At 42.3% G+C, this 288,358-nt stretch overlaps 5 protein-coding genes across 10 annotated transcripts; 2 read left to right on the top strand and 3 right to left on the bottom strand.

The window, feature by feature from the left end:
* The first annotated feature begins 3,547 nt into the window (after positions 1–3,547).
* On the top strand, positions 3,548–43,848 carry WIF1 (WNT inhibitory factor 1). The gene is made up of 10 exons (XM_065658263.1): positions 3,548–3,680; positions 3,808–3,947; positions 26,178–26,286; positions 29,275–29,415; positions 33,337–33,432; positions 34,930–35,025; positions 36,355–36,450; positions 40,493–40,588; positions 41,196–41,291; positions 43,535–43,848. Exons 1-10 carry the CDS (start codon positions 3,548–3,550, stop codon positions 43,654–43,656), a joined length of 1,125 nt encoding a protein of 374 aa, XP_065514335.1. The 3' UTR covers positions 43,657–43,848.
* A 50,234-nt stretch (positions 43,849–94,082) lies between these two features.
* On the bottom strand, positions 94,083–148,568 carry TBC1D30 (TBC1 domain family member 30). 5 transcript variants are annotated; one of them, XM_065641634.1, is made up of 14 exons: positions 148,322–148,568; positions 145,350–145,514; positions 118,160–118,221; positions 117,703–117,768; positions 114,063–114,188; positions 112,374–112,559; positions 109,440–109,608; positions 107,796–107,964; positions 104,758–104,863; positions 99,132–99,244; positions 98,827–98,966; positions 96,987–97,193; positions 96,722–96,778; positions 94,083–95,411 (listed from the first exon to the last, which is right to left on the bottom strand). In XM_065641634.1, exons 1-14 carry the CDS (start codon positions 148,566–148,568, stop codon positions 94,633–94,635), a joined length of 2,592 nt encoding a protein of 863 aa, XP_065497706.1. In that variant the 3' UTR covers positions 94,083–94,632. The 5 variants fall into 5 exon arrangements, with proteins under 5 accessions (XP_065497706.1, XP_065497734.1, XP_065497741.1 ...); XM_065641662.1 differs by lacking the exon at positions 96,722–96,778 and having other exon boundaries at positions 148,322–148,500; XM_065641669.1 differs by lacking the exons at positions 145,350–145,514; positions 148,322–148,568 and adding an exon at positions 144,576–144,593.
* Positions 148,569–150,214: 1,646 nt separating this feature from the next.
* Positions 150,215–172,689, top strand: GNS (glucosamine (N-acetyl)-6-sulfatase). The gene is made up of 14 exons (XM_065643110.1): positions 150,215–150,510; positions 151,167–151,226; positions 151,912–152,118; positions 153,651–153,716; positions 154,143–154,241; positions 156,629–156,796; positions 160,562–160,644; positions 161,990–162,108; positions 162,671–162,774; positions 163,171–163,272; positions 164,470–164,577; positions 165,276–165,386; positions 167,262–167,422; positions 168,255–172,689. Exons 1-14 carry the CDS (start codon positions 150,370–150,372, stop codon positions 168,328–168,330), a joined length of 1,605 nt encoding a protein of 534 aa, XP_065499182.1. The 5' UTR covers positions 150,215–150,369; the 3' UTR covers positions 168,331–172,689.
* LOC135985162 (adipocyte plasma membrane-associated protein-like) lies at positions 171,530–186,342 on the bottom strand. Its single transcript, XM_065628230.1, is given in 11 exon segments — positions 171,530–172,709; positions 172,712–172,819; positions 173,637–173,832; positions 174,596–174,756; positions 176,077–176,189; positions 176,617–176,766; positions 178,199–178,297; positions 181,630–181,751; positions 182,632–182,800; positions 183,251–183,317; positions 186,328–186,342. Coding segments are annotated over 11 exon segments (1,293 nt in total). The 3' UTR covers positions 171,530–172,616.
* On the bottom strand, positions 183,956–277,595 carry RASSF3 (Ras association domain family member 3). Of its 2 annotated transcripts, XM_065639388.1 has the most exons (6): positions 277,475–277,595; positions 257,941–258,065; positions 190,138–190,245; positions 188,547–188,814; positions 187,285–187,400; positions 183,956–186,833 (listed from the first exon to the last, which is right to left on the bottom strand). In XM_065639388.1, the coding sequence occupies exons 1-6, from the start codon at positions 277,593–277,595 to the stop codon at positions 186,684–186,686; spliced, it is 888 nt and encodes a 295-aa protein (XP_065495460.1). In that variant the 3' UTR covers positions 183,956–186,683. The 2 variants fall into 2 exon arrangements, with proteins under 2 accessions (XP_065495460.1, XP_065495468.1); XM_065639396.1 differs by lacking the exons at positions 257,941–258,065; positions 277,475–277,595 and adding an exon at positions 236,163–236,432.
* Between the last annotated feature and the right edge of the window lie 10,763 nt (positions 277,596–288,358).

Here is a 288,358-nt window from a genome sequence, read left to right as displayed (position 1 = left end):
AATTAGGAAGAAGGGACATTTAAATAAGGGCTCAAGAAGAAATATAACAAGCTTTTACCTAGATCTTCACGTGGAATGCAAGCAGGCAGTATGAACATGAATTCTACAAACCATATCCTCAATGAATCTGATCGTGGTACAATAGTGCAATAGAGCAAAACTCGGGAGAACAGACACTGCGGTGCAACAAACCATCTCAGCGCTAACATGAGGCTCACCTGTGCCTTGGTACATGTCGCTGGAGAAGGGACACACGGAGTGCAAACACAGACAGAGGTGTATATGGGCTGGTATTGTCTGTAGATACAAATACATATACACTGAACAGCATTTCAGTCACTACTTACTACTTATTTCTGCAGAAAGTGAGCTGATCACTACTGCATTTTTTACTCGGGAGTTTTTACCATCACAATTTCAGAAATGATGTTCCCTTCCTTTGCTAGATCTTGAGAAAGCCCCTTTGAGGGACAGATAACAATATAAATAATTATATTAGAATATACAAAATTTGTATCTATAATTTAACTCGTTTTAACCTCTTTCTAAAAGTTCTATATAGTTCAGATATTATTTTTCCCCACTACATTTCTCTTTGGTCGCAAACTTAAAATTGCTTGTATATTTTGAAGCTAAGAAAAAATAATCATATTTAATTCTTAAAATGTAATTTTTGTGTGCTTTCTGAAATCAAATCCATTAGTGATAAATTAAAAAAAAAAGAGCGCCATTCTTGTATACATATCTCAAATCTCCACATCATACAACTTTATTTGGCGTGGGGTTTTTTGAACATCTGCGGAAAGTGATTCCCTCTCTCCCTGTTTATCAGATTATTCACGAGGGTCCCTGACAGTCCAGCCCGTGGGGATAAGAGCCCAATCACCCTGCGGGAGCCAGGGGTGCGGCGGGACCCGCGGAGAGCCGCCCTGGGCCGGGGGAAGGAAGGAAGGAAGGAAAAAAGAAAGGAGAGGGGAGCTCTTGTAGCCTTCGCTGCAGCGAGCAGCTCCCGCCGCGCCGGGGCTTGCAGGGGGCGGCTGCGGCCGGCAGATCGCGCCCTCGCACCGGCAGGGCCCCGGGTCCCGCCGCCGCGGAGCCGCCGTCCCGCAGCCGCCGTCCAGGGGCCGCCGTCCCGCAGCCGCCGTCCCGCAGCCGCCGTCCAGGGGCCACCGTCCCGCAGCCGCCGTCCCGCAGCCGCCGTCCAGGGGCCGCTGTCCCGCAGCCGCCGTCCCGCAGCCGCCGTCCAGGGGCCACCGTCCCGCAGCCGCCGTCCCGCAGCCGCCGTCCAGGGGCCGCTGTCCCGCAGCCGCCGTCCCGCAGCCGCCGTCCAGGGGCCGCCGTCCCGCAGCCGCCGTCCCGCAGCCGCCGTCCAGGGGCCACCGTCCCGCAGCCGCCGTCCCGCAGCCGGCAGGACAAGGTGAACGCACCGGCTGAGTTATTTCAGCAGACGGGAAGTCACCCACAGGTAGCCTTCTAACCATACATAGTCAGCTAGGGGTAAGCACAGGGGAGTGTGTAAGAGAAAACACATTTTTACACAAAATAAATAATAGTAAATAATTACCCATATCTAATAAGGGTCTAGAGGTGGGGCGTGTCTGTTACAGTACATATGCTGACTCCAGCTTTTGGAGCCTAAAGTTTTCCGGCTGGGCAGGTTACTGGGGAACCACTTGAGGATTTAGGGCAACTGTGTTCCAGCCTACATTTGCCCACAAATGTGTTGCCCAGTTAGACTTGTGTAAGTCACTGCCTCTCTGTGCCCCAGCTCCTCACCCGTAAAATGCCGTGAAGCTGTGAGGAAAAATGTTTGAAAGCATTGGGAAGTGCACCAGTGCCTGACCTGTACTTGTATACAGAAAATTTAGAGATGTCATTTTAATGTTCTGCTTCAAAATTACAGGTTATTTATGAACATATACATATATATACACATATACACGACATGTAAGTGTGCATGTTTCTCTCTGGTAGTCATGTGTGCTGTTCTGGGAAATTGGGCAAGACAATCCTGAGCACACAGAACAACAGAAATGAGGGAGAGGCACTTACTCCAGGAGAGAAACAGCAACACGGGATTAGTGAAGTGATCCACTGATGGTGGCAGAAGGTTTCTCAGAAGGAGATGCAGGAAAACTTACAGTACAGCATGTCAGTGGGAGGGCGAGGTTATTTCATGTGTTGAACCATAAACTTTTTGCTTAAAAAAATCAGTTTGGCTATGCTCTCCGGATATGAAAATGAAAAATGAAGACACAGCTCAGATTTTTTTCTGGGTATGTAAGCTGACATGGCAATCACCACTCAGATAGACCTGTCTGGAAAAGCAAGACCAACTTCATCCTGTTTCCCATGAGCTGAACAATTCAGTTTCAGACAGTTAAACCAGAGGTAACTTTTCCAGTCACATTAACAGTGTGGGATGGAGCACAGCAGCACCCAAGGAAACATTCAGAGGCAGAAAATACCCTCCAGCTCCTTCCAGAACATTACAGACAGAAACTTGGGGGTTTTACTCAAACTTTATCTACTCTGGTTAGTTTTAGCTTTTAGGCTTGTTTTTTTCTTATCTAAGAAACCAGCAAATCGAGAAACTATTTTTTTCCTTTAAAAGGCATGATTCTGTTTAAAAAACTTTTTGAATAGAAAATTTTTTCAGCTTTACTAAGTTTCTACATTCAGTCAGTACTAGTTTCTGTGTAAAAGCCAACATTTCAGTGGTTTTCAGAGTCTCCACTCTTCTTGAGACCTTCAGACAAATGCAAGGCAAAAGTGTTTTCTCTCTTTAGAGTACTGTCACATTCACTGTGCAGTTCCCTAGGGCTGGGAAGAGCTGGCCCTGCTGGACTGTGGGGCTGACGGCTTGCTCTGGGGCCTGGCCTGCCAGCGTGGGCGGCCGCCTTGCCCAGCTTTACTGGATCCAACTGGGAGCCCCTACCCAACTGTACCCACATGCCATTTTGGTGATGCTTCCCCAACCCCTAACTCAAACACCACGTGTGCCAGGTGGCTGCAGCGTACAAAGCTAGTCTCTTCGAGCAGACGTGAGTGCCTCCGACGATGCTTTTGTAGCTGTGGTGGTGCCAGGGTGCCGACGGTGGCCCCGCGGGGTGCACACCGGGAGATGGCCAGGACACACAGCACCTCATGCGCAGCATGTGCCGGGCACGGCGACCCTGTGGCACGCCTCCCGTCACAGAGGGGGTGTCAGCCACGCACCGCGTCCCGGCACTCGGCTCTGGCTGCGCAGGAGCGGGCGGCCCTCTGCAGCTGCGGGGGGGCGGAGGGCTGACCGCCCGGCTGCACCGTCGCTGCCCGTTGCAGCGCCGTGCAGCCGCCCTCCGCAGCGGGGGAAGGCGCACGCCGCAGGCAGCCCGCAGCACCGCGCTCCCCGCCGTGCGCGGCTGCTGGGGCGCCCGCCGCCCTCCTCCTGCCCGCCCCGCCCCGCGCCCCCCTCCCGCCGCCGGGGCCGCCCCACAGCGGCAGAGGGCAGGCGCGGCCGGAGCGGCGGCGGGTCCCGGGCGCGGCGGGCGGGCGGTGCGGGAGCATGGCCCCGGCGGGGCGGCTGTGCGCCGCGCTGCTCTGCGGCGCCCTCAGCCTCTGCAGCCTGCGGGCCGCGCCGTGGCAGCCCGACACGCTCTACATGTGGATCGACGCCCAGCAAGCCCGGGTCCTCATCGGTAAGCGGGGCCGCTCCCCCAAGCCGGCTGCCGCGGCGGGGGCGGACGAGCGCCCTGCGCGGTGCGGAGCCCGGCCCGGAGGGGCTCGGCGGAGCTGCCGCCCATCGTGCCCCTTTGCCTTTCGCAGGCTTCGAGGAGGATATTCTGATCGTGTCCGAGGGAAAAATGGCCCCGTTCACCCACGACTTCAGGAAAGCCCAGCAGAGGATGCCCGCCATCCCCGTCAGTATCCACGCCATGAACTTCACCTGGCAGGCAACGGGACGGGTAGGTGCAGAGATGGGGCCGCGGCGGCGGGCGGGGGCGGCTCTTTAGACCCAGGCAGGTGGTTTGGTTTCGGAATAGTTGAGGAAACCCTCCCCGAGGCGTGCCAGGGCGGCCCCGGGCGCGGCTCCGCCGCCGTCGTGTCTGTCGCCGGACCCGGGTGGGCAGCGCCGTCAGCACCGGCGCCCCGCGGGGGCCCGGCCGCGGGCAGGGCCGGGGAGGGGACGCGGGGAGCAGCGAGAAGCGCGGCCAGATGGCTGGGAAATGCGTTTGAAGGTGGGCTTGTGAAGTGCGTGGGAGAGCCGGGTGTCTCGGGCAGTGGAGAACCCGGCAGGCTGGTGCGGTGTGAGGGGACAGTCAGAGCTCACCAGGGAGACACCAAGTTGCCTTTACTTTTAATAAAATTTTACTTAATGGTAGTTATGTGGATGCAATTTTCTTTCAACTTTAGCTTATGGACAAATGCTACAGGTACTTCATTGATCTCTATTTACGAAATGTACGTGCTTAATGTGTAGTCCTTGCAAGTAATAAGTCTCTTCTGTAGACTTATTTTTACCAAGTTTAACTGCAAAACCACGTAAATCTGCAGTGTATTGAGTACCTTTGGATTATTTTGTTGGGAAGGTAAGAATGCATGACATTTTCATGAAGACACATATGCACGATTTGACACACTGACAACATATGTTGAATTTGCATAAAGCTGAACTATGTCAGCGTATGTTATCATGGATACAGAAAAAATAATTGTAACATAAAACCAATTTACAATGCTGAACACTGACTTCATACAATAAAGAGCTTGGCAAAGATGAAACAATATTTACATTCAAATATTCAATGAAAATTGTTTGTATAATTCAGCTAATTGCAGCTTCACAAATTTGTTTGTGGTTTTGATTGTTTTAAAATACTGTTCATAACTACAGGACTTGTTTGACTTTGATGTACTGTCTGTGACCCTTGTAATTTTTGCTAACCTTACAAAGCCTTTGAGTTTAGGAAACACTTTGCCTCCTCTTTTAGAGAGAAGGGGAATGCGGAGACAAAACTTACTCACAAAGGCTGAGTGAGTTGCTCAAGGTGTTTGACGTTCCAGGCCAGCTTTACAGAGAAAACAACTTTGTACACCAAGGCTTGGCATTTAAATAACTAGAAATAATTAGCGTGTTTTGGGACTATATTTCCTGTTCCATTTCTCTGTCAACTTCAGTTACTGGCCATGGTAAAACTGTTTTTGGAAAGGAAGATTGAGATGTCAGTCTGAACCCTGTCCCTCCTCTCTTGGCCTTCTTTCTTGTGCTCTCTCCTCCTTCCTTTGCTGCCCACAGGTAGCTCATTAGGAAAATATGATTGTAGCACTGATTTCAGTGAGAAGAGTCACAGACTTAAAGACAGCATAGGCAAGTGTTCCCCTTGATGCCAACTTGCAGGACAAAATCCCTTCTGAGCAGTGGCAAAGCTGTCTAACCTATTATTCCTCCTCCTCTTTGCTGAATTACTGAATTTCTGTTAGACAAAACATAATTAGTAAGTGAAATACCTAAATGGTTCAAGTAGCATCATTGCACTGCTGTGTTCTGAGAACAATGTGTTAACTTTCAGGTATTTATGGGTCAAACAAGTGTTAAAACCAAGAGACTCTGCATTTGGAGATTTTGCAGCCACCTTACAGGGTACACCTTACAAGTTCATCTGTGTACAGTCAATACAAACATTGGCACTCCAGTCTTGTGGTTGTGGATATTTAAATACTTATGCAGGTCTGCAGATGAAGAGCAGGATTTCAAACAGCAGTCTGAGCTAAGAAAGGAGTTTCAACCCTCTGGTGTTTCAGGAGTGGGGGAAGCATACTTAGCATCCTAGAGAAAATGTCTAATTTTTGGTGGCACAAACAGTCCTGTTGATTTTTGCATCCCTTAGAGGTGTTTGAATACAGCTGCCTGTTACTTATAGTTCTTGTCAGCCTCTGTGGAAACGAGGGCACATAGTGTCCCTATGCCAGCCAGACCTTTTCCTGAGGAGAAGGGATGGGAAAAAAGAAGAGTATTTCTTCTGTAGCCTGTAGGGAAACAACAGCATTGGCATAGCTTTTTATTATGTTGTAATTGAACAATGCCCACAGTAGTGTTGCAAATAGAGTCAGATAAAAGTTACTTGTGGCAAAAGAACAGAGTTGTTTGGCTGGGTTTTTTCACAGAATTTCCAATATTTTATCAGGGGAAGAAATTAGAAAAATCTAACTTTTTTTTCCCCCCCCCCCAGTGTTCTGTTTTGGTTTTGAGCATACAGGTTCTTAGAAGTTTCCACTGACAGGTCCAGGAAAGTACTAGATGCTTGCTACTTTTATTCTGGCAGAATACTTTTGTCTGAGAATTTCCTGAGTCAGGGAAGGAGAAGTGGGAAAGGGAATGAGGAGAGGAGAAGGAGGGAAGAAGGGGAGGAGGAGAGGAAAGAGGAGACAGGAGGAAAGGAGAGAAAAGAGACAAGAAAGGAAGAAGGAAAAGGTAAAAAATACTAGTACTCTTTGAAAGAAGAAACACATACAAGATATTGAAGTACTAGACTGCTTTCTGTAAAACAACTGTTAACTAGCATACAGTTGTCTCCTGTTTGGTAAAACTGAAATAATTTCTTCTGTGAGTCTCGTATCTTGTGCCTTATAGACCTCTTACCCTTGTATCCCACCTGAGATCTGAAGATATTTCTCTAGGGTTCCAACGTTTTGGGTGCTTTCAGTAGCATATGCCACAGCCTCTTAGCAGTAGCTACAACTCTTTCGGGTCTGTACATATCAGACGTCTCCAGGAGATCCTGTCTGTGTCATTACGTGGTTCCTAGCCCTGATATCAATAAGACAGGGGAATGAGAGAGCGGTTGGGTGGGTGCCTGGGATCTCCAACAGGGTAGGGTTGAGTCTCTCCTGAAATGCACCTTGCATCCCGGTTTACACCTGTGGAAAGTGGATATAAATATCCTGCGGGTAGATTCCATCTACCTGGTCCTGGGATAAATAGTGATCCAAGTTGTGGGTGAGTAAATAATTCAACCTAGGAAGTGGCCATACTTCTCAGTCCTGAACTGCTGCATTTGTCCATATTCTAGTTTAAAAATGTCTGTTGAAAGGAAGATTTTAAGGACTAGATTATACTCGTATTTTATGTAAACTGAAGTGGTAAAACCCTGTTACGTTTAGATGTTACGTTTCTGAAACAGTGGCCTTTGTGCCCTGTAACCATTTTATATGGAAAAGATTTTGTACGGTAAACAATTGAAGCCATTTTTGCTAGAAAACATTAACTAAAGAAAAGCAGTTTCTTAGTCCATTAGTTCTAATTAATATTAGGAAAAATTAGAGGAAACCCCAAATTTCAGGGTCTGAAGGTGCTGAATACCTACTTTTTCTGGTGAAGTCAGGGTGAGCCAGGGGTTGCGAGAAGGTTAGAGCACTGTGGAACAGAATTGTTATGCTTTTATGCACCTTATGTTTTCACCTGTGAATTTAAAAATAAGATTAGAGATGTTATGGTCTCTTTAGAAAAAATGTAATAAGGGTAGTTACAAAGATTGCTCCTTGATTTGAAAGGTTTAAAAAAACCAAAAATCAGTGGTAATATATAGCATCCAGCATCTGTGTAACCACTAGAGCTCACTGATGTGCTTCTTGCTCTTATTCTGTATGTTTTTTGCAAAAGAAAGAATAATGACTTGTGAGGGTCTTGTCCTCTGGGGAAGACTGCACTTCAAGGCTTCCCAATGAGAAAGGAATAGACCCTGTTATGCTGATGCTGCAGCATGTTTCACTATGTCCATCAGTGGAAGGTGCCGAAAGTTGCCGTGACAACATCATCTCTACGGCGTTTAGGAACCTTATGAAAGGTATTTAAGCTCCAAATCTACAAATACCAATATGTATGCTTAACTTTCAGTGAGACTTCTGACAGTGATAAAATTAAGCTCATATGTGAGTATTGGTGGGAGAGAACTGTATTAAAAAAAAAAAAAGTTGATCAGTGCAGAGGAAGCAAGTGCTCAGTGACAGAGCAGCAGTCGGGTTGTTTTAATAGATGGGAGATGAAAAAAGAAACCAAAAAGCAAGTTGGAATTTTTGTTCTGTAGCAGTCCCTGGTTTGATCCACAAAAACAATCAGTCTCAGCCACAGCCTGCCCAGGCTGCTTTCTTCCTTTCAAATACGGAAGTATTTGGGGTCAGATAAATTAATGTAGCTGCTTGCTTCCTACTCCTCACTATGATACACACCCCAGGGCTCCTCTCCTGTTGCATGGTTGAATGCGTGTTCATGAGGTGACATCTGAATACTCAGTCCTGTGCTGGCGAGTGAATGGGATTTGGCCCATGTGACTGGAGGATGCACGTATACACAGAATCACAGAATGTTAGGGATTGGAAGGGACCTCGAAAGATCATCTAGTCCAATCCCCCACCGGAGCAGGAACACCCAGACGAGGTTACACAGGAGGCGTCCAGGCGGGTTTTGAATGTCTCCAGAGAAGGAGAATCCACAACCTCCCTGGGCAGCCTGTTCCAGTGTTCCGTCACCCTCACTGAGAAGAAGTTTCTTCTCATATTTAAGTGGAACCTCTTGTGTTCCAGTTTGCACCCATTGCCCCTTGTCCTACCATTGGTTGTCACTGAGAAGAGCCTGCCTCCATCCTCGTGACACTCACCCTTTACATATTTATAAACATTAATGAGGACACCCCTCAGTCTCCTCCAAACTAAAGAAACCCAGCTCCCTCAGCCTTTTCTCATAAGGGAGATGCTCCACTCCCATAATCATCTTCGTTGCCCTGTGCTGGACTCTCTCCAGCAGTTCCCTGTCCTTCTTGAACTGAGGGGCCCAGAACTGGACACAATATTCCAGATGTGGTCTCACCAGGGCAGAATAGAGGGGAAGGAGAACCTCTCTCCACCTACTAACCACCCCCCTTCTAATACACTCCAGGATGCCATTGGCCTTCTTGGCCACAAGGGCCCAGTGCTGGCTCATGGTCATCCTGCTGTCCACCAGGACCCCCAGGTCCCTTTCCCCTACACTGCTCTCCAACAGGTCATTCCCCAACTTATACTGGAACCGGGGTGCATGGATATCGCATGTATATTGCGTGCTAAAGATACATCCAGCCTCGTGCTGCTGTCTGCTTGCCTTTTTGTGATATGGTAGTGGTGGTCCTGCCCTGCGACAGAAGAGACGCATGTGCACACAAGGAGATGAAGTGCCGGAGAAAGAAAGGCCTTTGTTCTAGGAGAGCTTTTGGTCACAGGAGCACAAGTGTCAGGAGGGAACGGGGCATCCCAGCGTGTAGTTCTTTGGCAGCTGAACCTGTCCTTATTGGAAAGGCTGGGTTACTTCTGATCAAAGAGCTATTGATAACCATGAGTAAAGCAAAAAGATGCCCGCCTCTTAGGAAGAGGGGATATATGTCATCAGTACATTTTCTAGCATCATTTCTAAATTGTGAAGTGCAGCTTAGGAATGTTATGTAATTACAGCTCCTGGAGGCTAGTTCTGATCTCAGCAATGTGACCATCAACCCTGAACAGCTCAATTGCTTTCTCTGGAATTACCTTCTCTTGCTTAGATGTAGCCTGACCATGAAGATAAAATGGGATATCCACCTATGCTGGGAGAAATTTTGTTTCCTTATCCAGAGGAAAACTAACAGACTTCTGATTTTAAGCCTTATTGTACCAATAGGGTGCTCCACTCAAACTTTACTATTTCCTTGATAAACTGAAAGAAAACAAAACCCGGTGAATTTCAAAACACATAATTCTTCAAAGGAAACTTTTCTTCAAAGAGGCTGCTAAACTTTTTGTAACTATTTTATTCATACTCAGTGATTACAGTGATACTTTTCAGCTTTAAAATGTCTCATATGCACAATTCAGGGTTTTTTCCAATAAAAGTATCGCTGTTCTGGAAGTCTGGTCAAGGCAATCGCATAAACTCACACTCCTGGGATTTACAGTAGCACCTTCACTGCAGTTTCATGTCACCCAACAGAGGAAATACTTTGTTTTCTGACCTCTGTACCAAAATTTCCATGTGGAATGTGAAGATGTTTATGTCCTGTGAGCATGATTTTTAGACAGAGGGTTCTCATATCGAGAGCAGAGCTCCAAACCTTTAATATTTAGATTCTGCTCAGCTGTGGTATTTTGCATCTCAGTGTTGTAGACATGCCACCAGGGATCAAAGTAATGCTGTAGAGATCCCACTTTCTTAGTAAAGCAGGCATGTGCCAGCCATCTGTTGTATCTGTTGATAGAAAACAGCAGTAAAGTTTCTCAAAGTTTTGCCAAGAAGAAAAGGGGGGGATTTATTGCTCAACAGAGATGAGTTACAAGGCACCTTGTAGTGTAAGCTACATCTGGTTTCCATAGTAATTTGCAGGGTATATGTGTAAACTACACAATTATTCTTTTTACATGGCAGTGTAAAGCTGTATTAAATAAGCCATTCTTCAAGATTTTCATTGTTTATCCTTTCTATAAATATTTTAATACATTTTTAACAAAAAATCATAAATAGGAAAATATTATCACTACTTTTACAGTAGTATCTGCATTGTACAACATAACTGTTGAAAAGCACTGGAACTAACAGGACACCTCAAACTTCAAGACTATATTTTGTGAAAATGTACAGATTTCTCTCCTGATGTTACTAGAAGTTTTTCTGAAGTATAAAATCCGGGCTGTGTTGCTTTCCTCTTCTTTGTGTAACTTAAAATGTTTTCTCTTCACATCACCTCTTTTTTGCAGACAGTTTCCTTAGTATGTTCTTAGTGTTCTAAAGTTAATGCCATTACAAGTAATGCCATGGAGTAAAAAATAAGAACTAACCATAACAAGAACTAGCAGGAAGAATTTCTTAATGTGTTTAACTTCTTCTGTTGGCATCATGCTTTCCAAATAGTTTTTTAGGTAGTTATGAGTATGAATGACTTGCTTCTAGCTGAGTGAATTATGTACTTATAAAACAAATACAATAAACCACATTCTTCCTGGGCCATGCGCATACGTAAGGAATATGGTATGACCCTGAGCTTCAAAACAGTGGTATGTAGTAGATAACTTGCATCATGTTCAATAGAATTTTAAATATTGTATACCCTAGCTCAGAGAATGGAGTTTCCGATTAGTATTTTTAAAGCTTTCAAGAAAATGCATCTCAAAGCCTTTTTCATTTCACTTTACTGAGGCTTTACACTTGGCTTGCCAGAGTCTGTGCTTTTATTCTCCTTTTTTTTTTTTTTACATACAAATTCCAACTTCTGAAAGATGCTACTTTACTTCTGTTAGTCACTTTTATTCTGCTGTTAGACCATGTTGGATTTTTTGTTTTGCCAGCATTTTTTTGTTTTCTTGTTTCATTTTTAACTATTCATTTTTGGCCAAACTCTTCCCTACATCAGACTGTAAGCCAGGCATGGTGGAAAGTGCAGTCACCCGACATGCATAGTAAAGAAGAGATAGTTGCATTGCAAACCTTAGTCTTCCCATAACAAAACACATCATGTTCTTTGCAGTAAATTATATTTATGAAGTGTAGTAGATGTCTGCTGCAGGTGTACGTTTCAGTAAAAGCAAAAGATAGCTTTATTGGTATTTTCTGTTACATAAAGGGCTTTTTGGAAAATTTTAAATGGAAGAAACACATAATCAATCACGTTTTGGATATGTTGTTGAATGCACAGTTAACTTGCATTTTTTCCACTCCGTTTTGTTTGTGGAGACTGCCATTCTGAAATCTTAGTTGTAATAAACTGCGATTGTAATAAAATATATGTAATAATGTGTGTAATAATATAATGAAAGTCTGGCTTTTCTTATACAAAATAAAGTTGAGATCCATGTACGAAAAGCATCTGGGCTATCTGTGACACTTTGAGCTGAGCCAATTGTGTAAAGTACCAGAAGTCCTGCTCAATGAGTGCATTGAGATCAGCTGTGTTTTCCCCTTGGGTGGCCGGTGATATGTGTGAGCTGACAGACGTGCAGGGCCTCTGCTGGCCTCCCTGGTCCTCACAATCCCTAATTAGACCTATCAGCCTGCAGAAAAACCTGCAGTATCATCCCTAATTAGACCTATCAGCCTGCAGAAGAACCTGCGGCATCATCTGCAGACTTGATGAGGGTGGTCATCATCCTCACAACATCGAGCTCATTAATGAAGGTGTTAAAACAGTATGAGACCTGGTATCAGCCCCTGAGGTACACCACTAGTGACTGGCTCCCAGCCGGACTCCGTGCTGATGGTGATAACGCACTGAGCCTGGCAGTGCAGCAGTCCACCTCACTTATGTAAATTCCACTTCCCTACTTCTGTGAGGATGTTGTGGGAGACAGTGCTGAAAGTCTTACTAAAGTAAGGCTGAGGGAGCTGGGTCTCTTTAGTTTGGAGAAGAGGAGACTGAGGGGTGACCTCATTAATGTTTATAAATATATAAAGGGTGGGTGTCACGAGGATGGAGCCAGGCTCTTCTCGGTGACAACCAACAGTAAGACAAGGGGTAATGGGTTCAAGCTGGAACACAAGAGGTTGCACTTAAATATGAGAAGAAACTTCTTCTCAGTGAGGGTGACAGAGCCTGGAACAGGCTGCCCAGGGAGGTTGTGGGGTCTCCTCTGGAGACATTCAAAACCCGTCTGGACGCCTTCTGTGTAACCTCATCTAGGTGTTCCTGCTCTGGCAGGGGGATTGGACTGGATGATCTTTTGAGGTCCCTTCCAATCCCTAACATGCTGTGATTCTGTGATTCTGTAAAGTCAAGATAAACAAAACCCACTGTTCTCCTCTAATCCTCCAACCCAGCTATTAACACAAAATGGGCCAGACAGCAACACAAAACTGAGACAGACTTGTATAATCACAGCGAACCAGCAGACCGAAATGTGCCTCAGAAGAACTAATATAAATAAAGCCAAGGCTGTGATACTGTTGTAGAGACGCACTGAGAAGACTTTATCTGGCTATGATACCTGAAATCCACCATAGTATGTGGATTCATAGTCCATTCATAGAAGACCACCTAGCTGCACAAAAATGCTGACGAGGAGTTACCCAACAAATCTGACTTGGAGAAGAGGCACATGTGGGATAAAAATGCCTTAGTAAAGGCTTACAAAGATTTGGGGTGGTTTTGTTTCAACCAAGCAACAAGAAAACCCCCGCATTTTTTGCATTTATTTATGAAAGTTTGCTTTGTTTTACAAGCAACTGGTGGAATCCAACCTGTTTGGCCGTACAAGGAAAAGTGGGCAATAACCTTCTAGTTGCTTCAGTACTTGCTGCCATAACTGCCAAATACTCTAATAAATAACTTAAGAGACCAAAAAGCACTTTCAGAGCTGGTCCCACAAATCCTCTGAAGTTACCCCTTAGCCTGGATAAACAGCTAGCTCAACCCAGCTGATCCTAATGGAAATAAATATGCCTGACATCAAACCTGGCAGTCTCCTAGCCTCAGCTTTTGGCCCATCACCAGGGAAAACAAACTTCCCAAACAGCGGCCCACTGATGAGAAGACCTGTCACCAGCTCTGGGCCCTGAAGCACAGAAACCAGTAGCAAGAGCAGCAGAGCCAGCCTTCACAGCCATGGCTGGCCAGAGGAGGGCAGGGAAGCCTCTTGGACCGTCCTGACCATCAGAACAGAGAACAAGTTCGGAGCTTGCAGTACTGTGATTACGAACCTATTTTTCTCTGAGAACATGAGGAAGACATGGAAAGATCACGACTTGTTGATGAGCTGGAGAAGACGGGCTCTACCTGCAATGTTTTCTAGCTGCTCTCAACTTGCAAATGTGAATATTGATGTAGTGAATGGGAATCTGAGACTAAAAACCACATAGGCAAATAATCAAGTCCACTGAACACCTTCAGTAAGGAGTACAAGTACCACCTTCAGCCAGTTCCTTTTAAACTGTAGTAAACACTGCTTTCATTTTTCCAAGTTTGAACTTTAGCCAGTTTCCTTTCTTGCAGAGGTTCTGGGAAATAAATTGAACTGTTGAAACAGTCCACTTGAGCGACCAGGTTGCAAGAAATTTATTTTTTTCCTTGTGAATCCACAGATACATCAAGTAGCTGCAAGCAGCTACGTGCCTGCAGTATTCCACAGAGGGACCTTTGGGGAGAGCAGGCGGGTTGCACAGCAGAGCACGCTGGCATCTCCCAGAGAGAAGAGAGGCAAAATACAGTTACCTGGGTTTGTAATCACAGACAACAGATGAAATGCATAGGCATATTAAGAATTGGGAAATCATTTGCTAGCAGGGTGTGTTGACCATTACCTTAGTTGATTTTGTATTTTTTTTAATTTGTGCTGTGGTTTTTTTCTCCTCCTTCCAGTTTTGCACAGGAACTTCTATTCAGATTGCATATGCATGATCAGATTTCTGTATTGGCAAAGGAGCGTCGCTGAAAGCTTATGGCCCAACATGTTGCTCCACTCTAGTCAGAGCTGTGACGTATCACTATTAGGTACAGGGTGGAGAAGCTGACACTGTCCTTCCCAGACAGAAATTAGAGGCCTTCATCACATCAAGAACCACTTGGGTTTCACATTTTTACTTGACAGAACGTTAGCTTCCCTTTGATGGGACAAAGTCCTGCCCACTAATGGAGTTCACATTTGAATTGTATCAGTGTGAATATCCTGTTCACTTAGTAGGCCCTTTTTAATTATCCTGCCAAACATTTGCAGTCAAGTAAACTCCATAATTTATGCAGTTGGTGCCACGATGCCACTGTTACTATGATTTGTTTATACAACAATTAATTGAAACCTAATGGTAGATTTGCAAGATTTAAAACATTTCTGAGTATTTAACATTTATGTAAGACCTTTATTCATCCAAAAGTAAGGTTTTCTCATGCTGTAAAATACAACTAAGCAGTATAAGTTTATTCAATTAAATTAATGGGGAGACATTGAAAGGATGCAGAATCTGAAAGTTTGCTGGCAGAACGAATGGCTGCCTGGAGGTATAGAGCTTTCAGCCTCTGCAAGTCCTCATGAAATCTCTGTTCCTCTACCTCTCCACAACCCAAGCAACTCCCACAGAAACTTCTGTCTTGTCCCTGTCTGCACACGTTGAGGTAACTGCAGTAAGGTCTTTTGCCCCTTCTTGGCTTAGAGCAAGTGATGGAGCGTACCCAGGTTCTTCGGGATTTCTTCCCATCCCCAGACCAGAGGTCTGATGAAGAATGGGAAGCAGAAAGCCAGTTTTGTGAGATGGAAAGAAAAGGGATGGCCATTGCCCTTCTGTGAAAATGGTATTGTGAGGTTCTTCCCTGTCTGATTCCTTTATAACCACTCTCCATCCAAACAGAAGAGGACACAAAAACTAACCCTGTCTGGTTTGAGGAGAGAGTTGTGCCAGTCTGTGTCTGGTGGAGGAAGCAGCCAGTCTGGAGGGGCTTCCCTTAGCATGGCAAGACATAGAAAGGAGAGCAGGAGCTTTTCTTACAGCCTGAGCAGAATTTCTTGAACTGATATTCAATTGTGAGAATTCGCAGCTCTGTTTAACACATTATTATTATGCCTTGACAACAAATCTGGTTTTGCTACCCCAACCACATTCATGGGACAGTTTACTTTAAATGCACAAGTGTCTACTCTGATGATAATCAAGCAGCAAAGAGATGTTTGGGTGAAGCTTGCTTTTTATCTCTGATTATAGACTTCCAGATAAGCCATATTTAGTAATGGTATGCTTAAATTAGTTTCTGTGGTAAAGCCTAAGTTATTTCTGGCAAGCATAAGATGAGCTACTGACCACTCTCAATGCATAGAAAATATTTGAAGACATTTATGTGAAAAAAGAAGCAGCCTTGGATTAAAATTTGTACAACCTGCATGTTGAAAATTCAACTATTAGCTAAACATACCCTTCAGTATATCATTGAAAATGGACCTTGGAACTGAGGTGTGTTGTTCACCTGTTATCCTTCAGGAGTCTGTTAATATCCTACAGATAAATCATAATTTTTCAGAAAACAGATTTCTACTTCTTTAAAAATCTGCATTTGGAAACATTTGTGGATATTTGCATATGACCAACATGGTTTGGGCTTAGGAGTTTTTTCCGTACACATTTCCCCAGAAAACATTTCCAATGAATCTTGTGGTCAGCAAGTTGTGGCATTCCAGTCTCCGCCACCCCTAACTCATATGCATGTCAGTTTGTTAAATACAAATGAAAAGTTACAGAAACAAACTGTTAAATCAAGGTTGTTGGCCTTTATGTACAAACATGTTTTCCCTAGACCTCTGCATGTCTTCTAAAACACATCTTGCAACTGTGTGGTTTACTCTGTATCTGCATATTAATGTTTCCACTGACTTAATGGAGCAGATTTTCAAAGGCTTCTCAGCATTTGTAATAGCCATTCACTCTCAGGAAACCCACAGGACTTCAGTGCTGGGTCTTTTGCCTTTTGCCTGTGTAAGATTCACAGTTATAGAAGAAGCTGCATGGTGTTATGCCTTATAGATGAGAATTAGTATGGGATCATGTACTTAATGAGGTTTTAATGTCCTGTAAAAACAAGGAGACAGAGCTATGTGTGAACATACAGCATTATTCACTGGTATTTCCTGACTTCTGGCTGCTTAAGTGGATACCATAAGACCTCTTGAAACTTTTTTCTTGTTAACACAAGAGGGTTTTTTTATAGCATTTCCTTTGTTTCCTTAAAAAAAAAAAAAAAGGAAAGGTAGAAAGGATTAGAAAAACCCTCCACTTTGTTCCTCAGAGATTTAAAAGTTTGAAACTAGTTTGCATGTTGCATAAACATAATCCTATTGTCTAGACAGCAGTGTGTCCCTTTGCTCTGAGCAGAGCAGAGAAGGGATCTCCTTCCCCTCACACTGGGGAGGGTGTGGGAGGGTCCCTGTTCCGAGCAGAACTGAAGAGAGAGGTTGTGTGGAAGACATTCCTCAGCTGCAGTGCTCCTGAGCTGTGCTTGCATGGTCCTTCTCTGGCACATCTTAGGAGACCCACAGGAGGGAGCCCATATGCTGCGTGCACCACTGTAGCGGCAAAGGCTGCTGGAGAAGCATCAGCCTGTCCTGATTCGAGAGTGCACGTGTTCCACCCTGGTTTGCCTGAGAACCTCCTGTGCAAAAGCAGCAGAGCATCGGTCTCACCTTTGCACCAGAACAGCATTGTCTTTAGCTGAGACAGGTCAAACCCTGACCAGTGGATTTCCTCAGTGACAAGCACCTAATATACATACAGTTGGCATGGTCACAAAAGCTTCCTGGTGCAGCATCCTTGTCCGCTCTCTTCTGTAACACTCTGTACAACATTTTCCTAAGATATGGCAAGACAACCACTTGAAAACAGATGTGCAGCCTATCCTCAATTCAGTCGCACAGCATGCCTAAGTGGCATGCCACAGTTGGAAAGGTGGCACTTGGCATGTGTCTCACTTTCCTGAGAGGTGTGTCATAATTCCATTTAAAGAGTACAGCTCCCTGGTCACATTTCAGAAGTGTGTTTTTAATCCAGTGTTGCTCCAAAGAAACCTGTTAACACAAACTGCCTCAAGCTTAAAAACATGACAAACATGAGTCAACTTGAATTATTCCCAGTGTATAATCTTAATAAACAATTGCAAGATCATATGACTGAGGGTGGAATCGTGTTTGGATCGTTCATGTTTCTCGGAGCTAAAAAGCCTTGTGTCTATATGACCACCTCTGGCAGTGCCATCAGAAATGTGCGTGCCCTATTTGGGTGCAGGTTCTGTTGGTTTCAGTAGTGCGTTGGAGGAACAATCATCTCACTGATGATTCTCAGCTTAGTTTCTTCCTCACTCCAGGATAATGAAATTTGCGAGCGCGGTGAGAAAAGTTGATGTCTGCCAATGGCACAGGAGCAATTTGCCTCGCTTCCAGTGCCATTCTACAACAGCTTCAGCCAGGCTAGCAGCTGACACGGTCCTGTCTTCTTTCCCATCCCTGGTCACACATTTCCGTTCTCTTTCTTGTGGCAGTGCTGTGTGGCTGCTCAGAGAGTTGCTCCGGCTGAAAACTAGCCCTACAGAAAGAAGTGATTAATTTTTAATTTGGTCTGCTGTCTCAGTCAGCTCATCACATGGCCACGTCTGAAGAGGGTAGGACTGCAATAGCCCGATCTTGCGCTGCCTTGAGCTGCCCTGGTGCAGTCCTGCTATGATGAGCTACAGAAAATGTGGCAAATCACATCAGAACAAAAGACACAACTCCCAGACCTCAAGCATCTTCTAACAGGCAGAAATTCAAGCAGAACCAACAAAATTGACTCAGCTGACTGGTATCACAGCGAGTCCCACTGCGGATGACAGGGAGGGTTTGACCCATGGGCTGCTGTGCCAAGCACGGCATTTCTGTAGTGATGCCGAGAGCAGATCCAACAGCTCATCAAGGTTTGCAGTGCAGGGTGTCGTTCTGCTCCTGTGTTTCTTTCTTCCTGAAAGTACCATGGACTGCACTCAGCCCAGAGCTACTCACCTCATTTAGTCAGTAAAGGCCAGTTTGGCGGATTTGGAGAACCTCCAACAGCTTCTGACTCCAGCAGAGTTTAGAGACTGTCAGCACATCTCGATGTACTGAGTGGCAAAAAGGACAATTTGGCCTTGGTCTGCAAGACCAGACCAGATTTACCACAGCTGTGCATCAAGGAATAAATTACATCTCTGATCTTGGCAAAACCCTTTAATCCCATGTGGGGCAGTTATCTCAAAGCAGAGTATAGACTTCTGCTGTCATCATCCTGCTGGTTTTTCATCAGAGGTAAATTTGGGCTTGAGGAGGTCCACACATTCATGTCTGAAGCTGAACTGTCCCACTGGAATTTTCTCTAATAAAAATCAGGTTAGGGTGTCTGCAAAACATTCTTCTGGGGAACTTTCAGCTGCTGGCATTCCCTGGCAGGGTTTATATTGACAGATGATAGATCACATTATCCAGAGTAAAAACAAACAAACAAAACAGAAGGATGGCTTTCCCAAAATAAACTTCATACCTTTCTGAGTAGGACTCATTCTGCAAGTGTGTGCAGAGGGTTCATCTGGAAGCTCAACTTGACCCTGACTGTAATAACTCTTCCTAATTTCTTTCATCTTCCTCGAATGGAGGATTGACCTGGTCATGTCAAGCACTGCCTGTATCAGAACACTACTTTTGTCTTTCACCAAGTTCATATGTACAAAGCTTTTTACCTAGAAAGTGCCAGGACCGTTTCTTAATCCTGTTGAAGAAAGGGACTGTAGCAGGAGACAAAATGAAAACCAGCATGGCTCTTTGCCCTGTTCACCATCTGAATCCCCTCCAAAGAAAGATTGTGACAAGAAGAAGGACAAGGCAAAAAGGACAGGCCTTGAAGAGTAGCAGGGGATTAGTAAGCTAGCAATGGCTGGGGACAGAAAGAAGACATTTTTAAAGAGAGGATTTCTCCACATAACTCTTACTAAAACTCAATAAAATGATACCAAGCGCAGAGAGCTCTCTGTGCTCTGCAGTGCAGCCCATGCGCCACAGTGAAATTCAGGACTTGCCACGTCTCCAGGCTGTGACTTTGGTAGAAAACTAACACAGAGAAAGTCAGCAGAGTGAGGGCTGGTGAAGATGCCTGCACTTCAAATAGACTCCATCTTCATCCAGGGAGAGAGATAAATACAGTTCAAGACAGCAGGTAAATCAGACTTCTGGCTGGACTGAATTTTCTTCTGCAAGTGCTGGTCTCTCTCCTCTGAGTGTAGAAGAAGTCAGGGAGGAGCTGGCTTTAAAGAAGATACTTCATTTAAATGCTGGCAAACATATTTGACCGTTCTGGACCTTAACTAAGACGACTGGACCCTGTGAGACTGGTGCTGTAACCAAGGGATGAAGCTGTGCAGAGGCTGCCTATGGAAACAGCCTTAGAAACAGGAAAGTTGTTTGTAGAAACTGTTCAGTTCTGAACCCCAGTTCAGAAACTGGGGTTAAGGTAATACTTCCCTGCTTTACTATGAAGATAAGTCCATCTTGGTTTGAAAAGTTCAGAGTATAGTTACAGAGGACATATCTATATGGAGGCCTGTGTGGTATATGGAAATATTACAGTAATATATGTCCACATACTGGGGTCTTGCCTCAGTACACAAAGCAGTGTGATTTCAAGTACAACAGCAAACACACCAGTTCCTTTTCAGATACACTGATCAAACATGCTATCTAAATAACGAATGTAGTTCTTCTTTCATGGTAGTATCTAGAATTTGCTTTGGTTAATGGCAGCCTGTAAAACAAGAACAAAATCACTCTGGGTATTCCAAAAAGCATTTGAAAAATCCATGCAGCAGATGTTAAAAGAGGGCAGTGTTAAGGAAGTCTTTCTAACAACTAGTCAGGAAAGAGCAGAATTTTTTAAAAACATTTTCACCATAACTTTTAAACACTTGTTTGCTTGGAATACAAGGCTAAAGACCATTATCTACTGAGCAGTAAATGAAGAAGCTCCCGCTCAGAGATGCTGCAAAACTTCTGTCACTTGAGCGTACTGAAGTGGAAGCATCTCCCTTTGAGATCCTAGAAGGACTCCAGTCTGAAACAAGCTGCTGTGAGATTTCATGACTTTTGAGAAAGTTCATTGCTTACATTTTGGGGAGAGATATTTATTATACAGGAGTGCCAGTTACAGCCAAGAGTGAAACACATGGACTCAATAAAGGCCCAATTACGTGACCTTTGCTGTTTGCCACGCTTTTAACTTGTGTGAATTATTGATTACACTTTCATGAGATCATAATCAGAAGGTTGTTCTTTGGTAATGGTGTGCTAGAGGAGCTTTATCCTCAACTTCAAAGCTGTCCTGTGAGGCTTAAGAACAAAGGGTTGGAAGTTTGAAGCATGGCCAAAATGAATCTGTGTGCATTATCCATGTTTACCACCATGCAAGAGGCGGATTAGCTTAATCTTCAACTATGAACTTTCTCTCATCACATCAGATGAGCCACTATCTCTAAGGTTTACATTTGTGCTTTTAGAAATACTCTGTTTAATTAAATGTAGTGTCCGCTCAGATCTCTGTCATCTAAATACTTAATAATTAGCTTGTTAGTGCAATCGTTTCTCTAATTGTAAAGGTTTTATTGAAATTTTATTTGACTTTCTCTGAAAAGAATTTTCAGGCTAATCTATTAATTTTAAATAAATCTATCCAGAGCCTGAAACTGCAGACAGTCTGTAATCTATGTAAAGATGCACTCCCAGGATTAGCCAACCCAGGTTTCCACTTATTTTTCAAGCTGTGAGGGGAAGAAAATAACCTCACAGTTTATTTTCAATGTAGATAGAGCAACTGTGTTGCAGGTGCCGGTAGCAGACCTGTACAGCATTTTTTTGTTGGAACTAACCTGATGAGGCAGTATTTTTTTTTTTTTTCCCAGGAACAGGGATAATGTTCCCCTTTTTTATTAGCCTTAGGAAACTGGCATTTTGGACATCTTTGATTGTGAAATCTCCACTGGAGAGAGCACTGATCTTTTGCTGAATCACAAAAGAACAAATTAGCCCTTCTTGTGCAAGAACAAGACATTACTTTTCAGCAGAAGAGCTTTTACCAGTTCTTGGGATACCAGACAATATGTTTCATTAAATATTTGAAGATAATGAAGGCTTATGTATATTTTCTTTTTTTTTTTTTTTGTAATCTGAACTCTTAATGCTGTTTCTCTTTTTGGTGTACTGCTTCCTTCTATGCCCTTCACTTTCTAATTTTAATCTGTAAGACATAGGAGAAAACAATTTAAAGGAAATTCATCTCATTTTGCTTCGTGCTTCATCCTGGAACATAGATGAACCAGCTTCTCTGACCTAATGCAGTTAATATCTTGGAGAAACAATGGTCCATGCTGTAAACACCTGACAAATATATACATTGCCTCACTTTGTGATTTTATTTATGGCATATGCAGCTGTGAGCATCTGCTATGGATAATGCATGCTAGAATCTTCCAGTGTGTGCATAGTCAGAAATATCCATGGATCTGGGATAAAAAGGAACTTTTAAAATGAGTTTATTTCTTTAAATGTAGAAAATTTGCATTAGGGTATATTTGTCATTTAATTGGGAACAAAATAGACCATTCAGCACTGATCTCTTTAACATGATGAGAAGGAAACATAGTTAATTTCTTACATCTACTTGCAAAGCTAACACACATTCTCCTTTCTTTGTTAGAAAGTCTGCAGATTTCATTAGGTTATTGAGCTGTGACATGTAACAGTTTAAGCTACTCTGCTTCGCTTTCAGATACTGCCATTACTTCTAATCCTATGTCTTTCATATAAAATGAAGAAAACATAAAGCACATTCCTGTGAGTGCTTTGATTAAATATGAAACAAAACAAAGGTAGGCACAACATGGCATCTGAGTGATAAGAAAACTCTAATGCAGTAGATCTTATACTGAGGAGTGGAGTTCTGTAGGAATTTTAAGTGTATATCATTTAAAACCAAACTGCCGACAGATGTTTGCTACAATACTTGTTAGAGGGCTTCGTTATTTTTATAACCTTTTAAATTCCTCTGATTTATAGAAAACAGCCATTTAAAGTCCATAAAAGTTAATCCCGAGCATGGAATTATTTGCCTAAAACGAAATTTCCTCCCTTTGCTGAGGGCTTTGCCCACATGGGGAACTGTTGGGGGGCAGCTGCGCGGGGCTGCCTGCTGACCCAAGGCACCCAGTCCCCACACTGTTCACACAAGGTCTGCAGTGGCCCTTGCCTCCGTTCCTGAGGGTCTCAAACAAAGTCTTTACACAAAAGTAAAGCATATTCTTCTTTGGGTGCTTCCTGGAGTCAAGCCAAACCCAGAAAGTCTTCCATGCAAGCAGAGCGTGCAATTGTCAAAGATCAGCAATTTATCTCGAACCTTGTTTCCTCCATCACCTCTGATAACACCATTGCTCTAAGATTTAGCTTCAGTACCAAATTTTGCCCCTCATGTACCAGACAGTTCATAGGCTGGCTTAAAAGAAAAAAAAGAGTTATGAGAATGTTTTTATAATGGAAAAGAGATTATAGATTGTGAGTTTTTCCCATTTATCTCTCAACAATATCCAGTGAAATTTTGTTCTCACTACTAGGTCGTTCGCTTTGAATACTTATGGCACAAATTATGGTAGTCACTAGACAATATTTTAATTGCACAGACCTGTCTCTTCAGTTAAGCATCATGACTAAATTTCATGCTAGACTGGAGCATGATAAATATTTGCTGAGAGTATGTTGTTTGCTCATGATGATTAATACAAGTTAATTGGCAATCAACTCAAATTACAGCAGGACAATACTGGAGAGTGGATGTAGGGATTGTGTCAAGACAGATTTTTTCCGAATAGACAGGATTTACAGAAGCCAAATCTTGTTTCAAATTGACAGGTTTGAGGAGTTAAACTACTCTGCTCCGCTGTGCAGTCTCTCTAGACTGTGATTTTTGTGTATAATTTTTGTATCAAAACTTAGCCAACTCAGTCCAGCACATGTGATTTGCAAACGTACTGTGCAGCACATGGCTTCATAACTTTGAAGTCATGCTAGCTGGATCCACCTGAGGTGTTTCAGGTCTTCGTAGATACTATCATTTCAAGAAGTTCAGATTTTGTCAACTCAGCAGATGTACAAACCTTTGTACAGAAATGGTGAGAGCAGGTATCTCTCCGCAGTGCAATGCGTGGCTTTCCTCCTGAGCAGCCAGTTGCTTGTACAGTGTCTCTTCCCATCTTTTTAATGTGTGAGCAGAACGTACTCCTGCCTCAGGCGCTAATCACTGCTACGCCTCTACTCTGGTTGGAAGGATTCCTTTGTGGAAAGGCAGTGAGTATTGTGGCTCAGGCAGCAACTGATCCCCTTTCCCACAGCGAACTTCCATTTTGACTCTAGAAAATGGGATTCCAGTTCCCTTCCTACAAATCGGGGCTCTGGCCCACAAGCTGACCTGCGACCACAGCGTGGCTGGAGTGGAAATATGGGAGTGGAGCTGTTTGGTCTAGTTACCAGTTGTTTACTAGAATAATAAGAACATAATGTTTTAATATTCCAACCCATTATGACCTGGTTTAGATATAACCAAACATCAAAGCTAACCAATGAGAAACAGACAGTACAGCATTGACTCACTCGCTGTACTATTCTATAGATGTATGGAGACATATAATTAGTTTTCTGAACCAAAGTTTTATTTGAAAACAAAAATGTTCACAGTCTGACTTTACGGCTTGTTTTCATATTTTGGCATGGTATATTGTATTGGAAAAAATGTCTTTAATTAAAAGCAGCCTTTTGAACAGTACACCAGGCTTCAGTTTTCATCTCCTGTTTTACTGCTTTTCTCCATGCCCCCCCTCCCTCCCACATATATTCCATGTATTTAACCCACCCTTAAAACTTTTAATCGCTTCCTCCCCTGTTGTTCTGCAAGTCCTCCTCTGAGGTCTCCGTGCCTACATAACAGCCTCTGAAGACTGTCCATGCAGAGTGTAGCCCCTGCATGCCATTTGGGGGCTCCTTGCTGTCCCCACAAAGCAAGTGGATAGGATGTGCTGCCAGGCCTGATCAGGAATTTCATAACGACCTTTCTGCCCAGCTCATGAGTGCTTTGCCAGTGTCACCAGGAACTAAAGGGAGATGGTCTCCCACATGCTTCCGGGCTGCTGTTCAAGTTAGCAGAGCACAGCATCACGGAAGGGCCAAAGCTGATCTTAGACCAGACAGTCTGATCTTGAGATCATCTAGTCCATCTTTCTGCTCTCCCTCTCCCTGTATGTCAGACACTTTGGTCCCTTGATCATCTTTGTGGCCCCTCACTGGTCTCACTCCGGTAAGTCCATGTCTTCCTTGTACTGGGGAGACAGGATATTGCAGGAGAAAAGAGACAGTCTTCTGGCTAAGGACATTGACTGCCATCTTGTATACAGAAATTAAGTACTATTTGTCAGCCCAACATGCTCATAAAATTTTGGCTTTAACCTCTCTTTGTTTCACTATATTAGCTAAAAAGCAGACATAACAATACTCTCTACTGTCAATGTGTTGCCGGATTAAGGCACATTTTTGCCAGTGCCCATGCTAAGATCTTAAGTGCTTTTCTGAGAGCAGCAGGTACGATTACCTGCTTCAGGGTGAATGAGAAGCCAGACTTTAGGGAGAAGGTTCATTTCCACTTGCTTTGCACATCGGCAGCTGTGCCATTGACAGTAGTGAAAGTCTCCAGTGACTTGCTAAGATGCAGACATCTCAGGGATACATGGTGTGTACAGCTACGCTGCAGACGCATGACATTACTTTGCATCGAATATGAAAAAGTATTGAACAGATGACTCAACAGAGAGGCCAGGGTCCCATGGAAGAAAGTACCACAGCCTACAATCCATGCCACAATGCAGGTACATATCAGGAGGGGGATGAAGGTAGTGGAAAGTAGTTCTTAAATAATGCCAACACCTTTTGGGGATTGCCGAAACAAATAATTTATGTTCTGGTTAATAATGACAGACAAGAAGCCAACTCTGTAGGAGAGCTCTCAGCTCCACCTTTGGAACAATTTAATAAACTGAGGTTGAACAAGGCAGTGTTGGAGCTGTAAGCAAGGTATGTGTCTTAGCATGGTGCTCCAGCAGCGTGGCTATTCGCCGCCTAGCTCTGCTTCCCCAGGGCAATGTGCTGTGCCGTGCAGACCAACCGAGAGCAAACTCGGATATTCTCATGCCGCAGTTGCATGATGCATGTGGGTATGTCATTTAAACTGCACCTGTGGTGCAGGCAGGTCATCTGGGCTCACCAGTCAGTTCCAGGAAGATTCTGCCCAAAAAACAGCTGTAAGAATTAGCCTGGTGTTCATACATTTTTGTGGTCTGCCAGATAAAAGGTGTGGGTTGTAAAAAATGTCTTCTCTGTATAACATATGTTCACTGTATGCATGTCATTTTCCTTGCTGTTATGCTGTGTCCTGATTACTGTGTGGTCACTAGCAACCTCTGAAATAAGAGGAAATTACCTGAAAATTATGCTTAGGTGAAGAACTACTCAGGGAAATAATAGAAACAAATTCAGTGAATGGCATAATGAAAAGTGTACTATTTTTCTGCTGTAGTTTATATGTTAAATGGTTTGCTTCTGTGAATAAAATTAAAATACATATAAACTTTTCATTTATTTTGTTATAGGCTGAGTACTTCTACGAGTTCCTGTCTTTGCGCTCTTTGGACAAAGGCATAATGGCTGATCCAACTATAAATATTCCTCTGCTTGGAACAGTTCCTCATAAAGCATCAGGTTTGTGCTGTTGATATTATAAATTGTGTTCCTGTAAAAAGTATTCCACAGCCAGTAGAGCCTAAATATTTTATCATGAATTGCAGTTCTGAAGTTTATTGCTAAAGAAATGCTTGCCACAGTGCTTGACACTGAACAGCGTGTGTGTCTTGCCTGACTACAGCAGCATATTTTGTCTGAGCCAAGTCACACAAAGCTTTTACGTGCAGATAAATCAGCAGAAACTTCTGCAAAATTGTTGTATAAAATTCATGTACATTAATATTATTACTTATGTTGTGCAACTTTTGGAAAAAGAAAACTTTGATCGCTGTAAGGAACAGTTATCAAATTATTCTGTCTCTCAGCCACACAGCCCCCCAGCCCACTGGTCTGGCTCAGGGCACCTCCTCTCCCTGCCCACTGTTGGTGTTGATGCATTAAAAAGTACATGCTGAGCAACCAGCGGTGCTGAAGCTCTCTCCAGGCTCAGTGGGAGAAACTGCTGCCTTCTCCGGGTGCAGCAGCATCTCTGCTCACCCTGCCATGCTGGTAGAGAGGGACAGTGGGCTGCAGGGCTGTGCATGGACTCCCACTCTTCTCCAGACCCTGCATGTCCGCTGGCATCTCACTGGGACTGGTAATTCAGAGATGTCCCGTAAGCAATCCCACCCCTGAGACCGTAAGTGGCTTTTGGTGGTGGCTTTTACATGTTAGTCGAGTGTGTAAAGCAATTGCCTGCAAACTTGAAGATCTGTGCTACCAACACAGGAGTTACTCTCAACCAGCCTCCAGTGGAGACAATTTAGGGAGCCTTGTTTTCCTGAGCAGAAGGAAAAGGCATTAGCTCCTAGACAAAAGGGATTAGACCTACATCCTCCACATCTCAGGAGAGCATTCTAATTACCAGCTAAAATTAAATTAGATATAAATCATTAAGCTTCCTGGGGTTCCTTTTCACACTAGTTGAATTTTCCTCACTCCTGCTAGAGCCATTTGCCCTGCAGCGCTGGGTTCAAGTGCTTCAGAGGATGCAGAGTGTAAACGTGCAAGAGAGGCAATTCTGTGGCCTGGTGGTGGGATGATGGCTGGCAGAGAGAAGTCCTGAGCTGTGATTCCCTCTCCTTGTTTTCAGCCAGCGATGGGCAAATGTAAACTGCATCCTGAATTTGGGAAGCAAGGAGCAGACCTCGGGTTTGCCCTGTCACAGCCCTGCTCAGCGCTTCAGTAGCCCATAGGAGCTCATGGCTGTGGTTCTCAATGCAAGGGGCTTTTGCTCTGTGCCTTTGTTTTGATTGTAGTGCTGTTGCTGCATGTTTAGCGTTATTCAAACTGGCATAAAAAGGCAGGGATTCAGGCAGCGTTTAGAGAGTTTATTTCAGCTCTTAACCACCACAGAGCTCCACCAGGATCCAGGTGCTTATTGCTCACAGGAGGGTCCTTTACTGCATGTCTGTGTGCCTAGGGGTTTGGATGTCTGGGAAAACCAAAAATGCAGATGGTTCCAGGGTGAAGAGGGCTGGAATAAGGGATTTCTGACCTGTCCCCTCAGACTTTAGCCCTAATAGATGCATGTCTGGTCTTTGCATTAAACCCACAGCCAAATCTTGGGGAAGATCAGGGGTTTACTACCAATTCAATGAAGTCTAGATATGACTGTAGTTCAATCGTTAAAGTTCTGCCGTATCTTCCTCCCCATAGCAGTTTGCTCAGTCACACATATCCGGATACAAGCACTGATTTCCTGCACTTGCACTCTAAGAAGGTTACTACAGTTTAAGAAGTTCGCCGCATTTAAACTATGTTTAATCCACTGTGAGAATTTCCTTCTTACTACGTGGTTGCATGCTTTTTGTACCAGCCTTTTAAAAGACCAGTGTAAAAGTACTTCAACAGTGAAATTGCTTTATAATGAAAACTGCAACAGACCTTTCAGTCTGTAGGACTTACCAGAAGCAGAATGTGTTTCAGCAATAAACTATTCTATATTATACCAAGGCAACAAATAAAAAAAATGCCCCAATTATGGCTTGCAAATTTTTTTATAACAAGCAATTTAAACCAAACCAAATGTAGGGCTGTTAGCTCAGTATTTGGTTCTGAAATCTCAGGCTATCTTCAAAAGAAAGAAATAAACAATTTCTGTTAGCTGGATCTAACTTATAAAGCGGCTAGGAAGAGCCAATTTTGAAGAAAAGAGATAAAATTGTTTCATCTGAAGATTGTCTAAGATCACTTGTGACAATCACGGAAGAGCATTCCATAGCTCTGAGGTAGCAGGCTTGCTTCCTCATTAAAATACTCCAGATTTACTGGCCTTAATTATTTACTAAAACTCTTTGTAGTTCAAAACTGTTCGAATACTTTTCCTGGGAAGGCAATCTCCAAATATCGCTACACTTATCAAGTTCTGTCAGAGTGATATGTCTCTGTCGTCTTTTCAAATAATTGCACCCATGATCTTATTTTTCAAGTCTACCATCTTGCCAGCACTTTATGCAATATATTTTGATTAAATCAGTATTTTGTTTATTATGAATTGCAGTATCCAAAACAGCAAACACATCCAAAGTAATGTGTAAGGTGTTCTTGCAGAAGTTGTGTGAGAACTTGGAAAATTTAGACTCAGAAGTGATCAACTCAGCTCAGAAAATTAAATAAAGCTTCCAGCTTGTTTTGATGTATCCTTAGATACCTCCACGTGAGTAGTTGCCTCATCTGCAAACAAAAGTATCTTTTTGTCAAGATGACTGTCTGTGCTGCAGACTGTTGGGGTTATGTCAGTAAATAAGCACAGGCTCATCTCCTGTGCGGCTGTACTTCTAGTCCTGGGCTGCCTATGAATAAGGTTATCTGTGTACCTCTGCATTACAGATTTCCATCAATGCCATTACTCTAAAGCTTGAACATAAATATCATCTCTATTTTTTAGTATTTCTGTGTATGCTTTTATATTTATGTAGATATATGCACATGTAAATATAAATATTGTTATTATTCTCCGTTAAGTCGTTCAGGTTGGATTTCCTTGCCTTGGAAAACAAGATGGAGTCGCTGCATTTGAAGTGAATGTGATCATAATGAATTCAGAAGGCAATATTATTCTCCAGACCCCTCAGAACGCCATCTTCTTTAAAACCTGTCAGCAAGGTAACGCTAAAGAGGACATGCCAAAATACCATTAGATCTGGTCACTTGACTTGCTTTATGTTTCATTTAGGAGAATGGCTAGAGAAGATGGAAATAACGTGCTCACACAATGTGCAGCAACGGTGGTGAATGCCAGGCTGTTCTGGCTCTGTCTGTGTGTTTGCTGTTCATTTACCACATGTTTACTAACTCTTTCCTTACTGTCAGCTGTGTCTCCCTTAGTAGACTGGGTTGGAGGCGTTTCTCCTGCTGTTCACAGCTCATCACATCAAGGATGTTGATAGCAATGTATCATGTGAGAAGCGCCTGTCAGCAAGTGATTTTTGGTGCTTGAGGAGAGCTAGTCCTGTGAAAACAAGCTGAGGCTAACATTTCCAGAAGGGGTGCATGATTTAGAGAACTGAACTTCTAAGATCTGTAGTAAGGATACTGACTTCAACAAATACTGTTTGATGCCTTACTTCAACAGTTCCTTAAATCTCAACTTGCACGTACAAACAGAATGCAAAAATCCTAAATGAGAACATTTTTGTAAAATCTGGCTTTACCTTCTCTGGAGCTCAGATGGAAACTTCTTGGTTTTGGATACAGGTAAGGTAGTGGAAGCTGTTCCTCAATACTTGTAGTCATCAAGCAGTAAACACAACACAGGATGCACTGGTAGGAGAAGGGCACTAGGAAGTTGTAGCAGTGTTTACTTGGAAAGGAGGGAACCTATTTAATCTATGAACCATAAACATTATGTAATAAGACTTTCTGGATTAATTTGATACACTACAAACAGCTATAATTATCACTTTAAACTGAGGCTGTGGAAATCGAAAAACCAGTATCTAAGGCAGTTATCCCATGTCATGTGCAGTTGCATTAAATTATCCCATGACAGGGCTGGCATACAAAGAGTGAGATTTTTATTCCATTAAATCTTTGTTCCCAGTCCCACACGTTCTTTTCTGCACTCTTTTCTCTGAGCTAATTGGCTGTAGTGTGGCTTCAAAGAGCAAGCAGCAGGAGCAGGAGTTGTTTATTCTTTGAAAACTCGCTACACCTAAATAGCAAAGCTGCTTGTCTCCTTTGAAGCCTTGCTGCTGCCAGGGAAAGCAGGGGAGGGGGAGAAGTGGGCAGAGAAACAGGAAGGAAAATGAGGGCTTGATGGAAGTAAAATCAATCAGTTCTCATGTACAGATTTGGGTGTCTGATGTAAATGCAACACAAAATATTTGCTATCTTTTTGTTTTCAGTTTAGCTCAAAGATACTGAACTTAATAACCTTTGGAAATCGTGTTGGGGTAATCTAATTGGGAAAGCAGAGTTACAGGTCTGTCTTGTGGAAAAACGTGGCTTAAACAGAGAGAGCTCCAAACCCAGTTTAGTAGTAGCATTCATCCAGGTTATCGTTTCTGTGCTATTAGTTGTTGTTATTGTTACTATTTTGATGTGAGATGTAATATTTAACAATTTATCAGTATTGCATTATACGGTCTCTCAGGAAAGCTGGGAGTGATTATTGTCCCGATCCTTTTTTCCCAGAGCCAGCTGAGAGATGCAAGGACCATTTCCCAAACTCAGAGGAGGGCAGAGGAGGAATTTTTCTAACCTCGTCTCTTCCAGACATACTGGGGTAACTCCCACTCCTGCCCTCTCTCTCCTGTGAGGTGGACACCGCAGTGTTTCAGGACAGATACTAAGAAGGATGAGAATGTCCTTACTGGTTGGTGTTAGAGTAGGGGTGAGTTTCCTTCCTCTGAAAGATGTTGTTCATGGCGAGGAGCTCTGATTCCTTCTGCCGGGACCCCGGTCACTGTCTCCAGTCATTCTTGGCCATCCAGAAGGGCCCCCACCAGCGCAAGTGAGGAGACCAAGGGAGCAGTTTTGTGGGAGAGGAGAGGCTTTGTTGTGGTGAAGAGATGGCCACAAAAAAAAAATGTTTTCCTATTTTTCGGTTTGAAATGGTATGTATTTAAGCGTGCATTTTCTGTAGTGAATAGCAGCTCTGCATTCGGTACAAAGAGAGAAGCATTTCCAGAAAGAGTCCTAGAGTACGTTGTTGGAACACAATAAGACAGAAAGGCCTTTACCACCATTACTACTGCTGCGAACAGCTTTACTTCTAAAGCAACACTTTTTGTTTTGTGTTTCTATGGCCTTGGATGGAAGAATAATTTTTAAATGACACTTTTCCTCCTCTCTCTTTCCTGTTTGTTTGGCAGTGTACGCAGCATCCAGCCACCTGACTGGTGGCTTTTTTTCTTTCTTTCTTTTTGCTTAGTCTCAGAGTTACCCTTTGCCTCCCACTAAATAGAGAGCTATAATACGAATGCAGCAGAATAGCACTTGTAGTTGTAGCAGCCAGCATTTCCTGTTCCTCTAATCAACTATTAGATAAATTTTGAAAACCAGAAGTTTATTTGTGTATGAGTCTAACTAACAGATGTGTCACTTGACTCAAATATTAGAAGAAGGAAGGATCATTCCAATTTGTTTAAGTCCAGGATTATGTATTCCTCGGTATTAATAGGAGTTGCAGTTTAAAGTATCTCTGTGGGCTGCAAAAATGTCTCCGGCAACATGATCCTCTTGAATTTATAGACATCTTACTGCTCCTTACCACATGAAACAAGTGCACTTTAAAGGCTATAACTGCTCGAATTTGAACTCGGGTATTTTTCAGCTGGGAATCGGTGTGAATCAGTGGCACATCTCCACAGCCTGTGGTCGGTAGGTGCTGGCACTTTCTGAGCAAATCAGGTGACAAGGCAATGGAGGAGAAGTGAGGATGCTGTTGGAAGGTGTTCTTAGTCTCGATGTGTACAGGACTGTTACACTAAAGGAAAAAAAAAAAGACCTGATGCCAACATTAAAGCCAATTGCTGTCTAATAGATTACTTTCAAGTTTGGGTTGAGACGGTTGCATTAAGATTGCTCTCTGAGTTTCGGCGTGCCTCAGAGTTTTTTGAACCTTCTCACTTGGAGTGTCACCCAGCATGACATCAAGATGAGAACGTCACGCCTACTCTGCTAAACTTGCCTTGTGGCCCTGGTACCACTGATCACAAGCGATGTTCACGTTTTCTAATGGGAGTAGGCAGCCTCTCCTGCCCGCAGCCTTCTCTGTGACACATCTAGGAAGGTATTTTTGAGCAATTGCGTTTCTACCCAGCAGTCATGTTTTCATGGGGTTCCATGGGGTTCAATTTGTTTTGCCTCTTGTTCAATGGACTCTGGTGTTTTGAGGATGGTGATGGTACCCAGAGGTATTTCTCATCCTTGCATAATGCAGCCAGCATTGCCAAATGCTTTAACCAGCATTTGATGGATAGCTGAGATGTGAATGAGTTGGATGATGACATAGGACCACTGTGCAGGAATGCTTTTGTCTTCCTTTCTGGCCTTCTTTCCTCTAGCCTTGAAGCTGAACTCTTTCATTTGAATACAGATTTCATCATTTTGTCACCTTGGTAGTAACAGATACAGCAATTAATGCAATGCAAGTTGCAGCGCAGTCTACTTAAGGCTGCAGAAATTGAAACTGGTCCTGCATACTGAGCGCAGGTCTAACCAGCGATGCAAGCCCTGCACAGCCTGCTTGTTCCCTCGTGGAGGAGAAAGTTCTGGATTGAGCAGAGCAGCCACATTACTCGTCCACTTACAGAACAGCAGAGCAATGGAAATGCACAGACTGTCAACAGCACATTGTGCACTCGTTTGAACATATGATGAAACCTCTATTTGTAGACTAACAAAAAGGAAACTAATTTCTCTTGAGGAGGTCTTAGCTGAACTTCTATTTCTGCCAGCATTTGCCTGTCTGTCAGCAAATATTTTTACTGTTGTGTCAAAGGAATTTATTGATCCTACCAAAAGTTGGCTGACATTGCAGTATATAATATCCAATTAAGATTATCATTATATTTTATAAAGCGGAGTGTCCAGGAGGATGCAGAAATGGAGGATTTTGCAACGAAAGACATGTCTGCGAATGTCCAGATGGATTTTACGGGCCTCACTGTGAAAAAGGTAATTAAAAAAATATATTCTCAGCTGTCTTCTTTACCATAATCTCAACCTAACTATAGGTACTGCACTGTAGCCTCTTCTAAAAGAATGGCCTGTTCTGAAGATTTCATATATTTTGAGTCCACATATGAAAGAGAATCCATCTGGTAAACAGATTAAATAAAATTCTTCTGCTAATGAGGACTAGCTGAGAAACAAAGCACAGGACTTTTGTTGTTCAGCATTTGTTTATTTGGAGATAAAATCTAATTTAGAGGTAGGCTGACAATGAAGATGGGAAGATGAAGGAAAGAGTCTCCCTTTCCGTTAGTGACTAATAGCCCCAAATGACAAATCCAGGAGTGAGGGACCAAGAAACTGAGTGCCTTCATGAGGAAACTAGCTCTTCTTCCTACCTTTTCCTTCACTTCCCCCAGTGTCAGACCCTCCCTGGGGTGACCTGAGATGGAGCAAACCGTCCCTGTGGGCAACCTGTTCCAATGGCATCCTTCACTGACCTTCCAGACACTCTGGCTACATCCAAAATATTAAGTACAAAAGATGAGTCCTCTGGCCTGGAGGCCAACTGGGATGGTGCAGTATGCATTTGTATGTTTAATAAACTCTTACCCTCCAAAAACCCACCCTCCAAACTCCCTGCTGGGAGGAGCCCGTGGCTACTTCTCACTCCAGGGCCATGCCCACAAGGGTTTGCTGGGTGACTGGGGACAAAGCTGTGCCAGGAATGACGCCAACAATTTCACAAGGTGGGTGATCCTGTGCCCCCACTTGACCCTATGCCTGGATACTGTTCAACTCACTGCTATGGACCCAGCCTCGCTCAATGGGCCAGTTGTGGGCAACCACAAAATGAAGCATTACCACCTGATGTGCCTCCCTGGAAGAGCCTTGTGGAGTGGCCGCTACTGCAGAGAAGGCTTGGGAGAGCACAGAGGCTCTGGAGCAGGTTCATGGGGAACATGCAGGACAGTTTGACTACCAAACCAGGCCACGCAACAAGCTCCCCTGGCCTACATTAAGTATCCATGCTTTGCTCAGGTATGCAGAGGAAGAAGGAAGGGTTCATGATAAAGCCTGCCTGAGAACCCCACTGCATTGCTGACACCTCTGAGTGCACCCCTAAGGAGACAGTCCTGTCTGCAGAGCTGAGGCTCCAGCTGCAGCACCAGTTATAGAGACTTCAAATATCCAGAGAGTGTAGATGGGCCCCTTGCTCTTCCCAGTTTGGAATTAAACTGTACAAAAGGCAATTTCTGCTTACATATGAAACCAGATTGGAACATAATTTAGTCTTCATTTTTTTAGTACCGCTGGATACAGATTGCCAGATACAAACCAGAGATGTAATTGATTTAACCCACTTACAAAGACGCTTTACAAAGGTGACTTGTACATTCAGCAGAAGGAAAAGTAGCTAAAGGAGGCAATGTGCTGTGTGTTCAAATAGACAGTTGCTATCACACCAGTGATGTTTTTTCCGTTCTTCCTGCTCCTCAGCGCTGTGTGCTCCTCGCTGCATGAACGGTGGGCTCTGCATTACCCCCGGCCTCTGCATCTGTCCCCCAGGGTTCTACGGCATCAACTGCGACAAAGGTAACTACTGGTTAAACCTCCCTAGGCTCCGTATTTGGCAGCCTCTCTATTCCCCTGTGTTAGTTTCCCTCCAGGAGTGGGTTTTGGAAAGTCAGGCAAGTGATGAATTAAATAAGTTTTTAAAGTTTTGTATCTCTTCATATAGATGCTTTAGCACAACCTGGGAGCTGTTGGAAGTGCTTTCGCAGGTGAATGTGCAGGCATCCGTATACACCAGCTCTGTGAAGGGTAATTCAGATAATCGCTTTAGTTGATGCACTGATAGCTGTGGGACTTACCACAGAATTCATTTATATTTCTGGCCTAGGAAAAAAAAATCTCACTATTTGAACTCTAGTTTCCTGGAATAAAGGTAGTTTTACTAATGATTTAGTACCTTGACTTGCTGCATCTGAACACATGAAAAAATAAGCAGGCTATTCATTTTTTGCTTGCTGCATTGTGGCTTAGGAAGGATAGCAAGGATCAATCACTTGTTCAGAACAGTAATTTGTAACAGTTCAAGCTACCACATTGAAAAAAACCAAGTAGTTTCCTCTAGAGATATAACTGACCCAGAGCAGGTTACAGAGCATCACATTGCATTTATTGTTGCAGAACTGTATGATGTGAAGACTAAACGCAAAAGGTCCTAGTGGACTTTCCAGCAAAATAATGGGAACCTTCCCAGGCCTTTAGTTATGCTTACACAAACTGTTGTCAATGTCCTTCTGACTCATATCTAGTCCTTGATGAGACTTTTACCACATTTTAAAAATGTTTCAAAAGTGCATTGTAATGAAAGGCTCCCAATGGCTTGAAGGATTAATATGAATCCCAGCTTTTTGGCGAAAAGTCACATCTAACACAATGTAGGTAATTTGGCAGGTGAGAGACACAGCATTTACATCTATGTAACCACACAGCAAGAACTTAAAAAGGTTTCTTTCTGGTCAAGGCATTAATTAAGAACTATAGTGAATTATCCTCTTGCAGAAGTAACTTTCAGTCCTAGGTTGTGCTCCTTTTATCAGACACTGGCAGTTCCAACAGCAATAGTGACTTGATCCTTTAACGAGCTTTACATGTGAGGATTGATAAAGACGTAACACAGTCTGTCCTCAGGGATCTCATTGCTGTATTGTTCACTTGTCTATTTCTATACTGACCTGTGTGTGTGCCCATGTAAAGCATTATGTAGGAAAAAATACATTTCAGTCTTCCTTTGTAAACCAGCTGAAAAGATGTTTTAAACCTACTCAATGTTTATTTATGATGAGCACCAGAAAAGGCCAAGTCAGACTGAGTTCATATTAGTGACTTAGCTCACTCCTGTTTTGTTTGTTTCAGCAAACTGTACAACAACCTGTTTGAATGGAGGAACGTGCTTCTACCTGGGAAAATGCATTTGTCCTTCAGGCTATGAAGGAGACCAATGTGAAATTAGTGAGTAGCATCTCCGTGTGCTTGCTTTCACTTACATCAACTTATTCTGGTGTCAGTGTCTGAATGATGAAGCGCTGCCTGCCTCCGCAGGGCTCACAGCGAGGGTCTCACACAGCTGGTTGGGCCCTTGGGGAATCCGATGCCGCATGCCTTCAAACAAGTCTCCTGCTGATGTTTGACTCATTGCTATATCACCTCATCCCCTACCTTGCTTTGTTTTTACTAGTAACTGGGCTGGGTAAGAACCCTCAAGCTGTAAGTATGCAAGCAATCCTCTGTGGCAGAGGGATGTGTTGCTGCACCAAGCCTGTGTGGAGCAGCCGTTTTCAAACATTACTGCAATTCGTAGCTATGCACCTCTGAAAAGGCCACTATAAGCTGGGAATGGAAAGGCTTGGGGTAGAGGGAGGACTGAACCGTAAGAGCAGAGAGCTTTCGCTTAACGTATTAAGTTGCATTCACATGGCAGCCTGAAAATCCATGTCAGAAACATCAAAAGACTTGTTATTTTCAGAAGTTTAGCATCAAAGCAATTCAAAATATCTTAGCTCATGGTTGATCTAAGTGCGCTCTGTAAAGCTGGGGGTCAAGATACAGCCAGGATGGAACAGATCTGGGAGGTCAGCTGTCAAGTATTTGATCTCACTAAAAGAAGAGTTTTCTCATAGCTCAGTTAAATTGGATTTCTTCTGTAGTTCCCCACACTTGAATAGAGTATGAGCATTTCAATTTTGAGAACATACACCCGGGTTGTTCTTTCTAGGCTTAAAGCTTCTAGTAGGATGCTCTTCAAGGAGTTTCTCCTGCTGTAAATAATCTCACTGACATTCCCTAGTGCCTTCACAGGAGCACAGAGAGCAGCATTTGGCCTGGGAGGGCCCAGAACAACTGATTTCTTAATACGCATCAGTAGAGACAAGCTTTTCTCACAGTTATGAAATTTGTATCATCAAAGCATTTGGAAACGCATGGAAATAAACTCTAATATGGGACAATAAATGAATTACTTTGCAAAGAAAGAACACATATACCTAAGACCTACATTTTGCAGAGTATTTACATGTAGATAAAGAGTAGATGTAAGTAAATGTTTCACCATATCTCTATCCATTACAAGGAATTTTGTAACTCCTTTTTACCTAATCAAAACTGAAGCCAAATGAAAGCAGTAAAGCTTCATTGTTATTAAATTAATAAAGATTGCCCTTTGATATAAATTCAGATCAGATAGTGAGAACAGCAGTGTGGGTTTCCACTGAATTTACCTTTGCTTATATCAAGTTCAAATTTGACACTCTGACAGAACCTCATTTCTTTCTTCAGTCTCCAAGAAGTCAATGCTGATCTTTCGCAGATGATGAATGAGTTTTGGTTCAAAGTTTGAGAAGCACATATTTTATGTCAGTAGTGGGTTTTTTGAGGAAAACTCTTAGAACTGATATCACACCACGTATAATTAAGCATTCTCCACTTAATTGGTCTGTCCCAGGGCTCTTAAGCTTATAGTAGTCTACTGCTGCTTTGGACAGGTACGATGGACTTTGGCTTCTGGCAAAGGCTTACCTGTGCGACTCAAATTAAATTATTGAAATACAGGCCGTAAAGTAGTTTCTGTACAAAAGAAAAAAAAATCAGGATCAGAGTACGCTAAGAGCCTAGCTGCGATCATGTCGATGAGAGCAAGGAAAGCTATGCCCTTGCTTTGGCTTTTGTAAAGCTGGGACAGCAATTGTTAGACTGTGATTGATGGCTGCTACCACCTCTGGGCACTGTACCAGTGCCAGCACAACAGTGGAAGACTGCAAGAAATGCTAGATGAGACTTAGAAACACCAGAGGAGAAACACAGCTCAGACTCTTTTCTTAAATCCAGGGCCAGCTACATTCAGTCATGAGAGTCTTGAAATAACAAGGGGAGAAAACCTTTCAACAGGCAGAAAGCTATCTTCTGAAAACTGCGATTTTTTTTTTAAATATTGCTTGAAGATTTTGACTGCTTGTCTAACAGTTGAATCAGCCTCTAAGACTCCTGGGAAATGTACTGAACCCAGTCTACAATACTAACAAGCATTCAGTCTTCCAGATTTTTTCTAACTATGGTTATGCATTGTCTCTAATTAGTGTTTCAGTTTGAGTGCAGAGAGTCTTATTTTGTTTTGGATTCCTCCCCATTTGTTACCAACTGTTTTGTTGCTTTTTCCATGTCTGAGTCAATAACAGAGAGAGTTATTACTCTGTCCTTCAATTTGTGAAAAAATCTTAGTCCAAAGTTAATTGAGCTGTGCTGAGCCAAGTGTTTGCCTAATGCAGCTCTGTGAAAGTTGGTATCATACCCCTTGACTCATATCCTTCAGATTTACTTCAAGAAGTAGGAGAATCCCCAGATTTCCTCAGCATTGCTCCTTTCAGTCATTAATTACTTCAGATCCAAATGCTTGCAAATTAGAGAACCTACATGTTCCCTCTCCAAAGGCTTCTGCAGTGAAATGATGCTTTTGCAGAAACTCTCCTTAGCATGGTTTGTTCAGTCGACTGGTTATGAAGCTTGTTTCAGGGCTGTTAAGATACTTATATACATTAGGAACAAATGTCTCTTTTATATTGACAATACATACATGCATCGCAGAAGTCTGATGGGGTTGAGAGCTGAGCAAGCGCTACTGGGGTATTGAGCTCCTAAGGGGAGAGCCTGTGACCATGATATGAGTGCATTCACTGCGTTTTTCAGCACAGCAAACCAGCAGTGGAAAGGATGAGTGTTGATGCTTAAATTATCATGTGTAGGTCTCAGTTAATTTCCTTTTTTTAAAAAAAAGGAAAGGAAGCAGTTTGCTGCCCCAAGTTCCAGTTTTTATTTGCTTGTAGATTCAGGTAAATATTAGTGCTAAATCTAGGAAGGGGTTGGGGTTTCTTTTTGCTGTTCCAAAGAATTCAGAAAATATTGTGGGATTAGAAAGGATGCAACAAGGTTTTGTACAACAGTGAGAAAAGCCGCACTGGTACGTATGGCCACCAAGGAGGTGAGAGGTTGAGGGTGTAGCTCCTGGTGGCCCAAGAGTGGCCAGGGAGGTGGCAGTGAGCCTCCCTCAGCTTGGAGGGACTGTGCTCACCCTTCCTAGAGACAAGTAAAGATTTAACTAGTCCAATAATGCAGATAAATTCTAACAAGGGTTTGACAGTCTGCTGATGGGAGACCTGATATTAAGTCTGAGGAAGGCCCTTGGTGTGAGTCAGGCCCAGCAAGAACTTGAGTATGGATCTCCTCCGCCAGCATGGACCTCATCCCTTCCAGACGAGTCGGGACTGAGGAGCACTGTCAGACCCAGTATTTTCCTCTGGCAAAGCATGAATGTGAGGGAAAGTATTTTCCAGACCAAAAGCCTCAAAAAATGTCTGCCAGTTTTAATTACTGTTGCCAAAGATGCTCTGCTCTTTACAAACAGGAAAGAAGGGTGTACTTTTAAATGCACCTTTAGTTTCTGAGCTGTGGTGTGGAACAGTCCTCACTGCACCATCCATAGCATCGTGGTGTTCCACAGCCACAAGACAACACACCCACCCAATCTATCTACTGTCTGCAAGTAGCACCATACCTGTCAGTAACTGAGCTTCCTAATGCTTAAAATCTCTCATGGATGCCACTAGATTTTCTTCTGCTTGTGCCCTCTGGGTATGGATCCCACTCTTTGCAAACACCACATCCAAAAACTGCTGCCTCCCCCACAAAGGGTGAGGAGAGCGGGAGGCAATACTGGCTGGTGTCATGGGGGACTCTGCGTACTCCCAAGTGGCACAAGTCTGGGCAAAAGCTGCGTGGACACACAGGCTTTGGCTGTGCCAAATCATTATCATATTTTCAAAGCAGAAGAATGCATATAAGTTGGAAGCACAGACTTGCAGCAGAGGCTTCCTGATGGACCCACAATGCACACTCCTACGCCAGCATCCAATGAGTTTTTCGGGTACAAGGCAGGCTTCTCAGACACTTGTCTCCAGTAGGTGCAGGGGACTAAGACCATTGGTTTTATGCTTTCAATTTCTAGGTAAATGCCATCAGCCCTGTCGAAATGGAGGCAAATGTACTGGTAAGAATAAATGCAAGTGCTCCAAAGGCTACCAGGGAGACCTGTGTTCAAAGCGTAAGTACCAAAATCACTGTATCAGTCCTTGTTGTAGGAATATCAAGCTGGCTGTACAGTATCTTTTTACACAATGTCAGAACTAATTGTTTGTTAAGGTTAATTTACTTTCTGGACATACAACGTACACCAGACTTAAGGGAATTATAAAAACAGAAAGGTTTTTTACAAATGCCTCCCCACAGTTTCTTCTGTACCCTGAGTTTCTATAAACCAGCGATGCGTCAGCTTACTAATAGCAGTTTAGTAATAAAGAAATGCTTAATAAAACATCAATACATTGCAATGTTAAAATCCAATGGGAGCACTTTGTCGGGGGGTGATGGGAGCTGCCCTTCTCTCCCACTGGTTCTGGTGCACGCTCAGCTCTACTGTTCCATCTGCTTCTCCTGCCAGAGACTGAGCCAGACCTTGCCAGGGAATAGGGGAGGCGAAATGTTTCGGGGCTCTGCACCCATTCAGTGCAAAGTCACAGATTTACTGTGAGAGCCCCAGCCTGTGACAGGACCAGCCCGTCATGAGGAACAAAAGCAGGGAAAGCACATATGCAACCCTGTCTCTGGATGGAACATCAGAAGGTCAGGTGTGTGTGCTCACTATCTTACAGCTGTCTGCGAACCCGGCTGTGGCCCGTACGGCACCTGTACTGAGCCCAACAAGTGCCAGTGCAAAGAAGGCTGGCATGGGAGACACTGCAACAAAAGTAAGTGAGAAACGAACCCGGAGAGTCCCTGCTGGGGCTCTTACACATCCGATGCCACACAGAAATGACTGCTCCAAGAGCCTTTCCAGCCTCATTAGTGATGCTACGCTCCATTTTTTTCTAGTCTTTATTCCAAACAAGAAAACAAAGATTTTCAATACTTCATAATTTTAACTACTGAAAAAAAAAAAAACTTCAGAGGAATTTAAAAGTGTTTTAGCAAGATTGCCCCTGTATTAGAAATTCCATAATCTGGCATGAACCAGGTTTCTAGGTGACCTTATGTGTCTTCCACCCATGCTATGGAAGGGATCTAAAGTCCTTCAGTACTCCTCAGTAATGTCAGCTGGCCTTAAAATGTCAGGTAGGCATTTTTATAAATAAAACTCTGTCAGGTTTAAAGCTGATTAAAACTTAGAAAAGATGTAACGTCCTTTATAAACTTCAGGGAAAACTTGAAGAGTTACGTAAGATCTGTGCTTACCGACTTTCAAGTTCTCTTCCCCACCCATGCTTCACACACCACAAAAGATATTGTCCCAAAGCAAAGTTAAAGTCCTTAAAATTAATTTCTGTTGCGCTTATTGACCCATTCGACACCTGCCGAGGCAACTGATCATTTCGCTGGATTTCAAATGGCACTATAAAATTATTTGAAATACCATTGTATATATCCAGTAACAACTTCAGATTCAATTTTATATTTCATGTGCAACAGTGTTGTGACAGCGGATCTTCAGGAGATGTTCTGTACATTCTCCTATGAGGTATTAATGTTTGGCTGAAACACTGTTAGCTAATGATTGACATTTAATGTTTTAAGTGGCGATGATAAAAAAGTTGAAAAAATTTGCAGCTATAAAACCTACCAATTAGTCACAAGAAATGTGAACCTCACATTGCTGCATCAACTGAATATTATTTTTTTTTAAATTCTGTTTATGCCTATGATTTGTATCGCATTAAAATATATTAGAATAAATATAGTTTTTTCATTAAAAATTAGTATTATCTAACTAAAATGGTTTATGCTGTTAAAATTAAGTTTGGGAAGTCCACTTTTCTGCTGTTAACTAGTGGATCTGTGTTTAAGTATTTATGTCATTCCCTGAAGGAGAAATACCATTGATATGGTTAGAAAAAATGGAAATCAATATGAACTTCCTAGGTTCAATATGAACGTTTTCTTCTTGTAATACTCTTCTTATAAAGAACTCAAGACAGCAGGTGAAAAAAAAGGTACTGTGGATGACCATCCTCAAAGAAGTAATTACCTGTACAACAAAACCAGAACTCATAACTATATTACAAGGAGTCAATAATCACACCGTTTTCCATCCTTAATTACTTGTACTTTGGGTACAGTCCTGCTGTGTTTAGCACTGCAAAACTCTCTTTGTATTCAGCAAAGAAATTGAGATCGGGTAAAATTCATCCCCATTTTAAGGACCCATGTAGGGCTGAAATTGCACATAGAAGTCTGCATGCACTGCAGTTCACTTTCTTAAAATAAAACCAAACTTCTCCTGATCTTGAGAGGAGATGTATAGCTAATTCGAGAGCCTTGGTTCATACTCCATCAAATCAATGGCTCCTTGGTAAAGCTGTTTTCTTAAAAAGAAGTGGTTAAAAACAATTGAACCTGGGACTCAGTTTTTCAACATCATTTCCATGAGCTTTTAGTAATGAGATGGGTAAATGAAACTATAACTACAACATAATACTTTGAATTCTGTTTTTATTGTTCGTTTTCATTTTCCACAACAAAGCAGCTCTGCTAAGCCTGTTTCAGACTGGGTTTTTTTTCCCCCGTAGGTGTTTATTGTCACTGCTGTTCTTTCTCTTTGCATTCAGCCATAAACCAAAGCCAAGCTCAGGTAGCTGGCGCAGGTTCTCCCTGGGGGGTGATGCTTACGCCCCTCTTCAGAGCCCAGGGCTGGCGGATCGGTGTGGCTCTCCCTCCACCCCGGCGTGGGCTGTGCACCTGTGAACCCAGGGCTAAGTGACAGCCTGGGCGCGCCGATGGTCCCCTGGGCTCCCTGGCGAGGCGAGAGCATCTTTGCTTTTGGCAGCACCTCATCCAGCCCAGGGCGGGTGCACGGAGAGGGGCGAGCCCTTGAGTAAGGCGTAGCAAAATCTGTTGTTCAAAAGCGGCGGGAGGACTATTTCCACTTGAAATATTAGCAGCGGGTCGTGACCCTGCTTCTGTGGTTTCTTTTCTCCTGAATTGGATAATTTTCCAGGGTACGGAGCCAGCGGTCTGAGCGCCCTGAGGCCAGCAGGCAGCAAGCACAGGCAGCACACGCCTTCGCCCAAAAAGGCCGAGGAGAGGCATGTTCCACCCGAATCCAATTATATCTGGTGAACTCCAATATCTGAAACGGTTCGCGTTACACAAAGTTCATAGCCTTCATTAACCTCTCATGGATTGAATGTTAAAATGCTGTTCATTACAGTTGAGATTACCGGCTGGAATTTTATTAGCTTCGTTATAAACCACTGAGCTGATATTTACTATCCCTTTTAAGTTTTATAAATACTTCTATAGCATGATCATGTAGGCTTCTTCTTTCAGTGCTTTGGATGGTGTTTTGTACTATACTTCAGTTATGTTTAAACTTTCTTTTTGATTATATAACTGCAAATATTTTCTCAAAATTAAGTAACAATATTCAAGCAGAAAACCGCATAGATACTAACCCGAATCATTTCAGTGACTACGGATTTAATTTGCCTAAGACAAAGGAAAGGTGCCTATTACATTTTGTGTATTTAGACTTTTCCCTAAGAAAAATAAATAAGTTGCCTAATTAAAAAATTGAATAACTCATTTCAATGTTATTTTTGGCCTTGCAGTTTTGCAAAGTACCATGTATTAAAAATACACTGCAGTGGTGCCATTTAACCAACATAATATATTGTAAACGAAGTACAACTATAATGTATGAACTTTCTGCATCAGCTTGAAGCAATATAATATATTGTAAACAAAACAGCTCTTATGTAATAAACTTTTTATACTGACAGTTATGTATAAAATAAAGATGCTGCTTTAGTTTTTCGAGTACTTCTCTGCGTGGCCTGCTGCGGTCTCATCAGCACTGGGTTGGGATGTTGGCTTTTCTAGAGCACCCTCATAAAACAGGGGTACAGTGGGGTTGGTTCCCCTGTCTCTGCTTTTAGCTCCAGTGATGTTAAAAATATTCCAGAAGAGCAACGTCTTCTTGTGCATTTGCAAAGGACGGGGTAGCACCAAAGTCCAAGTGTTTCTCCCGCTGTATTTGCCCTCCACCACCTCCTCCTTTCCCCAGCCAGCCACACCAAGTTGTTGTGCCCTGTTCATGGCACCTCTGGTACCCAGGATCTTCTCCTCAGAGCCCCTGTCCAAGCAGGTAATACTCCAGCCCTGGCAATGTTTCCTGGTCAAGGGCGATGCTCCCATCTTGTGTTGTGTTCAGACTATAAGGTTTGGGCAGTCAAGGGCCACACAGTTTGTCATGTGCTGCAGCTGGGAAGCAATTAAGAGCAATACCCACTTGAACAAATGATCACTGGCCCTTGCTGTACTGCAGTTCTGGGAACCTTATTGTGTGGGAGATAAATTTACAAAAATAAATAATTAACACATAATTTGGGGCATAAAATTAATGAGTGGGATGTTTTGAGTTACAAAGAAGTAACCCAGGTTTAGTAACCTGACCTTGCAGGTCTTACTTAGCCAGTGGACCCGCAGGCCAAGTAAAAAGACTTGCTTAGGCCAGAGGACAACTCTCTAAGGATTCGGTTTTACATTGTCCTTCATGCAGGGGGACTGTGGGTGCTTCCCAGCAAGCCTGATCCAACAAGAAACCAACCCCGGTTCGCCACACATGGCTGCAGTCCTGCGGGTCCGATGCAGGGAGAAATGTGGCTGGGGAAGGAGGAGCAGGGCCAGACTGATCCCCCATTACACCCCGGGCGATAACAAGAAACAGCCCAAACAAGGTGGTTTGGCCGCTTGCCTGATATCCTTCCCTGGGGATGGCAGTGAAACAGCTCAGGTTTGCTGAAGGAGCTTTCTTAGCATGGCTGTGTGTAACGGCTGTGGCTGGTGTGCTCCAAAGTGGTGGTCCCCCAGCCCTCGGGTCTCACACCTCCAATGGGACCCCCAGCACCTCCCTGATCTCCAGGGGAACCAGGGAGAGGCTGGGGCGCGGGCCCCTTGGTTGGCAATGCAGGGCAGGATGCGACCTGCGGCCAGCTTGCCTCTGTGTGCTGCACGGCTGTGCTGCGGGGATTTTGAAGAGCAAACCTCAGTCCCCTCAGCAGCCCCCATACTCCTTCCTGTGTCCTGGTAACCCGTGGATCTCTCCCTCACACCAACGCTGTGATTGATTGTGATGAAATCAGCTTTCCCTTAAAAAGGATAATCTGCTGTGTTTACAGGCAAGAAGGCAAAATACCAGCTGCTGGTGTGAGCTGGGCTTTTCCCTTCACCCGGGCCAGGAAGGGGGCGATGGGGCAGGACAAGAGCTCAGCTGTGCCCTGTCACTGAGCTCCCAAAAGCACCCTCTTCAAGTCAAAAGAGGATAGAAAAGAGGGAGCCTGAGGTCCAGGAGAAGACGCTTGGGTGACGAAAACCCAGGGGAGGTGTTGAGGATGGAAACATTTTTTGAGGTTTTCCTTAAAAGTGATGAAGGAAGGAAATTAATATTAAGCTGAGGTTAAATGGATACGTGCTCTGTATCTCCAGGGATGCCCCAGCAGCTGTTTGTAAACATGGATGTCACATTTACTAGCTTTTTGCTCTTTCTGTAGCAAAGATTGGCTTAAGTGATTGGTCACACGCTGCAGTAAAAAGCACAGAAATTTCTTACTTAAAATTCCTCAGATATTTTGGCTGAACTTTTTCTGCTCCTGTCAATTTCTTAGAAAGTGCTTCTTTAAAAATAGCAAGTGTATTCTTTTATGTGGAGTAATTTAGTTTGCTACTTGTTCTGAACACACTAAATGCTGCTGCTTTGTTTTACCACTGATTTTTGGAAATATCATTAATCATGAGAAGAATAGAGTCAGAAAGGTTATGAAAGGAAAAAATGTTATTCAAAGTGCACACTGTAACATAACTCTTTTCATAAATAACATCAACTTTCTACACACAAATTTTCCACCACTTTGCTTTTAATGACAGCATGAGCACAAAGTTTCCTGTGTAGACACAGTCCCCCGAGCCAGGGAAGTTTTAAGTCAAAGTCCGTGGTACCTGATAATGCTAAAAGAAGACATTAATTCATCAGAAAAAGTCAAGTAGAAAGTTGGAAGTGGTTTTGCCATTAGAAAATAAACTACAGAATTTATCATACCCTCTCACTGGTCATGATATAAGTATGGGAAAAAAATATGTATGTGCCATAGATGACAATCAGTTAAAGAAAAATAACACAAAAAGTCAAAATACCAATCTACTACAATAGGTAAGACAGAAACTGCCTTTTCAACAATGTTTGGAAAGTTTGTATCTACCCAGAGCAAGATGCCAAATATTGCACTTGTGAGTAGCAGACGAGATGATCAAAACTGGTAAAGAACATGAAATGTTAAATCACTATAGCTCTGTCCCAGAAATCGCAATTTAAGCAACTGACAAAGTTACAACTTAATAAAGTACTTCTAATAGTGCTTGATAATTTGGATATCTAATATTAGTATCCTGCTAAGTTCAGGTGTGCACAGCAGTTCAAAGAACGAATACATAAGGCACAGAAAGAAAGCAGACACTGAAGCCCCTAAGGGCAAACTGCCTTTTTTGTACCCCTGCCATTAGGGAACCAATGCTTTTTGGGGGAGTAATCTACAGTCTGGATTATCATCGCCTTAACTCCAGCTATGCCGCTTGATTTAAATATATCGCTTTTCATGCCTCCTCACTTGACTTTTTGAGAGCTGGAGAGCATTTGGGCCTTTTCTTGTTTGTGCTATGCTTGAATTAGCTCCTGCAAAAAGCTGTGCCACGGGGCGAGCAGGGAGCCGGCACTGCTCTGTACATGGGGTGATGCTCACGGGTGTCCCTGAGTGGGCAGCAGTGCTGGCTGCCAGGACCCAGCACACGTTCCCCATGTGCTGTGAATGTATTGTCCAGGTGTTTTTCTTCCAGCTTCAGCTGCATTTCAAGGAATATCAAGGAAAAAAAAATTATAGAGAAAAAAAATCCAAAGCTGTTCCAGATGGCTCGCTGCCTGTAAGATTCAAACTCCAAAAGCCAGGCTCAAAGACTTGGCCAGACCTAGCGCTATTAGTTAAAACACTGCAGCTTTGTTCTGCCGGACAGATTTGTTACCTTCCCCTCCCGTTCACATCTCTATATCACCTGTCCTGCTGAGTCTGCCCACTGTGGAAGAAAATCCTGCTGGCAGACACTAAAGGGAGATCTGGCAGCAGCAGAACGGGAGCTGCCTGAAATGGCCTGAAGCGACACCCGGGTTTCTCTGGTGCCTGCGCTGCCCATGGCACTGCATCCAGGGGTGTCAGGGCACCGCTCAGAACCACAGCTCCGCAGCAGCTCCGGGTCTCGCAGTCATTTCAGCTCAAGTCTAGAGAAACTGCATCACCCACAAGTGCTCTTATTGATAAGAGGGATTAAATCCTATTAAATCCTACAGGTCTTGCAGTGTGAATAGGACTTCACGTTCAGTGAGATGACAAGGTGCTGTGATTAGCCAGGCCATACCCAGACCTTAGATCATTATTAGATCAGTGACACCCTCTCCAGCCTTAAACTGTGACAGCTCACACGGTGCTTTAAATGAAAAAGCACCTAGTTAAAAAATATTCTCACGTGAAATGAGTCCCAGTTGTTGTTTGTATTTTCTTGCTGCACTCTGATGGGATGGCTGCTGAGCTGCAGGCCAGTAATTCATGCATGGCTCCCAGCACCCAGCTGCTGCTAATGGCGCACTCCTTGGTGCCTGGCTGGAGGCAGCTGCCCAGCCTGGCCGTGCAAATTCGCCAACGCTCAAAAATGATGCAAAGCTGAACTGGACACAGAACAAGCGAGTTAGGAGAACAGCAGGGTTTGAAAAACGCATGCATGTAGATCTAAGCAGGTTTATTGCTTACTTGTGTGACTTTCTAAAGTTTGCAATATTCAGATGATATTAATTTAAATGAACCACCACAATCTAAAATTTTTTTTAAACCCCATTCTATATTTCTGTCTTAGAACAACATATGCTATTTTTTACACTAGTTACAGAATTGCCCTTTAATCCCTTTCCACATGACCCATCAGAGGACAGGAACAGCCTTGTCGCACAAATCTTTCCACGGCAATGTGAATTTTTCAGACAGTTTAGCACACATACCCTGTCTGGCTAAGCTATAGCTCATACACAGTTCAGATACTTATGAAGGACATCCTCACAAGTCCTTTCTAACCCTTTCTTTCCTGGGGGATGCTTGGAGGATCTTATGGATAGGGAAGGAGGAGAGGCCAGCCTGTGTTTTAAGCACGTACTTTGCAGAAGAGAGCTCTCTCTCCTCCCACCAGGTCTAGAGGCATAGGCTAAAGTGCCAGGCACACCTGGTGACTAGCTGCTTCTGGGCACATGTGCCCCAAAATGACGAAGAAGTTGTGAAATGTAGTATTAGCTTCAGCATCTGCCTTGTTGGTGCTACCTGTGGACAGCCTGGGCAGAGGAGAAGGTGATGCTGCCCACAGCCAGCAGCCCTGCCAGTAATGGCCATGACGGGGGAGGAACACACTGACGACTTGTACTGAAGAGCTAAATGGCTACAAAATCAAACTGCAGGTCAATGTTTCTTGTACAACTGGGTTTTGCAAAGGACACGTTTGATTTGGTCACATCCCCGTCTTTTCTTCCTCCTGCTCTGCCCAATGGGGCATCCTATCAGCCTGCGCTTCCAGAAACAAACCTGGCAGCACCTGCAGTGCAGTCTTCAAGTGCGTGTTTCCTAATAGCCCCCACCCACTGCATCTGCAGGATTAAGGACACAGACAGAGTCACTGTACCCAGGCTCCACTCTTCCCCCGGCTCCTACTAGTCATACCCACTCTATGCATGCAGACACTCCCCTTTTTGGGTGACAGCTTTGGCTTGCAAGAAAGGTCCTACCCATCATGCTGCCCATCCCATGCCCTGGGTTACAATCTTAGGGTGTAAAACCTTTCACTGAAAGAACATAATTTGCATTGTAAGGTCAAATACTCAGAGCAGCCGGAGCCAGCTGGCTCTGCAAGCCCTGTGCAGCTTCCCCCAGCAGGTAGGTATCTGACCTAGGGGTGTCCATACTGCATGAGAACCCCTGTGTCCCTGAAGGCTGACAGCTTCTGCCCATGTACACAGTGATAGTGCAGCTCCTCAGGACTCTCCATGGTCTTCTGCATGCTGTCTCCACTCCCCTCTCTGAGGTGTTCACCACCACTATAGGACAAACGGAAACATATTCTTTATCTCCTTCTGTATTCCCCATCAGTTTCATGAGAATAATCTCATGAAACTAATAAGGGTCTAGAAAAACATTAAGGGCATTGCTGAATGCCCAGCTGTTCATTATTGCCAACTCATCCACAATAGCACACCCAGTTTCTTCCATTCACTTCATATTTCTTATTTTCCATTTCATTACAGTTCTTCCTACCAGCAGTTCCAATAAAAGTCCAAAATTTGGTCATCACATATGAAGTGCTTGGAGGACTGTTCCTAAGCCAGTCATGTGCCAATACACATCCCTTAATCATTGTGTTCCTGTCATGCTGCTCCCTGCCTGCCCAACAACCCCAGTGATCCTCACACATAGGCAGGGACCAGCAGGACTCCATTAATTCTCCAGCAGCCAGTATTTAGAGAGGTCACCCCACAGTGTTTATACCTAGTGCACCACATTTCAGCATCTTCTGTTATCCATCATGCTCAAGTGGAGCCCACCATGACCCTGACCTGGCATTTTCCCAGTCCTCACACTACAGATTACCAGACTCTGTTGGATGAACTTGGCTACTGTGTGAACTCCTTGCATGCCGGACTCTGGCTTGCTTCAAATTAGGCTAATCTAAGCTGAAAGTCAAAGGACTCAAAGTCCTGGCTGATTTTGGCATGCACAATTCTACCCTTCAACAAGAGGGTGGTGACTGTGGGCACGACCGCTCCCCTGGTCCATCTGGAGAATGACTGCCCCACCTGTGCATCTCCCAGATGGTGCCACTATTAAAAAAGTGAATGCTCAGAACAGTTCAAGTAAATTTTTGAAATCACTTTATTATATAAAGGAATAAAGCTTGCTTTCCTTTTACAGATACAGCCACAATAAAGAAGGTATTTTCTGAACCAGGAACTTGCTATTGTCTATACTGCTTCACTTTATTTATCATGTATAAGACAGTGATTCAGTAGCGATAATTCTACCTCCAAGGCCTATTCTTAAAAAGAATCAACTGTGTTAGAAATGCAGCTGAAATGCTGACCTAGTTTGACGCTTTCTCCCACCCCAAAAATTACCAGCACTCCTGAGTGTTTCAGATGCCACAAGTTACACTGATCCACTTAACAACAAGGTGTGAAGGTTTTCCAGGGAGAGGTGGGTTTGGGGCTTCTATTCATTTCTGTGTACCTTTGAGATCAGTGTGAGCAGGAACTTCCCCAAGCCCAGAGTAGTCTCACCAGTTGGTGTCAGGGTAAGGACAGCAACCCCAGGTGAGGTGGGTGCACTGACCTTTGGGAATTAAATGCATCTTTGTTGCCACCAAGTAGCTGATACTGGGATCATCAAAAGACCCCTGGGTCTCTGCAGATAGTCCTGAAACCCTTTACAATGTGTGATTTCTTAATATAGAATCACAGAATCACGGAATGGTTTGGGCTGGAAGAGTTGAAAGGGACCTTTAAGGACCATCTAGTCCACCTCCCCTGCAATGGGAAGGGACATCTTCCACTGGACCAGGTTGCTCAAAGCCCTTTCCAACTTGGCCTTGAACACTCCCAGGGATGGGACCTCCACAAGTTCTCTGGGCAATCTGCTCGAGTATCTTACCACCCTCACCATAAAACCCCTATTTTTTATGTCCAAGTCAAACCTAATGTATTTGAGTTTAAAACTATTGCCCTTTGTCCTGTCATTACAGGCCCTGGTAAAAAGGGGTCTTTCTTATAAGACCCCTTTATATAATATATTGAAAGTGCACAGTAAGGTCTCCCTGGAGTGTTTTCGTCTCCAGGCTGAACAAACCAAACAGTCCCTGCCTCTCATCAAACATCAAATACTTGATTTATGTTTTCCCCCTCTACTACCACTCCCTTTTTTTTGGTCAAGTTAAAACTCAGCAGCTTCAAATAAACAAACAAACAAACAAAGACAAAGATACCCCAAATAACTGAAAATCCACAAGAACAGCATCTGTTCAGAATTCCCCAACTCTGGCTTATTTGGAGGAGCCAGTCAATCCTGCAGGAACACCGTGCTTAACTCTGCACTTATCCTTGGCTGTGCAATAACACTACAACATTTTGAACACCTTGTGGACCACCCACAAGCGAAAGGAGCAGCAACCATGTGGCCAGCAGAATGCCTTGGATGTGACGTTTCCTTGGGGATTTAGAGCACAATAAGAAATGTTTGTGGGCTAGTATTTTGACCGAAATAGGTTTTGATCACTCAGACGAGTCTGTTCTGCTTGAGAGAGAGCAGCCTTCTCTGAAGCAAATGAGTAACACAAACACCTAAGTAAAATGGGTGAGCTGTTAAGTACAGAAAGTACCTGAAAAGAGCCATAAGTGTAGTTAAATATTTAGATTCCTGTTCACTTTTTAAGTGGATTTGACATATCCTCATGCAACAGCTCTGACTACGCTGCAGTACTCTTATATCCATCACAGAGTTTGTTCTGGAAGAGTTTAAGATAAAAGATCTGCCGAATACAACATCTTGATGGAAAGAGGAATGCAAAATCCCACATTTATTTTTAACTCTGCTTCCTCTCCTAGCAAAAACCATTCCTTTTGTATGTGTTCCCTTCAGCATCCCAGAAAATAGAGAGGGAATAATTACAAGGAAAAAAGTGGCTAATTGGGAGGTATTCTTTGTACCCGGGACAACAAGTAAGGTCTCTAAAAGACAAACCAATGAATGTCCCTGTGAAATGAAGGGAAGGCAGGGGGGAGAACCTTTTAAAAACCTTGCAAGCAATTTATAGTAATTATAATCTCACCCCTTATTAATGCCACCTTCCTATCCATCATGCAACACTCCACTCAGGCTTCCTCCTCTTATAAACAGACAGTGACATAACAGTGTTATTGCATATCTCTGAAGTTGTTATTAGAGGTAAATAATTTTGCTGTGAAACTGGAGTGCAGCTATAAAGCTGCTGCCTCCCTGCTTTGGATCTGAAAATACAGCTGCATGGCACAAACTTCATTTGGCTCTTGATGGGACATAATTGGAGCCTAGAAGTAACTTCTGCTGAATACATTTAAGGCTTGTTTGACTTTCAGGCCATTCTGGGTCAGCTGTGTTAGCCAGGCCCTGGAGATTGTCCCAGCCTCAGGGACGTCTCGAGCTGTTTGATCCTGCCTGCTTTTCCCAGTTTAGCAGAGCTCTCCCAGCTGAGTTACCCATCAAAGTACAGAGGGGAGCAGCAACAAGGAGCTGACAGTGGCTCTCTTCCCTTTCAGACAGTATGGAATCATCTCTCACATGAAAGGACAAGAGATGACTTTGCAGTGATGTTGATGTAATTTTCTATGAAGACAGAATTAAAGATCTTAGCCAGATGCTGATATTAAAGAGCTGTAGCACTAGCTCCAGGAAAAGAAAAGAAAAGAAAAAAAAAAGCCAAAAAAAAAAGCCTGCTTCCAATATCCATATTTCAAAAGAAATCTTGGAATATTTACAAGAGTTGAGAAGAATCATGGAAAAGTCTATTGAAGAATAGTAGACTTTGAACAGGATTCAAGAGGACTGGCTTAGCTGCCCAAATTACTCCCTATGGCTAGAAGAGAGGTCTTTCCTTCACCCCATGCACCATCCTCACCAGAAAAATGCTGTTTTCTGCTGGTTAAGTGAGCTCAACCAGCTCTACATCAGATTAGCAGAAGAGAGGAAGAAAATCTTTAAAAAGTATCTCATCCACGGTCTTCAGCTACTTGCAGGACCAATTCCCTTTTACAAAAATACCAGCTGGGCCTAAAATAAATCAAATAAATTTCAGACTGGATCCAGGGTACACATTTTTAAAAGTGGATTAAGCAACCATTAGGTTTCACCTGGGACTGTGGCAGATTGTTCATCACCTGAGTCTTAAAAGCAGGACCTTCTAAAAAATGCTCTTAACTAAAGATGAAGCGACAGGCTTGATGTAAAAATGATAAGATGAGGTTCTGGTACTTTCCACACTGAATACCTCTCTATAGTTTCACTCCAGATATGGATGAAGCTTATTAGTGACTGAAGTTGCAGCTAGGTGCTCTTCATACACTGATATTTGGTCCATAACATGCACATTAAAACTTCGGCTAGCAACAAAGCAAAGAACTCATGGCTATGTCAAACCCTAAAATACATGATTTCTGAAGAGCTGTAGCTTTTTTATTTCCTTCCTTGTTCCTGAGGTATATTTTTTCTGTCCAATAGCAACTGTTTTCTCTTCACCCTGTTGCTATGTGAGAACTGGGATTCCTAAAAGCTATTTTGAAGGAGTTTTGAGGAAAACTTCAAAAATTCACACCATTTAAAGATTAGGAACGGGGAAATTCCAAAAGAAAGACAAAGAATATCAGCAAGCCTGTGATATGAGCCTTCATAGAAGCAGCTACTCACAAAAGCCCCACAGGAGAATGAATGTCTTGGTTTATTTTAAATGAAGTGGTTTTGTAGAGATGGTCACAGCTGTGTGGCCTTCATTTTCCAGGGTACCAAGCGTGGGTCACAATGGGTTCCATGATTGCTCCTGCCTATCTTGGCACATTGGGTTTGCCAGTCCTGACCAAACTTCACCCTGGACAAGCGTTGCCTTCATTTGCTGGCAGATCATTCAAGGGATCTTTTTGTGCAAGTGACAGCTGAAAGGCATTAAATTGTACAGTAAATCATTTAACTGGAGCCTAGAGTGTGTGAACACCAAACCACAAACTCTGACAGAAGAAAATCAGAATTTATTTCATGTTTTGAACAGTTTTAACATTAATGGCCCAGTTTAACCACATATAACAAGCATAATCTGTTCAGTTTTCAGCAAGGTCTTCAACTGGATATTGTATACCTCTGTGGTGGCTGCTTCTAAATTATTTGAGGTTTCTTGCTTGTGATTTTTGTTGTTAAAATGAGTTTTATTCTCTTGAAAGGTGGCAGAATGCTAGCTGGGGAAGACAAAGTCTGTCCACACCACAGTTCAGCAGAGACAGTAGCAAACCTTGCACACTTCCCCTGCTCCCATGGTGCAGGAACAAAGGATGAAGAAAGACAATCTGGGACGAACAGCAAATAACTAATGGCACTCTTAACATTCAGTCTTGAATTCTCCACGTCTTGGGAAGGGTCTGCTTTTTTTCTTCTTGGTTTCAAGAAATGCTTTGTTTTGAGAGTTTTATTTAAATAAAAATACATTCTTGTGGGAAAAAAAAACTTTGATTTTGACAAATTGGCATTTTCTACGTGAGGCATTTCATCAAAAAACTCCTAAGTCACTCTGTTCAGAAAGTATCCTCATCCAGCACCCAGCCAGTTTGGATTCGTATAACCTCAAAAATGTAAGCCATATTCTGAAGTCAAAGGGGACCAAGCCAAGGAGAAAGCCAAAGGCTCAAGGAAAGCGAGCTTTGGGCAGGTAGAAGAAGACAGCTGTGAAAGAGAGAGAGACCTGCTGGGGCCATCCTGGAAGCTGTGAGCAGATACTGCTCCTGGCAGGAGGGACAACAGGCACTTACCGATATACCCTGGCACTGAACGGCCAATTATTGGTTATAGTCACTAACAGCTTTCCACCCAAGTTCAACCCAGCTTTTCACTTGCACAGCTGCCCAAGACAAAGCCTTGGCTTGTGGGATGTTGGTGTGCTGTAGCCAGCCAAGGGCTTGGAAAGAGGCGATGGCGTTGACGCCGGAGCATCCAGCCACCTGCTCACCTGGCAAGCTGGACTCCCCAGGACCTCCTGCCGCAGGAGGAGATACGGCACTTGCAAATGGCCAGCACTGTGTGGATGTACTGCCTCCTGTCCAGGAAAGGTGCGCATGGCCATTGGGCTGCCTATGCCCTCCCCTGGCCTTGCCTTCTCCAGCCACCCATCCATTTCTTGGCCACAGCTTCCAAGTAGACAGAGCCCGTTCACAGCCACTGGGGTACCAGACCTCTGGGTTTAGTGACATTAGGAACCAACTTCCAAACTACAACAAAACCCACAAAACCAAAAAAAACCCAAGACACCACTAGATGTGCGAGTCTCATGAGCAGAACAGTGCCAACATGGCCCTGCTCCAGGTGCTCCCAGTCCCTGCCATCAGCTTCATCTTCACCACCCGCTTCTCGCAGCTGGATCCATTAGTGCAGCTAAGTGGTAATCAGAGGCTTTGATTCCAACATTAACACTCATTTCCCCAGAGCGAGGGGACACATACCGCTGTCATTCCTTCCAGCAGCTGCCCTCCCATGGACAGAGGGTCGGTCCCTCTGCAGCACTGTCTGCAGCCCCCTGCCACCACCCTGCTGGGCTCTCCAGCAATCCTGACCTCTGGAAAAGACACGCCAAGTGCCACCATGTTGCAGAGCCGAAGGGCAGAAATACTCAGTGTGTGTGCATCTTTGGTCCTGTGAGGAGGCACCGCCAGGCCGCCCCATTGCTATTTGAGGCTCCCATGATGGGGAGTTTCAGCCTTTTTGACTTCCAGCAGTTTGGATGCCTCCTGTGTTTGAAGCTGCTGGAATCACATCAAACGGCTGCAAGAAAAGAATGCTGCCAAAGGATTTATTCAGCCTGTATATGAGTGTTGCTGATGGGAGAGAAGGGAACAACAAAGATTTCTCAGCCACCATTGTGATCAACCCATTTAAAAATATTTTTTAAAAAATAAGAAAGGTTCTTTTTACTATCAAAACCATTTGGCTGAGCTTTCTGCTGCAGACCTTGAGCAAGTTCCAAATTGCCTGGCTTACATAAATATCTCTACCACCAGTGGGCCTTTGCAGAAGGAAAATGTTTATAACTGAGTGGTAAAGCTTACTAAGTGACAATCATGGGATACAATACATTTTTTAAAAGCCAAGCGTCAGATTTTTCAATCGAAAACCTACAACTGGAAATATAAATTCCATAACAATAAGTAGATTAAAACATGACTGTAAATAAATTAGTTTCACACTAGTACAGTAATGCATCTGTGTACAAAAGATAATAAATTGTAACTTTTTGTACTTAGGGAAGCTGATTTTTATAACAATTATTTTTCTTAGTTCTTTGTCTTTTTTCCATACTTTGTTTCAGACTCAGGGAAGAACATCGGTCCAATATATTTCCATCTTTATGTTATGTTTAGTGCATTCAAGAGAGAGCAAAAGCCCAGTTCATAAGCACATTTGCACTAACTAAACTAACTATAAACTACCTATTTTTTAAACTAGTTTGCACATTAAACCAGTGTGAATTCCCCTTCCCTCTCCCTATGTAAGTTCAATTACATCTCTTTAAACTGGCCATTTTCCCCGCCTTCTCATGCTGACCTTTTACAAGAAGGGGAGCCATCCAGGGTGATCTGGAGTGATCTGTAGGGCTTTTTGGAGTTATTTGTATTGCCCTTGCTTTAGCACTGTGTCCCATTACCAGGTTTAAGCAACACACATTTTCCCTTCCTTGCTTTTGTTCTTCCTTCTTTGCTGTCATTACAAAGGGTGCACCTAAAGGGAAGGTGTAGAAAAGATGGAGACTGGAGTCTTTCCAGAGGTGCACAGTGACACAAAAGGAAGCAGCAGATATAAGCTGCAACAAAGGATATTACAATTCAGTAAAAGGGGGAAAATAAAAAGGACTTACCACGGTGATGGTCAAACACTGGAGCAGATGTTCAGGGAAGTCTCCATCCTTGGGAGCATTCACGCTTGCCCAGACACATTCCTCTGCAGCCTGATGCAGCTACCAGCTGGACCTGCTCTGAACAGACCCTCCTAGAAGCCATGCTAAGGCACATGGAGGACAGGGAGGTGATTCAAGACAGCCAGCATGGTTTCACCGAGGGCAAGTCCTGCCAGACCAGCCTAGTAGCCTTCTATGATGGAGTAACTATATCAGTGGACAAAGGGCAGACTATGGATGTCGTCTAGCTGGATGTCCATAAGGCCTTTGACACAGTCGCCCACAATATCCTTCTCTTTAAATCGGAGAGAGATGGACTTGATGGTGGACTGTTCGGTGGATGAGGAACTGGTTGGATGGTCACATCCAGAAGGTAGTGGTCAATAGTTCAATATCTGGATGGACACCAGTGAGAAGTGGTGTCCCTCAGGGGTCCGAACTGTTTAATATCTTCATCAATGACATAGACAGTGGGATCAAGGGCACCCTCAGCAAGTTTGTAGATGACACCAAGCTGAGTCGTGTGGCTGACATGCCTGAGGGATGGGACACCATCCAGACAAACCTGGACAAGCTCAACAAGTGGGCCCATGCAAATCTCATGAGGTTCAACAAGGCCAAGCGCAAGGTCCTGCACCTGGGTTGGGGCTACCTCCCATATCAACACAGGCTAGGGGATGAAGGGATTGAGAGCAGACCTGCAGAGAAGGACTTGAGGGTACTGGTGGATCAAGAATTGGACATGAGCTGGCAATGTGCACTTGCAGCCCAGAAGGCCAATCTTATCTTGGGCTACATCAAAGAACTGTGGCCAGCAGGTCAAGGGAGGTGATTCTGCCTCTCTGCTCTGCTCTGGTGAGACCTCACATGGAGTACTATGTCTAGATGTGGAACACTCAGCAGGGGAAAAACGTGGACCTTGTTGGAGAGGGCCACCAAGATGATCAGAGGAATGGAACACCTGTCCTATGAGTACAGGCTGAGAGAGTTGTTTTTCAGCCTGGAGAAGACTGGGGAGACCTTATTGTAGCCTTTCAGTACTTAAAAGGGGCCTGTAAGAAAGATGGGGACAGACTTTTCAGCAGGGCTTGTTACGATAGGACAAGGGGCAATGGTTTTAAACTAAAAGAGGGCAGATTCAGGCCAGACATGAGGATGAAATTTCTTACAATGAGTTGGTGAAACACTGGCACAGGCTGCCCAGACTGGTGGTAGATGCCCCATCTCTGGAAACATTCAAGGCCAGGCTGGATGGGGCTCTGAGCAACCTGATCTAGTTGCAGATGTCCCTGCTCATTGCAGGGGGGTTGGACTAGATGACCTTAGAAAGTCTCTTCCAACACAGACTATTCTATGATCTCCTGAGGTGCCTCCCAACCTGAATTACCCTGCAGTCCTGTAATGGCCCGTAATGAAGGGACGCAGGCAGGTAAGTCTGGGATCTGTAATGAGATCACAGACAGGTATGCACTGTACCTACTGTCTATGTGCTAGTTCCACACATCATGTGAAGATAGGTTTGAGACAACAGATAAAGCTATCCATATCAGACAGGTCTGACAGGAGCAATACCCTCAGAGCAGTTTTGTTTTTTAAAGTTCTTGCAATGCACAAGCATGTCCTATAGTGCCCAAACCAGAACTTTTTCTCCATATCCATCCCTGAAGACATCTAGAATTTAAAATAAGTGTGTGTATGTTCAAAAGACAGCCTTTGTTGAACACCTTTGCACTTATAAACAGCACCATAAGTTTAAGGCACAATTTGACCATGATTTATCATGCTCTGCAATAGCCATAATCTCACCTGTCATTAATGACCTGCTTCACACACAGCCATACTTTGCAATGGCCATAATCCTTGGAACTTCAGAGTTTGTTGCAGTCTTCCCGGCTGGATGCTGGGTCAGAGCAGGAAAAGGAGGAAAGTGGTTGGAGACAAGACCAAGATGAAATAGTAGGGCAAAAAGAAATGCCTACCAAAATGTCTAACATTTAAATTTTGTTTAAAAAAGGGAGAGGTGAAATCAAGGGTTGCTGGCTTGTCATTCTTTTTGTCTCAGGACCAAAAGAAATGTCCAAGCAGGACTGCCCTTGGAAAGTGAAGAGCAGAAAGAAATTAATGAGAAGACAAACGGGAACCTGAAATACCACCTCAAACCTTCCTGCCTTTCCCTCTGGCTGGTGGCCACTTACCTCTCATTTCCTCCCACAACACACAAAGCAAATAACCTCTCCTTGCAGTGCTTTCTTTCTGCCTGGTGAGAGCCACAGTTCTGAAATACCTAAGTTTCAGTTAGTATTTCATGCTAGTTTGGAACTATGTCACGGGGGGGTTTGTGTGTGTAATATAAATACCTCCCACTGCAATTAGTCTCCGCTACTGGGAGAGGAACGGGCTGCATCAATATTGCTTTTTGCTAAAGTGCTGCTGTAGTTTCAGTTCATCCTACAAATGTGGCATTGTCTCCTAAAATTACATTACTAATTACAGCTAATACACTCAAGCCCAGATGAATGCAACTTTGATCTGAGTAGCACCCCTACGCAATCCCTCTGGCATGCAAATGGCAATTACACAACAGGGCTCAAATACAGCTTGAAAGCAAAGATGTAAGGCCAATTTATTTAGTGCCCCTAGACTAAACAAGGTGCTTATTCCAGTGCCAGATTATGATCGATCGAGATTTACTCACAAAAGTTTTCCCACTGAGAATGTGCGGCAAACTGCAATTATTACCAGTCCAGTAGGGTTTAAAAAAATAAATAATAATAAAAAAATTAAAAGTCCATCTTTAGCTGCAATTTTGGCTGGGCTGCCTGACAGAAATCAACTGCCAACTACAGCAGCAGAGCAGGCTGTAAGGAGTAGGTGTGGGGGTACGAAAACCAGACCAAGACAGGTTTGGGGCATGTCAAGGAACAACAGGATGAAAAGAGGGAGAGGACGGAAAGGGAGACAGAATATAGTTGAAAGGGACAAAGAAAAAGGATAAAATAAGAGAGGTTAAAGGAATATAAGGACACAGAAAGCCAGTACAGAAAAGAGAAAAACAGACGTGAGAAAATGAAGGAAATTGAGAAAGAAAACAGAGTAGATGGGTAAAAAAAACCCCACAAAACAACAAACAAACAAAACAAAAAACAAGCAAACAAACAAAACCCACAACAAACAAACAAACAAACCCCCCAAACAAACAGAAAGACTAGCCAAAGATAGTTCTCTTGAACACTTGCCACAGACTAGCTCTAAGAGCAAGAGCTTGGGCACATGCTTTCAGCTTTTGGAAGGAGCAAGTTTACGCTGCTTCTGCTGCAATCAAGCATGTGAAATCCCCGTTTCTCATATTAAACAGCTACAGGTGTGAGTTCAAGAGCAGAGCTCTCCTCAGTGCAGCTAGAAGAGAAAGCAATTGCCACGTGGCACCTGGTCCCAGACACTTTGTGTGTGAGCTCTGCCACAAAACCTGACTGGAAAAAGACTTTAGCAAAAAAGAAATGCAGGGTCAGTAATTTCGCAGTACACTGTGACAGCACAGGAGAACTGCAAAACAGCCATACACATTTGATTAACAGGTATGTAGCTGTTATACTCTGGAGAAAAAAAAAATACCAAAGGAACAGAATTTTTTCACTGCACATAACCAGAGATTCACTTTTCTGAACATATCAGAGTTTCAAGATGGGGGTCACAAGCCAAAACAAAAGGTTCCTTTATATTGTCGGCGAGGAAAGTAAGTCATCCCAGACCTTTGGTTGATGTGTCAGAATAGAGCTAAGATGGAAAAGAAAAACGGACATTTAACTCAAAAAGCCTGAAGTAATCTGAAACCATTTACAAATTCTTATTCATTTGAAGAGACACCAAAAAATGGATTTAAAAGATACAAATCTGGTCTTGCATCTTTTTCAGAAAAAAAAAAAAAGTGAACAAAATAGATATTTTCTGTTTACCTTAACATGGAAGGTGATGCAAAGCCAGGATCTTGGGTTTTAACTCTGAATGGCTCTTTCTTTTAATTCTTATTTCTATGATTTAACACTCACATTTAAACACACCAAGATAAAGTCTGTGGCTCTCAAACAAAATACAGCCTTAATCCATGCAAATAGAAGAGTTATTCAAACATTGATTGAAAGGCACATAAAATTGTCATTTGCAGTAATAAAAATAATGGAGGTAGCACAAAAATCTTGATGAAATTCAAGCTGAGCAGAAGCCATTTCAGTAGCAACCAAATGGCATTTTTAAGCAGGAGTGAGGGACTAAGCTTTGCAGGAATATCAAATCCTTCTGATGACTCACCCTAAGCTTATGTACTGAAATTCTGCATAAATATTCGAGGTAATTACTACATAATCACTAAGTTATGCTGGTATGTGGACCTAATTTGTTTTAAGAGAGACAAAAATGTGAATTGTATAGTCAAGCAAGAGATCAGGGCAGGAAACCCTAGGGGAAGGAGTTTGGGTGCTTATTTGTGTGCATTATTGTTTTCAAGTTAAATCAGTATAGCCAAATTCACAGAGTTGGTCTGACTACACAATAATCTGCTCTCTTTCAGTTCTTTGGAGCAGTAAGTAGGATTTCTCTCTATTTCCATCCCCATTCAGAACATCCTTTTCTTATAATTATTTTTAAAAACCCCAACAAACCCAAACAAACAAAAAACCCCAACAAACCAAAAAAGCAAACCCCAAAAAACCAACAACGAAAAAACCCAAACCACCACTAAAACAACAAACAAGAAATAATTAGAATACCTTAGTAACAGAATTCTTAAAGTCAAAGGTTTCCTTCCATAACCTTACGTAGAACTTACAAGATCAAAGAAAACATATACCTTTAAGACCCTTTACAGTCATGGGTCCAGGCTTAACAGGGCTGTGCTTTTATAAACTAGTTTTAAGGCATTTACCACAGAGGGAAGGTAAGTGTGTAAATCAGACTTTGCCAGATGGGTCTCATCTGTATGATTTTAAAACAAAAAAATCCACTACTCTTCCCTTGCTGTTCTATAAAATTATTGTTATAGAAAAGCAGCAAAGGCTTCTAGGTTGCTTTTTCCCTAATTGAAGGAAGAGCCTCTGTAGGAGTTAATGTACTAAACTGAGTCCATTATAGCAAAATCAAGCAATGTTATGCTGCATATGTTGCCTTTGCCACGCACTGACATTTTAGTAAGAGCTGAATTACTGTGGTGATGGCACCGAAATGAAGAGCTCTGGGTTTGGCTCTCTGCTCTTATGCGAACTTGGATAGTGAGCCTGGGCAAGGAACTTAGTAAATACCTGCCTGTCAAATGAGGATAATAATTGGCTGCCACACACTTAGATTTGTCCATTCAAGCCTAGAACGAGCAAATCCTCAAAGCCTGTGACCTACTATATGTGGGCAGTCTTGAAGACACCAGGTAGCTGGAAGCTCAGAGTTTGACTGAGAACTGTTTTGAGAAGCATCTCCCTTCTGAAGTAAGGCACCCAGGGCAACAGGACTACAACATCAATAACAAACACTGCATTCTGTGGTCTTTTCCTGAGCCAAAAGCAAATGTCCCTGCAAAATATGCAATTAACAAGATGCTAAAATTGTTCTGTGGCTATGAAAGTGCTCAGAAACATTCATTTTCAGCTCTCAGATTATTTGGGTAGACTTTTCAAGGGACTGGATAAACACAGTGGTCCTGTAAGAACCGTTGTCAGGTTCAAGTTGGTGTGCCACCTTATTCTATGGCTGTAAATCTCCTGAAACATTTAGATACCCTTCTCATTAACAGCGGTAAAACAGCCAGGATATTGTCATCAGATACAGTTTCACAGGGCTCCCAGATCCAGCCAAAGCCCAGGAAGTCTAAAAGGGGAGCAGTGGTGGGTGCTCAGGCTGTGCAGGGGTGCCACAGCATGTGGAATGGGCACTGGTGGCTGCTCAATGCCATACAAACAGCCATGGGACCAGACATTACAGGACGAGATGCTTCATTTCAGCTGCTGAGGAAGGAGTTAACTGAGCACCCAGCTTTGGGGTTAAAGGCTAGATGCTAACAGATTTAGGATGGGATCTGTGAAGTGAATAAAACGCTTCGCACCCAAGAGTCAAGCAGCTTCCCGAGTAGGATCCATGGAGCTCTACATATCCCTCCTGAGCCTAAAACTCAGAGTAGCTCAGGACATCAGAAAGATGAGGGGAGATGTTTTACTGACCCCCAGGTAAACCCTAAATACATGAAAAAGCACTTGGATTGTTTTCATGGATTTCACCTTCAAGTCTCCAGTTCTGAGGCTTCCAGCCACCCAAACCACAGAGTTCAGCAGGCTGCGCTAGGCGTTCATGCCTTCTGAGAGGGAGCTGGTCTCCAGCTCTGTGGCTAACACAGACACCTGCAGATGCCTTTTCCAGTGCCGGTTCTAAGGACTCCTGCCCAATTCATGTTTTGCATAAATTATAGGAGCAGGGTTAGGAAAGGTAAGCAAAGCCTGGGACTGTTTCCTCCCAGTGAAGGCCCTGGCCACCAGCCAACACACACTTTCCCGCGTCATTGTTTCTTGAATTCTTTGTAGTATCATGATCTGGCTTTGCATATCCAGCTCTAACCTCTCAGGTGAGCACTCTAAACACCACGTTTTATAACAAAAAGGAAGGATAGCAGCAAGCATTTTTTTGAAACCCTGTTTAAGCAGCTCTGGCACCTCAACCGAAAGTAATGGCTTTTTACCCTATATGAATGAAACTGCCTCTCAAAACCCCAAGTTGATGTTTGCTGCATTTAGGTTCCTGGCCAACATGCTAGCTACTGTAGGTCTTTTTCTGAGGGTCCTGGAAATCTTCTCAGATGTTTAGATCAAAGCTTAGCTTTGTTCATGGGTGTAGTCATATGGCGAGAACTGCCTGGTACCAGGCTGGAAATCCCAGCAGGTTCTCAGGGAATGGTCCAATGCAAAGTCCTGCTGAGCCATACATAAACTCCTTTTAAAATGCAGCTATTGTTCCAGCACATAATTCATCTTTTGCCACCCCCTTTTGTGTCTATCTGGGGACTCCTCAGAATAATGCTTCTAGGAAAGAAAGAGCAGAAGTTCCAAATTTTGTCGAGTTCCTGGGAATTTCTCCTGTAATTTAGTTCTTCCTCTAGGGTTAGAAGTCCCTCTCTACTCATATGTGCATACGATAAACATATGGATGGCTAGGGAAAAGAGCATAGCTTTCTTTCCTCTTAAATCACTTCTTCAGTGATCTTTTCGCAGAACATAAATAAGTTTATTTTTATCTCCTCTTTAAAACTCAAATCCAGTGGGACATCATGCAAGATGCAGCTTTGCTAAAACAGTAGTGAAAAGAGTTTATCTCTGGAGCAGAAAGCTTTGCACATAGTGGTTTTCTTCCATCTTTCTCCCACCCCTTCCAACCTATATCGATTATTCAGCCTCAGAAAATAACGACTTTTACCTGGTTGTTCTCAGCTCTACCTTGGTCCGGGTCCTGTCAGCTATTTCCTGACAACTGCCTTGCAAAGGGCCACCTGTCCCAGCTGTGGCCATTCTGACAACCATAGCCAACCAAAAGATATATAGCAGCTTGATGAGAATCAGTCATGACTGTTGTGCTCTACAGCAGACCCAGCAGCACCCAGGGTTTATTGTAGCCCCCTCTCCTAAAACAAGAATGTCTTAGACTAAGACCATTCAAAAATAAATGAGTAATCCCTTAGGCACAAAAGCTGTAGAGCAGATTCTGCCCTCCACTGTATGCATGGGTTTTGGACAAGAGACTTAACGTTGGCTCCCTGCGACCATTTTGAGTCAGTGGCATCAGCTGTGGTGGGATATGTCTCTGAACTGGGAAAAGGTGGAAGAAATCAGAGGTGTCCCGGTGGCCATGCCAGGAAGGAAGGAAGGAAGGAAGGAAGGAAGGGAGGAAGGGGGCATTTCTGAAGTACCAAGACAGCAGGTTACATACAGAAGGCAAGATATTTTTTTCCTCTAGTAACTAGCTATGTCCAAACTACTTCCATTCTCAGTGGAGAATACAGCAATAGATACTAGAGTTTTAAATTATTTTTTTTTTCTTTGTGAGAGGAAAAAATTCTATAAAAATATTTCAAACTTCAAAGCCAATACAACAACAACTACTTTGACTTTGTGATTAAGACACCGGAGAAAGAGGGTCACAGCCAAGAAGGAGAGTGTTTGCAAGGGTAGCAATGTGGCACAATGCTGATGGCCACACAGTGAGAATTAGGGAAATGGCTGCTTCTGAAAGGTTTGAACCTGCTTTCAGGACTAGGCAGGAAACATTTTGAGAAACCAGCAATTACAGATCCTTGGTTCATGTTCAAATCATCCCTGACTTTTTAAATGAATTTTGTAATCAGGCTTTTTCCCCTCATAAAAAGAGAAGAAAGGAAGACCTTGTTAAGCTGTGGCAATGGGTCTTGCTGTTGGAGCAGAGAGAAGATGTGTTCCTCGTCTGGGGCTGTAATGAGCTTGGAACATCTAATAGTGGCAGCAATGCTTCTTTTCTAAGTAATGATCAAATTTTGAAGGTGTGGCAGCTCTACCTTTTTGTCAGTGATTTGGGGCAGGGGCAGGGGGGGTCCACCTTTGCAAACATAACATTGCTTTTTGTAGCCGCAGCTGCTGACTCGAGACAGTAGCTAAGCATTAGTGTCTGGCGTGAAGGCGCTGGGAACGAGGAGATGCACCCATTTGGTCTGTTTATTTTGAAAGCTTCCTCATTATAGTTGTTTTTGTGGGCTCAAGTACTGCAGGCCTGTCAGGAGATAAAGAGGCCTTTCCTGGCTGCTGAAGCCAGTCTCCAACATCTGCCCTGTCCAGAGGGAGGAAAGCTATGTAAAAAGAAGATTAAAAAGCCACCACAATTGTTAGCTATTGGCTAGTGTGTTTAGTCAGTGAGATCAGAGCGGTCAAACTGAAGAAAAGTTTGCTCAGTTCTGATTAAGAGAACCAAGTATCTTCTGGCACATAGGTTTTTCATCTTACAGTAAATCAAAGGAGTCTCTCATGAACAAAGCCCTTTTCATATTTCACAAACTATAAAACACTCCAGTGGGTGTTTACTTGTAAATGACAAAAGGAACGACAAGCAGATTTTGCAGTACATTGGAAAACACTGGTCAGAAGTTAGTTTACATTTTAAAGCAGTTATTGTAAACTCAATCGTATAACATGCTGATCTCTAACAGCAAACATCTGTTTATTCTTCTCAGACATTTATTTTCCCACTTTTCTTCTAACAAAATGTTTTGAATACTGGGTAACAAAAACATCTCCGTGCCCTGTTCAGTCTTCACGCACTTGAAGTCAATGTGTGAGCTTTTTCCAGGGTCATCACATGAAAGTTCACGTGGTTTTACTACCAGCAATGTACCCCAGAGCTGAGATATATGTCTGCCACAGAGTACAGGTAAACAGAGCTTCATTTTCATGTCTCTGCTTCAAAAGGCTCTACTTTAAACCGTGCCAAGCTGTCTCTAACCTTTGGAATATTGTCTATGATGGAAAAATTATGAGAAACATTTGCTTTCAGACCTAGTTCTCTAAGGCTGAAAATCTACAGCACACATTGATTGCAGACAAAAGTTGCCATCCAGCACATGTACAGGAAGGACATTGTCACTGGGTTGCATATGTGAAGACCAAAGTTTAAATGTCCATATTAGCAAATGCTCTCGTCACTTTCTGTGGTGGTGATGGTAGGTTCAAAACTCTAATCTGAAAAGCACCACCAAAACCTGGAAAAGAGAGCGAAGCCCAAGCAGGGCTTTTTCTTCCCCTAATCGGGTCAAGAGAACCCGGAGCTATCTATCTGGCAGGTGTAATTGTGGTGCCAGCACAGCTTTAAATTAAAAACGAACGAGCAAAACACAAACAAACTGCAGGGAAATCAGCTTCTGGGAGTTTTACTCAACCCCTTTACCAACCATTCCTGATTTCAGTGGGATTTATTCAGGCTGCATTAGGATGAAGACACTGCATCATTCAGAAGATAAACTGGCAGCAGCTCTTCAGCATCTGTGGGAGCTAGGAACGTGGGAATAGCAACATGTTTAGTCCTCGGGGGAGGACGAGGAGGAGGAGGAGAAGGTGCCTCATGTTACTCAACTGCAATGTGAATGGATGAGTAGATGCCATGGCCAAAGGAGGCCCCTCCAGCTGCCAACCACAGGAATAGCTGCAGGCGGGGCTCTCTGCAGCTTGGTGCCTCATGCCAGGTTGGTTTGGCACCACACTGAAAATAAGAAAAAAGTGGCATCCCTACTGACTTATCCCTAGCGGGGAGGATAAGGAACAAGTGTGACTGCCATCAATAGATGGTAGGTCTCATCTTGCCTGATGTTAGGCAACGAGTTAAATTTATGCTGGCCGCCACATGTTCCCTCTCTCATCAGTGGAGCCCATTGCTGGAATGACTGCTGTGTTTGTTTGTTTGTTTGTTTAGGATGGAGAGAATCATGCTGCGGAAGTGCCTGTTCCTCTCCTTTAATTAGAGATGGCATCTAGAAGACTCTTTCAGCTACAAACATCTACACTGGGCATATGAGATCCTTCTGAAGCTAAAGGTCAGGAAGGGCAAGCTCAGAGCGTTTGGGTGACTTGGCCAGGAACCTAACCATATATTTCCAGCAGGTATGAATCATGTGGCTGGGGAGGGCTCAAGTATTTCTGGGAAACAACATGGTTTGGGTTTTACTCAAAAACAAGTAGCCAAAGAGTCATTATGCAATGCTTATTCTCTGGTCTGCTTCATCAGTGGTGTGTACCATGTCATTAACCCCGGCAATCCTATTTTCTAAATGGAGACACTGAATGGTACTAGTAGTGGAGGAGGTGCAAAGTTAATGCAAAGGTCTGATGCAAGGACAGGCCTGGGAGATGCTGGTGTGTGTGCTAGCTGAGGAGGCAGACTACGTTTGGATGGGGCCCTGAAGCAGGGGAGGCTTCCACTTGCTCCCAGCAACCACCTAAACTGCATTTCTCTACAGTACATTTCACTTGAAAACAGCTAAGTGAGACGGATGGTGGAGATAAAGCATCCTGCTTGATGGTATTTTCCTGGAGCACTGCACTGTAGAGAGGAGGAAAGAGGAGCTACAGGACAATGGGACTAAGATCAAATGAGGAGAGAGAGGACTTGCCTCTTCTCCTACCAGCCCTATAGCTGGGAGGGTTTCTCCTCTCATTTTTGAGACAAGGAACAGAGAATGAGTGCATCCTGCAGATGCTCTGTTATGCTTTAACCTGCTCAGAAAACAAAAGCTCTGGCCTTTCAAAGATGTGAATTCCTCAGGATGCAGGAAGGCATATTTTACAGATCTACCTAGGCATTTATTTTCCACTGCCTGCCTGCATACTTAGCTTCATAGCATCTTTAAAAAACCTGACCCCAGGGGAATTCAATCTTTTTTTTTAGGGCTCAGTATCTTGCCAGTCTGCTAGATGGAATCATCTGATACTAACTCACGTGCCCAGAGCTGTGACAATATTGAAGTCAAGAAGTTAAAGGCTGAGTTAAGGAGATTATTTTTTTTTCAAAGGAGTTGTGGCACTGAGATCTGTCTTCCAAAGCTGGAACTCAGGAAAAGTCCAGAAGGGCAGAAGTGGTTCTGTCCTTCTGCAGAACACCCTCTGCTCTTTCAGGCATAATTTTTTGGTCAGGGATCATCTTGACCGAAAAACATGGCAGATTTCCAGAAGGATAAACACACCTGATCCTTGTTTTTTATGGGCAGCCACACAACATCTCAGTTACTGAGGGCTGAGAAAGTCCTCACAATCCCCTCTGAAGTCATGGCAGATGAAGGTAATCAACCCTTTTGAAAAATCTGGACATGTTTATCCCCTAAACCTCAGAGGCAGCTATCTGGAACATGGTTAACGGAGTCACAGGAAACTAAAATCAAGAAGCAGCATTCATGGATGATATGACAAGACTTTGCTGCATAGTCTGGGAGGACAGTTTTTCACCCCTTAATAGATATAGCCAAGTTCTAGGGGCAATCAGACATTTAATTTCCTGTAGAAATTAGTGAAGTTAAACTGCTAAACACATATGTGGACCTGGCACAGAGATATGTGAAGAATTCCCTAAGCTGAGTAAAAATCCTCAGGGTCTCCAGTAGATTATAAAGCAGTCTCAGGCTTCCAAGCTGATGCGTGCACTGCACTGGCCTTAATTCAACCCCATGGCCAGGAAACTTTAAGGCAAAGGTGTTGCCACCTCATCCTAAACAGAGAGAACAAGTGTCCTGACTGGCAAGACATGACCAAAAAAAAAAAAAACAGTCTGAAGATATTACAAACCATAAAAAGCAAACCTGAGGAACCTAAGCCAGATACCTTCTCTGGAGCAACTTCTGCATGCTAACACATTTATTCTTACAACAGCCCTTCAAAAGTTAAAAAACCCAATTATTTCTATTTATGCCAATGAGACAAGGCAAGGCAAAGTGAATTCCCGGAACAGTGACTCTTGAGACAACATGTGAAGAGCCTGGGCCCCCTCGGCACCCTCTGCACCCTCAGTGAACAGCAGAGGCTCCTACAGGCAGAGCACCTGAACTAATCTTGCCTTGGTGTTTGGAAGTACCTGGCTCACTTCGTTCGCAGTGCTGAGGGTGGACAAGGAGCCACCTGAATTAGCACTAGGAATTCAGTGGTTTCAGCTTCCCCTCTGTTGAATTTCATTCAGGCCAGATTCTGTGGCAGCTCACTCAGTCAACATGTTCACCAGCATTAGGCAGCACCTTAACTGCTGAGCCATTCTTGCCTTCCAGAGAGAAGATCAACCAGAGCAATATGAATTTAGAACAATAGGACTCACTAAAGCTACACTTTTTTAGGAGGCAAAACCAGCACATATCCAGGGATGTTTCTCAGGGAATTCATTTTCTCTTAGTTCTAAAGTGGCGCCACAGAGAAATCTGCCATAGCATGGGGCACACTAGATGCAAATCTCATCTGCACAGGTTTTCCAGATGGTTTTTGTGAGTAATGTCAGCTATTGTCCTTCTTTTTAGTGTTTTTTGATGACATTAAATCCTGAGATTGTCCTACTCTCAGTAGAAAAATTCTAAATCTTATATCCTCAGTTGCAAGGGGTTTTTTTAAAGACTAAGTGGTAACCAAATGTACATAAACCTGAGTCTTGACTGAATGCTCTTAATCTAGAGAGAACTGTAAATATGTAAAAAAAAGTACAGCATAAAATATGTGATAAAAAAAGTTAATTCTAAAAGAGTTTCTTGCTCTTGCTTGACTTTCTAGGTGACCACCAGATTGAAGAGTACATGTTGTAAGATTTAGAAAACACACACTAGGGATGCAGAAGGTTTCCCGTTTGTTTGTTCTGTCTGTTAAAATTATGCGGTGGTTTCTAAATCATAAATCATGGAGTAGACCTGAAGCTGTATTAGCTGTACTACATAAACTCCCTTCTGCAAATAAATTCTCTTTAATCCATTTGTACCCCATGGTGGAGTTAATACATCCACCTGCATATTTGCCAGTCAGTAAACACAGAGCAGGTGAAATTAGGAGGAAATTTAAATAAGGTCAAAAGATGTGTTCAAAAGAAGGGCTTAAGCCATCTGGAATCCCTCAGAGCTGCCAGTCACATGAACAAGACCCAGTGGCATCCTGAGTGAATTTCTTTTTTTTCCCTTTCTTCTGGAGCTGGAGGAAGTTCAAACAAACACTGGGCTAACAGTTGGCACTTTCTTTGTGAGGAGATTCATTGTTTGGAGACATCAGGCACAGATTTCCAGGACACACAGATTCAGACCCTGAAAGGTTGCTGCTTTTGTTTAGGGAGCTCTTCAACATAGAAAAAAAAGTGGATTACTCCTTGTTTTTCCATTGTTTCTTAACATAGTCAGACTTGTCCTACATCTTTCTTTAACCGAAGCAGAACAAATCTAGGAAGGCCACAGGAAAATTTGTTTGGCTGTTTGCTTGGAAAGTCTCTTTATTTAAAAGAAGCAAAATAAACTAAATAAGCCCCAAGCCTTTGATTTCAGAGAAGCTGGTCTGACTACACGGTAAGTCAAGAAGCTATGGACTGCCTTGCTATGATTGGAATAGTGTGTGCAATTCCATGACAGAATGAACAGGATTAGAAATCTAAAGTAAACAAATATGCATCTTTAGTCCTAAAGTCAAAACTGCAATTACAGGGAACCAAGTACTTTAAACAAACATCCAACAACATTTACATGTTGGGAAGGAACACTGTGCTCCTCCTTTCCTCAGTCTTTCAAAACAGGGTTGGCAAAGAGGTGCTTGATGCAACATATTTAAGCCATTCAGAAATGGATTCAGCTCTATCCTTTGGGTGACCTCTTTATCTCAAACACTGCATTCAGAAAGACGTGCTCCTGGGAAATGGGGACACTTCATTACAGAAGCAATGTATTCCACAGAGGTGTTTCTTGTTTTGGGAGAGAAGCAGGGCAGTGCACAGAAGTCTTCGGCAGAAGGAGGAGCTGGCTGCTTGTGGGGGGACCCACAAGCAAGGATGGCAAGGGGGCTGTCAGGTGCATTTGTCTTTTTACCCGGCTGCCGAGACACCCCAAATCTAAGGTAGATCTTCTTAGGTACTTCTATGCTGAATTTCAACTATATCTGAACGAGCCTGTGTTTGCTCTAAAATTCACCCCCATTTTATGCTGCCTGGAACTGAGACACTCTCCCTCCACACTCCAGGGGAGAAATGCATAACCCAAGCTGGTCTATCCTTTAGACGACGGACAGGAGAGGCACAGCTGGGGCTGTATCTGTTCAGCCAGTGCCTACGAGACCTGCCACAGTGCTCGGTGATGCTGGTACATGGCTAATGCCGAATCCAACACCGTGCTCCCAAAGGCAACGCAGAACCCAGAGGCATCATGATGGTGTGGGCATGCAGAGCAGGGTCCCGAAACACAGGCCTACAGCCTGCTCCTGAGGAGAGTGTAGATGTAGTCTTTAGCCTATATTTATTTTGGCCTCAGTATATAAATGCTGATATTTGCATGGGATATTAGAAAATATTTCATTATAATAGTGTCCCTGAAGTGGCAACCACATTCTGGAATTGCTCATAAAGTAAAGCAAAGTAAAAAAATCCTTTCATATCTCCAGGAGAGACTTAAGTACACACATTTCTACCATAACTGAAGCCCACAATAACCTGTGTGTGCCGAGCAGTGTTTAATAGCCTAGGAAGTAATAATTTCAGTTTTAGAAACACGGGAAGACTGTACCAACCACACACATTCCTAGAAAACAGATACCTTCCTCTTTAGAATACATTATAAATCCAGACAGACTTTCACTAGAGCACACAAGCATACCCTTGAGCAGCAGACTGAGTTTTTTAAAAAAAACTTGCTGCTTTAAAATGCCTTCTATTCTACAGGATTTTTCAATAGTTTTAAATAGAAAAGCTATACGCACTAGTGCATTCAGCAGGCAGCTCAGAATTTGTCTTGTTGAATATAAAGAACTAGCTAGGAAAGCAACTCCTTCAGCACCTTCTCTATTTCCCACTACTAAAAACATGGATACATGCAAGTAATTGTAAAAAGAATTGACTACATCCTCTGATGTTCTATAAAACATTAAAAAAAAGTAAAAATTCGGAATTAAAGAGGGAATAAACAGTGTTTGGGTTAACAAACAAGGAGTCTGTGAAGCAGTGGAGTGCTTGCAGCAGGAGCAATTAGCAGTAGCTTTTTGCTGTGGAACATGGCATGGAATGGTAGGAAATGTCCCTGTGGCCAGTTTGAGGATCTGTCCCTGCTGTCCTCTGTCCCAGCTGTGCCCGCTCCCAATGTCTTTCCCGTCCCCAGCCTACTTGCTGTGGGGACAGAGTGGGAAAAACAGAAAAAGCCTTGATGCTGTGCAAGTATTGCTCGATGGCAGCCAAAACACCGCTGTGTTATCAATGCCAATTCAGTCACAAATCCAAAACACAGCACCATACATGCTGCTATAAGGAAAATTAACTCCATCCCAGCCAGACCCAGTACAGCTGAATGGTCCCATCCTTCTCAGCCTTTCCTCATAGAAGAGATGCTCCAAATAACTTCATGGACCTTCGCTGGACTCTCTCCAGTATGTCCGTGTCTCTCTTGTACTGGGGAGGGCCAGCACCGGGCTCTGTGGTGAACTGCATCTCACCAGGCTTGAGCAGAGATGAAGGATCACCTCCCTGGACCTGCTGGCAATGCTCTGCCTGACACAGCCCAAGAGGCTGTTGGCCTTTGCCACAGGGGTGTATTGCTGCCTCATGGTTAATTTTGTGTCCAGCAAGACCCCCAGGGCCTTTTCTATGAACCCGATTTCCAGCCAGTCAGCCCCCAGCACATACTGGCGCCTGAGGTCTGCAAAAGAGCCATCCGAGGTGGCCTAAACAGAGACATGGCACTGCAGCTGTTTCTCTAGTGGGAGTGGAAGGGCTCATAATTTTCAAACAGAAGAAAAAAAAACCACAAACCTGCCACAGATACCTTGGTGGATACTTTCTGCATGTAGGGAGATGGTGACTGCGTAAAAATGGAAACTTATTCATAACTTGTGTTAAGGATATAGAGAGCAGACTGACATCCCCTGGCTAGACACTGAATCCACAGAGGATTCAACCTACCAGTAGCACTAAGGTTCCTCCTTCAATAACTTCAGGGAATTTCTGCCAATTAGAGGTCCTGAAAGTCAAGCTCTTTGTGTCTAGCATGCTTTGCTCTGTACAGGCTAATCCAGAGACCCTAAAAAGTATATGAGACTTTGCTGGCTATTGAAAAACTTCATGTCTGGTTTTCATGAGGTGTGAATGGTTAGACAGTGTTCTATATTCCGTCTAATTGATAATACTTCCATGACAAAATGACTCATGTTTTGGTGAGGTCAGAGGTCTGGATGATGACTGACTCCTACAGGACCTATCTGCAATATTCAGGAAGTAGAAAGTAAGTGTTTCAGGGCTCTCACGCTGCAAATATGAGTTTTCACTTCATTTTTGAGAATCATTGACAACATCTGAGTTCAAATATTATACCCAATATGGGAAAGATTTATATTTAGCCCTCCAGTTGACACAAAAGCCATTCACAGAAGTAGAAGGTAGTGGTAGTTTAGGAGCCAGCGATCATTATTTGATTACCTTTGTTCTGTGTAACTAGAACAGAGTCCAAACCAGTAAACTATATACATCCTTGGGGCTTGAAAAGGGCCGACTTTCTACCAAGCTGAAAACAATTGACTGAAGTCAGTTGGGAGATGACTCTAAAAAAGAAAAATGTTAATTAGGAGATATTTAAGAATCTTTTACTAGATGTTAAGAAAGCCACAATACCACAATTGGAAAAGAAGACTGTCTGGTAACAAAATAACCTGATTTAGAAGGAAAGCAGAATAAGCTAAAAGCATTTTATTCCAAAAAAAAAAAAAAAAGAATGAAAGGATGAATTTGTAACAACGAATACAGGTTAGGAGATATGAACTGTAAAAAGCTAATAAGAGAAACAAAGACGCACAGGTAGAATTCTGTGGCTATCATGTCTGAGAATAAAAAAGGACTTACCTTAACAGACTAAAACAGAGAAGAAGACTAACCATGGTGCTGGGTTCTTATTGAAAAGAAGTGGTGGCTTTGTTGCTGTAGAGGACAGCGATTTATTCTGTATTTGGGAAGAGAGCCCATGCACAGCAGCTGTTTCCCAACCCCTTCACAGACACGTTGAAGACCTTGAAGACTTAAATCCTCCCATATCTAGGCTTTAGTCCTCCTGTCTCTTTTCTTGTCTCTGCTTTCTCTTTTCTACACTGAACCAGTTGCCCCTGGTTCTTTTCCACTTTCTACTGCAGTTTCATGTCATAGGCTGCAGACAGGAAAGCAAAACACAAGCCTAACTCCTTGCCTTACTCATGCAGCCTTCATATAACTTTTCTGCTTTCAGAAGACTTGGCTGAGTTTAGACAGCACCCTTTCAAAAGAAAGCTAAGCCACCGGCAAGTGTCTGCTGACACCATTCCTTGTACAGCTTCAAGCGACGCCAGGACACCCACTGGAGCTCCTGAGATCCATTTGTCCTTTCCCTGACTGTGTGGGATGTATATCCCCTTTTGGAGAAGGTACTATAATTAATACTGATCCACATAGGCTAGCAGAAAACAGAATCTGCTGCAATTTTTAAATGAGATTAATAGTTTGGATGAGAAAAGCAACAACACTAATGTAACGGATCACAAGGTGGCAAAGCCACTGTATTGCTTTGCATTACTAATGACTGGTTAAGGTCTTGTACCAGTGCCAAGGGAACACGGCAGTGCATAAATGAAATATAAACTGGATAAATTAGGTATCAATGAAGGTGGAAGGATCACTCTTGAATGACTCTTGAGTACCGCAAGGTCCTGTACTCAACCCTGCTCCAGTTAACCTTTTTTCAGCAATGACTAAAAGAAAGAAAATGGGGACACAGAGTTTTTTTTGATGGGGGAAAGATTTTTAATGGCATCTTAGTCTTCTGGCACAACTGTTGTTTGCTGCAGCAAAAGTTCTCCCTCCTCAAGAATGAAGAATTTGTCTGGTTTTTAAAACCTTAGGGATAAATTGGAACAGAAGTTGGCCAATAAACCACACAACTAAGCCTGACTTCTCCTTTTTCAGTTACAGATGGACTTACTAATGTGAAAATGTCATGACTACATAATGGTCATTAACATGTGCAATGTGCAATGCTCATTAACATTTAACAAAGAGTAAAGAATACTTATTTTATGCCTTTGGCATAATTTCTGTAGTCTGAAGGACATTGAAAACATGAAGCAAAATTCTCTTACTAAAATCATATGACAATATTTACTCAAGTGCTCTCCTTTTCTACCGTGCCTGCAACTCCCCTTGAGATCAGCAGGAAATATCTGCCTTATAAGAGACATACTTGAAATCTCAAGCCAAAATCTGTATCCTCTGGTGGATAATTCAGTAGAGACAATTTTGCCCTTAAGTGCTCAAATATGCCAGTCTTCTTATGACTACAACAGTTTTATGACAAGGAAGGATCTTCTTTTGTTTCAATAAAGAACTTTCAACTGAATTTTAAAGAAAAAATGAAAACATGTTACAATAGAGCACCATAGGAACGAGACACTTTCTACGCTGAGGGAAATGAGTTAAAGATAGAAAATAAATGAACCTGAAACATTCAATTTTTAGAAAATTGCATGTAATGTACATGTGAAAGGGCAGGGATTAAAACAACAGATTTGTGCCAAGATATGCTCAGGAGAAATAAGTTTATTCACATAACATGCAGGACCATCCACATACTGTGAAATGGTGGAAGATTATAACTAACATTCCGGAAGTATGACTGAACGCAGAACTCTCAGAGATAGGGCACATCTTACCATAAACTGAATTATGTGCTTTACAAAAGTAAATAAACATATATAAAATTGATAGTTCCAGCTTTAGTACCCAAGCAACAAAAGGTATAATTAATCAGACACTGGAAGGAACAAAATCCCACAGTTATTACAAAATTATAATAGTCTTTAAGAGACAGTGCCACTTATGGACACTAGAAGTTACCAACTTGTACCCAAGAGGAATCTTTTTTATTTTGAATTGGTTGGTTTTGAAGCAAAGAAACAATTTTTATGGTTGTATGTGAGCCTGGAGATGAGGGTGGCTGGGTTCAGCTTCTTGTTGGCTTTGGCTTACTGTGCTGTACTGAGCAAGTCAATTAACTTCACCATGCCTGTGCCTTTCAGATGAAAAAACATCAGTAACTTCCAGCTGTGCAATCTTCAGTCTGTACTGCAAATTCTTCAGCTGTCATTTAATATCAATACTAGGCCTGCCATAAGGAGATGCCGATTGTATTGATCCTTCTTGATGCCATAGTATACCATAACTAGAGCAATGACAGTAAGGACAGCAATCATGGTATACAGAGATCTACACACCCTCCAGCTGTGCAATTTGTTCCTTAACAAAACAAACAAAAAAATTACTGTTCAATTTTATTTTATTTTTACCTTTAGAGTAGCTGAAGTAATACTAATCGCAATGAGAAACCCACTCAGTGATGGCTGCCAGTGATTAAAAAGATCCTGAAACAACCTTTCTAGCAGAGAACCCTCCAAGAATATCTGTCTCTACAAGACGCATGGACCAAAATACAACAGCCCATGAAAATTCTGGTAAAGACTAGTTATAGGACCTGGTAAATGAGATGACTGACTGAGCAATAATGTTAATAGGATGAGTGACTTTCCTCTGTTTGTCAGGAGCTATTTCCTTCATTTTTTTATCCTATATATTGTTCTGTTTTACACTCATTGTGCGTTATTTAATTATAGGTTTCTACCTACATCTACCATTAATGATAACGCCAAGGAATGACACGAGTTGGTGAAGGAGCAGAGGTGGATGCAGAAGAGCTAGAAACAGACAACTAGGAGAAAAGCTCATGGGTAGAAAACATGAAAGGGAAAGCTCCAGAGAAAGTGGAGTTTGCTGCAAACACGGTGGACACCTTTAGGGGTTCAGCCAAGAGAAAGAGCTCCACCTCTGCCAGGAGGTACCATGAGAGGCAGGAAGAGAAAGGAGTGGAAAATAGCTATTTTTGTAATGATTCAGGGTCAGAGGGAAGAGATTTCATGATAGAACACCCATTCATTAGAACAGCCCTATTGGGTTAACCCAGGGGTTCACCTGGCCCAGTCTATGACATTGGCCAGAGATATCAAGGAAAGAGTTTAAGAGCAGGGTAAATACAGTGATATTTTCCTGGTGTGTTCTGCAGGTGACCAGCAGCCCTGGAGACAAAGGTGACATCTTCCAGCTAAGTTAGCTAGAGAAAATGAGCCTGACTACAGGCTCTGCTATAGAGATTTTAATGGCATTGTACTCCTAGAAATAATAAAACATTCAGACAATACCTGTTTTGTAAGGGATAAAGACATTGAGTTTTTCTCTGAATCTGAGCTTTTGAATCAAATGTGCATGACAGGAGTTACAATGGGAGTCAAACAATAACTCTCTTCCCTTCCACCCAAAAAAAATTGTGGGGGGGATTTGCTCGGAGAATCTGACTTAACCTTGGGAAAAGCCACTTGCAGTTGCTGTGCTTGGAGCTTAAGATCAGCTTGAAAGTTTTAGAGAGGAAACTAGAGACTGCTGCAGTGCACTGAACCAGCAAACCACAGATTCATAGAAACATGCAGAGGCAAAGTAAAACTTAAAAAAATGCAAGGATTAGTTTGCAAGAAACAAAGGGACAGATTGCACACACTTGTAAGCAAAATCCAGCCTTTGGATATTGCCATTTTTCCAAGAAAAAAACCCTGTTTTCTTATACACATATACCTTAAAAGTGCAAAATTATTGTCTGCACAGTGCATTATCTGTCAAAATGGTTGAGGAGAGAATTGCTTCCAGTAATTGGACGATCTTCTGGAATATCAGTGAGGCCTGGTCTAGGGAAAATGTCACTTTATCCTCAGAAGCATGATCCAGGAGGAGGACAGTCATTTTTTTGTTACGACAAAGTGCCTCAATTAATTTTGGGGGTGGACTGGCAATCCCATGAACCCAGCAGGATGGCAGCCACTCTCTGGTTCTGCATGTCCAAGGCAGGTTGGAGAAAGGTGAAAGCTCATTTATATCTGAGTTAAGGATCTAGATATCCACAGGTGGGAGGAGTAAGCAAGCAAAGGTATCTGAAATATGAAATGAAGTAAGCCCAGTCTTCTTCAACAGAGAAAACCTGTAGGTGTGCTCAAATCTATTGTCAGGCAGGTGTGAATACCTCATAGCCTTTTATGAGGACATAACAAGGTGGATTGATGATGGCAAAGCAGTGGATGTGGTCTGTCTTGCTTTCAGTAAAGCATTTGACACCGTCTCCCACAGCATCCTCGCTGCTAAACTGAGGAAGTGTGGACTGGATGATCGGGTAGTGAGGTGGACCGTGAACTGGCTGAAGGAGAGAAGCCAGAGAGTTGTGGTCAATGGGGCGGAGTCCAGTTGGAGGCCTGTATCTAGTGGAGTGCCTCAAGGGTCAGTACTGGGACCAATACTGTTCAATATATTCATCAATGACTTGGATGAGGGAATTGAGTGTACTATCAGCAAGTTTGCTGATGACACCAAGCTGGGAGGAGTGGCTGACACGCCAGAGGGCTGTGCTGCCATCCAGCGAGATCTGGACAGGCTGGAGAGTTGGTCGGGGAAAAATTTCATGGAATATAACAAGGGCAAGTGTAGAGTCTTACATCTGGGCAGGAACAACCCCAGGTTCCAGTATAGGTTGGGGAATGACCTATTAGGGAGCAGTGTAGGGGAAAGGGACCTGGGGGTGCTGGTGGACAGCAGGATGACCATGAGACATCACTGTGCCCTTGTGGCCAAGAAGGCCAATGGCATCCTGGGGTGTATTAGAAGGGGGGTGGTTAGTAGGTCGAGAGAGGTTCTCCTTCCCCTCTACTCTGCCCTGGTGAGACCTCATCTGGAGTATTGTGTCCAGTTCTGGGTCCCTCAGTTCAAGAAGGATAGGGAACTGCTTGAGACAGTCCAGTGCAGGGCAACCAAGATGATGAAGGGAGTGGAGCATCTCCCTTGTGAGGGAAGGCTGCGGGAGCTGGGGCTCTTTAGCTTGGAGGAAACTGAGGGGTGACCTCATTAATGTTTATAAATATGTAAAGGGTGAGTGTCACGAAGATGGAGCCAGGCTCTTCTCGGTGACAACCAATGGTAGGACAAGGGGTAATGTGTGCAAACTGGAACACAAGAGGTTCCACTTAAATTTGAGAAGAAACTTCTTCACATTGAGGGTGCCAGAGCCTGGAACAGGCTGCCCAGGGAGGTTGTGGAGTCTCCTTCTCTGGAGACATTCAAAACCCGCCTGGACGCCTCCTGTGTAACCTCATCTGGGTGTTCCTGCTCTGGCGGGGGATTGGACTGGATGATCTTTCAAGGTCCCTTCCAATCCCTAACATTCTGTGATTCTGTGATTTTTAGGTGCATCATACAGAGTAGAAAACGCCTTTGTATCTAATACAAGCAGTAATCAGAGATGCATGGTTTTCTCTTAATTTTCCTTTGCCTGTGCTATTTGTATTTGGTACTTCTGCTTCTTATTCTCCACTTCTCTTATCCTGGCTGGCGCCAATGTGACTTTGGAGTATGGTAAACGCCAGGACTACTCTATCTGTAGATGTGGGGGTGGTGAGGCACTTCCACAGTGCCCAGTACTACCACTTGCTGTTTACAGAACTACATAGGAAACAAAACGCTCCTTCACTTCTCCAGATGAGTATTTGTGCCTTAGCAACTCTGAGGGAGACAGCGGTAGAGGTGTCTTTCAGGGACAAATATTACAGATGTAAGCATCCTGGAAAAGTGATAGCCAAGAGAGGACCTGAATTCTGAAGGGGTTTTGAGAATGTACAACACTGAAATTCAGTAGGAATTTTTCCAAATGGAACAGTATTTTTCCACCCTTGTAAGTGGATCAAAATTCTTTATAGATGATCCCCAAAGGATGCTGCCTGAGCTTACAAGGCCGTTGGACCTGTCCACCCACCATGGCTCTCATGTGCAGCAGCAGCACCAGAATGATGCAGAACACATCAGGAGCTCCTTCCCTGAGCACTGAGAAAAATTATCTGCTATATGCACTGATCTGTATCAATTTCCTCACTGTATGAAATGTGAGCCCTTTTGATGCAAAGTTAAGGGAGACTTTCGTGTCTTAGAAGATTAATCTAACAGAGAACATATGAATATTATGCTCACTGGTTAGAGTGTTAATCCTTCTCTCTTGAGAGATGTAGAAATCCATCCTGATGCTCAAAAGAGTCAAGTGCAAATCCCACACTGGTAAGAAAAGTCCCAGGGAAATGTAAGTTCATAAAGACCCCACTCCTTGATGTTCTGTCCTACAGTCTTTCTGCTCATAGTTTTGGCACAGTTTTATGTGAACTTCAAAAAGCATAATGTTCTAGGAAATAGAACACCATCTATAAATCTCTCAAAAAAGCCCTTCACTTTTAGTCCTGTGTGACCAGGTCACTGTAGCTACACAGTAGAAATTACTTAAAGAAAATCCAAAAACTTTCAAACTTATGTGGACTAGTGCTCAGGAAGAACGAATAGAGGAGCTGTGCTGGTTTCTCTTCCAGCCGTGGCTTGGCACCTGAAGATAAACGCGATGTGATGCAATGCAAAGGTTCTTTTGGAGGCAGCTCAAAGCAGCATAAGATAAGCCTTGTTGCTCACTGTGTCATCTGTTGGCTTTTCTTGGACCACAGGATGGGAACTGCTGGCCTACCTCCTTACAGAGGCTCCTTGCAGTTCCTTTGCCAGAACGTATCACCTGAAACAAGTTGGGAGTCCAAGGATGCTTTCTGGAGTAGCTCTCATCATTTGTTGTTTCGGGGTTCTTAGGAGCAAGACAGCCACTCTAGAGAGGAGAGGAAGGGAAGCTTTGCAATGACACATTATCTCCAAGCTTCCATGTAGCATGGAGCTACAACTGCCCTGGACAATGACAATAAGGATATTTGTCCTTAAAACATCCCTGGATAGATGTCTCTGTCAAAGAGCCGCAGGCCAAAAAAAATTTAAAAAAAAAAAAGGAAGACACGGATAATAAAGATACTCTGGTTTAGCCAGCTGTGAATCAAGGTGTCTGACAGGGCTCAACAGGCCAGCAGGGTGGAAAAATGGAATTATTTGGTTTTGTTGCTTTTTTCTTTTATTTTTCAGATTTATTTTCCTTCTCTTCCATTTCTCCTACTGCCATGTTGCAGAACATCTCCTTCCCTGGTGCAATCTTTCCTTATCTCCCCTACTCAAATCCAGCCGTGCCTGGCCACGGCCTTTCTCCTCTCCTGTCTCAGGGGTATTCCTGGCAGCTTGTTAATTAAGTAGAATCCCTGTGCTGATAAACCCCCTGTCACTGCCATTGTGAAATACTGAATAACATCAGAAACTTCCGCTAAACTGAGCAAATAGTTGAATCAAAGTCAGAAAGCTTTCTACTGAACTCAAGATGCCTGTGAGCGACAAAAAACAAGGGAGATATTGTTTTCTGCCAAAGTCACAGTAAACAGTTGACTGACTTATGTCTTATTGTAGAAAGGAAGGGCTAAATTTAATGCAAAATCAGAATTTATATACCTATTCTTTCTCAAACTAAAAGCCAGTCCACCCCTTCAGGGCTTCTCTGTCCCTTAATGACTTCCATATTTACTTAATCTGTGTATTGTAGTCCTGCCAGTCACATCTCATCTTGCACATCTCTGAGCATCCTACCTTGAGAGGCTGGTTCAATTATGTCTCTGTTAGAAACAACAATAAACACCAGAAAAGCACTAGTATTTTCTAAGAAGGACTAAAATCTGCTTTAGGATTCAGATGAATCAAAGGAGCTGTTCTATGGGCAACTCAATATTTTGTTGTGCTGAGCCCTCAGCCTCCAGTTAGTAAAAGCCAGGAGCCTGACAGTTCTGTGGGCAGCTTAGTGCTCACATGAACTTGCTCTTCACAGAAAGGCACTCATATATTGTGTGCCAAACAGAGGGAAGGACAAACTCCTCCTCCCTTCTGCAACAGTCAAGTTAGGGGAGCAAAAAAAACATACGCTTCTCCCACAAGTAAAATGCCAGAGGATTAGGGTGTTCCAAGTTAATTGAGGAGGGTTTTTTTAATTATATAGGACACATGATTTTTGAGTTAGATCACATAATGTAAACATTGTAAAAATAGAAACTTAAAATCACATTTCATTAAAAATGTGAGTGCGAGGTGTTGCCAACACTGCTAGACCTTTTTTCTTTTTTTTTTTCTTTTGTTGCTTTATCTCACTTTCACTCAATCTAGCAAAATCCACCCAGAATGTTTCAGCCCCCTTCCTATTAGTCTGCTTTTCCTATCAGCTCTATACTCCACTCTTTGGGACCAAATCAGCCTCGTTTCATTCAGTGCTATACCTCTATACATGTGTAATCTGCTAGTGATTAATGTACCAGCAGGCGGTACTCAAAATCGTACTGCCACCTACCCTATTTTTTCACAAGTACTAGGGCTCTGTGCAGCCCTACAGAGACCATCCCCCATGTAGTTCTTCTGCTTTCCCACACAGAGCTCTGTGACTGCCAGGTAAAGAGATTTCGCTTATCAGCTTGGTTATGTTTTTCCAGTCAGCTCTCAACAGCACCAAACGACAGTCCAATTTCTTGTAAACTTTCTGCTGGTCAGCACTCTGGTCACAGACTAAAGCCTGATGTGGTAAATCAGGGTGGCCCGATGGCAGCTGCCACTGGAGCTGGATACGAGTTTTGGGACACCCACTTGCCACAGGCAATGTTAGTGATAGTGGCAGTTGCTGGCTGGCTGGATGACAACGGGATGCTCCTTCCCCACAAAACCTCTTCCTTCCCCCATTGTCCTGTTCAGCCTTCCGTAGCCGCTGCTCTGCTGTCTGGGTCACTGGTCTAAGCCACTAAGGGATGTTGTGAGGATAAAGCCAGGGAGGCAGATTTCCTGTACTTCAGCTTTAAAGTCATAACCTCTGGCGAGAACATTGAGAAAATCCAGGAAAAAGAGGCACTTGCCTGCTAGGGCAGCATTCCCAGCCTCAAGAGCAGCTTCCCATCTCCTCCAAAGAAAACAGCAACAGCATAGATGGAGGCATCCCACAGACCAGTTGTCATAGCTGAAAAGCTGGGCAGAACCCACAGCTCAAGCTGGAAACTTGGCCTGATTTAGAGGTACACTGTGCCCAGAGAGGGTGGGCAAGGGGCACCTTGCTCAGGTCCCTTCAACAGACTCTTCCAAGCACTAAGGGAAGAGGGAGTCCATCCTTCCTCAGCTGAGATTGCCATTTGAAGGCAGTTGAGGACCTAAGCTGACATCCTTTTCCCATCCTGAGGTGGCCTTAACTTAAAACAAGAGCCTGTGGTGCAAGCAAACTAAAAATCTGCATTGCAGCAATATTTCATTTGATTTCAAAAGCGGTAAAGAGCCTGGCAATACATCCCAGACAACATACTCATATTGCAACACTCATTCTGGGAGTAATAACTTCAAGGTTGGAGCGTAAGAGCATTCTCCACCCCAGTCCATCTCGGCATGGGAGTAGTGAGCAAAACAACACGAAGAATACATTTCTTCTGTAACGATCTACATATGTGAATGGCAGAGCTTGAAAATCATGTGGGCACGTGTTACGCCTGACAGAAAACCAAGCGGGACTAACTCTCTGTTCTGTGATCCTGGATGGAGTTTAAAAGCTGGTGAATAACCAAGATGCAGTTTAGCAATCCCAGTTCCAATTAGTCAGTCCATTGTGTGAGAAAACGAGAAGATAAAAGAAGGAATTCCTTTTTATTCCTACACATATGTGATGGCTTTTTACATCATAATCAAAGAACCTTCATGAAAGCTTTCCGTGCTCTCCAACAGGACTTCAGAGCAGAATACACCTCTGAAAGAAAAATAACTATTTCACTCACTCACTGTTCACAGGGTCAGTTTTGGCTGCTGCAAAGTCCTGGTGCCACCATCTTCTCTGAGCAGTGGTGAAATAGTAGCGATGAAATAAACCGAGAGTGAGTGATTTTAACCTGCAATCAGTTCTGCGGCAGTGTTAGCTGTGCAGTAATTCACAGAATCACAGAATAGTTGGGGTTGGAAGGGACCTCTGGAGATCATCTAGTCCAACCCACCTGCTAAAGCAGGTTCACCTAGAGCAGATCGCACAGGAATGTGTCCAGGCGGGTTTGAATGTCTCCAGAGAAGGAGACTCCACAACCTCTCTGGGCAGCCTGTTCCAGTGCTCTGGCACCCTCAAAGTAAAGAAGTTTCTTCTCATATTCAGATGGAACCTCCAGTGCTTCAGTCTGTGCCCATTGCCCCTCATCCTATTGTTGGGCACCACTGAAATAAGTCTGGTCCCGTTCTCTTGACATCCACCCTTGAGACATTTATAAGCATAAATAAGGTCCCCTCTCAGCATTTTATCCAGGTTGAAAAGACTCGGCTCCCTCATATGACTTGTATTTTACTGGAGTGATTCCAGCGAGTGCCACAATGTAGTCTCAGATGTGGACTTTACCTGTTTTCTAAGAAAGGCGGGCAGAGCCCAGGTCACTGTACAGGAGGGCGAGGGAAGAGCCATGCCCACCCCAAGCCTCCCCAAGCTGGAGCCTTGCTCCCACGTTCCTTCAAGCTTCTACACTTTCTGGCTCATCTTACTCTGACAAAAGTTACCTTCATAAGGCAGGTCATTTATTTGCTGCTGTGAATTTGTATAATCACTGTTCTCTCTGGTTTGAAGAACAGCACCATTTTCACGTCAAAATACCAAAAAAATCACAACAGTGAGCCTTCAAAAGCATCCAGATTTGAAACAGAGATAACAACTTCGGGGGAACTTTTTCCCTTTTGATGTCCAAACTTTGGGCAAAACTCTTCTCAGACCTAAGAGACCTAGAAACACGGTGTTCTCCTAGTTTTGTAAGGAAAACTGAGGAAGAGGTTTGGAGGTAGAGCCTCAAAAAAAAAAAAGACCAGAGAAATCCCCCACTGACTCAATATCTAACTGGAAGAGCTTGTGACACAGGAGAAAGACCAAAAGAAATTTGATGAGGAGAAAAATAGACACAAAGAAAAATAAAGGCAAAGTGTGGTTAGTTCATAACAGGAATATAGGTGTCAAAAATGTCCTCATTCCTCACCAGGTGGTGCACTCAGGTCCCTGCAGCATACTGGAGCACAGATGAATCATTCCACTCTTTCCATAATTTCTCCTGGAAGCCTGGAGACATGTCGCAGATCTTGTGCAAGAGTAAGAAGAAATAAATATGAAACAGAAAGCTGGAGAAATGAAACATCACATCCAAGTCAGGTAACGCCGTGTGGGTTTTTTTACCAGTGCTATAAAATGCTCTTGACCTATCTGGGAATGAAAGAATGAGGCGAAAAAGGCAAGAAGGCAGGCTGGCAGGCAGGACGGAAGGAAGGAAGGACGGACGGAAGGACGGACGGAAGGACGGACGGAAGGACGGAAGGAAGGGAGGAAGGAAGGAAGGAAGGAAGGAAGGAAGGAAGGAAGGAAGGAAGGAAGGAAGGAAGGAAGGAAGGAAGGAAGGAAAAAAAAAGAAAATTTTTGGCCTGCCTGCTTTAACTGTGGTGGCACCAAGCTGTTTGCCATGGAGACACTGCAGGAGGGCACACGTCAAACCCAGAACATTTGTTTATGAGGTAACTCCTTTTCTGGAGACCATCAACAGCTTCTGGGATCAACAGTCGGGATCAACAGTCAGTATCAGCACCAGCAGCTCTGCATGGTAACCTGCTAGCGGGTGAGCATGGTGGAGAAAATCACCTGCCCATACAAACTGTGTAGGTACAGCTTCATTATGGTAAGGATGCTTCCGATTCATTTTTTTTCCTGACACTGAACTTCAGCAAATACCAGCCTTGCATGTGTCTGCAGGGCTCTGGTGTCTGTGACACACCATGGAGGGCTTCACAGGACAGAGACCATCGCTTGCTCTGCAGGCTGCTGCTGGAGTTGTTGTCACTTCAGGCACCAAGAGGGGAATGGTTAGACCAAGCTTATTATTACTTCAATTCAAGTAGCAGCCAATGCTCATCATATGGATTGGTAATACCTGTAAAGTAACAAATATAACAGCTAAATGCCTGATGCACTGTGTGTCCTCGAAGGAAAAAGGTATGCAAAAATCTGTATATTCAAAATATAGACTAGGAAAAAAATAATCTCTTTTTGTACTCCCTCTCTTATCTATCCATGCTATTCTTCCCAAGTCCCGTCTCAGAATCAGTACACAATTCAGCTCAAAGTTGTGTCAGTCTTTTCCTTAGCCAAAAGCACCCAGGTCTCACTTCTGTACCCACTGGCAAATAGAAACAGAGAAGCAAGTGGGGAAATGACACGAGTTTTGTTATGGGTTATCCTTAGTACAGAATGTATATTTAAATCATATCATTTATACCTTTCAACTTTTTTTCATTAATCTAAAGAAACAAGCCCCGGGCTGAGATAATTCCCCGCACAGGTCTTCATCGTCTTTTTACATAATTACTGCATAATGTAAAATCTAACCACACACAGGGGCTGGGGTCCAGGTCTCCCTCATCCATATGAGTAGCCAGATCTCCAGGACAGAGTTTTTCCACTCTTCATGATTTGTGGCCTTTCCAATGGATGCACAGACATACCTATAGCTATTTTTTAAACATGACTATCTCCTGTAACTTTAGAGGAGGTCAATGCCTTCTTCTCCTTTCACCCTCATGAAGCCACAGCCCACAGGATGAAGCCCATCTATCCTGTGTAGACGAGACAGACCCATGCCTCTGTGTTCTGGAACTTGACTTTGCATCTGTGGTGTCACCACCTCAACGGCAGACACAGAAAATGCCCCCATGGACCCTAAAATAGACAACACTCAATAGTAAAGAACGTTGTTCATCAGGAGGGGAACTGCTGGTTGGAACTGTTCAGGCCCTGGGACTCTATTCTGAGCATCACTGGCCATACAAGGAAAAAATAAATTCTGAGGGTAAAAGTAATGCCTTTCTTTCAAGCATATCATGAAATGGAGATTAAAAGCAGCCAATTGCTGGATTTCCCTGGACATCATTGGACTAATCACATTTAGTCAGAACTACAAATGACCACACTCTCTTTAGGTACATCTTGATTTAATGACTCAAATCAGTCCATTTCTGGCTCTGCGCAGGCACATCAAGACTTGTCTGCGCTGAAATTAATTATCGAATGCCACGTAGCAGCTCCAGGTGTGCCAGCCAAATCTCACTGTGAATTAGAGTCAGTTTTTCAGCTCGATTTGACTACATTTTTGCTCACATGTGGATTAGCCAAGGAACACAGAGATGCCATAAGCGAAGGCAGAGCTCTGGGTACGCTGGGAGTGCTGAAGCCAAACAGGGACATTTTACATATCGCCAAGGGCCTGTGTTGTTGTGTGGTAGCTGAACAAGGGTTGTGTTGCTTTTCAGGCATCTTAATAACATCTTGGTCCTGTTTTAAAGCCTAAGTGCCCAGATGGATCCAGCATGTTTGTTTTTCAACCAACCTGCATTCAACTGGTGCTTTTTTCGTGGCAGTAAACAGGCTGGTGCACATTGAGTCAGGCTGTGTCCATGTGTCACTGCTTGTATCTGGTCACGAAGGCCTGCAGAGCACACTCCTGAAAAATGGAACTGTAAATCTAAGGCACCTCTCATTTTGCAAGGATGCTGGCAATGGCTGTGCCTGGGGCACACATGGACCTGAGAAGTCAGTACTGATTGCTGAGGACGGGCAGGTGGACTGCAAATTCCAGCGGAGGCAAGTAATTCTTCAAGGCACGGGATCCACATGTGAGAGACCTGAACGTGGTTTTTCCTCAAACTCCAGAAGCTTGAAACACTCGTGGGTTCAATAGTAAGGTCCCTCACGTGGGGCAGCAAGGTGGCAAGCACCTGAGAGGAGGTACTCATTAGTTTACCTATGTTTTAGTTTTACAGAATCTTCACGATTTTTTTTTTTCAACATTCAGCATGGAACAGCTCAGCTCCAGTATTCATGATACAAATATATCGGCTGATTCATGACTGGCAATATCTGGTTGTCATTGCTGACGCACTCTGAAGAAAAAACAAGTCTCTACAAGGCACCCAGTGAATCTAACAAGCTTCCTTCACCTGCCTGCCGCTCGAAATGTGTTTGCCAGCTCACCCTTCAGAGAGAAAATTTATTATACCACTAAGAGAGCCTCTAGAGAATTTCAGTGTACTGCTGCGGGCACTATTTCCAAAGATACGCCATTAGGCTGTTTCTGTACTTTAGGATCACTGCTCAAGGTTAGCAAGGAGGAGTCAAATAGAGCAGAGAGGCCGCAATGTGAAATCAAAGGTGAATGGCCCGGACATTGCTCCACATCTGATTGAAAATGAAAAAAAAAAAAAAAAGGAAACACTAAGCTATGCCTGTATTTCCTTTCACAGGAATTGCAGCACAGTTGCATGTGCATGGAGCACCAGTGGCATCTAGTGACCACACCACGAAGATCACCACGAACTGATGTGAGCAGAGAAAGATACGGTGCAGACTGGAGCCAGTGGGGACATCACTGACCTGCTGGCAGTGATGGCTGCAAACCTGGTCTAAGCTCTAGCAGTTAGCGATATTGCATCTTCACGGTCAGATGTTGTTAGCGCTTATATAAAAGATGCTATCATGTCTTGCAAACTGCAATAGCGAAATGCCCCACCAACCCTCTGGAGGTTCAGCAGTGGTGTGGGACAGCTTGCCTCTCACATGATGGCAGAAGAAACGTTTCTTCGGTGTGAGTGGAACAAACACTTTCCAGTCTGGATGTAAACCAGTGACTCACTGCGGGCTAGAGGGGATGGAGAACGTGTCAGGCAACACCATGTCATCTGTCCCTCTGCCAAGTGGACAATAGCCCTTCTGTTCCCTCTGGAGAAACGACTCTTCTGCAAGAGCGCTGGGGGCCAGACAGTGAGCAGTATTGTTGCGGCTGGGTGAAAAGTTTACTAGTGCAGGGGAAACAGTATAAAAATTATCATAGACGGTAATCTGGAGTTGAAAAGGGCATGATGTCTAATGCAACTGACTGGTAGTGTGAGAATGAGCAGAAGACAAGTTTACAGCTGTATTTTGATGCATATAAAACAGGGCAATAGAACTACATTTATTAAAGAAAAAAAAACCAAAAAACCAAAAAAAACCCAGTTTCATGAGAAGATGTTATTAAGAGAGTAAGGAAAGCTGCAATTTTAAGGCCCAGTTGTGAAACAATGGTAAGATTCCTGAGACCATTTTTGGTACCTGGAACTACAAGTCCACAGCTTGTAAGTCTTCGCTCAGCTCTCCTCTCCCTCAGCACACATGCCTGATTGCAGGTGAGCTGTAAATCACTGGCCTTTCAGAGCTTTAGCATTGCACTCCTGTGCCTATGCTGGGTGGTCACTAGAGACGTTACCTACTTTTCCTAAGAAGAGACTTGCTTCCTTCTTGCTGGCCAAACCCCTTCTCCACAGATGTCCTTGTGGTGTATGTGCACTGACTGGCTCCTGCCCCGGACTCTGGGCCACTGTTGGTACCCGTGTGTCACTTGGACAAGCCACCGGCGCCATTAGGAAGGGAAAGCAAGGTATGTGACACATGCAGTGAAGGAACATTATGGTCAGCGAGCAGCAGGAGCAGATCAGCACCATTGTGTGTGTCCGAACTGGGCGAAAAACTGGTCAGGAGCTGCTGCCTGCATGTCCTGCATGGGCTGTGTGAAGCGCTGGACCCAGGTTTTCAGCCACGTGTGACTCTCTGAGGGCCTGTGAGGATTTCCAGCCTGTTCCCACCTCCTGCCCCTTCAGAGGACCCCTCCAGGCCAGTCCTGCGGCATCTCCCAGCACGGGGAGGCCGGTCAGTCTGGGTGAGAGGAACCACACGCAGCTCCAAGTGCAAGCAGAGTCCACAGAGGCAAACCAGCACACAGCAGGAATCACAGCGACAGCTCCTGTTACAGGCTCACGTTTTCTGGTGTTCATTATTCTTTTCATTCCTGGCCATGTCTCCATTATTATTAGTCTTTTCATGGGAAGGAGGAAATTTCGCTACTAAACCACTGTTTGTGGTCCCTGCTGTGCACGGCCGCTGGTTTGCTGTGGCTGAGCTGCTGGTCTGGCCATCCACCCCACCTGTGTGTGATGTGCACGGACGGCCCTGACAAAATCGGACAGCTGCCCCAAGGGAAGGCTGTCCCTGCATGCACCGTGTTCCTTCAGGACTCCTTTCTTAGGTGTTTCAACCACTAGTGGTCAGAAGAAAGACGCTGGGCTCAGCTGCCCAGCATGGCTATCCTGATCTTCCTGAAACCTCTCATCAAACACACAGCCAATGGACACGAGCAGGAGCTGGGAGTTCGCAAAGGGAAAGCACAAGCCAAATGTAGAGAGGAACACTTGTAAAAACTACTGAATACTGCAATGAAGAAAGCACTCCTGTCTCTCCTGCTTCAAGTTTTTAAAAAACCAACGAACAGAAAGGTCATTTAGCAGCATGGAAGAGAGCATTGGGACAAAGAGGCCTCAAGGAGAGCAAATGGACAGCAGGATGACCATGAGCCAGCACTGTGCCCTTGTGGCCAAGAAGGCCAATGGCATCCTGGGGTGTATTAGAAAGGGGGTGGTTAGTAGGTCGAGAGAGGTTCTCCTTCCCCTCTGCTCTGCCCTGGTGAGACCTCATCTGGAATATTGTGTCCAGTTCTGGGCCCCTCAGTTCAAGAAGGACAGGGAACTGCTGGAGAGAGTCCAGCGCAGGGCCACAAAGATGATTAAGGGAGTGGAGCATCTCCCTTATGAGGAAAGGCTGAGGGAGCTGGGTCTCTTTAGCTTGGAGAAGAGGAGACTGAGGGGTGACCTCATTAATGTTTATAAATATATAAAGGGTGGGTGTCACGAGGATGGAGCCAGGCTCTTCTCGGTGACAACCAACAGTAAGACAAGGGGTAATGGGTTCAAGCTGGAACACAAGAGGTTCCACTTAAATGTGAGAAGAAACTTCTTCTCAGTGAGGGTGACGGAACACTGGAACAGGCTGCCCAGGGGGGTTGTGGATTCTCCTTCTCTGGAGACATTCAAAACCCGCCTGGACGCCTTCCTGTGTAACCTCATCTGGGTGTTCCTGCTCTGGCAGGGGGATTGGACTAGATGATCTTTCGAGGTCCCTTCCAATCCCTGACATTCTGTGATTCTGTGATTCTGTGAAAATGCAGAGGTTTCTGCAACAGAGTCCCACCACCATGCTTCCCACGGTCCCCAGTGTGGAATGCCACCCTTCTGAGCACAGCTGCATCACCAGACCTCATTTGCTGAAGAGATTATCTAGGGAAAAATAATTGGAAACTTCTCTGGAATTTCCTGGTTTTCTGGACCTTGTCTTCATGTTCCACCTCAGTACCAAGTTAAGAAGTTGCTTTTGCTGTGTGTTCAACAAAGATTTCAAGTAGAGAGTGAACATCCTTTGAGGTACTGAACAGCTAAAATGACATTCAATTTTCTCATCTAGCGATACTTAAAATTTCCCACAGCAAACAGCATCAGACTAATGCACTGAGTCGCCATCATTCCTTTGCCTCAATCCTAGCAGCCCGAGTACAAGCCCCTCAGAGCACGCTGGTCGTTATTGATTTGGTCTGAATCGCTAGAACTAGTATTTTATTGGCATTGCTTCCCCCAGACAAATATCTGCAAATTTTCCATTGCTTAACCACATCTTAATATGCTGAAAATTCATGCACATACTTGTGACATCTAAGTAGACTTTGCAGAATGACAGTCCTTTTGTTTTTCAATATTTATTGTTCAGTATACAGCTGCATGATACACTGAAGCTCAGAAAAACTGGGGAGAATGATTCACAGTAAGATTTTGAGAAGTTCATTTCTTCTAAATCAATCAGAAGCAATTCTCATACAGTCTGTGATCAGTGACTAAATTCTACATTATTTTAAATTTACTTAGCGCTATAAATAATCATTAATGACAATACTACTACAGCCTGAAAATAAGGTAGGGGCAAAATCTGATCTACTTCTGCTTTATATTTATAGTGTTCGTACTTGTATATTATTTTATATGCATACACTTGTATAAAACAACAACAAAATAAAACTGTCCCCACAACAATAAACAGAGTATATTGTACAGCTTATAAGTTATGGTATACAGTAAAACCGATATCACATCCTATAGTGGGGGTACATTAATAAATAGACAATGATATATTAATTTTCAAATTTAACAAAGAATTTTAAAAGAGGAAGTAGGATATTATATACAATGGGGCTGATTCATCATTACTGCTTTTATTCCAGCTTAAAATAATGGCACTTTCATGTCATGTGAAACTTGGAACCAATAGGGTAATGAATCACAGTCAATACACACAATTCAGCAGAGCTGTAATATTTTCAGAGAAACCTGAACTTTTTGGAGTGCTTGATTTTGCAGCTTTGTAGTTGAATTATTCATATTTAGTTTCTCTGCCTGCCTGTTTAATTCATACATATAGAAAAAAAAAAGTACTTGTCATATGGTATTTACCAGCTTTGCTTTTTAAGTAAATACTCAGCTTATTGCTTTGCCATTGCTCTTCCACACCAAACCAGAACCAAGTTGTGGGAGCGCACGGCTGTTTCAGAGGTCCATCCCACTTATGTAGTGGCTCATGTGTTGGCTTTTAATTATAAGTGGCACCCTAAGTATCTAATCACTCTCTAGAATTTAAAACCCTAAACTACTTTGGAACATTCATATATTTTACCTACTGCCAAGCTGGCAAACATGATTTAATTACAAGTCTGTAATCTAGATAATAGCTTTTAAATCCACTGAAGCAAAGATGTGCCATAATATTCATACAACTACACATATAGTTGTACCTAACTCCTGATTTTGCAGTGCTGCAACTCTCCAGTAGTAACAGAAATGTATGTATGTACATATGTAACAGAAAGAGAGAAAACCAGTCTTGTGGATGGACTCATGCCTGCTATTCTCATGCTCACCAGTTACATTTATATCAAAACCAGTATGAGCTGAGCAGAGGACTGCTGTGGGAAGAGAAGCACAAAACACTGCTCAAGAACGTCTGAAGCCAGATGGCCAATTGTTGGACACAAAGTGATATTTTTTGATTGCCAGGGCTGCTTGTGCTTATGTTGGTCAAGGCTTCTCCAGCTTCTCCCAGAGCATGGTGAGGAGGTCTAACAGGAGGTCTAACGGGGAAGCTGCGCAACAGCCATAGAAACGGTGTCACCTGTCTGCTGCACCAGACAATTTGCCCTTTGAGGTTTGAAAGAGACAGGAGGCAGCCATGGGGGGCTGAGGGGTTAAAGGCAGCTGGTGATTTTATGTCTGAGTTAAAGAAACGGTATGCTTCACACTGCAAATCAATGTTTATTTTACCACAGAACAACCAGAATCCACAATAGGGTGCCAGAGTGCATCTTCACTAATCTATCCCATAATGACACAGGAGCACAATTTTCAAAGACACATATTTATACATCTGGTAACCACTTCTGTCCCCATTACTTAGATCAGGAACAATCTGGGACACACATACACACACACATTAAAAAAAAAAAAAAAAAAAAAAGAACAAAAACAATACAATTTTTTTCTTGCTGTTAGAAATAGAAGTGCCAGTTAAGTACGTCATCGTTTCCTGGTCCCACTATTGCCACTGGCAGACTTATTGAAACTTCTGCTCATTTGTGGGAAGTGTACAGTTGGCGTTCTTTCAGTGGGGCCATACAACCCTAAATTCCTGGCTGTGGCTGACTTTCGAAGAGGCTTGACACTGGGAAAAGGATTGAAGACCTGTGGCCTTGGGTTCCCAGGCTGGGGAGATTTAGCCAGGTTTCCACTGTCACTGGATGAGCTGGAGGACTCTGATAAACGCGGCTGGCTGGCCTGATGGGACGTTGACCCAGCAGCGCTGTTATCCGAGGTGAGTTCCAGTGCTTCCAGTTTTAGCTGAACCACTGACATGTTCGTACTGCCATCCACGGAGACTGGCTCAGAAGGCTGTCGGTCACCTTTTCGAGTAGTCCTGTCATCCAAACCATCCCCTTCTCCTTCTCCAAAGTCAGACTGTTTGGAAGTCTCCTCCTTTGCACCAGAACTATTTGTTTTACAGCTCTCGCTCTGCTCATCTATTAGTCCTACGGTGTCCCCGTAGCCCAGCTGCCCTTTGGCCCTCGCAATATTCTTTCGATGAACTCGTATGTGAGTGCGCCATGGAGAGTTCAGTTTTGGTTTAAGATCTTCTTGGGGAATGGGAGACAACTTCCCTGGAGCGTGACTTGGGATGTGAATAACAGCATTTCTGAGAGACCTGTTATTCAATTTCATCTTCTTTCCTAAAAGGAGGTGGTTTATCACCGGGGAATGGTTTACCTGAGAAGGGAGGAGGCTGGTAACTGGCCCTTTGTCTGAAAGAAAGTGTTTAAAAGAAACACAGTATTGTTAAAGAACAAAATAACTTAATGTTCTAAGGATCCACCACCAAATTTGATGCCTTTCTTGAGGTATAGCAAAGGTTTCTAGGACTGTTATTAAAACAAACAAACAAACTGAATTTCTCTTACACCTTGGAGTCAAACACAAAGCTCTAACTTCTGCAATAAACATTTCATGCCCTCCCTCCCTGCTTCTTACCTATGGGTAAGTCCTGAGCCACAAATACCATGAAAATAAATCATAACAAAAATAGCTTCTCAATTTCTGGAAACGCACTGTAACTAATAGCTTAACATTAATATTATTATATTAACATTAATATTGGCTTCTGATTCTCTTCCAACTGTGGGAGGCAATTCAGTCCCTACACAAGTCAGTCAAATAAGCCTCTCCATGAGGCTTGTGTGACTGGAGAATGAACCAATGTATTTTTAGTAGATAAACCACACCAACTCTTTCTATTAGGTCCTCTTATTAAACCAGAGCAGTACACTCAGAAGTAGGTAATTAGATGACAGTTTGATTCAACAACAAACCCAGCCCCATATCATGATTAGTAAGATTAGAAAGGTTAGTGTTTGGAGAGTAGGGGTTGGCAATCCTTGGGAATCGACATTTTCCTGTTTGCACGGTTTCTGCTGGCTACAGCCTTTGTTCAAAGTAATAATTTGCCAATATTAAAAAAAAAATCCTCACAAATTATGTTAATGGAAAAACTGCAGCTCTAGGTATTCAAATGCTCCTGTTAGGACAAGTTTAGACAATCTAGAAGAGGAATAAAAATTCTCCACAGTGACCCATCTGCATGGTTCAGAGCTGACTTAGAAAGATGACACCTAAGTGGGGAGGACTGAGTGGGGTAGGCTGTGTTCAGCTTGCACACCCACCGAATCCTTCACCTGCGCTGTGCACGTGAACCCCATGCTGTTGCATTTGCCAACTGCGGAAACAGACTCCGTAACACGGAATGCTGAATAACGGACTGATGTCCAGCTCAATCCTCACAGCAGTATCCTTAAGCTAGGTGAACTGTCAGCCACAATGGGACATCTCAGCCAGTTCTTCAGCTGCATAATTTGCCATGATGGGATGATCTCAGAGGAGTGAGGATAATATGGACCAGATAGGAATGTACCTGCCACTTGGTCTGAAGTGTACTCATCTCCTTATTTCCCTTTTTCCAGTGCATCAGTACGTCAATTCCAAGAATGCCAAAGATTTAAAGTTTTTAATCAGAGAGATCAACACATTGCACCCAGATAGCAAAGACACTTTTAAATACCATTGTTCAGCTGGTCCCTGGGACCTAAAAAAATCCCAGGGTCGTCATCTTCAGATCCTGACAAAAGAAGAAAAACCATCACCTTCTCATTTACAATCTGTCTGTACAACACGGTACCCACTTTATTACTAATGTGTTATATATTCCATCAGTCTCTCTTGCTTTGTCTATTTGGTTAAATATAAAATAATGTTATTTGCTTTGTCTCCTATGATGAAGATAGCTTGTAATATATCAGTAAATGAAGCACGTTTTGCTGTGTTACCTGCTCTGATATACACGTGATGAACCTGCTGTTGTTGCTTCTTCTTTATCCTAGAATATTGCTTTTTCAGTGCATTAATATCAGTGGTCATACGCTCCATCATCATGCTGTTAAAAGTAGCATGATACTCGCTTCGGCAAGAGTCTATTGCTCCTGGACTTAATTCTGCAATGTTACTGGAACCCAGACTTTGTTCGTCATTCTGATCTGCAGAGAGAGGGAATAACATGGAGATGAGGAGTAAACTGGGATACTCAAGAGTTCCACAGAATATCTACAAGGGATGTCAATGTCTGGTTCCTATTCTTTTACTTAACTGTAGTCTTCAATTTTAAAATTATTATAATATGCACGTTTAACAAAGCTGCACTATTTATAGTAAGAGCTATTACATTTCTAGAACCACTTACTGCTTAAGAACAGCAAGGGTTTGAGCGGAGTTTAAAGAAAACAAAACTCAATTAACATAGCGATGCTAAGTTACAAGCACAGTTCTTCAATTAGCCAAAACTACATCAAACCATCACTGAAGTAATTCAGAAACTGATTATTAAAGACACTCCGTTTGTCAAAGAAGAGGCTAACAGTGCAAGTTAGCAAATACAGTCAAGCAGGCCTGAGGTTAAACAACCAACCTAGCAATACCAGCAAGAAGTATCAAGAAACAGTTACAGCACCCCAGGGAGAAAGCTGCTGGTAGCAGCAAAAGGGATTGAGCACAGAGCAGGGAACTCCGGAGCATCTCTGATCAACAGCTTCAGAGCAACAGCAGCAGCGCAATTTATTTCCACAGCTGTTTTTGCCACCAAACTGGCACTCCGGGGTCAAGGGGATAATTCTGTTTCAAGGGATGTTTGTTTGTCTTTGGCTTAGTTTGCAACAGCAGTTTGATGTTCTGACTAAGCGTGAGCTTGAAGCAGCAGATAGAGACTCACAGCCCCTCAGGAAGGGAAAAAACAAAACGCCGCAGCAATCAAGAGGCAAATTGCAGCTTACAGGTCTCAGCAAAACCAAGCCACAAGTATGATGATGTGTAATCAGATAACAGTGACTGTCTACACCAGTCTGGGTTTTTTTGGGAGGAGGGTGGGAGTGGGTTGGGGATCAATAACTACAGCCTCTCCCACGATATCATAAAAATCACTGCTGATCCAGTACCATTTAATAAAGGCTGCTGCAAGTTAAGAAATTATCTGCTTTTCTTGTATGGATCAGAATTTTGTTCTGCTTGTAGAGCTTGCACAAGTGAGTGTACAATTCCATCAGACATTTTATTTTAACATGGAGGGTTTTGAAAAATAGTGACATTTTGCCATAACACCCTAAACCATACCCAATTTTTAAGAAAATGTGAATGTACCCAAAACATGCAACAGTCTGAAGGTTTGGCCGAAAGGGCAGTGAAATGACCTGCTGAATTCACTCGTGGCTGATAGGTTTCAATACTAGCCATGCGTATGCTAATAACAGTCAGGATTATTTATTACATGTACATTCTTCAGGAAATGCTGACTACCCAACAGCTTTCTTGGAAATAAGCATGGATTTAGGGTGGACATTTTCCACGCATGTGCTTCTTTTTTTGTGGGTGGGCAACACTACAGGGTTGTTTTTTTAACTATTACTATAGCCAAATCCTTAACCCACACTGTCGTTTACTGTATACATACAGCCTTCAAACTTGACTTTGAAGACATCTTCGTGGACCACAGAGCACATCATTTGGTACCTGCAGTAATCTCTACGTGAATATAAAATACTATTTTCACAGCAGCTTTCAGAGGAAGCTACAGACGATTTCTGCAGACTTAAGTACATTTTCCAAAATGAACAGTCTTACCTTTCATCTGTTTTTGGTATTTTTGGAGCTCTGGTGCCAAAAACCCACTTAACGGTCCAAGACAGCCAATTGCATTGGCAATTGAGTCTTCATCATCTAGGTCATTCTCCTCATCACTGTCTCTGGTTCTGCCTAGCCTTCTGTCAAATGGGAACGTAAGAGAAATAAGAAAGAGACATTTTGAATGTGATCATTACCAAATATCTTTATATTCTCATACCAGGGGGGATGTCACCTGTCTTTTCACTATCTGTGTAGGGTATATAATAACCCTATATCCCATAAGCAGAGCATTTCAAACTTACCCTGAAAGTGAAGTTGACTTTACTGCTGCAGGAAAAGGAGTAATGTTGTACGTGTATTTCTCCCTTAATTCTGCCAGTTGTGGGAAGGGAAACTGAGCCATGGTATAAACAGTCTAGGGAAAAAAAAAAATGCAGCTTTTAAAATTTTTGCTTTAACTAACAGGCCCACAAAAGACTCCTCCATGAACAGACTTTCAGAGTCTTGCAGGATCAAAGGCAGCACATTCTCAACTGCTGTAAGAAAATGGAAATGGTCTAGTTTTACAACTCAGTCAGTATTTCTTGTAAGAAAAATAAAGACTGACTGACTCACTAGAAAAATACATAGTTCAGAAAGAAAAAAAAAATGGAGCTGATAACATGGGAGGTAGGGCCTTTTTCAACTCCTGTACTTAATAATCATTGTCAATCCTCTCCTTGCCAGCACATGAGAAATCCTCCTCCTCCATTATGATTTCACTTACATAAATGCATCACTGAGGTTTTAGGGATCTTCCAGAAGACCTATGTACCTATGTTTCTGCTCAAGTATTCAGCAAGGTATTGACACTACCATAGACAGGAAGGAGCAGATCCTCGCTTCGTGTGGACTATTAACAGATCCATCACTTCACCTCAGCAGCCCCAAGAGCTTGTGTAAAGGAAATCACTTCAACACAAAAGTTACGGCCAAAGAGGAAGGACCCAACATTATCCAGCTAACTTTTCTCCTCTCAGTTTCTGGTTTTTGATAGTTGTTTTGTGGGGGGCAGTTTCGTGGTATTTTTTTGAAGGAGTAGTTGTGGTTGGTTTTTTTCCAAATAAATTTGTTCTATGCTGAACAAAGAAAACTTTTTGCAACTCTGAACTCAACATGCAGTCCCCAGAACTTAAAAGAATGCCACAAAAAACTCTAATACATTTTATTTACTTCAATCTCAGAGTTAAAGAAGACAAAGAGCTGCAAAAGCATTTGCTTTCAGTATTATTTTTGCTTTAAGTCATTTTGTAATAACAAAATGTGTATCACCAGCCAACCTATCATAAAGACACATCGCATTCATTGCAATATCTCTGCTGATTTGTTCTTATCTATTTTAGTTGCCTTTTTCCCCCCTGCTTTTGTACACTTAGAACTATTCAGGACATTCAAATAACTGACACACAATGCATTGAGAGTCTCAACGTCAGAAGTAAAAAGAAAAAATAGCCAAAATATAATTTCTCAGAGTTTATCTGAAATATTATAGCTTTTCCCCATCTTGAAAATGAAATGCCTTCTGAAAGACAGCAATGTAAAAATTTCTCATTAGCTATGACAGGAAATCTTCCCTTATTTTTTTTTTTCCTGTGCTACTAAGTCAGTGACATTTTCACAGGCAAACAGCCCCAATTAAGATAAAAGGAAATTTTGAACAATTTCTACACAATCTATTATTGAACCGTGCCTTGTTTGTGCCAAATACACTAAGGAAGATCGCGAACATTGATTCAGTACTAGACTTTTCCTAACAGAAGAAGAAAAAAAAAAGTTTCACGAACAGCAATACTGTAAGCAAGGAGGATCGGGAAGGACACTCCTGGCTGGACCAGGCACAGGGCAATAGTGCAGCTCAACAGGCTTTTGCGTGAAAATGCCTTTACAGCTCGAGCCATATGCAGACTCTAACACAAAGAGGATGCCTAAAAAACCCAGAGCATGAACTGAGGCTCTGCTGCTCCAGGAAAATGCTACTGTGAAAGACAAATATCGTCTGGGGCCTGAACGGCGATATCCCGGCAGTCTACCAGACGAAAGAATTTTATGATCTGGAGAAAGACCTACCTCTGGCCCAACGTGTCAGCCTGTTTGTTTGATCTCCACCACACTTTCCTGTATTATTTCCCCATATGTCTCAACTCTCTCCCTTCATAGAAAACGAGGTGTGTCTGGAATTTATTTCTGCTCTTTGCGTCAACAGCCTTTTCAGGTAACTTGTTCCATATGCTGGTTACCCTTTAAGTGAAACAGTCGACTCAGAGTCCTCCATTTACTCCTTGCACCTACTGTTTTATATTATGGTTTTAGCTTTTGCCTGTCTCCAATCTGTGTCTCTTCCAGATCCTGTGCAACTTCTTTCATTTACCATCCACATTTTTAGCTTAGTTATTTGCTATCAGTTTATAACTGGAGGCCTCGCTTGCCACCTGGGCACACACAGAGAGATTTTATGCTGATGAAAGTTCCAATGGAAATTTAAAAAAATACTGTCAATCAACAGCAGTGGTCTTCTCGCAACAATGCTTCAGAGTCAGAGCATCCTGCTCCTAGTTTGCACACAGCCTTGGATGTGATTTGGTTAATTCTGGTGAAACTGTGCCAGAGGGAAACAGTCTACGTATATGAAGCTTGATTCAGCCAAACTTATCTTATTTAGGGCCATAAGGGACAGATTCTGGGAACAAGACAAGACACAAGAAAAAAACCTCTCTTCTCACCTTAAGTCAGTAGCATTTGTCAATCCTTTGCCTTACACTAAAGATGCAAAGCCACCTACAGCCTCATCAGAACACCATACAGAAGGTGATGGGCTGTGGTTTCCAAAAGAGGATCAGCAGTTTTGCAGACAGCTCAGCCACACTTATCTCAAGACCTGCCCCACACTTCTTCTCTTTGCACTTTCAATAAGAAAACAAAACAAAAAACAAAAGCAAAAACAAACCCAAAAGAAAACAAAGTGCTAATCAAGTAGAAAGTTAAAGGTGAACACAATCAAACCAGGGTAACTGTCTACAGTAGATAGTCTAAAATTCTAGGGTACTACGGAGGGATTATCCCTGTTCCCCTCCACCACAGCACGCACAGAGGGATGACTCTCCTTTTCCCATTTGCTTCTCATCTCCTCTATGCTGCAATCTTTTGAGGCATACAAACTGAATTCATGTAGCTGCTTACAAAAACGCTCACTTTCTGAGAAGGCATGAAAGCACATACTTAATCTAGCGCACGCTGTCTGGAATATCTGCAGACATCTGGCATAAAGCCTTCTGTCTCCATGTTAGAACCAAAGTTTATTAATAGGCCAATAAAATGATAATACTGAATACTGTATTTGTTTAAATTCTAGTCCTGAATACATATCTGGTTTAGCATTTGATGTGTACAGCACTTACCCTTTATTTACCTAAATTGTTCCACCTGAAAAAGGAGGAAGCCGTAGGATTGCTTGCTCCTCCAGGTCCTCCGCACAACACTCTAAGAACTCCTGCCATGCAACAGCCAAATCTGCAAAAGCTTTAAGCCCTCAATGCCAGGTACACATACTGTCTGCATGGGAGGGAGGCGTTTTTAATGATAAACGTGTAACAGCTATGAATGCTGGTGGAGAGAATGAGGACAAGAGTCCTCTGAGCTACTTTAGACATCTGCTCTGTCAACACTTGCCCCTGAAAGATCAGCCACAACTCCCAAAGGAAACAGACCTTTTAGAGCACAATTTGTTTTCTAGCTGTGGAGAAGTGCCCTTTACTCTTCACTGGCTTAAGTGAGCCTGGACAGGTAGTTCAGATGCAAATATAAGTGTTGTGCAAGTCTAAAGAAAGGCGAGCTGATTGCCACCAGCAACCTTTACTGAAATGGGTGGGGAAGGCCAAGTAGGATATTAATCCTTTCCCGTAGTAGGATACTAATCCTTGAGCCACCTTGTAAAAAGTGTTACATGTAAATTCACCATTCTGATTTGGATTAGGGAAAAAAAGAAGGAAAAAAAAAAAGAAAAATAAGAACATTTTGAAAACAGTCTAAACATCTCTGGCTGACTCCTCTGGAAAAAAGTAAAGCAATTTAAAAAATGGTGTCTTCAAGCAGCCTGGAGCCTTCCATTAATGCAGTGGTTTATATTTCTTTATTTTCTGCTCCAACACTGAGAAAATTGTCCAAATGCGGCAGCCAGACACATGGTACCATTCATATCTCCTAATGGTAAACTCTGGTAATGCCTAATTCTCTCTGGTACAGAGAGAACACCTCAGATGGAGAAGGCTACCCTGCCAGGGCCTGACTTTGCCTTAAAGAACGTTACCTAAACTACAGCATGGTTTCTTCAACTGAGAGGACACACATAAACCAGTCACTCTGCTTGTCTATGCAGAAAACTAAAACCAGCCACATTCTCCATAACAATGGCAATGTTATCCTGCCTTAATGTTCCTGTCAGTGTCACAAAATACACATGTATGCTTTGAATACACAAATACTTTGCACCAAGTGCTTATTTTTTACTGAAGCACATGACTGATAATTTAGTATACTTGTAATTGCAACAGTTAAAAAAACATAGACATCCTTCCATCCCTCCAACCAGCAAGTTATTGTATCTATGCCTTATCTCTGTTACACACAACAGCGAAGAAAGAAATCCACACTGAGTCACTAAAGCCCACTTCAGCTTTCCCAACATTATTCTTTGTCACAAATGCCACATATTGATTTCATACTGCACTTGAGACCAGGAACTGAAACACAATGAATACAGGGAGGCATCATCTTGGGCCACCTTCCTCTTGCATCCTCAGTCTCTGAACTGCCTTGTGAGAAACCTTAACACCTATTTAAACAGCATGGAGTACCTCTGAGCAGCTGTATTGCCATTTTTGAAGCAAAACAAAGCCGCAGTGCTCACCTCTCTCATTCCTCGAGCTCCCTCATTAAACATAACAACAGCAGTAACAAAAGAAAAAAATCTGAAACCGATCCTTTATTTCAGACCAGTACTTCACCAGACAATCTGAAGTGTATTATGCCAGACAGGCAAGTTTTGCTTCCAAAAATGGGTAACACAAGTCATTTGTTAACTACTGTAATAAACACATCCGACTTCATATAGTGAAACTGACTTTATTTTCAGATTAATTATGTGCTCTGTATTTGCACCCATTTAATCACTGTACTCTTACTCATCAAAAGCAAAGTTCCAGAACCGTAGCATGAAGACTTCATAAAACATTTAAGTAGACAACACCTCAAGGATATCAGAAAAAAAAAAAAAAGAATTGTAAGTGCATATCAATACAATCACAACTGTAATACTAAAGGCCTATTCCCAGAACAATGTGGATCTTTATTCTCAGACAATGACGTATGCTTTAAGAATTCAGGGACTGCAATTATCTACAAATGTCTTTGTTTATAATTCACTGACAACTGTTCATGGCTTTTTTTTTTTTTTATCATGAAGGATATTTTTTTCCCTTCTCACTTGATAAACTCATCTCCCAGTGTCTGCAGAATGAAAAGGACACAATGTAATAAATAACTAGCCAAAACATAGAACACCCTAAAAATTATGACTACTAAAAGATTCTACATCTTGCTTGTGTAAATCCAACTGGACACTGTATCACAACAAACTCTGAACTATCAACATACAACCAATTTTTATCAAATGAAGCCTAGTTGTTCTCTATACTTAATGTATAAGATAAGATTTTTGCTTTAACTGCAGGTCATCTCTTTGTTTCACTGACATGCTAGCTCAATTCAGTTACCTTAAACTTGTATTCTTGGGAGAGTTTAGGTTTCTGCAGTATCTGAACAAAAATGTAATGTTAGAATCGGGCACCTAACGGATGCACAGAAAATACAAACAATTATATCACAATTACTCACCTGCATGAGTTCGTTGCTGTCAATCAGACTGTCTTCCAGCATCTCCTGGGTCAGCTTGCCCATGGTACTGTAAAACTCATCTGCAGTTTCACAACACTCTATTTGCCTACATCAAAATACATGTTGTTTTTTTATTTTAATGTAATTATACACCTCCAAAACAAAACTGAACTTTCTGTCATCATGAAATGTGTGTTTCCATTAGTCACCTTACTTGCAAAGTTTACTGCAATCCTCCCTACACTTCCAAATAAAAAAACACTGTGCACATCACATTGGAAATACCAGTGCAGCAAAAGGATGTACTGAGCACAGTTTACTGTCCTGACTGCTTATGGTAAAGGATTCATGTGTGTCCAGAGAGGTTATTCCCTGTGTGCCTTTCACTTCTACAACACAAGAATCAATAAATCCTGCCTCCTACTAGCACAAGGGAGCTCTCCTATCAGCTCAAAAAGGAAGCACAAATATTTCTTGACTGCCTCATCACCTGTTCTTTGGGCGAATTCACTGGTTGAATTGTGTTTGTGTCAGATGGGAAGATATTCGCTGGCCAGAAAACATTCAGATGGAGTCCATTAAGTATAGATGTATTTATACATGTCATAGTATTCAAAAGAGCTGAGCTCACATAATGCAGAACGAAGGAAAATTCACTCATATCCTGCATACTTGTGAAAGCTATTTCAAAATTAAGAGATTAAGCTGGTTTATATTTTTTTACTGTTGATGTTGTTTAGGTGTTGTTTTTGTGTTGAGGGTTGTTTGGGCTTTTTTTTTTTTTTGGTGGAAGGTTGGTCATTTTGTTTTGTTTTTCCACACTTCAGATTTCTAAAATCAAAGAATCACCCACAGAGTGTCAGCTAGAGGAAGAGATATATGAGCAATATATTTTGTGAGTTGCTGTTCTACATACATTAGGGTCAGGCACTAAACATCCTCTCCTGTCAAGTGAAAAGTTTGTATAACTTCTATCCCAAACAAGTACACTGCTGGCTGCATATTGTAGCCTCCCCTGTAAAATACAGCTGCTGTAATGATCAAAAAAGTACATGGTCTTTTTTCCTAAGGATTAGAAAAGGAAGCTTCCCTTGATCTTCACTGTCAATCGAGAACAACCATTGAACTATGAAACTCCTAATGGAATCTCAACATAGTTTAGCTAAATGATTAAGCAGTAAAAAGACAAAGCATAGAAGCAATGGCTACGTGGCAAATTGTCACAAACTTTCTGCTTACCTTCCCTGATACCTTCAGTCTCTCATGACCTCCACACATTGCTTTCTCTACTGCACCTATTTTTAACCCCCCCATTCCTTCAGTGTCCCTCAAAACAGAAGCATGATTGAACCACCCACATTTTAGGAAAAGCACTTCTCACCCCATTTGCATGTCTAGAAAGATAATCTTGAGAAGCATGAAGATCATGAGACCATGATCACTGTTCCAGGCCCCACTTCTTTAAATCCCCCTGTTCTATTTCTAGCGGAGAAGAAAGAGGAACAAAATCACAATCTTCTCCCAGCAAAGACATAGTGCCCCATCTTTTACTTCCTCATCTCACTTGATATCATTAATCACAAGCTTACTGAGTTTCAATTCTTGTTCAGTTTTAGCGACTCATCTTCTTCTGGATCTCCAGTCACCACCCCAGTGTCCCTTTCTGTTAATCACCCCAAATCTGCCAGATGATCCCTTCCCCACAAACGACAGTTACAAGCTGTGCAGTGTGATCAGCTTATTCTTTTGCATCTATTCTTACAGATTTCTTCATGCTGTTCTCTCCAATTTTTGTAAAACATGTTTCATTCTTGCTTTAAGTTTTATTGCAAAATCTTCAAAGCAGTGACTTTTTTTATGATGTTATGAGTTGGAACATTTTTAATTACAGCTTTTAAGTGCACAGAGACCCGCTGCAATGGACCTTTTATCTAAAGGTATAGTACAAAGTAATAAAGCACAAAGGGGACTACATGTAGCTTAATCCTAATGCAAATGATTCATGCAAGTTTCATTCATGAGCTGAACAAATAAAGCTCTCAGGAAAGTATTCTAATTATTATTCTTCAGATAAGAAATTAAATATGCTGAGCAAAGTCTCTTACAATGCTACTGGCCTGCAGTGCTAAGTTATTCAGCCATAAAAAAAGAAATTAAACCTCCAAAGACAGAGCTGAACATAAATCCCAGTGGTTCAATCTCAGGGAAAAAAGGAAGATAAGTGTTAATAGTCATCACAAAAAAAAAATTATGCAGCTGCTAACATCAGCTGAAAAAAGCTTCCAGCTGAACTAACATCTCCTCGACCTGTCACAGCTCACGCTTGCCACTGAAGTCAGTGACAAAACCCATTTCTTCAGGAGCACTGTACACTCTTTGGAATGCAAATATTTGCTATGACAGCAGAGGAGTTTAGGAGAATTAACGACCTCTTGCATTTTGTCCTATGTGGTGAGTTTCCAAGGCCATAAAGGACTCTACAGAAACTGGGCTGGAAAAGTGCTTAAAAGCAGAGAAAATTTGTTTGCAGGCCTAAACAGAAAAGAACTGTGTAACACTAAATCATTCCCTTAGTAACACTGAACTCTTTTCTGGGGTATAGCCAATGGGCTCAAATCTTTAAGTCTCCTTAAGTGAAAATAATAGAATTAACATCCTCAGCTTCAGGTACCCAACTAAATTACCCAGTCTCTGTGTATCTTTCCACAGAGTATTTACCAGCTCCCTCAGAGGTCTATGTTCTGGAAAGACCCACCAATCTTTTAGCTTATCATGAAGACATTATACACAGACAATACAAACAAGTGGAGACATTTCCTGCAGCAAGGGTCAAGTCATTATCACGCCCATTCTGACACGTCAGAAGAACATGTTTTTGGGGGAAGCCACAGAGACACTTTGTGTAGCTTTTTCAAAGCAGAATCATTCTCCTAAAAGATCGAATCTTGTTTAGAATTGAGAACATGCTCTTCAGAGCAACATAAGTTACACACATTGCTCATACTGAAAAGAAAAATCAGATAAAAATGACCACTTACTCTCCTAACTTTGCCCAGATGGCCAAAGCTACTCTCAGTATAATTTCAGAGCCTTCAAAGAATACTGAGTCCCAGATCTTCAGAACTGTATGGTTAGGCAGGCAAGTGGCAAAGAGAGTCAGAAACCACTGCATTGTGAAGACATTTGTAAGTGGGGGTTCATAGCCTCCTGAAATTAAAAAAAAACCAAAAGCTTTAAGTAATTGTAATTTACTATTATTTTACAAGGAGTATAAACCGTGTACTGAAATCCACCAGCCATTTTAGTACCTCTGTTATTGCTCAAAACTTACCTAGCCTTCAGCTGCCCAAAGATAAGCTGAGAAAAAGAAGGACGGAAAAATGACACACTTAGTTACCTTTCATTCCGCTGCACTGCAAAAAGCTCAAAGCAGCAGCATCAGTTTTGGACTGTAAACTTTGAAAAACACCAACCACCACTTTTTTTTTTCCTTGTATCAGAAGGACTGTTTTTCCTTCCCCAAAGCCATATAAGCTAAAAGCTTTTATTAAAAAAAAAAAAAATAGGCACTGCATTTCTGCAGAAACTGATGACACAAGAAGTCTTTACCAACATGAAGTTTAAGGTGCCTGCCTCACTGCCTCTGTAAAGTCTTATTTATTAATTTAAAATCCTAACGTATTGCCAGCTAGCAGAGGTAACTGTAACACATTGTTTTCCTTTTGTCAAGTTTCAAAGATGATTTAGTATTTCAGCCTGAAACTCTGAAGTTTTGCTTTCTTGTTATGCCCAGAGGACACTTTGTCCATCCGAGCACCAACTGATGCACTGAAGGCCACGACCAAAGAGGCCGCTGCCTGTGAAAACACTTTCAAACAGCAAATATGTCCTTGCTACCCTTTGTTTGGTTTTATACAGTTTGGGCACAGTCACAGTGTATTTACATGGACCACCATAGCAGCTCTTTTCTAAGATCCAACTCAGGGTACACTTAGGTCCCAGACTGAGATAAACAAAATCAAAGCAAAACCCAAAACACAAATCCAAACAAAAAAATACTCTCTCTGAAAGACTCCTAAATAAATAAAAGAGCTGTATCTTCTTTAAAAAAAGTCTGGAGGGAAAGCTATACCAGGAAAAAACCAAAACCAACCAACCAACCAACAAAACCACCACCCACACACAAAAAGCCAATTTTGAGGCAGTAACCCAAGAAGTACCTCTGAGTTTCACCACCTGTGTATTGCTAAGCATCCAGGTGAAAAAAATAATACTAACCAGCCACCACTGGCTCTCACATTGTAACTCTTCCCAGAACAGCTGCATTAGGCAGCAACTACAAGCAGCAATGGTAGGATGGGTATCTTGAGCTAAGGCAAGAAACAATCTTTTCAAGGTAGCGCTTGTACTAAGCTCTGTATTACAGTGTTGTCACTCCATATATTTCACGTCCTTGTCAACAGGATTCTGTTAGCAGTTAATGGTGAGAGCAAATTATTTCCCCTTTATTTTTTCCCAAGAGCACCACCTATTTATGTTAACCTTCATCTTTCACTTTAACAATTTAAAACACATATTCTAAGCAATAAACTCATGCAAACATTTAGAAGACTGGTTTTAGACCAGTGGTCAGATGAAACAATAGTAAAAAGGAATTTAATAGCATTTTCTGTTGAACCTACCTCCACTTTCTCTGTTAGCAGCTCTTTGCAGGGTGTCTAAGTGCTGGGACAGTTCAGGAAGCTTCATTCGTAAAAGATCTCGGAAAACCGCCATATCCACAGAGAGAGCGCGGAGATTATTGACAAAATAGCTATCAGGAAGCACTTTATCAATTAGGTAAATCATGATCTGTGGGGAAAATGAAATACAATCATATAGGACTTACAGAGCCAGCTATTTTCCAGAAATAACAGAAAAACAAACAGAATTTTAAAGTTCTCTGTTCAGTAAAGAATGGCTTGGAGCGAGTGGCAACACATGCCTCTGGTGTCTCCATTTATATGGGGAGAAAACATCATAATTTTAAGCATCCACAGGTACTCTAGGTACCCACAAGCAACAGAAGCGCAAAGGCCTCTTGAAGCTGTCCAGCATTTATGAGCCACTAATGACCAAAATCAATCACAGTAAGCTATGCGCAAACTGGAAGCATTACTGAAACCAAAGGCCACGTTTGGCACTTCTGATGCTGTACGTGTTCATGAGATTCTCCATGCCATTGGAAAGTTCCGCTGTCCTTTCTCTGCTTGTTAACTGCCACAAATCGTCTTTTTTCCCCTCTCCAAAACGCAAGATACTGTTCTTTAAAAAACATTCTCCACACATTTTACTGTGATGTGTTACTGTGTGCTGCACTTCACCTTGTCACTTTAAAAGGTGCTAAATAAAGCAGCATGAGACATTTAAACTGACATCTGTTTCAAGTGAGCTCACTCAGCTACATGGGTGGTAATATATTAACCGGATACTGTCAAACTTTGAAGAATGAACAAATGCAACAAGGAAATATGCAGAAGTCAATGTATACCACCAGCCCAACAGAAGATGCTGGCCTTCACTTCAGGATCTTTTACAATCTCTAGGGCTTTTAATCCTGCAAGACTATCCTACAAACTGTACCCAGAGAGCCCGCATGCGGTCATCCCGTTTGCTTCAGCTCTCCATTATGCCTTGGTTACAATTTCAAACCAGCATCGTTATCTGTTTCATATGGCCTCTAATGCTTGAGAGGAGCACGGCACCTTTCTATCCAGGAGACGATCCTCCTTCCAGTCCCTCTGTTTCCACAAGATGCCCACAAAAATAGCTTGGTAGACACTGGACTTCCATGAGCACCACCTTACACAGTCTTACTGCTTCCTTTTCTCTCCCAGCTGCTTGTGACCGCACACCACCACTTGTCCTTGCAAGATTTTTTGGGGCAAGAACAGTCTTCTTTTCCATGTTTTAAAGCATGTAGATCAGTAGTTGATAGAGACAAATCAATAGCTTTTACACATTTTTGACGGCTTTTTTCTTGTTTTTGTTAAGTTTTAAGGATTGACATAAATAGATGATCAAAACATGGTACACAAGGAAGCTGGAGTTTCACATTTTATCAGATGCATTCCCTAGCCTTTACTGAATACCGGGACACCTCATCGTCTTTTAAAAACATGCTTTATTTTGTTCACATATATTTCTACCAATAGAAGAATAATATAACATTAACTTACAACTATGCTATTTGTGTTATCATTAATTTCTTACAACATAAAACACAAAACCCTGAAGAAACCATTTCGTAAAGGCTTTTGCTCCCTTCCCACTGAGTGATATTACTTCAGAAATCACAGAATCACAGAATGTCAGGGATTGGAAGGGACCTCGAAAGATCATCTAGTCCAATCCCCCTGCCAGGGCAGGAACACCTAGGTGAGGTTACACAGGAAGGCGTCCAGGCGGGTTTTGAATGTCTCCAGAGAAGGAGAATCCACAACCTCCCTGGGCAGCCTGTTCCAGTGTTCCGTCACCCTCACTGAGAAGAAGTTTCTTCTCACATTTAAGTGGAACCTCTTGTGTTCCAGCTTGAACCCATTACCCCTTGTCTTACTGTTGGTTGTCACCGAGAAGAGCCTGGCTCCATCCTCGTGACACTCACCCTTTATATATTTATAAACATTGATGAGGTCACCTCTCAGTCTCCTCTTTTCCAAGCTAAAGAGACCCAGCTCCCTCAGCCTTCCCTCAAAAGGGAGATGCTCCACTCCCTTCATCATCTTTGTGGCCCTGCGCTGGACTCTCTTCAGCAGTTCCCTATCCTTCTTGAACTGAGGGGCCCAGAACTGGACACAATATTCCAGATGAGGTCTCACCAGGGCAGAGTAGAGGGGAAGGAGAACCTCTCTCGACCTACTAACCACCCCCCTTCTAATACACCCCAGGATGCCATTGGCCTTCTTGGCCACAAGGGCACAGCGCTGGCTCATGGTCATCCTGCTGTCCACCAGGACCCCCAGGTCCCTTTCCCCTACACTGCTCTCTAATAGGTCATTCCCCAATCTCAGTTATATGAGAGCACAGAAAAGAACAGAAATCTTTTTGCACCACTGAAGTCTATTCTGTTTCATTAGCATGTAAATTGTTTTGAGAATGCTTTTTTAAGCAAGCAGCTTCAGGTATTTACCAGTTGCAACAGATACTTTCTTCATTTAAAACATTTGTGTTTTCCTAGAATTTGCTTTAAAATGCAGCAGACGCATTAACTGCCCCACATGCTACTGCCACACAAGAGGCTGATAATGCAATCTGAAGGTTTCAGCTATGTATGGTGTCTGAAGGCAGATTTGGGATTACAGGATAAGACATTCTACAGTTAGTAGCAGTGTTCCCATTTGTTTTTATTATGGCCAAGCCTTCATTTGTTTCTGTTTGAAAAAAAATTTAACAGTGATAACATTCCAACTGTGCGTTTTAGCTCAGACAGGATAACAAACAATCCACAGATATAAATTGGTTGACTCTTTTAAGTCCTGTTCTTTTAGGCTGTCTACAAAATTCACACACTGGTTTATTCTAAAGTTCACCAACTAAAAGCCATCTTCAACACCAAAAAAAAAAAAAAAATTACTCACTTTCAGGGCATCCCCTTCATTGCCCTCCATTACTTCTAGAATAAGTGCAGCGAGTATGTTAAATCCTTGACAATAGCCAACAGATTTATTCCACCTGGCATAAGCCAGCAAAACGCGTTTTAATACCACTCGATCTTGCTCTGCCTCCTGGCCACAGTAAGAACTGCAACCAGTTCGGTGAAGGTCCTTTACAGGAAAAAAAAAGAAAAAAGACAGAAAAAATGTGCGTTTTCCTTCCCCCTTTAGTTCTCCTGTCTGTCCCAGTTCTCCTCCCACCTCCACCCTCCCAATACATATTCTCAAAGTTGATGACAATGTTTCTTTTTTAATCTGCAAGCCTTTAGCACACTGACGAGAAATAGGTTCAGCGAGCTCTTAAGTAAACAAGTTACCTAAAAGATGTTCCTATGAAGTTGTCACAGAAGGTATTAACAGATATTTACGTTTCAAAGAGGCAAGACATAACAGCTGCTTAATTGGACAAAAAAGAGCAACTGTTTTTAATCGAAGTATAAAAGAACTGGCAGGCAACTAAGTTTTCAAAACAAAAAAACCAAACCAAAATGAACAGAAACAAGGATCTTGAAACTGAAGTGATTTTTAAGTGAAATGCAAAACGTACTACAATTTTTAATATTCCATGAGTAATATCTATAAGCTTAAATAACCAAGTACAGATGACAATTGTAATAATCAAGAACATTAAATATTTTGCTCTGCGTATTCTAGTTAAGGTGACACAATCTCTCCTAAATAGAGTAATACCTCCTGAATATGTAAATAGACTATTTAAGTCACCCTAGCAATGCAAATCTGTTAAGCTCTTCCGCAAAACTGCCCACTGCTTTAAATATTAAACATTAATCAGCTGAGAAACATATATAGACAAAGGTGTTTCACTATCATAAAATAACTGAAAAATGCTCAATCGCTGTCTTCTGCTCTGGTTGGGCTCCCTGTGGCTTTGGGACACGAACGCTGCTGTCGGTTTGTGCTGAGCCGGCGTGAACACTGATTTCTGCTCCTTGCTGTGCTACGCGGCAGGCAGGAGCTCACTGTGATCTTCTTTTCCATTACCTGCTTTAGCTCCTGCAAATGGTGCTTGACTATTTTCTCCCAGGAACTTAATATTAGGGCAGGGGGAGCAGAGTGAGTGGGTGGGAAGGGCAGTGAGAGAGAAACATGAATTAACTTCCACCTGCAGAAACAAACCTTTCTATTTGCCAATACTGTTTTGTGTTTAGCTAGCATTTTCTCCCTGCAGCTCTGTTTTGCCTTTTACCTTTCAGACACAAATAGTTGATCTTAGGTGTGTTTCTAATCCCAGCAAACATTTGTGTTTATTTATAGGGAATAGAAGGGAAAAAGAGGAGAGAAAAAAATCCCACTTATGTTACTCTGTCTCCATGAAACTTCAGTGTTTCTTTTAAAATAAGAAAGCAGAAACTGAGGAAAACAAACAAACAAACAAAACCAAACAGTAACAGCATTTTTTTTTTCCCCAGTTAACACTAACCAGACCAGTGCAGAAGGATCAAAAAAGCTGAAGAAATATTTTGGTGGGCCAAAGGGAATTCAGGTGTAATTTTTGCCAAAGCAGTAGCAGAGAACAAAATAAATCCAAATTCCACCTAATTAAAAAAAAATCACTTTTCATTAAAAAATTAAAATAACAAGTTAGCTGGCTACCTTTACTATCTGGATGCCCATGGAGTCATCATCAGGATTACTTCTTTCATTGAATGTGAAACGCATGGTTTTATCCCAGTCAATGGCTATACTGTGTAAGTACTGATCAGCTAGGGTCAGCCAAACCTAAAAAAATACACACAAAGCAAGACAACAAAATTAATTATTTTTCTCATAAAATATTAACAGTTTTCATATGTACTGTTAGATGAACCTCATCAGCTTCACCTATATGAGATCTGCTGTTAGGCTTGAAATAAGCAGAACTGTATCTAAAACAATTTTTGCGGAATTAAAGTAGGTGGAAGCCCACCCTCCTGCAAGGACTCTCCTGGTCAGTTCAGCCCTTCTAACCTCATAACCGGCAAGGAGGTTTATAAAAAGGTAACACTGCTGCAGGCGTTCCTCAAACTCCACCATGGACTCATCTCCTGGAAACCCCACAGAAGAAATCTAGTGGTGCTTTTCTCTACCAGAAGTCTCTTCTGATCAACCTTGCAGAAGAAATAGTATCTAGTATTAAGCATTTGGGACTGATCTGACGGTATCACTTGGATCAGAGCAACTTACTCTTACAAGAGGGCTTCCTAAACTGCTGGTGCTACAGGGACTTCTAAACCCAAACATTTGGACAATTTTTAAAGCCTAATAATTACCAGAGCATATTTATGCATCTGAAAAACAAAGGCTGGACCTTTATTAAACATTTGAAAAGGTACCCAACTATGAAAAACATGACAGGTCATACAATGACAAGAAGTAACAATAAAGGATCTTTATTGGAAAGAAAATAGAAAGAAATCATGAAAGTAAATTGGTTGAGTTTTATATCGGCCGTTAAATCACTCAAGTGAGAAAAGCAATTCAGACACTTCCCACAGACTTAAACACTTAGATAGCTGTGTGATGAAGGAATTTATAGACAGCTCCCAGAATCTCACGTTTTCTGCATTTAAATGTCCCTTCCCACACTTTTTCAAAGCCACCCATGCGGAGGAATGCCACTGTTCTGCCTCCCAGCAGCCTCTGGCACTGCTGACACCCTACTGATGTTGTTTGACTGGATTCTTTATCTCTGCCAGCCCAAGAAAACAAATGTCACATGCCACAGCAACAATGTAGATGTCACCCTGCCCCTTCTGCTGCCAGCAAAGGAGGCAATCGACACGCTGCCCGCACAAAATGCTTCTTTTATTTTGGTATCAATCTTAAAATCATTGGGAAACCAGGGAATGGCAGTGAAAAGACCACATCCCTTTTCTTGTCACTACTTCTTTGGCTAGCATCATGTGGTCACATGTGAGCAAACACAGAGAAGGGCAAAATGAGAAGGAGAAGATAGAGATCCGAGCTGCATGACCATAGAATCATAGAATAATTTTGGTTGGAAAAGACCGTTAAGAATATCAAGTCCAGCCGTTAATGTACCACTGGCACTAAACCACGTCCCTAAGAACCTCATCTACGTGTCATCTCCAGGGATGGTGACTCCACCATGTCTCTGGGCGGCCTGTTCCAGTGCCTGACAACCTTTTCCATGAAGAAATTTCTCCTAATATCCAATCTGAACCTCCCCTGGTGCAACTTGAGGTAATTTCCTCTTGTCCCATTGCTTGTCAGTTGGGAGAAGAGACCAAACCCTCCATGCTAAAATCTCCTTTCAGGTAGTTGTTGACAGCGATAAGGTCTCCCCTCAGCCTCCTTTTCTCCAGGCTGAACAACCCCAGTTCCTTCAGTCACTCCTCATAGGACTTGTTCTCTAGATCCTTCACCCTCTTCCTTGCTGGTGGCACAGCACACCCTCAGCAAGTCTGCTGATGACACAAAACTGGGAGGAGTGGCTGATAAGCCTGAGGGCACCTTGGCAGGCTGGAGAAATGGGCTGACAAGAACCTCGTGAAGTTCAACATGGAGAAGTATAAAGTCCTGCACCTGGTGAAGAACAACCCCAGGCACCAGTATCCACTGGGGACCACCCAGCTGGAAATCAGCTTTGCGGAGAAGGAGCTGGAGGTCCTAGTGGACACCAAGTTGACCATAAGCCAGCAATGTGCCCTTGTGGCAAAGGCCAACGGCCTCCTGGGCTGCATCACACAGAACGTTGCCAGCAGGTCCAGGGAGGTGATCCTTCCCCTCTGCCCAGCACTGGTGAGACACACCTGGACTGCTGGGTCCAGTCCTGGGTTTCTCAGTACAAGAGAGATACAGAGCTACTGAAGAGTCCAACAAGGGATCACTAAGAAGATTAAAGGACTGGAGCATCTCTGCTATAAGAAAAGGCTGAGAGCTGGGACTGTTCAGCCTGAAGAAGAGAAAGCTCACGTGGGATCTTATAATTGTATAGAAATACCTGAAGGCTCTTCTCAGTGGTGCCCAGTGACAGGACCAAAGACAATGGAAACAAACTGAAACACGGGAGGTTCTGTATGACTGTCAGGAAACACTTTTTACTGTGAGGGTGACCAAGCACTGGCACAGGTTCCCCAGAGAGGTTGTGGAGTCTCCATCCCTGGAGATATCCAAAAGCCATCTAAACACAGTCCTGGGCAACCGGCTGTAGGTGGCCCTGCTGGAGCAGCAGGGTTGGACGAGATGACCTCTAGAGGTCCCTTTCCACTTTAACCATTCTGTGGTTCTATGCCCTCTGCTGTTCACATACCACAGAAAAGTTCCTGAGAGACTAATTGGTGTGTTGGAAAAGAACACTTCAGGAAAGAAAAAAGGCTGTTAGATGGATGTAACGATACACCAGAGTCATAGATTAAAAATAAAATCATAGTGGTGTGAGGAAAACAATGCTGCTGTAAGTCTTCTATTGCTTTTTACAAATTGGGGAGAAGGAAATGGCTTGGTTTAGAAAGACTGCAAAAAGAACACAGGAAAAGAAAATTTATCAGATGCATCAAAAATATATGGAACTACATCTATTTTATAAAGCTTTACAAATATTCTTTTTATTAAAATTGCATGTTTAAAGTGAGATCATGTGAATTATTTAGTTTCATAGAAAAGATGAATAGACATACCTTTTTTAGGCTAGGGAACTTGAAGCGTTGTTAAAGAAAGCAATAAATTAAGTTTAGCAAAATCCCAGGGGACTCTTTCCTACAACAATAATTTGGTGCAATTTCCCATTAATGGCACACTCTATCATTCTACATCACTCCTGACTCTGAGCTTCCCTAATTTAAGCAATCTGCTGTTCCCCCATCAAATGTTTCTACAAGCATTCTTGACAGCACCAGCATCTATCAACTTCACCTTCACAAGAGCCACAGCCTACAATGGAGATTTGCTCTCCTTTCAGTTGATCTTCAGCTGCGGGGGCAGCTTCTCTGATGCAATTCCTTGAGACTGACAGAATGAAGCAGTAACATCTGCACCAGAATAAGTTACCAAAGCCTCAAGCAGAAAGAGCTCAACTACTGAAAACACCATCTTTACCTGTCTCCTCAGTCTCTCCAGCTGCCCTGTGAGGTTATCACTGATTAATGTAAACTGGGAAAGATCCCCAATACAACTTGAACTTAAAACTTCCAAATATTTGCTAAAAACCACTCCTAATATTGATGTCATTCACCTCTTCTCTCCTGAGAAACTGACAGGCAACGTGTCCCACAAAGCATACAGGTCTACCTACCTTTCTCCGCCATTCTTTCGGTATGCCTGTCGGCAATCTGGCCACTGCTTTGAGTGCATCATGCCACTAAAAGCAAAAACATCAAAAAATATACAAAATCCACCACTAGTTTAATGCAACAGTATGGCAACATTTACAGCACTGCAGACATACAGGTTCATTTCATTTTACTGCACACATTTCGGAGTTTAACTGCATAATCCACTCACAGGGAAAATATACATTAATTACTTAATGATATAACAAATAATGTTCTAGGACACAAAGACTTATGAGATATCTGAGTAAACAATGAAAGCCTATTACATTTTCCAAATGCTAATGGAACAGCTCTTGATGCAATTGCAAATAATATTCTGACATTATGATGACAGATGCACTTTTAAACTAGGGCAAGTACCTTGATTGAAGAGAATCCAGTCCTTCACAAACTCAAGAGAAAAATGAATCAAATTACCTGCTGAAAACCATTTTGACCTAAAGATGGTTCAAGAGTGAATTTCAATTTTGTATCAACTCCTAGAAATAAAAAGAAAAAAAGTAATCACAATCATTCTTTTAATTTAGTTCAGAAGATAAAAATAAACACGCAACTGAAATAAGAACAAAAGATTTTAGCTACATGTTTCAACAACTACATTTCAACTTGTTTCTGTGAATTTTTGTCTTCACAGTGGATTCAAGGCACATGTTAAGTAGTACGTGGACAAAATGTTTGTAAAATGCAATAATGCCCTTTTCAGTCTAATGATGTAGTTCTGCACAATTCATTTCACTAAAAATCATGGAGTTCACTATTCTACAAACAATATTTGTACACTGCAAACTATGATATGCATCCACACACACACACCAAAAAAAATATATATACAGAGACAAAGAGTTTCCTTCCATCTGTTTCAACTTCTTGACATTAAATCGCTCAATCCTAATTTCTAACTTTGCAGTGCTAAAATTATTTTATTGCTTGGAATAGAAATTTTTATATAATTCCTCAGAACACAAAGCACATTTGGTCAGTATTCTCATTTAAGCTTAGGTTTTATTTTGGCCGCACGAGCAAATGATTTTAATTGTTATAAAGCATGCCTGCTAACAGTCTGTAAAACACGGTGTTACACAAAATGCTACGATCTAAAGTTTGGCTGATGTTTGGATGCTGATTGTGTTGCTGGGTACGCCAGAACAGGTAGAACAGCAACACTTCACATGGGATTTTCCAGGCCGCGTCTTGAAGGGTCAAGTCTTTGGTCCATCAAGTGCCGCTGTCCAGGGTGGTGGTGCTGAACACCGTGACGCGTCCCATCCTCTCCCACGGGGCTTCTGGTGTAAAGAATAAAGCCTTTCTTTGTTTTTCCTCCATAATTTAATATTGTTCCATATTTAGAATTACATTATGAAGAGCCTCTTTTCTTTCTAGAATATCAAGCCAAACGGTTTTGAATATATATTTTAATAGCCACATATATTAAAAAAGAAAACCAAAACCACGTTTTAATCCTGCAAGGTTTTGAGTATATAAAATCCATGCTAATCAACTTGCCGGTAATACTTAATGCTTTGGAGGACTAAGCCTGTGGGTCTGACAGAAACCCAAACTGTAGTGGCATATGCTCGTTATGGAATGTAAAATGCCTTTCAGCATTTGCATACTGACGTAGTGATAAGTAATTTAAAAGCCTTACTGCCTAATAAATATAAATTTAAAGACAAAGACTTCTCCTTCAAGGCTTATTTTTTTTTGCCTTTGGTGGGGGGAGAGGGAAGAGAAAGAAAGATAATTCACACAAAAACTAGTATTGTGTAGAATTTTAGCATTTTAGAATTGCATCGCTGAGATTTAGGGATCAGTGCTTTCATTTCCCTGCTTCAAATTTAAAAGACACGCTTGTCAGATCTAGAAAAATAAAAGCTTCAAACCAGAATAGAAATGTCTTGAAAAACATTAAAGGATTAGCAGTTATTCCTGGAAGTAACTGTTTATTAGTATTCTTGCCCGTAACTCCATGGCACTCAGCAGGGACTTCTAATAGATAAATCTTTTCATAATAATTCAAAGCAATGTAACAATGCCAGTAACCTGCTAAGATAAATTGTATCACATTTGCTGTAAATGCAAAAAAGTGAGTCTCATTCCCAAGCAATCTAGTGGTAAGTACTGGAAAGCCCTAATACATACAAAAAGATATTATGACCAAGAACTCCTTTTGTTAAGGTAAGAGGTGTTGATGTGTTATCTAACACTGCCCTGCAGCAAAGAGGCCTTCCAAAATAATAATGTATTCATTTCCAACTCAGCAGCCAAATATTAATCACTTTCCTGTTTTCTAAGACTTAAAGATCTCAGTAACAACTTCCCTCTTTGTCTTATAAATTTAATAGGAAAAATGCAAGCAGAGACAGCCAAGTCTGCAAAAGATCAAGCATAGTAAGATATAACTACATGAACATCATGACCAGAGATCTCACACAGGGGCCAAGAGAGCTGTGTCTCTTGATTAAATAAGACTGAAGTGAGACCCTTGAAACTCCATCTACAAACGTTTATTAGATCATGGCGGTCAATTAAGACAGGTGTGACAATTACTAGAAGTTAGAATAATGTAAAAATACGTGGTAACACCAGAGTACATGGCGCTCTCTCTTCAGTATGGTGAGGAACCCCTCGGTCCGGCCATGCACTGTAACCTCCCATAGAAGCTGTGATATCTGTGCTCCCTTACTTGTTCCCAGTTAGAAACATTCCAAAAATCAAATTATGTGATGATTTTATGAAAGAGGAAGGGAAGAGCCATGGGGAGTGAGCCACAGACCATGCAGGAATGGTTCCTCACTCCTGTTCACGTTAAATAATTTACATTTCCTGAAACCAAAAAATTACAACCTTGATCAATAAAAATCAAGTAAAAAGAAGCTGCAACACAAACAGTACAGACAGAGCCAGGAAAGGCTATTCCCACCCAAGACCTTCCTGGGGCATCTGCAGGAGGGCAACCAGCAAGCTGGGAGCAGCAGCTCACTGCCTGTTGCTTGTTTCTGGCATGAGAACCATCTTGCTATGTGCAGTTTCCGCACTCTTCATCAAATTTGTCTTCGGACTTCAGAGCTTCAAGGAAATTAATGCCTATCCCTATTCCAACCTCTCTTGGTTTCCCAGGCCTTCCTATCTCCATTTTTTCCTAACGAACCTCCCACCCTGCACATACTTCTCTTTCTGCACTCAGTCCTGTCATTTTCATCCTCTCTGCTCTTGCCTGGATCATCACCAGCCTTTCCCCAGGGCCTCCTCCCACGTACCATCTTTTCTCCCTTACACTTCCATCATGTGCTACGTGTTACCAGCAACTCCCTTTAATTCTGTATTCGGTTGCCTTTTCCCCACAAACTAACTTGGATTCCCCAGTACCTTCTTCCCTCCTCAGCATCCCACACTCATCCAACCCTACCACAGACCTTCTATACCCATTTTCACTGGATTTTCTCCGTTTCGTCCATCCTCTATCTCTGGGCCACATTCCTCTCCATTACGTAAACACTTGCTCTTACATAAAAGACATCTGGGGCCTTATGGGAATTTTTATTTCCAGCTCCTCTGCATGGACAGCCTAGTTCCTGCTCTTGGGGACCATAAGCGCTGTCACTACAACTCAGCCCTTTTACATCAAGGCAGCCAGGCTATAGTGTCAGTTGACATATTAAGTATTACCTCCAGGTCATAAACTTTCAACTGATGCTTCATACTTAAAAAACATATTAAACCATGTATGCAGGAATGTGTTGGGAACACATATGAATTAACTAGCTCTACAAAAGGTACAGTTGTTTGGCACCAGTCAAATTTCTGAAGGGTAGCAGAATGCTGCAATATGGCAAGTTCAATGCCCTTGCAAGCAGGTCACCTGAAACCACTGCAAAAAAGGCTATTTAAAGGAGAAAACCAAAACAAAACCACGACACAACAACTAGCCCCGTTAGCTTTCCCATGTAAAATACACTACGACTCCTGACAACAAAAGGCTGTAAGAGGGAGGATGATACCCCTAGGATTCCCAAACCCTAGCAGACTTGCACCGCAAGACCAAACCATAGCACAGGACCACATAATGAGCCAAACGAGGGGAAAAAAAATGTTGTGGTCAGCCAAGTACCTGGGTGAAGGCACAACATCCCCACTCGTCACCAACATTAAACAAAATGATGGGGCAAAGTCTAGGATTTCTTTAGAAAAAGCATAGGAAGATGGCCTGTTCTGATGTATGTATATGAGTTATAGCTTCAAACTTACACAGCACATCACTGCAGGTTCTTGGCTGTACTTAAAAGCAGCTGTTGAAACCTCTCCCATGGAAAGCCAATAAATATTTTATGGAAAACAAACAAGGAAAAAGGCCTAAAGCAGATTCATGTGCAGTGGGAGTCCAAACTTAGGGAAAAAAAATGGCAACATAAACTACCACCTTATTGCCGCTTGTGGTTCAGGAAGATGCTTAGCCTTGCCCTGTAATTTATCTCTAAATGTAAGGGTTTGTTTGCAAAATGTGAAACAAAAGTAACATTCTGAGTAACTCTGCATGAAATCACTTTTGTCAAGAGCCAGAGCTCATTGGGATGTATCAAAGCACATCTAAAATCTGCCATTTACAGAAACTTCGCAGTATGAACAGACATCTGATACAGACACTAATAAAACCTTAGGTGCCCCATCTCCATCACTGTATGAAAGCACGCATCCTGAGTGGTGTTATTTACTTACATATGAACAATATGGAAACCTCCACCCAGTGGGATTTCCTAGCTTTAAGACTATGGCATTTGTTGTTGTTACACCTCTGATCATCACCCCTGGTCTTTGTGGAAGTGTAAATAAAAGAATGTCATTATCCAGATAACATCATTATCTGACGTATTAGAAGACTCCTGCAGGAGCTGGGCTGTATGAGAATAACAAGTCAGGAAACATCCTTGATAACAGCAATCCCATAAACCTATACCTGAATATATCTGAGACCTTATCAATAATAGCACCCGAAACTGACCTCAAACACAGAAGCAGTCAGCACTGTGTGCCTGACACACACACAGCTAGTACAATGGGAAACTGAATCTTAAGTGTTTCTATGCTTTGTGCTCTCGTTTAGTACAGCTCAGGCTTGTGCATTTTGTAATGCCTAGGATTAGGGAACAGATCAACAGTGTTTTAGCTGCAAGTGACAGCTCTGACACTGCAAATTGAATTTAAATTTCCAAGACTTGATAAAAGAACAAATGATGCAAAATTTGGATGGCAGGCAACTAGAATCTAGCATTCAGTAATGATGACCCATCAGTGCTTCTGCTGAGGGCCCACTTCCCTGGAGAAAATGCACATTGCTGGCTGACCACCTGGCCCTTACAGGGTTTTGGTACTGAAGCAGGATCCAGAAAAAACAGCTGCAGAGCTGATGCCTTTTCCCTGAAGAAAGGCATGGTTACCAATTTAGACAACACCCTACCGCAGACAAAGGCCGGGCGGCAGGAGGGGGCTCTGGCACGTCAGGAGTTAGCAAATAGAGCTGTGAAGGTGTGGTGAGGCTGAGGGGAGACCGCGGGGCCCCGGCGGCTCGGGGGTGGCTGGGAGAGGCTGGCGGAAAGCGGCGGGAGGGAGACAGCAGGGACCGGGCACAGGCAAACGGCACAAAAGCGCTGGGAGGCGGCGACGCCGTGGGGAGGAGCGGGGAAAGGAGCCGGGAGAGCTGAGGAGCGGAGCGGCGATCCGCCGGGTGGGGAGAGCGGCGGGAGCCCCGCGAAGAAGGGGCAGCGCGCTGCTCCTGCGCAGGGCCCGCGGGCGCCTCCGGCCTCCTGCCCGGGGCCGGCCTGGCTCCCCTGCCCCCGCCGCTGCTGCCTCCGCCCGCTGCCCAAGCCCGGGCGGCCTCGCAGGCCCCGCTCCCCTCCCCGCGGCCGGCCCAGCCCGGGCGGCCCGTCCGCCGCCGCGCCTCAGGCCGCGGCCACGGCTCCCCAGGCAGGCTGAGCCCCGCCGCAGCTGCCCGCGCGGCAGCGCCGGCCGGCGAGGCGCGGCCATTTGCCTGGGGCCGGTGCCGGCCGCCGGCCACCGCCCCCGGGGCGCGAACCCCCTCCCGCCGCGCCTACCCGCGGCCCTCATCGCCCTCCGGCCGCGTCGTCCTCGCCGAGCAGCCCCCGCGGGGAGGCAGCGGCCCGCGCCCCGGCGCTCCCCCTCCCCGGCTAAGCCGCTTACGGGATTGCAGCCGCCGCCTCGCCGCCCCGCCGCGGGGAGCGGGTTACCTGGCTCCAAGGTGCAGAGCAGGCGCGGCGCCGTCCGGGAGATGCAGCTGCGCTTCTTGAGGACGTTGCTGAGGATGGTGCCCACGCCGCCGCCCGAGCTCTGCCGCTTCAGGCATCGCCCGCCGCGCCGCAGCGAGCCCGTCAGCCGGTCCTGCCGCATGGCAGCCCCGGCCCCTCGCTGCCAGCGGCGCCCAAAACCTCGTCCTAGGGCGGCGGGGCGGGGGGCATGGTGGGGCGGGGGGCCCGGACCGGGAGGCGCGGCAGCGGCTGTGCTGGCTAGCGGGGATCTGCAGTGCAGAGACAGCAAAGTCGAGGTGCGGGAGAGAAGAGGGAGGACAAGGAGAGGAGAAAGAGGAGGGAAAAAAAAAAAAAAAAAAAAAAAAAGGAGTTGCTCCCGCCCACAATCCGAGCATCACTGCCTGAATAAACCAGCAGCTTCTCCTCCTCCAGCACCACCTGGGATGCAGCAGGCGAAGAGGAGCAGCAGCTCCGGGTAGAAATAAAGGGCGCCGGGGCGGCAGCGGTGGGGCTGGGCGGCGGCAAAGGGCTCCAGGGCAGCAGCACAGCCCAGGGCTGCACAGGGACCACCCGGCCCGGGCAACACTGACACGTCTCACTCGGCGCCTGTTAACAGGGGCAATATCGAAATTTCCGCCGTGAATGAAACACCCAGCAAAGAGACTTCTCACATTAGATTCTGGCCTCCGACTGGACGTGTGCAGATAGTCCCGCCAGCCTTTCCAAAAAGCTGTGCTGGGAAGGAGTCCCACAAGCGCTAGCAGAACACGGGGAGAGCGATGGATGTAACAGCCCCTCAATGCCAGGGCGGGCCGGGGTCAGGCCCGGCGGCCAGGGCTGCTCAGGGACAGCCCCAGCAGCAGCAAGTGGGCTGCACAGCTTCTGTGTTTCTGACTCTCCAGCACAGGGACTTCAAACATCCTACACAAAAATAGACTTTTCTGTGGATCTAAACTGCAACTACACTTACTATTCATGACATGCCATGCACTAAATAGTTAAAATAAGCTATTCGACAGCATCTTATTAGATGCATTTTCCAGTGCTATTATTTGACCTAACAGCATCTTAAAAGGGTTCAATACAAAATGTCAAACTAGTGGCTTAAGTCACACAAAGGGAAAGTATTTGAAATGATAGCTTTTAAAATCTAAACCACTCATTGTTTCTATGGAAGGAGAGCAGGTTTATCACAGCACATTAGTCAGGCTCAAAGACCAGAAGTCCGAGTCTACCTGCAAACGTCTGTGGCTTTGAAACAAAAATGTCTTTTCAATAAAGGAGCAAGTTGTCATCAGCCATGTAACAAAGATAGGAGAAAACTGGCAACAGATAAGCAGCAAAGCCAATTATATGAAATATACACAACATAAAACACAGAAGCAAGCCTCTTTTTTTTTTTTAAAGATCAGTTATATCTATCTTCAGAAGTTACTTTTTCAGAGAAGCGTGATTTTGATCATGGCTCTTTAAATATCTGGTTTGGTTTTGGAGAGAAGTCACTACATTTGAGCTGCTAGCTTGCACTCTGAATAGATAATTAAGTCTGTGTGTCGGTGGTTCTTTTTTTAACAAAGGTGACACTTCCCTGCTGATGTAGATGATGCAAATCACTTTATTTCAGTGCCAGCTGGAGATGATGATTTAGTGGTTAAAGCATCAAATTTGAAACAAATGAATCTCCCTAGGTGTACAGATTGTACTAACAGGACTATAAGAGAAACATATAAATACAGAAATAACCATGTAAGCTCTTTAATATTATTCTCCTTTTTGTTGAGCACTATACGCAAATAGCACCACATCATTCTTGGATCATTTCAGAACTGGCTAACACAACGCCACATGCTCAAAGTCTCAGGAGCCATAGCCAAAGTTTCAGGAACCACTCGTTATCCATACAGTGAATCATCCCACTAAACTGAATATAATCATATTACCTTCAATTTTTAAACAATTACAAATCAGCTCTAAGACGTCGATATTTAACTGATGAGAATAACTAGCCCTGCAAGTGAGAATTCGGTGTCCTCATTACTGCTATTTCTCCTACTTGTCATCTCGTCACTGTATAAGAAAACTGGAAACAACCACGACAATCATTCTGTGACTTGGGGCATGGTTGCTTCTAAGGACCAGCATACCATTAAGGATGCTTTCCCACATGCCTGCCAATTAATCCAACATTGATCTTAAGAAAAAAAATGGAAAAATGAACTTCAGGAGACAAAATGAAGAAGCCAAGCCATACTAATGGGTTTGATGACTGACTGGATCATTGGCACAAATGGATTTTAGAGATATGGATAAGCCTCCCATTAAGCATACATATACATATCTCAAGGGCAAAAGCCCAGCTTTTACAGAAGTGGCTGGCATTGGGTTCTCACCACTGATCAGGCAAAGCCTCTAATTTGCCTGTGGCAAGACGTGTTCTGCACCACTCCCTGGCCTTCCAGACATCTAAGCATGACACTGCGTGTCAGCAGCTTGTATAAATTTGCTGTATTCACCACTGTTGAATTGGAAATAGTCTTCAACAAGGGGAAGTTTCAAAGTGTATGGAACATTACAGCTCACAGACAAATGACCATAGTTTCAAGTTGGTGAAAATGCATCAAATTTGAACCTAAATATGTCACCAGCCATCACAATTCTAGTTTGATCCACCAATTGCAGAGATGCCTGGCCATGTCGACAAGTCCTCACCTGCAATTACTGACAAGATGGGCAACACTCAGGAAGTATTATATTTGGGGGGGGGGGGAAAAATAGAAACATTTTGGCCAGCCCAGATATTTCAGCTCCAAATATTTTGTAATAATCAACCTGAGACTTTGCTTTTCTGCCTCCTGTAGTTCATATATTCTCTCCCACACAAGAGAGTCACTTTCTGAAAAACCTTACCTCCTCATTTGTTCTCTCTTTGAAGTCTTACCACCACCTGCTAACCATGCCTTTTAAAGGCCAGAGCATACGTCATACGAAATACTAGTTCCCATGTATATATATGCTTAGTTGTTACAGTCGGCCTTATAGTGTTCGGTCCTATGATCACTGTCAGGTTTTGACATAGGGAAATCAACTCCATTTCCCTTAAACCTCCTCGTTTATCAGCCCGCTTCTGTCTGCACTGGGATAAATGAGGTAAAAGGCAGCTAGAAAGGGAGAATGAGCACAAGCAGATGGGGCAGCAACAGGAACAGCAGCAGAAATGGGGCCACACACCAATCTTGCTGTTAAAGGACATGTTTGTTTGCAGAGCTTTAACTACCCAAACTGAATTGCCACTTCAGACACGGCAGGCAAGCAGACGCTCTGATCTACCAGCCACCTGTAACTATGGTGTGGATCACCAAGCACAGAGCCTGTAGCACTGTTGCCCATACCCACAATTGCATGAGCACACGAGGAGGGAATCTATGAGTAAGAGTGGATAGATCCGTGTTATACAGAAGGAGAAACATGATTTTGGACTAACAGAATCAGTTCTGCCACCAAGCTGGTCTCCGCCCACAGACAAGTCATCTAGGGTTGTCTTTACTGAACAAAGTACGGTTCCAGAACCAATTAGAACAAAGATGTTTTTCTACCATATTTGTGCTTAGAGAAAGTTGGTTTATGCACTCTCAACAAGTAGGGCTCAGGAAGATGGTGTTGTGTGTTGACACACCACAGCCTCATCAACACAGCATGAATATTTTAAACTTCACCATTGCATTAGCCATCATTTGTATCACTTTGTACAAAAATGTCACAAAAGAGGTCAGGACCTCACTGTGTCCTGTATTAGATATCACAGACGAAAAGAGCAGAGACAGTCCTTGCCTACAAAGGTATTCAGCGCAAATATAAACTACAATGGACAGGAAATAACATCTCTGATTTTCCGAAACAGAGAACCAAGATTTAAATGATTAGTCTCAGGAAGCACACAGCAGAGCTGAGAAACAAATCCAAACACGCTCAATTCTAGCCCAATGCTTCCTCTTCCTTTAGACTCCAGGCACACAGCCTTCTTACTCATTTCCCCTTTCAAAAACTGACAACACAGTAAGTACTCTTTAACAGTACCTTCTCTTGAAGGAAGCCCTAAACCAGCCCATTTGTTCTTGGAGGATTTAAGACAAACTAGAGAGGATCTGGGGAATTCTTATTAGAGAGTGCTCTGGCCATCGGGCCTTATTTATAGCTAAGATGTCTGAAAGAGAATATTACCTGCATGTTGTTTAGCCATATTTATTGAAGATTGATCTAGAGAATATCATTAAAATAGCACCGCTTAGTGTAGTGTGTATCTTTCAACAGGAAATTAATCTGCAAGACTATGGCTCCTGTAAGATGCTCACAACTGTATATATGTTACATGATCCTTTGGCTTGTCACAATCAAGATTTTGCCAAGAAAGAACTTTGACTCAAGATTCTTTGTTATGATCTTCAGCATTTTTTGGTCACTCTTCCCCTTCTCTCTCATACATACTAGCCACTCCTGCATTCTGTACTACACATGTACACACACTAGGACAGGATCAATGACTGTTGACAGAGGCAGAGAAGAGAAGGTCCCTTCAATAGAGCCAGCTCTCCTTCACCCCAACATCATCTACCCACGAATGTATGTTGTAATTTATCTTTTGGGAGTGATGGACAGTTACACCTAGTAAGTGTATTTACAAGTTGAATAATACTCATAATCATATTGCTTCTTGAAATTTTTGGCATATAAGATACACCCTGAGAAGTGTGCCAAACTTTTCCAACATCAGTGAAAACACTTAAGATATCATACATCTGTAATGAAGGCATCTGTAAATCAGTTGTGAAAGCAGTTTCTAGCAGCTTACAACACAATGCGATGGAGCTGTGATGACCAGTTTCCATCTAGGGAAGCACCACATTTATAGGCAGTGAATCAGTACCGGTGAGGCTGACTGCAGTCCCTCAGTTCATAGGTTGTTCTTAAAGTGGCATGAGATGCTTATGCAATAGAATTATGTGGGTGAGAATATTAAAGCCCTCAAAAGCATCACAGGTTGCTAAAACAGAAGTACAGACATGCCTGTAGCCCCCTTGAACCTGCCTGTCACCTATCTCCATTTGTGAAGACATAGCTATTTCCATGAATGAGGGAGGTGCAGAAAGACTTGACATGTGTAGAGTACAGGGCTAAGGCAGAAACACCAGAACTGCAAGTACTTGTCTCCCAGACCTAGGCACAATCCAGTAGAGTACAAAGACCTTACGGTCCTGTTGTAGTTTAGCCCCAGTTGACAACTAAGTACCATGCAGCTGGTTGCTCACTCCTCCCCCACTGGCAGGATGGGGAGGAGAATCAGAAAAAAAAAAAAAAAAAAAAAAAAAAGGTAAAACTTGTGGTTTGAAACAAAAACAGTTTAACAGAAAAGCAAAAGGAAGAGGTAAACAATAACAACAATAAAAGAATATACAAGTGAGGAATACACAATGCAATCGCTCACCACCTGCCAGTGCCCGGCCTCCTCCTGAGCAGCAATTCCCTCCCCTGGCCAGCTCCTCTGGTTATATACTGAGCATGACGACATATAGTATTTAATATCCCTTTGGCTAGTTTGGTTAGTTGTCCTGGCTCTGTCCCCTACCAGCTTCCTGTGAAAATTAACTCCATTCCAGCCAAACCCAGGACATTTCCCCAAGTTCTTTAGCAAACCACTCAGCAGAAAGTTACAAACTTTTTAAACCAGTCCTTACAAAACAATCACACTGAAAGCTAGGAATATGATAATATTCAAATGTTTTACATGACAGTTAACTCTCCTCACTGTGTCACAAACTCTTACCATCACACCATTAAAAAGCTAGTATTCTGCGGCACCTGGAGTTCCGAGGCAAAACTGGTTTTGAAGATGGAATAATTAAATTTGCTGATAATGCAGCAACTCTGAGCACACAAGTGACAGCAACAAGTAGCAATGGGCTAGGTACAAAGGGTGGCCTGTTCCACTCCAGGCCCATCACTGGGAAGTGACTGTTCCCAGAGCTTAACAGGAGAGAATTGAAAGAATTCCTGAAAAGTAGAAACCAAGTCAGGTTTTTCAAACATCATGCCACAGGTCAAAGGCACCTCAAATATTTCAGAAAAAAATAAAAAATCTGCCCTGACATTACAAAATAGATGTGATGCCGAAACATTTACCTTAACACGGGGTTCAATGGCTGCACTGAAAGGATAAGGCAGAGATTTAATGCAGAACTATCCAGGCAGGAAACAGAAGGGGTTTAAATATTATATTGCTTGATCACAAGACAGGAGTAAGTTAGCTCCCTTTATTATGCCAATAATAGAGGACAAACTTGCACAACTGAGTAAGCCTCATATTCTGTTAAAGCTACTTGTATTCACTGCAATGCCCATAAATCCTAATTCTGGGCTGCAATATTATTGTAGTAGGTGCTGTACAAGCACAGCAAAAAACAGATTGCCTGCTTTAAAAGTAATAATCAATTTAGTCAAAATAATCAAATAGTCAATTTATTTTACTTATCGCCTTCATGTGCTGACTATAACTGTAAGGCAGATCATAAGCAGTTACATTAAGCAGATTGTTGATCATGATCAAGGTAAGAGACGTGTCATGCAAGAAATGCTAAAGTAACAATATATTTTAACTGCTGTAGTAACGAGTAGCATGAAGTCTAAAGTTAACAACTGGAATAAAAGTCATAGCAATGCTTACATGCTTGATAAAATATACAGGGAGGACCTTTTAAACTTAATATGAAGTAATGAATCGAAGTGAGGTGTCAAAGAGCAAATGCCCTTTTTATTGTTAGAGAAATTAACTGTCCCTGCTGAAGCACAGAATTAAAAATGTTATTTCGGTAAGGAACATACTAAGGAGAAAAATGACTGAAGATGCCTACACAAAAATAATGTTCCCTAACCTTGCTAAATGGTATGAAGTAAACACATCTCTTGGCCAGTATTCACACTCCAGAATCCTGCTTAATGCTCCATGATAATTTTAAAAAACAAATCACCAAGTCAGCAGTAAAACTAATGTAATACATGAAAAAAGAATTCTGACAGGTATGATTTGTAGGCATGCTTAAGATAATATTTGCAGAAGAATAGAAGTCATAGTGGATCGCAGCTCCCAGCTCTAAAACTGAGCAGCTCTTCCTTTATAAGAATCTGATTATTTGCACGGCACCTAGCATGGAAATTGAATTTTACAGTGTGGATTGCCAGCTTCATTAGTCTGAACTGCTGTTTCCAAAATAGCAAGATTTTAATCCCCCAAACATAATTAAAGAAAAAAATCCCCATGTCCCCAAAACAAGATTTATCCACAGACAGAACACTTTCAAAGATCTTAGATTAGAAAGTAATTGCCAAAGTTATAAAAATGACTAATCACAAAATGCCTTTGCTTTGGGCCAGGAAGCACTGAGGGAATGGGACCATATTTATACATAGAAGTTCTATATGTTATTTAGTATTTATTTGCAGTAACGCTAAAGACATCCATCCAAGACCAGGGTCAGGCTGTGCAAGGCTCTCCTTAGACACATATCAAAGAGACAGGCTGCTGCTGCACTGCTCAGGGATACGAGAGTCCTGCTTCCAGCACAGATCTTCCCTCTTCCAGTAGACATGGCCTCTGTGGACGGAGCTCTGTTACACAGGAACGGAAACAAAACCCTTTCTGGGCTTGGGGAGGGGAATAGGGTTCACTCCAAAAAGACATGCTAATAAGCCACATAGAGCTCCCAGAACCACTAATCTTCATCAGTTACTATAGAACTCCTCCACCACCACTCAAGTTCTTTGATTACATACATAGTTGTTCCTATATGCAGATGCCACTAGTTCTGTAAAGAAATGGAAACTTGCCCATGAAGTTCTGGGTGTACGTGAAGCTATTGCAACCCCAAGTCCTCCAGATCACATCATTCCCTTCATCTCCCATGTGGGCCGTAGCTTCACAGAGCACGTTCTGCAAGTGTTGGGAAAGGGAGAAGCTAACAAAATCAACAAACTTCTACCTACCACCTCCCCTTCCTGAAAGAAAACACATGCATTAGCCATTTAGGCAAGTCTGAGACAGGTGTTCTCCTGAAGTTCATGAGTAAAATAGTTATCAGTCACAACATTCCTATTCCAAGCTTTTTTACTCAACAGTTAAATGACAAAATTTCTGTTCATAACCCACTCTCACAGGACAAGTTTATTGAACTGGATGTGTTTAGGATTAATCAAAGGCTCATTCAGTATTGAAGCACTGAACCATTAAAATTGATTTTGAACATGTACAACACCACACAAGCATGAGTCTTGGTAACAGCAAAGCTCTGATTGTTTACTACTGTGTAGCTTGGGACCACTCACTTCACTCCTCTGAACATGTGCGTCTCCTACCAGCCTTCAAAGAGTCTTGTCTCACTAAAAGTGTGTTTTTTAGAGAGCCTTGTACTGTGTGTTTGTCCAGTGACCAGCTCATTAGGTTCCCGACTTTACTGGGCTTCTCTAGGCATTACTATAAATATTAGCAATTTTAAATTCCTCAGATTAGTATTTTTTTTAAAAAAAGATCAGCTATGTACATTGATAACCTCCCCATTCTGATTTCCTTTAGTCTCACTGGATAATTATTTTTCTCTCAGGATCTAAGGCCCAATAGCCATTGCTGCCAATGACCATTGGATAGCATAAGAAATTTGCAGTAACATATTCGAAAAAAAAGTAAAAAGGGAGAGGGAGAGGGGAGGAGAATAACTAAAACTTATATTAAACTATTTCAGCTATCAATGATGCCTAATCCAACCCCAAACCCAAACACTGTTCATGCTCTGTATTTTGGCCGTATGTATTGTATGGATGGCAGGGAAAACACTGATCAGTACCAGCTTGCTGTGATTTTAGGGAGGTAACTATAATTTATAGAGAACTAAATTTAGAAGCTGTGTCACTGCTGACAAAACATAGCAAGAGGCTTCCAGTTTTTACTAAGAAAGAGATATAAATGATAGGTTTGTGTCACTTTCTTTTTAGAAAGTGTTCTAGTATGTAATGCAGAGAAGGAACATGGACTTGACTTCCTTGGCAAATTTAAATGTTATGTGAGAGACACTCATTTACTGCTCAGTAAGTCAAATTCAAGTTATTAACAGCTTCAACCAGAAAAGCATTTTAAAATCTGAGGTTCTCATTTAACTCTTCCTCCAGAGCTGCTCCAGCATAGAATTATAAGCAGGACTATCGATCCAAACAGACCAAGTTCACAGCCCACTTTTCCAGCATCTCATTTTTAAATGTCAAGCTTTCTCACAAAGCTTTAGAAACATAGCTGCTAGCACTGCCTGATGCTCCATAAATCAGTCTATTCCTAGCACTAATTATCCCAAGCAGCTGTTATCCTCTATTTGATCTTCAGTATCCCGGATATCTTTTCTTCAAAGGCTAACTCAACCAAAGAACGTTTAGCTTGTGCCATATTCGGAGATATAATGCATCTGTGTTACTTAAAGGCCATGTACCCTGTTGGGAATTTTCACCGAAGCCCCATTAACCCTCCTACAAGCTCCCAATGGCTTAAAAAAAAAAAAAAGGGGGGGGGTAGGGAGGGTGGGGAGCATTTCATTAGGAAAAAGAGCAGCACAGTTACTTGTGCTGAACTGTAATCCCCAGAAGAATAAAAGAGGAGGTAGTGCTAAGCTAGACAAGTGTGAAAGACTGTGCATACAATCTAAACAATCTAATTGCACAACTTTTTCTCTCAGGCTGTTTCCACATCCAAAAGCCTGTCAGAGAAAGATTAAAGATTGCAGTGACATGGTATTATAGCTATGCAGCTCACAGAGCCACCCCTGCTGTGAGCTTATACACACAAATAAACCCTTACATCTTCATTGTCCAACGTTTCCCACAGATGCCATGGCTTTTCACTACCTGCATGAACTGGAATAGGATCTGCTATCGGTTTTAAATTGTCTAAATTATTTGTGAAATACAAATACACTCAGGTGAACTTCTTGCCCATCACTCTGTCACACGTGGCCTTTGGTGGCACCAGATTCCTCACAAACTCCCCGTTAACGCAATGAACTCCTGGGTTATACCCTGGACGCTGACAACGCCTGGCAGCAAAGCACAGGACTACTTTTGATCCCACCTTGGACTGTGTCACACAGGCCTGCGGGCTGAGCCCTTTGCTCGGCTGGGCCGTGCAGCACCCAACTCCTCCCGTCGTGCGCCCCACTCCCCCCTTCCTGACACTCACCCTGCCCTGGGCAGACAGGCTGGGCTGGAGCAGGATGAGCTCAGTTTCACACTCTTCTTGAACCTACGATGAAGTCAGCACCTCGTTTCATTTAACCACAATAATCCCAAGGTGACTAAACAAACACCTTGCTTTTCCAGTTTTTCAGGGAACTATTAGACTAATCCAACTTTGCCATTGATCATGTATCCGTCTGACTAGCTGCAAATGATCAGAGGGAACAGTGGTGTCTGACAGTTATTTCTGAGGTCCTGACTGACTGACAGGGACTGTAGATGGAGAACAGGCTGTTCTGACTGTTGCTGTCAGCAAACAGCAGCATCCTTCCTTCGGATGACTGCATGCCTCCTCAGTTTGAGCTGATCAAATCCCACCTTCCAAAGTTACTGCAGTACTAGAGAAATAAGATATCACTGGTTTGAGAACCACTTTGCTCAGGCAAATTAGTATATACGTACTACAAGTATTATTTGATAAGTAATAAAAAAACCCATACACAATCTATCACATTAATCCCTATTTCAAACACTCAGGAAGTATTTTATGTAACAAGCACCTTCTAATACATCAACTTTTCATGGCACAACTGCTGTGAAAAGTGTAATTCAGTGCACTCAAAACTCTACATGCATCACAAAACTATTCCTGCAAGGTCAGCTACCGCTTTGCAACAGCAACAAGAGTACCGTTACACATAAGAATATGGAAAAGAAGCCAAACAGTCAGCCTCCAAGTTGTATGCATACCCACAATAAACACAATCTCATGTGTAGCTCTAACTCAACCATTTCACTGTTGTTACAGCTGCTAGCACACTGACAAAGAGTATTTATAACATCCTTTACCAAACGTTGCAGGACAAAAATTTGGTAGCAATTCTGCAATCTGTACATTCCTATAGTGAACAATCTGCATTTTCTGCTACAAACTGGGCCTAGATTCAGGAGCCAGATTATGGCTTATAGAAGGATTTCCTGAATTTACTGTTCAGTTCCATGATAAGCAACAAAGTATTTATCCTGCAGTATTAATTTTTATATTGTAACCACATTCAGCTGTTACTATCCCATCAGGTTTCATAATAATAAAAAACATACTGTAGAACTATTTATTTGGGATGGAGAGGAAGAAAGAAAACTAGTTGCAGTTAGATAAGCAGTGACTGATTCTCTCACCACCTCAAGTGACCATTACAGGGTGTCCCTTTCACCTAAGCAGATGAGGCCAACTACAGAACATGTCTACATGACACGCTTTAGGCAGGTCAGTTTAGCCCACTTCACTCTCACCCCAGATGTTTGCTATTTCCCAGGACAAGCATTCAAAGCAGGGGCAGAAGGAAGGATGCAGGTGTATGCCTCTGAATTTCACAGGGCTCACAGCTTACACAGCAGTGGGACACCACGGCTGGTTGACCATGGTCTCCCAGGACTCACCACGCTCCTTGGGTGAAGGCCTGGTATCTCCCAAATGGTTAAGTCGCTGTACTCAGCCGCCTCTTGCTTCTGCACGAGGCGCATTTGGGGCTAAGTTTGAGGCTTGACAGGCAGAAGAGAACATGCAGCTGAAGGATCTCTCCTCACAGAGGCAAGTGCCTGAGGTCAGCTGTTCATTTCACTCAGCTTTCACCCAGCCCTGAACTCCTGGCATCTCCCTTTCCCAGGAAAATCCCACCCCTCCAGAGACAGCACCTCACTGAACTAGAGAACGAGCAGCAGCAGTGAGGCAGGAGGTGGCACCTCCCTCAAGCAGGTAATGATCTCTTGGTCAGCAGGCTTCACACTGCCCCCAGGAATTTACCAGTAGCAGCAACCCCAACTCTGAATGCAGCCAATTTCCTATTAAAAATAGCAGTGGAATCATAATTAAAAGAAAAAAAGTGTCAGTCAGGTATATTCTTACACTCTCTGCTGATACCAAGCGCTTCCCAGTGTCACTGGAAACTCTAAGCACCCAGATCCTAAACAGACTCCTGGGGTTGGCAGCAAAAGCAATCCCATCTCCAGCTGAGGCAGTCGCCAGTACAGTTTGCTTAGTTAAATCCTGAAGAACATAGCTGAAGGAGCCCATGACAAAAGCCATTCTTGAGAACCGTGCAAGTTTTAGCCAATGATGGAATATGAGATGGCATTTGTTCAGGGGGGCAGGGAGGTATTTTTGACAGAGGTAAGACACTTCAGCAGTGAGAGTTAGGGAGAAAAAAGTATGTGACACAGAAAAGTAAGGACTTATATAATCCCTAAAGATGCAGAAGAAAAATATATGGCTTAGGAATGCACATTGGCTTCTCAGCCCCCCAAACCAGCCTGGCAATCCCAGCGCTGGGCAGCCAGGGTGTGAGGTGCAGAGACGCCTGGCTGCATCTTCCCAGGAGGATCTCAAAGTTGGTTGGAACTGCTTTAATAGAAACTTTGCCATAAAATACCAGCTTCGGAGAGCAAAGTCCTTCATAGCAGAATGTTATCTTTGATAAAAACATACTTCCACATGCTAAAAGCATAATTTTGACTCTTTTTAGGATTTAACTTTTTAACATCTTACTTGGAAATGGCTTGTTACATAACATGAAATGAAAAGGGGTGAGGTGTCAAAATCTGAACAAAGCATTTTAGTTCAAAATGTAGGCTTTCAGAATTTTGCTTCATAAGCAATTGACTTTTGTGAGTAGGTGTTTTATTTCATGCTGGAACAAGATATTCTAGTTGCTGTATTCTTAAAGCAGAATTTCCCTCAAAGTGAGGATTCCAGGTTCTGTACTGCTCTAAGCACTAGTTCTTGCCATCTTTTGAATCTGATAGTCTGCAGTGGCACAGACCACAAGAACTTTTCAGTCAAGATATGACCAAATCAGACAGCAAATCCAGTCTCCTCCTTTCTGGAAAGAAGAATTAAAAAAAAAAAAGAAAAAAAAAAAGTGTCTCCTTTTTAGCATAAGAAAAGGGAAGAAATTTTATTTCATCTCGGGAGTCAAGAAACTGAAATTAGGCCCAAAGCAGCCTCTGAGGGACACCATATCTGCAAAGTACAAAAACTGCCGAGCTTGTAAGGAAACTGATTGGACAGTTTGTCAATTTAGAACTTATATTACAGCTTAGAGTGGAGAGTATCAGGAAGAGAAGGTGGCAGTCAGCTGAAGTATATTTAACCAGCCAGCCAAGGGCTTCTATGGACTCACATACAGGTCAGCTTTCTGGGACAGGCACAGATCACCCTGAGGACCTGGCTGGAGACAGCAAAGTGGGGTGGTCTTTCCACACAGGGCTTACCAATGCTACTGCTCATCAAGTGATCAAAGATGTCAAAATTTATTACCTACAAGATCCATGCTCTGTGTGCACGTCTCATCAGCAGCACAATTACACGTTAAGTCTGGGAACTTAATTGATAGTTTCCTAGAAGAATATCCCAAGAGAGGCCATGGAGCAGCACAGTACTGTGCCAGAATGTTACTGAGTTGCTGCTCTGTTGAACTATTCTACTTCCCCTCGTGCTGCTTCTGAGCCTCAGCAACCTGGCTGCACCACTCAAAGACCAGTTCCAAGATCATACTCTCATCAAAAGTAAGTAATCATGGAATTCATTACCTAAAAAAGTCACCAGGATTATTCAGTTAGTGATTTGTCAGCCTTTAACACAGAGATGGCACTTTACATATGGATAACTTCCAAAGCTGCATAAAATACTGTGATAGTAAACTCCCAATGGCATTTAAAACCAGAAATTGTTGCCCTTGCAAAGCATCAACACTTTGTTCAGTGTTCCACATGCTGGTATTATGTTTGATAACACTTACTTTTCTTTCTCAGAGACAACAGATATCCAGGATACACAATCTAATTTACATTATCAAATACTAAACATGACACACACCTATTCATTGAAACATTTCTTCATGACCTGGTGCACTGCAATGAATGATGCTGTTTGCAGTCGTCCTCCTCCAAGCCTAGTGTTAAAAGGAAAATAACCCTTCTCAGTCCAGGCTCCCAATGGAATGGAATAAGCTTTCAGATTTCCCAGAATCTTGGCTGGCTGAAGCTGAATTAAATATGGTAGTCTAAACAGCATTTAATTCTATACTCGCCAATATAGGTGGCTCTTTTTAAGGGTTCTCCAGTAATATTTTTAAGCATCACACCATTCATTAATAATGCTGAATAACAATGAACAAGTCAGTTATGATCACACATCTACAGTCATTTTCCCTCATGCACAGCCCATACCCAAGGGACTGGTAGGTGAGCTTCACCACCCAGATCAAAAGAACTGCTGCCCAGGGGCCCAATGCAGCCCATGGGCCCAGTGCACAGCTACCATCCCCACTGAGCCATCCCTAAATACAGGTTCTCTCCTTTTCTAACTGTCCATTACTTCGGTCCTTGCAAATCAGCACAGGACACAGAACGGGTTACAAAATCCTTGCTAACCAATTCTCAGCCCACCTCAGCCTCTCGAGTCATAAGTAACAGAGAAAGCCTTCACTCTATTGGGCAAAACTGTTTGATGAAAGCAGTAACAATTCAAAATCAATAGCAATATTCTATTTATTTCCACATATATTGCTACAAATAGGCAACTGCCTGTAAAGGAAATTCAGCCTACTTTTGGCGACAGTTTAAACAACTTAAGATGACTATGACCTTTCCAAGCTTTTGATTCTGTTTTGTTCCATTTCCCTTTCCCCACCAAAAGGCTTCAAAGGACGATGTAGAACTAAATTAAGAACAATTGATTAGGAAAAACAAGAAGTAGCCACAAGCAACATTTCTTAAGTATGCATTTCAAAAAGCCACAGCATCAATGTAAAGGATCAAATTCATTAGAACCCACAAAGGGTAGAGACCAATAATGTAACCAAGCACACCAATATAGATGAGATAATAGGAAAGCTACTGAACTGAAACATGCAGCCAATTGAGTCACTTGAGGATGACTCACATGAAAGCAGATTCCATATTATGAAGTAAACCTCCTATTTTAACCACATCAAAAGAAGAATGTACTTTTGATAGATCAATTAAATAGCTATTGCTATAAAAAAAGTAACTGAAGCAGATTAATTTGGCTTCAAACATCAGGTCTACTGAGTTAAATTTAAAATGTATTAGACCAACACCTTGAAAATGAGACATGGTTTTCTAAATGAATGACCTGTTTCACATCCAATTGGAAATCTAAATTAGAGTTGGAGGTGAACACCGCAAGTACATGATAGTCTCTCTTTTAATTGCAAATTGCGCAGGCATTAATGTTTTTTATTTTTGATAGAGAACATCCTCCTCTTTAATATATAGTCCAGACATTAAAGTGAGGAACATGAAAAGCAAATAAAAGCTTAAAATTTGGCCCCTAATTTATAACAATGGAGATTCCGGGGGTGAATGCAGGGCAAAACTGCCACAGTAGCAGCATTCAATTCTTCATAAAGAAAGAAAAAAAAAATAAACCAGATCAATTGAGGTGTTCCAAGTTAAAGCATATTTATACAAGTGCAAGAATACATTGAACTCCTAGGAAGTGAGTGAGAAAAGACAGATAAGCCACATGCATAATTTGACCTGCATTAATTATTCCACATGTACACAACTGTTTGCCCCATGTTACAAGACATCTGATCCAGAATGACAATCACAGAATCATTTCATAGAACCATAGAACACCAGGTTGGGAGGGACCTCAAGGATCATCTGATCCAATCTTTTTTGGCAAAAGACAAGATAGCCCAGCACCCTACCCAGCCAAGTCTTAAAAGTTCCCCAACACTGGGGAATCCACTTCCATAGGGGAGATTATTCCAATAGCCAATTGTTCTCATTGTGAAAAATTTTCCTCTCCTCCAAGAACCTTATGAAGTTCAAGGTCAATCAAATCAATATTAGCTGTGTTAATATTCAACTGTATATTGTATTGTTGTTATTATACCTTCAATCAAACCTACATCATAAGAACTAAAATTTCTGAATATCTGCCTTGGCTTCATAACAAATGTTGAGGCAAGATGAAGGATGGAGAAAACAGGCAAGTAGATAATTAGCGCATGCAGGAAAAAGACAAGGAAGAACATATGAAAGAGACTAAAGAGCAATGTGAGGAAAATTGAAACACAAGGAGTAGTCTGACTGAGAGCCAGGGAAAGACACGGCAGGGTAGACAAGACTTAGGGAGGGGAAAAAAAATGGAACAGGGCTGAGAAGTCCAATATTTAAATATTGGGATCAAGTGAGAAAAGCTAATAAAGAGTTAGGAAGTGGGGGAAAAAAAAAAAGTGGAAGATGTGACAGGACACACAGATGCGGCAGGACTGATGCTAAAGAGAAACTTTGGAGGGAGGAAGCAAGGAGAGAGAAAACAGAAGTTTAATCTAGATGTGCAAGTACTTTTGTGTATCTAAGTTCCACTCATTCAGAGACACCTGATGACAATGATCTTGCCCAGCCCTCTCCTAACCAACTCATACAACTACGACATCAGGCAAGGCTTTCCCAGTTTCCCCAAGTGAGTTCCACACCCTGTGAATAGAGTTGAGGCTATGGAGACTTCCTCAGAAGTTGAGGAAACTTCAGAGCCCTGTCTTCTACCAGAAAACTCTGTCCCTCCCCTGGGAACAGGCAGGCTGCCAGTCCGTGCCCAGGTGATGCCGGTTTGTGCTGGCTTTCTATCCAGTTAAGATGCACTCAAAGAGATCACAAGTATTGCTAATAAGTATATGCATAAACCTCTGAACTTCTGTAGTCGGAATCCAAAACATTCAGCTCACTCAGGAGCTTCTGAATAACCTCCACAACCACATGGGAAAGAATGATCTCGGTTTTAATTTAGAAGCCATTTGCCACCATTTTTCAGCTACTTCACATATGGAATCTAATACTTCCTTTGCAAACAACATTTATTTGACAGCCTGACTAAATCTTTTCATCCAATTATTGCCTGGCCACACTTGTAAAATACTGCCTTTTGCATTTAAGGAAAGGATATGAAAACCACCAACCTCTGAAAACCAGAGATACACCTTTATTTCTGCACAAAATAAAATATGCTGTCTCCCTCTACTGGCTCTGTGTTAAATCAAACCAGGAGGAGAAAAAGAAAAACTAGGAAGCTAATGTTTATTGTTATCTTAGAGAATTCTGTACAGGAGTCAATGCTGAAATAGCAGAAGAATAATACTTGCTTTTAATCAGTTTCTAAACAAGTATTTCAACAAAGAATAGTATGAGTCTTTCTGAACACAGCACAAGACCCATTTAAAGTTGTTATAGGGACATAGCACCATAGCTGCACAGCACCAAATCGATGATCTTTTTGTGAAATTTTCTACAAAAATTATTTCTCCACTAACTTTACAAGAGAATATGAATGAATCTTCTGTGAATATAACTTCAGCTTCTTTTATATTGAATCAGATTTAAGCATTCATGCTTGCTTACAGCCAGACTGAGTTACAATTGAGCTGAATGATTTTACTTATAAATCATTTATAGATAATACACGTGGGGGGGGGGTTGTTTTGTTTTGTTTGTTTTATTAAAATGGCAAGCAACCAAAATTTGTCATTCAAGGAACTTCTGGTTTGTAATTCGATCAGTCAAAATATATTTACTAATATAAGCAAGCTGTCACTGTATAAAATGCAGGAAAAGAGAAAAGAATGAGATGTCTTTTGCATATTTTTTAGATGATAGCTGCAAAGCCTTGATTTTTTTTACTGAGTGCTGCTTTTCTCAAATGATATAATCAAGCGCATAAAGCACTCTGCTTTCTAAGATGGATTTGAAATAGTTCACAGTGCTACCAAACAAACTTATATCGTGTTACTCCAACTAAGTCAAAATCACAAGAGTAAGAGAAGCATGTGTCTAGAAGCCATGTTTGCCATCCAGACGTCACTGTGATTTCTCTCTTACTGCTTTTCTTCACTGGAGTATTTTATTTAAATTTGAGTTAAAAAGCGTGATTAAAATGAAACTGGTCAGCACAGTGTACTGCTTTTAGCATGTATTGAACAGAACAATTTATCCTCCCTCAACGGAGCCACAGCCATTCATGCTTCTGATCAAAATGCATTTCACTCTGCAGTGATTTTTGTTTTCTATGGTGATATCTATCCGTATGCAAAATATACGTCATCTACCAGGGATAAGGGTCAACAGCATAATGTGAAATACGGCAAGATATGAAGTCACCCCTAGTGACAGTTCCTCCACATTTACTCTACCCACTCAGGAGTTCAAATGCTGCATCATTTTTTCATCAGAAAATAAAGGATCAAATTTATCAGCCTTATACATTCCTAACTAACTGAAGTTACCACTAGGACTGAATTTGTCAGACAGCATTCAAAAAGGGTCTGACAAAGCCAGAATTAAGCATCACAACAGAATTTCCATCTTTTCCTGAAACAGTATTTGTTTGCAATTGGTCTGTACAGATTGCTTAAAGGTAGCATTCAAACATCTGAATGTGAACTGAAGATTAATGTAGAACTAGAGTTCTTCTTCAACATAGAAATTTCACTATATGTGGGGAGAAAAATTCCCAGTGTGGCAATAGCATAAATACACCACGAAACTCTATATAAAATCAGTTGAAGAATAACTTATATGTTGAAATGTTAGAATTAATTATAATGCAACTCCAAGAAATTTTGATTTGCCACTAAAAAATATACTTCAAAAGAAAAAATATTATAATAACTCTTCCATACTTGATAAAGATTTTAGTACCACAGGACATCATAATGTTATAATGTGCTTTCATGTACAGCAATAAAGCTTTATGGCATATAACATTATATTGCAAGTACATACTTAAATCAGAAAAAGCTGTGACAATGAAAACTTCTACAAATTAACAATAATGTTTTGAATATTTAAAAATGAGAGGGTAGTCTACAGAAAATCTAGTTTCCAACGGCTCTAGTGAGCAGAAAAATTTTCTTACATTTTGGAGTGGGAGGGAGGCATGCATTTTTTTCATGTTCCATCACATTAACTGCTTTTTTTTTTTTAAAGTTAAAAGAAGAGAAAATAGATCTTTCCACTGTTAGCATAACAACTTTGCTGAGGCTTTAGGACTTAACTACATACTCAGCAGCTGCACTTCTCAAGCTACTCTAAGCAATCAGCCTCTCCTGAGCATTCACTTCTACTGCCCTCTGCAGAAAATGGAAACAGGGAACTGTTACAGAAAAGAAAAAAGGAATTATCTTACCAGATCACCTCTTCAATTTGATTCATTATATCCCATACAAGGGTTCCTACTACTACCACTACACAGGAAATAGTACAAAGGCAAGAATAAACAGCTGGAGGTAAGAAGACAAGTTGTGCCTGCCTTTGGACGGCTTTTGATCAAATATTGCCTCAAAGGCACGATTACCAAGAAATTTAAAGTGTACATCCTACAGCAAAAGTTTATTCCTGCATTCTCTGTATAGTGCTAGTACATTTATAGCGAGCAATAAAAACAGTCTCAATCTATTCCAAAGCAACTGAAGTTATCAGGAGTCATTCAGCAAATCCTAGTGCTTTTGGCTTAGATCTTAAAGCATAAATAACTAAGCTTTTGGTGCCCTGGAATACATGCATCTGGATTTTCAGAAATACAAGCTGAAAAATCAATACAAGATAAATATGCTATATAAGTAATAAAAATATCTTACTTAAAGAGACGTAATATACAAACCCACACATACAGTCTTCAAAAACCTTCATGGACATGCACAGATATCAGGCAATAAACTGCATTACTGTAAAACTTCAACTATCTCAGTTTTTACTAGCACATTTTAAACATAATGCCCCATTAATTTAAGTGTAAAATAGTACCTGAAATTTCTAAAAACACATTCATATTTAGGTTCAATGCTATATGCCTTTCAGCCAATAGGTTTTTACCTAACAAATGAGGTCGGGATGCTCAGACCTTCAGAACCTATAGTCAAATCCTCTAAATACTTAAACACATACAAAATCCAAGTAGTCTCATTTTAAATGAGATTACAGTATATGCTTAAGTGTTAATGGCACAGATGACTCAATTATCAAGCTGACGTTGAGAAAGAAACAGAGTAGGTGAGAAGAAGAAATATGGTTACACAGTGCATGACAGCCAAGAACTTTCATGCTAGTTTTAAGTGAAACAAAGGAACACTTTCAAACACTTAAAAATTGAGTTTCACAGTGACAGACAAACCCTTAACTAAACTACATTAGCACATGCCACTACAGTAAGATTCTTTTAATAAAATTTTTTACATGCACCTCAAAGCTCCTACAGGCATTTTTGTGAAAAGACCATGCTGTATTTACCGTACCTGAACATTTCTGTACCTGTCACGCTGCATGTTAATGAAAAAATAAGACAGGGAACATTAGGTTATTTTCGCATGTCCTTTCTAAAGGTATAATTTCTATTTATTTTTACATACGACATTCACGCAGTTTCGCTTTAGCAGAGCTAACAAAAGCACTTCAGCCTATCTTTAGATGACAACTTTGCCAAGTCAAATAAAAAGGTTTCACTGTGCTGGAAGAAAAGGCTAAACAATTAAAGAACAACATTTCTCTTCCTTCCGATACACCCCCCTGAAACCCCAAAAACACAGGTGCTGATAAAGAGTTTTGAGGGAAGTGGGTTTGTTTTTAGTAATACTCTTTGTCTTAAATGAACTTGATAGAAAGGAGTTACACTCCTTTCTAACAATGCTCTGGGGAGACAATCACATATGCTGACTAGTTTCCAGTTCTAACATCTCCTTTATAACCATACGAAAGCACACAGTTAAACACAGCACGCACACCAAAAAATTGAACTTGGGCTTCCTGTGAATTAAAGCTGAAAAAGCCTGGCAGGCAATATACAGTAAGTCTGCCGCACCAACACACAAAGCTGAGGTTACGGCACCATCCCTAGCTGAGCTAGTTGAACTTTGCCTGTTCCCAGGTGCCACTGACATCACTGGAAGCCACTCATATCTAAGGAATAGCATAGCCTGGCCTCTCGACTTTAAATCAAGTGTGAGGACTTAATTGAAAGACTGCCCACATTAATGGTTACACTAGTACACATGCGCACAGAAAGTACTTACTTCGTTTCTGGGAAACTGCCTGTAAACAAGCTGTGACAATATCGCAGTTCTTCTGGACTTTATGTACAAGCCTGTCCTTCTGCTTCAGAAGACGAAGCAACTTTGCTGATTGAACAGAAATTCTATAATTCAGTTCTCGTTTTATAGTTGTTAATTCATCGACATCTGCCAATAAGCAGAGAAAATAACTTCAGTACAGAGTGAAACATGAACAAACAGCTTATTGTAGTTGACATGCAAAGGGACTTGCCCCACAGATATTTACATATACAAACCTTCTACAAATTACAAGTTATTTTGACTGGGATAATTCCCAATTATAAACACTTCCAGGATCTAAGCCGAAGTCTTTAATTTTGTTTTAAACTCAAGTACTTCAACTTATTGCACAGGGTACGAATCTTAGTAATTATACTGTCATAAATTGGAAACATCATGACAGATGTAGCTAGAATATACCCATAGTACTGTAACCAGGGAGTGTATGTTAAATGCAGTACCTTCCAGAAGCTGCCTGTGGGAAATGTGCATGGGGAATAAACAGATGGTAACAGACAAAGGAACGTGTTCAAGAAGCTGCCTGCAAAGCTCGAAATGCAGCTCCGAGGTGAGCTCTAAGTGGGAAACTCTTTCCACTGAGATGCAAACAAAGAAGCTTCAGTCACAGCCTCAACTATTTACACTCGTCAGTCACGGTGCTACCAGATGCCCTTAGCTCCCCAAAATGTCTCAGCTTATGTCTAATATGCCTGTTGTCCTTCATATAGCGAGCTTCAGGTCCAGGAGAAAAAGGAGTTTTCGAGCAGATGACTAAAGCGCAGTAATTTTTTGAGTACTCGGCGCTGTTCTCAAAGGCACACCCCGCAGTCAAAGCTTGGGTCATGTCTATTAGGTCCCGAACTGCAAGAGCTGTGGGTTTTGTGGCTCTCAGAACCCTAACCCTCACTGCAGCTTGGTGCTTGGGCTCAGGTCCCCACATGCATGGGTGGCCCAGATGAGAAAGGTGTAGAGGGAGCAGTGTAGCTGCAGTGCCGTGCTCCCCTTGGCATGCCTTTCGCACCCCAGCATCCCTGGAGCTGCAAGCTTTGTGGCTCTAACCCCAACCCTAAGTATTCCCTGCCACAGCCTGGTGCAGCTTGCCACCAGCACCTTAACAGCTTTCTGTTCCCTGTGGGCAAGTTTTCAAGTGGTATCACTCTAAATCCAACCATGCCTCCCTGACGCTGGAAGAAAAATCAATCCAAAAAATCCATACTTTGGTAACCTGATCCAGTGAGAAAAACATGTATGCATCCAGGAAAAGGTATGATTAGTGGGACAGTGAACGGCTCAGCTCGTATGGCAGAACTTTTTCAATAATTCTGTAGAGCTTGAAGAAAATGACAAATTAGGCTGAAATGACAATCAATCGTGCAATAGTAAAGAGCAAAGAATGACTGCAAGGGAAGTGAGCCACTGGAAAAACAGTCCTGTATTTTGTCATCTCTACCTTGTTTCAGCACCCACTGCTCCGCTGGCACCCCAATCACTGCTAACAGGCAGGGCAATTTAAAACCACATCTACGGATTTTGAGAGCAAACAAATTATGTTGTATTCCTACTGACTTAGCCAGTCACCACAATAGTGAGCTGAATTTCCTTTTTTCCCACTCATGCCAATTAGTGATCTCTGGAAACACAATTACCTTTGCAGCAAAATTAATTCATTTAAATTCTACAAAATGTATTCCTGAACAAGCGAATTTCTTGTTGAGTCTCAGATTGCCACAGGACATGCAGAAGCACATGAGCTACATCCCTTAACATCAGATGGCACATCACCTCATTAAGAAGCCAAACATGGAAACAGAAAACTGCACAGGTCTAAAAAACAGGCACATTTATTCACCTCTGGCTTTTTTTCCTTGTCAAAAACAAGAATGATTTGACACCAGGAGATGAGAGGCCTTTGTACAGCCCTCCTCATGGGGTCCACTTCGAGTTGCAAGTCTCATCGTTTCACAAACATTCAGTGTTATGGCTACTTAGCTTTCATAAGAATTCTTTAATAGTTTCATTTAGATTTTGCCTAGTTGACCATTGCATTTGTTTTTTTTTTTTTGCCTAGTTGACTATTGCATTTGTATTTTTTTATTACATCTTCCCCCTCCCCGCCCCGGAAGACATGCTTACCTACAAACGAGCTTTACAATTGCCAGGTTTAGTTTAAGTCTGTTTCCCCAAAAATAAGACAGAGTCTGATATTAATTTTTGCTCCAAAAGATTTTTCTTTTTTTACATATATAGCTGCCTGGACACTATTTAAATTGACTTTTTTAATGAACTGTAACTAGGGCTTATTTTGGAGGAGGGCTTATATTTCTAGCATCCTCAACGATCCTGAAAAATCATGCTAGGGCTTATTTTTGGGGTGGGGCTTATTTTCGGGGAAACAGAGTATGACTAAAAGTACCTGAAAAAAACCCCGACTATCTCTTATGACACAGTATGTGTAGCATCTCTTCTAGCTTAAGGAAAAAAAAAGAAAGACAACTTTAAAAAAAAAAAGGAAAGAAAAGGAAAGAACAAGACAGCTGGTCACTGATTCGTTACTCTAAGTCAAGAAAAGCACTGATCTTAAAGAAGGACAACAGCTTATGTCATCAGTCATAGAACGACTAGTAGGAGGTGACCGTCTTTTTGCTGCCACTGCATCGAGACCGAAGGAGGAGGGAGCAGCACAGAGATCTGGGTTTGGCGGAGCCCACGGCAAAGCGTGCAGGAGCTTCTGGGAGAGACGGCCAGGAGTAAAGGCTGCGAGAACAAACGAAGGGGGACAAATGTAGGCACAGAGGCAGCAGAGAGGGCACTATAACTTCTCGGCAGGACTGCCTTGCAGGCAGAGAGGAGGAAAGCGAGGCGACAGGGGCAGCTCCCAGCCCAGGCAGCGCCCGGGGCAGCGCGCAGGGCAAGGCTGGCAGGGCGGGCCGTACCTTTCAGTCGCAGGTACTTGACCTGGCTCGGCCGCTGCTGCAGATCCCGGAGGACACGGGAGCGGGCGCTGCCCGCGGGGGCGGCCGCCTCGGCAGCGCTGTAGAGCTCGGTGAGCAGCCCGCTCACCAGCGACGAGGTGCGGCTGGACCGGCCGCTGCCCGGACCCTCCTCATCCTCGTCCTCCTCGGCCAGGCTGTCGGCGCTGCTGCCCGCCCTGCCGCCCAGCCCGGGCTCCCCCACCTCCATGTTCCGCAGCGGCCGGCAGCGCCGAGTTCCGGGCTCGGCCCGTTCCACAGCGAGGCGCGGGGGGAGGGCGCGCAGGGGAAGGAGGCGCGAGAGCTGCGTGGTAGCGGCCGGCGGGGGGGGCGTTGCACCTGCCGAGGGGCGGGGAGGGCGGGCTGGCCCCGCCTCGCTCACGCTGTGACCCCGGGGCTGGTCCGAGATGCGGCTGCACAGGGGTGATCCGCGTCCTGATGTTCGCCCCGCTCCCGCTTCCTCCCCGGTCTGGTTCTGTTCACGCCGGCTGGACGTGAGCCAGCAGTGTGCCCAGGTGGCCAAAAAGGGCAACAGCATCCCGGCTTGTACGAGGAATAGTGTGGCCAGCAGGGCTGGGGAAGTGATTGCACCGCTGTACTCAGCACTGCTGAGGCACCGCCTCGAATCCTGCGTTCAGTTTTGGGGCCCTCGCTACAAGAAAGACTTTGAGGTGCTGGAGCGAGTTCAGAGGAGGGCGAGGAGGCTGGTGAGGGGCCTGGAGGGTCTCTACAACTACCTGAAAAGAGGTTGTAGCACGGAGGGTGTCGGTCTCCCAAGTAGCGAGTGATAGAACGCGAAGAAACGGCCCCAAGTTGTGCCAGGGGAGGTTTAGATTGGATGTGAGGAAACATTTATTCACGGAAAGGGCTGTCAGGCATTGGAACAGGCTGCCCAGGGAAGTGGTTGAGTCACCATCCCTGGAGGTGTTTAAAGGGCATTTAGACAAGGTTCTTAGGGACATGGTTTAGTGCCAGGGTTAGGTTATGCTTGGACTCGATGATCCTGAGGGTCTCTTCCAACCAAAATGACTCTACGATTTTACACACTGTGCCTTCTCAGAGGAAGGCCAAGACGAAGGTATGAGAAATGTAGGGCGTAACTTCAGTGATGTAACTGTGAGACTGTAATTATGCTGCTGTAAATCACCGTAAAACAACCTGGAAAACAGAGTTGATGACAGGGTTCGTATGGCCACCAGAGCTGGGTGCACCCGGGGTTTGGCTGAGGGAGCCGTGCCGCTGCCGCACCGTGCGGTGCCCGCAGCCCGAGCGCTGCGCTGGGTAACGCCGCGGCGGCTGCAGCCTCAGCCCGGAGCTGCCCCAGCGCGCCGCCCGCCTGCGCCACGACACGGCCCGCCCCGCTGCCGGGCTGCGCTGGCCGCGGGTGGCTGAGGAGCCCGGCGCTCCCCGAGCCCCCACTGCTCCCCTTGTCTGTTCCCGCCTTCTGGTTTTCCTCAATGTCGGTAACGCATTTTCCTTCAATTTGAGGATTAACGGGCCGGGACAAACGAAGGCGATGGCACTGCGGGCGGGCCAGACGTGTTTGGCCGGCCCGAGGGGGTCAGCGTGGCAGCCTCGGCTGACTGACGGCCGGAATTTGGTAACAAAACGCGGTATTTTACGACTAAACAGACCCCTCTCGGAACAGACGCTGAGGGACCGCGCGGCGGCGCGGGCCAGACCCGCGCTCGAGGCACCGCTCGCGCCCCCCCAGGCAACGGCTTCCCGCGGGCGCGGGAAGTGGGCGGGGACACGCCGCAGGGGGCGGGGCCAACCGGCAGCACCGGGGGGGGCGGGAGCAGGCGGGGCGTCTCCCCGCCGGGCCACGTGACCCCGCCCCGTGCTCCCCCCCGCCGCTCTCCCGGGTCATATGCCCGGGGCGGGGCGGGTCCGCGCGCTGCTCCTCAGGGCTCGGCCGGTGGCCGCACCGGTCTCGTCTCGTCGCGGGGTCGAGCGGTACCGGCTCCTTCCGTCCCTCCGCCCGGCGGCTCGCCCGTCCCCACCGCTGCGCCATGTCCGCCGCCGCGGTAGCCCGGGGACTGGCGCTGGCCGCGCTGCTGGTGCTGAGCCCCGCCCGGGCTGCCCGGCAGGCGCGGAGGCCCAACGTGGTGCTCATCCTCACCGACGACCAGGACGTCTGCCTGGGCGGCATGGTAACCCCGCGGCTCCCCGGCCCTTGGCCTCCCGCGGGCCCGTCCGCGAGGGGAGCGGGAGGGGCGGCGTCGTGCGTGGGGCCGGTGGGAGCGTTGCGAGGGGCCTCGCCGAGCCTCGCCCGCCCGCCGAGCTTGCACAGCCGGGCTGTGGGCTGGTGACAGCCGGAGGAGGGCCCGGCCTGAGGTGAGGGTCGCTCCGGCCGCTGAGGAACGGCGGCCTGGGCCCGGGGTGGGAAGCGGTGAGCCCGGGCCCAGCCCGGAGCCGGGGACAGCTTGTCCCTCTGCGGCCTCAGGCCGAGTTGCACCGCGGTCCCCCCGGGGCCGCTGCGGGGAGTGTCACGGCGGGGCTTCCTCAGGCGAGCGAAGCGGCTCCGGGAAGCCACCGAGGCTCAGATGGGTTTGGGCTGGGGCCTCTCCAGTGCAGCCCCCGCAGCTGCAGGTGGTCCCTGGAAACTCCCCGTGCTTCTGCTCTCTTGGGCTGACTTGCGTAACCACGGTCATGCAGGGCCCAAGTGAGAAGGCAGCCAGAGTGGCTTCCCTGGGATATGTCTAAAAGCTGTGGTGCTGGTGGGTCTTCATATGGCTGCTTCACCTCCCGTGCTTTACTTAGCATCCTTACATTTTTAGCTGATTTCCTTTTGGTACTTTTCTTCCAGACCCCCCTAAAGAAGACCAATGCTCTTATTGCACAGATGGGAATAACCTTCCTAAATGCAGTAAGTGTTTACGTTAACTCTTAAAACTTCTGAGGTGTGTGCCTTTGTGTACTTTGTGTTTTAGGGTAATCTGAAATCTCAAAGCTGGTAATAGTTTTATGAAGTCTGTACGTACGTGTGTGGGGTTTTAAAATTCAATCTCTTAACTACTTTTAGGTCTCAAAACGATTATACCTCAAGGTCTTGTTTAGAATCCGAGAGGCAAAGTTTCGCTTCCTAAAAGCACTTGTGCTGACTTCCTTAAGCAGTAAAGTAGAACTGAATAATCTTAATATTTTCATGACAAACTGAGAACTATTAAAGGAAGCTGTTTAAACATTCTGCTTCATGCATGCTGAAAGCTCACTTCACTCTTTTAGTATTCTAATTTATCGCCACAGCTAAAATAATGGAGCGAATCAACTTTCCAGCAGTATTTTAATGGTTACTTGCTGCTGTGTAAGAACCACATCTAGTCTGGGGGCAGGGGTTGAAAGGCATATGCTGCAGAAACCTTTAACCAGTTTCCCGTGCAGCTTTTCACTAGTGAAAATACTTGGGATGTAATTTTGTGTGTCCGGAAAGAAGTATGCTTCAATGTTGGTGAATTTGTTAACCTACTAGCTAATATTTCAAAACTATAAATTTTGAGGAAAAATTGTTTTACAAAGTCAATATCATTTATCTCTTCATCCTGTTTTTCCAGTACGTTCCTAGTGCACTTTGCTGTCCCAGTCGAGCTAGCATTTTAACAGGAAAATATCCGCACAATCATCATGTTGTGAATAACACTCTGGAAGGAAACTGTAGCAGCAAGTTATGGCAGAAGATTCAAGAACCTTACACCTTCCCAGCACTGCTCAAAACTATGTGTGGTTATCAAACATTCTTTGCTGGAAAGTACTTGAATGAGGTATTTTGTGCTTGTTTTTTTACTGTTACGCAATTCATTTGCATTTGTCTACCGTTTTAAAACACTCTGTGGTTTTTATATTTGTAGCTAATGGTGGGTCCCCAAAATGTTTAACATGGTGTTACTTGGATGAACAGTTTTCACTGCTGAGATGGAATAAATACAATGCAAAGTTCGAATCTTTAACTTAACTTGGTTAAAATCAGGTTCTGTAGGTGCCTGAACATTTTTAAAAGTTGATTTTGAAAGGATGATGGAATCCAAAGGCTTTTTTAGTATGTTCAGATGTGTTAATTTTTACAAATTATGATTTTAATGACTGGGAGAAATGGATTGGCATGTGCTGTTCAAGATGGTGTGAGACTGAGCATGATGTTACAATAACATTCAAGAAAAAATTTGTTTAAGTATTCCTGACTAATGTATGCCCTCGAATGAGAGGAGTGTTTTCTTTTTAGAGGTTAGTATCTTTTTTTAATACAAAACATCTGCTGGGGCTCCCGTTGGGAGAACAGATATTATTGAGCTCTTTACAGAGGTTACCCAACACTTTATTATTGAATCACTTATACGTGTATGCTTTTTTCTGTTTTTAACTAAGCTGTGGTTTGTCAAAGTTTATGGTAAGCTGTAAAATTCAGCACTGAAAGCTCTAAGATCAAATATTCCTTTTGTGTGATGAAATTGTATTTGGAGCAAGATGAGCTACAAGGTTCTTAACAGCATTATTTTCATTGCACCTCTTAGTGGAAAATGTAGGTGGTATGATGGAATAATGGAACATGAATTTTCATAGTCAAGCACAAATTTGTTTCTGTTGATGTTACTGAGGCAGTTAGGGGAAGAGAAACTTATCTGGTTTCCTCTGAGCATCCCTTGACTCAGCACAGTCTCTTGTCCCTGCAGTTGGTTGAGACGTGTAGATGGGAGGGGGCAGCCCTGAGAAAACCCCTTGTGTTGCTCTGAGGCATGCTCTGTTTTGAGTTTGGCACTGATTCAGCAGCTGCTTTCTTTTTTGCTGGCTTAAAGGCTAGTTGTTGTGAATTATTTGGCACCAAAGTGACAAGAGCATTGCTTAAAGTTTGCACCCCCTTTTGGGGGAGGATAAGAGAAGTTGTTGGTCTGTGCGAAATTTTCTGTAGTATCTTACGAATTGTTATTCACAAAGTCTAAGGGTGTCTTGTGGTACGCATGGTTTTTTAATCACCCCTTGTTACCTGATGATATGTGTTCTCCAGGATCTCTGCCTGTTTTCATGTGCAGAGTAGAAAAGGGTAAAAAAATTAAATTTTATTGGTGAATGGCAAGCTTTTGGTTACTGTCTTTCTAGTTATTTAACCCTGGTCTCTTTAACGGGCTATACATGTGTTTTTATATGCCTATATAGTTGGGCTTTTTTCCATTCTGAAATTGAATTTGGCTTAATGCAGTTTCTGACTAGAGTTGAACAAAGCCCATAAAGGTGAAACGTAATTTCTGGCTTTTATTCTTCGTAATTGAAACTGCGAGTCATGGTCTTGTCTTTTTTTCAGTACGGAGCAGAGGATGCAGGGGGAGTAGGTCATGTCCCTCCTGGATGGAGTTTTTGGTATGCTTTGGTATGTGGCCAGTCTTTCTTTAAAATACTTAATTTCGGTTGCTTTGTAATCCCAACTCATGTTCTAACTTTAGTCATGAAGCAGCAGGCAAAGAGCATCTAACAACTTAATGCAAATTTTCTTCTTTTTTTCCTCAGTTGCATATCAGATCCTTGGCTTTCACAAAGGCTACTCCTACTAAGGTGCTTAGGGAAAGAACCCAAATTGTAAAGCCAAAGCAATGTGGGATAACAATAAAACAAGTTTTGTTGTTGGAAACCTGTTCTGAGAATTCTTGCAGTGTCCTTATGACAAATGCTTATAACGTATTTGACTAATGCTTATAACGTATTTGACAAATTCTTGTTGGCAGTTCATTGTGATTATTTCAAGTAATCAATGTACATACTGCTTTGTACAAATAGGCACGTCTTCTCTTTTTCACAGGAGAAAAATTCAAAGTACTACAACTACACTCTTTCAGTAAATGGCAAAGCACGAAGGCATGGTGAGAACTACAGTGTAGATTATCTGACAGATGTACTGGTAAGAAATTTTGTAACCTGTGTTACAGAAGCTGTTTATGACCAGATAATGCCTCATGCTGGGGGCTTGGGGAAAGGTGGGGATGATAATTTGTTAGGCTGCATTAGTTCATAAATACATGATTGTGCTGTTGTGACAGTGGATGGGCATTAATCAGCAGAACAAGATTCTGGTTATATTTAGAAATGGCAAGTTTCTGGGTATGAGCTGTGGAGAGGAGAAGGTTTCCAACTGTCCATTTTCTAGCCAGTAGCCTTGCTGAGAGGTTAATGCTGACTGCTACGGTGTGTGAGGAACGTGATGCATATAGGCAGTGACTTAAATTACTTCATAGAAGGATGTATTTCATTGCAATACACAACTTCTCTAACAGATTAATTGGGCCAAGATTTCAGTGGGAAGTTATGCATGTTAAAATAACTTTACACCATGTTTTGTTTGTTAGATATTACAATGTGTTGGTATCTTGGAATCTGTAACTAGTCAAACTGATAACTTGGAAATATCAAAGGCTCATCAGTACTTCATAGTGTGTGAGGACAATGTATGGACTGTGCCGAAATGCCTAGCTGACCAGTAGAGTCTTTAACCCCTTTATCCTCTTAAGATAGAGAGAGGTAACAAAGATATAAAATACTTAAAGGAAAGTTGGAAGAGTTACTTTAGTTCTCTTGAGGCCCTGTTTAGCAAGTTAATATTAGCTCAGAGGTTTGGGGTATGGGGGAAGACATATTACCCTCACCTGCCAAGCTGGGGTCTTAATTTGGCGTGCTGTTTTGGTGTACGAGTTGGTAGTGCTGGGAGCTCACATGCAGCATTCAGGAAAATTCTTCTCTGAGGAGTCTTCTTGTGCGGTTGATTCGTAGTCTTCCACTGGCACCCTAATGAGTTTCATTCCAGTGGGTTCTTGAACACAGCTGCTTGCTAGGAACAGAAGTGGTTGATGTTTTTCAGGGTACTGAACAGCTGTCCGATTAAATTTAGATTTACACTGTCTAAAGCTAGATTGGAATTGATAAGCCAGAAGTGAGACTATCCTATTACTGGCATTGTACTGGCCTTTTTTTGATCCTTCAGCAGCTCGTAACCATTTTGACCAACAGGTCATTGCCGCATAAACCTCTTACTTGTGGTGCGCTACCTATCAATATTATGATTTTCAGTGTGGTGCATTCTACCTTCTGCCCGTAGTTAACCAAATATGTATTCAGCATTTCAGAGCTAGTGGTTGAGTTTAATTCACTTGATGGGCAGTACACAGGAGTAAAATGCTTATGCAAAGTTCCTGTGATGCACAAGCTTTCTTGTCCTGACTAAGGACATCTGGCTACTTAAGTCTGGTATTAAGAATCTGAACACCCAGATCTGTCTACTGCAGTTCTGACATTGAAGTTTAAACTCCTAACAAAATCCAAGTTGGCTACCTCTGGGAGTTTACCTACATCATACTGATTTCTGAATCAGGTTTTCAAACTTCACACAGTTCTTATCCTCTCATAACTCTGTCATGTAACTGAAATCCAGCCCTACTTGCTTCCATGTTGAAGTTAGGAAGAGGAGGGAGTTCCTAGTGTATTGTTTTTTCTAGAAAAAGAAAAGGATATCCAAAATGGGGTATACTAATCAGGAAAGGAAAATGTTGCAAAATTTGAATAGTGAAGAACTCACCTGTAATACCTTTGATGCTTTAATTTCAAAGGCTGACCAAGGGAAGGCCAACATGGAACTTGCAGTCTCTTTTAACTTGCTACTTGAAATTGTGTATAGGCAGAAATGAAAATGAAAGTGCAGTGAAGTGGCGTGGGTAGAGTTTGGCACTCTCCTTCGTTAGAGCTTCCAGCTTCACCAGCAGAAATGTGACACCCCTTAGAAAGTGTTTGCTACAGAATGATCCTACAATATAAACAGTGGGGCTGAAAAACTTTTTCAGAACTATTGCTATTTCTGAAGACAATTGAAACCACTAAACTAGGGTCTATCAGGCAGGAAATAGCATCTGAGAGCCTCAGAAAGACTTAGACTGTGTTAAAGAGCACTCCAATTTTACTTGATGAAAGCGGAGTTTTGGTGGATTTTGTTGATACTTGGAATAAGCACAAACTTTTGAGCTTTCCAGGTCTAAATAATGCAAAGATGTGAAGTAGAAAGCTGTTCAGGGATGTGGGACAAATTATTCGCTTAACATGAACACACTGGATTTTTTATCACGAAGTGCTGTTCTGGAGACTCGTAGATGAGCAAGCAATAAGTTTCCGAAGCAATAAGTTTAAATCTTCCCAGTACTACCGAGCTCTAAATAAGTTATGAATGTTTAATTTGGATATTTCAAATACTTGCTGTTTTCCTTTGGAGGTATGACTTTTCTTCTCCAACAAAACTGTTCACAGGCCAACATGTCATTGGACTTCCTGGAGTATAAATCTAATTTTGAGCCTTTCTTTATGATGATCTCCACCCCAGCACCACACTCCCCTTGGACAGCTGCTCCACAGTATACAAAGAGCTTTCAGAATGTCAGTGCACCAAGAAACAGCAATTTTAATATTCATGGAAAGGTAAGCTAAATATCAGGAGTCTTCTTAGATATTCTACTAGTTTTTGAGAGCAGTAAGCAATGACCCTGACTTGCATACGAAGTTTAAACAGTGAGAAGAATAGGCTCATACCATGACTACTGGTTATTTGGTTATGTTAATCAGCCTTCCAGGGTAAGATGTGTTTATTGTGACCTTGAGATTTTTGCATACCAATATCTTGTAAATAAAAAAAATGTAGTGGCAAAAATTATAAAGCAGTACAATGGAAATATGATTGATAAATGGGAACAAGTTAATTCTTTGTCCAATTTCCAGACTGTTCTAAAGTCCTTAAAATATTCTGTCATTGCTCTCAGTATGTTCAAGAGAACACACATGTAGTGACTGCACAAAGACCCTGTCTTCCTGCACACATCTGCTCATCTGGATGGGTGGTCCGTGGCTTGAGCTTGCAGTAAAGCTGCCCCTAGTTGACAAGTGTATCAGGCTAACCAGAGGGCTTTGAAATCATGAACCACAGGGCCCAGGGCCACTAAGGATTTTGAGAACTTGCCTTTCATTTGTTGAAATAACCTGTTGCCAGATTTGCTGAGCTTAATGTCGCAAGTTCACAGACATCCTTGTGAGAGGGCAGTACATTCCACTGCCAGTAAACTTGGCCAAATATGGTCCAGCTCAGGCTAATCTGCTGCTGCTTGCTCTGCCAATAAGTGAAAGTCACAGTTAATCTGGTGAGATATTTTAACTTAAGGAGGTTTTGTGAGTTTGAATCAATTAGTTTAAAATATAAAACTTGTTTCTGTTCAGTGTTCAACTAATGCACTTCAAAACTTGCACCTAATCTTAAGTGATGCTATTGCCTACATGCCTGTCTGGAGCCCAGTGGTACCTCTTTTAAGGTCACTGTGACCCGTGTTGTACAGGATGAAACTTGGTTTTTAGCTGAGGATCATAGCTTGTAAAATGACCGTGTGCTTATCAGCATGACATAAAAACATGAATGAAAAGGGAGAAAAGGGCTGCAAGCAGTAACAAATACAGTAGCCCAACCTGTTAAGTTTTGAATTAGGGAGATCTGTAAAAGGATCTCTGACTGTCTTAGACTCCATTGCTATAATAACTGAATGTTTTCAAAATAGTGAGCCAGAAACAGCCTGACTGGCAAAGTCAGCAACTAGCCAAAGCATACAGTGTGGGAGTTCCCTTCTGTGGAGCAAAAGCTCTGCATATGCCTATATAATACAAAGAAAAAATAACAGACTTACTTAACGTTTGGTAGTTAATGTCTGTGGATACAGCAGTTTTTACTACGTTTCACAATAGGAACAGACTGGCATTACCCTTCTTCCTAGACACAATAGTTGCGATCGGTAACAGCGTGCATTTCTGTAATTTGCAGTGTTGTGGTCTTGAAGCCTAACTCTTCTTTGAGCTTCAGTGTTTTCTAGGGCAAGCACAGTTCCTGCAATAGCAATAAACATGTACGTAGGCTCAGACCCTCCGGTCATTGATGTTGTAATGCTTGCTAGACAGTCTTGCATTGTACAGTCTTGATTTCTAAATTGATGTTGCCTGGCTTCCTTAGACAGTACGTGGACAAGGGGTACTAAAAGGAGCCATCTAAGCAGAATCTCTGCATGAAAAATAGGAGTTAAGCTGCTGTCAGATTCTGCACTTTAACTTCTCCTTAGGATCCTCAGCTATGAATTGCATCAAGCAATGGTACCTGCCTGGTTTTCCCAAGCAGGACTGTTGATAGCCCAGACAAGTGGTTTATGTAAGCCAGGGGTGTTAAACTCATTTTCACCACAGGCCACATCAGCCTCGCAGTTGCCTTCAAAGGGCCAAACATAGTTTTAGGACTGTATAAATGTAACTACTCCTACATTCATACAGTCCTAAAATTACGTTTGACCCTTTGAAGGCAACTGTGAGGCTGACGTGGCCTCCAGTGAAAATGAGTTTGATGCCACTGATCTAAGCTGTTCTGAGAGAGAAGCTGATTAACGTAAGTATTGGGTGTTTCTCTTGCATACATCATTTTTCCTGCAAAATCGGAGCAGGGCTGTGTTCAGATTCTGCTGGCAAGATACGATGTGCTGGCTCAAGATTTCCTAAACTTTCTTGGAGGATGGGACACAGGGAGGCAGCAGGGTTCATGGACAGCTTTGTTTGTAACTGATGAAAGAGATTTGACAGGAACTAAAAGGGAATCAAATTTGAGGACTCTTGAGTTGGTGTGTAGTTTGTTGGAATCCGCAAAGGTGTTTAGCTGCTGTGTGAGGTTTTTGAAACTTCAGAGAAAGGTAGGAAGAACAAAATACTCCAGAAAAGAGGAAGATTCTACGACACTAGGTGACTTATCCACTCGAGTTACCCAGCATGGTTGTGCTTTATGGAGGGCCTGTCCCGTGCCATCTGCTTGTGAAAGGTGGCTGGTGCACAGGGGGCATTATCAGCTCCTTTGTTCTCTGAAGAACTTCTGCTGGGCTGGGGGTGGGGTTTGTGATGTCTTTCCTTACTTTTTCCTCTCTCAGCCAACACACAAGTCCTAGATGCTGGTCTTGATTATGCTGTGTTTTCTTGTTGAGATGGACTGAGCACCTCTCCAGGGAATTGCTTTACAACTACTATAAAAGAGAGATCTGAATACAATTGAATTAAACTGGACATAGTATTAAGTCTCCATGCCGAAAATCTTTCCTTCAGTCGGCAAGAGCAGAGGGCAGGGAACTGAATAATTGGCAGGAGATCTGAGTCACGTCGTTGTGAGTTCCTAAAGCCTGAGCCTGTTCAGAGTCATTTGCTTGTGACAGGAGGGAAATTGTGCAATGGGAGGCTCTACAGAGAGGAGTGGCTAACTAAATACAGGCTCAAGCTGAGGGTGATGAGTAGGTCATCTCTGACCTACTACATAAAAGTGTAAAGCTGCATTGACATTACTTTCTCCTTTATTCTGCTCCCCACTAATCACTAACCTTCAGGTTGTTCACAACAGACCTTCCCATGTATTTGTACAGCAGCTGACCCAGTTCAGACTGGTGCTTCAGGATGTGGGAGCATCGCTTTTCCTATGAGCTCGATCATCTCTGTTACTTCGGGGGGATGGGTGAGAGGAGAAAGGGAGAGGCTGTTCCTGAAAGTTGGGGATGCAGCTACAAGAATCAATAACACTTCAGCTAAATAAACACTCCTGTTTCGGAGTCAAAAAATCCAAATATAATGGTAGTATTTCTGCTTCCTTCAGTAGTCTTCAGCCCTGATTTCAGACTACCAAGAATCTGATAGTGGCACCATTATGTATTTGTCCTCACCTGTCTGTAAATTAGGTTGTCCTAATTGCTTTTGATGCCGGAGTTTCTCCTCACCTCTCCACCTTTGTTAGGATCCTTGCCAATCTTAGTCCCAAAAGAACCTCACTTTGACAGCCAAGTTCAATCTTACAATGCTGCTCAATCCTTCAGATTTTTTTTCATCACATCTGTCTCAAGCTACCAGACTTCTATCTCTGGGAGAGCCTTCTCTAGCTCCTTTCACAAATTCCTTCCCTGAACAGCTGTTTTCTTCTCAGCAAGGGCTGAACATAATGGAGCTGCAATATATTCTGTGCTTGCAACTTAAATTTTTACATGAACCAAGGGGGAAAATTGGAGTCAGGTCGGTTTGATAGCATTGCCTGGCTATCACATGGATTTTACAACATTTCTGTTATGATTGGTCTAGGAAAGATTTAAAAGCTGGTACTTCTCTCCTACACTAATCTTTTTGTCTTTTTTTCTTTAGAACAAGCACTGGTTAATTCGACAAGCAAAAACTCCAATGACTAACTCTTCAATACAGTTTCTTGATGATGCTTATAGAAAGCGGTAAGAGTTGTTTTGTTACTTAAGATTTCTACTCAGAACTTTTTTTTTTTTAAAGATTGTAATAAATCTGACAATAGATGTCAAATTACCCGTAATAGTTCTCTGGCATCTGTCTCAGGAGACCTGACTATCTGTTAACTTTTTGCAAAGAAACTTGTCACTGACTTCAGAAATATTTTGCTCCCAAATGCTGCCATCATTTATCATAAAAAGACCAATCACACTCAGTGTCTCTACTGCTTCTCTTTTAAGTGCACAACAGATTTTCATAAAAAAAATCACCTTGCCTTCTACTTCACTTGAGTTCCAGACTCTTAAATGATGTGCATTAAATGTGATTGATTTATCTGCCAGCTAATTCTGATTTATTAACCTTGGCTCTCAGTCTGTGGTCTTTTTACATAGGAAGACCTGACTGGCCAAGGTGGGTGCTTGATTCTTTTTTATAAAAAGAGATGTGGGGAGTAATGTACAGATACAGCTTGTTCCTCCTTTTTAATAGGAAGGGTATTTGCTTACCCTGTAGGTGTATTTTCTTTAAAAGGTCTGAAACAAACATTAGCTTCACTGTAAGTGTTAAACTCCATTTTGAGCAGTTATCTGGCATTAGTGTGTCATTTTAGAGATAGAAAACCAAATTTTTTTTCAGGCTCTTGCCTTATAAAACATAAAGGTAAAATTATGCAACAATCTTAAATTAAACCTGGAGACAATAGGATCCAAGAATTTAATGACTCTAGTTAGTTGAGAGTAATACTAATCCATGGAGGGTTGTTATTGACTTATCAGCAGCAGTCACTTGTCTCCCCAGCAAGCCCCATGACAAAGGAAAGAAGAACTTCTTCAAGGCTTTAGATACACTTGCATAATGGTCCTTGACATTATATGAATAATACAAAATAGCTGATCTAGTTTTCAAGCAGAAAGGATTCCATATAGGCAACTCAATTCATTGCAGTATTGTATTTTAATATTAAGAACTACATATAAAGAACTAATAACAAGTGACCTTGCAGGAGATAACTCTGACCCTTTGCCACTGTGTTGCTTCAAAGTTGGTCTTGACTGTCTCCAGATAAGAAGTAATCAGCATTTTGACGTCTTTCTCAGACACTACGGAATAAAATCAACAATAACTGAAGACAAACAGTCCATTTTTATCTTAAATTGCAGCCTCAAAAAGTATAGTGTAGGAATCTACAAAGTTTGTTTTCAGAATTTGAAAGCAAAGTAATCTATTTACAGCACATACGCTGACTTGAGGCAGAATATGAATGCCCTACCTGCAGTAAGAATTACTCTAAATTTTTCATACTCTAATATGAATTACTTTGTTTCTGTATAGGTGGCAAACGCTGCTGTCAGTAGATGACCTGATAGAGAAACTAGTGAAGAAGCTGGAACTAAATGGAGAGTTAGACAACACGTACATCTTTTACACATCAGACAATGGCTTCCATACTGGTAAAGTTTTTGCTGCTTACTGAACCTTTGTAGAAGGTCCAGGAATTGCGTAACATTACACTCTCATGACCACTCCAGAAAATGGGAACAGCAGCTGTCAAAGACTGTAGACATGAGAAGTACTGACTTGAGTTGCAAAACAATCTGGAATTGCAGTGTGGGGTGTTTGGGAATTTTATTATTTGGTTGGTTTTTGCTTGGTTGCAGTTTTTAGGATTTATCTCTACCACTGTATCCTGGTATACCTAAAATTAGGACAGAAATCGAGAAGGGGTTTCTGTTCTGTAGGAAGAGTTACCATGAAAGAGTTAACCAGTAAAAACCTCTAATGTGTCTTGTATCACATTGTACAACCAAAAGTGCAGTATCTAAGCTGTTACATTTTGTAAGATACAGCTTATACTTCCAACTTGCTGTTCCATTCCTTCACTTTGTTAATGTAGTTCAGGTCAAGAACCCCTTCTGACTTCTTAAAAAATTGGCTGCTGGAAATTATGTAACACAAAACTCTAAAAACATAAAACAAGAAGCCGTTTGACTTTTTCCGTTTTCTGTTGTATAGGCCAGTTTTCTTTGCCAATAGACAAACGTCAGCTGTACGAGTTTGACATCAAAGTTCCATTGCTAGTTCGGGGACCGGGGATAAAACCAAATCAGACAAACAAGGTAAGAAAGGAGGGAAATCAGAGTACAGATTGACTTTCAGTGTTTTCACAGTTATCAGCTTTAGGTGATAATTTATCCTCCTGCATATATATGTATCAATTAAATGAAATATATGGAGTGGTAGAAAGTGCAAAGACCTCATTTTAAAAAGCTGTGTGCTCTTGCTTGGATTAGTAAATTTAAGTAATTGCAGGCTACAAAAGTAAATGAAGCATGAAGTTCACTTTCCAAAGACCCTACTGTTGCTTTTGAATGTTACAGGGTCCATTGGCCTATGAAGATGAAATTAGGTAGCATTTAGGTGTACCTAAAATTACAAGTACTTAAAATACAGAAGTCTCATTATTACATCTGTTAGGTTCTGGTCTTCTGAAGTCAGTTTTCCTCCCCTTGCAGATGCTTGTTGCAAATATTGATTTGGGTCCCACTATTCTGGATATCGCAGGGTATGACTTGAATAAGACCCAGATGGACGGGATGTCACTATTGCCACTGTTGGTAAGTAAACACACAGGGACAGTAACCAGCAATTCTTGCAGGGGTTATTCTTCAAAGTGAATACTACTTCCTTTGATAGACTAGGTAGGCTCATAACCCAGATTCTTCCCCTGATGTCATTTTCACATGGGATCTTCATAGCTTAGTGAAAAAGGTAGGCATCTTGTTTAAATGCAGTTGTATTTTCATAAGCCCTACAACTTTGTGGTCATTTTGTAATAGAAAGTTGTGTCATCCTTTGGCTAATCCTGCTGTTTGTAAGAATTCCTGTTTTGAAGGCTGTGTGGTGTTTCCACCTTGCATCCTCCCTCCCCTTTTCCTTAGGATTTCTCAGCATAGACATAGGAGAAAAGCAGACTGTTCTTTCTTACATCTTTGATTTACCTCAGTTTTCAGTAGAACTAGTGTTTCCCAAACTCTGGAAAAATGCATGTGGTTCTATAAAGTAAACCTGACCTTTCCAATAAGCGAGCAGAAGCCTATTTAAATAAAGCTGCTTGCAGTTGATCCTTTTAGTTTTAATTAAATTTAATCTATAAATTGAAGGCAGCTTACTTGGAAACGTAGGAGATCATCCAGATTTAAAACAGTGCTTTGCTTTTAAAACCTTGTATCCAAACCTTAAGCTGCTCTTTAGACAGAAGCAGGTAAAAGGCATCTAGTTTAAACTCTGATGGAATCAAAACTGTGAAACTCATTGTTTTGCTGTATATGCCTGTGATGGTGCTGTATATTAACTTTAAACTTCCCACTCTCTCTGTCTTTTAAAATACAGTTACAAATAGAACAGTTTAAAACTTAGTTGCTTCTTAAAGCTGTTTATCTTTTCTTACACCAAGGGTATCTTTTTCCATCTGTTGTGATAAGTCTGATATAAACCAAAGTGAAACAGCCTCATTACAGGGATCTTATCTGTAATACAGTAGTATCTGGCCTCATGGCTACTGTTTGGTATTACTGCATGATTCTTTATAAATTGAAGATTGTACTTTAAACCCTCACAAGAAGGTGTAGTAATACTTTTGGAGTTGGGTCCTTGTCTTTCAGTTACACAAGACATTCTAACCTCAGGCTAAATACTATTTTAAGAAGGACTCGAGAGATCACAACTGAAACTGCCTTGTAAGCAGTCGGCAGTGTTGGTGTTACCCCAGGCATGAAGAATTTCTTCTGTTTTATGTTAACCTCTTCTCGTAGAAAGGAGACAAAAATATGACCTGGAGATCAGACTTCTTGGTGGAGTACCAAGGAGAAGGATACAACGGCAGTGATCCTACCTGTCCTGGCCTAGGACCTGGAGTCACAGTAAGCAAGACAAGATCTGTTAATGTTAGAAAATAGCTGCTGAGTTAAACCTCTTTGTGTGGGCTAACCTGGTTCTGTAAGCAAGCTCACAGTGTTTTGGTAAGTAGGTGCTAGCTCCATAGGTCCTGTGCAACATTTAAGAATCGGAGGGAGACATCCAGCTGTGTGGAACTGATGTGTCCATATGGCCATACACAACACAGTCACCCTTTCAATGGGAACCTACAGGGCCGCAGGGCTGGAGAATCATGCAGGAAGGTGTGGGCTCAGCAAAGTGGGTGGCAGTGACATCATGTTCCTTCTAAACTTCCAGTAGCCTTGTCGCACAATTCTTACCTGCAATTATTAAAGTCTCTGGCTACTTCCTGAATCAAAAGCGGCTTGCTTTACGTAAAGCATCCCACTGGTGTTCTCTTTAGTAGTGTGTGTTATGCTGTTTTCTTCAGTCTGTGTGTTAGCTTCCCAGACAAAATGCACTGAATAATGGTGAGTTTCATAACAACACTTTGCCCAATCTAGAAGAGCTGAGTTTTTGCTAAAAATCCCCAGCAGAGACTCGCATGTCTCACAGACTAAGATCCTGATGTTCATCAGTTAACTGCAGTTGGCTTGAGCTGGTATAGACTCTAGGAAAAGTATTGCTGGTTCATTGGGGTTTTTTTCTGCTCTAAAATTTTTGTTTGCTGCTCACTTGACAGCACTGCTTCCCAGACTGTGTCTGTGAAGATTCCTATAACAACACATATGCTTGTGTGAGGACCCTGTCGACTTCCTGGGACCTGCAGTACTGTGAATTTGATGACCGGGAGGTGAGTCTGTCTGCCTAGCAGGTGTGAACTGCTCACAGCTGTGCCAGCGACTGTCTGCACTCTTATCTGCTCTCAAGGCTTCCGTAAAGTACTCTGAAAAGCAGATAAGTAAGGCTTGCAGGATAAACAGTGAAGTATTTATCTGCTGGTGAGAATGTTTGACCCAAACTCTGGGGTTCTGGGAAGAAGAGAGAAAAAAAAAGGGAGAGGGGGAGTAAGGAAGGGACAATAGCCTAAACTATGATTATCACCTTCTGGTATCACCTGACAGCCTCATAGGTTGTGCCAGGGCACAGCTTCTCTGTCCTACTCTAACTCCATGCAGCAGAGTCTTCTGTAAGACAAGTACTTTCTGTTACGCTGTGCCTCTGCTGTTAAGAATAAAGTTCAGCTGCAACTCTTTTCCCAGGCTGATAATTTCTATTGCTCACTTGTTTGCCAGGCAAAACAAGTATTTTAAGTTAAATTGTGAGAAAGGTCTCTAACCTTATCTTAAGTTGTTCGGGTATCCGGGACATAATGTCCCCCCTTCAGAAACTGTTCAGATGTCACTCGTCGAGCACCTCCTGTATGTACAACACTTGGTGTGTTTATGGAGTGGGTCTTTTACTTGTGCCTGTTTGCACACAGTTGCTCCAGAGAGCATGTTGGGTTTGAACAACCTGCTCACAAATCTGATAAACTTCATTGTCAGCAGATGTGCAATAAATGCAGGTATCCCCAGGCATTGTGCCACCACACAAAACATTTTCTAGTATCTACAGTGAGCAAGTTAAAGCAGGGGAGTAAATCTCACAAGATACTTTTTGCAGTAAGATAGCAAGAAAGACTGGATAGGAGACCAAGATGCTGATTAGCAGACCCTGCCCTTCATTTTTCCACTTTCTGACAATTTATGATGCAGTTAAATGAGCATTGCAGCTTTCTCTTTAAACATAGACTCCAAAGTTGATCTGATAATACACTTCATGTCACTTTTCTTTTTCTCTCTCTCCAGTAAGAAGGTATGGCTGTGGCATTTCTGGGTCACTCAGCTTACCTAGGTCAGCTAATTTAAGACTAGCAGTACTGGGAAAATGCAGCAATGTGGCTTTTAAAACCTTCAGTGAACCTTGCAAGAAAGCTTGCAACCGAAGTCTGTCTGAATGTATTGTTATCTAAGTTAGACACAACCCCGCCAGTGGAATCACCATCATCTGCAATCATGCCTCCTATTCTAGCAGAGACAAAACCTCAGCTGAATACTTGAGATACGTTTGACTAATATTTGTCCCACAGGATGGTTTAGAGATTTAATGTACCAAAAAACAACTCCGCCCTAAAATCCTGTGGGCAAACCTTCTCAGAGCACATGCAAAACCTTCTCAAAGCATGTACACACAAAAAAAGCTTTCTTGTAGTAAGGTTATAGCATACTTGTATTAAGTATATTATGCACATGTGGTCAAGACACCTGTATGAGCTTGACAGCTGGAAGTAACTGATGAGCACATAATGGTGATGTGGTGGTTATGAATATGTGTATTTTTTAGATCCATTAATGAAAAGACAGCTTAGCAATGGCCTCTTGCTGTGGTCTTGGTCATAAGATGGGTTCCTTTTATGTGTTAAAAACCTGTGGTGCAGCAGATAAATACTTCAGGTAGAAGTAAAAATTTTTCAATACTGTACAATCACAAAACTTTAGCATTACACACTGTCCTGTCTTTGATCACTGAGCCACACGGCTAAATATGGCTTATGTGTGGGGATGTTGCAGTGTAGTTAAATAACATATGAGACTATGTGCTGCCATAAAGTGTTTTTCCCAGATAATACGATTAAATGTTAATTAGCATTTAGGACTTAATACAGTGCAGGAACTTTCTTCTACAGGTGTTTGTGGAAGTGTATAACTTGACTGCAGATCCACACCAGATCAATAACATTGCCAAAACAATTGATCAAGAAATTCTAGAAAAGATGAACTATCGATTAATGATGCTGCAGTCCTGTTCAGGAGCAACTTGCCGTACACCAGGTGTCTTCGATCCCGGGTAAACACTGATTCAATTAGTTATTGTAATACTTTACAATATAATTATGTATTTTTAAATCTAAGTTTTTATAGAGGTTATTTATGATGGAATGTAATAATGCTGGCATACATACTGTTGTATAACACAGATGCTTTCTTGATGCTTCTATTTTTTATGTTTAATCTCTATTTAAATTTAACCTACCAAATGCAACTTGATGGAGTTAATACTGCTACTTTAATCTTGTCAGCCATTGTTGACTTAGAGCAGCTGAAGCTTATAGCTATGCTGGGTAGTCAGAGAGAAGTAACCTCAGGTTTGGCTGCAAACAAAAAGGAAAAGCTCTGCAGGTTTCTGCAGGAAGGAATTTCCCAAATGCTTGCTGTTAGCAAAGAATGTTTCCTGCAGGACCTAAGCTGTATGTATTAGTCAGCTGTTGTAAGTAAATAGCACTTCTTACCTCAAAATTCAGTCAGTAGTCATTTGAACCAAAGTGGTTTTTAAGCACTATTTAAAATATCCTTACAGTTTTGCTACATAAGTTTGTCATTTGAGGCAGCAAAGCTTTCTGTTAGAATGCATCTCCTGAATGCTTAATGCTATTACATGCCAAAATGCTGTTGGTATGTTGTAGCTGGTATTTATTTCTTTGGAGACTATCAGCTGCTTAGTTGCATGTCTTTATAATTCATGTGCTGCAATATGGAGAGAGATTGTCTCTACTGCATACTGTTAAGAAAGCAACTATTTATGTAGCTCTGTACCAGAGCTATTCCAGAAATAAGCTGTTTCTAGGAGTGTTGGTCACTGTTGGTGACCCGTAGCTCATGCAGACTGTTCCTTTCTACAGGTACAGGTTTGACCCACGTCTCATGTTCAGCAATCACGGTGTTCGCGCTCGGAGGTTTTCTGCACAGCCCTTGTGAGGCATTTAAAGCCTTTTGGAATCAGCTCCCACTGACCAGTTTCTCCAGTGACTGCAGCAGGTCTGTCTCTGTAACTCGTTGATCGCAGCTGGAAGATGTTTAATGGGCTATTCAAACCCTGTGTGGATGAAGACCCCTTGTCTTTAGCTGGTTGCCTTGTGCAATATGTTTATTTTTACAGCTGAACTGTAACTTAATTCTGAATCGTTAGACACAGCTAATCTGTCTTGCTCAGATAGTTGATTACCATCTTTGTCTTTCAAGTACCTTTTCATATCACTGACACAGAGGTGCACCTATGCCTATGAATCTGAACAGTTTATTTTGTTCTAAAAATCAATAAATGCATATTTGAGTTGGGTTAGGTAGGCAGGTGCTATTGCACAGTAATGCTCACCCATATTCAGTGTCATACTTTCTTAAAAGCTATGTTTAATTATAAATTTCCTGTATCAAGCTCAGAGCTGTTAATGACAATAGCGAACTAGCCCAAAATAGTGTAGGAAGGCATTAGTCAAAACTGTAGCATCTGACTAGCAAGTGTCTTGTGCAGAATTAAAATCCATGAGCTAAATATTCTTTTTCAGTGAGACCACTTCAAATGAGACCAATAAATTTTGTAGGTCAGCTCTGGTAGTTTGCAACAAGAATGTAATTTCAACCTCCTTCTAGTCTGAGATGCTGGAACAGGTTACTATGTACTACTGAAAAAAACCTCTTAGGGTTTAATGTAGGCTTCCTAGTGAGTTAAACAAAAAGGAGTGTTGAAACTAACAAGTATTCAAATAAGTGTGCCTGTGTTTTGAGCTTTTAAGTCTGTTTTAACACATGAACAGAAGTAATACTAAAAAAAAAAAAAAATCCACAAAAAAAGCCCCAGAGCACCACAGTAGAGTTGATCTGTCTCTAATCTCCAAATGTCTTGAATTGCCTAACATTTTGTTGATTAGATTCTTGAAAGTATTTTGAGAGAAGACTAGCTAAAAAGAAAGAAATCATTGCTCACCGGAAGTTAGGCTGAGAGGGCTATTTTAGGCAGTTTAAGTGCTTCACAGAGTGTTGCTTTTTGGTTGAGACACAACTACTCAGAGCCTGCAGCAAGTGGCCTTCACACCAAAGGACTGATGTCAGATGTCTGACTGCAGTACCTTATCGCTTGGTTTCCCTTTGGAAGGGTGATGTTTTCTTTTCAACCTTCTGATTAGGCTTATCAGATATGCAGCCAGAACTTGCAGCTGAACTTGAGTATCTTTTCTAAATCTTGAAAACCACTCAAACTTGTATTGGCAAATAACTTCTGTATAGATTCATTGGCAAAACACCTTCTAGAAACCCTGAATTGTGTATCTTTTGCAAGACAAGTGCATGTTGCTTATGGGCAAATCAGCTGCATTATCAGGCAAGATAATCTTTCCATTGTCAAAGAAAGTGTGGCACAGCTACTTAGTTTTTAGTTATTTCAGATCTTTTACCCAAATACAGAGCCTGATGATTTCAAGTTCTGTCACATAAAACCTTCTACTAAGTAACCATTAAGTAGGCAAGGAAGTGTAACTCTTCCAAAACTGTGAAGGTGCATACCCTCATGCACAAATCCACAAACTGGATACAAGCAATGCTACAATAAGATAAGTTGAACTTTCTTGGCTTTTAATTCTGAAGCACAGAAGTTGTCCTTCATGTAGCTCAGAGTTGCAAACTTCTGTGGTGGTCTACAGGTTAGACTTCATAGAGCTTTTGTCTTTAATTCATTGTTTTAAATCTCCAGAGTGACCAAATACTTGGAGACAAAAAAAAAAAATTGCTTGAAAGGTAACTTTTCAGCTGGAGCATCTGTATAAATGCAGAGGCTTATGGATACTCAAACTCTATATGCTTTCAAATACTCAGGACTCTTTTTCCTCCACTACAACTGTAGCTTTATCTTTGTTTCTCAAGCCTTAGTATTGCCTGTCAGTATCTTTCAGACTCTGTTTTGTCTTTAAAAACAAAACCAAAGTTGTTTTCGTGCTCTCAAGCATTTTCTTGCACACCGAGGTAAACCTGAAGTTAATTTATGTAGTATTTTGCTCAGATAATTCTAGCAACTTAGACTTATTCTTTGTTTAAACTTTATTTTAGTAGCTGTGTGGAGGCTAGAGTGGAATACATTGATTGCACATTAAACCCTCAACAGTCCTATCAAATCTAGGGCCACATGTCAAGTTTCTACTTGAGTTATGTTTCAGTGCAAGTAATGTGCATTATGTTGCTTCTTAAGAGGAAAAAAAACCCCCTTTATTATGGGTACAGGTGTGTAACTAACATGTTTCTTGGAGTGATCTTAAGCCATAAAAAGGAAACTTTCTTTTGAATGATTTACTTTTTGCCTAATACCTAACATGAAAGTTAGACAGAACTGATATAGATTGTGACCTGATGTTTTACCCAAATTAACACTCTTGCTGTCTGTGCACACCTGTAAAGCATTTTGTCTGTAGCTAGGCTCAATGACTTAACACACTCACTGTCAGAGAACCACATTATACCTGAAATCTGTCATAGGTAGTAAATGCATCAAATTGAAATTCAGAATGAAATTAGTCCTTAACCAAAAAGAGAACAGAGGTTCAGGAAAGTATCTGCTTCGTTTTCTCTTTTGATAAAGATTTACAACTGTTCAGCAAAAGCAAGTGGTTGAAGGAAGAACAGGAACCAGCAGCTGCCTGCCTTCCATTGCTGTTAGAGGAGTTTGTCACTTGTCTGGTGCTGGTTTCCATGAAGCAGTTAATTCTGGGTGTTTTTACAACCTTGAATGAACAGTGTTAATTCTTATCCTTGATCATTAAAAAAAAATACTATGAAGGAACTTTGCCTTTTACCCAGATCTAGTTCCCAACTAAGTGATTTCAAAACTAAATGGTCTTTCTGGATGTTCCATTTCATGTGCTATTTGACCATGGCTGTAGCTGTACCTTGTTACTGATGGCATTTGCATTAAATGAAAAGGCCCTGAAGGTACAGAGTTGGGTTTAGGTAAAATGTGATTATTTTTTTTTTTAAATCATTATTATCAAAAGCAGACCTGTGAATTTTCATTATCTCATCTGGTAAAGTAGGTACTATACAGGGAGAAATACAGTTAATAACTTTATGACATTATCCCAAACCAAAAAACATTCACTATCATAACTTCAGCATAAGTGAATACAGCTTGGTACATGCTCACCCAGCATAGGCCCAGTAAAAATTTGGCTTCTTCATTCTGAGGACTAAAGCAGGGACATACACATGCAAATACACACCCAAAGCAGGTATAATACTTTTTCAATCAAGTTTAAATTTAAGACTGATTCTACAATACAATACTTCATCATAATGGAACAGTTGTCATTTATTGTGATTCAATTACATGAATTTTATTTGTATTACTCTCTCTCTGTATGTGAGCATACTTTGCTGTAGCATGTTGTGAGGATACTTCTGCTGTTCTGAACATTTGTTTAGAAAGTGCCCTTCCAGAGGACCCTGTTCACTGCTGCACTTTTGGGGAAAGAAAAAAAAAATAAACTGCCTATCAAACTTGCCATCTTTGTTACTGAATTTCAGTTAAACTTTTCCAAAGGATCAAGCTGTGTCACACTTCCAAAGACTGAATTCCCAATTTCTAAGCCTCTTCTCTGCTACTCCCCTGCTACCTAACAATGGCCACGGGAACCTTATATATAGCACCTGCCAGGACAACATATGACTGCTTTGCACCAGGAAGAAACACTGAGGTGACAGAACAAATTTAAATGTAAGCTGTACTTGCTCATATTTCCTTGGAAACTGATATAGTTGAATAGATGGAAAACTTTTAACAAAAGAGACAATGGAGAAACTGCTGTTCCTAATTAAAAGCAGTACGTTCTGCTGCAAAAAAAAAAAAAGGAAGAATAAAATCCTATGAAAGGCTTTTTCCAGACTAGGAACTGTGAGCAACAGTAAGCTGTGTGCTACTTAGTCACCTCGATCCCTGTTACGGAGTTGAATTCCTTGGATGATTCTGTCCAACTATTTAAAAATATATAAATAACTATTTTCTGAACTATAGAGCAAAGTGATGTGGTACATTTAACCTATTTCACTCTGAAGCTTTCACGAGCTTGTAAAACAAGTATTTCTGCTGAACTATGTGGTATCAGTTTCATTTTTCCTTCAGTGGTGTAGCAGTCCTTCATTAAGTAGAGAAAAATATTTAAGAGCTGCTGGAACCAACTCTGTTATCTTTCTTTTGATGCTCCAGCTTACGAGAATTTGAAAGTTTACTGTAGCACCACAAGAAAAGGCAGGTCTGTACTACCTACATACACCTTCCCATCACGCTCAAAGACATCACTCACAGCCCAAGTGACACCCCTGACACATCAGGGTCGTGGAAGCTTGCTACAATGTCTCCTTTGTCGTTGATTTCTAAGAACAAGCCGTGTTTGTGAAGAAAAATGCTGTAGAATGATAAAGGAGTCACCTGGTTAAGGAAAAAAAATACACAGTGTTAACACATCATTCAAGGAGGGGTTGGGAATTGTATGACTAAAAATAAATGGCAATGCTAACATATTGCTGTCCAGATGTTGCTCTAGCCTGATTCAGCTGCCACTTTTGATAATACTCACTGGACTGTGTCTAAAGCTGGCAGCCCAGTAATTGCTCACTAATCTTAAGGTACAGTCAGTGCCTGTTTACTCAAGAAGGTGTGCATATTGTTTGAACATACCCTAACTGCCCAAAGCCACCCATTTTCTAAAAATAGAATAAGAGGGACTTGATGGAACACAACTGAATCACCCACTTCAGTGTTTTTTTCCTGTGCAAGTTCTAGGGAAAAGGCAGCATGGTTCCCAGAGAAAGTAGCATGGTTAATTGCAACCAGCTCCATGACTCTTGCTTAGCAAGAATGACTTTGCAGAGGTTGACTCCTGTCACAAAATCCTCATATTTTGTGTTAAGGGCTCTTCACCTGCCTTGACAATATCATGATGCTATAAACAACGGGCTGAGAGCTTGCAACTATAGACTACTTTTGTGAGTACTGATTTTTCTATTTTATAAATGGGTTCTCAGTATTACCACAACCATAAACCTGCTGTGTTTAAATATGTAAAAAACCAATCCTCAAATGTTCAAGAAAAATCAAAATTAGTATGTGTTGGGATGCTGGCTGGTAAAGATGAAGCTGTCATCTCTTGTGTTTCATAATGAAGAATAACCATTTCATACTTTAAAAAAAAAAAATCAGCATTTTTCTGATACTGATAATTAATACTACACAGTCTCAAAGTTACCTTTGCAATAAATCTCTTCAGGAATGGATATGGTCCTAAAGCATCCAGGAAAGGAGAAAAGAAACTAGGAAAGCGAGTAGTAGATATTCCAACTCTGTATAAGCCCGTGTTTGATAATCTGATGTTGTCTGGATACCCAGGCAGGTTGTCCGCAAAAACTTCTTTTTTTCCTGCATTAGCTCCACTCAGCCAATAGCTGCAAAAAGAGAATTTTTTATATGTATTATAGTGGCTGCTACAAAATAACAGCAAACTTAACAGCATGGAAGATCCATCATCATTTTGATTCATGCAAGGAATTTTTCAAAATACAGAAAAGGGGTCTGCAGGAAGTAGTAAATGCAAAGAGGGACTAAACTTGAGTAATGATTGGTCAAAAAGCTCATCTTTCTACATGTAACATAAGCAGTACCCTCTCTGCATTCTATTTCAAAAATCTATTCATACAAAATGTGTCTGTTAAATGAAAACTAATGTTAAATATGGCTTTAGAACTTCCACAAAATATCAGAACTGTTAAAACACTGACTCCCTTTAAAATGGGAAAAATGGGGTTTTATGCTCATCATCATCATCATGCAGTGACACTTGTCCTCTGAGGTCTGTTTTAACTGTAATAATGGAGTGATCAGGATAATTGCAATTGTGTCTGAGGGAATTAGGGACCAATATATCAGTAAATTGGTACAAAAAAAAAAAAATTGGCAGTGCAAAGAGCAACTGTTAATCTCTACCTAGAATTAACTCAAACCTGGGACTTTTGCAAAAGAAAAAAGTAATTTAGACCAAGTTTCCAATAGCAACCCTATTAACTGCACATCTTCAGTTTACATTTTTAGAAAAGTAAGGATAAAGAGAAAAATATGAACATGACAATCATGTCTACGAATTGATTAAAAACATGTAATATAAACTAACGTAATATTTTATATCTAGGAGGAGAATGATGTTTAACATACCGTATGAGTCTACATATGCTGGTTTCTGCTATTAATATGTAATCTTCATTGGGAGACAGTGCAATCCCATTTGCCATGTACAAGCCACGGAGCAACGTTCTTCCTCTTCTTCTTACAGGGTCATAGGCCAAGAGGCGACCAAGATGGTTTGTTTTGATCACCTTAATCAATACATCTAATGAAAAACTAGGCTAATCAAAATACCTGGTTTCAATTAGAACAGAAAATATTCAGAATGCGTATTAACATAAGTTAGATAAAAGCAGACTTTACAGAATGGCATCTTTATAAAAACGCTAAGCTCACACCACTAAAGATGCAAAGGACTTTGTCCATGTTTTACAGCAGTCATTTCCCAGATGGATCACAGCACTCTTGCGAAAACAGAGGAATGTGGGGGTTATAAAGCCCAGAGTTCAAAACATGATATTCTGCTGTTCCTGCTTTAGCAAAATATTGAGACCTGTTAGGCTTCTGTGAACAATTACAACTTCTTCAAATCAAACCAGAATGTATTAATGAATGTTTAGCTAAAGCAAGTAAACAGCTCATGTTTTACTTCTGATATAAAATAATGTGAATAAGTTTGTTCTCCTAAGAATCTGCAGGGCAACTTTGAATTTGATAAACATAAACCCTGTGGAGAGGAAACTACTTTTATGTTTGTCATTAGTACTGGCAAACCCATGTCAAGTCTGAAATACTAAATAGCAAAGATGATGTACTATCAAACAATAATCTGATAGCTTTAAGAAACAGCAAACAACACATAAGAGATTTCAGCTGTTCTTTTTTTTTTCCTTTAATAATTTGGATCTCAATTCCCACCCCTTAAATTAAATATATTTCCCTTCATGCGATTTTTCTTCTTGCTTAATTTTATCCAAAATTCTGGTAGTAAAGACAAGACTCAGTGTAAACTTTATGTCTGTGTCCTCAGTGAATTTCAGCTTTACAAACAGTTTTTTCTAGAAAAAGTTTTATTCAAAGGCTATGGCTACACAGAAAAGATACCTTCAAGTACACCAGCAATTTGCTACCTTGCATTTACTGCAGTATAACAGCATGCTTGTAGGCAGATACCAAGGAGAAACCAATGCTGCTGTCTGGATTTTTACAGCATGTATCACATGATGATTTCTTTGGGTAGTCATTCTGGGAGGGTCGAGGTGGGGGTTTTTTTTGGTGTTGGTTGGTTGGTTGGTTGGTTGGTTTTGTGGAGGGTTTTTGTTTGTTTGGGTTGTTTTTGTTGTTTTGTGTTTTGTTTGTTTTTTGTTTTTTCTGGAAGAGCAACTACAGAACAGCACAGCCCATCCTCTGCCTCAGGGCTTGAACCCTCTGCATTCACAGCATGCTTGGCTAAAACAGGCAAGCAGAGGCCAAAAAGCTTGTCTCTTCTGCAGCCTGGTACACAGTGCTGCCAGCACAAAAATTTACACTTAAGGTGCCTGAACAAATGCTCACAAATAACTTCATCTCACCTCGTATCTGTGATGTCGTCTTTCCCACTTGCTACTTGAATCCATAAAATAAATCAAATTTTTCTTTGATATTTCTAATCCATTTAGAAATTTGAAAGGAAGTCCATCCACATCTAGTTAATAAAAATGACTGCTAATTAAAATAAGTACAAAACCACCAAGTGTTCAAAATGATTCAGATCCACACAAGCTTAAGATTTCAGACACTGCAGTGCCAAATCTCATTGCTAATGCTTTCCTTAATTTGTCCCAGGCTAAAGTCCAAGCTCCAAGTTACTTTCATTTGCAGGGAAATACATTCAGGTTGCAGCTCAACATAACATATACCACACTAAAAGCCTCTGACAAATGCTTTTGTTTTCTTCTGTTTTTTAAACAAATCTTAAAAATACAAAGCAAATGGACTTTCAATCAGTCCCTGTCCCCACGCTCACTGGTACTGATCTGAACTGATAAAAGCACCTTGATCTTCCAATTTATATATAGAGTGTGAGGACCAAACCCAAGATCAATTTACTTCCCCATGAGCTGTAGCATCACCTTTTTCACTTGATAGCAGGAGGGTTTTCTCTCCTGTCCTTGGATTGACTTTGTACAGGTCTGAATAAGAATCCACCACAATCAGGTTACCATCCTGATCCATTCGGACTCCATGGGGCCGGCCACACACTGGTTCATAGTCTGGAGTTCCTGAGATACAAACAGGAGGATGTATAACACCAGGAGGTTGACAAAACAAAGACCCCAAAATGCAAAGGCTGAAAAGGACTAAACTATCATCCTTCAATAAACCAGATCTCTGAAAGTTTCCTTAAACTGCCTCTAAAAGTAACTTACAGTGTAATGTCAATCTAGTCACTGCTGTTCTTGTTACTTAGGAAAAAATTTGCTCCCAACCTTCAAAGAAATTCAGCGCTAGTCTGTTTTCACAAAAACTTTAAAGATGACTGAAGAACTGGTAGGATTACTAAATCAGTAACACAAAATGCATTTAGCTGCTGTTTAGTTTATGTCCCTCAAGTAAAAGACTGGGGGAAAAATGCTTTTAGGAAAGATTTAACTACTTCCCTTCAGCTGAGGGGCCCAAGTTTCACAGGTCGTATGAGAATCCTATAAGTAATCCTCAGGTAAAACTACAAAAAACTGTTCTACTATGTTCAGTATATTCATAGTGAGTCGTTTTCCTGAGATCACTGAAATTAGTAAAGCTTGACACCCTACAGTTTTGTGATGTAATGCCCTCTACTCTGGAATACCTTGTCCCCCAGTACTCCAGTAAGCAAGGGACAACATATATTACAGCTCACTAGAGCTGTGACATGCCAGTAACACAAGCTGACTGGCTGACAGCTGCCAAAAAAATAACAACAGAGTTCTGGTCTCACTCTGAATGGATCGATCATTTTGGTCTTAGAACTTCCACATAGCTGATTATTTACATGAGACTCAAAAACATTCAGTAATCTTTGAGAATTCTTTCAAATTCAGTTGAGATTAGCCCATAGCACAGAGACTTTAGGAAAAGCACCTACACAACTGTCACATGTTTAGGAAACCAGGCTAAAGCCAATCAGCTATTTTAATGGTTTTCAGGCCTGCTTAACTCCTCAAAAAACAACAGGGTAAAAATGTAAACATTTCACTGTTTGTCTTCCTCATTTACAAGTATGAAAATTTAAAAAAAAAAATAACCTTGTGGTTCAGTTACTGATAATGGTACTGGGACACGCTATTCTGAGTCTCTGATTCCTTTGGAAGATTTGAACTGGTTTTAAAATACATTTTGATCTTGAGGCAGGAAAATAATTGGATAAATCATGTCTTTAGACCACCCTCAAAAAGCTTTATACAGAAGGACTTCTATAAAATCTCATTCTTTATTTAAATGGCAAGCCATGGCAAGTCTATCCAAGTGAGTCTCAAGGGCCAGAGCAGTGTGCCGTTACACCTTAATCCTGTCTACATTAGGAAAAAACAAATGATGGCAGTCGGCTTCTCTTACAGATTTGCATAAAAGAATCAGAAAACATTAACAGTAGCTAAAACAGCACTTCCGTTTCTCATTCAATAACATTTATATGAACAAGTTTGTTGTCATTTTCACATCAAAACCATCACTCACCGCATTCAGGAATATTCTGCCCCATTTGAGTAATGAAATGCAGCTGGTCACCACTGATCATCCACAGTTTCCCATCCACAGTACCAGTGTAGACATTACCTTAAAATAAGTACAGTAGAAGATTGTTTTAAAAGGGACCAAGGCAAATAAAACTTAGTATATTAAGAAGGATATTCCTCGTTATTGTGAGCCCTTCCTTCTTGCTCCTGATTTCTATATTCTGTGCAAACACAAAGCAATCAAACAAACAGGAAAACATACAGTATAAAAATATTTTTATATTTTTCTAAAGGAGAAAGAGCAATAATAAATGGGAGATTAGAATAAATATTAGTTGTTCATATGTTTATTTTAAAGAAACATATAATAATACATTGAAATTATCTTAGGACCCTTCTGGGTTAGCAGCAAACAAAGCCATTATAAGGATGGGACTAAAGATTCATCGTGATATTCTCCTACTGTCAGTAAAAAATCAGCAAAAGCATTAACGAGCTCACATGATCTACCTTTTTGTCCTGAGGGTTCTGCCACATTATCAGCTAGTCAGAATGTTCAATAGATGAAAGGAAAAACATTACAATGACTGACCCAAAACAAGAATGTAACCCTTCTCCTAGGCCATTAAAATCCTAAGCAAAAAAAAAACCCCAAAAAACAAAACAAAACAAAAGACCACAAAACAAACAACGTGGTTTGGGGTATTTTTAGCTGTGATGCCTTGCTTTCGTTTTGAACCACCAGAATAATACCAAAAATGTGTAAGCTTGCATTGAAAGACTAAGCACTTTTTTTGTTGGATACTTGCTTGGCAGTTGCTTTCTCTTCTGCTTTTAAAGCATTTAACACCTCATAGGAAGTCTTCAAATCTTTTGATATTATATTGTAACTCAAACATCTTCTGTGCAGAGTAAAAAATGTGTCCTCCTATCTTTTGACTAGTCCAGGCTCTGAAATAATAGAATGTACATCACCAATCCTAGACTTACTGTTCAACAAAATACACTTTTAGTGTAAAGTCTGTTAACTGGAAACATTCCTCTGATTTCTTTTATTTACATAGATTGAACTAAAGTGGACATTATTTTCTTTACATGTGACCTGCATTTTCACCCTAGCCTTGTTTACATTTAAACACATGCACTGCCACTTGGAGACAGGTGTTAAAAGATACTCCATAACAGTTATGCTACCTTTCCGTGCCAATATTACTAAATAAAACACAGATTCTGAGTTTGTATAATGAGCCCTTACACCAGAGCAGATAAACAGATATAAAGATGTCCAGCATCTGCTCACTCACATCTATGGAAAAATGTTACGAGCAAATAGGACAGATTCTCCAAGTATCAGCTGTCAACTCTAGATTAAAAGAATTGTCTAGAATTACTGGTGTACAGAAAGCACCTGTTTAGCCGAAGGGGGAACTTCAGAGCCACTGTTCAATACAACAACTCTGTGTGGGAAAAAAAGAGAGGCTAAACTTTGCTGTCATTAAATGTACTGGCATCTTAACGCCTCCCAAGGCATGTTGGAAACAGCTGAAATTTCTGATCGCATACCAGATTCTGTATTTAAAGAGAGAAACCTTAGTCTCGTAATACTATTTTCTATCATGCTATGTACTAGGCTATGATGCTATATTTAGATTTATATAGCTAGTGCAAGTGGGTTTTACACTAAGCTTGTCTCATGGGTATTTGTAGTAAAGTGAAGGCAAAAAAACTGCTCTAGTTACCCATAATATCCTGTCTTATTCATATGGAAAACAGCATTTACCTAAGGCAGGCAACACTTATTACAATCTCGGTTATCCTGTATGATTTGAACTGACTGAATCCAGTCTCCTAAAGCATCCTTAAAAATTCAGGGAAGATCCCGAGTAGAATTAAGACACTTGAGAAATCCAGAACCAAACCAGTCCTTTATACAGCATCAGGAAAGAAAGTAAATTTGGAAACACAGAGCTTTTGCAGGATTAGTCCTCAGATTTAAAATATACTCCGCAAAACTCCAGTCACGAAAGCTACCTTTCCTAGAAGTTGTAGAGGAAGAGGTGGAGAACAAAAAGTGTGATAAAAAGACTATTTAAAATAGCACTTTTGAGGAAAGCAGGAAGGAAACAGCTTTTGAAGACATTTGCTAGGAATGAGTGCGTCAATGCAAGATGTTGGGCCCGGTCCCTTCCAGGCCTATGCTGCTACAACTGAAAACGCTTCTAATTTCAGCCTGTGCAATGGCAAACAAGAATGTTCCGGATAATTATCTCTCACCTCTGTAGGACACAAGACAAGACAATATCTTTCAGACAAACATGTCCTAGGCTATTCAATATTTTCTTGAAAAATACCATGAAACTAGTAACAGCAATAAAAGAGGGTCTCTGATGTGCCTGATTCCAATTGCTCTGGACTAGGAGTTGCCCATTTCTCTGTACTGGCTATTGCAGGAAATCTGTTTTATCCACTTATACATCAAGAAGGAAAAAAAATCCTCCAGAAGATGTAAATCCTGAGGCCACAGCACTAAATCCATGTGCTAAACAGAAGATCACAGTGTCTCTCCTCTATTTGGCTTGACCTTTCATTGCAGTCCCTACTTCATTCACACTCTGTGTAGCAGAGTTGTTGGAAAGATGCAAAATGTGCTACTCGTCACTGCTTCAGCTCTCTTGCTTCCCAACATCCGCAAGGTTCCTGCACCTACTGCTGTGCCATCTCACAGCTGCCAGACAACCAACGAGTTACGTGTATAGGTAAGAGGTTTTATATTACAGTGAAAAGTTATTTCATATTCCAAGCTGCTGTAAAAATACGTTTTCATAACTATGCAAGTTTTAAAACAACTTCATTTGCCTCTCTCTTTGGCTCCATGTTAAATAATAGCTTTTCGAATGAGAGCATGCTCAACTCAGTAACTGAGCTCAAACAGGAAATTAGCACTGCTTTTGGAGACCTGAAACAGAAAAACAAACAAACAAACACAAAGGCAAGCTTATCACTATGTCAAAAGACCAAGCTTAGACTCACATTTGGAAGAATTCCCACAAAAAATTCTTCAGCTGTTTTTGCATTCTACTTTTAAAGAATATGCCATTTTATACCTTTTAAAAATTATATTTTAATGCAACTTCTATATATTGCCATCTGTGGCTCTGCATTTTTTAAATATAGCAGTAGGACATTTCCTGTGTCCTTGGAAGCAGCAGACAACAAAGTGTTCCAGAATATTTCCAGTGAAATGTGTACAAATGTAAAGACATGGAAGAACATACAGCTATCTTAATATTTTCGGTGCAATCATTTAACAAACATTCCTATTTTTCCTTCTTTGGATTTAAACTTAAGTCTCCTCTTTCAATAACTCAACTGAGCAGATGTATAACGTGTAGCAAATGTACAACTTTACCCATTTGGAAGTTATCTACTTGCCTTCATCATCAACAGTAAAAGACTCAGAACCCTTCAGTTGTCCTGTAAAGATTCTTTTTCCACTCTGAAGCTTTTTATTCACTTGCAATGGTCCAACTAAGGCAGGAGGTGGCTTTTCAAAACTGCACCAAATGAGTTATAAATAACACGTAAGAAACAAGACAACATTGGACTATAAAATTGTTTGAAGGAAAAGTAATAGGACTTCATTCCACAGATACCAGTAACGAGGTATTCTATTTTTTTTTTTAAATAATTTGTTAGAACTATCACTTCAAACTAAATTAACAATTTTGTGGAGCTTGCAGGCCCAGCCTGAAAAAGATACAGACCTTTTAGGATTCTTTTTTTTCTGAAATCAACACAAACACAAAATTTCCATCATCCTATAATGTTTTATTCCTTATCATTATTCTGATATCTACTACCAATCTCTCTACACGTATGAATACTGCACTGGCCAGCATTGTTAAGCTTGAACTTCACTTGTTTAAAAAAAGTGTTTCTATTGTCCAGTTTTATATGAGAAACACAATTCCTCCTGCGTATGAATTTAAGCAGCATGCTTTACATGCTCCTGCAGGATGAAAAGTATAGGAGAAGTTTAGAAAGCACAGATATTTCTCAACAAACACAAGTATACTATTGAACTTTAATTTTAAACAGGGGAACATACATGAATGGCTCTGGATCAATAGGAGATGGTAAAAAGTAAATGCTGGCAAAAGTTGCAAGGACTGCAGCTGGAAACCCCCGTGCTGGGAACCCGTGAGGAAAATAAAACAATTGTATACTTATGCATATACATGAGGGCTGGAAGAGAGTAAGAAGAGTATTTTTTTTACCTTTTTTTTTTTTCCCCCTCCCAAAAAAGTTAAGATATTTCGGTGCTAAAAATTAAGACTGACGGAGCATCAAGCGGACTGCGATAACCTGGTGATCCCCATCGTGGAGACGAGCGTTGGAGTATTTGCTATTAACGTGTTTTTACCAAGTGCGTACATAGTCACAGTGTGGTTGTTGCACACATGAAGCCATGAGGTCCCACAGCAATCGGTATCCAAGGAACTGGTCAAACCACTACAGCGTGCTCCGCTGCGGGGCCGCAGTGCCCAGGGAAGGGCAACAGACACCAAGCGAACAGAAAAGCAGCTCCATTTGTCAGGCTCGACTAGGGAGGATTAAACAGTTTTTAAGAAATACAAAATAAGTAACCACAAAATTAAACATACACGTTTCCAGAGAAAAACTACTTAAGAATCTTTAAAGGGTGCGAGACAAAAAGCGCCTCCTGAGGAGGGAGCTCGGGCAGCGCCCCCAGCCCGGGACACCTCCTCCCTGCATTCGCCTCGTGTTTCTGCAAGTTTTTTTACGGGAAGAAACCACTCGTGCGCTTTCCCACCCAGCTACGGTGGGACAGCATCCACTGCGACCCCTCAGCGGCAGAGGCCCCTCCGTGACACAGGAACGTCCCGTTCCCCCCGCCTGCCGCCTCCGTGAGGTAAAACATGGCGGTCCCGCCGCCCTCGGCTCTCCCGCTTCCCGCCCGGGGGGGACCGCTCCTCCCGCAGCCCCGCCGGCCCTCACCGCCCTCCTCCCGCCCACGGAACCCAGCGCTTACATGGCGGAGGACGGCTCGGCAGCGGGCGGGCTAACCAGCCGTCCCTCCGAGGCGGGGGCCGGCCGCCCTCCTCAGGGAGGAGCGGGAACCGCGCCCCTCAGCGCCGCCCGGGCGGGAAGCGGGAGCGGCCCCTCCCGGGCAAGCGTGAGGTAAATTCAACGTATGTGTGTAAATTGCAAAGCACTGTTTTTGTTTGCCTTCACAGAATCACAGGATGTCAGGGATTGGAAGGGACCTCAAAAGATCATCATCCAGTCCAGTCCCCCCGCCGGAGCAGGAACACCCAGATGAGGTTACACAGGAGGCGTCCAGGCGGGGTTTGAATGTCTCCAGAGGAGGAGACTCCACAACCCCCCTGGGCAGCCTGTTCCTGTGAAAAAGTTTCTTCCCATATTTAAGTGGAACTTCCTGTGTTCCAGTTTATACCCATTGCCCCTTGTCCTTGTTGTATTTGAGATTTTTTTTTTTTCCTGTATTATTCTCTACCAAAAATCAGGAAGCACAATTAAAATATCTGTACTGGGACCCATACATACATATAGACTGGGACACACACACTGAAAATATCTGTTGTTCCAGGAAAACAATTTATGCTTAAGCCAAACTGCATCCCCCGCCCCCGATATATTGCTACGAGGAAGCTTCATTCCACAAAGTTTCAGGTAACAGAAAGAAGAACAAATAAACACACATCACATCACTAAGTATTGCTAACTTCAACTTTAATAATGGAACCATCACTTTTTTGCCATTTCAGTAATAACTTTAAGGGGAATAAAAACTTCCCTACAAAAATAAAGCTAAGCTTGTCAAAATTATAAATAGTTTTAAACTTTTTTTTTTTTAAAGACATACAATTTAATGTTTCCCTGTGTTCCCCGTCCCCTCCCACCTGTATCATTTAATCATTCTGGTACCATCATATAATGAAATGAACGCAGTTTTGCAACAAAAACTTTGACAGTTCAATTTGATGTTAAAATTTTAGAAAAGAAAAACTGACTAGGCCTGACCATTTCTCTTTAAATTAAAGCTGCTGTAATTGCCAGTGTGTTTAAAAAAAAAAAAAGAGAGAAAGAAAAAAATTAAACCCACACACAACATCTTAACAATAATTAACTATGGACTAAGACAAAATTAAAATAGAAGTTTATTTTGGTCCCCCACCCCCACCCCTTCACCCCAAATCAAGACTCATAGTGCATACAACACTGATTGAGGTTTTTGGCTAAAGTAAATGCAGATGCGCCCACTTAAAAGACTGATAATTTAGTTCAAGTAAAAACAAAATTCACATATTTTTATACTCCGCTTCTAGATTCAAACAGTGTTTAAATCTGAGCAACAAATGGTTCAATATTGATAGCGATTATGTAATGATTACAGTGTTAACGGGCAGATACATAAATTAAGTAGATGTTAACAGAATACCCACCAACATGCTGCTGCATTCATAGAAAAACAAATTGTAACAAAACATAAAAGCATTCCCTGAACCATTATAAAGTGTCTCACTTGAGGATAATGTTACTAACTCACACATGCACTACAATGTTACATGTGAAATTAAAAACCAAACATATGCCTTATATATACTTCATAGTTAGTCCTACTCTTAATTTCTCTTAACATTATGATTGTCTCATTAAGTTTGCAAATTCTTTTTACCAAAACAAATTGTGAAGACTTTTTTTTTTTTTTTTAAAGTCCTACTAAGGAAAGGAAACAAAGGCACAATTACATCAAATTAAGGGGAAGAACAGAAGCATCTTGGAGTTTCACACGGTATCCATTAGATGTCACCAAAGTTTTAACAATTCCTTGGGAATTTAAAACGAACGCTAAGAGCGGCGGGGGAAAAAAAAAGCCCCACCAACTTCTGCTGCTCTTAAATCATTAGCACCACTCCACCTCCCTCCCTCCCCCAATATATAACTCATTTCCTCTCTGGCATTATGATGACTAAAGTATCAGTTACTCAAATCTGCTTCATGCTTTTATTGCACACCCACTTCTTTGGTTTCTTTTGAACGTGTTTTTAGATAAATAACTCTGAAAGAGCAACGATTATATTTACAGTAAAGTAAAAAGTTTTCTTGCTACATTTTTCCTACTTTTAAATCAAGTAAATCAGCAGTCTGCAGAATTTGGTAATCAGTTTTTCAGTTAAGAACTTAAACTAAAAGGAAAAGTTCCTAAGCTCAGTCACCAACACAGGCAATGAATGTTAATTTTCTGCTAAGCCGGAAACATGAATAAGAAATTTAACTTTCGTTGCCTGACTGAGCCTTTAACAAAGAAGCAGAGGAAGCTATTTTTGTCTTTCAGATATGATAATTCAAAATTATCCAGCCTAAAAATGGATCGCTGAGCCAGAGGGAAGATCTGACTTAAAAGACCAAACACATCTGTAGTTATAGCTTATGTCTAAACACTCGCTAGATGGGTATTTCTCACAGAGTTATCTGAGACATTGTCCACTTTTCAGAATTCAAGTAAACAGCCACCTTTTAGCTTTGCTGCAGTTTTCAAACCCCCATTACACATTTATGAAACCAGCTTCTCCAGTAGTGACTTCTATGTGCAGCTCCATTTCCATTCTTATTTAGCTTTTGCCTCATTCTTTCCCATTATTTCTATTATCTTTATTTCTTTTCCAGTGTGGATTTATGCAGTTAAAAAACCATAAAACTTATTCACAATATTTGAACATCCTAAAACTTTAATCCTGTAGCATTAGTACTTCAACTTTCCTCTGTATAAATACTATTTCCATTTAAAACCAGTCCTCCTGTCAGCTGCTAAAGAGTTCTCCTTCCTCAACTCTTACCTTCTTTTCAACTTTCTCTTTACCTTCTCCAGAAAGACCACTTTAAAGCCTTCCACAAATTTCACAGAACAAACCACAAGATATCATATGCCTTCCATCTACAACAGTTCTCCCACAAATTATACAGTAACTATTTGAAAACAGAAAGGTAGTGCAAATCAATTTCATCTCAAAGATAGTGCTCCAACTAATCCTCATCCAGATGTTCTTATTCATTTTTAAAACTCATTAATTTGCACATCCTTACCTGTAAAGCTACCATTAAAGCAAAGAAGAAAAAAATAGAAAGTCTTATTTCATAGCATTCTAGAAAATTGATTACAGTTTCACAGCTTGCACCAAGATAACTTGGAAAATTCTCTAGGCACACAGAGGGTTGCAAACTGATGTACAAACATGCAGAATCCCTTACTTGTGGGTGCAAGATGCTAAGTGACCTGGCTTACGGAACTAAGTCTATAGCAAAATTCAGGTACCCTGGCATCACAAAACAGTCTTCTGAATAAAGAAAACTACTCTCTGCTGCTCTTTGTACATTAGGTTTGGCATGCTATACTGACATTTGGTAGCGTGCATTTTTCCTGAGTGTTGTTTGGCCCCCTTTTAACCAGGTTTCCACACCCCACCAAGGGCTTCTTCAAGTTTGTCTCTGTAAGCTGCGTAACGCTTCTTTAAGATTTGCAGTTGCTCATTCTCCTCTTTGTCCAGTATACGCAAGAAGTTTTGCAGTTCAGGAATAGTAAAAGCTTCCCACTGGAAAGAGGAAAAGAGAAAAGGATGGATGGAGATGAACAGAAGACACATAAATAACTAATGTGTACAGTATTTTTAAACAAAACCTCAGATGTTCAAAACAATTTCAAACTGAAACAGTACCAGGCGCCTTCCTTGCAAATCTCGGGGATCTCAAAACATTTTACTCTTTTAAACTGTGTTTTGTTCTGCAAGTAACAGGGGGTCAGTCTAACCACAAATGACATGTTTACAAAGGCACAAAGTAAATATAATAGGAAAAAAAAAAATCTGCTTCCAAAAAACAGATCATCTTGTCAGCACAGATCAAACAGGAGCCCATTCATCTATGAAGTTAAATAAACAGTGGCAGTGTTAGGTTAACGGTTGGACTCACTGATCTTGAGGGTCCCTTCCAACCCAAATGATTCAATGATTCTAAACACACAAAACCAGCACAATTGTAACATACCATGACTTCTCCAGTTTCGTGCTCACGTAGAACAAAACTGAGCATTTCTGTTCTGGGGCCTGCCACCAAACGCAGGTAGAGGGGATGTTCTCGGTCCGACAGCTTGCATGTATAAACTGCAGGTGGACAAAAATCACAGTACTTATCATCTCTATTAATGATGTTTCAAATGCTTTGAATTATTAACACTAGCCAACGTTAGAAAATTTCAGAGATATGCATGTGTAGCCACAAAATTTACACGTTCTACGCACGGGTGTTGAGTAAATGAGTTTTAGGGAGAAGCTGAGCAGATGACTGATAGTAACAGCGCAACACTACCTTCACACAGGAATGAAACGGCCTCTAGTCACGACAGTATGCTATCTGAATACATGAAGGGCAAAAAAACACAAGAAAAAAAAAAGTACAACACAGATCTGTTGCTATAACTAAGCATTTAAGACATCAGAGCTGTGGTATGACCATTCTGATACCTTTTCCACTTAAAATCTCATACACAAAGTCTAAAAGACAACTCTGCCTGCCTGGCACGGTTGGTGTGACTGACAGCCAGAAACCTCTGAACTGAAACTGCTCTCAATGTCTGCAGAAGAAGGCAGATTCTAAGTGCAAGAACACAATGTTGGCAAAACACACTTTTCACTAAAAATACCTTCTGCATCTTCTGGTATTTCTAGACACAATACACAAACTTCCAACAGCAGTCAGCACGCTGGGAGAGCCTCATGCACTAGTTAACACACATGGGTGCAATACATGTGCCCGTGATACTTGTCACCGTAAGAGCCATTTGCCAGTGCAGGGACTTGGGGATTGGACTAGATGATCTTTTGAGGTCCCTTCCAATCCCTAACATTCTGTGATTCTGTGACTTCAGGTATCACAGACACCAAGGTTTCTCTTTTTAAAAATCCATCCTGTAATCTAATCTCAAAAATCTGCAGTATATCAGGCTAGCTGAAATTTAGAGCCTGATATGGAGGCATTTTAAATAAAATATACTGGACTGCAAGGCACAGAAGATCTGTGCAGATGGTTTAGTAGGTTAGTTTGTATTTTGTGAATTATCCTGAAGTATCCCCAAATCTTTTACTCTCTTACACATGCTACTTCCCACAAAGGAAAAAAAGATGAGCATGCTCAGGGCTGTCACCTCCATTTATCCAAGTTCTTCTACCCTACTTATTTCAAGTATTCTTCTAACACAACTCCCTCCCCAAACTCCTTCACTAACTAAATGCCACAAGCCCAACTTATACCTTGGTCTTCCTTGTGACAGCGCTTATAAAGTGCAAACTTTGCAGGGTTGTCAGCCACGAAAAACTTCTTGAGCAAGGCCTCGATAACTTCACGAACAGTGTTGGTGCTGCTGATGTGCAGGGTGTTCACGCAGCCGTCCGGCAAGTAAAAGGCAGTTTCATTATTGCTGTGAGCACCCCGGCCCTGGCTCTGGGAAGACTGCACAGTGATTGGTCTGCATAGTTCCATCTGGACTTTGATGAAGCCAGTGTAAATCCCATTTGCATTCTGCAACAGGAGGGAAGTATCGAACTGTTAAAAGTAGCAATGACCAGCTGTGACATATTAGTGGATTGGGCAGATTAAAATGGGCATAGTGAACAGGATTTAAACACCACTGTAATACATAATGTCTCACAGGAAAGATATTGTTTCAATAATTCAGACATTTATTCTTTTTAGTATTTTTGCTGATTTTTTCTTAATTATAACTACTGAATTCTAAGAGTATCAGGACCTCATCAAACAAGAGGTACTACAAACTAGTGATCAGTTTTCACATTATGAAAGAACTATAAAGTGAAATCAACCACTAACACAACTTCAATAACAGATTTTAAGCACACATGTGCTTTTATGTCCCACATATTAGCTGTGCTTATCAAATTAGTCTAAGGCATTTAGATGAGCAAATCCTGTTGCAAATCAAAAAGAACCAGAATAAATGCCAATCTAATCAACATTTCAAATTACTTATTCCAGTTGCTTCTGAAAGACAAAACAGTAAAACTGATCAAAACTTAAGCTAGAAAACTTTAGGCAATCTGGTTTTAGGCATAGTAAGTCCCGACCCACAAGCAAACACATAACAAAAATCTTTTTAGCACAAAGTCATACTTATATGGTTTAGGATATAATGGAATTTCAAAATTTCCATATACTATGCACTCGCAAGAACATATAACGCATAAAAAAAATCTGGACAATGCAACAACTGCGTAACAGCTTGCCAGGCAGACAGATGTGAATTTTATTAGTATTGTCTGCAGTAGGCTGGACTGAGTCTTAGACCTGGACCACAATATCCTTGGAAATGAAAAAAAAATATATATGCATTCTATTGTCTGTGTTATAGTGGCAGGGGGAAGGAAGTCTAATGCTGAAAACCTGTATGACTACTAATTAAGTCTACTATAATAAATACTACGTGTTTTAACTTTTCTCATTGGTTGAGCATCTTTATCAGACATACCTGACAAAAATTTATCTACACAAACAGGATAAATGTGTCTTTATGTTTACCAGCTGATGGTTTTCATCTGACAAATTTACATCTTAGTGCCAACCAAGAGCTTATTTTAAACACACTTCAAATGACATATTTTTTACTACTGCAGTTTATTTCAATCCACATAAAGAGAGCTATTTGGATACAAACATTTCACATGTGAGATTTAATTTCCAGATCTAAGAAAGAGCCTCTTTCAAAGCCATTAAAGCAGAGACAGTTTCATACATAAGATGCTGAGAATAAAGTGACTCATCGTGCACTACAAAGCTACAGTTCAATTGCTCCTATTAAAAATTACAGGAATCCTATGCAAAACTTACCAAGGTCATCTTTAATTTATCAGTGACAGATGAATTATAGCTTTGTATCTTCTCTTTAACTTCTTCTTCACTGAGATAAGCATGAGGTTCTCTCTCCTTCTGAACATCCTTCAACAACAGAGACAGCAGTTTTAGAATACAAAATAAAAACCAATTATTTATGACTTTGGATATGAGCATTCTTTGTCCAAATGATAATTACTCCACAGAGGCTCTACATCCAGTAATTAGCTGTACAGCAATATGAAGTCAAACAGAACACTTGAACTGAATGGAGACAGGAAAACCAACACACCCAAAGACACTTGTGTCCTTTTTTTGCCAAATGTTTTCATTCAAATATTTATCAGCAGTATGTAAACCAGTTCAGCTAATTTTATTGCTTGATTTCCTCATGTCAGTGCTATGCAATACTGTTAAGAATACAGTTGTAATTTTCATTAAATACTACTTGGGGCACAAATGGGTATTTCTAAACAAATGAAGAATGTACATGAAAATAGCAGCACATACTAACGAGTAACACCAACAATCCTCATGTGTGCCAACAACGTAAGAGCACCTCTGCATGCCAATGTGACAGCATATTACGCACAGTCACTGATTACTACATGAACTACCACAAGTAACTCTCTAGCTATATAATGTTACACCAAATTAATTTTTTTTTTCCCACGTGGAAGGCACCAACTATTAGATTTTTTCAACTGCTGTTTTTACAAGCTTGCTACGGATTTTACATGCAACAGTAAAACCAATCCCTGGAGTTGGATTTTATCCAAAAAAACATTTGTTCCCAATCCATATTCCTGCAGCAAACTACCATTATAAATACAACCCAGGTTCTACCACTGGCACAAATGCCATATATAGTATGGAAGAGTTTCAGCTCTCAGCTTTAATGATTTAAGACTTCACTTAGAAAGGGAGAAGCTTTGAAGAAGCTTGTAGCTTTCAGGGTACATACATCTCCACAGAGGAATATACATTTCACTGTATAGACAAACCGCAAAGTCACAGTGTTCCGATCTGTCCTCACAAGCACATCCCAGAGGAGCTTATCCTAAAAATGGGTTTCCCTGACTTCAGTGGCCAGTCCCTTATCATGGTCTTCTAGACACCACTCAGCACACACCTTTGCAGGCACTTCAGTTTGCCAGAAACTACCCCAAAGATGAGCACATCTTGTGTGGAAAGAATCTGCAGAACTTTTTCTGTCTCTTAATTTGAAACCAGCTAGTTTTAGCTCTTTTCGGCTTAGTTTTCCTTTTCCTATATGGTATTTTACTAAATGACATGCTGGAGCGGACTTTTTTCCCATAGCTATAAAAAGAAAGGTGTGGTCTGAACAGCAAACTGGAAGCCAGAAACCTTGAATTCTGATCTGGGCTCAGATACTTATTTCCTGCATAACACAGGGAACATACCTTTATTTCACAGACCAGGAAACCAAGGCAAAGAGTAACACCAGTCAAATACGACTCTCCTATTAGCTCCTTAAGCACAACTCTACGATTGTGCAGCATCTTGCACAGCTGCCAGACCCCCAACTAGTCTATTGCAAAATACCAAATTACTAAATGTTTTCAAAATCCAAGTCTCCATTCTCACTAAAGAAATTAAGCCTTCTTGCCCTTCTATTTTTCATCTTCCCTGGCCCCCAAACTGCCGTAACACAGACAGATAAAGCTTCATCTAAACTTCTCACCTCATCTCCCCAGAGGCCCTTACAGTTTTGTAGTGTTCTATTTGGGGGCAAACAAATAGTCATAAAACAAAGTAGGCACAGAAAAAATATATGTAAGTAGTAATTCTTTTTTCTCTGAAACCAGAGTAAGCGTTACTGCTGTTTTCATGCTTAAAATAAGTATAAATAGCAATGACCCACAGTCAAGAGTCTGGAAACATTGGCACTCTATATGTCGACTTCAAGTAATGCTGTGGGAGCAGGCAGAGACAACCATGGCAGTGGATGTTGAAAGGATGGGGAACAGTCTGCAGTCCTCTGGCCATGAAGGTCTGACAGAGCATTTGCCATTTGACTGATTTCAAGAACCCAAGCTTTAACTTGGAACGGTCCTACTCTGTGTAGCTGCAGACAAGCCCCTTCATATGGACACCAGCCAACACTCAGCTCTCAGAGATGACCATGTTGTGGAGTTCATCTCTCTCCAACCTGCTAACACTACTGACACTGAACTTCCAATAAAGGACACCTGTTTCAATATTTATCATTATCCTATTGTTATCTGCTCTGCCGGACATACACAACATAGAATCATAGAATGGTTTGGTTTTGAAGACCTTAAAGATTGCCTAGTTCCAACCCCCTGCCATGGGCAGGGACACCTTGCACTAGGCCAAGTTGCTCAAAGCCCCATCAAGCCTGGTCCTGAATACTGCTAGGGATGGGGCATCCACAACTGCTCTGGGCAGCCTGTTCCAGTGCCTCACCACCCTCATGGTGAAGAATTTCTTCCTTTTATCTAACCCAAATCTACCATCTTTCAGTTTAAAGCCATTACCTCTCATCCTATCACTACATGCCCTTGTAAAAAGTTTCTCTCCAGCTTTCTTTTAGGTCTCTCTTCCCTCCAGGGCTTTATCCCTAGGTACTCTATGTAGATGATCCCTAAAAAGATCAAATCTGCTTCTCCTGAAGTCCAGGGTAGCAAGCCTGCTGTGCGCCCTCCTTGCTGCCCTATGGATCCTGAACTCCACCAGTTCGTGGTCACTGCAACCAAGGCTGCCCTGGAGCTTCACATTCCACACCAGCCCCTTCTTGTTGGCACGAACAAGGTCCAGCATAGCACCACTCCTAGTTGGCTCCTCTGTCAACTTGGAGAAGGAAATTACCATCAATACATTCCATGAGCCTCCTGGATTGTTTCTGTCCTGCTGTGCTCTCCCTCCAACAAATATCAGGGAGGTTTAAGTCCCCCGATAAGGACCAGGGCTTCTGAATGTGAGACTGCTTCTGTCTGTCTATAGATGGCCTCATCCACTCAGTCTTCCTGTTAGGTGACCTGTAGCAGACCTCCACTATAATGTCACCTGTCCCTGCATTTGCTTTAATCCTGATTCACAAGAGCTCCATCACTTCCTCATCCATCCTGGGGTGGAGCTCCATGCTCCCCTGCCTCTCCTTTCTAAAGTGGCCATACCTTTCCATTTCAACACTCCGGTCATAAAAGCCATCCCACCAAGTGTCTCGTGATGCCAATAAGATCATAGCATTCACTATTATTAAGAGAAAACACTAACCAGAAATGAGGAAAATGTCTTTCCCGTGTACAACCCTCAACCCTTAAAAAAAAAAAATCCCAACAAAAATTTGCATTAACTTCTGTGCACCTCAGGAGATTTAATAATTAAATCAAACAAACAAACACCCACCAAACAAACAAACAAACTACCACAACACCAAACCAAAACCAACCACAAACATAGAGAGAGGAAAAAGCTCAGTAAACAAATTAGTCACTACAAAGAGCAACAACTAACTTTCTCCTATTTTCATATGGGCAAGTTTTCAGATACATTTCTGTTCTCATTTTTCTAGCAAAGTAACAGAAATTTAGTTAGGTTAGAAATGGCAAAAGCCCATGAGATCACTCTAGTCCTATGGACTGCCACGGGACCAGGCATGATGAGTGAAACCCAAGCACAGCACCTAAGCAAGGTAATTTCTGCTGGGCTTGGTCTGGTGGTGCCTTGAGTCAGGTCTGTAACGTGTATTGGAGACGGCAGCACCAAACACTAAAACGGCTCTTGGTTGAGCCAAACACATTTGCAGGAGTGGGTTTGAGGGTGCTGGAACTGACGGGAGCACAGGGAGAAGAAGGTGATGAGCTAGAGGTAGCAGCTCCATCAGGCTGGTGGTATGGGGGGCAGAGAACCAGCTGGTGTGCAGAGTAATGCCAGTCTTCTCAGGTGAGGCTCTGCTACAGAGCTGCAGATCACTGGGCATCACCAGGGGAGATCACCATTCCCTCACCAAGTTAGACGTGATTCCCTACTTGAACATACCACTGGAATTTCCATTTTCTTGCACTGGCACCAGAGGCCAGGCAATTTTGGCAAAGCTTAATTCAGCACACAGAAAATGTAGAGCCCTGTTTATGCAAAAGCTGAGATAACCTCCTTCTGTAGCATATTGGCAACAAATGCAGCTATAACTTGTCTTCTAAATGATCAAAGCCTGTGCCTCAACTTTAACAGCATATGGATTATGCAAAACTATGAATACAAAAAAGGAGTACTAGGATTAAAACATGAGAGAATAGACCCAAATCCATTCAAGAAAAATGCTATACACAATCAACAGAAAAGCTGTTTACTTCAAACATCATTTTCACTCCAGTCCACCATCCTTGATCATCAAGACCATGAGAAAGTGAACAGTGGATGATCAGTCACAGGAAAGGAAATATTGACTGAAGAAAATCTAAGCCCAAGAACTTCATGAATGAATCTGGAGATATTCTCCCACTCTCAAGGAAAAACTTAGAATACTCCAACTGCACACGAGGGCACATTACTTCAATGAAGCAAACAAAAACTCCTTGCTAGCTAGGCACCCGTGCCTACTGAAAATCCCATTGCTGTCACACGGACCTCAGAGACACTAAATCCCACATGACCGCTGTCAGGATAAAGCCAACATAGGAATGCCTCACAGAGTTTGTTACGAATAAGCAAGCCTCAGCCCACTATGATTCACTGGGTCAGCTGCTCTCTGTGAGCACCATTAAGTAGCACACACAGATTTGAGGCACCTGTGTGTTTTAACTTTCCTAATTATACTTAACCAACATGCAAAGAGATGCTGACAAGATGGTACACAGGGTTTTTTTTCGCCCCAACTTTTCCTGCAGCTGATTTACTCTCAGTATACAGTGGCATTTAACCTTTGCCATACAGCTTTGTCACGCCATGCTTTAAGTTAAAATAAGTCTTCTTTGACCAGCGTACTTAGGTGGGTGGAAGACTTGGCAAACGTAGCTCCCACAATTCTCTTATTACCTTCTTTATTTGTCATCTTGTAACAGGACTCACTAAAGAAAAAGTCCTCTGCTAACTCTACGTAGGTCCAGTGGACCAAATTACACTTCGTTATCTCACCAGGTAAATTTATTACCCGTAGAAGACCTTGAGGCATCCAATACAACAGCAGAGTAACAGAAGTAAGTAATTCATGTCTACCATGCTTTTACAATGTGTTTATATCACGTTGCTCTGAAATGGCCACGAAGTAGTTGAAACCACAACTTGCTCAGAGTGGGACCACTGGAAAGCAACTACTCCAGCCTCAGCTGTTTTAAACAAAGGAGAAAGAGCATTTCAGAGGTGAAATTTAGATGTTCCAGCCAAGTACATCTACCATCAGTTCTTGTGACAGTTCTGCCTGGTCTCATGAGAGAAGAAGCCAGTCTGCGTCACCTGGTGGCTCACCCAGCCCAGGACGAAAGCCTCTTTTTCCACCCATGCTCCCCAGGAATGCTCTGCAAGTCCTGGCAGAGCTCCTCGAAGCCAGCGCGCTGCTGGGGTGTGAGGGGCAGCGGCTCCAGCCGCCCATCCATCCCCAGGCCAACTCAGACAAAGTTGATTCATCTCTAGCACCCTACAAAGCACCCAGCGTGCACACCTCACAAAACTTGTACGCTGGGAATTGTGAAACTGCCTTTCTTCAAAAGTTAAGCCTGGCGATGAGTTTCCTAACCACAAATCCTTGAGTACAACACAACAGTAGAGTGAAGCATAGGTGCAGTCAGTTTACACCACCTTCTTCTGCCAGTCAGGACCTAGATGTTGCTGGGCTTAACAGCAGCACTTCTAAATGCTTGTGATTAAAAAAAAAAGGAATTTTCTCTACAAAACAATGCACACAAACATTCCAGTGTTATTTTTATGTAAAATCAAACTTAGCGAAATTATATCCTCAGTAGTGACTGCCATGTCATCACCCCTTCCTCCTCCCCGCCCAATGAATGTGTTTTCCTCCTCAGAGCTCCTGGTCTCCTTCCATTCCCTGCTTCTCATGTTATCTGCTACATCATCAGCCAATCACAGATGTGAAAGATAAAAACTAATCTCTAGGAGTCCATTGAATACATCAGAATCCATACAGATGATATATGTGGTTCCAATACACTACTTCTAGTCCTAGTCATTACTTTCTGTAAAGATCATGCTGTCCTTCCCAACACTTAACAGTGCAAACCATTGGTGGCCATTTGTATTAAAGCCGTTCTTCAGGTCAACCAAAGCAGCATTTCATTCTCAAATGAAATTCCTAAGCAACAGCTGCCAATGAGAGGGAAATGAGGCAAGTGATTTCATTTCCCCAAGGGGAATAGCTGGTCTTTCATTAGAGCTCATGATGCAATGCCTCTTCGCAGTTGAGCTTCCTCTCAATAAAAAGGGTAGAAAATGTTTTCTTATCGCTTCCACCCCCTGTGCATATCTCATTTATTATATCACAGATGTTTAGAGAAGCAGCACTCTCTTTTTAATGTTTATGCCAAACGCAAAGCCCATCCACAAGACTAGCTCAGCATGAATCGTCAAGGAACACAACTAAAACTGCACGGATTACAACTGAAATGAACTGCAAATCAAGTCTTAGTCCCCAAAAAGAATCGCATCACATCTGGAACTTCCATGAAGTCTAAGTCCCACAGTTACTCCCAAAGTCTAGTCCTGCATGCAATAAGAAAGCGCGAAGCTCAACAGCTAGCAAGCTGCTATGGGATGAGGCCAAGAAAAAGTTCCACAAAGAAAACCCCAAAACCCTGAAGTCCATTTCCTCAGGATCCTTGCCTTGAGACAGATGCATGGCTTCCCCTAACTGCTACTATTGGCTTTTATTTATAGAGAAATCTTACGAGAAACTCTCTTCTGTTTAGTGTCTTGTTTTCACAGAACTTACAGAAATTAGCATCTCTTAAGGAATGGGGAACCAAGCTCCTCTTAACATTATAAGTTGACAGAAAAAAGGAAAACGAAACAGACAGAAGGTTAACCCATCCCGGGAACATATCAAGCATTATCGTAAGAAACCAAAGACCTGTGAGAGCCCAAGCCAACTTTTAAGCCATGTCAGTCTCCATCCCCTGCCCTCACATTTTATATTCAACCCACACATATAGTGACCCTTGATTCAGTCAGACAAATGAAGATGCCCTGATCTTGCTGTAAACTGTGGCCAGGAATAATTTCTGAAGTAAAGCACTGAGGCTTTGACAAATGCTAAATGCAGCCTAATCTACATTAAGAAAAAAAAAATCTGTCCTGTTTAAGTCATAAAAATTGCCGTTAAAGCATCCTATTTATATCTTGTTTGCATTAAAGAAAGGATGTAACTAACACTGCTATCGCATAATAAAAAAGCCTAGTAAAGAACACAAGAAAGAAAATAGAGAAAGGGACTTCTGATCTCAGTTGTTGCTACTTCTACAAGCAAGAACACTCCTACAGCCCGCCAACACTCCCACAGGAAAGAAAGAAAGAAATGGAAACCTTGCAATTAAATTATTTTGAAACAAACATCTTGCTTCTTCTTCCTCGTCCTAACTCTGAGAGGAGAGCAGCTTTGCCAACAGCAGCAATTCCTCCTTCCGTTCCGGGGCAAGCCTGCGTTGAAAAGATGTGCTCTTCCTTCATTTGAAAGCCTGAGAATGACCACGTAGGACTGCCACTGGTCATGTCCATCCACAAACAGTCAGACATCAGTAGCCAGAAAGGTATGGAGGAGACCAAACAGGGACAGGGGTGTCAGGGAGAAGTATTAGCATCCAAGTATTGCACCTTCTCATGTAGCTGCACCTTGAAATGTTTGTGTCCTCCTGAATGGGGTGAGGTTGCTCTGCTCCCTGGGTCAGGGAAAGGGGAATTTTCTGACAGGACGGATGCGGGCAGAATAATCTCTGTACCTTTCTTAGTACCCTTTGCTTTGTGCACTCAGCGTGATCCAGTTCCCACGCCTGCCAGTGGCACACAGGGCAAGGAAGCAAGTCTCTTTTTTAGAAAAAGACTTTTGTTTTTCTAAGCAGGTTTGTCCGACCTCAGTCTTAAATAATTATCCTGACAGAGTGAGTTCAAGAACAGCCTGCACCGTGCCCTCCTGAGGCAGCAAGGGAAGCGGCACCTCCCAGGCCAGGTGTATGTGTGGTGCATCCAGCCTGGTATTCTGCCTCCCACAGTGGCAGAAATAAAGGCTATTTCGAGCGAGCACGTGAGCCCTTTCTGCAGCCTCTCTGCTGGCATCCACAAGCGTTGCAGCAGGAATTTAGAGGGCACCTCCCTTCCGAGCCTGTTTAGTGTCCATTTATGGACCTGGTGTCTAAGCAAGCACATAAACCCTTTTTGAACCTGCCAATACTGCCAGTCTCTACACCTCCTGTGGCAGCAAGTTCCAGAAATTCATGACTGCCATGTGAAGAAGTACTGCCATCTGCTTTAAGTTGATCTATTAGGACAGAAGGTAACTTCCGTCAAATACATTGAGTGCCCCTTAATCCCAATATGGCAGGACCTGGTGAACCTGAGTTTCATGTTTTGCTTATCCACCACTTTTGTGATTTTGTAAACCATGATCATACACCTCCTTTTTTTCTTCTCCAAAGTGAGGGACTCTGAACTCCTTAGTCTCTCCTAAGGTAGCTGCTCCATCCTCTCAGTCACTTCAGAGAACAGTAACTAAACACAGTACGTCCTTCCCAAGATGTGGCAACCGGAGCTGCACGCAAAACTCATAACATGGGTGCAAAGTTTAGGTGCTCTTTGCTTATTAATTTGTAAACCACAGGTCACCGAAAAAATCTTTACCTAAGATACCTGGGACAGAATGTGGTCTCTCTTCCAGGGTACTTCCACAGTGGTTTAAGAAATCCCCGTGCGACTACCACAGCTTATAATTTTAGCATAATTTGACAAGGTACAGGCATCCCAGTTAGTAAGTAAACACTTGTTACTTTCAGAAAATTTTCAGGTTTTCCCAAGTACCATCACAACATATGGCTTGGCATGCTAATGAAAGCAGTGAAGGGGTAAAGCAAAGCATTATGGCTCCACTCTGATGTAAACACTCAAATGTTTATACAGCAAATATTTTTAAGTAGTAGGGAAACACACCAAGACCTCTAACTTCCCTTTATTCTTTTTAACAAATTATTTTCCTTCAAACAGAGGCAATATAAACACGGTTAATGTTCAGGTATTGTGAAAGAAAGAAAAATAAATCTATTTGTTGGTGACATCAGCACTGCTGCTTAAGTTTCATTTAAGTTTATCATGACCTCACCTCTGAAAACCCCTAGTTACAAACCCTGTCATACCCTATATGGCTGTACTTTAACTACTGGCATGCAACCCAGTTTTAAAAAGCCAGTCATCTGTTTAAAGTGAAAACCAACTGTATGAAGAATAATATCTGAGGCTTGGCATTAGATTCTGACCCCAAAGACATAGCAGGTTTTATGCAGATTTGTACTTTTTTCCATATTATGACATATTTTAAAAGCAGTATATTGCATGATTTAAGTAACATTTCACAGCCGTTTCAATTTTGCAAGTTTCAGTAAAACTAGATGTGAGAAACATCACAAACAGTAAGTAAGCTCCTCCAGGTTTCTTCTACAGAAAGTGTGTGAGTTTGACTGCTGGCTATTTAAGCAGATAAGGGGTTTAATGAAGTAAAATGGATTATCAGCCTCTTTGCGACCTGTACAACAAAATCTAGCTTTCAGCAGACAGTTAGGAAACAAGCTTATACAAGATATCGTATAGAAAACTAATTAGGGTATCTTGAAAGAAGGTTAAGTATGGTCTGGAGCCTGAGCTATTTAATAGAGTTAGCAATCAGACAATTAAGTAATATTAGGCTATCACAGTATTTGCGCATGACCCTGCAATGCAAGAATCCAACATGCTCCATCTAACAGAAGGCAGGAAGAGGTGGTTTGCAACAACCACTCCCCAGGTCTTCAAATGCGGCTATCTAGATTTTACATTAAAATTGGTATTGGAAACCAACCAGTTGCTCCCGGGGAGCACAGGGCATGAAGAGAAGCCCGGTGCCAGACCAAGGCATGAAGTCGTCTCCCTGTGAGCCTCAGCTCCAAGGCAAGTTCAGCCATGGGCCTGGTCTCGGCAAACGCTGGGTAACGTGCCGGCTTTCGCCATGTGCGTCAAGCACCATTTTATCTTCAGGGAAACATTCCCTTCCCAGGTTTGGCTGGGTAGTTCAAACATTATGTCATCAAATTATTTTTTAAGCCTTCTGACAAAGCCTGCCTGCATCGAGCTAAGGCAACAGCTTCCCAACCAGGCCCAGCTCCAGGGCTGGTGTTACAAATGGTGAGCCTGCACATGGCCGCGGTCCCACCAACCATTTTTGTTTGGATTTGTTCTACTTGAAAGAAGAAAACCAAACCTCTTAAAAATTGCACAGTAACAATTCTCATCTAGGAAACATCACGTAACACAATTGCTCTTTTGATATGGCGCAACCCTGAGAGTTTTTCCCAGGTCACGGACATGTGTTATTCAAAAAGATGCATAATCTCCTCAAGCAAATACTGACCATGAGGGGAAGTTCCTTGTTTGAAGAACATACAGTTCCCTAAAAAATTAAAGAAGTCACTGTTATTGTCTCTCTCTTGATCAACCTGACTCCGATGTAATTGATTCATAGAATAGTTTATGTTGGTAGGGATCTTCAAAGGTCATCTAATCCAACCCCCTCTCATATTTGAAACTTTTCAGAAGGAAAAAAGCCTTCCTCTACCACACATGCGTCACAAAACCTCACAAAATTTAGGAAGTACGACTGCCTACTTTTCAAATAAAATCCGCATTTTAAAGGCCTCAAAAGCCTATAACAGCAACTTTGAGGGGGAGGAAGTTAAAAGTTGTAAGCAATCACTGGTATCTGTAGTAAAACAGACATCCTCTAAGCCACAGAATCCAAATCATCATCTTCGTATGTTGAATATAATCACAATAAAACCATCATATGCATTTACAGTCAACTTACGTAATGTGACTGCTGCTTTATACACACACATATCAAATGATAAGAGCTAAAAAACTTAATACAGTTTTCAGTGACTGCAGCTCTCCTTCGACAGAATAAGCTAGGTTTCATTAAATAAGCCTATAGGAAAGAGTTTCATGCCAATGCTATCTCTCTCACTGAACTTTGTGTAACTAACACTCTACACAGCTTCCACAGAAATATTAAAAAAGGAACCAGTCTCTTCAAAGAAGCATCCAAATTGGATATTTCACAAAGTGCAGACAAAAGGAGGCACCCCTGCGTCTAGCCCGCATGAAGGATTTCCTTCTCCTTTTACAGCCCAGAAAATTTGTATCACCTGACACATTTCATTAACAGCTAATACTATAATGACTGCACCCTCCTGTACAGCCTTGATATTAGCATGTTTTATTAAAAATAGGGTAATATCCAAAAGACATTTCTGAAGCAGCACACTACAGTTATTAGCTTTACCTATTACTGCCAAAACTGGTCTGGCAAAAATTCAGTTTAGTATTTCAGGTAAGGAAAAAAGGAAAGGAAGCAAACAAGGCGACCATCTCAGCACCACCACCATGTACTGCTATAGCCTAAACTTACATTGACCTTAATTATAGGATTTTACCTCTCTTATAACCCCAGCCTTAAGAGGTCAAATGCTGAAAAATAGATACCAGCGCCCTGTAGTCAATTATCTACCTCAAGGCTGCAACAAACAGGAATTTTTTGGTTCTTTCCCCACCTCGGTTCAATATGACTGGAGTTCCCGTTTGAGCTTTCTAAAACTTCAGAGCTCAGATTTGTCCGCTGTTCTACTAAGAAAGAAAATAAAGAAAAGGCTGGAACCAGGCTTTGACCCAACTTTGCTGCAACTCCCTGGTTTAAGTTATTCTTCTCCTCTTGCAGATGATGAATGCAGTTGAGGGGCTTAGATGAGAAGAAACTGGCAAAGGCCGTGGGCTGCTGGACCCCGGCCATCCAGCCCCCTGCCACAGCCCACAGCAGTTCACCGTGGCATCCTAGTGACCTCAGGCTCGCATTGGTAAGGTGGGACTTGATCCTCCAATCCCTGCATCGTGAGGAAACTGAGCAACTGATTCAACACGATTATGCCTTGAATAAACTCATCAGCATAGTAACAACAACCTGATTTTTGAAGGGTTCCAATCCCTTGTTTTTCTACACCCTATTTTTATTACTCACACATACATTTAAACAGGCTACCAAGCACTTCAGCTGCGAGCAGAGTGGGACTGACAAAAGCACAAGTTTTGAAGAAACTCATATGTTCTCTAAAAAGAAAGACTAAACACACTACTAACATTCTGAAAATGGAAAACTGCCACCAACTTATTTGACCCAACCCTTTTTACAAAATTACACTTGCTGCCTAGTTTCAATATGAATTTGTTTTCCAGAATATACATACACATTTATTTCTCACAAATGAATCCAGATGCCTCGAGTTGTAGACATCCATGCTGGGACAACTTAAAATATTATTGCTTTTAGCTGTATGCCTGCTTCTCTTCTAGATGCTACTGCTGCCTCAGAAACCAGTGTCAGCTGCCGCTGCCCTTGCCCAGCAACAGACCCTCTATCAGGCTGCAGATGACTTCTACAAATCCAGAAGGCTCCTTTCTTAACTAGGATGAGCATAGTATTTTTTCTTTTTACAGGTGGAAGAGAATGGATAAACAAATTGAAAACAAAAGAACTAGCAAAGGGAAGTGGGGAGGGGGGATTATTTCTGTACAGGTTAAAAAAAAAGAAAAAAGAAAAAAAAGGCCACAGATTATACAAATAACCATTAAACAAGTCTGCAGCATAAGAGAACTACGGTGCAATAAACACTTTACCACAGAGGTCCCAACATACCCAAACACTGTGCTAGCCTGGTGCCAGCCATCAGCAGACAGTTTACACCCCAACAGCTCCAGCGATGACAGGAACATGTTGCTCCCTCCAGATTTACTCACCACCGCTGTCTCAGGGCAGACAATTCTGTAGCAGTGAGTCATTTCAGAATTACATGGCCATTGTTACAATCAGACTTGATTTTTTTTTTTATGACATCAATAAAAGAGTGGGGTGATACCAATGCTATTCAGATCAACACTGGGAGGACATAGTGGAGAATGGAGTAGGAGATCACAATGCGTAGGCTTTCAAGGGAGGTGTGAACAAAATACTTCAGAATATGGTTAATGAGTATCCCACTAGAAAAGCTGGATAAACAAACTTTTCTTCTGAGGAAAGGTCAGGAGAACAGCAATTAGGCTGCACTGGAGAAAAGGGTTTGCTTGCTTACAACCTGCATTATGGCCCAACTCCAAACACAAGTTATTTTGCCGTGCTGGAGAATGGCCACCAGGAAACCAGAGAAGGGGGAAAGAGATTACATGCTTTTGTTCTTAAGCAGCAAACGGGAGAATGTGTTGATTTTACAACAAAAAGTTCAAAAGTCGTTCTTTTTTTTCTTTCCAAACAGCAATTTCCCTGCTTTTATGGGCAGGATGTGACAGGCACAAGGAAACGTTGCTGCTACTCCACCTTTCCTTATGCCCAGCTTCTGCTTCAGGAAATGTAATTATGAAGTTTAGAAGGCATGAGATCTGCTAGAGCTGATACACATTTCAGGTGGAATGAGAAGAGAGCCTACTTGAATTTTTCATTAAAAAACCCACCCTTAATAACATTAAAGAGAATAGGGAGAATTGGTACCCACCACACACTCTGAAAAAACTCTCATAAGATAGGACACATTAAAAAGGATAAGTCACCTCATGGACAAGCATGGGATAAAAGCTGAGAACGGTAGAAAGTTTCCTCAAATAAAAAACAAATTCTGCAAAGCAAAACCACAAATTAATTGCCTTTTAATAAAAGTCCCTGAAATACTCTTGTTTATGTTTCCTATATTTTAACAGAAAATACCAAGAATCTTGATGTTTAACACATGTTTTTAGGGGTGAAAATAAAGCAAGCAACCTGACAACTCCATTTTGACAAGGGATCAAAATGAAAGTTAAAAAACAAACACAACATCATCATCCATCACCCAACTGGAAACACAGCCTTTAGGCATGCTTATAAACTTGTCAGGTTAATAACTTATACCACTAACTTATTAGAAGCTTATCAATCTCAGGAGCCGTCCTTAGCTTACAAATCTACACATGGACGCCTGGAACTATATAGTCAAGTGGAATCTCTTCAAGAGCCGGAAAAAATAAGAACGGATCTGGAACTCCTGACAAACACAAAAGCATTAGTCCTGTAAAAAGAACAGTCAGTTCACGTCCACTCTTCCATTGAGCATATGTAACATAGGTCCACTAACAAGACCTCTCTAACTGCAGACTTACCATGTGTGAAGGACCTCAGCTTCACACACCTCAAACAAACCTGTAATGAACGTAGAAGTGGTATTTTTCTTCTGTTCCAAAGCTGTACAGGCAATGCAGTCAAAACACTGAAATTCAATCAGATTTCCTTTATGTAACCTGATTACAAAAACTCTTCAAATTAACAAATGTCACAGGTTCATGTAAAAAACTCTTGTGTAACGACCAGTTACACAGGGTAGGGAAGGGGGAGAGGAACACGCTGCTGTTTCCTACACTGCATCCTGGCCAGGCAACAGCATATAATACTGCAAGACGCAAGGAGCAGACCTGCAAACTGCAGGCAATAAACAGTGCAGAGAAGGTATTCAGTTTTCTGGTTTTTAAAAGGTGTTAACTTAGCACCCAAACAGTCATTTCCATCTCACCGACTTGAACTACGAATGTGAAAAGTTACAGTAACGTAGTAAAAAGTGCCACCTTTGCACATAAACAAGGCATCCCTGAGCCTAAGAAAGTTCTCAAGATGACAGAGCCTGGTCCTTGATTATTAGGGCCATTCATTAGTAAGTCCTAATGAAATCAGTAGAGTTATTCATGTAAGTCATTTATTAGGGAATTAGTTAGTAAATCTTAATGAAATAAATGTAGTTACTTACATAGGCTCTATAAACATACCAAGGTGACATACACTGATGCCCATGCGTGCACACAGAGAGGAAAGATATGTTTGTAGAAAAAATAACATGTCAACAAAGTGTGGAAACACAGGGACTTAAAGGGAGCTTACTACATGCTTTTAAGAAAATGCTTTTTATGATGCAAAGTGGGAAGAAGCCAGCCACAGCTGGCTGTGATAATATAAAATCAGCGTTTCAGAAAAAGAGCAAAGACAATCTGAACAAGCAAACTACAAAGGATGCAAGTGATCCTAAGAAAAGATAATGCTGTGGGGTGTACAACTTGAGATCCTACCACACCTCCTGGTTTTGCTTCAGTAAGCTGCATTTTGTTTGTACTTTCTCAACCTAGTGCATCTTACTAATTTACATTACTGGAAAAGTAACAAAAGCCCCAAACATCTTACAGGCTTAACCAGACTAGGAAATACCACATTTCTAGTAAGTCATTAGAAGCTTAGTCCTCTGCTAAGGAAAGACACTAATTAAAGCCAGCAACGCTTGATGTTACTTACTGGTAACATATGGAGTGTGTACTCTCCCCTCTTTGTACTCCTAAGCAGTTTTACATGGCCACATAATTATACTAGAAATGAAGCACACCTGCTTCCAGCCACCCTCCCACACTGACACATGGTGTTTCAGGTCATGCAGCCCACACAGAGGACAGATGAGGAGCCTGCTCTGGGATGTAGCTTCCCAAAACACCCTTTGCACCCAGCGGAGGGGCAGGCGCCAAGCGGACCCTACACCGCAGCCCCTTCCTGCCACCAGAGTCCCAGCTCCGTGCCCCAAGCCACAAAGGATGAAGCCAAGCAAGGAATATTTACATTTTCCGACAGAATCAGCCCTACTGAGTGCCAGTTACGGAGTTGCACTGCTTCCCTGCTCCACACATCTTGGGATTCCATCAGCCACCGCTGGTTTTTTTTTTTCCTGCCCATGCAGGACACCTGCACCCAAACTGATCTCAAACCGCTTCGAAGGGAATTCGTGTACATGTAAAACAGGCATGTGTAATGCCGTCGAGGAGTCATGCCCTTGTTTTAGTTAGTTCAGATCCTGCCAATAAAATAGGTAACAGTAACTTTCACTGCAGAAATGGATTCTTTTATATCTTAGTAATATATGATGGGTAGATGACCAACTGATTGCTACAACTGGTGACAAGACTGGGAGCTGGTGGGTAGACAGAGCACCAGCCCTTTGCGGTCTCTTGCCCACAAACCGAGGGCATCAAACATCCTCATAATCATGCTCCTACTCTCTCTGGGATATTTTTTGCAAACTACTACTGGTTAAGGGAATCATTTGCCAGCAGAACTGGAGATTCCTGGGAATGTTTTGCAAATCAGCTGTAAACAGGAGGCTTAGCAAACCCTTTCTACAACATTACACTTAACAACGAAACATTCTCCCTGCACCCATAACCTCAGCATTCTTGCGTTTCAGTTTACAGTAAGTCCCATATATCTGTTTAACAGGACGTTTTGAAATACCATGGTATCAGGAACGCTGGCAATACACTACTAGATTTTTTTCTAACATTATGAGACCTTGCAGATCTGACTGCTTTGGCTCAGAAAGAGCACTCCCACTGAAGAGGCTACCACCGCCTTCCACCACGACAGCTGTTTGCAAAACATGATCTCTCTCTGCATCTGAAACTTCGCTGATATTTGCCACCTTGATCCAAGCTATTTGAGAGACTGCATGTTGCTGGTAGCTCTGGAATACAAAAAGCACTGAACAAACCCAGCATAGTAAGATAAAAACCTAAGAATTAGCATAGGAAAGATGAGCCAAGAGAGCACAGCAATCCTCATTTAGATTTATAAATAACAGAACACAATTCTCCCCACACCCAGACAGACTTAGAAACTCCCAAAATCCAGCTTATTAGAAATAAGAGCCATCAAAATGCTGCCAAGGGACACCTGGCCTCTTCAGAGGCCTCTCATTTACTGTCTCTGCAGCTGGATAATGGGAAAAGTCACCATTTTTCACTCGCAATGAAACCAGGAATGAACAGCCAGTTCAGATTTTGCCATAAATACAGATGTAGTTTTAAGGAGAAGTAGTAGTCTTTAATTGAATGTCTCGAGAGTGAAGTGCTGAGCAAGCATAAGCTATAAGCTTTACTATGAATTTGAACATGACCCGTAAGTAGTAGGTTTAAGAACATTTCATTGGAAATAATGCTATGAAAAGGTATATAAAATGCTTTCTGGAGACAAACAGCATACACACAAGTGTCAAATTTGAATAATTGGTTTTCAAATTACTGTTGGAAAAGTAACACAAACCATTATCTTAATTGCTCACAGATATGTATTGACTGAAAATGTGGCAGACAGCAACAGTGATTTTTCAGTTGATTGAGATGTCAACACATGTTAAAAGCCTGAGCCAAGGTTCACAATACTACATATCTAGACATTTTTCCCCTCTCAAAACTCCAGCCAGAACTGCTCCATCGCAGCAGAGGGAGAAGCTGCAGAAAAACTGTGGTTTTGTCCATGACAGAAATTCAGCCAAGTGTCTCTGGAGCAGCCACGACTGCGAAGGGAGAAGAGCCGCGGAGTCCAGGAGGATGACAGGAATCGGCAGGGAAAGGTAGCGTGGGCACCGTAAGTCAGGACCGCACGCTAAAGGAGATGCATTTAGCTGTGTTTTGGAATTGTTGCTCAGTCCAAGGTCCATTTACTGTTTCAATAAATATTTCGGTCTTTTTAGCAGCATCATTATACTTGTTATCAACAACCAAATAAAACCTTAGAACAGACTGATTCATTTATGGTTTAACATCAGTATATTTTTCTCCACATCCCACATAGCACTGTTTTTGCTCTCGCACCTGCAAACATCAGCATTTTTAAGTGCTCGTGGCAACATTTTTAATCAAGCAACTGTGACTGTGAGGCTGGGTCTGCAAGATCCCTTGCTGCAGAAACTGGAAGGAGCCCAGCGAAGGAGGCAGGAACAGCAGGAGGAACCTCTCGGGTGAATTCAGCTTGGCAGGCATGAGTTCCACCCCTGCCCTGAAAAGGAGTTTAGAGTACGAAAATATCCACAGATGATCACTAATAGCAGGTTCTTTCCTTTTAGGGGAGCTGGTTTGAGACCTGATACTAATTAGGATTTGCTGGGTCATGAACATTCACATCTGCAGGCAAAGCAAACACGTGTAGGATCTGTGTGTTCTCTGCAATGTGAGGTACGCACACAAGTCTGTCGCAGCTGTAGGTCTAACCAGATCAGAAGTAGAAGACATTTCTTACCACATAGAGGAGGCAGTAAGGAGGGGGACAGGACAGGACATGAGACTCTGATCTGGGTCAAAATACTTGAACAGTTTTATTCCCACACCAGGTAATACAGCAAGACAGGAGGAGCCAATTCCACCAGACAAACCCAAGTGCCATATTTGCAAAATTCTAGTGCATCTAAGATGCCTGCACAGCGCTGGCAGACACCTGCACGAGAAGGTTAGCGGGATGTCTGCAACCCATCAAGTGGCAACAGGAGACCAGGCAGGATACACATCCCACTCTACCCACAAAACCACCAGATACCTCTGTTTTAAGCAACTGAGTCCCAACCTATACATTGACTTCGTGGTGAGCTGAATTGCTCTGAGCTCCGCTGCCAGCATTGCCAGTGAGACACTTGCATTCACACACCTGCATGTAGGTGTTTTGTTCCAGAGCTGAATCCTACCCCAGTAACACCAGCAAGAGGCAAACTCAAAAAACCCAGTAAGACGGTAGTTTTTGCAAGTAACAGTTGATCTGTGGGATTGCACGTCACAGGACGCTGTGGATGCTACAAGTTTACATGGATGTAAAAGCAACTAGATAACTCACAGAAGAAAATAACCTGGACAGCAAATCACAAGAGGCTGGAAAACTGTCCTGGCAAAACACCACTGTGTGTTTGTCCTGTTTCTCTGCTCTGCCCCTGGTACCCACCACTGGCAACTGCCAGATGGGATACTGGTCTAGCCAGATCTTGCTTTTGACTTTATATGGTTATTCACACATTCCTTATGTTTCAGCATCCACTATGGAATGGGAATATCATCACTGAATGAGAGAGAAGCAAACAGCAGGTCCCAAACCAAAGCCCGGGTAGCCAAAGTGACCACCAGACGAGACCTGCAGAGAGCCCGAGGTGAACAGCTGGGGAATCACCCAATTCAATCCGAACACAAAACAGACTTCCTAAAGCCAGAAACATGAGCAGTGGTGCACTCGCAGATGGCAAGAAGCTGTTGTTAATATGTTATTATTGGAACACACGTTCACAAACATTTGTGAAATATCATAGGGGAAAAAAAATCCACGTTGAAATGATTAATTCTTTTAAAGCAAGCTTTGAATACCGTGCAGGAAATTTATGGCTTTATGCCACATATTCCACAATAAGGAGAAGGGGAAAGACTCATCAAGATTAGCACCATATATTCTGTGTACTGGATGAGGCAAAGAGTCAGTGGGAGGGATGCTGGCAAGCAATGGTGTAATTAAAAATTGTAACCTAACCCAGAGAGACAAGGAGAAATAACGTTGGCTTTTCCAAACTAGAGACAACTTGACTTAGTTATCCAGTGTTTTTAAAAACAAATACACACTTGAATGTGGTCATTTATAAAAGAATTATTACCTAGAATGCCTAACCCAGAATCAGAGTAGCACGCAGCTAAGATTCACCAAAAAACTAGGAAGGCCATGATAAGACTTTACACTTAAGGACAATGAGATGTTTTCAGATGAGAACAGTTACATTTAACTTTACATGACTAAGCCCTGGCATGTATATGCATATATACACACACACACCCCTCAACAAGAATTCAGCGAAACAACCATTTACTTTTAAAATATTTAGGATAAACTGAAAGACATGGGACTTGGTCTTGAATGAAAAAGTAACTGCAAGAACAGATGAAACACTGCAAAAAGCGATCATGTTTTCTCACTTCCCTCCTTATGAAAATAGACTGCAGCATACATAACTTTCTTAGACTTTTTTCAAAGGCTCCTCTCTTGGGGGAAGTGTATATTTAGCTTCTTGTACAAATTGTCTTTAAAGCATTGCATTTTCTTGCTTCACTATAGATGTTTTACTTAGTTATTACTTACATTGTTGCTTCCAATGAAACAGTTATAGTAATTGCTTTTTTCTCATTACTAATTCTCTCCTCTGTTCCTTTCCTGCACTGCATTAGCACATTGTCCAGCCAAGATGGGAGCTACCTCAAATTCTGCAAGATTGTAATGTACTTGTCTCTCTTGTTAAAGTTGCGTGAACGATTTTCAAATATGTCTCAAATATCACGACAGTGTTTTACTATTAAAAAGACCCTCATTTAATCTGCCAAAGAGACCTCCACTCACCCAAATAAAGCCTGGCACTCCAAATAACAGGATAAGCTTCAGATAAGCCAGCTCTTGTTTCAACCCAAGAGGCAGATATAAAATGTTTACAGCTGGCTTTCATTTTGACAGGTCAAGAGAGATCTGCAAATTGTTCACACTTACAGCATATGAGAATTAATCTATCCAGCCAGGGCAAAACAAAGAGCAAGAATTACCCCCTCTGCCTACAACCTTCAAGGAGGACAGAGACTCATATTTCCCAAGATCTGCCTTTCAATTGCAGCAAGCATTAGCAGCCTTCTACAAAGCACAAGAAAAAAAAAGAAAAAAAAAAAAGAAATAATTTCCACTCAAATACAGGCAGAGAAAGAAACAAGGAGAAATGAGGGGAATTAAGCCCATAACATATATGATCTTAACTAAGTAGGAATACCAAGTAAAGAGTGACCTAGAAGAAAAATCATTTGAACTACCATCCATCTTGCTGCAAAGGATATTAAAATACCTGGTCAAGAGTTCAAGACTGCATTCAAGTTTCATAGGGCAATTGGATACTGCACAGAAATCAACATAACGGGATGCCTTTCCTGAGCAAAGGAAAAATTATCAGCTGGAAACTAAGAGGATAGCTTCTGTGTTCCTGGATATTGGGAGGACCAAAACCCAGTTTGCAAGGTAACCCTCACCCAATTCCTCAAACACGGCCTGCAGCTAATCAGCAGACTTAATTCCCTTCTTGCAAGACAGACCTTTTCCTAACCAAAAGGAATGCTAATGAGAGAAGTGAATGCAAATCCGACAACGTACACTCTAAATGTTAAAAATAGAGACTCCGTAAAAACCCACTTGCACACTTGCTACATTTCCCTGATCTAGGTAATACAGCAGAGCGGTTCTGGTAGAGGCAAAGAGCCATGTCCAGCAACACAGAAAAAGGAAACTGAAGGTCCTGTGGCCTTTCCCTTGAAACTGCAAAACAACAACAAAACACACCACCAAGTCAACCTTCCTTTGTTCATTTTCACACTTTTCCCAGAAACTTGCATTGATGAGGAAGCTAGAAGAAGAGGAGGAAGTTGTTTGAAAGTACTGCTTGAATAAAAATCCACCTCAAAGAATCCCACCACCATCTGTTGCGATTTATAGCAGAGAAGTATTTTAAACCATACAATCCCTTGAGGCATGCTGCTTCTCTCACTGGCCCCTCCTGTACAATTCAGAGAATTCTGCCCTGAGTTGCAGGAACACACAGCTACCTCCTAGGGAATTAGATAAAATGGAAGATACGTGTCTTCCCATATCTTCTTAAGTCAGTGAGTGTGTCTCAGCATCTTGCAAGTTCTGCTACTACCTCAATTTGGCTATTTTCCCACAGAAAATCCTTGGGGTGAGGCATGCATGGGGAGATGATAGAACATTTAACTGTTCCTGATCTTTGGAGAAATGAAAAGGAGGTTACACATCAGGACAGGATTGCTCCAAGCAGCTGCCAGCAGGTCAGAAGGGCAATGTATGCCACCTGGAGACAGCGTAAACCACCCCAGCGACCAACCACCCCAGTGATGCCAGCTACAGAAAGACACAGACGAGGCATGTCTAACACCTCTCCCTTCCCACAGCAGGAAGGGGAGTAGAAGTGTCTTTGACAGCTTCCCTGCAGGAAAAGCTTCTCCTGCCACAACTTTTTAGGAGGAGAGCTCTGAAGGACATCTCATAGCCACCCACAGAGCAATTGGCTCTGTGCTCACCACCTCCGAACAGACCAAAGGAAGCCCAAGCACAAGTAGCTCAAAATAGGATGTGGCTCCACAGACCCACTAAGGGAACAAAGGCTCCTGCAGATTCATCTGGTTGAAAAAACAGTGGCCTCCTACACAGAGCTTGTGAAAGGGACAGACTCCAGAAGTGTAAATTAGTTGGTTGTCCCAAAAGAGGGTGGGTTATAAAAAAAGTGCAGATCATCATCTGACCTATCCCACAGGGATTAAGAAAGAAATATTGGCATTTGGGGAAAGGAAGCAGTGACAGAGAGTAAATAATCAGGGCAACAAGTAGCTGCATGGAGAGCAGGTAAGTAGCTGGTATCTCACAAGGGAAAGGAGTGGCTGTAGGAGGTATCAGAGATCAAAGATTCAGTAAGTAGAGCAAGGAGGAGATTAAAGGGCTGAGCTGCAGACACCCACTCAACCCAGGCTGAGTCAGTGTAACAGCAAGAGAGAGCTCAAGCCCTGGTGGAAAAGGGAGTCCTGCTGCACCCAGGAGACATGCAAGCAGAAATCATCACAGGGAGAAAAAAACACAGCCAAGAGCAGGCTAAAGAAGAAGAATGAAGATACAAGCCACTGGTGTGAGTGGAAGGCAAACACAGTCACTGCTCCTACATCACAAACACTTCCCAGCACTGCAAGTGCCTCAGCATCAGAGTGCCACATCGAACAAAACTGTCTGCTAGCAAAGTCACATCACCGCAGTATCCACGCCCAGGGGAGGAACCACTTTAAAGCAGCAGTCAGGAAGCCATTTATATTGTATCCCAGTATAAGCGCTCAGTGGTCCAGAACATATATATTCTTCAACTCAGGTTAAGGATTTGCTATAGAAGGCCAAGAAATGGAGCTTTGGACTCCCAGCTCTCCAGAAGCCATCCCCACCCTAGGGAAGGCTCAACCCTGGCTTGCAGCTTATCCTGCTGTCTGGTTTAGCATAACTCTAGCATGATCTCCCAGCAGCAGCTGCTGTCTTCCTGCCCTTCCCCGGCCACTCTCAGAGGGCACAGAAGGAGGTAAGATCCAGCAGGCTGACCTGCAAAAACATCACTGCAACCCTCCTTTCTTTACAGATACTACTCAACATTGCACGACAAGCAAAAAAGCAAATGGAGATAAAGAAGAGCTGACTGCAACTAGTCAAGAGACTGGTAAGTCTAGTAGTATAGTTTGCTTGGTCATACAATAGGCTAAGTAAAAAGAAAACTGGAGACAGTACAGGTTGGTGACCCAGGGGTACCTGAACAGTACAGTTGGTTGCTCCTAACCAATAAAGATGGAGATGAATCTCTCTCTCTTCACTGTGAAAGCCAAGGAAAAGCAGCAGCAATTCACTTTTCTACAGTTAAGCTGCTAAAAGGATTTAAAGTGCATGTTAAAGGGAATGGAAAGCCACTTATTTTCCTACAGAGATACACTTTAATTCACCCGATGTCCTCAAATACCTGGGGGCTGCCATCACTTCTGACATGCACTTACTGCACCTACTGAATGTCTCAGAGGAAGCTGCTGCTGGGTGTCATTGACTAACTTCAAATTAAAGCACAAGTCAAAAGCAAGGTCGTTCTTACTGCTACATGTAAAAAAAGCTTCTAAGAAAGCACAGCTGCCAAGTCTATTTTGTTTGAAAGTACCTGTCACAACAGCTAAGCCGTCTTAGGAAGAATAAGCTAAACACAGTGCTAAATTTGAGGCTTACACACCTCAAGTGCTTTTTCCAAATTACCTTTCATTTCAGCATCACATTCAACAGGCCAGAATATAGAAAGGCTTTTCTGAACTTCAGGAGTTAGAAGCCTGTTTTCCACAGGTGTCAAGTGCTTGGACTTGTTATCAACTTCTGAAGGCGTAGGACAAGAGAGCTGTCAGTTACATCAAGGAAAAGAGAAAATCCTTTAATCCTTTCCACAGAAGACAAACAAGTAACAACAAAACATATTTGCACAGTAAAGCCCAAAAGGACTATGAATTTAAAGCTTAATCCTCAGTCTTGTCTTTATATTTAATACCATGGCATGCCTGCAGTAACACTGAAAACAAAACACCTCTCATCACTTGCTGCAAGTTTGATATTAGTGCGTATGTCTCAAAACATATTTAAGCTAGCTTTGGCAGGCAGACTCAACATGGTTACAAATTACCTACGCATAGTGTAGATTACATTCTGATACGTATTTTTAAGTACTGAGCAATGAATGGTTAGATTTCAACAATGAAATAAGGTTTCCCTCTGATTTATTGCCATTTGCAGTGACGAAAATGAATATATGGAAAAAGACTACATGGTGGTTTTGTCTGGATTTTTTGTGCTTTAAAATGAAAATCCTAAAGGATTCCTCTTCAGTCTGTCACTTTGAGTAGCCAAGAGAGAAGATGGAAAGCACTTACAAGAGTTGTTTATGAAATGACAAATGCTTTGAAGGACCTATTAGGTATGTATTAGAAGATCAATTCAGACTAGCAGCAGAAATTACTTCAGGAAAAGAGATACTCTCCAGAAGATAAATAACACATTGAGGCTATGCATCCAATTTAAGATTTCCCAACAGCAAGTAACTCAAAATTGAAGCTACCATTTATTTCCTTAATGCTCAAGACTTGCAAGCAGTAGGTAGCATTGCACAGTGGAGTGCATCACTTTAAACCCTCAAGAAAGAAATTAGGATTTTTTTTTTTTTTTTTAAACACTGTATAATCAGTCCTCTACTGTGGGAAGCTGGGAGGAGAATTAGGGGAGTGGCAAAGCACAAGCAGTGAACAGCATGATGCAAAATAAAACCCGTGTGAGTTGTCTCCGTGCTCTAACGTGGCTGGTACTGAGCTACTGTCGGCAAGCTCTGCTGAACCCAAGGCAGCTCCTCCACAGACACCAAGGTAACCCCGCAACACACGTCACTGTAAAGAGCTACAGTGCAGGATTTAGTCCACGCCTTGCAAAACTCTCCACACCCCAGCCGCCCTCTCACATCCTAGGCATCTTGACTGGCAAGGTTAGAGCTCCAAATGGCTATATACTCTTTTCTGCTGGCAGACGTACTCCAGCAGCTACACTCCCTCTTTTTTCCCAGATGAGTAATCTTACTGGAGTTCCCTGATCTTAATATATTGCAGCCCCACCAAAAGCTGTATTGGCTTAAGTGAGGGATAGAAGGAACCACTGTTACACTGAGCAACACAGCCACCAATGCACGTCACGCCGTACTTTTAATGGCTTTTATTTGCTCTAAGCAAGGGACAGCTGGGATGTCTATTAGATAAGCACCATTCAAATTTTGACTTGGGGCCTGCAGTGAAGAGCATTAGTATGGGAAAACGCTACTTGAAATGACGCAAATCACCATGTGCCCTTTATATTACAGGGTCGCCAAGATAAGCTTCACGCATTCCAAAACTTTCACGCATTCGCTTAGAAAAGTGTACGCTTAATAAATATAAACGCAATCTTGTATATGAAGTTTTAACTACTAACATTAAAAACAACTGCTACTTGAAACAAATAACATAAAATGTTTATCCAGAAAGTACTTTAAAATTACAGAACTGCAAATGTCATCCCATCCTTCCGCATTTAGAAGTATTTCCTTTATTAATCTTTCTAATCAGACTACATGTTTAAAGTTTCCTACTGTGCTTCACGATTTGCCTATAAATCATTTGTTTATTACCCACCCTGCAGAATGAACTATCTTTCTTTAAAGCATCAAAGTAATCTTATGCAGTTGATCAGATGTAACAATAAAGCAACATATCCTCAAAGTGAAAAGCAGCATGGTTGTAAAAGGCAGGCCTGCAGAAGATGCTGAAACTAAGCCAGATAAACATAAATATTGTTATTTCATTCAAAACTACTTCCCTGCTTCAAGGTATTTCTACTGAAACTACAAATACTCCATCTTTCTTCACCAGTCTCTCAGTTTACTGATAACCCAGAGTACCAATAAAATAAGGTAAGAACATAACATGCTTCCTATCTATCACCTTGCTGCTAAGGACAAGCATAGTCATTTGCATGACCCAGCTAAAACATGTAATCAGCCACTTATAACAACAAAGAATTCAAAAAGAATCCTGTTTCCCAAAGATGGAAGTAGTAAAAGCAGCAAAGAGGAAAAAAAAAATAGCATCCTTTGCTCCGACATGTAGTGTCTATTGCATATGACTAAACCCTAGGTCATATGTAAACTTCACAATTAAAACTTTCCCCCCCTTTTAAAATACAGAAGATTGCATCAAACAGAAGGACATTCTGTATACTTGTTTATAAACCATAAAGTTCTCAACCCTGTCCCTCTTACATCAGTTGCTGAGTTTAAAAAAAAAAACACAACAACACAGCAAGACATGCTGTCACACTGTTCTCATTGCTTTATTCTAGAAAAGACTGATGTGATTGCAGTGATGACATATTTGATCTGTTCTTCTTAACAAAGGATTTTCCAAGGTTTGCCTCACCTAGAGGTAACTGGTCCAGTGCAGAGCCCTTCAGTCTCTGCCATACACCATGAAGGGGATCTACACGCAGATTTTTCACAAAAGGTATCATGGGTTGTTTAGAGTGACTGATAGATTAAGTTGTTCCAGAAAATCAGTTCTGTAGAAATAAATTCTCTCGCTTCTAAACATCATTCCTAAATCCCACTCCTCATTGGAAATCATCTCCAATACCACGCGAAAGGCTTGTGCCGCGAGATCGGGGGAAGGAGCACATGGTGATTCTGAAGTCCAAGGGAAGCCAAAGCACAGGATGGAGAGCCAGACGCCTGCTTTAACACAAAGCTGAATCCTTTGAGGTTTATAAATCCATTAGAGATGTATCTGTCCACGTTTATCTGTGTCTTGTGATAGGAATGGTTAGTGGAAAGCAGGCATTCATAATCCTGACAGAATGCATAAGGGGCCCGCTGCTGAGGACAGCTAGCCCTGGAACTCCCCAGCCAAAAAAGCCCTTTGAAGGAAGTCCTGCAGCACTTCAGCCCAGAACAACTCGGGGATGGGAAGGAATATCTGCCACTCCAGAGGGAAAAGAGATAAAGGGGTAACCTCTGTACTGCAATAAATACACAAAGGTCCAGGGGAAAGGTAACACCAAGTCTCCTTCAGCAGGAGCATTCACAGCTCTCCACCATTTTGAGTTAAAAGCAGATTGCCTTCTCTTAACTAAGCATACCCCGGACTGTCTAGGGCAAGAACTGAACTCTGCCAAACCACTATGTAAGAGAATAAACACACACAGAATGCTTACTTTTCTCTAGATAAACACACAGAGCCAACACCACCACAGCCTCAGTCAGCAGGAGCAGAGGGACCCGTTTCCCTTCCCCGGCCCGCAGCTCCCACGGTGCCACCCGCACCCCAGGGAGGGCAGAGGAGGGGGCTGGAGGTAAAAGCCAGAACAGAAATGTGGAACAACACTCCTGCTATAGTTCCTGCCATGAAGACTTCAAGCTGCTGCAGGTCATAAAAACAGTCTTATTTACTTAACTTTTCGAAACTTCAGATCCCCCCTTTGTTCTAAAAAAGCAAGGCTGTTCTAAAAACATCTCCTGACTCAAATGATCCAAGGCCAGGGACAGCATCAGCTCCATTTAATACTGGAAATTCTTCCAGCAGCCTCTGAAAGGGCAACAAAACACCCCAAGTGGTTTGTGTGCAAAGGAACTAATAAAACCTGGTTTGCTACGGTCTTGCATATGATCTACTTGTAAACTAAACCACACGAGACTTTCACATGAATGGCTACGAAGGGGCAAGTTGTGCTTAGGGCTTCACTGAAGATCTGTAGAAGCTTCAGGCCCCCATCCCTTTGGGAGATCTGGTCAACACGTCATCTAACCTTAGGAGATGGACAGGAAAAATTGCAGAAGTCTAACTTCTGCAAGAAACAGTGCTAAAAATGGGCAGACAGTGTCATTTTGAGATCCTACCACCAGCAGCAAGTCAGGACAGGTTTTGCATTGATTTATACTTCCAGAGCAATGACTGATTGTGAAAAAGCTACACATTACATTTAGAGACAGCACAAGCCTACTCATATTCGTGCCACCCATGCTTCTACTTGTTCCATGCACTAACAGCTTTCAGTCTCCCCAGGCAGGAGCCGAGGGCTCTGCACAAACACTATGCATCTGTTACGCCACATGACTTTCTTATGGCAATGAAAAGGGAGCTTAAGAGGTTCAGAAACACCATTCTTGTAGCAGCCTCCTCTAAAAGGCTGGTGTTCCATCAGTAGTGTGGACACAAAAGCACAAAGCAGAAAATTGCCCATGCGCTTTTGTAAATTGTGAAAGTATTCAAATAAAAACAGAAAACAATTCATTTTGCTCAGAGATGACAGGTCACTCCGAAAATAAGCCATATCATTAACACAGAACATTTTCAAATTAAAAAGGAAAAAAAGAGACAACATCAAGGTTAAAGGCAAAAGAACAGCCTGGAACTGAAGAACAAGACCTCCTTGGAAGAGGAGTTTTAATTGCACACCCTTTGCAGCAGAAGTGGGGGTGCGAAGAGAAAGAGACTTTGAAGTGGGACATGGAGCTATAATTGCATGGGCACTTGCTAAGTAGGTCTGCATTTGCTAAGTAGGTCTGTGTATTCTGTTGAGCAGAATAATAATAATAAAAAAAAAACCTCAAGAGATAAGCACTACAGCCTGCATAGGGCTTGGACACCTTCCCAGAATTCAGGTCATAAGCAAAGACTCTCAGTAAGCAATGAAGGGTGCCAGAGCAAACACTTCCATGCAACTCGTCTGCATTTGCCTGTCTAGCCAAAAATTAAATGATGCACTTTTTATTGGCAAACACGCAAAACAAAAGTACAGCAGCTTTACAAATTTCAGTCCCTCACCCACTTTCACACAATATGACTGTAAGTCAACACCCAAGTTTTAAATACTGTTATACATAGTATATACTTCAGCTACTTTGGTGCATTAACTCAGAAAAAAAAATCCTGCATTCTACATTTACTTTCAAACAAGTTCTCTAGAGAATGGCCAAAGCATCCTGAAGTCTGCTGGATTTCCAGCACAGTCACACTCTGATAAAAGGAGCTTCAAATTCAGCCTGAAACTACATCTAAACACTAAAGTATGTGCCCTTCATCTTGCAAAGGAAGTCAAGGGACTGGCATTGGGCTGTGGTCACTAGACTTCAGCTTGGACAAGCATTTTAACCATCTGTCAATTACCTGCAACCATCTTCAAATTTCCAAGAGAATAGCAGCCAAAAAGGAGGGATTTACAGTTACTAATTACCCAACATACCAGTGTTTACAAATAGGCTTGCTTCACAAAGGTCTGGTAAGTGGTATCGATAAACATCATCTGAACGACATTTGTCTGCAGCCAGGTATTGTTCTGTGACCTCCTCAGGCATCACAGCCATGAAGCAAGGTGTTTCAAAGAATACACAAAATACTGAAGGTCGAGTTGGTGATCTCAGATCAAAGCCAGTTCAGCCGGTCCTGACAAAAAAAACCCAAAATAGGTGGTGAAGAGACAACAAAAAAAACCCACCACACACCTTTCCCTACACATAAGCTACTCTCATGAGTATCATTGCTTGTATAGCACAGACTCATGGTTCTTTCCACATCAGGTCACCGTTCATCTTCAGAGCTCCCATCAACCCACCACCTGCACCGCTGCAACAGACACCATCTCCACTCTGCTGAGGCTCACTACCCACAACACGCAGTTTCCGCACAAACCTCCGCTCCACTTCCCAGCAAGAGCTCCCTGAGCCACGCTTCTCCTTGCTGTGCAGCTCTCCAGACTCCTCTCTACTCAAACCTACAGGGCTCACAACCTTCCACAGCCAAACAGGTGAGCTGGAGCACGCATCAGGCTCTTACCTCTGCTCAAATCATCCCCTTTCCTCAGGGTAGACGTTTTAACGTTTTATGTAGTCACTGCACAGAGAAGCTTTGAGCCAGGGAAGAAGGAAAAGACAGAGGTCAAGCAATTTCCCCTGGTCTCCTCACCCTGCCCATGACAGGCCAAGCGTCCCCAGGGGGCCAGATGCACCCGTGCTCTTCCAGTCTGATGACTGCTGATGGTCATTGCTCCCGTTTCCAGCTTCCAATAAAACAAGGGCCTTTGCAATTCATTCCTAAGGGATATTACTAATAGGCAGAACCCAAATTCATTGTATGTAAATCTAAGTATTTATACTCATTTCTCAGTGTCCCATTGCATGACATTCATCTAAGGGCTGAGTTCAGCAACTATTACAACAAGAGCGCCTTCAAACTGCCAAATGCTGTCCAGGTCTTGGAAACATCGTCAGGCTTTGGCCCTTCAGCTCCTGCTGGTGCTACCCAGTCCGCTGGTTGCCATCCATACTTGCTCCTTGTTTGTTTTAACAAAGTACTCAAAGCAGATTCACACATTCGTAAGAGAAAGATCTAAGAGAAGGAGGAAGAGAAGGAATGTCTCATTCAATAAAAACAATCAAGGTAAAAAACTAGATCGAATCTGCAAATAATGAATTATCATTTTATGTATTTTTTAAACTCGGTACTTTTCTTACCTTAACAGCATACACAGCTCTGCTATTTACCACAATCTTGACTAAACTAGTGCCTTACTCATCTGAGTCTTGTCTTATTTTTCATTGCCTTGTCTCGTAGGGGAGAAGAAAGAAAAAAAAAAGGGGGGGGGGGGGGGAAAAGGACAAAAGGGAGTGGTGATGGTGATGTTGAGTTCTGGCTTATCCAGAGACTCATCAGGCAACACTTTCCTTTGAAATGAGCAAAATAAATTATTAAACAGTCAGGAGTCAAGACCCTCAAGTGTTCCCAATTTGTGATCAGCAAAAGGCAGGAGCATACAGCCTGGCCTTCCCTCCTTCCAATGGTCCAGCAGCAGAGCAAGACCTCCCACCACGAGGAGCTGCCCCTTGCTGTAGCTGCTTTTTCACCTGCACTTCTGTCTTCTACCCCGTAAAAGACACTTTCTTCCCCTCAAACAGCGGTGGTGTCCAAAAAGCTGCCCATATTTACACTTGTGAAAACAAGACTTACTGTCACGCCATAACCAATAAAGCCCAAGTGAAGTAAAATCAAGGCATGAAGTTGATTACTGCAATAATTACCACAGGCAGATAGTTTCAGCTGTGAAACTTTTAATGAAGGGGCATGAAAATGGATACTGATAATACGTTTGTCAAGCAGATTAATAAATCCCTTCCAACCTTCTCCCAAAACTGGCAAGCATGGGAACCTACTGCAGTTTTAAAAGGTGAGTAAAGGGCTAAGACTTGATTTCCATTTAAAATTCATTTCGATATATTTAAAATAGTGCCCTCAACTTTGTTCTCTAAATGGATGAACTGGCCTGTAAAACCTGTTACAGGAAACAACTAAAGGAAGATTCTAAGGCCACAGAAAATACAAAGAGCTAGAAATACACAAATGCATGTGTTTTTAAAATCAAGAACCTGCAAGTAAATCCAAAGTTTACACTGCAATCCTATTTGCTGCACTATTTTCTGTCAAATACTAAAGCACAAACAATTTTTTCTATTTAGCAAGCTCTGCTGCTTTCTCCTTGCTTATCTCCTTTCAGAAGCATTATTCATTAAAAGAAAAAAAAAAAAAAGACAAGCCAAAACAGCAGAAAAACCAAAAAGCCCAGATTTTTCCACCTTCTGCCTACCTGTAGCATCTCTGTCCAGTTATGAGACCTGTCCAAACACTCTAAGGCACCTCTTCAGTGCATCATCTACTGAGGCTCTTCCTCCCAAAGCCCAGCTCACAAGGTAGGCCGAGTCCAGATGGGGCTTCTTGAGGTCCCACCCTCCTTGTCGGCCTCCCCACCTGCATATTCCTCCACCTGCTCCCACACCAGAACTGCTCCTCTGGCAACCACACAGAGATCTGGTTCAATCAGGGCATCTGGCAAAAAGGTAACTTAACTAGTTTAAACTGAAGCTGCAGTGGAACCCTGCCCTCTGCTCAAGTGATGGCAGCCATGCTCCAAAACAGCCCAAGACCTGCAGCATCCACCTTGCAGGTGGGTGGCTGAGATGTTACAGGGCTCAACCAATGGAAGAAGGATGAACTGCTGCATGATAATCCCTTCACGTTCTGCCTTGCAACACATTGCTTGTTGCTCTTGGTTCAGAGGATAAACCTAGGAGACTGGAAACCTGGCTGTGCTCAGCACCCTCTACAAAATGTCCAAACCAAAAGCGGACTGTGAGTTGCACCAGGCTTGTGTTTTGATGCAAATTACACCCTGTGAATCAACCTGTGCTTAATGTTTAGCTTACCATGTTTTCACCAAAATGTTTTGTACACATATGCTTGAACAGAAGTGGAATATGGTGAAGTTATGAACCCAAAAGGAAATACTACCTACCTATTTACAGATAATGGGTGTGGATCAGCAATCCAATAATTAACATGGGTAAAACTTATACCACAGTTAGAAGATTGGTTTATGAGCATGCAGTCATGAAACTGCACAGAGATTGAGAGAAGAACAAAGAGGGAACAGAGCAAGCACTACCCAGGGAAGTATGTCCTGGTACATGTCTGAAAGAGAACGGGATCCAAATCCAGCTCAGAGTTCCAGTGGGGCATCCCCACCATGTTTCAAACTTTTTTGCTTGCCTTTGTTGGGAACAGTCAGATCAAAGTTGGGATTTCTCTGGGAGGGTAGTAGTTCATTTTATACTGGGAGGTTCATTTTATACTGAGGGCATAGGGAAGAATGAGAAAAGATCTCTGGAATACCTAAAAAAGCAGTTCTTTTCCACAACCAGGGAATGGCACCATGTTTGTAATGATTGCACTTAGCACACTGTAATGCTCATACCTGCAAGATAATGAAATACCAATGCTAGTGCTAACAATGCTGCTTCTATAACTCTTCTGATAACAAATACTCTTCTGCTGCCTTTTCTTTCTGACCCAATCACTACCAAACGAGAAACAGCTTCTGAAAGATGTCCCCTCCCATATCTTCCAGATCTGTGAAGATGAAAACATATAGGTTATTACTTGTGTAAGAGGTTAAATCCAGACACACAGCATGGAGCTCCCATCTTGAATTCTCCACATAATGTTTTGACAACTAGATCGTGCAGTAAAAGCTCTCTTACAGATTACAAGATTTTTCCAGCATTGGCCATAAAGGCCTAGCTAAAAATCAAACTTGTTTCAATACAGGACCCTTGACTAAAGTTCAAGAGGGAAGGGGCAGGGGGAACAAAACAAAAAAAAAAGTAAGGGTGACATACTAGCATCCTTACCAAGCTGCTTCAGGAGCTGTTTTGAGCTATAAATCACTAAAAAAAAGAAGTCTGCCATCAACTTTGGCTGTTACAAGAAGAGTCACTAGGTTTATGATCTTTTTTTGCAAATACCATGTTATTTTCCCATAACATGTCATTTTATCATCTTATGAGGTAAACACATACTTCACTAATGGTCTATTATTGTCACATCTCAAAGCTACATCTTCATATTCCAGTAGTAACTTCAAAAACGCCTCAGGGAGGAAATCACCAAATCATTAAAATCAAATATGCTTTGAAGAATATTTGGGGTCTGTACTTAGGGGTGGGGAAAGATGTGCCTTTTAATTATTTTTTTAAATTAAATCATATGCGAGTTTTAAAGTTCAGAGCGTTAGAAACTGCTTTGATGTTTCACTTCACATAATATCAACCTTTTAGCACAGTATAAACAATCATGTTTCCCCATCTTGAGATAAGCTTCACATCACGTGAACATGTAACTGAATCAAAAGCAGCTGTCAACTTAGACAAACTCATCAACTCTACACATAAAACAAAACAGCCTATGATATAACTCTCTTAAATCTTTTTTGCCCATGACTAGGCAAATGCATGCTGTAAGCGAAAGACATTTAGAAAGACACTAAAGGCATTTTGTAACTTCTGTTCTATTGGAATAATCTATAACTTATTTAAATCCTTTCACATTAAGGCATATCTTACCACTTTGCGGTCCTGGGAGAAGCAACAGAACAACGGTTTGGGTATCCAAAACACCAAAAGCCTTCCTGTGACCATCATACCAAAGATCTTCACTAGAAGGGTCCCTGAAGCCCCCGTAAGCAGGATGACCCTTTCCAGGGTAGCATATTAGGAGAAGAAGAAAAATCAAGTCTTTTGTAGGATTCAGCTCAGCAGGTGTAACACTCCCTTCAAAAGCTTCCATGGCCACTGGTGCCCCTGGGGGATAGGGTAAGGGCAACTGGAGAACCAAAGACACACAAACAAGAGGGTACAGCCAACTGCACAACTGAAAACACACTTTGCAAATTCATCTCAGGCACAGGTGAGCACAAAGCAGGGGGTTTTTTTGTGACAAAACACAGGATTAACCTCCTAGGAACCTCACCGCAATCTGGTGATCAAAGAGAAGTCAAACTGATTTGTATTACACCACCTGCTGTGTTTCAAGCCAACTTACATGATTTTCTGACAGCTGGGCACTTCTATAGGGTTATTGTTTTACAGACCGTTTCATTCTTATTCAGAACTCGAGAAAGGTGTACACCGGGAATTATTTTCCCTCTATTTTATAACAAACCTGCCACCACACTATCAAGGCAGCCACAAATGCCCCATAGTTTATTAAACCAAAGAAGAAATCCTAATGGAATATGCTCCACTAGCAACAGAGCCACTTTGTATTTGACATACATCACCTTAGGAAGCATCACTGGTTTTCCTCCTCACCTAAATACTTGGCATTTTATTTGGGATAATGTTATGTGTGCTGTGATAAGGTCTACAATGCAGAAACTGTCTACACTGTGTGCTGGCTAACTGGTACCCAGCCTAATTCGGAATATTAAAAAATCTCACCATACGAAGCATATGAGCGGTCTGCTTCATTTTACAGAAGATCAAGTAGTCAGACCAGGGTGACAAAAAGCCAGATTTTTCTACTCTTTGATAATGCAGTCTACTGAGTATTTTCTCAAGAAAATAGTTGCAACTTAAAGCACAGAATTAAAAATCTCCTAGAAGATACTTTCTGTAGTATACTTTCATTAAAACACAGCAGTTTTTAGTCAAGTTCAATTCTATTCTGCCAACATTATACTTTTTTTTTTTTTCAAAAAGCAGTAAAAATACTCCTAGGCAATCAAGAGACCAAGAAAAGTTCAGAGACATGCATCAAATGGTCAGCTGAACACTAACACCGTTTTTCAAATTCTATGAAAACAAACTTGTTCCCATGAAGGTCAAATCAGACCCCAGAGCAATACTTTGCAGCTGATACAGAGAATGTTGAGAGAAGGTGTTTAGATTTGTCAGCGATTCTGTTATAAACCATAACACTGCAAGTCACTCCCAGACTAAGAGGAGAAGGGAAAGTAATTGTACCCAAAGAATAAAACAGGTTCTCACTTAGCCAGGACCTTGAAGAAAAGAGGAGGAGGGAAAAAAATTAAAATAATTCTGTAGAGAAATAATTCTTTACACACTGTCAGTCATGGAGCCCAAAGAAACAAACTTAAGACAAGCAACTCTTCACATAAATTAATTCAACTTTAGCTTCAACAAGAATAGAAAAATGTAGTTGAAAACAATGTGATGATCTAATTCAGAGGTTTATGTAACTGATGTCCAGAAGCACCGGCTGTCTCCTTAGACTGCCATCTGTACATGCACTAATCTTTTAATTCATCGTAGTGGTAAGAGACAAGTAAATCAATTCAACAATAATTTAAGAGTCATTTCCCCAGGGAAATAACTAAGTTATATTAGTAAACAGAAAAAGATGGTGCAGTCTTTGAACTCTACAATGGTCCTACTTCATGAGAATATCTTATCTAGCTACTGTGAATCCAGCCTCTTAGATCCTGAGATCCACTTACTGGGCTCTAAGAGCATCTAAATGGTTTTCATTATAGAAATTGTTGATTAAGACTCCTTTCATCAGCCATCACCCCACATTTCATATTCTTCAAAGGGGAAAAATGTGTTCCCTTAATTCAACAACTAAAGGGCCTCTGAATATCAAGTTAAATACTCCCAGGATTCTGTTTATTTTAACCTGACCAGCTAACTCATGCAAAAACTACAGACAGTCCTTGGATTAAATTTTACACCAAAATTAGCTCGCGAAGATTTAGAAACACTTTTAAATACAGAAAACAAGATTTTAAACTTACAAGTATAGGCAGACACTGAATAAGAAAAGTAATGCTGTGCTAAGTTAGGCTCCATGAGAGCTGGAAGTATCACGACCAGAGGAAGATTTCTTCAATTAAAGATAAAATTCTCCTTAATAAAGTGGACTTCTCTTGTGCAGATTACACGGGAGCCTGAGCACAGCTCACACCAGGTTGCCTGCACAAGTGATGTTCCCCCGACTCAGTGTTGGGTGTTCTTCTACTGCCAGCATCTGTGTGTGGGCACCTGACACAGCAACTGCTCTGAGTACAAACTTTCTATTAAACTGTCGATTTTTGTACAGGACACAAGACATCACTTACTGGTGTGGAAATGCAAACAAACCATTTTTTAGCCTACACTTACAGCAGGACAGACACAATGCTTTTTCTTCCTTCTTTCAGTCGGAGCTCCTGGAAGACAACCAAGTCACAAATCAACCCCCTATCTCAAATGAGACCTTTATTGTTCCTCACATGCAACCGGGATAATTTGTTCCAATTTGCTCTCAGCAGCAGACAAGTGTTCCTATTTACCAACCTGCAACAGATATGCAAATATTCCTTCCTTCCTTCTCCTCCATTCCTTAACTACCAAGTACAAAAGCAACACCTACTTCAAGCCTTCAGCTGCAAGGGCAAAACTGCCAGGTCCATGCCTCATGGAGAGTTACGGATTTCCACAGTTTTCAGGAATTGAGGCATTTACCCCTGTACTGTATCACAAAACAAGAGCCATCACATCAATCTAATTTTTGGATCACAGGTACTCCTGCCGATGGAAACAAGGAGCCCGTACATTTGAGCGGATTACAATGAATTTTTCTCCTGCTCTTATTTCTGTTCCTCAGTCTTCACTTGGGTTAAACGGTCTAGCCAGATGGATGCAGAAACACTTCTGCAGAAGCCCTCTCTCCCACTGCTTTCCAAAGTCAAACACACATGTACAGTAACAAAAAAATGGGCTGACTACTCTTTAAGTCACCAGTCTGGACAGCTGGGGATCAGCTCCTGCAGCGCATACCTGCTGTCCACTTTAGGCACAGCCTAAGTCACTTGCCACTTTTCCAATTTCCTACTACTAACAAGCTAAAGAGAGCTGCAAACGAAAAAAAAAAAAAAAATTACCCTTTACTTCACGAAGGGTAACACAAGATGCCTGTCTATGCCTACACCACATAATCTTTGCACACAGTAATAACAGAATAATAATTAAAAAAAATATAGTAGTTCAAATTACACCTGTTGTGAAAAAAAAAAATGCACTGACTCTTATGCTGATCTCACACCAGCACTGAACGTTGAACTTACTCATTTCAGACATTTGGACAAATTATACAGGTCAATCCTCCCATGATGCAACACGCAACCACCATGTTCTTAATATTTTAAGCAGTGTCAAAGAATATGGCAGTTTCTGTACACATAAGCACAATGGGTCATGCTGAAATCCCTAGTGCAGTTGCTACAGTTTATAAAGCTTTACCAGACGCTTCTCAGATGAACCATGAAGATAATTTGCAATTAAATGAATAGCTCTGAACAAAAGGACTTCCACAATCTTAGCTTATGTATCTATATGCGAACACACTAAATCAAGCCACTGGTAGACCAAACAGCAAGATAAGCAGGTTCTGTTCCCAAGGAGCAGAATTCTTCAGAAGAGAGCAACCCAGTAGAAGAAAAGTAATGCTCTGTGTAGAACATCTGAACTAAACTCTTCCAAGTTTACAGGCCAGTTTGACCCTAGGCACAACTATGTGTAAGAAGTGACCGAGAAGTCCTCTACAATAGAAGCCATCAAGCTACTTCTGCAGTGTTAACAAACTTGATCTATCCCAAACTTTTCTTCAGGAGGGACAAGCCAGATCATGGTATTCCCTGTTTCAGTGGAAATAAGATTAAGCACTTGATTATTTCGCAAACTGTCACCTTCAGTCAGAACAGAACTTGATCTACAGTATTTATTACTAATTAGCCTTTATAGAGACCATATTGATTGGGTACTCCAAACACAAGATACAAGGACTGTGCACTATGAGGAAGAGCACAGCATGGTTGGATCCATGGTTGGATCCATGCACTTGATCACACCTTGGATCAATTAGAATGCAGAACACAAGACAAGCAGTCCTAATTATACACAACAGGGATAACTACAAAATATTACAGACAACTGCCTTTGTAATTTGCCCCTACTATATTACTGTATGTAATTTCTAACAGAAATGCACTTGCAAACAGCATTTTCCACAATTACTTTGTGGGTAAAGACTGAGACGGAGAAGCTGACAACCAGCACGCCAAGTACTCCTACGTACCCAACACTAACACTTGATGCTTCCTCTGAGGCAGATGAACCACTGCTGCTTTTACTATTATTTTCAGCACAGCATAGATTCCTTCGTATACTGGAACACAAATTCTTCTCCAGCGCACACACAGATGAGTAACTAGAAAATGATCTTAATTGCTACATAAATCACATGTGGCTACTTAGCACAGCCAAATATATGTCTGCATAGGAAGCACTCTCCTCAAAACCGTCTGCAGTATTTCATCAACCTTGCAAAAGAGCAAGTATGCCAAAAAAACAAAGCGAAAGCAGCAGTTGCTCATCCCAAGTCAATTCACACCTGTCTACAGAAACGTGTGGGCTTTGTCACAGGCACCCAAACTCTTACAAAAGCTGGACAATAATCATGTAAGCGCTGCACTGAAACTGGAGGGGATGAGAACACGCCGTGCTTGCTCCAGTCCCACAGGGCGCAACCCTGAAGTCAGTGGGACATGCTGGTTTTTAAGACCTTAAGACCTTTCATGAACGTTGGTGTCAAAAGTACAAATCTTTCTATGTGTGTGTATTTTACGTATGTACGAAAAATACATAAGTTCTTTTGTTGTTGTTCTTGTTTAACCTGCGTATATAAATACATGGATAGATAAACCCCCGCTGTCTGTACCTGGGAGGACAGTGCTGTACACCCCGAGCGGCCTGGCCTGACGTGCGGCCTGCAGACGTGTCCCAGGCCTCGGCTGCCTGTCCATGGCGAGAGCTGAACGACGGACACCTGTCACTCTCACTTCTCTCTCCCTGACACTTCTGTTGCTTGGCTTGGCTCACAAGGACACTGTCACAGGCAAATGCTGCACTACAGATCTACCGCTTTATCTAAAATCCTCTGTTAATCGGTTTATTTGCAACCGTTAATCCAACACTGGTGCCACTGGCTCTTTACACAAGAGACAAACTGCGGTATCTGCTTTTTACTTCAGTTTTTCTTTGTATTTTTGCTCTTACGGTGGCTTAATATTAACCAGCAAGAACTTCTTCCAAAATAGTTATTCTGATATTGTTCTTATACACAGGTCTACAGCTGAAATAAGAGATCAAGAGAACAGGACATCAAATACTCTCCTTCCTTAAATAGCTGTTTTCTGATTCGGTTTGGATTTTGTGTGTTTTTAACAGAAGATCCTGAGCTCAGTTGCTCCGCAGAGCATTTTCCTGAATTCACCAGAGTCCTCAATTTAAACAAAATTCCTTGTGTCTGCATGTCTGCTCATGAGTATAAGCAGCCTAAGTCTAAAAGTCTAAACCTTTTGGACCATAAGGCTATAGATGCCAAATACTTTTGACTACAATGAAAGCCCAAAGCTCCAGCAGTCCTAATCTTTTGCCTTTGCACTTAGATACAGTCACAGGATTATCCCAACTCAATTATATTATTATTTAACTCACAAAGCATCCATACAAACTAGGTACTCCTGAACTTACCAGCAAGAAGCCTAGCTACTATACTCCAGAACTCAGACAGGTGAACCAAAGTCCTTTTTTCCAAATAAAGGACCAAAAAAACCACCCAAAACCAAAAACACCACCAAAAAAAAAAAACCAACCAAACCCCACAACAACAAAAACAACACACACCAGTGTTTATCTGGCAATATTCAAATAAACATCAATAACAGAGCCAGCAACACATCGCTGGCGCTCCAGAAGTTTATGCTAACAGAGAAGCAGAGCTGCACCTAATATTGCATTAATACAATAGACTAAAGAAAAGAGTGGGAAGATAAGAGTTAGTATTCAGGCTATGGTGACTATCTGCCACTGTTGCTGTACTCATGACCCTTAAAATAAATTGTTGAATGTAACAGCACTCATTAGATATTTTAGTGACTTGAACTCTTCTCGGGATAGTACATTAACCCATCTCTCCTAAACTTCTTTCTTAATTTTTTGTGTGTTAGTAGTTACCATTTCATATAGTAAAGTCCCCACAATTTAAATTGATGATTTTAAGAACCAACAGTGATGACAAACCAGTGTACAGAGCAATCGGTGTCCTCTGCACAGCACATAAGTCTCAGCTCCGGAGGATGTCAGACACCAGAAGAGGACTCTGAGTTCACCCCAAAACAGCCACCACACTCTTCTAAGCTACTGATGCACACACGCCACATCAAGCGCTCTGGAAGCGAGGCAGAAACACAAAATAAGGACCACTAGTTTACTCGACACTGACGTGGGCTTAAAATAGACACAATCTCTACCCTATTCATTACTTCAACTCTTAACTTCCAAGTATTTCAGCTGTGACAATGTTTATCCTATAATATTCGCTGACTGCCAAATGGATTAAAAAAATAATAATAAAAGAAATAAACACTACTGGGTATTTTTAGTGGTTTTTTGTTTTGTGGACGGTTTTTGTTGTTGTTTGTTTGGGGGTTGTTTGTTTTTTGTTTTGTTTTTGTTTTTTTTTTAAATAAGTTTCATGACTACACGTCAAACACAAACCTAAACTTTTTGGCTCCAAAGCAAGCCTATAATTAGAAACCTCATTTGTTCTGGTAGTCAGGAGAGCCATTTTCCCTCGGGAATGTTACTGGAAGGAAACCCGGGAAGAGTTGTAATGGCTAAACAACGTGAAACTTATTAATATAACGGACACTGGTAACACAAAGCCATCCTAAGTAGTCCTGAGCAGTTACACACTGCATTTTATCCCTAGAAACTGTTTTTTTCCCAAATAAAACGCTTCTTTTGTCTGTCGTCCTCCCAATGAACCGCCTCGAGCCACTGTGCAAATTCACATGGAACAGACCTAAAAAAGGGTTTCTGCACGCAGAAGCTTGTCGTCTTTTTCACACTTGTACCAGCTCACCCATTTAAAAAGCAAAAAATTGCTAGGTCTTTCCCTGCAAACCCCTTATTGCAACGGTGGAACGAGAGGTGGCTGGTTACCTTGCCAGGACTAGTTAGAGAAGAGACTTTCACCCTCTGCCTTTTGCCTCTCACCTTCATACCTCCTCTGCTCTTCTATATCCGCTTTCCGTTTCCAGCTTTTTTAATGAATTTCCTCTCCCACCCCCATCACCACACCTGCAAATTCCACTGACGCGCAGAGAAGACGGTCACAAACACAATGTCATGGCAGGGGGCACCGGGTGTGGGTGCCGGGGAAGGAACTAAGACGGCGGGTTCAGGGAGGTGTGAGGGCTGAGAGCAGCAAAGGGAAGAGAGAGGGAGAAATAAGATTGCAGACAGGGAAGGACCGCTGTTGATGAAGAAGCAATGAGCATGTTCTCAGGTGCAGGAGGAAAGCATGCATTTCTGGAAACTGCCAACAGAAGCAATTGCATTTTTCTTGGAAGCACTTTCACAGAGCCCTATATGGAACAGTGCAAAACAGAGCATAAACACACAGTTGCTTTTTCCTTTGAAGATATGAGCAGCACCCAAGTGACAACCTTCATATCTCAAAGCTATTTTACACTAGACTTCACACAGAGCTCTCTCACATTTTGCACGCAAACTATTCACGACGGGATGCCAAATACAAGCTGCAGGATTTGCTCTATTCTAACAGCTGGGATCCATGATATCCACAGCACCGCCAGCTTCTGCAGCACTGTTTTTCCTAAAGCACAGTGGTGTCCTCTCTCATAGAGCCCTCACATGTAAGGGCAGCGACAAAGAGAGAGAAATCTCCTGTTTCTAACTATCACAGTTACAGCCCAGGGGAACATCGAAATGCAGAGCAGCCAAAACCAGGCACAGGGATGTCCCCAGGTGTTATCCTCACAGAAGACAGGAGCTTAGCAAGGCTGAGAACTAAATCAGATAACAACCGCAATCCCTGAAAAGCCACTGTCCACCAAGCCAGCTGGGAAAGGAGAAGTACTGCGAGGATTTACATCAACCATGTTCAAAGTGGGAGAACTAGTGCGTGGAAGGGAAGCATAGAAAACACACGCAGGAAGATGTGTAACCTTCCAACATATGGTAGGGCTTCCAGGAGCAGGCGTGACTCTTTTCACTTCTCCTGAAAGGATGGGGGTGGGTGGGAGGAAAGAATCAGAGAAAGGAGTCAGCTTTCAGAAGTTTGCAAAACATCTTATTTTGGTAATTTCTCTACAGGGAATGGATGATTTCCAAAGGCTTTATCATACAGAAGTACAGGTCTGATCTTGCAAAAGCTTATGTACACGGCTAACTTTACCTCACATGAGTAGTCACACTGGCAGGACAAAAATATTTACAGTTCCTCCTTTTTCATTTATTGAGTCATTGCAAACATGAAACACAGCCACACTGAGCTTAATCTCACCTCCAATAGTTAAATTTTACAACAGCTACAGAACATAAGAAACCTTAAATAAAACTAAACTTTCATGAGCAACAACACAGCATAAAACAACCTGCATTTTATGCACATTGCCCTCAGATTAAAGTATTTCTTGCTTAAGAAATCACTTTGGGGCCATTAATCAGCCTCAAAACATCATGCTGCCTGTCATACACTGGGAACGGTTTTTACGCTCCTATTTTTTACAAGTGGTAGAGCAAGAGGAGGAGACAAATCTTTTAACCGCTCAACAGATGATTAGGCATCTTAGGCAGAGCCCAAAGCTACTATCACAACACTTTTACACCAGAATTGCTATCAATCCATTAACGCTGTCCTAGCTGCAGAAATTGAGGTACATAAGTAAGCCCACCCCTGCCACATTAAATGAAAGATAAAAATTCACTCGACTACTTAATTTCCTTTTTTCCTCCTTTTTTTGGTAATCCATATAAAACAAGTCCAAACACCACTACTGAGTTTTTCTGCAGGCACAGCTGCAAGCCAAAAGCTTGAAACAATTTATTGCCTGTGAGAAAAGGGGCAGAGAGAGCTAATGGAAGGATGAAAGTAACTGCCAGCACTTAAGCCTTCTACAAAAAAAACAACAAAAACAAAACCAAAACAACACAAACAAAACGCACTTCAAAACTTCACTACAAAATTATCTGTACAGTTGAGAAAGACACAGAAACAATAACTAACAGCTCCCCGCTTTCCTCCTTGCTCTAGGGGACATAGTATGCATTTTTTTACTAAACCTCAAATACAAACCAAAAGTAACATCCTCATCTGTACAAAGAGGCTTATTATGACTGTTATTGCTGGAAGGGGAAACTCACTCTTACTGGCCACATGACTGTTGAAATCTACATTCAGCATTGTTTGGGGATTTTTTTTTTTACTTTATAACTCAGCAGCTCAGAGCAACTGGTAATAACTTCATGACTACAAACATTTAGCTGAGAATTTCTGATGCTGCAGAGTCAGCAATGCAGATGAATTTGTTCCAGGCTACTCAATGCATACTTAAATATGTACCCTGCAGCACCTCGCTGCAGTATTCTTTGGGGAAACATTACTGGAGCACAATATCAAATTTCAGGGCTTTTTTTCCATCCCCCCCCCTTGCTTGGAAACGTTAACATTGCATGCAGCAGTTTACATGTTCACACAATTTCTTACCTATACAACTAGCATGTAGTAAGACAACTCACAAAACCTTGTTATAAATACACAGATATGCTTTTAGGATCCAAATCAAAACCTGAGCCTTCTCATATCTCCTGAGGCAGCAGCCACGCAAAACCTGACAACAGTTGGGTAATCTGTTTGCTCAGCACTGTCACATCACGGTCCTCCTCTGTCACAGCCAGGTGGCAGCCAGCGCTGGCCAGACAGGTTAGCAGATGAAGTTCAAGGACACTCAGCAGGACTTGCCAGCTTGCACAGAGGCCCTCAGGTTAGAGGGCGGCTGACACTCCAGACAGATAAGAAACAGCCAACCCCTGAGGAGGGGCACAGCAAGAAGCACCCTAAGTAAGCAGCCATGACCTGATAAAAAGCTGGTCCCAGACTATTTGCACAAGGTGCCTGAGCTCAGGTGCACTCAAAGGGTGCGCCCAGGCTCCCTGCCAAACTTGGTGAAGGAAGCTAAAGCTCAAGAAAGCTCCCTGCGCTTCCTTGAACGGGAGCCGGAGTTTCCCGAGGGGCAGTTAGAGGGCTTAAGTTTTGAGCAAATCACAAACAGGGCATAACAGATGGAGAACCTCGGAGAAACAGAAACCAAGGTTGGCTTTCTGCAGCTCCACAAAGCCTAGAGGAACAGCCATGGGCAACTAAGGATGAGACTTGGCAAGCCCCACGGGTGGACCAGAGGGCACCTGAGGTATCCAGGCTCTGAGAAGCAGGTTTATAACTAGGTCTCCATAGCAGCAGTAATATTGACACCAAACTCCAGTCAGGAAAAAAAGACCAGAAGTTTGTACAAAGAAACAGGCACTGAGCAGAAAGAAGCCACAGTCGCTGGTAGACACAGGGGAAGAAGAGCTAGCATAAACAAAACAGGCTTGCTAGCTTACAGTTTCCAAAGCTATAAACCACCTCTAGAAAGAGATCCTGCGCTTTGGGAAGAGAAAACTGAGAGGAGGCTGCACTGCTCAGCTAAAGAAACGTGACGTTTACCCTATATGGTTTAACGACTGCTCTGGATGGGACAGGGACTGTTCCATTTTATATCCCTGACATGAGCTTCGCTGCTAGGAGAGAGGGGCTGGTTTTGACTCCTCAACACACCAACCCTCTCACTCTGCCTCCAGCCCCACAGATTCCCCACTGAAATCCCAATGCTGACCACAAAAGGGCTTGGTTTGGGGTTTTTGCTTTCTTTTTAATCAGTTCTTCACTTCGAAGCCCACTTAGAGTTGATATCCTGCGCTTGAATGCTTAAACCAAGACACTTCAACACTTTTGAGGGGCTTTCTCTGCCAACAAAACAGCTGAAGGGGCTGTCATTCATCTCGAAACCAGCTCTGAGAGCGGTGAAGGGCCAGACCCCGCCGTACCCGGCGGAGCGCTGCCAGCAGAGCCGATAGCAGGGCTGATAGCACGGTTACTCACCGCACAAACATGTGATTTTTGATCACATCCCCAGCCCGCCGGACTCCGAGAGCGGGGCGGTCAGACTCGCAGTCTGGCTCCCTCAGGCCGGCTCCCCAGCGGGACATCCCAGCGGGGACCCCTCCGGAGCGACCCCCAGCCCAGCGGGAGCCCCGCTCCAAGCCCAGGGAGGGCAGCCCTTCCCCGCCGCCTGCTCCCCGCTCCGGCCCGGGGCCCGGGCGCCTCCCGCGGGTCTGCCCCCGTGGGGGAGGGGGCGGCCGACACGTGGAGGCCGAGGCCGGGCGGAGGGAGGCGGCGCGGAACGGAACGGAGCGCAGCGGAGCGGCCCGGACCGGCGGCAGCTGCCCCGCGGGGCGAGGCCGCCGCTCCGCCCGGCGCGCAGCACTTACTTGCGAGGCGCTCCGGGTCTTGCCCGGCGGCCTCCTGAAGAAGGAGGTGCGGGCGGTGAAGAAGAACTCCTCGGACTCCTCCTCCTCCAGGCTGCTGTAGCCGCTGCTCATGCTGCTGGTCCAGGTCATCGGCGGCGGCGGCGGCTGATGGTGCTGCTGGGGCCGGGCGGCGGAGAGCGCCGTCCCGGCCGCCGCATGGGGCCCCGCCGCTGCCGCTCCTCTCGCAGCGCCGCCGGGCCCGGGGAGCAGGAGGAGGAGCTGCTGCTCTGGCGACTCCGCTCCCGCCCTCTCCTCCCTTCCTGCCGCACAAGTTTCCGCGGGCAGCGCCGCTCCGAGCCCCGCCAGGCGGCAGCGCCCCGCCCGCCCCGCGGGACGCCCGCCCCGGGCAGCAGGTGAGGGGGCGGGGGCCGAGCTTCCCCACCCCGAAACACCGGTCCGGCGGCAGCTGGGGGTCCCGCCGGCACGGCGAGCCCAGCAGGCGGGTGCCGGGGCCCGACCGCCGCGGGGCGGCGAAGAGGGAGGCGGAAGATCAAAGGACGGGCGTGGACTGGGGTTACCGACCCTCCTCCCGGCCTCTGTGCTGACACCTCAGCATCCCCCCCACTAATTGCGAGCAACGAGGGGGTCCTTGCTAAAGGAACGGGTTCTGCAACTCTAATAATTACCCGATTTCACTCTCCTACGTGCCTGTGAGAACGACATTATTAAAAAATAACCAATGGCAAAACAACTGTAAGCCTTTCTTGTGTTGTTCTTCTAGTAATCTTTGAATTCAAGCTTTGCAGCTGGTAGCAGACCCCGTCGTGCTGAGCAGTAACAACCTTGAATCCCCGCGGCTGCCGTGGGTGGCTGGCCCTGGCCTCTCCTTGCACGCGCCATCAGGCCCACGGACTATTAAGTCAATGGAATTCATTGCCCCAGGATGTAGCAAGGAGCAAGACTTATGAAGACTCAGAAGAGATTAGATATGTGTACAGATAGCAAAAATATCCAGACCTGCAACTAGGAAACATATTTAAAAGCACAAAAGTTCTGATAAGACACCGTGTACATCAAACTCATTATTAATGGGGGAAATGACAGACAATGCCTGAAGGCCAAGTCATTCCATAATTACCTGCTTCAGAGTTTCTCATGTCTTCCCTTAATTTATCTAGGGCTGCTCACTGTCACAGACAGGATACAGGGTTTAAGGTATGGCTTCCTAGGGCTGTGCAGCTGCCCAAAAAAGCAGACTTGCCCTTCCTGCACACCCTCAGCCCGGCGTTCCTGCTGTCCCCCCATGCCACAGCAGTGGTCCTGTGGGGGGGAAGTGAGTCACATCAGCCACTCATGCCAGAGCAAACCCCTGGAGATGGGGCTGTGGGGATCCGGAAGGAGGGCAGGTGACACCTTTCAGCAACACCGCAGCCCTACATTAGTTTAAACAGATTTGAAGCTGTGTGTTTACCAAACCACGATCTAAGCCAATACGTCAGTTCCTGTGGTCTCAGCACTCGGCCACAGATGTGTCTTGGATGCCATTAACTGACGTCTCCTTTCCCTCTTCCTCATCCTCATCTCACTGATCCTTCACAAACTCCTCATCTGCTTCATGCAGCCGTTCCTGTCGCCCCCACCCACGTGGGGAGTGGGTTTGTTTCTGCCAGTTAGGTGCTCTTCCCACACCAGTATGCCGTATGTATTGATAAAGTCACCTCAACACCAGCAAAACAACTCACACCGAGAGCTTAAACCAGTTAATCGGTTTGGGGGGTGTTAAACCCTCATTTTCCCAGCACCTCTGATTCTCCCAGATTGCCATACAGAATCTGGCATCTGGCAGATTAGAAGGCTGCATAGCTTTTAAGAACAAATAATTAAGTCTAACAGTGTAGATGCAAATGTGTCAGATCTTGAGCCTACTTGTGGGCACTGTAAAGCCCCATGGTATTCAAGATAGCTTTAAGTTGAACACCAAGTTACTTGAATGTGACTAAAACATATTAAAATGCTTGCTTTTGACAAATAAACTTTGTGTTACCTGGCTCGCCAAGACCATGCCAAAAGGAAGCCCCACCAGAGATCTGCTGGGCTTGCCTCTGAACCTGTTGAAGACCCAGTAACCTCAGTTTACAAAGCTTTTGGATGTAACACCCCTGACCATGATCACAGTTAAGGTGAAGGTTTTTAAGTGACTCAGGTGTGCTACAAAATGGGATTTGCATTTTCGAACTACGAAGGTGTTTTTAAATGTTGTCCACTGGCACACTTGACGGACTCCCCAGCAACAAAAGGCACTGTGTGCATACAGAGCTTGTTTGCCTGGCTGCAGGCTCAAACCTGAGTGTGCGTGGGTGGACCATCAAGCTGGCAAAGAGGATCATCAATAAGCTGCTGCAAGGGAACTCGAGTCCATCTGTGCAAGATCAGTTGCAAGTCCTAGGCTTGAGCTTATATGCTCTCTGGCAGCAAGGCACGGCATTCGCCTTGTCTGTGAAGCATCATTTATATTGGTAACACTGACAGTATTGTTTTCTCCTGCTGCAATAAAAAAAGCTGGAGAAACTATGTCTAACTTCCTTGTGATATACCTTCCAATAGGATTCCACTCCTCAACTACAGCTCTGGTTTTAAGTCTACTAATTTTGGCAGTGATTTTTATTTTTAATTTTTAATTTGACAGTGATTTTTTTACTTTATTTTTTTTCAGACGTGACACTGAATCAAACAATTCACATGAAGGTACAAACAGATCTGATGTCTTTCAATTTTGATTTGCTTGGTGTTTTTGAATAACATTTCCAAATACTATCAGTTATTTGCAAGGCTGATACTTGAAGGTGTATCGGTACCCCTGTGGATTTCCCTGTTCCCAGGCTACTCTCTGTTCATATTTTTAAGTTCTCTGTGCCCAGACAAGTACTTTTCCACCTTCTGAAATTGACTTCTTGATCTTTCCTAGGTAAAAGTCGTCCAAGGCTCTTCGTTAGGTCCTGCATTGAAACCTCTACACTACCAGCCTTGCATTGTTTTCAGTTGACTCTGACAGCCCTCTTAAATAGTCAACCAAAAAAACCCCCACAGCGTAATGAAAACAAAAGACAGCCACATCTCAAGATAAAGTTAGTAATAAGATTTCTGAAATCATACTTGTTCTTAAGGAGAATTATTGGAGCATTAGGTAAAAATAATGAAGTTAAAAGCCAAGGAATGTGGCACAGGAGAGAGATTTAAAACATAGATAAGCACTATGAGGCTCTCAATCAGTCCTTCTGAGAAATAATTCAATCCAGTGAGAAACTAAGCTGGCAATCAGTTATCATAGATCACACAGGCAGTTGGCAAGAAGAGGGAGATACTTTTTTTTTTTTTTAAATGAATAAGTTCAAGTAGCAAGTAGTGCTAGAAAGGCACTTGTGAAGAAAAGAAGAAACTTTTTTTTTAATTAAAGCTTGATGACACAGATATAATTTCAGAATATTTTTAAACTGTAGCCTACTCAAGCCAGTTTAAAATTGGTGACTCATGTAACACAACCAAAAATAGTAATGGGGATTCTTTTCCAAAGTGAGAGTCTCCTGAATAAAATACTAACAAAAAGCAATCACAGGCAAAGATAACCTGTGTGATATAGATATTTGTTGTGTAGGGGGAAAAGCAATATTTTACATCACTGTTACATTAAAGGATAAAATTCAGCTTTAAATCACTTCGTAGTTTTGGAGAGTCAGTTCAGAGAAATAAAACATCAGCCATAGCTTCCAGAAAAGTGGAAATTAAAGCTGAACTTCCTAAATGGCAAAACAGGTGTGAATAATTTTATTAGTTTGGCAAGGATTATGACTTTCAACTACCATAACTGAAATAACCCCTAGCGTCAGATATCAGATTTCATAAAGATGGACTGCTTCACAAGGTCCTGCAGCTTCCTTTGTTTATTTGTACTAAAAGATCACTTTATTGAAGTGATCACAATACCACAGGAAGGCACCGTTGAATGGGATTACAAGTAGTTCAGTAAATCCATCCCCTGCTCTGAGGAAGAACCAAAGTATTTACACCATCCCTAAGAGACCTTTAGCTAACTCATTCTTCAAACACAGCCCAGTAGTGTAGCACTGCCCCACAGGTCATTCTTTCCAGTGTTTAAGCTACCTATCGAGTTAGAAAGTTCTTCTTAAAGATCTCGTATAAATCCTTAACCTTGCTCATTTGCTTCTTAGCGAAAGAGAGGGAGAACCGTCCATTGTTGTTTTTTATAGCAACCTTTTGGGTATTTGAGGATTCTCCTTGTTCCTCCCTTTCTTCTCCTTCCCAAACTAAACAAAGGGGCAACTGATAAAACATCCTATAGCGTTTACATTAACTCCATCAGCAACTGCATGATGTTTACATGTTTCTAAAACATCTCCTCAGACCTCTGACATAGAAACTGGGAGGACTCATTCAAATGGGAAAGCTAGGAAACATTCATTCCTCCAGCAATGCTGCCTTGAGCACCAGACCAAGATGCTCACATCTACACACAAGCCTTGGTCTTTTGTCCAGATTTTTGCCAGGCTACATCAAAAAGCAGTGTGTTAAAGGAGCAGAAAAGCTACAAGCAAGACAGGGTATGGGCTCAGAGAGTCCTGCAGCATTTCAGACTACATTTCTATTAAAATAAAAACAGTAATGTGGAGTTCTCAAGAGAAGAGTCTACAGATTCCTCTTTTCCTACCCACCCCGGGTAAAACCCTGCAAGGATGTTTGTGTCCCCCAGTAACAGGACCTGCGGCAGCCCTGCAGCTGTGGGCAGCAGCCTCCAGTGGGATGAGAGCCGTAAGGGAAGGAGGACCTGCACTGTGGGAGGGAAAGGGTTCCTGCAGGGACTAAACTTCCTCACCTCCCTGTAAACCTGCACTAGTACCCCCTGGTTTGACCGGTGTTTTGCAGGAAGAGTTTCATTAATGACCCTAGCAGTATTTATAATTGCTATGAATTTGCAAGATGCCCCCAGCCTGTCTGCTTCAGGAACATTTCTGGTCACTTCTGGAGCCCTGCGGTTCGCTCTCCCCTTCTCATTTTCTGCCTTCGCATCTCTTTGTGAGTGCCAGCCTCAATCCTGTAGAAGTTTGACCATGGATATAGCTTTACCCATAATTACTCCCTATGGGACATACACTTAGGACTGAAATCCAAAAGGCTTATCTGTAACATATTTACAGGGAAATATAATTATTCCATGATGTCCATTATGCAAGTTATGGCTGCATAGCAAAGACTACCCAAAAACAAGTTGCAGAGGAAGAAAAGACAGTTCGTAACAGACTGTCCCTTTAAAATCAGAAAAAATAATTCAGATATCATGTGGGTTTAGCTTTTTTCTACATTCTATCTGAAAACAGTGGTAAGTTCAAGTGATCAAAGCAAAGCAATAAAGTTGACATACAACCCCAACACAGAACATCCACTCAGGCCTGTAGTTTCCTTACACCGGTAAACTTTCTGTTTACTCATTTCTTCCATTTGTCTTGAATTAATAGCTCAGGTCTGTTTAGTACCACTGGCAGCAATGACAATTACCCTTTGATTCATACTCAGTGACTTGTTAATTCAAACAAGGTCATTCCAGCCGCACAGGCACATGAGTGCAGACTGAAAACAAACAGGAGCCAGCTAAGCAGCCTCTCTCCATCTCCTGGTGAAGAAATGCCATGGGGATGTGTCCTTGCTATGGCAGATACAACCTTAGACAGCATTGTGAGGAATCCTGTTCTAGCTCCTAAAATTCTTAACACTGCCCAGCCCTTAAGTCCCCTTGGTGCAACTCTTTCATCCAAAATCCTTAAAACAAAAAGGAAACCTGGAAACTAAAAATAACCCACATGATCGCCCTGTTACATGTTCACGCACTTGCAGTCACGCAACAAACATGGTCTTCATCTACCATACCTGGACTGGTCAGAAGATAACAGAACCCAGAGCAAGCTCACCTCCCCCATCCCATCTGGAGGTTGTGCTCAGAGCAGTCAGACCTATGTTATTTTGAAGGGAGATAAAAGGAACGAGGAGATTGCACTTGTCTTCTTTTTTACGATGCTGCATACATGTGGCCACCCGCCCATGTACATAGTTTTACTGAAATCAATAGAGCTACTCATAATTTTACGTATGCACATAGTTTGGAGGATTGGGGACTTTGTCTTGGTTCCAACCTAAAGCTATAGAGTTAAAACTGTACCCTTCCTGACAGTTTTGGAATTACCATCATCCCCGGGTTAAAGTTTGACAGTTTCCCAGAACATCCAAGCAATACCTCTTTTTAACTCAAAAAGATGCGAGTGTCATCAATCCAGCCTAGCAAGATGACTCAGTATTGCCCAGTGTAAGACTACAAATACATCCTTCACCACAGGAGTATTTCTGCAGTTTGAAGACACTGCCATGGAGTATGGCCTCATCATGTGGTGTGAGCACCAACCGTCCCACATCCTGCCCTGGCCCAAAACCCACTGGGACTAACTGAAAGACTCCCATTGCCTTTGAAAGGATTTAGATAAAGCTCATAAAGCCAGCAGTACTAAGAGTTCGAAGCTGAGCGCCACGTTACATCTGGCAATCCATTCCCTGCAGCAATGGCCTTCTTAGCTTATGCTGTAGCCGACCCTAATAATGTCAGATCACAAGTCTGTCAGCACTCAGATGTAGCCCAGAAGCCCTGACTCAATAAACAGGTGAAGAATTCATCCGCACTCGCACAGTCCCATTGATGTGAATAGTCAGACATAAGTATAACTTAAGGTTGGCATAGGGGAAGCTCAGAGGCCCGGGAGTGCTGTCATCTAATTCTCTGTAAGCACCCACACCTTGCCAGGGTAAGCAGTAGAGCTACTATGTAAGAAAATATAATCTTAAGGAAATATTCTATAATAAACTGTACAGAAAACAGACATTCTCCTACTTTTAATTCGGTTCCTAATTGCTAACAGTATGTAAAAATACTCGGGGCAGTAAAATTAACGAGGACCTTCTGTTTTAAGTATAGAAACCACAACTGTGGAAGCTCAGCATGCTTTGTGGATACCATGAAAATGTGAGCCCTAATGCACTGTAGCTGCAATCTGATTCCCAGCATCTGTCCTCAAACTGGTGAGTTGATGGGGGAAGGGGCCTTCTGGTCAGGGAATCACATCCACATTGTCATTTCCTAGACAAAAAACAAGAAATTGTCCTGTCATACTGCATACGAGATGACATTTTACTCTGTTTAATAAGCCTGATTGTGATAGATAGTAGAAACTCCCTAGAAACTGTCCCTGCAAATTTAGAACCTTCTAGTAAATCATCTTGACAACAGCCCATGAAGACGAGCATCCCAGAAAGACAGCGCTAGTTCACAGGACAACAGATCTGAAAACTTGCTGCTGGAATTCTTATCTACTCTATCCAGTCCACCTTTAGCTGGAAAAATCTGAAAAAAATTAGCCTCAAAGTGCAGTGCCCTATTCAGGCTGAACCAGCCCTACCAGCTGAACTGCTGGGGGTGCAGCAGAGCGGCCCCGCTTGTGTGCTCCTGCCCGCCCGCCTGCTCCCCAGCTTGCAAGCCCAGCAGGTGACGGAGAAGCTGCTAGTGCAAGGTAATTTTTTTTTTTTTTTCAACCCCTGTATTTCTGCAGTGCTGCACAAGATTAACATTTTTCACATTTTCAGTAGGATGTGACCACCTTTGAAAATTTCGCCCTCAATCAGTCTTCCTTTTAGCTAACTCTCACTAACTCCTTTCACATTTGGTCCATGTCCCATTCACTGGCCTAAGGCTTCTCAATTCCCACCTTTGCTGTCGTGCTCTTCTTCCCCCACTCTGAGAGCACCAGTGCAGGGGGAAAAAAAAAGCGGGACAGCTTAAAGAAGAGACAGGAGTGCAAGGACGGAGAAAACAAACAAAAAACCAAACAAAACAAACCAACAAAACCCACAAACACACAAAAAACCAGAAATGAGAAATACGCAGATTGGCCAAATGAAAATACAAACAAAAAAGGTAATGTTTTGAAATAAATATTAGGTTTTTCTATCCAGAATTCCTGAAAATCCCAGAACAAATGACCAGACAAATTTCTGTGTGGAAAAAGAGCACATGTCTAGGAAAGCTGAGATTATGTTTCTTATTTTGAAGGAAGACTTAAAGAAAAAATATACTGAAAAATTAAAAAGGAATAAAAAGGATGGGAAAAGTGGACTACATGAAAGGGCAGCTAAAGAAAGTGCATGTGTCAGAGGTGAGAAGATACTGGAGAAGTAGAAAGGAGAAAAGAAAAAAAGACTATATGGTCCTTCTTTTTTTCTTTCAAAACTGCAGAAAGATGTGCACAGCATTGTGAATCCTCTGTTTAGGAGGTTTGAAGTCGGCCTCCTCGCTTCACATACAGAGGGAAAAGGAAGGGAGGGAGTGGGCACCTTACATCAGTGAGAAGTCCAGCGGAGCTGCAGACTGCATAGGACTGTAGCTTTGTGAGAAGCTTCTTGCTTCTGTGTGGGTCTTGCTCTCCTCTATCTACATTTTATCACCCCGATGTAGTGACAGCACTTTGGGGAAAAAAAAGAGATCACCAGAGGGAAAATGAGCAACATTTGCACTTAGATGTGGCAGGAGAACCATCTCACCCTGAGGGAAAGAAGTTATTTATGCCTCTGCCTGCTGCTACGTCTGGTCCTGCCACGGGTGAAGAGATCAGAGCCTGAGTACTGGGCTGATACAGGGCAAGTTGACATGACTTATTCTTATCTATTTCATTAACAAAACCCCACAAATGTCATTAAAAAAATAAAATGCAAACAATGGGTCTCAAAGCCCCATACTTGTAAGCTGGGAAATGTCTTCTCCATCACTCACTACCTTGAGCTTAACACATGCCCCCCCAACCCTGCAACGCAGAGCATGACCAAGACCCTCGTTACTTCTCTAGTCTCCAGCATAGATCAGACACAGGCCAGCATTCAGGTCACGAAGGAAATGGTTAACCTGGCATTTTATATACTTTTGCCTATTTGTTAGAGATAGCCTTTTATGCAGAATATGCATGACATGACCTAGTTATAGGACTTGGACCTGTCCTGCCAAATAATTCAGCTTTCCAGCTCAGTCCCAGGGTGTGGTGCTGTGATAGTCTTATTTTACATTTTAGTTCATCTCTGGGCCCTCTTTTACAGCAATTTAGTGCATTTCCTTCAAAACAAACCCCAGAAGTGCTTCTAGGGGCAGTCAACACCAGAAATCACACCATCTTGGCAGCGTGGACCCCTCAGCCTTCCTCTGCTCTTCACCATCCTCTTATGCTAGCCCAGTTGGTGTCACGCCCTCAGCCCCGCCTCACGTTTTCCAGGCAATTTGAATGAATAAAACATGCATGCTGTATCTTGAGGTCCATGGGTACTGGGGTGTAGGACACAGCCTCCTCTAGGAGGGGGCAGCTCTAAGAAACGTGGACCTGAGCTAATCTGCACTACCCGAGGCCAGGGGTCACTCCCAGGGATGGAGGCCTTTGGCTGTAGAGAAAAATAATCATGACTGGCTCAGAAGTTGTGCTGCATCAACTTGTTATTTTTCAGTCTTAACTTGATAAGCAAAATATTTAATTTAATTTTGCAGCCATTGCTTATGTTTACCTTGCTTATAATACTAAGCTTGTTTTCTAAAATCAGAAAAAAACACTATTCTTAGAAAATAAAATTCTTGTCATATTTTACTAAGCTTGGGTGATTACTCTTCACTGTGATTTGAAAAGGGATGATATGAAATTTTAATACTGTTATCATTTGGATGGAGAGAAATGGTGGAAGAACATGTAAAAAGAGGCTTCACTCTGCAGAGCTTTTAATGTGAAATTTTGCCAGTTGCAGGACATAGCAAATTGTACAGAGATCCTACCGAAGCAACATCTCTGGTATTTTCCCACTGCAGCAATGTCCAAACTCTGATGCCATGGCCATATATTGATTTTTTTAAGGCTTTAAAGAGGTATAAACTCTGAGGTTCTGGAAACCAAACTAGTTGTAAAGTAAGCAAGATTTTCATAAAATCACCTGTAATTGCTATCCATTCCTTTTTCTTCAGCCGTGGCCACAGACTCACTGCGCAGAAGCACTATTTACACGCCGCTGTTTGAGAAATCAGGCGGTTTTAAGTCAGGAACCTGCACCAGAGCCTTATACAAGAACAGTCGGTATTTGAGCACTGCCTGTCCAGCATGACCTGCTCTTTGTGGAAACTTCATTAAAAATCACAGATATCGGTACGTCTGAAGGAGAAGCCGGGGGAAGGCAAGCAGAGGAGACGAAGCAGATGTGTCAGACTCAGGCTGTTTTACAAGCTATGATTCCAGCATTCGGTACCAAGCATATGCTATATTTTCTACTTGAAAGCCGACTGCCACTTCAAATGAAAATGGTTTTGTATGTGCTGCACCATAAAATTACACAGACACAGAGGTCTACACTAACTAGCTGTTTACCTCTGTGTTCTACCACAGCACATAAGTTATAATCGGAGGAAGGAAACTCCTAGGAGATCTGAAGGCTTTAATTGTTTCAGCGTGCAGATGGTTTGCATTACAGCAAATCGACACAGCTCAAGGTCAATTCATAGTTCAGCAATAGCTGCTTGGGCGAGTGAATTTCGTTTGTTTACGCCTCTTCTGGGGAAGGTTTAACTGCTTTGTTACTTATTTTATAGATATTTCTAGGCTTAAGAAATACCGCAACAGGTGAAACTGGAGGAACATAGTTTGCCACAGCCATTTCCTTCATGTCTGGTACTAAGCAATTTTTAGAGCAGCTAAATATAGCTGTTTTCCTACAACATTTGAAGACTTTGTTTCAACATGTTCCCTTTTCTGTCACTGACAAAAAATGCTCTCTACGGACCCACAAAGCCATCTCCCACAACTCTGATTTTGTTGAGATTTGCCATGCAACTGCTGCACCCAGCGACTAAGATCTCACCCAAGTCAGTGGTTACTCTTGCCCTTAGCTATCAATCCGAGCTGCCCCTCTCCCAGGGGTTCCCAGTCCCTTTGCACGGGCAGCTCAGCTGTTCATGAAGCAGCTGCTGAACTGCCATAATTTAGGGCTTAGATTGTTAGGATAAACTGGAACCAATTTTTTTTTTTTTTTTTTTTTTTTTTTGTAATAGCACCAGGCTGAAATCTGCCACAGTACAGCAGCTGCTTCATCAGCTGAGCCGTCCTTTCAGGCAAAAGGGAGCTCCCCAAGGGCAAAACACACCAGGCACCAGGGCAGGGGGGGCTACTGTAACGATACCAGGGTAAGATGTCACTGGTCAGGGGTTGGAAACCTTCCTGTAGGAGAGGAACACAAAGTACTCTGGGGCACAGAGCACCAACCTGCATGAGCCACAAGAAATTTCTATTGCATACACCAACTGGATCCCAGATCTGCCTGGGTAGCTACCACTACACGGGTAATCCCACCAACACCAACTCTTAAAAAACTGCATTTGGCAAGAAGAATGAGTGATTTTTGTTTTAAAAGGGATGGTCTTTCTACCTCACAACACGTCTTTGAGTTCTGCTGATAGGGGCTTATGCCCATTGGTTATATGCTGTCTCAATCATTTACCGTCTACCTTTTGTCCTGCAGGGGCAGTGCCAGACCCGCCACAAAACTGTGGGGCAGCACCATGTCTTCCCATCTGCACTTGGTGTCTGGAGTGACAGACCTAGAGAGAAACCACAGCAATGCATTGCAAACAGAGGTTATGTTGGCGTGACTCAACAGATGTACCGATGTGTGTACGTGCAGGTAATTTAACACTGCGGATGCTCCTCCCCTCTCCTAATATGTGACCAAATTAGCAGAGTCACAGGATAATTGAAAGATGGGTTGTACCTCAAAGACAGAAAGTAATCAGTGAGCTTGCAGACCTCAAAATATGTCAGAAATGTCACTGAATGTAACATCACAGCAGAACTGGGCTAAAGAGCTCACACTCTTTGCTGTATGCTGTATGTATGGTGTCTACCTTGATTCTGTTGAGGTCTGAAAGTCTTTTTAAAAGCTACCTGTTTCAAAGACCTGTTTTTAAATTAACCTAGGAAAACTCTGCAAAACTCTTTAAGAGAGGCTTGTGGCAGGGCTGTGAGGATTTGAAACAGAGAGGCGCACCAACATTGTGAGCCATATGTAAGAATTTCACAGCCACATCCAGGAAGCCATCTGCTGCCATAACCCCCCCACGCTGCACTCAGCAGTCCTCGATGTGGCCTTAACATCTGCTTCGGCATCTTCTCTTTCGGGAGGATCTGCCTCTACGTGCTTTGCTGTTTTCAAAGGTCTGCCTACTATTGCTCAGGCTAATCTGCGGTTGGGCAGATACCCTTACAAGGAAACGCAGTGATTTGTCCCCCTCCTCAGTGGGAGTCCAGTTGGTACATCCACCACTGTAAATCTGTAATCCAACTTTACTGGGTCCATCTAAAATAACTTCGGGTGGCAAAAGGCAGCCTGAGCTTTAGTTCTAATTCTTCACATAGATAACAAGCTGAGGTGCATTTACAGAACAGCGTGTAAAGTTTGTCTAGCTCCTAACTTGGACAAGAAGCTGCAAACATCTGGGCCAGAGGTATGGGGCTGCCAAAACGAAGCAGGCGGCTGGAAGCAGAGCAAACTGCCTCCAGCAGCCCTGCCAACAGATTCTGCAGGTCAGCTATTGAAATGATTTGCGCATCAGCATATTTCAAATTTCGAGTGCAGCCTTTTCCAAAAGACTGCAGCAAGAGTGTTTGTAAAGAAGGGGCAGTTCTCAGAGGAAAGTAATTTCACAAAGAATCCGTTTCCTTACTCAAACACCAGAAAGGTGAAGGTTTTCCTAAAACTGGCACCGAGGGCATAGCTGTGACATGGAGATAATTACTGGAAGTAACCAGTGAAACTGCCAAATCAAACTGCAGCAGAACTGCCAGAAATTTTTTCCTTCCTAATTGCAGCCAAAACCCACAGGTGCCTTAAAAGAAACAAAAGTGTGGGGAAGAGCGTGGAAGGACCAGGCAAGACTGCTCTTTGCATGGCACTTTAGCACAGTCTAGAGGACTTGTCTATGAAATGCTGCCAACTGTTGGACCATGGCCAACTCATCTCTAAATTCGGGTAGCCTGATGGTGGGTGGGAAGGCAGCACGCACGCTTCCCTCGCCTCAGCAGCCCTGTGTCTGCTAACCTCTCTTTCTGGCTTAGGATGCTGTGCCGACTCCCCAGCAGGCAATCTTAGTCCAAAGAAGGCTCAAAACTGCGAGTTGAGAACACTTGAAAGAAAAAAGAAGATAGTTAATAGGTGTTTACACACTGACAGTGAAACTGGATCTGTTGCAGCAAAACTATGCTCTCACTGACTCCGCTGGAACCTCCATTTCGTTTTTCACTGTCTAACCTAATGCAATGATTCTCAAACCCAAGAGTGGGGCTGCCCTGGGAGGTCCAGACTATGTGATGGGAGACAGAGGGAGACAAGAATAAAAAAGCCAGATGGCTCCTGTCAGCCCCTCTTGTCTCTTTTCTGTTTCTCTCTTTCTCTTTCTCTACCAGCGAAGGTCTCTCCTCTCTCCAGCCTCACCATGGGGGATGTGCACGTGGGGCAACCTACTCCTGCATAGGGCAGCAGGACCTGCCTGGCACAAGGGGGTGAAGGCCAGTGGCTCGGGGGTGCGGGTTGATGCAGGGGAAGCTGTGGGAGCTGTGCAGCTTGGCACAGCTCAGGAGGTTCCTGCTGGGAGATGGAGCGCAGGATCTCAGAAAGATGGTTCAGCCAAAGGAGAGGACCCCTGACACACCCCCAAAGACGTAAGGATGCTTCTCAGACAGACAGCAGCTGCCTAATGGCAACTGTAAATATGGATCCTAGGTATTTCCAAATCACTTATTTCTTGTATGCATTCACTCCAACAAATCGTTCCTGTCTCTAGCTATATCTGTCAATTGTGGGGAAAAGAATCTAAAGAACTCAGTAAAATCATAGTTCAGAAATGCAGATGACAGAGATTTTACTCCTTTCACTTTCTTACACTGAGTTACCATTGAATTTACCCTATCTGTAATCCTCAATTTTAAGAATTCATCTTTGCTTTCCTTCCCAAGATTACAGATTCTTTAACAAATGCAGGAACATTCATAGAAGTTACAGTAAAGCATAAAGAAACAATCAAGTTCTGATAATGTAACTCTGTGCCACACTGTGCATTTATTCACCAATAATACTTTGCAAGGAAGAGCTCATCCGCAGTTCAACTATATGCGGCAGATAGGCAAGGAACATTATTCACACCGTCACCATTTCCAAAAACAACTTCTGCTTCTGACTCCCCGCACTGAGACATATTTGAGGTAAAATGAAATAGCAGGTTTGTATATTGTGGGCACTTACCTCCTCCTAGAAGAAGGAAGAAAAGAAAGTTGGAGGTGAAAGACCAGAAATTAAATCAGCACATCTGAAAACCAAGGCCAAATTGACTTGCTGAAGGCCATATCTAATCAGTCATTAATAGAGCAAGGACTGCAAATCTGGCTTCCTCAGTCCCAGTTTCACGCTCTAATTCCTACCTCCAACAAATTGCTTTATAATAATCATAAGACCTTACTGATTAGTCACATATGCAGATAAGGAAATCTCTCTTCAAGGTTACTGTAAAGGAAAATATTAGTCAGGATGGCAAAAGAAAGGTTGAGGGGAGAGGACAGTGCAAATGGAAAACTCAGAGCAGAGCACGGACTGAATAATGTTCCTTTAAACACAAGCTTAGTAGTATTGGGAAATGTAAAAGTAGTGTTGAGCCTTGCTATACACTGTTTTTCCTACCCCAGAGAATAATGTTGTAGAATTGTCTGATAAGGTCGTTGTGAAAGAAAAGCTTAGTGAAATTAAGACAACTTAATTTAGTCCCAAAGTCAGGCAGGTGAGGTCAGGGCCAGGCAGGATGCACAGTGCTGACCTCATCCTGCTGCCCCAGGGTAACTATCACCACTGCTTAGTTCTCACTTAGGATTGTAAAGCAAAGATAATCAGTGATGGTTATTTATCTTGCTATAAAAATACACTCTGTCAGAGAACACAAAGCCTTAAGAGGGGATCGACCATGGCTTACATACACACTTGCAAGCACTGGCAGAGAAAGAGATGGAGAAGCATAGGATATGATTTACGCAAAGCAAATCATTGTAACCAGTTATCCAGCTGACTGCAGCACATCAGTAGGCAAAATACCTGAAACGGGCATCTGCAGCTCTCCATTGGTTCACAAGACTAGTTGTAACATATGTCTTTGAAGATCTCTTAGGGTCCCATGGTGAAAGTTTTCTTTTCAAATGTAAAGGGGAGATGACTTTTTCCATTTTTCTCTAGGGGTTAGCCATATAGGGCAGGCATGCAGAGACCAGCTGGGTTCGTGTTCTTGGGGCACTGTCCGGCTTCCAAGCAGCTTGGCTCCAGGATCATCTGGGCCAGGAGCTGATCCAAAACTCATGCTTAGAAGAGGCCTCTTGATTAAGAACCAGATCACAAGTCATAAGAAATATAAAGGTCACAGGTGAAAGGTGATCAAGATCCAAAATTACCTCTGGATCAAAAACCTCATCTGGAAATCACAGCTATAATGTAAGGTGTATGTCTTGAATGAAGCAATGAAGTAACTTTATCCCATTTTTGAAAGCATTCTTACATCACTTGTGAAATAAATATTAATGGAAAAAAAATTATCACCAGCACATTCTTTGTAGAACTAAAAACTTGTAGGAGTCTACATTCTGTAGCTCTGTCTCTGCATTCAGAAGAAGCAGGACAACAGCCATTCTGTGTATCTGGGCAGCTTCTTTTGCTGTAAAGTCTCAGAAGGTCCCAGGAACCAGAGGTACAGGATCTCCACTGGGACCTATGCTGCAGGAATGGAGGCTTACAATAGCTTAAATAAAAAGGGAGAAGGAAACACAACAAAGTGACTATTGCTCAAGATCTCCCACAAGTCCTATGAGAACCCAGTATGTTATGATCCTGGGAGAGCCAGCTACTTCTTTATGTTTTGAGTAGGAACAAGAGGACTACTCCCCAGAAGTTTAATTTGTTTGACTTCATTACCATTGCTTTTAAATGATGTATAACAGGTGACAGTTTCCTCCTTCCTGGTAAGTATATTGAAGCATTAGCACTTACTACATTGCTGAATTTTTACATGCTTATACACCCTATTTGCAGAGTAAATAGGTAATGTGTAAGTTCTTATCCACACTGCCTGTGGAGCAGACTGACATGAGGCAACACATACAAGAATGGAGCTTCACTGTAGAACGAGATCCATGGGAGAAGGGGAACCACCACGCAGCACACACATGGAGCTGGGGAGAAACCAAGCTCACGCAAACAGGGAGAGCCTGGAGGGCACTGAGGGAGAGCCTGGAGGGCAGATCTTAGGCAGCATCCCCAGTTAGAGGAAGCCATGAATCAGTAAGGAAAAATGCTACCTCCTGTTTGATTCCCACTCTCTGGGAAACAAGGCTTTACATTCCTGTAAGATAAACAGGACTGCATCAGAACAACATAGGGCTCTGTTCTCTACCTGTTTTCCCAACAGCTGTCTGTGGCTGCTGGGTGGCAAGCTACTTGCATCGAAGACTGGGAACAAATATTTTCATATCTTCACCCAGCACTGTTATCATTAAAAACAATCGAAAACCGCTCCCTACCTTCCTTCCCCACCAGGGAAGGTTTTTGCATCATGGCCTTCCTGCACTGAGTCAAAAGGCAGCAGCAATCTCTTCTCTGTACATTTCCAACAGCTGCTAATGCCATAAGTCAACAAAAGAAGCCTGATACAGTAGGAAAAAAAAAAAAAGAGAGAGTGTGAAGCTCCAAGAATATTTTAGGCAATCTGGATGAGAAAATGGGATGTGATTTTCACAACAGTTCTGATTTTCTCTTCTAATCAGGTCTCACTGCCATCTTGTTATTTGCTTAAGACAGGTGTACGTGGCGTGAATTAAGAGGTCTGCAGTTGTGTTACCAGCCCAGCTACCTTCCTGAATATTCAAATGCAAAATAAAATCAGCCTCGTCAATAAGCACACTAGAGACTGTGTGATATTAAATATTTCTTTGGACCGTCGTCCTGCTTGGAAACCAGTCACCCCTGTCATTTAACAGATTAGGCCAGACCTGACGTGGCTGCTGGTAATTCCATTTTGGTCAACGTGCTTTATGGATATGAAGTAAATAATCAGACAGTCTGTAAAGGGGAGAATGAAAACCACTGTCACTCTGTTTAACAGCCTGTCTCTAACAGAAAGGTGAAGTTTAGTTGTCTGTCTGTCACAGCACATGGACTTTTGAGAGAAGTCAGTGTTAGGATTGCACCAGGACAGACTCACGGGGGCCAGTGTTCACCCCTCACTCACCAGTTTCCCAACCAGCACTCATTTTCTTTGCATGTTTTGAGGGTTGAATAAGGCACTCAAGACACTATCATATCCTGTTTCCCCAAAAATAAGACCTACCCTGAAAATAAGCCCAGCATGATTTTTCAGGATTTTTGAGGATGCTTGAAATATAAGCCCTACTCCAAAAATAAGCCCTAGTTACAGTTCATTTAAAAAGTCAATTTAAATAGTGGCCAGGCAAATATATATGTAAAAAAGTAGTAAGTTTTGGAGCGAAAATGAATACAAGACCCTGTCTTATTTTCAGGGAAACAGGGTAGTTAGTGATTTATCACCCAGCAACTGAACAACTTCCATGTACAACCGCAACCTACAACATATACCAGCAAAATATCCCTCTTCAAGCATGCATGTTTTGATGCAGGCAGCCAACATCCATTTGCCTACACGTCCCATCAAAACCAATCATCCTGGTGATCTTTATCCCGATCTCTTAGCTGCAAACTATCACATGCCCAACCCTCGGGATCCTGGCTTGCTCAGGCAGAGCCCAGCCACCCCTCACATCGCTGCGTAGCTATTTCATGCTGTATACCATACACAACACATAAAACTTAATGATTTAAAGGATCGGTTCTCCTTGAATTTTTTCTCCAACAAGATTAGGCAATGCTATTTGAGTATCGTAGAACCACCTAGAACACAAGGGATGTCCAAGCCTATATTAGTTGTATTAAATTTGTAATGTGATCATCTGCACTCTACTGAGCCTGCTGAGATACTGGGAAGATATTAATAACTTTGAATCAGGAAGAAAACCGCCATAATAAAAAAAGTTCAGTTGGTATTTTACATCCTACACCTGGCACAATACTGACAGCAGGAACTAGAAAAGATTGTGGAAAAATGTGTGCAGTAAGAACAGTCTGTATTAGAAATAAATGGTGGAATAAGAACATCGATCTTCTAATGACAGCTGACAAAACAGCAGGTTGAAGCTGGCCATATTACTAGAGAAACATATATTGTTTTCTTGAATATGAAAACACATAACTGTGCAAAAATCAAAAGTGGATTTTAAATGTTCCCCTTGTCCAATAGCAGTATTTTCCTGCAATTTGAAGACTTGTCTGCTTTTTCTACATAACTAGAAAATCAGAGCTGTTTGACTGGAGTTGATCTGGTTGCTAAACAACCTATAATTGATCTTCTCTAGGTTTCAGCAATATGTTCTTTAAGCAGTGAACTTGCTGCCTTCTGCTTGAAAGGTCAGGTCTGTACTCTATGCAAGTAAAAAAAAAAAGTTAAAGGTAGATTTACTGATGTAAATCTGTGATTTTTAAATAATGTTTTAAAACCATAGTAGTGTAACAACATTATTCTGATTGCTTCTATGGGCTGAAAATTCCCACCAAGTGCCAACAAGCTGAAGTCCATTCTGTTAAAAATATTAATTCTAGTATTATGTCATTTGGTGGTATGATGATACAGGTCCACTCAACATGTGCCTCATCCAGTCTTCACTGACTGGACTTTAAGATCCACTTTCCATTTTTAAAAGTTCCTCTTGTTTAAATGCACCTTTTGTATTCATCCTACTTGCAATATTCAACTACTGCCTCAGTCATCATTGGCCCAAGCATTTATTCGGTCTGCTCTAGCAAATCTGACAGACTACTTCCTGATGCCTACCCCAGAGAATACTAAAGAAGCCTAAATATCTGATATAGTAAATTAGACTTCTTAAAAATGTTGCAAGGAATTCATAATTTAGAGATCTTTGGTCAGTACTGGGCAAAGCCTGTATTAGTAATACCCCATTTTCAATGTCATGACGTAGATAAAGCAAAATCAGGCATCACTGGAGCACTTATCAGTTTGCTTCTTGCTGAGGACTGTTCCTTGCCAAGTATCTGATGCCTACATTAGTAAATACTGTGGTGCAACTCCAGCAGCTCTGTAAAGCAAAGCAAGTGGTGCTGAGAACCGCAAATCCTCAATATAAACACTTCACATGTTTTGCTTAAGGCAATCTCTGTTTTGATCCTGTGGACTGAATGGCCATTGTGGTCTGAGCGCGTCAGGTGGGCTCCTGGAGCGCCTCTTCTCAGAGGCTTCATGAAGCAGCTTGATTTTCATCTGAAAGGGAATTATGTGCTGTAAGACTGCTGCTGATACCAACCAAAACAAGGGAAGTGAGGACAATTGGAAGATTTGCTTCAAAAGCACTCTCCTGCATCTAGCTACAACCCTGCTGACCAGACACCATCCACAGAATAAAAATGCAAGAATAATTTTGTAAAGGAAATAGATACGGCCTTTTTCCCCATCCCCTGTCTCCTTCATTATCTTATACTAAACACCTACTCAGTTGTGTATGTGAGATGGAGGTTCAAAGGAAAAATCACCTTAAGACTACGTCCAGAAAATTTTAGCATGGAAGGGAAAGATAATTTTGAGAAGGCAGCTGAGCAGGGAGTTGTATTTGATTAAATAGTAATCAGTAAATGCCATTTCTTGAGATAATGTTTCCAATCACAAATCTTAAAATGATTTTTAAAAATTCTAGCTCCTTTTTACCTAAAAGAAGTCTAGAAAGACAAAGCGGAACAAGCAGGTAAGTAGCAGAGCAGGGAGTGAACACAAACCTCGCAGCCTCCATCAGTGGCTGTGTCAGCGCTGTGCACAAGGACAGCCATGCACAAAGAAAATTACTTCACCCAGTAGGAAATATTCCAGGTTTTGTGCATGGAAATGATTGCTGCTTCAAAATCAATGGATGATGAATGCCGAAAATAGCATTTGAGTCCTCACTTACTTGTATCAGTTGTCAGACACACACTGACCCAGATACCAGTGAGAAAAACTGAGATGTGAACCACTGTCACCCACAGCAAACTGCCAAATTGTGACTTCTTCCAAGAGAACGGAATCAGTAGGGAAAAAAAACAGTACTTCTTTGAAGCAATCTTGTTGCACACAAACAAATGCACATGAAATTCGGTTTCCCTGAGTACCGTGAGGGTCAAACAACAAGGAACAGTTTCCTTGCTCAGTATTCATAACTGCTTCACCCAAGACAGCACCAGCCCTTTTTTAGATCTCTCATGGTCAAGCTGTACATGCCTTTTTGAATATAAATGGCTTTTAATGGTCTTCTCTTTCTGCTCCTGTGGTATTTACTTGCTGATAGTCACCCACATTTCCAAAATCTATGTTGCCATGTCCTTCCTCCTCCCCCACCCCTGCTGCTCCTCCTTTCAGCATTTGAGTTATTCTCCTTTGCTCTGCCCAACAGCAAGTCACCAGGAGCTCACGAGAGACACTATCTCCTCAGCCACAGTTTGGGTGGCTGGAGCAAGCATCTCCCCTACCAAATAAATGTTGCACTTGCAGAGAAAATTCAGTGCTGACCTGGCCCACATGCAGCAAGCTCAGCAAAGGCACTGAGAAATTCTGGTGCCCTCAGAAGCTTCTACTGGTTAGGTGTAAATATTCAAGGGCTTAACATCTGATTAAGTTTGGATGGACTTTTGTGGAGGACAGAAGGTAAATGTATTTGAAAATGCAAAGAGACATGAGCTAATTAGCACAATACAACCTTTGCCACACCAAAGGTCTACGGGGCTCATTATCACTGTAGGAATCTCCTTCTCAGAGGACCCCCCTGCTCTGTCTGCAGAAATGTGCTGCTTTGATGTGCTCCCTGAACAAAGAGAAAGGCCCTGATGTCGAGGGCGAAACACAAGGAGTGTCGCTCTGTGGTGGTGTAAGGACGGAAATGAGGAGGCACATTGTGACCCACTGAAGCTGCGGGGGAATCCAGGCAAGGAAATTGGAAATTACCCTAAGAGGAGTTTGATGAGAACTGAGGGATTAACACCAAACCCAGGCAAAACTAGTAGGATCTTTAACGGTCACAAATAGGCAAGCCCTCGGTTTTATTTGTCACCTCGTGGCACCGCACTCAGCAGCACAGGGCACCCAGGTTCCAAGCTCATTTGTGAGCTGCTGCACGCGGTGGCCGAGTCCATCTGAGCATCCAGCTTCGTGTTCCCATCCCCTGCCATACACGCCTGCTCTGACCCCACAGCGACTCGGTTCACACAGCCAAACCAACAGGAAAATTATCTTTTTGTGGGATTGCTTTTCAGCCAGTTAAGCTGAAAACTAATTGGAGCAGGAACGACCCAACTGGCAGCAGCCAGGCATAGCCTGACCCAGCTGTACTGTAAAATCACTGCCTTGGGTGGGTAATTCGGCTTTGCTGGCCCTGCCTAAGTGAGACATTATTCCTGAGCAGTCGGGTAAGGCAGGCAGGCCATACTTCATTATTGAGCTGTCAAGAGAAAGCAGTAATTACGTGAACACGAGATCTATTACCTGACCATTGTTGTAAGATGGCTCTAAGGTGTCATGTGGAGAGAGGCAGTCCATTAATTTCCCATTCCGCCGGCAGCCCAGGTGCACCAGATCTCGGCAGTGGGCATGGCAGGTGTATTTGCAATCTGAAATGCACAAGACACACACACACAAAACTAAATTAAAAAAATAGAAGCGTTTAGAAATGCAGTTGCTGCGGGCAGGACCTAAGAGCGAGGCACATCCTCATTTGCCACATGAGCCCAGAGAAACTAACCACCTCTTGACTCTACATCCACACGTAGAGATAATAATAGTTACGTATTATTGGAGATGTAAATTCACTGGAGCGAAGGTGACAGCGCAGCACACCTCGGAGTCACAATGATGCGGCTGCAGTGATGCCGCCCAATAGTTAGATTGGGGCTGCCTCAGAGCGATGTTTTTGCAAAAAGTCTGTGCCACATACTGTGTATTAGCTGCTGTCATGTAAGCTTGAAAGGGGCTGGTCTCAGAAAAGACACAACATTTATGATTTTCAGGTAAAAATTTCTATGCAAGAACAATCACTGTTACAGGGTTTTACATGTTTTAAGCCTAGGTTGTCTTAAGAATATGCACATGAACATTGAAAACATAATGAGCAGCTTATCTGAAGCTGCAATTAACGTGCTAAACCACGAAGTTGCCTTCAGGAACAATTCAGAAATTTCACTTGATGGCTAGCAAAATCAACTAAGATGGCTATTAGTAACATAAAAACATGATAATGGAGGCAGATGGCCCTATCTCTAGAAAGAAATCAGATGATTCATACGGCCTCTAATCTCAAAGACAGAATCACTTTATCAGTATTTACAAAAACGACCTGTATTTGCTCTGAAGCCATGTTGAATTTGCTGTTTTTCTATGTAAGTTGCGCAGAGTTCATGATACCATCTTTGTCTAGCACTGAATGTCACTTTCTATATTTAGTTTTAAATTGTTTATAATTTTGCCAAAGAACAACCACTTCTACTTCAAGTTTCCATGCTGGGGAACATCATGCTGTTTGTTTCAGTACATGTCAGTTTAATTCAGCCATTTCCAAGAATGACTTTTGGAGGAAATGCTTTCATTTTCCCTAACTAAACTACTCTTAGAAATATCTGTGGTTGTCACAAAGCTTTACGCTTCCCTAGTTTATAGCAAAAGCTGAATTCTGGATGTTTGGGGGTTTTTTTGTTCCCTTATCTGCCTCTCAAAAATCTCTGTTTCCCTTATGTTTGATTATATTCTTACTATAGTTCCTGAAGAGTATATTCTTCAAGGCGCTCATTTCCAACCCATGCTCGTCAGCAGCATTCTGGGGCAGGGCAGCAGGGTGTTTCCTGCAATGCTGCTCGTCTTGGCTAGGGACTGGGTCTTTAATGCAAGACCCTGCACCAACAGATCATCCAAAAGTAAAAATCTTAATGAGGATCAGGTGTAAACACGCAATCACATTTCTGTGTCTCATACAGAATTTATGCTGTACTCACACTAAGGCAAGAATAAATATATCTGATTTGGCACAAAGCCTGCCAATACAAAGTCAACCAGCCAAAACTTTTCCAACACCAGTGACTCAGCAACCATATTGGATCAGATAACTGGGATGTTTCTGATCTTAAACCAGACTGACTGTAACGCTGTAATATGTGTCAAGTCACACTCCTCTTGGGACATCAGCAAATAGTTAGTTATGCGGCAAGAAGGACCCTGTTGCAGTATAAATCAAAACACCGAAAAAGGTTCTAACTCTCTAAAATAATTTCTATATTTAATGCAGAATTTGGAAAACATCAAGCAAAATAGGCAGAAGACTATGGGGGAGGAAAGGCACTATATATCTACCTTTCTGTCTTTGCCATGTAATTCTGGGAGAGCTGCACAATTTCAGACACACATGGTCTAAAAGTTAATTATGTTCATATGAGTTTTATGAAAATTATCTCCTGGGTAAAGGAGGGAGACCCAAACTAATACCCATGCTCAAGGCATGGCAGACGAAACTTGGCTATTATGCCATTGTCTGGCAATGTCTGGACAACCAGGTACTGCACATCCCCTCCGTGGTGAGGAGATTACAGGGAGTGGGGCACAAATGTGTAGGAAACCAGGCTTCACTAATTCCCCAATGATTATGCAAACATATATACTGAGCATGCACTCATTCTAAAGATGCATTTTCACAAATAACGTTAGGAAAAAATCTGTTAGCTAAACAGTGTTCTGAAACAGGATTACTAATTAAGTTAGGAAACATTATCTCTCAATGCTATTTTGTTTGTCATTTATATTCATTTTAATTTGTGAGTTCATAATGTCATTTGTAAGACAAGCCCATAATTTCTGCCTGGCTATTATAGACATAATTGCAAGAAACGTAAAAGCTTCATCTCTGAAATTCTTTCAATCATAAACTGGTTTTTAATATACTTATACTAAGTTTAATGAAGAAGACAAGAAAAAAGGATGATTTTTTTCTGGAACGATAATCCTTAAGCCTTTTTTTCCAATATATTTTAGCTTTAAATACATTATTTTATTCCATTCACGGCATACTATGATTCACAAAGGTCCAGGTAGCATCAAATTAAAAATAATATCTTTTTCTAGTAATCCTTTACTGGACCACTCCCCAAATTGCCATGAGTTCAAAAAATAGCTATTATTCTGGAAAGGCTGTTTTCGTCACCAGATTGTGGATTGCCATATTATATCTGCTTGAAAGCAATCAGAACCAGGTGTTCTTTCCTGACGTGGTCTGAAATGAATGCCATCCTTTGAATTCAAAGATCTGGGGGCTTTAACTGGATACAGTTGATAAAAGCATTCACTGACATTTAGAAAAGCTAATAAACAGGTTTATTTTACTAATGCTCAGACTGTCCTGTACACAGAAGTTATTTATGAAAGTGATGCATCAGTGCACATTGAATATGCATAATTGTCCTGCATCATTAGGAAATGCAAAGTAAGTATGTATTTATTAAACATATAAATATTATCCTTTAAAGGTTTCATTGTCAACTACTGGAACATAATGTAACACCTTATTATTTATTATTCTATTTCAACAATGGCTTGACTAGAGTCATAGAAAAAAATAACTTAGAAAATTTTACAACTACATGAAATCAAGACTACTCCTATCTCACCTTTACAAGGGTGAACTGTAAGACTTCAACACATTCATTTTTCATTAATAGTCCCTACCTGATGTTTGGGTTTTCTTCACCCAAAACTTGATTTTGCCTGACAGCTTGTAAATAGCTCTTCCTGTAAATGATTCCCTCCAGAATGGTGCAGCAGAAAGCAAGTGAGCAGACAGCAACACAACAGATGCTCCAACATCAGACCCCAGTAACTGAGCTTTACTGAATCAGGCAACGGCTCGACAGCAAAGTCTCTCTATCCTGCCGTGGGCCTCCCTGCCTAGGAAATGTTTGTGTTTACTTCGGTCATGGCTCAGACAAATTTAACTTCCAAATGGATATGCAAAATGTATGTTGTGCCTGAGCAGCTGAAGCACACGGAAAGTTCAAAGCCAGATTTGTATTAGGTTTGCATTATTTATCGACTGCAGTAAGATTGAAGAAGTCTTTATTAGAAAGTGTGAGGAGGGTATACAACTCCATCCTGCTACTGTTTGTGTTTGGAAGTTAGCAAGTAAAATTATCTTTACTTGAGAGCCTGTGGCTTGGTTCCCAGCAATCAGAGGAGCGATTACTGCTGTGCTTGCTCTATGGAAAGTATGCTTGTAAAGCTTCTTGGAAAAATATTCAAACTATATAAGGTGCTTAAGGCTTTAATTCTTAATCCATTTTCAGCTAGCAGGTCACAAAAGGAAGGAGAATGTAGTTCAGCAATACTTCTCCTGCAAGGCAGAATTGCATTTTATTTCTACAATACATTGATATCCACATCTCACATTTCAGTTTGCACTAAATATATGTTGTGTTGTTTTCCTTTCTGCTTATGCTCAAATTTTATGCTGAAGTTGCTACCGAGATCTTTTTTAGCAGTTGCGCTAGAAGCTGTAATGGAACGAGAAACCTATTCGTGTAAACAGCCTTCAGAACATGTTAAGCATGGCTGCTAGGGGGTGGAGATCTGCTGTAACAGCGGTTTTATCTCTGTGCAATTCCCTTTATTTTTAATTATTTGTTTATTTAGTAGTCTCACTTAACATCAGTCTGAGGTTAAAATAAAGTTCATTGTAACCATATTTCCCAATTAGTGAGTCATGGGTGATTTTTAAGGGATCACAATCATTACAGATGAGACAGACTTTCCAAGCTCCTCACGGCCATCCTTTTTTCTGAGGGATCTCTGTGCACGTTTTGCGCTCTTTCCCAGTTGTGGAGCTAGGCAAGGCTCAGATCAGACTGCAGTCCAGAGAGCCCGCATCTTCCAGACCCCTGTAAGGTTGTATCTGTCCACAACTACCACTTTGCCTCTTAAGGTCTTCTAACCCGCTGTTTCTCTCTATGCTCTGCCTTCAGCAGGTACACTGGCCATGGCCACAGCCACTTGCCATGAGGCCCTGTATGGAACACACGCTTCCCATAGAGAGGATCCTCATCTTCCCAGGCACAGAAAGACCACGCAATTGGGTTAACTTACTTCCTAGGGAAATGCTGCAAGAAGCGTATCTCTAAAAAGATAGTGAAACCATCTTGTTTCTGGAGTGGCACCGGGCAGGCTGAATTAGGCCAGAAGATGTAACCAGATGTGCCTTCTCCTTCAAATAGATGAATACTGCCTGCTGGAAAGCAGGTGGTTTCTCATTCAGCTCCTGCTTCCTACAGCTGTCGTAACGCACTTGAAAATATTAGCAGGCAAGGATGGATAGAAACAGAAAAATATTAAGACTTTTGAAGTGCTGGTGATAAAACTTGGCTTCATGATTTATAATTTAAACATCCACACGGAACTGGAGTCATTATCAAAGGCAGCGACACTGATTGCTTATAGAGCACTCAAAAGAAATGTTGGGTGCTCAGCATCCTGGACAAACGAAGCCATTATTATGCAAGTGCCATGGTTGGAAAGTTGCAGCCATTGTGTCAAATTTTCATTGTCGATTCCCCTCCTGCACTGCAGAGCATGGGAAGCTACAAAATCAACCTCAGTTTCCTTATGCAAATACATAAACTGCCATGAAGTATCCCTATTTATCCTTTCCTTGACGCATAATAACAAAGAACAGAATATCTGATATACTGCTTTTCAGAAATGTGATGTTCACTCCTAGAGAATTACTAGACCAAACTTCCAACATTAGTAACATTAGTAGCATCTTAGTATCAAAAGGATGGTAGACTTGTAAAGCAGAAGAAAAAACACACAAATTCACAATACTTTGAATAGGAATACAAAAGAAACAAACGAAAGTGGAAGGAGGCCAGCTGACAGAATAGCCTGCATTGTATAAATGCATTTTTTCTTCAGTTTTGCTAAAATCCTCATCTTCTGTTTTCACACAGCTGGCAAATATAATTTGAATTACAATCTTCAGTCAGTAAAAATCAAACAAAAGCCTCTCAAATGTTCATCTAATATATTCACACATTTTACTAGTGAAATAATAGTCTTCAATATATTTGTGACAAACCCTAAAACTGAAGCTAAAAATCAAAGGAATATAATTACAGATATATAGTTGACCAAGAAGAGTTAAACCACTATCTGTTGGTGACTTTAAAGAACTGCACCTTTGTTAATACTAGTCCATGCAAAGGTATCAAATTATACACTAGTCTTTATGTTTAATACTGATTTACTGAACATAATGATTTTGAACAGATAAAGTCACACTGAAAAAACTAAAATTAGACCAGTTATGGACTTCAGTAATATTGTCCTTGATGAAAGAGGATGTACTGGGTATAGAAGCAGGTTTTCTGTTACAATATAAATCAAATGCAGACATGGCACTTTAAAACATTCTCAGATCAATTGGCTTCTATGAGGAGAAAAAATTACATGTCTACATATGACGCAAAAGTTACTTCCAAGTTTAAGTGACTATTTGGAAATAATGGTATTTCTGCAAATTTGTATCTGATGTCATTGTTTGACTTGTATCTTTCTGACTTCAGATCAACAGATGCAAGAATTACTCTGGATCCTGGCTAGAGAATCAGGATTCCAAGGTTCTCTGTCAGAAGGGCAGAAAATTGTTAAGAAGAGGCTTGAAGTTCAGTTCCCATCCTGCAGTCCTACCAAGTCCAAAAGGGCACCTCCGGAAGTTTTTGTGCTTTTGAATCACAAGAAATGATTGATATATGTTTATGCTGATTTTTCAAAGATTTCTACACTAGCAGTTGTTGTTTCTTTCTGGCTGCGAATATTTTCAACCCTGCATCCTAGCATTGTGCAACCTCGAACATTTACATGCACACCAGATAAAACCGAATCTCTGCCAGGCTTGCAGCCCCATCTGTGACTGCTGCAGCCTAACTCAGGGTCAGGAACCCTGGCCTGGGAACAGGATAAACTCCTGAAACAGGCTCTGTTAGGAGCTACTCATGGTGACTGAGACAAAATTAACTAGAGTGCCTATGGCACAGACCTGCAAAATAATGTATTTGCATATATTTGGACCTCAGCAGAAGGTGGGTGCTTTAACTCTTACAGAACAGTCCAGGACTCAACCCAAAAGCTCACTGGGTTTTTGTCTGCAAAGTGTCTTACCAAGCTAGAGTTTGAGTACTAAAAAAAAAGAAAAATTTTTTTAAAAAGGCTATATTACTCACCAGTTTAACATTCAGAGTTTTTAGATAACAGTTTATCTATCATCTAGGCAGGCAACAACCTGACTTTGCCAATCCAGAGGACATTACATTTGCAAAGCAGGAGGGAGTGATCAGCCTCTTGATGTGAAGATGAGAAAACTCCTTCTTGAGTGAATCACTGACCGACAACTCCAGGGAGGCGTGAAGGAGAGGATGAAGTATAAAAATCATCAACCTCCATAATCCTGGGACTGTCTAACATCCCTGCTGCCTGGGAACACAGGGACCACAGCTCTGATCACATGCATCAGATAGTAAATAATTGGTTAATAAACAAATTCAGTTTCACAACTGCAAAACAGGATGGAACAACAGGCATTTTAGACTAAAAAGCCTAAACCACGAGATTTTTTTCAGTTTCAGTTTGTGAACCTCTACCATCCTGTAGTCCCTTTTTGGAGTTTTTAAATACTTACTTTTGTATGAGCTTATCTTAACCTGGTTTGTTCTGAAGTGTGTGCTAGGTAACTGGTAAACACCAAGAGACACGAGTTCTGTGGACATGGTCATCCTTAGCAGGGGGCGGTGAGACAGGCTCACCAGGACTGACATACCAGGGCAGCTCACCAGCCCCCCCAAGAGTGGAAGGAGACATTGCCACCTAGCTGCACGTTGAAGAACTGGGATGTAGGAGTTGGCATGGATGAAGCATCTTCAGGTGACCACTGTTAGGCAGATAAGCATGCTGGAAGCGGCCACGGAGAAGGTCCCTGATTGCTGAGGGAGTATTGTCCACTCTTCATGTCAGTGACTGTAAAAACCATGCGTGAGGAAGGTTAATGCCTACCTTCAGCTACTCAATTCTACCCTTGCTCTCAGATGCTTAAATGTCCCTAAGCACCTGGCCGTAGGTGATGTATTAAAATAAATCCCCCTGATTTGGAATCATAGAATCATAGAATGGTTTGGGTTGGAAGGGACCTTCAAGATCATCTAGTTCCAATGCCCCTGCCATGGACAGAGGCACCTTCCATTGGACCAGGTTGCTGAAAGCCCATCCAACCTGGCCATGAACATTTCCAGGAATGAAGCATCCACAGTTTCTCTGGGCAGCCTGTTACAGTGCCTCACCACCTTCATAGTGAGGAATTTCTTACTTATAACTAATCTAAATCCACCCTCTTTCAGTTTGAAGCCATTACTCCAGTTTTCTTGTAAGTCCCCTTGGGTACTGGAAGGCTGCTATAAGGTCCCCCTGGAGCCTTCTCTTCTCCAGGCTGAACAACCCCAACTCTCAGCCTGTCCTCATAGGAGAGATCTTTGTGGCCCTCCTCTGGACTTGCTCAAACATGTCCTTCTTATGTTGGGGGCCCCAGAGCTGAACACAGTACTCCAGGTGGGGTCCCACAAGAGCAGAGTAGAATCGCCTCCCTCATGTTTCTTTTAATGCAGCCCAGGATCCAGTTGGCTTTCTGGGCTGTAAGCGCACACTGCCAAGTCATGTTGAGCTTCTCATCAACCAACACCTCCAAGTCCTTCTTCTCAGGGCTGCTCTCAACCCATTCTCCACCCAGCCTGTATTGAAACCAGGGGCTGCCCCAGACTATGTGCAGGACCTTGCACTTGGCCTTGTTGCATCCCGTCCCTCCAGCGTGTTGACCATATGACTCAGCTGTGTGTTGTCAGCAAACTCGCTGAGGGTGCACTCAGTCCCACTGTCCATGTTGACAACAAAGATGTTAAACAGCACCTGTCCCAGTATTGAACCCTGTGGAATGCCACTCATCACTGGTCTCTGCTTGGACATTGAGCTGTTGACCGCAACTCTTTGAGTGCAACCACCCAGCCAATTCCTTATCAACCCAGTGGTCCATCTGCCAAGTCTGTGTCTCTCTAATTCAGAGAGAAGGATGTCGTGCAGGACAGTGTCAAGTGCTTTGCACAAGTCCAAGTAGATGACATCAGTTGCTCTTCCCTTATCCACCAACACTGTAGCCCCATTGTAGAAGGCCACCAAATTTGTCAGGTACTATTCGCTCTTAGTGAAGCCATGTTGGCTGTCACAAATCACCTCCTTATTTTCCATGTGGCTTAGCGTAGTTTCCAGGAGGATCTGCTCCATGATCTGCTCTCTGTTTCACTCTGGAGATATTAAAGAATTGAACTAAATTTAATCTGTTTGTAAAGCTCATTTGTATTTTTTTCAGCATGACAGCAGTCTCAGGTCTTCTCCCTCCTTCCAGCTCTTGCCAACAGGTTCCAGCTATGACTTGTCACAGGAGACTCTGGCACAAACCTGGGATCCTATACCAGGCTGATCCTCCTGAAAACTCCTACACTTCTTTTGGGCAGATAACACTCTGTGTGCAGTCCTATTTACAGTCACCACTCCTGCAGAAACAGAACACTCAAGTGTTTGCCAGACCACCCTGAGATAATCACAAAATCTGTTCGCAAACACAGCTGAAAATGTTTACTTCATTCAATTGAGGTAAGAGTTAAAACAAATTTACAGTAGTGGATACACTTTAAAATGAAAAGCACAAGGCATGAAAATCCAAGTTTAGATTATATTTACTAGTCACAATCTCCCTTATCTTTTTCAGCATCACAGCTAGCTGGAGAGCCAGGCCACGTCCCCTGCTGAGGCCACCCCAGGGCTGTTGTGCTTTTGGGAGCTCCTAGATCTACCTGTTTCTGGGAGGGAGGTTGAGGGGCACAGGCTGAGCTCTCCTTCCCCAGCCTCAAATTCCTCCTCCCTGTAAGGGCTCCCCTGGAGTTAACTGGGCACAGGATCACCACACAGTAATGCCAGCATGTGAAGGAAAGGAGATATCCTGTTATTCCTTCCACTTTAGGTTCTCTTGATACACACACATCCACAGCATTCTTTAGTCAGTTTAACTTCCAGGCTACAGCTTTAACACGCCTCTACTTGTACAGCCTTCTGAAAAAATGGTCTGAATTGCAATGCACATCTTGAGAAACAGGCTCCTCATGCTGATAATGTTCCTTCTGCCCTGAGCTTTGAGACCAAACATGAAATGATGAAACTGGGAAAGTGGGGTTTCAATCAAGCAAGCTTCTCCTCCCCATATACCTGGTTGGTCTGCTGAGGTCCCCTTCTAGGGACACTGTCACACTCTGCCAAAAACCTTAAGAAAACTTTAAGATTCAGTAGATTTTTTTAAATGCCCTGTAGCACTGTAATTCCTACTGTTTTCCAAAGCTCCATATGTGAACACAGTGAGTCCTGGTAAGACACTTACCTATTAATAAATGCAAAGACTAGGAAGTCATACCCACGTTTCACAGCAAATGTGAAGGGAATGACTAAGTGCTCAGCTCCCACTACCACCTTTCCAAGGATGAGATCTCAGAGAGAGAACTGCTTGTCCCAGCCAGGAGAAAGAGCCTACAGCTCCTACTTCTCCATGCCAGACACGGATGGGGAGACCAAATTCCTCTGTGAAGCAACTTCAAACAAGGGATTAGTGACAAAACTCAGTAGATATCTTGATGTATCACCTTGTCTATCCTTTCGTGACAGACTTCAGAGAGCCCTTTTGTACTGCTGACACCAATCACATCCAGGCTCATGGGAGAAAACACCAGCAAAAGTCTGATGGATCTGGAGAATGAAGGCTTTACTGACCACATATGGTGTGACAAAACCAAGGTACCACAAAGAAGCTGTATTTCTTCTTCAGTTCAAAAGGAAAAGGACTATGTTTCTGGAACAAAAATCTTATTCTCCGTTTTTGTTGTTGGTGAACTGCAGTGAAGTTATGCCAGAAAAAGAAAAACGTGCCCTGTAGATAAATCCTAGATTCTACCTGCCCCGGAGAGCAGCTTGCAATGATTTATTTACATTTTATTTCCCATAGAACTACTAATTCTTCCTTTTATGCTTATTTGTGTGAGACTGCAGTAGTTGCCAGGTATCTCTACAAATTGCTGGGAGGCGCGGGGGCCAGCACGGTGCCGAGCCCCTGGCCGGTGGCCACCTCGCAGCCCTGCCGCACGTGGCCGCAGAGCTGGGCTGGAAGCGGGCACAGGGACCGACACCAGTGGTTGCCCAACAGCAGCTGCTTCCCTTTGCCTTTTCCCACCCACTCCATGAGGCCGAGCAGCCGGAGAGGAGCCGTGGTGCTGCGCTGAGCTACACTTGCAGCAGCAACGTGGCTGCAGTGTGGCTATGATGGTAAAAGAGGAGCTACAGCCCCTTTCCTCTGACAAATCTGCCCACTGGCATTCAGATCCTAACTACAAACCTAATCTACCAAACCCAGGGCATTCTACAAATTGCTTAAAACCAGCCCACCTAAATTAAATTAAATTTTTGCAAGGAACTCACACAACCCAGCAGCCCAGAGCCCAGAGTGGTGAAATCCCGTCCTCCGAGGGAACAGAGCCTGAATGAGGGTGGGGATGTGGGTGCACCAGCTCCCTAGACCTGTTTTTCCCTTTGTGGCTGCTTCAGAAAATACAATTGAAATCCACCTTTGAGAGAATTAAAAGCACAAGATTTTACATGCAATGAATGCCCACACACTGAACACATGGCTGCATACTCTTCTGCACTGCAAGTGTGATAGAAAGCAATGGAAGAATTTAATACAATTAATAAAAAGTCAAAAATTGATCTATGTGTCATGCTGGTATTCTGGGACTTCCACTTGCTCTGTTAGTCTCTTTCCAGTGTTAAAAACCTAAACAAATAGGGAGAAAAATTCTTCCACGTAGGAAAAAAAAAAAAAAGAGTGAGCTCTCTCTTCTATATGTAAAACCAATACCGCTTTCTAAAATCGTTTACTCTAGTGCCCTCTATTGCTGAACCCCCCACCAAACAGCCAACACAAAGTTAACTCACAAATCAGCACTTTTGGTTTTCCTTTAGAAGAAACCTGACCAAAAGTTAAAAACTGGAAAGTATGGCTTAGATCTAGCTGCCTGCACTGCCTGACCAGACCTGAATCAATAAACTACCTCTTCTTGCTGGATGTAATAGTGGACAAATTCACGGAGGGGATGGATTATAGAAAAGCAGTCCTGAGAGCTCAGCAGAGAGCTGGTTTACTTGCTTTACCTGGCCATAACACTGGGAGTTCATTCTGAATTGCTGCTGAAGGATCAAGGGGGAGATAAAAACAGCAATTATATTCTAGCAGGACATAAGCCAGACCCTAAACGGACAGATCACATGAAATTTAAAAACCTGAACATTCTGCCAAGTAAAATCTGCAGTCTGTTATGTTTAGACTGGAGATGGGAAAAAAAAGTTGAATCAGACTCATCAAATTCAATGAAGCTTAATAAAAAAGTACTTGTGCTTGTTTGGAAAAGCAGCAGATGTACTCACCTCTGACACTGAATACAGCTCAATTCTGAGGATGCTTGTGCATGCTGCATTCAAGCCTGGTCTATGTTTACATATCAGGCTCTAATGTTACATTAACTCTTTAAAACAGGTAATTCCATACTACTATTTCATTAACATTCCTCTTCATAAATGACCAATCCACAGCTTTTATTTCAGATGTTACAGGTCATCATTCCCACCCGGACAGTGGACCTTGAAGCAGATATATTGGGGAGGTGCTTAGTTTAATGCACAGAGTTGGCCACCCTCTTTTCTTCCTCTCATCTTCCTAGGAGCTCCTAGGGCAGCAAAGGGATGCAGTGGAAAAAACCCAGCGTCTTCCAACCACTACTGCTTGACATTGGCAAAGGAAACAAGAAATGTGGCAGCAGAAAAATAGAAAGTAAAATTAAATATTCCAAAGTACCTCAGAAGAACATGCACACAATAGGCATAGGGCATGCCAGCAATTCCTGGTGATACTGACTGACGTCTCCCCTGTGTTATGGACATTGACTTTGTTAATCCTCATCCAAGCAGCAATTGGGTGCATGAGATGAATTTCAGTCTCTGAACAGACTTTTCTTTTTACATTTATTACAGGCTGATGAAAATCTTAGTAACTCTCAGGGTACAAATCAGGATTTTCCTTTGGAAGTGAGGCAGAGCAGACAAAGAGATTTGTCTTGTCTCATTTAAAACCAGTAGAGCCAAGGAAAAAGAAATTTAGTGGGATGCCACATTCGTCTCATCTCATTATCTGAGAAACGGAATAAACCAACACATGATGCAATTTGCAACAGCCACATGACTGATAAGAGCTGTGAATTGTAACCACCATGGAGAAAAACACACCATGGATTATCTGAACACTGACAGAATGTGTCTCCCTTGGAAAAATACAGACTCACAAACAAGGGAAAAACTAACCAGCTATTTAGTGGGTGAAGAATTACACAGAAATCAACAATAGTGAGAGAGGTTTTCATATTCCCTGTTCCAGTATTGCACTTGAAAAACAAAAGAACAGATGGACCGGGTTAGACCAAAGATCTACCCAGGCCAGTAGCCTGTCTTCGGAAGAGCCTGCTGGCAGATACTTAGGGAACATGCATGAGAAAAAAGAAAAAGTGAATTTTGAGTGATATTTCCCCCTTATGCCCTTCTACTCTGCAACTTAAAACAAATGAGCCAGAGGCTGTATCTGCATCTCTTTATTTAATATCCCTTTATGTCTCTTTCCTACATTAATTTATCTAATCCCTTCTCGAATACATTTATGTTCCCAGCATCCTCTGTCAGTCAGTTCCACAACCGAATTACGTGCATGCATATGCATGTGAAAGAGTAGTTTGTTTTAAGCTTCTTGTTTGGCCATTTCATGGCATGGCCATGACTTTTATGCTATGAAAAATGGTAAATAACTATGCTGTTTTCAATTCTCCACCCTGCTCTTATTACTACAGAAGCATATTGTCTTGCAGTTGCCTCTTAGCAAGCAGAAAAGCCTTGGTCTGTAGGAGTTTGCCCATCTCTTTGATAATCCAAAGTTTTCTCTTGTATCTTCAAATACTACTGCACCTTTCAAGAGGGCAGGGTGACCAAACTGCTTCATATGGACTAAACTGCTTCATATGACGTGTGAGCACTGGATGGTTTTCTGAGTTTCCACTTCATTTCTTTCCTAATATTTTCATATATTCAGTTCCCTTTTAGCTTGAACATTGAGAAGAGCCTCTTCAGAGAACTGTCCACATGATTAATTCTGCTTTCCAAGTGATAAAAGCTAAGCTAGAAGCCACTGTTCTATATGTGCAGTCAGCATTTTCCCCATATGGTTTAGTTCATATCTATCGATGCTGAATTATATTTTACCGGACAGTCACTCAGAATGATGTTTCTTTCAGCCTTCCACAATTACCTTTAAACTGCCCTGATGAGCTGTTAACACTGACATCCCACACCCACCTTCTTTTTAATTTTGTTAATAAATGTATTTTATTTATCGGTCCCAGCATAGCCTCCTCTAGAACTAGGTAAGTGCATTTTTATGCAAGTAATTAAAAAAAAAATCAAATAAATATATACCTAAAATTCTAAGAGATAGAAAACCACATATAGAGATGTTTTTAAAAGGAGTCTAGAAAATAAAATCATGCTTTCACAACACAAGGGATCTTTAAATGGCAAGCTTCCATTAATAATCTGTGTGTTCTTAAATGAAGAGTGAAAACAGACCATTAAATGACAATTAAGAACATTCAAATCAAATTGGCTGAAATGTCTGAAGCAGATGAGCAAATACGAACTGCAAGGGCTGCACTCAGTCCTAATGCAGGCAGAAAACCTGCATGTATGGTCTGATGGTAAAAGGCCATCATCTCCTGCCTGCTGCAGTATCCAACCCATCTCCAGCACTATGTAAATCGCAGCCACGAACTAGACGTTCAGGAAATAAACAGATACGGCAGTGGGATCAGAAGTCTTGGTTACACACCCAAGTAGGTGCCAGTGAGATGTGACCTTGGGTTGCTGGGTCCACACTCTAGAACGGCTCACCTTGTCTACTGCCACATTAGGTTAAAATAGAACTGATTCACACCCAAGCTGGTTTCCACTGAGTGTCCTTCTGCTCCTTCTCCTAATTAATCCTTCAAATGATATTCCCTTGGAGGCGACCATCTTGTCCATCCAGGTGAGCTTGAACACTCTAGAGCCGCAGCTCCCAAACGCCCCTACACTCCATTTATCCACTGTGTTGGGCCGAAACTTTCTCCGCCATTCCCAGAGATGGACACACTCCTGAGTACCCCTCTGCCAGCTCTGCGAGCCCTCGCTTGGCCTGACGTGTCCATCACACTACAGAGATGGGGGCCTCAGTGAGCTGTGGGGATGGCCAGGTGAACAGAGGTGTGACATCTGTTCAATAATTTCCCAGCTACGTAGTCTCATAAATGCCAGGTACGCTGCCTTTACACACCCAAATTATTCCCAGAAAAGCCCGATTAAAGAGGTCAGGTAAGGACACAGGCACTTAAAATGTAAGCCATCATATGTTAGCTGGCCAACTATGAAAATAAGAAATGAATTCACAAATATTTTAAAACAAGCCATTCTAAATGGACATATCACACTAAAATTATGTTCTCCCTTCCCATGTGTGTTACAGGCTTATTTTGTCAGCTGGATATATTTCAGAAAGAGAGTTCAAAGGCTGACTTTTCTCTTTGTCTGATCAGTTAAACCTTTATATATGAATTCTTTTAGGAGGTAGCAAGTTTAAGGCATATCACCATACTTCTGTACAGGGTTATACTTGTTTTGCATAACACATATTCTTACATAAATGTGATTTTATAGTGGATGCTTGACTTTCTGATCAAAAATCCTTCAAAATCAATAAAAATACCCTATTCGCTTTCATGCTGGGGAAGGACTAAAGGGCAAGAAAGAGCAGAAAAGTCACAGAAAAACCCAAACAACAGCGAAGGGTAAAAATCAGCTTCGGGCTCTGTGGAATCCAGTCAGTTGAAGATTTTGTCAACAGATTTTCTCTTTCTGCCTGCTGAAAGAGCCTTCCTATGTACCCGGCAAGACAGTAGCTCAGCCTGGTGAGAACCCGTCCCAGTGAGAGCTGAGAGTAAAGTTCTTCATGAGCCAGTAGGATTTAGTGGGAAATATGACTACACAGGATCTCTCACCTCAGACTGACTTAACTTACTGTATTTATTTATTCTAATGGCTTCAGAGCAAGCAGGGTTTGCCACTGGGGCAGATTTGTCAAAGTAAAATAAATGATAGCAAGCATTGTGCTATTTGTGTTTTCCACAAGATAGCATGGGATGCTTTTCTAAACAGCTCTAAAATCTGGTTTTCTCCTGTATAAGCCTGAAAAATGTCATAAAGGTTTCAGTGAATGCAGATCATAAAATCATCTCTACGAGGGGTAAGCATCAGTTGCTTAAGAAGAAATTGCAAGAAACAATAACAGTTGTGGGATCTGAGCCACAAAATTATCTCAAACTAGTCTCTAATTGTTAAAAATTAGCTTAAACCCTGAAGCAAGAAGATTTATGTCCCTTTCAAAGCTTTTCTTGTAGCTTCAATTGTCACAATATTGAATATTCTTATTCTTCCAGACCCTCTTTAAATCTTGTTACATTCCTGACCTCAGCAGCATCCTCTGGTAATGAGTTCTACAATTTAATTACATTCTGAATAAAAAATAAATTTTAAAAATCCTTTTATCTGCTTTACATTTGTCACCCCTCACATTATTCCTCTGCCATAAGACAAAGAAAATAGGAGCTACTTGTCTATTTTGATTTTTTTGATCATTGCTTTCTATAGTTTTATCATGAACTTCTGTGATATTTTTCTCTAGTTCCTTTGTGTTTCAATACCCCTCCCTGTATGTATGTAGGTTACCATGATAATTCTTACAGTAACATGATGTGTCAACACAAATTCTATGAAGATGTTGTAGGAAAAAATTCAAACATATTTCAAAGAAATAAAGGCTCCAGAACCCTAAATACTACATCCCTCAGTTTAAATTTCTTATAAAATGTTATATACCCATGATTAAACTAAAGGCACTTAAAATATTGTCATCTACATTTCATATATTCAGAACTACACCGAAGATATTATTTTAGTCCTTCAGTAAGTAATTTAATCAAAACCGGGTACTGAAAAGCACCCTCAATCTTTTTTTTCCTTCTTTTAAAGCTTAGAAAGAAGCATGTTAGCTGTAAGCAATAGTCCATGGCCAATAATCCCAAAGTATCCATCCAAGGACTGACTGGAAAACTAAGGATTTTTAGGAACAGCAACCTAGTTACGCTCTGACAGCTTTTTCTAAAGTTGCATCAAATGCAACTTCCTGAACACAGTGACCTACAACAGTACTAAATTCACTGTCACACTTAAAAACTAATTTTGTGCCTTGGCAGATTTTGTTTGTGGGTCAGGCAGAAAGGGCAAGGCATCCTGAGATATGGAAAGTGACAGAAGCAGAATGAAAGCAACAAGTCTGGGGATACCGTGCAGAAGCACAGTGCCCATCTCTGGGTTCAAATGGTGTATGGCATCATGAAATCCATGACAAAGCAGAGTAGAGGATGTAATCTCTACTCTTCCTAACACGTCCACATCATTGAAGTTTCAGCTTTGTTCTTGTTAAAACATTAATTTACTTGTTAGAGTGTAAGTGGCTAAAAACTATCAGTAAGTATTATTGAAAGCTTTAATTTTCAGCTGAGTGATTCACGTGTGGAACAAGCCTCATGATGCAGAATTGTTCTGCTGGCTCATCCTGGCTGACCCAACCAGAAGATCGTGTTAGTGTCAATACAGGAGCAAAACCTGGCACAAAAACAGAGGCAGAGATAAAGAAGATGAAAACTCTAGTATGCCGGAGGCGACAGTAAATCTCTTTGTGTACCAAGGTAACTAGATGGTCAGCGCTGCTCAGACTAGGCTTACGTGTTGGAGAACTCTCTGAGAAGGACAGGAGAGCAACTTGGTTAAAAGTTACAAAAATGTGGTGTTTCAGGGTTAGGGAAGCATGTGAGTAATCTGGTAATCCCTCAAGAACCCAAACAAAATTTTGACTACCCAAGAAAAAGGTAGAAATGTTGATGGACTTGGGTGTAGCCGGGGTTTCATGCCACTTGCTGTCTTTGTAAAGACTCAACAGGAGTTGTCCATGCAAACAGGAGCTGTACCCCCTTCCCTGTGAGAGATCACCAGGGCTTCAGCTCCCCGTTTATTACAGACGTACTCAAAGAGATTGCCTTCTGTAAAGTTATGAGAAGTTTGAGCTGAATTTTCACACAGAGATTTTTTCTGCTTGGATGAAACTTTGTGCTAAAATGTCACATTTCTATCGAAACCACAATTTTGTGATAATCATCTCATTGCACAGGTAGAAAGGAACATGTTGGGCACTTCTGACACTATCGACATATTCAGTTCAAAAGAGATGCCAATACATACATTAAAATTATGGTAGAAAGGCAGATCTTATTCAAACCACTAGCTGTAGAGGGAGATGGGAGAAAAAACACAAAAAGTCGTAATTGTAAAGCACTCAAAGTTCACATTGTTTCTTGTTACAAGTCATGGATGTAATTCTTTTGTAGTACTGAGGGAAAAGACAACTGGCATGTAAACGATTTCACATGCATGTAACAGCTTGCAATTAAAGTTCTCAATAGCATTCATTGACACATTTTAGCTGCTTATGCTTTTATGGTAACAAAAGAGATATGAGAATGATCTGATGTGTCATGAAGACTCAGGATGATCTGATGTATTAGGACAACTTGAGAACATCAATATTCAAACAGAGGTTAATTAAAACTCTAATTTTAGGCAAGGCAAGTTTTGCCACAGACTTCAGTGAGTCGGGATTTCCCTCTGGATATTTGAAACTTGTGGACTCCTTCGCATGGGAAGAAGTCACATGCTATTTAGACATGTGGCCCAATAATGTTTCTGTGACAGATTTCAGATGATCCAACTTGGCCTTCCTCTCTCAGAGTCACGAATCTGTTATTGAAGTACAACACTAAATTGCTCAACTGCAGAACTGACCCAAATCCCACCCCATACAAATAAAAATTTGGTATCAATGTAATACTTGCAGAATTGACAAGTTCATCATTTTGGTCAAAAGAGTCCCCATCAAAACAGAATGGATCTTGTACAGTTAGTCCTTTAAGAAGAATAGAAAGAACTCAGCTTCCTAAGCTATGTCAGTGCACATTCCTTCAAACCCGTAAGAATATGCCTCAGCTCCATCTTTAACAGACCATGCTAGAGGGACAAAACAGCCTTTGGCCTTTAAGGGTGTTTCTGAGAATGTTAATCTGAGAGATGCAAATGTTGCTCTGCCAGGACTGGGCAAGGATCAGAGCCCTGAGCTGTTCTTGGGAGCAATGCCTTGTACTGCATTTCAGCTGGTAGCATGGGAGCTAAGGACAGTGCATCACTGCTGAACACAGGAACAATGGGTTAAGGTCTTTAGTTCAATCTTCGCACAGCCTTCTAGACCAATTAACAGGTTAAGGCAACTCGAGATAATTTTCTGGCAGGTATTTGAGTCATATTAGAGGTTCCTTATACATACCTAAGGGAGAAACAAGGTCTACAAAAACAAGACACCAAATATCACTGACACGAATATTAATAAAAATAAATCATACAGCTGCAAGAGAATTCTTCATCTGAGCAAGCTGAATGACCCTTCTATTGCATTTCCAGCATATTTTTACAACTTTGCCTAATGAGCCTCAGAGAATGGAAAAAAGCAAACAATGCTGGCCCGGAAAAGTTAACCAGCTGAATGAAAATAAATTATTTTTCCCTTTTAATTCCTTTTTAGCAGGAAAAAATGTCTTAAGAAACATAGCAGCAGACTTACCAGCAGACTTCCAGAGAAGTTTTACTGTCCTCCTCCTCGAACTGCTCAATGACTTAGGAAACGAGTAAAAAAAACGTGCTATCCTCCTGATAGTTTTGCTCAAGTCATTTCTTATTGCCATGGCTGGAAGGGCTCCACAGCTACACCAGACACACGTATCCCGACATGGGAGAGGGGAAAGCCCACGAACACCCGCAGAGAGAGCGCTCGCTCTGAGCTCCGCGTCAGCCAGCACGTCTCAGGACCACCTGTTAGCCCTAAATCCCCTCCCTCTCCGTCACTCCGCTCCAAGCCCTCCAGACCTCCCTCTTCATTACCAGAAGCAGCTATATTAATAGATGCTTCAGCTAAAGAAAGACCAATGCTTCAGAGTCTTAACCTGGTACTGTGTTTCCAGTGATGTTATAATAAGACACGTTTTCTACAAAATAGGGTTTGAATGGCTCATCTGTACATCTCTAGCTATGTTTTCTAGGCTGTGAACAAAGAAACTCCAAAACTGAAAGAGACGAGTCCCCTCTCAAAAGCCCTTAATTTAAATCAACAAGATTTTCTCTAGAGAGACAGTTTCTCAAAGACCTGCTTATGAAGGTCTCTAGCAGAAAGTTTAACAGAGGTTTCTACAGATACACAGTGTTAAAAATGCGACTTCTACTCTTAATGGATTTTAAAGCAAATATAAGAGTCAAATCATTCACTGCCACAGTTTGCTTAAGAATCGAGCATCTATCAACATATTGCTATCCAAAGAAATTAACAGCATCACAGTACTTAGAGCATACATGCTTCAAGTATGACACATATTAAATTCTAAATTCAGAGATGCGATGAACTAATATATGCCCCCCTCCACATATATCAAGAATTTTAGCATGCATTTTTAACAGTAAGACTACTTAACCATTTCCCGAGCTTAGTATGATTTCTTTGACTATGTCACAAGTTTCTCTTCAGATTCTCATGTTATATTTGATTTTTTTTTTCATGCTAGATCCGGATGGTAGAAAACACTGAGAACCAAGACTAATGTCATTATGAAACAAAGATCCTTTTATATCAACCTTTAAACTACAGAAAGTAAGGGCTTTGTTAGACCAGCTACGTTCACAGCACATAGTTAATAACTCTTCTAGAATTCACGATGTATTTTTCTATCCTAAAATATGTGAAGTATTTAACCCCATTTTATACATCCGACATTTTTAACATACTGCTACTTCTCAGGACCAAGCTAGACAGATTGCATTTCCTCTGGTCAATATGTCTCCAAAAACAAATAAACATTTCCATTTATATTGTATCTGCCACAATTCTTCAGCCAGTGTCAATGAAAGAGCAGAAGGCAGGACTCAGGCTGCCAGACTTGTCTCTTGTTCGAGCTCCACCCTGTCATACCAGTAGGAATTTAGCAGCAAAGTGACAGTTTTAGCACAAGTAGGAGGTCTGCCACCCAATTCCGCACATGCAAGGAGTTAAAGGCCTAACAGCTAACTTGCTTCTTTCAGGAAACAGCGTGGGTTTGCATGTTTAGAAGCATCTGCCAAATACTGAATCAAACAACGACATTTTTTTTCTGAAATTTAAACATATACAAATTTAATGAAGTTCTAAGTGTCATTATAAAAAATGAAATAAAATGAAATAACATGAAATATAAAATAAAATATAAAATGAAATATAAAATAAAATTTAAAATAAAATATAAAATAAAAATACCCAAACATACTATTTCAGACCATAAGTGAATACATGTTAAGATGTATACATGTTAAGATGAATACATGTTAAGACTCATTTTATAATGTGATAAAGAATCCCTATAGATGTGTGTAATATTTAGCAGGATGTAAAGGGCACGGGAATATTTTTTTTGCACTTAACAGAAAATGACAATACAGTGTTTTTGTTATAATGGTATTTTACAAAGCTTAAAAAATATTTGGTAAAACACACCAGAATACAACAATGCAAATAGGCAAATTGACTTTGCTGATGAGAATAACAAACCTGTGGAGGTTTATACCTTACAGTGTTTAGTGTCTTACTGGAACAAAAAACAGGCAAGAGCATAAAGCGTTGCATATTACTTTAAGGCAAACAGAACTCATTCTATTAAAAAAAAAAAAAAGAGTCAGTTGGATGAATCTGACAATTATGCTGTGCAAGAAAGCAGCTAACACAGAGAGAACATGGACCTGAATTCAGGCTGAACTGAACAGCAGCGGTAGTTAGCCTTGCAATAATTTAATGACTCCTCTGCAAAAATTTCATGACTCCTCCATCACTTCACATTTCTAGGCTTTAGCCAGGTCAGAACATAGAGCCTGTCCCCCACAGCTCGGGGATGGTGACGGGGGTCCCCGCAGCCCGAGCCGTGCACAGAGCTGAGCCGCGGTGCTGCCAGCCCGCAGCAGCGGCACCGCCCGGCCAGGCAGAGCGCACGCAGCCCCTCCTCAGACACCCCCGATCGCTTACGCTGCACTGAAGCATCACTAAAGTGAAGAATTCGCTTGTGTTTAAAAAGGTACTGCGCAGGGCTACACGTGTACCTTTCAATCTACCCCGACAAAGAGCGCGTGGAGATGCTTTCCAAGGAGCACAGAAGGGCCTGAAATGTGAGCACTCTTGATCCCTGCCTCCCTTTAAGGAAAAAAAGCCGTGTAAGGCTTTTTCCTGCAGCAGGTTTCAATCCCCAGGTCATCCTTTGCTCATGTGAGCGGGGCGCTGGAGGAGGGGAGGCAGCGATTGCTGCCCGTGCTGCCGTCCCACCTGCCTGGGACAGGGGGTGAGCAGCTGTCCCCTCCGCCGCGGGGGCAGCCGCCGGCCTCCCGCCCCCCCGGCACGGTGCAGAGGTCAGGCCTCAGCAGGCCTCCGCCGCGGGCAGGAATGGCACCCGCGGGCTCCGTGTTTCTGCTGCCCGCCCCACCGGCTCTCCAGCCACGTGCTGGGACGCCTGGCAAGTCGCCGCCATGGCAGGAGAGGAGAGGAGAGGAGAGCCGGGCGCGACGCGCTGCTCTCACCAGCTGCCCCGCAACCCGCTTTCCACGGGGAGAGCTGTGCACACCAGTTGGAAAGCAAAGGGGTGCTCACGAAACATCCGGCGGTTTAAGACAGGTCACCGTCTGCCCCGACCTACAGAGCTGTGCAGACCAGCTCTGAATGGAGCTACACAACGACCCAGCAGCTGCCTTGCTGTAGCCCTCCTGTGCCCGCTGCCAGAGCTGAGAAAACCGAAAAACAAAACAAAACAACAAATCCTCGCTGTTGCGTAAAATACTCTTAACTGATGAACTGTAAACAACCAGCAGTGTCTGACAGGGAATATTCTCTTGGAGCGTGCTGAGTTTATCTATGTTTTTAAAGCAAAGGCTTTGCTGATAAGCATTTGTAACGGCAACGCAGCAGTGCTGAGATACCATAAAAATGAAGTCTAGCAATGAGGGGAGCACAGGCAGTGGTATTAACATCAACGTGGGGACAAATGCAGCATTTTCTATCCTCAGGGGCAGAAGAGCATCTTCACTCAGTGAAGAGTTACTGCCTTTTCCACTCCTCCCAGCTCTTGAGTAGCAAATGACTGAGATGAGCAAAGGATTTAATTTTCTTTGACTTAAGTGGAACTTCTCCATTTAGTCTGGTTTCAGGAACAAAGGTTCCCACGTACCTGTTCACAGTGGGAACCGTGTGTAGGTGTAGGAAAAGCCCAACAGATTAAGGAATATCTGTGTGCCTACATTAGCAAATGTCCCTATTAGCTGAGCTCAAAATGAGTTTTTGCTTTCTTCGTAGACAATAATGTATTTGGAAAACAAGGTGGTGTCTTTCCAACTTGTCACAGAGCGGCTATGTGACACTACGCTGCATGTCACACCAACAGGCAGAGCTCAGTGTGGAGGACGATTCACAAACGAGTCTTCACAAGGATATTTTCCACATTGATGGAGCTTGAACTACCAGAGAGGGAGGAAGAGACTTCCAGACCTCCATGGATCATCTGCCTTCATTGACTGAGATCTGAAATGGACTAAAAGATTTTAGCAATCCAGAACCAGGTTATGCAAAGAAACACCACATCTAAGCACTGGACAGAACTGAATGTGTGAAACATATTTATCTATAAAATATAAACAAAAGATGTGACGTTCCTTAAATCTTGTTCAACTGTGTGTCAGAGTAAATTTTATCCAAGCAGCCAGAGATGGTCCTGCCTAACTAGTCCTTGGGCTTCAGCACTACTGCATTTGCATGACGCTGTCGAGACATCGTATCACTGATTTCGTACTGAAACATAATTTATAACATCATCATGTGTGATAAAGCCATGCAGTTGCTAGGAAGCTTATAAAGAACACGATACAACTACTAAAAGTAAAGAAACAAAAAACTGCTGCATTCAAGCTTAGTACAGCAAAACTAGCATAATACTTCTGATTTCCAGCTCAGCTGTTCATCCCTCCCTAAGCCAAATAAGTAGCTATATTTGTGAGCTTTCTAAAAAAACTTTTGATTCTCAGCAGCTGCACATACACAAAAAGAAGGGATTAAAAAATAACCAGTGATTTGCAATCTGCAACTTCCAAAACCTTGCCTCCATTTGAAATACGGAAATTGAAGAACTAAAGTATTCAAACTGATGTAAAACACATTTGTTATTAGATTTAATTATCTGTTCCTTTTCAGATAAATAAAGTTAAAATAGAACTGTATAGATACCTTTTTAGCTGTGACACCAAAAGTATTTCATGTTTAATCCTCTGTCATCAAGGTTCCCAATACACTGACCGATAATAAATGTGATATGAAAATAAAGAAAACTGACAGAAAAGGGAAAATGTTGAAAACCTTACACAATGCACTACAGATAACAGTTATGCTAAGAGACAAAAAAGGTCACACAACCCAAACCTTGCTGCACATCCAACTAAACCACTACCAGATCTATACCCCTAGAAACTCCCATCCAACGTTGTTTTCTGCAAAAAATCTTCTAGTCCAGACAAATTCCTATGATTAAAACGCCTTCTTAAGCAAAACAGCATGAAATTTGGATTAATCTCATCCAAAATGCAGAGGAAGCAAACAAACATTGAAGGAGCACGAGCAGTTTCAGCCCCTTTTTATGGGCTACGGAAGCTGCTCTATATGAGCAGGTAGTTGGGCTTGGTCTAATTGAACACAGATGTCTGCAGCTGAGCTGGTTGTCATGGCTCCCTTCACAGTGGAGAAAGACCAGTGCCTCTTGGGCATATTTATTCCCATCTTGCAGTAAAGCTGTAAAATCCATGAGATGAGCTGTGTCCTGCAGAGTTTCTGGAGAAGCCAGGATGCCACCATGGAAAGCAGGTCAGAGGCTGGGAGAGTCTTAGTCCTGCTGGGTGCTGTCTCAGAGCAGGTGTAGGGACAAGAAGTGGTGTCTGGACTCTTCCATGGCACACTGAGCACATCTTACATGGAAATCCCTGAGGTTGTGCAGGTATGTAATCGCCACCAGGGATGGAGGACAGAACTCAAACAGACTGAACCCAGAACAGGCAACCAACACCTGCAGGTCTCGTTTCAGGGCTCCGACATAGACACCCAGAAGTTCTGTCCAAATACAGTGGGATTTTGGTTCATTTTCTTCAGGCCCTAAGTGCTGTTTATTCAAAATAAAGTACATAACACAAATTCAGCCTATCAATCATGTCTCAAGGTCCCCTGAGATTAATTGCTTACTTCTACAGGCTATCTGTTGTGGAATAACTGGATTTCTCCCCTTAAGAAGTAAAGAGTAGGAAGGTTTCTTCTGAGCAAATAGCTCAAATAAAGCACATCCTGGATTTTGAGGAAGAAAAGCACATTTGTTCGCATCTGGTTAGTTCTTACTCCGTTCTACAATATATTACACTGTCACTAAATAGTTTCATACATTGTTATGTGAAAAATAATATATCTTTGTGTATTTTAGCAATATTTCTGCTTGCTTCTTTTCAGCATCATCATTCACATTGTACAGTTGTTTCCTGTTTTGTTTTGAATACTTCAACGTGTACAATTTGTTGTAATTTGCTTTATGTTCTTTTCCAGATGCCGGAAATGTGCAGAGGCAGACAGGACCAGCACAGCACCGTGATGACCATGTGTGAGAGAGGACATGGCTGTGCTGGTCCAGCTGAGCATCAGGAAGATGATAACATGCTACTCCCCGGAGACTGCTGCAGTACTATGCGATGCACTTCGTCATTTTTAATGTAGTTTGATTACAGGCTTACTGTTGAATATTAATTTTAAAAGCTAAATGCAGAGAACAGTAGTGTAGGGTGAAAATAAGAGATTGGTGTTAATTTTAGCTATGAAGTAGATGTTACAGTAGTAGCGGTAAACTTGTGAAAATGATTGAACAGTCTTCAGGAAAGCCACTCTTGTACATACACAGCTATACTTTAGAGTACAGGGAAAATAAAACTCAAGGCTAAAAGTGAAGATACTGAGTTGCCTTGTAACGTGGTTTGACACATAGGATTTGACTCAGTGGATGATAGACCAACTTGCCTGTGGGCTTCGGGTGACTTTGTGCCAAAATTAGTAGACATCTCAGTGAGAGCTTGCACGGAACTAATGCTAAGGGAAATCAGATTGGGCTAGAAAAGCAAAAATATGTGTTAAACATTGCTAAAACAATAAGTTTATTCATTGTAATCTGGTCTGCTAAAGACAAAAGTAGCCTGACTATATTTTAGGGTACAAGAAAGCTGTGAGCATCCTTCTTTAGATCTCTGCATGTTGTATGGATGATGATGATGTGCTGTTTGCACTTGAAGATTAACGAGGGTGCACCTTGTACACTTATTATCCCTTAGACGAGCAGGCTGTTTCTTATTTTAGCTATGGCAGCTACTAGATAATAGAGTAATATTTTGAACTGGCATATAAGAGAAAAACGCACAAAAGAGAGCTTGCAGAGCTTAACTTTCATTGTAGCCCTTTATACTTTCTTCCAAGCTCTTACACTCACTGTCAGGCCATTGTACCCAAGCTACTATACATGACATGCTCTTTCTTTACTGAGCAAAATCAAAAAGGCATTCATCAGTACTCGGTACGGTGTGGAGGAAACAGACACGTCTAGCAGCTCATAAAACCACCAGGCCAGAAACAGCATCATTATTTTCTTTCTGTTGTGCACACCACTGACCTGCATTTAACTGCCTGGATAAAGAGATCTATCCAGTCATGCTGGAGGTTTCTGGTCAGCGCCGTTCAGCAAGGGAAGGAAGACATGACTAGGAGCACTGGACAAGAGCTGAGCTCTAGTGCTGGCTTGGCCAGTGACCTCCCAGCTAACCTTGAAAAAGTCGTTTTAATTCCCAGTGCTTTCATCTGTGTCTGTTTCCCTTGTAGCACTTCAGACCAGTGGCTGTTTCTTCTCGCGCAAGCATACTGTTAAGGACTTAGCATGGCTGGCAGCTCCTATTCCTGACAGCAAATGCAAAAAAACCCTCAATAAAATACTTCAGGAAAAAACAAACAAACAAACCTTAGCAAAGAACTATGTTATCAATTTACCAAAAAATACATTATCCAGTAAAAAAAATCAGTTTTATCTTTTCCCCTTGTGTATTAAAAGCACAGATATTAGCAATATGTGAACAGCATACAATCAACACAACACAGCGTAATTGAAAAGGTACCTGTATTGTTACTCCCCACAATGCCCCAAGCTGTAGCCAAGCAGTGCTGACCACCTGTTGAACTTTGAGTGTGGTAGGACTGTATAAAATGGGCATCAAGATACAGCGAGCTCTGCAAGGATTTCATGTGACAAGGTCAAGTGTCTCCTTGGTTCCCCGCGGCTTTCTCAGCAAGCAGACCACCAGGACCTATCACGCTTGTAAGTAATGGCAATGGTTTTATTGCTAAGAGCTACTTTGCTTTTGTAAACAGATCACTGCTTTGATGTTTTATTACACATCTTGAAGATGTCCTAGGTTCTGAACACTGCCTGCAGAAATACCTGGTTTATCACTTTTTCATTAGCATAATCTTTTCTACTCCCAGCTGTCAAATACCCGTTTGTTCGAAACCAAGACTTACGGCATCTGGCCTCCTTGTGCCCTGTGTGAAATGAAGCACAGGGTGTCTCCTCAGCAAGATGCCCCGGGCAGCAAGGGCTCCTGCCCACTCACCACAGGCTCTGCAGGAGCTCCCTGCAGAGCGGCTCCAAAGCACGGGAGGAAGACAAGCAGGAAAACCTCGCAGCATTTTCAGAGCCTTTCAGTGCTGGCATCTGAATGTGATGGGGTGATGTTTTAATTTGGGTTTTTTTCACTGCTATGCAACCTGAATAACAACTGCTTGTGTTCTCTGTAGTGTCTCAGGGTTGTATGTGAGACACCCAAACTTGAAGGACACTGTAATTAATAATTAATTGTTCATGAGATGGTGAAAGTGAGAATAAAGAAAGAAATGCTCAGAGAAGGAGTAAAAGCCTCCACATACAACAGTGTACGGCTTAGGGGTGGAAGATGGTCCTCACACAGGAAGAGGAATGTCAGCGCCGGGAAAATGGGACCCACAATAACCAAGGAACTGGGTGAGGAGTCACTGTTCTCTGCACACGGGGGTGAAAGGCTCAGCTTTGCAGCAGCGGGAGCCTTGCTGCGGCTGCAGAGACCACAGGAACACCCCGGGAGGTGCAGAGAAACTGAGGAAGCCAGCAGGAGCTATCCTTGAAGAGCGAACTCCACCAAAGCTGCTTCTCGGTCTCCGTTTCCACACCTCTTCCTTCCTCCGTGCACTGGGCACAGCCTCCTCCAGCCCCGCGAGCTGCAGCAAAGGCCTCGCTGGGGCGGCAGCTCCTGCGCCCCTCCAAACCGAAGAGGGAACCCGGGGCGCGCTCCCCCCGCAAAAGCCAAACCCTGTCGCCTGCTGCTGCTCCAACCCCTACCGATTCCGAGAAACTTTGGTACTTTTGGAATTAAAATAAAATAACGAAAAGTTTGAGAACTGAGCGTCACTAACTCTGCAGAAAGAATGGGAAAGGGAAGCAGCCTCCCACCGCTGCTATTTCTTATCCACTCCACAGTTCTCACTTTGATAAAACTTTCAGAAGCTCCTTCAGCCCTGAAGGGTTTTAGTAATTCAAGTCGTAAATCTAGAAGTAGCTTTAGCAACTTAACCCCCTCATTACATGAGATTAAATATGAACACAGTCCTACTGCAGAGATAGCAGACAATGTCTATCCTCATCTTTAAAAACATGAAAAGTATCTTACACAAATTGTTTGTCAAAAAAATATCCTTTTGAAGGAAAAAAACCCCACTAATCCCCGTGTTTGCTCTTTCCATCCACATTTTACCATCATTTCTGTAAAGGGGAATCTACTTCTTTACCATTCCTGCTAACTAGGATGCATTTAGATAACACACCTTGATTTGTTCTAAGGGGATAAGTGGCTTGGGTTTTTTGTTTGGGTTTTGTTTGTTTTTACACATACTTTAAAAGCCCTGTAGTAAGAGAGCTGTGTCACATATTAAATGTAACACGTCTGTTCTTCAGCTGCACTAAACCAGGAGTCAGCTACTGAATATCCAAACCCAATGTCCAAAACACCCATTAAAAACGAAATGAGGGACCCCACCAAAGGCTACCCTGCACTTCCAAAATACCCATTTCAGAGGCCCTTAAACTGCTTTACAGAGGAAGGCTGCCCAGAAAAAGAAGGTCTGAAAAACATGCAAAATGATGTAGCAGTGATTCGGTGAACAAAGCTGAAACGACTGCCCGGTAGATCTGAGAGGAAGAGGATATTTGGAATCCTATCTGTTCCCATGGGCTCCTGCCCCTCTGCAGAGCACCTTGCAACCAGAGAGGCTTCTGTGCCAGGCCAGGGGTGTCTGCCTGTGCACAGGTCACACTACACCAGGTAATGTTACAGGCGTAATGCCGCAGGCATAGAAAGTAACACTGCAAGCAAGGAGGAAACAGGCTGACGGACACGACTTCCAACTAGCATTTAAAGGATAAGCACTGACCTGATCCCCGATTGCACCTTTATAAAGGACTCCAATCATCAGAAATCTGACAGAAATATTCTATTTTTCCCTTTAGAAGGCAACTTTTTAGAGGCAACTTAACAAATACTTGTAAGTCTCCATTTGCTTTGCAAGGTCCTTACAGTATTACAGTGTCTTCCCACAGAGCCCCACCAGCCTTGCCACGAAAACCCAATACATACACAAACACATCTGTTGTTGCATGGGCAACATACAGTTGGTAAGAGTAATAAATATCAGTTCATCAAGGTCATGCTTTTAACAATAGCATCCATGAATTCCCAATCATGTCCCATCACTAAAACTGGAAAGGAACAACCTGTTTTTCATGGTACCTCTAAATACCATCTCCCTAAATATCTTCAGAAAATTTGAAGCAAAAGTCATGTAGGACCTATAATTTCTCTATAATCTCTTAAATGAAAAAAAACTTTGGAAAAGGTCTAGCGACATTTCTGTTTGGTTCAATGAAAAAGTGCATCAGAAATGAAAGTGTCAAAATGCAAGGTAAAAGAAAAGTTTTAGCAACGAGCTAGGAAGTCCGGAACAAGTAGCGCACAAAATAATTCCTTTTACACCCCCGCCACCTATGTACACCCAGTCTGTTGGCCAGACTGTAGGGAAAGTAAACCTGTTCAGAAATAGTATTCCAAAACCTGACATCGTAGATTTTCATCTAAAAGCATGAGAAATGCTTCATTTTTCAAAAGCCAAATGATATAATGACACAATATAACAACTCCAGGGATGCTACACTACGTAATGCTACACATCATGAATTCATCGATATGATAGAAGAAACTGATAGTTATCACTCCTGAGCACTCTCAGATTGGAAGAAAAATCAAA

Source organism: Caloenas nicobarica, chromosome 1 (genome assembly GCF_036013445.1).
Source record: "Caloenas nicobarica isolate bCalNic1 chromosome 1, bCalNic1.hap1, whole genome shotgun sequence".
In the NCBI taxonomy this organism is placed as follows: Eukaryota; Metazoa; Chordata; class Aves; order Columbiformes; family Columbidae; genus Caloenas; species Caloenas nicobarica.
Note: the sequence above shows the minus strand (reverse complement) of the source record. Positions and strands in the feature narration are given on the sequence as shown.

Coding starts and splice junctions, on each gene's coding strand:
- WIF1 (XM_065658263.1), top strand. CDS start 3,548: ATGGCCCCGGCGGGGCGGCTGTGCGCCGCGCTGCTCTGCGGCGCCCTC. Junction 3,948..26,177: donor CCTGGCAGGCAACGGGACGG/GTAGGTGCAGAG, acceptor ATTTTGTTATAG/GCTGAGTACTTCTACGAGTT. Junction 33,433..34,929: donor CGGGCCTCACTGTGAAAAAG/GTAATTAAAAAA, acceptor CCTGCTCCTCAG/CGCTGTGTGCTCCTCGCTGC.
- TBC1D30 (XM_065641634.1), bottom strand. CDS start 148,568: ATGGAGGTGGGGGAGCCCGGGCTGGGCGGCAGGGCGGGCAGCAGCGCC. Junction 114,189..117,702: donor CGAAAGAATGGCGGAGAAAG/GTAGGTAGACCT, acceptor GTATTTTTTTAG/GTTTGGCTGACCCTAGCTGA. Junction 109,609..112,373: donor ATGAAGGGGATGCCCTGAAA/GTGAGTAATTTT, acceptor TTTTCCCCACAG/ATCATGATTTACCTAATTGA.
- GNS (XM_065643110.1), top strand. CDS start 150,370: ATGTCCGCCGCCGCGGTAGCCCGGGGACTGGCGCTGGCCGCGCTGCTG. Junction 153,717..154,142: donor GGAGTTTTTGGTATGCTTTG/GTATGTGGCCAG, acceptor TCTTTTTCACAG/GAGAAAAATTCAAAGTACTA. Junction 164,578..165,275: donor GCCTAGGACCTGGAGTCACA/GTAAGCAAGACA, acceptor CTCACTTGACAG/CACTGCTTCCCAGACTGTGT.
- RASSF3 (XM_065639388.1), bottom strand. CDS start 277,595: ATGGCAATAAGAAATGACTTGAGCAAAACTATCAGGAGGATAGCACGT. Junction 258,066..277,474: donor ACTTCTCTGGAAGTCTGCTG/GTAAGTCTGCTG, acceptor TGTGCATTTCAG/ATTGCAAATACACCTGCCAT. Junction 190,246..257,940: donor CATCTTACAACAATGGTCAG/GTAATAGATCTC, acceptor CTGTTGTTGAAG/GATGTTCAGAAGGAGAGAGA.